Source organism: Acipenser ruthenus, chromosome 1, assembly GCF_902713425.1.
Source record: "Acipenser ruthenus chromosome 1, fAciRut3.2 maternal haplotype, whole genome shotgun sequence".
NCBI lineage: Eukaryota > Metazoa > Chordata > Actinopteri > Acipenseriformes > Acipenseridae > Acipenser > Acipenser ruthenus.
In genome coordinates this window covers 89,286,303-89,569,572 of record NC_081189.1, presented here as the reverse complement: position 1 = coordinate 89,569,572, position 283,270 = coordinate 89,286,303, and the positions used below count along the sequence as shown (strand labels likewise).

Below are 283,270 nucleotides of genomic sequence, written 5' to 3'. Positions count from 1 at the left end.
GGAGACATTCACATGATTGAATGCAGTCAAAAATATTCTCTACAAAGGATGCCCGTAGGCTGATTGCCAAACGGTTTATCTTCTGAAACCCAAAGCATATGGCTAAAACGAAGATAACAATTCTGGAATGGCCTATGTTCGCAATCACCAGACCTCAATCCAATGGAACTGCTTTGGACTGATCTGAAAAAAGCTGTAGCCAAGCATCGTGTATCCAATCTGTCTGTTTAAGGAAATATGCAAGACAGAATGGGCCCAGATTTCACCATCAATATGTAACATACTGGTTAAGAATTATCATAAACGTTTGAAAGCTGTAATAAAAGCAAAAGGAGGACACACGAAATACTAAAGCAGGGGTGCCAATAATTTTGTCACAAACTAAAACTTTAAATGTTTTTTTTTATAAAGAGTATATATATGTTATATTACTAGAGGTTGTGTATTTTACTTTTTGTTTTACACAAAAAAGATACAATGTCAAAAATACATAGCTGAAAGGCCTGTGTTTTAAAATAAGTAGGCTTCCATTTAGATGTACTGTAGTTGGTTATGTTTGTACAGTACTATATTTTCAACATTAAAGTATTTTAATTCACAACGATATGATTCTGAAAATATCACTTGCCAAAAGAGACGACTGTGGACATGTGCTGTAATACAGTGTAAAAGGCAATGCAATTTAGAAAAAAAAAACACCAGTTTCCAGAATTAAAACAGTATCCAAACTCTGTATTCAAAATTGCAGAATATAGTGCTTGATAAGTCCCAATGTCACAGTTCACTTGCGAGATTTTCACATACGAGAAAATAATTTAGTTATAACATTGAAGATTTGTAACATTGTATCAGAAAACTGGTGACGGAGTCGGAAATAGTGTGTGACGGGTAAGTGCATTAATTTGTTGCATATATATATATATATATATATATATATATATAATGGTGATTGATTTGTTTCTTAATAAAAGGACGGTAAAATGCGACTGACGTGTATCTGAGTGTGGTATATCCGAGTGCTGACTGTTCTATACAATACAATAGACAAATAGTTAAATAACTAGTGGTGACAGCCATATATTCCCTTCCTGCCCTGGGTGGACTGCAGGGATATGATTTGTTTAGGAATGTTCTTTAGAAGAGTGTTTATAAACATTTTTAGTTTAAACTTGTTTTGAACATTTTGAATAAACATATAATCCTCTCTTCAACTTCAAAATATTTCATGAACTGCAAACCTAATTATTCAAAACTAGGTTGAAAAACCCCCCAGCATAAACAAAATGTCCCTTGTAACTGACCTTTGGTCAAAAGAAACACTGTGACTGTGTCACTTCAGGAATTTTACCCAAACAAATAGATTTGGACACATATAAAAGGCCCTCATTCCAATATAAAACAATAAATGAGAATTTTTATAGCACAAAAATAAATAGAGAGCTATGTGAAGAAAAACATAATGTATCAAGGTGAACTCTGCACTGTATATCAAACATTCCATGCAAGTGTTTTCTTGATTGTGTGAAAACAGCACCTGTATCACAGGCTCACCTGTGCGGTTCCCACCAGTGACAATGGAAAGAAAAAAATAAAATAAATAAACTTGCTAAATTTATTGTCATTTCTTATCACCCAGACAAGTATAAAAGAAGGGACCAATAAGCTGTAGTACCACATTCCAAGTTGAGGATCTGGAACTTTTACACCTTCAACAATGCTGAGGATCCTGGTGTTGACTACCCTGGTCCTTCTTGGTAAGAACACCACACTGAGTGGTACTTTTTGAGTGTCAATTATATAGTAAATTCATGTCTGGCAGGTTATTTGTTTTAATGAATTTAATTAAATGCTGTTTAATAAATAAGATCATAGATGGCAAGGAGTGTATTATTATTACACTATATTATATTTTCATCATGGGGATCTGATGAAGAAAAAAAACTATAAAAAAACAGGTCTGGTATGTGAATCCTCTTCATATCCAGATGGAACTATGTGGCATTCCACCACATAGTTATAACAGCTCGTTCTGTTATAAAATGTAATGTACTTTACTTGTAAATGAACCATTATGTAGTAATTATTTTCTGGTTATTTAAATTAACATTTACAGTGCTGTTATTTCTTTCTGTTTCCATTCCAAAGGACATACAGCCGAGTCTGATCACAAGCCTGAATTTCTGGAGCGCTTGGAAGGACAAGAGGGACGAGTTGTTGGTGGGGACGAGGCAACACCCAACTCCTGGCCGTGGCAGGTAAGCTTTCCAGTTAACTGGCAGTGTTGTGTGATATACTGCCATGGCAGATTATGTCCCCTGTCAGTGAGATGAGTTTAAAAGATCTATAATCATCAATGCATACGAGCCAGGTTATTTTGCACAGTGGTTAAGACACTCACTTGTGGTGAGCGGGGTCGCAGGTTCATGTCCAGCCTCTGTTCAGTTACACCAACACGTCATCACACCACCTAAACACAGGAGAATTGCATTCATTCATTCATTCATTTAGAAAAACAAAAACTGGGAAAAAATAGTTCATTCTGAAAAACAGGCTTATTTCAAATTCAAGACAGTGATGAAATTCAATATCTTTACAGGTATTATTTTGCACAATAATTTATATATATATATATATATATATATATTTTAAAACCTTAAGTAGAACCCATTGCTCTCTTTTTAAAAACATTCGTCCCTATTCACAAACCGATTTGGTTTTTAAAAAACAATTTTGCTTTGCAGTTTGTGAAACCCTTTTCAGCTGTTCCAGAAAGGGTTTATTCTTATATTAACCTAAGGGAATGCTTATAAACACATTTCAGAAAAACATTCATTAAAACAACCATGAACCTTTTATGAACAGGGCCCAGTGTACGCACAGTACATTTCCCAAGTACTGGCAAACGTCCAATGTCGAAAGTTTTATAATTGTTCTGGGCGAGGGGCTTCCAAGATGTAGCTTCATGATTAGCTCAGCCAGTCAGAGGCCCAGGACTCACTGAAGGGTGTTTCCTCTCAGATCTCGCTGCAGTATAACTCTGGAGGAAACTATTACCACACCTGCGGAGGCACCCTGATTAAGAGGCGCTGGGTGATGACGGCCGCTCACTGCGTCGACAGGTAACACTGCAATTCTTTTTATTCAAATCTCCCCCTAAAATGCTCATTTAATGCACAAATGTAGAGTAGCAGACTATGATTAAGCACGGAGACCAATTAGTATTCAATTTAAAAGGGAAAAAGTTGAGTTAGATATCACAGCAATTGTTCATGCATATATATGTCAAACCATATAGCCTCAATGACATATTGATATATACAATTGCGAATGCGTCAAAATATACAGGCCTATATACAGGCCTATACTTGAAGTTGTTTCTTAATGTCTTCAAGCACCAGGGCAGCAATATTTAAATATATTGAGTACTACTTATATGTAATAATCACATTGAAAGGGAATATATTTGATCTCAGACAGGAAAAATCTGAAAATCTGAATAATGTCATTGATTTATAATCCTGGAAAGATTAAACAATTTAATATTGGCATAGGGCTAGATCCTCAGATCATCATGGGAGTAAATAGCTTTGAGAATCTTGCACTTAAGCTTTTTTTCTTTTTAATAATCAAAAGCAAACCCCTCCAGACAATTTATTTTATTGTTTTATACAACAATCTTACTCAGCCTTCTTACCCCTGCTCAATCCATACCCCTTGACGTTTCCATGGCACCCCCGCCTCCCTCTCCCCATTGTCTATTTCCAGTCCCCTTACCTTTCTCCTTCTCTCTCCCTCTGTTTTCAGGGGGATGACCCTGCGTGTGGTGGTGGGAGATCACAAGTTGTCTGTGCATGAAGGGACCGAGCAGTACATTGCTGTGCAGCAGGTTGTCATCCACCCATACTGGAACAACAACAACATTGCTGCTGGGTCAGTCTCACTACAGCACAACGCATTTTACATATTTATTTAAAAATCCTCTAGCTAGGATAAAGTCTCATTTCCAAGAGGGTCCCAGATACAACAAAAGACAAACACCCAGTTGTAATAATAATCGTCCTTACATACGGTAGACATACAGTACATACAGTAGGACTATCATACAAAACAAAGAGAAATAATAAAAAAAAAAGTCACGACAGCTGCAGCAATAACCAGTAAAGGTGGCAACTAACAGAATATCTTTAAAATGCAAAAATCTTCATCTTAAAGATCCAGTATCAAAGTTTAACCTTCATAGTGTTGTACATGCATTATTGTTCAGTTATAAATTATTTTACCTTACCTGAAAAAGCTTTCGCGCTGTGCCTTGCTGTTCTCTCGTTTTCGCATTTCGGAGAGACTTGCCTCCTGCTGGGATACCTTTGTGCGTTTTCAGTTTAGTTCCCTGAACTTAAAAAAATACCAACAAAGACTTCAGGAATCAAGATTTACGTGCTCATCACACTAGATGTATTCTGTCATTCAAATACTGTCAGTGGAGGCGAATGACACTTGAGTTCGATTTTTTTTCTAAAATTACAGGTAATGAGATGTTCTTAGAATCAAGTTTGTTATAAACATTTGCAAATATTTAATAAGAGATGTGTTTTCAATTCCTGTGGTCCTGGCCATATTCGAGAATAAAAAGATAAATATAGGCAAAATGAAATATAAACAAGAATGTCTAGTCTACACGAGCACTAGTCAAAGCGACAGTTATTATAATGTTATAGTCCTAATAATAATAACAATACACATTTATAAAAAAAATAAATAAAAAAAAAAGAAAAGTGAAATGCTGTTCTGTTTATTTCCTGCTGCCACAACATACAAAAATATACTTTTAGGTTGATATTTTAATAATTCAAATAGATGTTTCTAAGTCTTTTTATTATTATTATTATTATTATTATTATTATTATTATTATTATTATTATTATTATTATTATTATTACAGTAGCTTACCATAACATAAAAAATGAACGAATGAATGAATTGAATGAATGAATAAAATGCCAACCAAAATGCCATTATTCAGACTACTCGGGCCTCTGGTTAGAAACTAACCTTAGCTCACAACCAGAGTGGGTCTTGGTATTTCATTTACTATATAAAATTACTGCGCAGTAGGTATTTTACAGAAATGTTAACATCACGTTTCAATGATGTCTGAAAATGATAATTTAGTTAATTCATCCCAGATAAAACTGTTGCACGTGATGTCAGGCAGACTGTATCCTAGCAACCTGAGCAGCTACTGTCCGTAAAAGTTAGCTATGGGGAAATTTCCAGTGAGAATAATGGGTGCATCGATTTACTTTTATCTTGGTACACCTTCTACTACTTGACTGAAAAGAATGAAGATGCTGATTTTGGGACTGCAGCCAAAATTGTAAACATACCACCAAGCTTTAGGAAAGATCGAAGTTACCTGAAGCAGTTCATAATGCCAAAAAAGTACTGAAAGTTATTTCAAGCGGTCCAGGAAGATAGGAAACAGTAAGGTCAAATTAATCTTGCAGGTATTGGTATAATTTATATAGACGTGATACTATAAATCAAATAAATATAAATTCATTCTTTTAGCCAATGTAAATATATCTCTTAGCTGAACTATGCCCCTTTTGTTTAACTACATAGCATCTGAGTCATTTAAACATACTGTATTCGTCGTACTACTGAAATCACTTTTGCTTGGGGGTCATACCGATTGATGACGAAGACCAAGTTTTAAAGCGTGACAACAGTACCCTCTAGTGGCTGTTGCTGGCTATCCAGTGTTTCCTATGGCCTACATTGGCATGTCCCGTGTTGTCTGTATCGCAGCATTGTATTTGTAAACACATTTTCCACTATTTTGACATTGTTAATCACACATCATGGGTCATAAAACATAAATCGAGTAAAACCTGAAAAAAGTAATACCCAAGTTGATTTACCTACTACGATGTGTGAATAAAAATATCAAAACAATCTGGATTATGTGGAAAAATATCCAAACTATCAGGATTATGTTGAAAAATATAATGTTGCGATATGGACAACACAGGATACAGCAGGGTAAAGTCATGTGTTTCTTGTGAACACTGCAGGGGGTTCTGTAACACTTTAATGCTGTAGGTCCATCTATCTGTAAGTCTTCCTCATGTACTCTTTTCTGCATGCAGCTATGACATTGCATTGCTGAAGCTGTCTCAAGATGCTGTACTGAACTTTTACGTCCAGCTGGGGGATCTAGCTAGCGAGGGCCAGATTCTTCCCCACAACAACAACTGCTATGTCTCCGGCTGGGGCTACACACAATGTAAGTGCTTTTGCTGCCTTGAGCTGAACATTATTTCATTCATTTATATTAACACAGCGTTCTCATAACAAGTCCCTTATACCTTTTCTGTACACGCATGGGCATAAGACTTATTCCATTGCAGAAGAGTTTTGAGCTTAATTAAGTTTTTTCCTTTCTATGGTTTACGTAAACCCAGAACATAAATCTTTATTTTATATAGCTCCTTTCATAGTGGACCACCATCACAAAGCGCTTTACAAGATGCAGTAACAACAAGAAAATACATAATACTTTAAATACAGACAAATGCATAATACATGATATACAGTAAAAAAAAAACAATGCATAATACATTAAATACAGTGGAAAGTGCATAATACATGAAATAGTAGCAGCAACACAGCAGCTAATAGCAGATATCAAGCTTAAAGAGCACGGAGAGCAAGAGAAAACAGGTGGGTCTTGAGAGTTGATTTAAAGCAAGCAACGGTGGGAGCATCACGCACCAATGCTGGGAGAGAGTTCCAAAGAGTCTGAGCCATGAAGCTAAATGAGCTTTCTCCAAGTGTGGTGCATTTTTGCTTGGGGATAACAAGCAGGCCAGAGTCGGAGGACCTCAGCTTGCAGGCAGGGACATAGCGGGTCAGCAGGTTGAGGAGGTACTTGGGACCTGTGTGAACTTTACAGGTAGCCAGTGCAGCTGGGCAAGACGGGGGGTGATGTGATCACGTTTTTTACATCTGGTAAGGATCCTGGCAGCAGCATTCTGGACTAGCTGCAGTCAGTTTATGGTGCGTACTGGGAGACCACCATATAGAGAGTTTCAGTAGTCGAGAGGAGACAAATGCATGACAAAGTATCTCCGCATCCGGGAGGGAAAGGTAGGGACGGGCTTTGGAGATGTTTCGAAGCTGGTAGAAGGAAGATTTGACCACGGAAGAGATGTGGACATCAAAGGAGAGGTTGCTGTCAAGAAGTACACCAAGGCTTCATACTGTGGGGCAAGGCAGCAGCAGACAGTTTCCGAGGTTCAGGGCAGCTATATTTAGATTTTTAAGTTGAGTTTTAGATCCTACTAAAAGGAGTTCAGGTTTGCTAGTGTTCAGCTGAAGAAAACTGGCAGACATCCAGGCCTCGATGTCTAGAATGCAAGTCAAGAGCCGAACCAGGGGCTTCCAGGGTCGAGTTTTAAGTAGAGCTGGGTGTCATCAGCATAGGAGTGAAACATGAGGCTGTGTTGGCGGATGAGGTAACCCAAGGGAAGCATGTAGATAGTGAAGAGAAGGGTCCCAAGAACAGATCCTTGGGGGACACCACAAGTGACTGGGTTTGCAACACCACTGCGTCCAGCATAGAAAACAGACTGCGTGCGTCCGGATAAGTAAGAGGAAATCCAGGAGAGACAGGTTCCAGAGATTCCATACTTCTGAAGGCACAGTCAAGAAGAATGCCATGGTGTCAAAAGCGGCCGTTAGGTCAAGGAGGACAAGCACAGAGGGAGCACCAGCATCAGCATTGAGCAGGAGATCATTCACAATCTGGAGCAGAGCAGTTTCAGTACTGTTTTATCAGCTAACTGGCTACAGCCCATTCAAGAGTTTTTGAGAGAAAAGTGAGATTGGAGATGGGCCAGAAATTAGCTAAGTCAGCCGGGTCAAGGGAGGGTTTTTTGAGTATCGGCGTAACTCGCACTCAAGCTTGCGGCAGGCAGACTTAAGCACTCGAAGTTCGAGGGTGTACCATGGGCAGTTTCAATCTTTCTTAACGGTTCTGGTTGTAAGCGGGGCAACAGTGTCAATGATATGAGTAAGGGTGGTGTTGTAGAGGGTCACTGCATCATCAACTTAGGACAGGAGAGTACCAGTTAGAGGGGATGCAGAGACACATTCTGAGAGTTTCAGAGGATTCAGCAGATTCTTGGGACAACAGTATCAGTAGCGGAGGAAGGAGCAGGGAGATTAATATTAGCAGTGATTAAGACAACAGTATCAGTAACGGAGGAAGGAGCAGGGAGATTAATATTGGCAGTGATTAAGAAATGGTCGGAGAGAGAGCTATCTATATATAATATACTATGGTGCTTCCAGTGGAATTCATTATGAATCTACAATGTTCCAAAATAATTAATTATAATTTGTTAGTTAGTATCTGTATAACAAGAAAATCAGTATTCAAATATCACACCAGTGAAAGTTCATGTGAATTTATTTATTGCCCTTATTTTAAGTTGTTTCAGATCCATCTAAAAAGGCATTTTTTCCCTCCTTCCAGCGAACGGGCAGGTTTCTCCTGTGCTGCGGCAGGCCTACCTCCCAGTGGTAGACTATAATACCTGCTCCAGTGCTTACTGGTGGGGCTCCACTGTAAAATCCAGCATGGTGTGCGCCGGGGGAGACGGAGTGCGCTCGGGCTGCCAGGTGAGAATCCTGCATTCTAACAGCTGCTTCCAGTACCCAGGACTTTAACTGCATTCTGTCTGGTACACAATCACTTAAGAGTTTTGTCAGAACAAAATCACTAGTTGCACATTTTTTCTGAATAGAAAAAAGACAATTAACAATTATAAAGCGATTCTCAAACTTTCTTCCATACCCTGAATGTAATGTCTGAGTTGTTTATTTTTGTTATGATGATTACATTTAGTGACCTCTTAGCTAAAGGCAACCTCCAAATTGGTTTCTGTAAGTGTTGTGTGTCTTGTTTTGTCTGCAATGTGCTGTGCCTGTACTGTATCTGCTCCAGGCCAAACCATCTGCTCTCTCCTGCAGGGGGATTCCGGTGGCCCCTTGAACTGCATAGTAAATGGAAGGTACTATGTCCATGGTGTGACCAGCTTTGTCTCATCCAGAGGCTGCAATGAGAAAATGAAGCCAACAGTCTTCACACGAGTCTCGGCTTACATCAGCTGGATGAACGAGGTGAGAAACAATGGAGTGGAGGGAGGTGGCTTGGTATCTTTTATTTTTATTTATACTCCAGTAATTGGAGAAAAGTTGCAGCCTTATTATCACTCTAACTAGCACTAGAACAAACACCATTGGTTGCCTACAGCATAAAATGTAAGAAACCAAATAGAGTAGACTAGTGTTCCTGGCTATTGTCTCCCTCAGTGTAATGAGTTTGACTGTTTTCTGGAGAAGGTTTAGCTGAAGAGTTTGTCTACTTGATTAGGGGGTAGATTTGGTCTATTTGCAGTAATGAATAAATACTGTTCGATCCAGTGAGCGTTTTGTCTGACCACCTCTTTTTTTATATTCTCCAGATCATGGCCAGGAACTAAACTACAGTGCTGCAGCCCACGGTCCCTGTGAGAGATACTAGAACAAATTGTGCATGCATGTCTGTGTGGGGTGGGGGAGGGGGGTCCATGGGTCTCAATGTGTGTTTAATCAAAATAAAATAAAAAATCATTTATTTAGCACTAAGCCTTTGCTATTCTGCCTTCATGGACAATGACCCAGATATTCGAAGCAATGTACAGTCCCCTCGCAAAATTAGTGCCTCACCAAAAATTAGTGGTTTTGCACAAAAATGTATATTTTCCAACACGACACAAAACAGTTGCGTGAAGTTGGAAAATGGCAGTATTTTGCTAAATTCGCAAATGTGTTTGTGCCTCGCAAAACCACCTGCGCATTCAATACCAATATAGCAGAAATGCACAAGAGCTACACGTGAATGCGCAGAATTGGAATACTACACGACAATGGATTGTTAAAAATACATAGGTGTACAGTACATACCAATATTCCTCAGACGAGTCTACACTGAAGTGTAACCTCCACATGGAATGCAGAATCAAAGCTCAACACACATCGGTAACACTGGCACCACCAAAGTTGCATGCCCACCCCCACAAATATATAAATAAGCTACTAAATGGAGAAATGAAACAATGGAACACAGGGTAGTGTAGGCTATTCAACATATAACAAATAAAAATATATTGTAGTGACTTGCTAACTGGATAAGTGTCAACATGAAGGACGGACAAAATATCTCTGTAGCATCAAACTCCACTCTTTATTTTACAGAAACGCACCTGTCAGCCTGTGTTCTGAGTAGCTCCGACCCGTGCTCCTTATATTATACATACACATATTTACAGAAGTGTGGACTGTAAAACAAACCCACAATGCTGAAAGCACTACTCTATTTGGAAGCCCTGAAAACGGAAATCTCAGCATGGAGCCGGCCAAGAACGCTGCCTGTGGATGCAGCACATGTGTATCCCTTATACTCCTGCTGAAAGCCCCTTCCAACTTGCTTGACAAACCTGGGGGGCAATTAATTCAACTTAAATAAAATGGGCTGAACAGGCAGTGGAATAAGAAAGGAGCACCTTTTGTACATTAACTTTACATTCAAAACGCAGACAAAATGTACCAATACAGTAATCAGTAGCCTAGCCTACTACTGTATAAGCAGTGTCTTTGATATTGAAATCTATGTGAATGCAGGGTAAGGGGTGCAAACATTTGCTTGATCAACCTAGGGTTGATATACTGCTGTATGTGTCTATTAAAGTAAAGCGTTCCTGCATTATACATGCAGTTGTTTAGTATCTGCTGGCTCGGTCTGTTACATACAGTTATTCTTTCAGCACCAAGAAAGCGTGCTCGGGAAAGTGATTAGTTTTCTTTTGGTCCGAAAGAACAATCACGATTGCAGCTTCCCTGTTTATTTTTTAAACATGTATTAACACTAGTGATGCTGCTATCACAATCATTCTTTTGAATATAAATTATATAGATGTGGACGGAACCTTGTATGATCGCTCAGTGTTTTCCATTGTTGTAGTACCTCGGAAAGCGCCTGCATTTCACTTCAGTGATTGGGTGAGAGTGCTGGCGTGATGTGCGTGGAGTTAAGGCTTGCTTTTTAAAAATTGTGCTTTGAGCATAATTTCGAACATGGCAGGATCTCGCAAAATTGTCATCCACTCCTGCCAAATTGTGCTATGCATACATTATATTTGTGCACAGTACAAAACGGATTGTGGCACGCAAAAAATAAGTTTTGATTATGGCACATTTTGCGCATTCACGCATAACGGCCATTTGCGATGTGCATAACCCTCTGCGCGGTGCCGAAACCTTTCAAATATCTGGGCCCATATCATAACTTCTTGAAACACATGCACATGGAAAATGCAATGAGATTCTGTCAAACTGTAAAGATAAATAATGTATTAACCCCACCAATCACAATCTCTAATCCATGAATAGTAATGTGACCTACATTTGGTACTCTCAAGGACATGTGTGGGGTTGCTTTCTACTTTTAGATTCGGTTGTTGTTACTGCTGTCTTCAGCTATGATGTCTTAACATATATTAAAAAAAAAAAAAAAAATCTTCAGTACAAATGCTTATTTATTAATTGACGTATTTAACAACATTCACATACAAATATATATTTATTTTTTTAGCATCAATCTTTGTTACATATTTACATTTTTTCATAAGTTAATTCATGACCGCATGTGAAGCAAATCTTTTTATATGTATCTTCTTCAATCTCTTCCTCAGGCCCATAGTCATGCTTGTGTGAACTGGAGTCCTTTTTCCACAAGCTACTTCTCACAGCTCTGCGAAGTTCTGTTTAGGGAAGAAAGGTTCAGTTCCCCTTGTACTTTTTTGACAAACACAATGTTTCGCTTTCACTACATGTTTGAAATGCGACAGTGAAACCCATTCACCACTTCAGACACTACATAGCTATTTTAGAAATTTGGCAAGATTTCAGTGGATGGTTCCCAAAACGGGATGACTGTGGCTAATTGCATTTTGCGTGAAGTGCATTATAAATAAATGCTAGCGTTGATGTATTCTGACACAATTGAGGAAAAAATAAGTTTCATATCAGAACCAGAGAAACTAAAATGTCATTTTGTATGAAACTTGCATAACTGTGCACCCTAAAGAAAATATCACTTTCCTTTTATTAAACCCAGAAGATAGATAAATGTGCCAAAAGAGCTCTGAAAACTTGCATAAGGATATTCTTTAGCAAGTTTTACAGATTATCAGACTGGATATACGGAGGCGTCTGTCTGTATGGCTGTATACTGCACTTAAATAATAGATCATATACTTTTGCAAGACATGGATTGTTCTAACAGTATTTACATCTGTGGAAGATGATTTATATGTCACTCCCATACCATACTTTAAGTGTATCCCATCTCATGTTTCCATAATCATACCTTTCACTTTCTTGTCGAACTGCTTCTGCTTCCGCTTGTCTCGGGTCTCCTGACGGGATTCTTTAGCTTCCTCCAGGGCGTCCTCACTGCCCCATACTTCCAGAGAGCGTTTTACAACCTACAGGTGGAAACAAAATGGGTCTGTGCACTTACCCAGGTACTGTATCTTACGGGTGGCACTGCAAAATGCAGCTTTCTGTAAAATGGTACTGTTTTATTTTATTTTGAAAAAGATGAGTAGGGTCATTCCTGTTGGTTTAATTTCTATAACTCTCTGTTGCATGTTTCTAAGTGTTCGGTGGCTACCTCTAATCAAATTGACAGTGTATTTCTTACTTGCTCTTTGCTTTGTCATACAAAAGAGTGCAAGAGAAAATACATTCTCAAAACAAGTCATTAAATCTAAATAAAAAAAATAAAATGGAAACCTTTTATTAACGCACTTAATCTGTTTATATAGAACCTGTTGTGGTTTAAAAGTTTGGAATGCTTTGTCATTGACATTCCGAGTGCAAGATCTACACGCTTCTCAGTCAAATTAAAAGTGTAGTTGGTGCTAATAGGTTCCAATTAGGAAGTGACTTATAATGTACTTCAGATACAAGAAAATCAGATACAAGACTCCAGCTCACCTGAAGCTTCAAGTAGAGTTTCATGTCACCCCAGTGGGAGTTGTGAGGGTTCTTTCTCAAGATGAATTTCAGTATGGGTTCCCTCTTGTCAAGATCACAGTCATTCAGGAGGTACTCCTGCTTGGCTTCTGTTCGGGTTATAAGCTTGTGCTTGTTCTCATTGTCCCTGAAAGGTCACAAATGCAATTGGTTGTAGCACCTTACTTCTAATGATCCTCTAGAAAATGTTTTTTTCAGTTTTATGAAAATGCTTGGGTTTATTGGATCACTTAGGGCTTAGTGCCAGGAGTCCTGCCATTAAATCCAAGTTAATCATTCATTTTAGAGCTTGAAATTCCTCATTAGCCTATAGTTTTGCTCTAGATCTTTCGGTTTTCAAACTTTATTTTTACCTAGTGAGGCACGCTTTTTCTGTCATAACTCTATACTTTTTATATAGTTTACTACTCAATACTGACACCCATGTTGAAGCCTTGAAGTGTTACTGAAATGTGTAGGATTTAAAACACAACCAATTACTTCCCATAGCTTTCTGCTTTGTCGTGTGTATTCCTGCAATGTCTTTTTCCACAGAATTGTGATTGTTTTTATATTTTTATTAATATATCCCTGGTGATAAATCAGTTATTTTAGTTTCACATCTGTTATGCACCGGGTCTTCCTCTCAAAATGTCTTCTGAATCCACACATGAACTGCTAAAATCCAACCTGTCCAATCAGAAACATTTAATTGGTTCCCGACTCCTGTCACAAAGTTCAGCATTTAAAAAAAAATATATATATATTTTGTTGGTCCCCCGATTTACTGCCAATTTGGAATGCCCAGTCGCTTTTCCCCTCACCACAGCAATTCCCCACATGGCTCAGGAGATCTGAATATTCAGTAGGCACCCTCCGATCCCATGGCTAAGCCAGCTTCCTTTTTCACCAAGGAACTCGAGAGTGGAAGTCATTGAACTACCAACCTCTGAAGGACAAAGGCCAGCTCTGCAGGTGTCCGCCTTTAAGCTCACTGGATGCCTGGCCAGCAGGGTTTACTGTAGCACGATGAGGAGAAAGTCCCTGCCGGTTTTGCCTCCCTAACCCACAGGAGCATCAGCGCCAATGCGACGCTCCCTTTGGAGTCCCCAGCGAAGACCAGCTACTTCACACAGCCAGGATGTGAACCTGCGCTGTACGACTCACCCTGTGCACACGCGGCTGTGCTTCTACTAGATGAGCCACTTGGGGACCTGTCAAAGTTCAGCATTTTAATTGGTTCATCTGCCCATCATCTTGGCCAGGATCCTACCTGATCGCTCGGGCACAGGTTCAGTGGGGCAGGAACAGGTTTATAAACCTTGACCAAGCAGTATTGGACTTGATGCAAATGTGTAGCCTTGAGACAACAGCTGGCAGACTTCTCTGTAACAAACGGATAGTACTAGTACTGTACCTGCAGTTGTCACACACAGCTAAATTGAAGCTGTTGCTGAGGTAGGAGTCCATAAATGCTTTGTTGCAGTCCTCACACAGCAAGTAGTCAAACTCCAGCACTGGTCCTGCAGTAACAGAAAGGATTACACAGAACTGTGATAATAGTCAAGAGCCCCTGCGTTGTTTTATTTTTTTTCTGAACAGACTGTCCCTTCCCAAAACTCCACTTGACACAAACAAGCATACGCACACGGTAACGTTCTCCTACTGTCATTTGAGATATTGTACCTGGCTTGTGCACCACTTTCTCCACTTTATGTTGCTCTTCTTCTTCCTCTTCTATGAAAAACCCAGCTCCAGTGTCAATCGTCTTTTGAATTTTTGCAGAGGTGCCTCCTGGAGTATAATGCAAACAAGAAACAATTGCTGGACAGTACTAAAAAAAGCCATCACAGGACTGCATGTTTGACATTCATGATGCTCACTTATACACACACAATAACAAAATCCACATTTAAGCTGGATCAAATAACAAATGTGGCTCTTGGACCAATTACAGTATTGCAGAAGTAATAAAGATGCAAGTTTAAAATATATCAGAGATATTATTATTATGGAAAATGTATATTAACTAAAATATCAGTGCTTTTGTTATAGTACTAAAAAACAAACATTAGATGGGGGCACTCCAATGTGGATAACTCAATTTTAGTGCCTTATAAATGAATCCCTAAGTGATAAACACATACTGGTTTACAGTGCCAATAGGTTGAAGGGCCATTAGGATGACGCTGCTTTTTCATGACATAACAAGTATGGCTACAGTAGATGGCCATTCCTCAATAACAATTGCTGCCTCTAATTCCTTTATGGAATGCAGGTCTGTTTTCCACAATGGCCCACAGAATAATCTCTTTGCATCTGCATACCAGTATCCTCGGTATAATTTAAGATTCCCGTTCCAACGCAGTTATAGCCATTCCAGTTTTTAAGGCATGCTTAATTACACACACATTCTGTACTGCTAACTTACTATTAGGATTCACATGACAACCTAGAATGGCTTGTTTTTGCTACACAGCAGGTCATTCTTAATGTTGGTACAAATCCAGAAGACATGCAGTACCTTCGGCTACAGAATAGGGTCTGCTGGCGAGCCTTGCTTGCCGTAACATCAGTGCACGCTGCCTGTTACGTTCAATCTTGGCTCTCATGGTTGCTGAAAGAGGCGTGTTGTTGTTTTGCTCTGCGTCTTCTATTTCGGGAGAGGCGACAGCCGAATCAGGTGCCGGGTCTGATGCACTTGTGCTGGAGTCCATTCCTTCTGCCTTCCTGCTCCCTGAAAATAGAAGAACTGAAACAGCGATATGTTGTATTTGTATTTGTATTCATTAAATTAGCTATGCAAGTTAGATTCCCAAAACATAGCAACTACGTTTTTGGCGTGTAACATATAGAATGCAAGTACTAGTACCATGCAACTGCACTCTACATAATTTTACAATCAGTGCCATGGCTGAAAAAAACTAGAAAGAAGCATGTTTCTAAATACAACTTTAAAAAAATAAAAAAATAAAAATTACATGTTTCTGAAACACATCAGTAAAATAATGTGGTGAAACCTAGGCTACCCTGTATAGTCACTGTTTCTGTAACAAACAAACAAAAAAAATACAACACAAACCTCTGTTAAAAAAACCCAAAAAACTGCAGTTTAATAATGTGGAACAGCAACTGCTAGGCATAAAAAGAAAAGAAAAAGTGTACTGCTTTATTAACAAAACATGAAACCAATGTCATTGTTTACCTGGAGGTCCCTGTTTTGTTCTCAGCTGCCACGCGCGTCCTTATGACGTCTTTTCATAGGTTGTTGCGCAAGTTTCGAGTTTCGGGAACAATGGCAGTGTCTCCACCTAGTGGATAATTGTAAATTCACAGCTACATACTTACAGTACATTTTGAAAATACAGAAAGAATTCCGCAGTTGAGGCTGTAGCGCACCACAATAATGTCACATTTTACGCAAAAAAAAAAAAAATGTCCTTGTGCCTGTTAACTAACTAACCTTCATTATTTAATAGTTTTCTCAAGTCCACTGCTTAATCAGACATGTCAGTTCAGATTTCTTACATTCAGGTTGCGGTTTTAGCATCTCTCCCATTGAAACCTGTTTGCAACTGTGAGCCACGCCTTGTTCCTGCGACTATACCTACTTGCAGCAGCATGAGGTTATACTACTACACCTTAAAGCTCAATTTAGCAAAACCTACATTTAAAAAGTTTTTGTTTTATAAAACAGATTTGACAGGAAACACCTCCAAACGAGATTTTTTTCAATTGATAAACTATCAAACCACCTTAAACATGTTAAAAAAAAAAAAAAAGTTAAAACCCACCCATTAAAATTCCCCCCAAAAGACACAATAAATTGCACATTACATTTGTAGTTTTCCCGTGTTTTTCATATATCAAAAGCATAATAATTACATATACAGACGTGCTCAAATTTGTTGGTACCCTTACAGCTCATTGAAATAATGCTTCATTCCTCCTGAAAAGTGATGAAATTAAAAGCTATTTTATCATGTATACTTGCATGGCTTTGGTATGTCATAGAATAAAGCAAATAAGCTATGAAAAGAGATGAATTATTGCTGATTCTACAAAGATATTCTAAAATGGCATGGACACATTTGTTGGTACCCCTTAGAAAAGATAATAAATAATTGGATTATAGTGATATTTCAAACTAATTAGTTTCTTTAATTAGTATCACACATGTCTCCAATCTTGTAATCAGTCATTCAGCCTATTTAAATGGAGAAAAGTTGTCACTGTGCTGTTTGGTATCATTGTGTGCACCACACTGAACATGGACCAGAGAAAGCAAAGGAGAGAGTTGTCTGAGGAGATCAGAAAGAAAATAATAGACAAGCATGGTAAAGGTAAAGGCTACAAGACCATCTCCAAGCAGCTTGATGTTCCTGTGACAACAGTTGCAAATATTATTAAGAAGTTTAAGGTCCATGGAACTGTAGCCAACCTCCCTGGGTGCGGCCGCAAGAGGAAAATCGACCCCAGATTGAACAGAAGGATAGTGCGAATGGTAGAAAAAGAACCAAGGATAACTGCCAAAGAGATACAAGCTGAACTCCAAGGTGAAGGTACGTCAGTTTCTGATCGCACCATCCGTCACTTTTTGAGCGAAAGTGGGCTCCATGGAAGAAGACCCAGGAGGACTCCACTTTTGACAGAAAAACATAAAAAAGCCAGACTGGAATTTGCTAAAATGCATTTTGACAAGCCACAATCCTTCTGGGAGAATGTCCTTTGGATAGATGAGTCAAAACTGGAGCTTTTTGGCAAGTCACATCAGCTCTATGTTCACAGATGAAAAAATGAAGCTTTCAAAGAAAAGAACACCATACCTACAGTGAAACATGGAGGAGGCTCGGTTATGTTTTGGGGCTGCTTTGCTGTGCCTGGCATCTGTGCAGGGCACAATGAAATCTCAAGACTATCAAGGCATTCTGGAGCGAAACGTACTGCCCAGTGTCAGAAAGCTGTGTCTCAGTCGCAGGTCATGGGTCCTCCAACAGGATAATGACCCAAAACACCCAGCTAAAAGCACCCAAGAATGGATAAGAACAAAACATTGGACTATTCTGAAGTGGCCTTCTATGAGTCCTGATCTGAATCCTATCGAACATCTATGGAAAGAGCTGAAACTTGCAGTCTGGAGAAGGCTCACTGAGAGCTACAGAAAACGTTTGATTGCAGTGATTGCCTCTAAAGGTTGTGCAACAAAATATTAGGTTAGCGGTCCCATCATTTTTGTCCATGCCATTTTCATTTGTTTTATTATTTACAATATTATGTTGAATAAAAAATCAAAAGCAAAGTCTGATTTCTATTAAATATGGAATAAACAACGGTGGATGCCAATTACTTTTGTCAGTTTCAAGTTATTTCAGAGAAAATTGTGCATTCTTTGTTTTTTGTGGAGGGGTACCAACAAATTTGAGCACGTCTGTATATAGGTGAAGATATGTGCGGTAATTAAAAAAAAAAAAATCCTCCCCCCCCAGAATACATTCTGCCCCCTCCAGATTGAGAATCACTAGCCTAGACCACTTATTACCATGGAGGAGCATGATCATCTATTTCATTGAATTTGAAAGGCACTTATTAACTCTTCCTGCACTGAAATCCCTTTTTACTTTTGGTAATTCATTTTTATGTCTACACTTGTAAACAATGACATCTGGCAGGATATTAATGTATTCATTAAAAAAAGAAACTAATAAATTACTTGAGTTGTGATGATTCTGCTTTTTGTGACAATCACAAATTATAGAGTAGGGAGTCAAAATTCAGGACAAAAATAGTAGAATGTGTGTATTAGCTGGCACATTATTCTGTTGTCACTGTATACACCTTGTTTGTCATAATGTACTTACTTTGTAAGTGCTTTGAGATGTTTCATTACTTTTAAAGGGAATTGTTTTGTAGGCAGACTGTAACTTAGTGTGTTGTCTGTGGTGATGTGATTTTCCAGCCTACTGAACAGCTTTGGAATACAATCCATTTTTTTTGTCACCTTTCATACTGAAGTGATTTACATTTGACCATATTTAAATATTTATTTACTAACAATCTTTCTATCATTGTGAATACAAAATTGTGAGACCTGTAAATTAAATTTTAATTACTAACAGAAGGCAGCAATTTCTTGTGAATGATACTACTGTGGGTACCCTTTGCAGGGAAAACTGTTCTGGAAAACATAACATTTGTGTAAAAGTGCTACTTCATTCCATCATTAATTAATTAATTAATTAATTAATTAATTAATTAATTAATTAATTAATTAAGGTATCTTTCTTCTCCTTGTGTATTGCAGCCTTACCCCACTATGAACCAGTTATCTGCAGCCTTGGGGGGACTGAGCCTGCCTGCCCAGCAGCTGGAAGCACTAAGGCCTGTGAATCTAATGCAAGATCGGAACATTCTTCCCAGTACAGAATCCAAGCTCCTGTACCTAATCTCAGTACAGACCTGAAGAAAGCAAACTGCAGATCAGAGTATGTGTACCAAATAAAAGTTAGACGCATTTGTTAACACTAGAACAACCGTGTTTATAGGCATACCTAGAACAACCATGACCGGTCAATTTGACCGGCGTATTAAAAACAAGATAAATATTATAATGAAAGGACAAACAATTGAATATAAGTAGTTTTATTCAGGAACGTCATATAAACCATCTACACAATCGAAACATTGTAAATAAACTGATCCTGCACTTTTCAAAATATGCAGTGCACTTACCGCAGACTGTCTTTGGGCATTTGGCACAGCTATCAACAGTAACCCAGGCTTCTGGCACCAAATGCTCCACAGGCATATACAAGTACAATGAAAGCTTCTAATTCTAGCAAGGGCATTGACCAGGGATCATCTTGGTTTCACTGCTGCTGGAAGATTCATTCTTCACAGCCAGATTCGTCTTTGTCCATCTTTGTGGCATCAGAATCGTTGTTTGGTAAACTTTGCAGTAATTCCAAACACTGTTTTGCCGTCCTGCGTCTTCAGTGATCCATTTTCAATGTGTATTGGGGTAACAATGAATTTTTTTAAAAAATCAAGTGACTCATAGTAACCAGTGCAGATAGACAGCCTGGCACTGTGAGCTGTCAAGGCTGATTGATGGGCTATCAGGAGGCTCATTGAAACAATAGAAATGTCAGAAGACCACTCACTTGAGGAATGCAGACTGATGTAATCAAACTTCAATACATGACTGCAAGTCCCGACTGATAAATACAAATAATAATATGTTTTATATGTATTGGTCAATTTGACCGCTCCTAGTCGGAATGGGTATGACAATATTTTATCTGGCTAATTTTTGCAGCTACGCGAGTCTTTTTGTCAGGGTAATTAGTACATCTGGAAAGTCCATCATAGAAAAGTCAGGAAAGCACAGCTCTGTATCTTAAACATACGCACAGCAATTGAAGTTGAAATTCCAAAACGGTCAAAATGACCGCCTTGGTCGTTCTAGTATTAAACTACAGTACTTGCATGATACAGTACTTGCAGTACTTGCGGGCAGCAGTGTGGAGTAGTGGTTAGGGCTCTGGACTCTTGACCGGAGGGTTGTGGGTTCAATCCCCAGTGGGGGACACTGCTGTTGTACCCTTGAGCAAGGTACTTTACCTAGATTGCTCCAGTAAAAACCCAACTGTATAAATGGGTAATTGTATGTAAAAATAATGTGATATCTGTATAATGTGAAATCTTGTAACAATTGTAAGTCGCCCTGGATAAGGGCGTCTGCTAAGAAATAAATAATAATAATAATGATATATGTCAAATAATTTAGAGTATTATAACATTACATACTATACTACAATATATGTCAAATAATTTAGAGTATTATAACATTACATACTATACTACAATATATGTCAAATAATTTAGAGTATTATAACATTATATACTATACTACAATTTTTGTTTTACTGCCTGCGTATAGAGAAAACCTTTAATTGTTTTGTATTTCAATTTTGTCTTTTTCAGCTCTTTCCGATGCACATTGACAAATATTCCTCAGACACAAGCATTGTTAAATAAAGCCAAACTGCCCCTTGGCTTGCTTCTTCATCCTTTCAGAGATCTTACGGTAACAGATTTTGCATTTTGTTTCTCTGCAATGTACATGGGTTGGACAAAAAAATTGACATATCTGCTGTATGTTGCACACACTTTGGTAGAAGTGGGTGTATTCATTTATTTTGCAAATACCATCCATGACTTAAATTCCATATTTCATTAAAAAAAGGGAAAAATCATTGATCTGACAGACTGATAGAAGGCTGATTGTAGGCCTCTCAAATTACTGAAGATTCACTAGTAAGCACCAGTTTTCCTTGAATCATTGACTAGGAATGGTCTTGGATCCCTCCAGAACAAATTAAAAACCTTGCAGACTTGTCGCATTGAATCAGTGTCATCCTAGCAGTTTGTGGCCCTACTTACTATGTCAGTGTTGTGACAGGAGTTTTACATTTTTTGTCCACTGTATTTGTTTTATCTTTTGGTACACAAAATCAGCCCAGTCTTGTAGTTAACACCTTGCGGTCGATGACTTATGTTGTGAACATTTTATAATGCAGATAAAGTAATCTTTCATACATGGCTAAAACTGCAGGTAAATCCCAGACATATCTTCAGAAATCTCTTTCACTAACACAACTGTTTTATACTGTGAAAACACAAGTGCTTTTTATGAACTGCAGCACAATTCTGTCTTTGTTTGTTTATGTGGAAGTTGTAGGGCTTATTACATCAAATTGCCTTTGTTGGATTGATCTGAAACAGGCACAGTTATAGATTTTTCTAAAACAAACATTTTCCCCAATATACCCCAAAAACCTATCCGCTTACTATGAATAGCTCTATTAGCATAATACTTTGCACACCTTGGTTTAACTTGCTGTGTTAGGCAAACAACCGTCTAATACACTGGTGCTAATTCTAATGTGGTTTACGATCCCAGTAGTGGCTTTAGGAAGTACCAATTAGCAAACTTTGATCAAGATAACTGTAGTTATTTTATGTTAAACAAGAGTTTTATTTACCACTATTTGTAATCCCTTGTAACCAAATTCTGGCATCTTTTTATTCTAATTCAGTCCTATAATGATATGGGGACAGTTTTAGTTTATGTAATGTTTCCATAAAAAAAAAAAAATTAAAAAAATGACCTGCTAAAATGTATTTTTACTTTTTTTAGCAATTACCTGTCATAACGTCCAACACCATTGTGAGATGCCGCTCTTGCAGAACGTACATTAACCCTTTTGTATCCTTTCTTGACCAAAGGAGGTGGAAATGTAATTTGTGCTACAGAGTCAATGATGGTAAGTTGAACACAATAGACATTTCACATCTTTATTTCTATTTTTAATTGGTGTATGTTTAACCATTCCCTTGCTTGCGGTTTTGACTGGAAATCCTTGGACCAACTGTTGTGGTCATTTTTTTATAATAACAAATACCCCCAAATTGTACCTATTTCCTTTTATGGAGTTCTCTTGACATTGTAAATTTATAAATGCATTATTGTTTTATTATTATTATTATTACATAAAGGTTTTATGCTACTACAATAACATTCGCAATGTGTACTTTAATTTAGTTCCTGAAGAATTCATGTACAATCCATTGACTCGTTCTTATGGTGAACCACACAAACGTCCAGAAGTGCAGAACTCAACTGTGGAGTTCATTGCTTCTTCAGATTATATGGTAAATACTGTTCAAAATGTAATCAAAATATTTTTATTTTATCAGACTTCTTTTGGACAAACAGAAAAATAACTGCAGGATTTATTTTATTTTTTCTTCTTGATAGCTTCGCCCTCCTCAGCCTGCTGTTTACCTGTTTGTGTTAGATGTTTCTCACAATGCTGTAGAAGCTGGTTACCTGAATGTACTATGTCAGTCTCTGCTTGAAAACTTGGACAAGTAAGTGTCAGTTATAAATAAATAATTACCAAGTTACCTACTAGGTATATATATTTTAACTTCCAAGAGTTACATATTTGAAAATCAAGAAAACATTTGAGATTACTGATTGTTTTTATTTCCATATATCATTTCTGTAATGCCAAAATTGATTTTCTAGTTTATGTTTTGAAAATTGACTCTGGAGGAGGGCTGTCCCTTACACAAATTATCTTCTAACCAAACTGAAAACATTAATATGCAGGTAGCGCTCTATGGATCATGTTTTTAAACAATGCATTGTTAAAAGGTTTGTCCTCAGTACAAAGTTGTTGTGTAAATGCTATACTGAAGATTCTTGTTTTCACAGTAAATTGCTTGTCTCTCTTTTTAAGGCTACCTGGGGATACGAGGACGAGAGTAGGATTCATAACATTTGACAGCACTATTCACTTTTATAACTTGCAGGAGGGATTATCACAGCCTCAGATGCTTGTTGTCTCAGATATTGACGGTACATGGCATTCTTAACATTTACATTTTAAAAATGTGCATAGTGTTAGAGTAAACCATTTCAACCATGTTTTTGGATGCAATTGCATTTATGATTATGCATTTAATTTTACAAACCACAACAGAAACCCACCACAGTTCAGTCAAACTGCTGCAGCACCTGGCGTAACAGTATAAGAGCCTGCATGTTGTTTTGTTTGTTCCTGAACATCAGTTAATCCCTTTGACAAACTATTTTTTGTGGTTCTACATTATGTTCAGTTAACGGAAGAATCTTTGTGGTTTCTACTTGGTGGCCCCTAATGAAATCCTCTCAAGCTATGTATCAAAAACTGCCAGAAACATTATACTGATACTGTAATGTAGTTTAACATTCTTTACTGTGTTAATTTAACTAAATGTATTGAATAAAGTTGTTTCTATTAAGTTGACATGTGTTTGTTTTGCAGATGTCTTTCTACCTACGCCTGATAGTTTGCTGGTAAATCTCAAGGAAAGCAAAGAGGTATGGTTTCAACCAATACAGTTAGTATTTTTTATATTTTCTTCTTTTGTTTAAAAATATGTTTTTCTTATTAAAATATTTTGAATTATAGAAAAAGAAAAAGAAAACACTACATGTTACCTTATTCACTGTTTTAAGCCTTATAACATTTGGTTCTTGACATTTCTGAAAACTGTTACTGTGATTACTAGATATTTTAACTAAATACAACTTATGTAACTTTCTGAAAAATTGTGTGTGATTTCTAGGCATAATTGTAAACCAAGTTATGACAATAATAATGATAAAGCCCTTTTTATATTTATTCAAGAAACAAATAGCTTTTGTTTATGTGAATTGTTTTCTCCAAAGGAAATTTAAATGTACATACTAATGACGCACTAAACCTTTTATTATTCATTATTATTATTTATTTCTTAGCTGATGCCCTTATCCAGGGCGACTTACAATTGTTACAAGATATCACATTATTTTCACATACAATTACCCATTTATACAGTTGGGTTTTTCACCGGAGCAATCTAGGTAAAGTACCTTGCTCAAGGGTACAACAGCAGTGTCCCCCACCTGGGATTGAACCCACGACCCTCCGGTTAAGAGTTCAGAGCCCTAACCACTATTCCACACTGCTGCCCTTTTACAACATGTCGACCCATTGTTCATCCATTGTTATGGGCATTCCTTAGCACAAGTTATTGATGTTATCAGAATATAGGTCATAGTGACCTGTGTGGCGTTGGCCTGATTGTTTGAGCTCATGAAGGCTCTATATTCACTCACTGCTAGTTATTTATTCTTTGTGTGGAATATGAATCTTAGATGCTTAGTTTTCCTCATTCTTTGATGCAGCTGGTGAAGGATTTATTAAATGCACTTCCCAACATGTTCACCAACACAAGAGAGACGCATAGCGCACTGGGACCTGCCCTTCAGGCTGCCTTCAAACTGATGTCTTCGACAGGGGGCCGGGTTTCTGTGTTTCAGACACAGTTGCCCTCTTTAGGAGCCGGTCTTCTGCACTCCAGAGAAGATCCCAACCAAAGATCAAGCACCAAGGTAAATGGGCAGCACACTGCAGCACTGTACGTTAGAAACAAATGAGAAAAAACTGTACACTACAATAAAATAAAAAATAATAATTTAGAGATTTCACTCTATGCTTGACAACCCAAAAACCTTACATAATATGGACTCTAGAGGGCATGCTGGAAAAGTAGTGTGGAAAAGCCTAACGAGAAATCACATACTTACATACACAACCACGTCATATGCATCCATCTTATTTCATGTTTTTAATGGGGGTATTAGTGATATATATTTGACAGTTTGCTGTGTATAGTAATTCAGTTCAGAAAACCAGGTCTATAACAATGGTTCAATCTGTCAGCTAAACATTTTTTTTCATAATTACCTGTACTTCTATTTGGTGGAAAAGAGGGGAGACAGACTTTTTTACTATACAATTTGTAATATGTACTTTGTATTATAACGCATTTTATTTTCACCTTTCAAAGTGAAGTTTATTTGAATAAGTTGATTTTCTAGGCATTTTTGCGGGGCCCTTAAAAGGGGGGAGCGACTAATACACCAGTGTAACGTATGCGCCAGTGTGCGTCTAATATTAAACTACTGTACCAGCGCCACAATGGGATTACTACAGCCATGGTTTTGTCTCGCACAAACTTAACTGTCAACAACCCGATTTATTTGTTCAGGATCTACGGCATTCAGATCATGTTGCTAGGTAGAAACACAAAACCACTGTTCTAATTAAAAGTTTTAATTTCTTACTCTCAGTACACTTAATGAAAGCTTGCATTTAATAGACTCTTGACTGACCTCCTCTCGAAATTGTCACAACTGTACTGCTTCACTTAGTGCTAACACAATATCTGCCAGTCTTTATGAATTTCCTTATTCCCTCCCTCCTGAGCCATTGATTTGTCAACATTCAAATTGAACCCGCCTCTGGGATCCACACCAAACAGTTATTGGTTGAAAAGCGAAATAATACACTTTCCAAGTCTTCCGGTCATTGTAACTGCAGTGCTATAATAATGCAGGTGACTTTGAGACTGGGTAAAGTAGGACAGTAAGAAAAAAAAAAGGGAAATGCTACTCAACAGGTTTGAAATAGTGCATTGTTGAATTTGCCAAAATACATGTTAATCGCAATGCTGAAAAAGCAGTACGTGACTGGAGACGAAACACAGACAAACTTAAAATGGACAAAGAAAAACAAGCTGATAGGAGGAAAGTGTTTATGGCCTGCTGTAAAAAGCATTTTGTTTGAATGGAGTACTTTGAATGACTTTAATACATACTGTAGCTTGTTCTACATGTCAGTGAAACGCAGTGGTACACTTGTAAAGTATCTGTGTGGTTATGGTTCTGATTGACAAAACAAAATGAATACATTTGCACAGCTGGAAATTGAATGCAATTGTACTGCACTGTAAAATGTTTTGTTTACTGGTTATTAAATGGTGCACTGATTTAGTTTATTGGCTTTTTTGCTTTTTCATTGATGAAGCAGCACTGTTTAATAATGTTATTTTAATTTTGAATTAATACAATGAATTTGTAAAAGCCAATGCAGCAGGAACTGTTGTCTAAGTGTGGTTTTGGAAAGAAATGTTCAGTAAAGCAAAGAAGATATGTTCTTGATCTTGTCTGGGTGCTTGATAAGCTAAAATAAAATACTGGTAGTTTTAATACAGATGTGATGTGCGATGTATGACTTGATTTTACGCTTTGTTAATTATTACTTTTTAACTTTTGAAAAATGAATAGTTTCTAGCAGTTTAACTAAAAATGAAAAACAACACTGTAAAATCATTAGTGGAATAAAATCGTTGCAAACAAGGGTTATTTCTAAACTAAACCTGTGTATCTTTCTTTGTTTATCGGTGTTGAGCATGTAGGAAAAAATAAATTATCAAAAAAGGAGGGAACGACTTTTACACCAATGCGACCTATAAAACGATTTTTGTGGTGATTAAATTGATAGTCTTTATACTGAGAAATTAAGAAATATCGGTTGCAAGCAGTCAAATTAACTTATCAGTGTGTTTGTTTTCTTAAGGTTGTGCAACATCTGGGTCCAGCCACTGATTTTTATAAGAAGCTGGCACTAGACTGTTCTGGACAACAGATCGCAGTCGACCTTTTCCTCTTGAGTTCCCAGTACTCGGACCTGGCATCCTTAGGTGAGAAGAATTCAGGAATGTAACATATCATTTTCTCTCTTTATAGAGATGAACAAGTGTAGGAATGTGTTACCAACCTTGACTGTCATTACTAAAAAAGCATGTACAAAATAACTTAACATTGCTACATTCTTCAGTGAAAATAAATGTTAAACAAGTGCTGTCTAAATATTTTCAGTGTGGCATGTTTTTTATATTATACAATGTAAGCATTACCACTGAACCAGATAATAATAATTAAATGCATCTATTGACATATCTTTCTATTGCTAAGCTATATTAACATAAAGAACTGACCTATACATTATTTATTATACTGTAGGTCAAATGTATTAATCTCAGTTTGTTTTTTTCCCCCAGCGTGTGTGTCCAAATATTCAGCAGGAAGCATTTTTTACTACCCGTCTTTCCATCACGTTCACAATCCTGCCCAGGCAGAAACATTTCAGAAAGATCTCCGACACTATTTCACCAGAAAGATTGGTTTTGAGGCCGTCATGAGGATACGATGCACCAAAGGTACTGCAATTATTTGGATTTCATAATAATAATAATAATAATAATAATAATAATAATAATAATAATAATTATTATTATTATTATTATTATTATTATTATTATTATTATTATTATTATTATTATTATTTTTTTATTATTGTATCATTTTTAAGAAGGGCGACAGTAAATGGCCTTTGTTGTAAAGTTGCTTTTAGTAAGCCTTGTAATGGGTTTCAGAATATGACTTTATCCTTTCAATTTCTCTCAGTAAATCTTTTTGGATTATGATTTGTGGTTCTCTATTTTGTTAGGTCTTTCTATCCATACTTTCCATGGAAATTTCTTTGTACGTTCTACTGACCTGCTTTCTCTTGCAAATGTCAATCCGGACTCTAGATTTGCTGTTCAGATGTCTATTGACGAAAGTTTGACTGATACAGCCCTCGTTTGCTTTCAGGCTGCTCTTCTTTACACCTCCAGTAAAGGTAATGTATTACAGCCTGTATACTATATTATTATTATTGTTATTATTATTATTATTTATTTCTTAGCCGACACCCTTATCCAGGGCGACTTACAATTGTTACAATATATCACAGTATTTTAATATACAATTACATTATTATTTACACATTATTTTTTTTATATACAATTACCCATTTTTACAGTTGCGTTTTTACTGGAGCAATCTAGGTAAAGTACCTTGCTCAAGGGTACAGTAGCAGTGTCCCCCTCCTGGGATTGAACCCACGACCCTCCGGTCCAGAGCCCTAACCACTACTCCACATTGCTGTCCTATATATCCTGGCCTACCACAAATATGTAAAACTTGGCATAATCCCTTTTTATAGGAGATGATGATAGGGAAGACAAATTCAGTGTTACTTCAGATGTATCCACTTACTACCAATGCAGAATGACTGGAATTAAGGATGCAACGGTTATGGTTTGAGACCTTCACCATGCAATACTCAACCTATGGTTGAAATGGAAACCCCAGTCCCACTTGCAGCCAATTCACTTTTAATATCTTTGGCAGTCAATCTCGGATTGTTATTAACCTTCATCACAATTCCTCTACTTGTTCTTGGTGAAAGAACCTTCTTTCTTCTAGACCGAGGGAGCGTTGTGACAGCACCATGAGTCTTGTACTTCCTAGATAATAGAAACAATAGTTGAAATTGGGATACTCAAATGCTTGGAAATCTTCTTGTATCCTTCTCCAGCTTTATGACAATAAATAATTTTTTGCCTTCAGATTGCTCTTTACTTTTTCCCATATTGACTTATTGGTAATGACAGCAATCATCTTATGCCTAACCTTTTTATACTCTCTAAGAATGTTCACCTACAATCCAGCATTTTCTCGACTTTTCTAGAATTAGGTTCTGCATCATCATATTGACTCTGGCTCACCGCGACCCTCTATAGGATTAAGCGGTTACAGATAATGGATGGATGGATGGTTGGATGGATCATATTGAAATTTCTAGCACCATGTAGCCAATACTATCACAGCATCAAAGGGTATTAATACTTTTGAATTAGCATTTTTTCTTCATCCTCAAAAGCAAAATCTTTTGTAGCAAAAGTTTTTCCTAAAATTCTTTCTTTGAGACATTTCTAGAAATTATAAATTTCCATTGGGGTATGTATTATTATTATTATTATTATTATTTGTTTATTTAGCAGACGCCTTTATCCAAGGCGACTTACAGAGACTAGGGTGTGTGAACTATGCATCAGCTGCAGAGTCACTTACAATTACATCTCACCCGAAAGACGGAGCACAAGGAGGTTAAATGACTTGCTCAGGGTCACACAATGAGTTAGTGGCTAAGGTGGGATTTGAACCGGGGACCTCTTGGTTACAAGCCCTTTTCTTTAACCACTGGCTACAACTGTATATGTTGGAGTAAAGGTGTAGACTAACCTATTGGTTTACATTACTATAACTGATTTTAAATTTCAATTGTAATATGTTTTGTTTGTTTTCAGGCAAGCGAAGGATTCGGGTGCACACTCTGTTTGCCAGTGGTGAGCCAGTTGAATGATGTGTTTGCAGGAGCTGATGTTCAGGCAATTACATGCCTATTGGCAAATATGGGTGAGTGTTTCACAAGCTTAAGGGTCAATCATTTTTACATATTGTGATATATTCAAAAACATTTAACTCATGAGTTATTTACAGAATATAAATTATTAATATAATAAAGTTTGATAGTATTGACACTACCTCAACTTCCATTCTTTAGCTACATTTCTTAAACAGTTTTACTGCATGAAGAACTAAAACAACCCTTCTGGTAGAATTTGTTGTTAACTGTAAGTGAATGGTTTTAAAGAATCAGATCTAATACATATCGCTGCAATGATGTATAATTTGAATTGTGGAATTTTTTTATATTCATTGTCCTAGATTCTCAGTAGGTGTCACTACTGCATATTGTAAACCTCCAATGACTGCACATACTGTAATCCATTAATAACAGCCCTGGTAGGATTATTTGTTCTGCCAGCAGTTTTACATGTATGAACTTAGATGAGAAGTGCATGATCATCTGAATGCAGTGCTTGGTGATTAAATATGAATGTAAGCTTGTAGTGACCTGTTATATGTTTTAATTGGTTTAAAAAATATATACTAATAGCTGGACATCAAGAATATAACTGATCATTTTATTTTTTTGACACTGATGATCAGAATTTCTTGTATTATTTTATGTAACCTCCATTTAACCCGGTTGTTGGAACATGGTGGGAAATGTAAGAACATAAGAAAGTTTACAAACGAGAGGAGGCCATTCGGCCCATCTTGCTCATTTGGTTGTTAGTAGCTTATTGATCCCAGAATCTCACCAAGCAGCTTCTTGAAGGATCCTAGGGTGTCAGCTTCAACAGCATTACTGGGGAGTTGGTTCCAGGCTCTCACAATTCTCTGTGTAAAAAAGTGCCTCCTATTTTCTGTTCTGAATGCCCCTTTCTCTAATCTCCATTTGTGACCCCTGGTTTCTTTTTTCAGGTCAAAAAAGTCCCCTGGGTCGACATTGTCTATACCTTTTAGAATTTTGAATGCTTGAATCAGATCACTGCGTAGTCTTCTTTGTTCAAGACTGAATAGATTCAGTTATTTTAGCCTGTCTGCATACGACATGCCTTTTAAACCCGGGATAATTCTGGTTGCTCTTTTTTTGCACTCTTTCTAGAGCAGCAATATCCTTTTTGTAGCAAGGTGACCAGAACTGAACACAATATTCTAGATGAGGTCTTACTAATGCATTGTAAAGTTTTAACATTACTTCCCTTGATTTAAATTCAACACTTTTCACAATATACCCAAGCATCTTGTTGGGCTTTTTTTTATAGCTTCCCCACATTGTTTAGATGGAGACATTTCAGAGTCAACATAAACTCCTAGGTCTTTTTCATAAATTCCTTCTTCAATTTCAGTATCTCCCATATGATATTTATAATGCACATTTTTATTGCCTGCGTGGAGTACCTTACAGTTTTCTCTATTAAATGTCATTTGCCATGTGTCTGCCCAGTTCTGAATGCTGTCTAGATCATTTTGAATGACCTTTGCTGCTGCAACAGTGTTTGCCACTCCTCCTATTTTTGTGTCGTCTGCAAATTTAACAAGTTTGCTTTAATCAGTCTCCTCTATTCAGTACTTTCTGTTTTCTACTTGTTAACCACTCCCTAATCCATGTGCATGCATTTCCTTGAATCCCTACTGCGTTCAGTTTGAGAATTAATGTTTTATGCAGGACTGTCAAAAGCTTTCTGGAAATCTAAATAAACTCTGTCATATGCTTTGCAATTATCCATATCCAAAAAATCAAGCAAAAAACCAGGATACTGTTACCGTATAAGTAATTTTCCATTTTGGATCTTATTATAGTTTCCATAAGTGTACATATAATAGAAGTCAGGCTTATTGGTCTGTAGTTACCTGGTTCGGTTTTGTCTCCCTTTTTGTGGATCGGTATTACGTTTGCAATTCTCCAGTCTGTCGGTACAACCCCTGTGTCAAGAGACTGTTGCATGATATTGATTAGCGGTTTGTAAATAACTTCTTTCATTTCTTTGAGTACTATTGGGAGGATCTCATCCGGCTCAGGGGATTAAGAGCTCCTAGTCCCTTTAACACTTCTGCCTCTGTTATGCTAAAGTTATTTTAAAACTGGACAGGAACAGGTCGACATGTGGGAGCATGTTGTCTGTATCCTCCTTTGTAAAAACTTGTGAAAAGTAATTATTCTATATATTTGCTATTTTTTTTTCTTCGTCTATGATTTTGCCATTTGTATCTCTTAGACATTTAACCTCCTCTTTGAATGGTGTATAAACCAATGCTTTAAAAAGCATGTTCTTATTTGCACAACAGTATTCTCATAAGTCCCTCTTTTCCAGACTTGACTTTGACAGGTTTAGACCAGTTTTAATGCCACAGTGCAACTTCCAGTACAGGCATTAGTAGCCAACCTAATCCTTGTACTCAATTTTTATGCTGGAAAACAACTGCAAAACCAAACCAAGAAGCATGAGAAAAAGTTGTTTGCTAAAGAGGTAATAAAAAAAGAAAGAACATTTTGAAAGCGTTGGTTAATCCGCCCCTGTTAAATTATAGCTTTTCCTTTATTTTTCCAAATTTACAGCTGTTGATCGAGCGATTTCCTCCAATCTGACGGACTCCCGAGATGCCGTGGTAAACGCTGTGGTGGATTCACTCTCTGCTTACCGCTCAACCACTTCCAGTTTCCAACAGTCTGGTGTGATAGCTCCGTATTCCCTCAGGCTCTTTCCCCTTTATGTCCTGGCTCTGCTCAAACAAGTAAGACTGGTTTTTCTTGGAAGAAGAAAAGATTACGAACAAAACTCCATTGTGTTTGTCAAATGTATGCGGCATATTCACAGAAAACAAGGAACTCAAATATTGAAGCAGCTTGCTATTACAGTGTGGCAAAGTGCCCCCCCCCTGTGTATGTTATATGTTACGTGTTGTGTGTAAATGTTGGTGTATAGGCATTGGTACACGGGATATAAGCGGTCTGTGTTTCACGTGTGTGTAAATTGTATATTTGTATTTAGGCACGGGGATGGCACATCACATCACGTGCAAGTAAAAAGTAATATGTGAGCACGGGGAATTGCACTTTAATTAATTCACGTGCAGTTGTACCGAGATTCCAATTGAATGATTGACTAGCAATCGAATCTCGGTACAACTGCATAAAAGCTGCATGTTTTCACTCACTGGTGGTTGGTGTTCGGTGAGTGGAGAACGGGTTAGGAGACGGAGGGTATTGTAAAAGGAATAATAGTAAAAGAAGCTCACCGTGTTTGTCTGTGTAGTCCGTGTTGTTTGTCTCTTTATTTTGGCTCAAGTGCCGTGTCCTGTTTTGTGTTCTGTTTTGTGTTCTGTTTGTTAAACCTTTTTATTTTGTTAATAAACGCTGAGTGCAGCCATTGCACTCAGCTCATCATCACCACCGTCTCTGTCTGTGTGTTTCTCTCTCTGGTCTGAGTTCCTCCCTGCAGCCATCTTTGTCACACGTGGTGTCAGAACCGGGACAACAGCGCCTCCAGGGCTCAGGCCAGAGCGGGAACCGCAGTTTTTTTTGGGGGGGAAAAAAAAAAAAAAAACCCAAAGGAGAAGAAATGGGGAGAAGAGGCTGGACAAGAGCACAGGAGGGCAAAGGGAGAAAGGTGGAAGCAGGGCTGTGGTGTTTCGACTGTGGCCAAACTAGCCACACCACCATACCCTGCTCCGTCCATAGGACCCTACAGGCAATGGCCCAAAGACTGGGATGGGGGGAGTGGTGCCCTGGCTGTGGGGCATATGGGCACACGTTGGCCCTATGCCCCATGGAGGATGAAGAAGAGGAGCCCTTGCTGCCACGTCCTATGCCTGAGCGGGAGGAGCCCGAACGTCCACAGCCCGAGTGGGAGGAGCCCGAACGTCCTATGCCCGAGTGGGAGGAGCCCGAACGTCCACAGCCCGAGTGGGAGGAGCCCGAACGTCCACAGCCCGAGTGGGAGGAGCCCGAACGTCCACAGCCCGAGTGGGAGGAGCCCGAACGTCCACAGCCCGAGTGGGAGGAGCCCGAACGTCCACGGCCCGAGAGGGAGGAGTCGGTGCGTCCACGGCCCGAGAGGGAGGAGTCGGTGCGTCCACGGCCCGAGAGGGAGGAGTCGGTGCGTCCACGGCCCGAGAGGGAGGAGTCGGTGCGTCCACGGCCCGAGAGGGAGGAGTCGGTGCGTCCACGGCCCGGAGGGGAGGATCCAGTGTGTCCTGTGTCCGGAGGGGAGGAGCTGAAGGCCCAAACCCCTATTTTTTTTTGGGAGGGACGAGGGTGTGAAGCTCAGGCTCCACAGCAGCCGCTGTTTTTGCTGCTGAAGGGAGCCCAGCGGAGACGCCCGCCACCAGCTCTACCCCCGCTGTCGGAGGAGCCGGCAGCGCCACCAGCCCTACCCCCGCTGTCGGAGGAGCCGGCAGCGCCACCACCACCACCCGAGGGAGAGGAGCAGGAGCTGCCTCTGCCTCCACCACCTGAGGGAGAGGAGAAGGAGCTGCCTCTGCCTCCACCACCACCCGAGGGAGAGGAGCAGGAGCTGCCTCTGCCTCCACCACCACCCGAGGGAGAGGAGCAGGAGCTGCCTCTGCCTCCACCACCCGAGGGAGAGGAGCAGGAGCTGCCTCTGCCTCCACCACCCGAGGGAGAGGAGCAGGAGCTGCCTCTGCCTCCACCACCACCCGAGGGAGAGGAGCAGGAGCTGCCTCTGCCTCCACCACCACCCGAGGGAGAGGAGCAGGAGCTGCCTCTGCCTCCACCACCACCCGAGGGAGAGGAGCAGGAGCTGCCTCTGCCTCCACCACCCGAGGGAGAGGAGCAGGAGCTGCCTCTGCCTCCACCACCCGAGGGAGAGGAGCAGGAGCTGCCTCTGCCTCCACCACCCGAGGGAGAGGAGCAGCAGCTGCCTCTGCCTCCACCACCACCACCCGAGGGAGAGGAGCAGGAGCTGCCTCTGCCTCCACCACCACCCGAGGGAGAGGAGCAGGAGCTGCCTCTGCCTCCACCACCCAAGGGAGAGGAGCAGGAGCTGGCTCTGCCTCCACCACCCGAGGGAGAGGAGCAGGAGCTGCCTCTGCCTCCACCACCACCCGAGGGAGAGGAGCAGGAGCTGCCTCTGCCTCCACCACCACCCGAGGGAGAGGAGCAGGAGCTGCCTCTGCCTCCACCACCACCCGAGGGAGAGGAGCAGGAGCTGCCTCTGCCTCCACCACCCGAGGGAGAGGAGCAGGAGCTGCCTCTGCCTCCACCTCCCGAGGGTCCGCTGCTGCTGCCGTCGCCTGAGGTCATCGAGGGTCCTGCTTCGCCTGGGGTCGCCGGGGCCTCTGCTTTGCCTCGGGTCGCTACACTGTGGCCGGAGCTCCATGAAGGGGAGCTGCCGGCCATAAAGAAAGAGGGGGAGGTCAGGAGACCAGCTCCCCCAGCTGCACTTTCGCGGCAGCAGATAGTGTGGCTGAAGCCCCGGAAGAGGGAGCTGCCAGCCACGAAGAATTGGGGGGTGCCAGACATTCCACCATGGCCACCCCCAGAAACAACTTGCTTCCCCCTCTTCCGGGACTTTGGGACTGAGGGGGGAGGTGGCCATTGAGGCCATGTGTGCGTTGCACAAGGGGGGGTATATGTGGCAAAGTGCCCCCCCCTGTGTATGTTATATGTTACGTGTTGTGTGTAAATGTTGGTGTATAGGCATTGGTACACGGGATATAAGCGGTCTGTGTTTCACGTGTGTGTAAATTGTATATTTGTATTTAGGCACGGGGATGGCACATCACATCACGTGCAAGTAAAAAGTAATATGTGAGCACGGGGAATTGCACTTTAATTAATTCACGTGCAGTTGTACCGAGATTCCAATTGAATGATTGACTAGCAATCGAATCTCGGTACAACTGCATAAAAGCTGCATGTTTTCACTCACTGGTGGTTGGTGTTCGGTGAGTGGAGAACGGGTTAGGAGACGGAGGGTATTGTAAAAGGAATAATAGTAAAAGAAGCTCACCGTGTTTGTCTGTGTAGTCCGTGTTGTTTGTCTCTTTATTTTGGCTCAAGTGCCGTGTCCTGTTTTGTGTTCTGTTTGTTAAACCTTTTTATTTTGTTAATAAACGCTGAGTGCAGCCATTGCACTCAGCTCATCATCACCACCGTCTCTGTCTGTGTGTTTCTCTCTCTGGTCTGAGTTCCTCCCTGCAGCCATCTTTGTCACATACAGTCACACAAATTCTGTGTTTGAGATGAAGAAACGCCCAAACTGTGCTTTTGTTTTTTTTGACTGGCAAAAAAAATCTATACAATTTAAATCTTAAGATTTTATACCTGCAAACAAAATTGTGTAGAGAATTTAATAGACTTATTTTATTAACATGGTCTTATAACTGAGGGTGCAGCACCCCAACACACACAAGGGAGGGTTAAATAGTACAGCATATACTGTATCATCCAAGACATTGCTGTAAAAGGTCAAGTGTAATGCCTAATGAGCTACAGGTATTTGACAATTTATGATTCACAAATCAGCACAATTCAGGGACCAACTCACACAATTAAATTTGGCGCAAAAAGTTGTTATACCAATTTCTTTTGTTTTACTTTTTTTTTTTGAAAACCTGGATTAATTATTAAAATGTGTAATACTAAACATTTTGCAGAAAACTGTCAAATGCGTAAAAAATACATCATATATATATATATATATATATTTTTTTTTTTTACAGTCCATTAAAAACAGAGCTTTCTGCCAACATTGCCAACTCATTAACATTATAGCAAAATGTCATAGTTGCTTAAATACTGCCATACATTAAATAATGATCATGTATTGAATGTGTTCCCAGTTTTCTACTAGCTAATATAAATTTAACAAGTACGCTTGTAAGCAAAGCCAAGCATTGCACAATGAACCTTGTATGTAGTATATAGATTAGAATGACACAGGTCTGGTTATTAATCTGCAGTTTTTTAAAAAGTATCACTAATGTGATAATGTAAATAAGGTTCAAGGAGTGCATACGTTTTATTACACTTACTAAAGTGGGTATGGTGCTAAATCAGCACCTAATTTATCAAAGCAATCTTTGACATGAATGCTTTCATTAGCACGTTTTCCACTTCTGGTCATTTTTCTTTATGTTTTTAACTGCAGGTGGCCATTGTTAATTTTAAATGTGCCCAACTGGGGAACTGTATGACTTTCTGACTCAAACTAGAACTGTTCACAGTTGCTGACTTCACATTCGAGTAACACATACTGCTTTGTACCCTAAATATAGAATGTAGTTGTCTTTAGTTTAATTATTTTAATTGCATTTTGAAGAATATATATTATGCAAGATATACTGTACTACAAAATAATGTATTGTATTGACCAATTCAGTATTTAAAAGCGTTTTTAATTGACTGTACTACTGCCTGCTGTATTGCCATGTTGAATGTCTATTTAACTTTCATTTTTACAGAAAGCACTGAGAACAGGTACTAGCACTAGACTGGATGACCGAGTGTTCGCAATGTGCGAATTCAAGTGTCAGCCTCTGCAACAAATCATGCGCATGATTCATCCCAATTTGTACAGAATAGACAATCTCACTGACGAGGTAAGGGCACAACAGAATGGGTTTCAAGTCTTTGTACTGTCCCAAACAAAACTGCTTCAAAAATATTGCTGATGCCGTTGATGTGAGAAAAGTATTATAGCGAAATGTATTTGAGCATATTGTGTTTATCCTTATAACGGTTCAGTCAGTAAAAAATACAGAATTTTGTTGGGTGGTAAATACCCATTCAGTAATGGTTACATTTATTTCAGGGAACCATGATAATAACCTAATCATTTTTGTTATTGTACATTTAAATACACTCTTAAGCTTTATTTTTACAGTTGGTTATTAGTTATCAACATTGAAAATTGTCAAACTCCTTAAATTAGATCTTTGAAGAATGTCAAAATGGTCCATGAAAAGTACTTGAAATTTTTACCAGAAAAACTGTATGAACCCTGTATTTATGACATCTGATTGCGTTAAGCAGAATTTGTATATTATATTTGCAGCTGAGGTTTTATAAAATTAATGTTATGTGAAATGGGCATACATGTAAAAGGTTTGAGTAACATTTCAATTTGGGCTCCCGGCCAAAATATTAGTTTTGCCCCAGGAGTTTGTCAAAGATCATTGGCCACTTTCACCCATGTGCTTATCCTCTGTTTCTCTGCATTCTACTTCATGAGGTCACGTGATAGAACACTGAGAGTTTAAAACATGTTAGTTATTGGGAAGCAATGATTGGTTCCTGAGAAAGAGAGCCAGGACGTTGGGTTCTTGTAAAACGCCCAGAAGCAGCCCCTCAGTAACAAATCACTGCTTTTCCAAAGACTCATGTTTGCAATCTCTCAGGTAATGTGTGCGTCTTTTATATAGGAAAATGTGATACGTACAATGTTATGATAATACACCCAAGTAGTTTTTTGCTAGTTTAAAACATTGCCATTTTGTTTTCCTTTTACAAATGTTTTCCTTTTACAAAAGCCCAATGTTTTTTTAAGCAATGGTAAATAATGTGTGTGTGTAATTTTGTATATATATATATATATATATATATATATATATATATATATATTAGCTCAAAGAGCCAGCTGCATATATATATATGTGTGTGTATTTGTCCTGAAGCTTTACCACTCTTGTATTGGTGTTTTATATAAATACGTTTTAAACTGTCAAAACTATTTGGATATTTATTTGCATTTCATGGATAGAAAAAATGTACCTCTTTGTTCCACCAAAGTGTGTTTACATTAATACATTTTCTCTGTAGTATTTGTCTTTGAAGGTGGCTGTCAAAACAGTATTTAAAGCCAGGCTTTATGAAGCTTTTAAACTTTGTTTTAACAATTTTTTATTTTATTTATTTTTTTGAAAACAGGGAGCCCTCCATGTTAATGATTCCATAGTACCCCAGCCACCTATTCTCCAGCTTTCTGCTGAGAGACTTACCAGAGAGGGTGCATTCCTCATGGATTGTGGATCTGTAAGTATCGGGTTACCAGCATCCATACAGTGTCAGTATTGTTAAGTAGTTTGTAATTCACATCCCATGGCAATTGTACACATATTATTTTTTTGTAATGTTATTACTGTATGGTTTTCTGAAAAGTTTCCATAGTGCCTCATACCTCATAAATGGATCAGCAAGAGTGATGTACATTCTCAGACAGATCAAACCTTGACATCACATGTTTTCTCCCAACAAAATCAACTGTTTTGTCTGACTGATACATAATGTGAAATCTGGATTGCAATGCATACAGTATGCCAGGCTTGAAAAGATGAAGAACAATGAGGGAAATGCCTTGACAAGGGTAACTTAAATAGTTGTGTGATATTATGAAAGCACCGGGCTCTTACTTTAACACTGTTAGTTAATACTAGGTTTACAAATGTTAAAGTCTTGGGAATAGTGTGTTAATGGATACACCAGTGTTCTCAGTATGTGTTTAATGTGTTTATAGCTAACAACATAATCCCACAACTCTTACATATTGTATACTTCCATTCATTACATAACCCTCATATGTCCAGTTTTGAAAGAAACACATGCTATACTAAACTTTCTAATCTGTTTTGAAATGCAGCTACATTATTAAATGTGCTTTTCACATTGTAGTATTGTAGCTGAAAAGAGCTTTGTATTCTGTACCGTTCATTGTAATTTTACATGCAGCCAAGGAGATTATATTAAGCATTGTGAACAGATTTAACACGTGCTGAAGTAATAAAAAAATAAAATAATGCAATCTTTCTCTTCAGGTTCTTTATCTTTGGGTTGGCAAAAGCTGTGATGTGACTTTCATAAGTGATGTGCTTGGCTATCCAAACCATGCTTCAATACAACAGAATATTGTAAGTGTAATGAGGTTTACCATATGATTCATTGATCTCTTTTGGTTTAGCCTGTGAACATCATACATTATATCTCATTGGAAATACAAGATACATTGCCCTGTGTTGAGTTAGTTATGTCTAAATCTGTATGGGATCGATCTCTATGAATGAGAAGTCAAGTACCTAAAGTGTATTAATAGAGTTTCAGTGCTCAATCTCAACCCAGTTTGTTTTCAAACACACCTGTCTTTTATATATCAGCAGTTTTGACCTATAGCTGGGCTGCAATGCACCACATTAATTACTAACATTGCTAGCTACCAAAATCACTTGTTGTAAACTATTTTAAATACTTGTTGAGCTAATTTTCATATTATGTATTACAGGTTTCCATTATTGTCATCTCTGTATTTGCATGGTTGATGGTTAATTATAACTCATTCTTGGTAGTGAAATAAACTTAGCACTGTAACACATTTTTTTAAAATGTAATGACTCCTTTGATTTTGTTAGACATAACATTCAGCAATACATAATGTACATGTATTAAGTTACTGTTGCTTCTCATTTTTATACACAGACACAGATTCCAGAACTTGAAACCCCGTCTTCTGAAAGAACACAATCTTTTATTACCTGGCTCCAAGAGAACAGATCATTTAATCCAGTTCTTTATATTGTGAAGTAAGTGTTTTCGAAATACAGCGGAACTGCAATTAAAGTGGTTCTATTTTTGAAAAGCATATTTTTTCAAGGTTAATGTAATTTGAATTGGTGAGGAAGGTACATTTTTATTTGCTTATAACTTGCTGAGGTGTATAAAGGCCATTTCCCAGGCCAAGCAGGGAGAATGGATGAGATGGGAGAGTGTGGAACAACGCAAGATTGGCTGGCAAGACCTATAGTCAATGGAACAGAGCAGGATCAGTTTCCTCATCAGGTCAACATATGATGTTCTCCCATCACCACAGAACCTAAACCTCTGGGTAGGAGAGGATCCCTCATGTCCTTTGTGTTCATCATCTGCAACATTAAGGCACATTTTGACAGGATGTAAGGTGGCTCTTAGCCAAGGACGGTTTACTTGGCGCCATGACCAGGTGCTGCAATGTTTGGCCTTAGCATTGGAAGACAAGCGTAACATGACAAATAAGTTGCCACCTGTTCCATCAAAACATTACAAACAAAAGACAACATTCCTCCGCCCAGGAGAGCAACCACCAAAAAAAGGTGTTAAAACCAATCCTCGCCCAGGACAACTGGAAGCTGCTAGAGACTGGAAAATGCTGGCAGATGTTGGTCAACGGCTTATTTTTCCACCTGAGATTGCCACCACTAACCTTCGACCAGATATTGTCTTGTGGTCTGGATCAGCACGCCTTGTTCACCTGGCAGAGTTAACAGTGCCATGGGAGGATGCTGTAGATGAGGCATATGAGAGGAAGAAACTGCAGTATGCTCAACTAGCCACTGAAGCGGAACAGCGAGGATGGAGAGTCCGGGTTTACCCAGTGGAGGTGGGTTGTCGAGGATTTGTGGCACACTCTACAACCCGGTTTCTCAGAGACGTCAGATTCAGTGGCCAAGAGTTGCGTCACACAGTGAAGAACTTATCTGAAGCAGCAGAGAGGAGCAGCAACTGGCTGTGGTTGAGACGGAAAGATTCTGGCTGGGGATCTCAAACACAATAGAAAGGAAAGCTGATGTACTGGTAAGTAAGCTGGGCTGAGTTGAGTGGGGGACGGAGGGGAGTGATGCTGGGATGCCAGAATCTCCGTCGAGCCCTCTTGAGGTGCCGTGGGCTAGTCGACGAAACACCGAGGATGGAAGGTGCCCACTTGAAGACCCCAGAGATGTACCCTACTTAGCTCAATCCAGACGGTTGTCATGCTGATGTGCTGGGGAGACTGCACTGGTTGATCCCCGGAGCCAGCATAGCAGCCGTTGTGTGTGCTGATGCACTAGGGAGGCAATAAGCTGATCCCTGGAGCCAGCATTACACTTCAGCCATCAACACCAGACAGAAGGATATCTACATCATCATATGGAAGGAAGTGCAAATGGATGGAGAAACATATGGATCATATTAGTTTACTGTAAAGCTACGTCTTAGTTGGTGCTTATCTTGGCGAGAGCCGAGTTCAAATCAGCATGAAGTTTTAACATCTACTCTCGTAATGGAAATCTGAAAAAAACGTAATTTATTTTTACAATGGCCAATATAAATGCACAGATTAGTTAACACTTTTCATTGGATTTATGAATAAAATGGTGTACAGTACATTTCATCAAACAAATTAATTTCTACTAGTTTCTTACAGTACAATATCTGCATTTACATTGCAAAACAAAAATTATGCTTTATCATTTTGTTTGGTTTAAAGCAGAAATGGTTGTGTAATATTGAATTTCTGGCAATTTTTTTCCAATCTTTTGCAGGGACGATACCTCTGCCAAGACTAACTTCTTCCAGCTTTTAATTGAAGACCGAACAGAAGCAGCTTTGTCTTATTATGAGTTTCTCCTCCACATTCAGCAACAGATCTCCAAATAGATGGTAGATTAACACTGAACCATGAAGGCAGAAGAGTCCTAAAATGGCAAAAATATGGAAAACCTTTAGAGGAAGGAAGCCTCTGAAGATAACGGTAATCCTACTGAACCAATAAAGCTGTAAGAAGGAAGTGGATGATTTATGAACTAATGCCATAGTATTTTATGAGAAAAATGCTAAGAACAATTGTAAAACGAAAGTCGTCTGTAGACAGAATTACAGCATATTTAATTAATGGTCTTCTTACCTGCTTCCTGTAGTGCAAAGAAGAATGTACTGTTTCATAGTTGCTTTCAGCTGTCAGAATTATGTAGCTGTTCACGGAGAGAACCTTTCTTAGTGAAATGTAACCGGCTCTGAAGTTTTCCTACATTTAATACAAAGAACTCTATTTGAGCTGGCAAAAAACTTGTTTTGATGCACCTAGCTAACTAAACATTGTAAAGCCGTGTATAACATGTAACTGCTAATAGGAAAATATTCAGAATGTGTGCAGCAGTACTGAATTACATTTGAGGGAGGCATCTCCTGCCCCATGAAGGGCTGTGGAGGTCTGTATATTTAAGACTTTAGTGCTTGTGCCATCCTCCAGTTTTACCGGGCCATATCTAAGTCCTTCATAAACACAAATTGTTTATCTTTGTAATTCTCTTTCTTTTATGTGAAATGTATTTATGATCTGCTTATTAATTAAAACAAAATAATATTTTGCTTGATGTTGTCTTTTAATTGTTGTCTTTAGAATTTATAACCTTTTCAGATATTTTGTAATAAAATTATATTTCTAGGCCTAAGGCTTGTATATTTTTTGTTTTAATATGTACACACATGGTTTCACCACCTAAGTAATGTGTCCCCAAGCCAAGGGTTGTGTCATTGGACACCTCCACTGCTGCATTTAGTCAGCTTTGTGCTGTGTTTCCAATGCTCTGCTTTCTGCTGTTTTTTTATGAAAGACTGCTGCATTTAGCAATCTTGTTGAAAACTCTGCTGGCTCTTCATCGACCTTGGCATTGCAGCTGTATAAGCTGTGAGCCAGTCCACTTTGCACAGTCCTCCCAGAATGTTTCTTTTACAGCTGATCCCCATCGTTTTTGTTATTTTCCACTGAATTGAACAGTAGTTGGCTAGTTGATAACTTTAAACACTCAAAAATGAAAGTAAAACCAAAACGAAACTTAGTAATACGTTTTGACAAACGTTTGAATGAGAAGTCTGTTATCACATTGACAGACTTCTCACAAACATTTGTGTTGCTAAATTTGTATTTGGTACAACCGTTTACTTTTGTTGATGCATATAGACCTTCCATATTTCACCTCGGATGTGAAGACAAAATGTCATGAAACTATATTCAGCATGTACTGTATCACAAGAATAAATCACTGGCAGTCTAGAAAAGTAGTATAAAGCTGAAACATAACTACTCCAAAAATTGTAATACAATATGCTAATGTTACCTTTAAAAGTAGTTTAATTTGCTGTATCCATGAGTGAAACCCCAAGAGTGATATGATGACCATGTTTAATCTAACCTACTACCACAAGTTACTTTATGTTGTACTGATTTTACTGCTAAAAGAAAATGGTATGTCATCAGGGTAATGCCTGCTTCTTTTGTACTATAAGCGGATTTAAAAACCTATAGTTGAAAAATATTAATTCTGTACATAGGTATGTCACACTTTGATTTGTATATACTGAATATATTGAGAGCCACTTAATAAATTGAAACCTGGTTAGGACATTATTTTCTGGGGATATATGGAGATGACGGTCATTCAGTACATACATATGTCACTCTTACATTTGTTATGTGTACATACTGTTGATATACATAACCGATCCACTGTTTTTAATAGTTGATGTTAAATAATTATTTATAAAACAACCAGAAGTACATCGATAGGAATAGTTTTCTATGAGGGTTTTTTTTGTGTTTAAATATTTATAGGATTTTAGTATTACATGGTATCATTTTATAAATTCATGAAATGCACCACCTGGAAATCCTTTCTACAAGTTAATGTATTGAGAGTGATACACGAGTGGTAATTTTGCTGAACATTCTGATATTTTTCATCAGTCCGCTATTAGTCCTCATATTGTGTTGATTGGAGATGAGGTTAATTAAAAAGGTGATATACTTTTTAGACTTTGATTATTTTACAGGCAGGATAATATAAATGTAAAATCTCATGTTATTTTAGGATTTGTTGATTTGTAGAAGTATAAACATATTCAAGACACCCTGCAAATAAAAATATTTTTTTCATATAGATACACATTCTTCCATGACCTATTACCAAGAACAGACTCCTAATAAGCCTGTCTGAAAATGTTACATGGTAATGTAAAATTCATGTACACCACTGTACACACAAAAAGTTTGTGTGTCACTATATATTTAGTAATGTATGGTGAGGGGCTCCCGAGTGGCGCATCCAGTAAAGGCGCTCCACGCAGAGTAATGTATGGTGATTACACTAAAAGTATTTCAATTGACAACATGGCTCCTATCTTCATGTAACAGTGGATGAGAAGAAACTCCCAGCAGCTACTGTCAAAATGAGTTTGATTATGACTTGCATCAAGTTTAAACTGTTACTACATTTTGTACAGATTATAGTACAATTAACTGGTACAGATCAGTTTTTCCTATGGTTTTGGATAGCAAGTCCTAAACCAATATAAGGTAATCATGGTTTATATGATATCACACACTTGTATTCATTATAAATAAAAGGTCAAGGAGCAGGCCATCAAGGTTAAACAGGAGAATGTGTTCTCAATTAGTTTGATTAAACTTGGTTTAATTGGGGGAAAAAGGGATTCAGGCATGTTTCAATGCACTTAATATTGATCAGTATTAATTAAAGCTTGGCAAATTGTTTTTAGTTCTTGTACATGGTGGCTTGGTTCATATACTTTGATCTGAAGTTTCTTCTTGATCTTTATTATTTTAGTATCCTGGAAAGGTATTTGACATTCTGGAAAAAAAAACTTCCGGATGATTTATATACATTTGTTAGCAAGAGAATTGTATCATGCATTACAGAATGAATAAAAGAAAATCTACCTAAAAAACTGAAGTTGATCAATTTGAATTATCTGCGATGTGTTTAATATTGTTGAAATATTTACGTATGTAGTATATATACGTATACGTATTGGAACTTTTAACATGTTGTTCTTCAGTACTCAGAATTTCATTTTTTTTCACTGCATGTAAATAGATTTTAACAAAAAACGATAAAAAGTAGGACAAATTAATGAAATGCTATACAACAAAACATGCTAACAGATCTGATCTAAATTTTAATACCGTGTACATATATTTAGTTGAGTATATTTGACTGTTTTAGTATTAGATATGGTAAAGAAATTAATTGCCTGTCAAAAGATGTTCTGTATAAAATTGCCTTTTTGGATTTTGCTCTCAGGTTGCTTACAATTAATCTTATATAGAATATTTCCTGAAGCGTATCAGGTCCGGTGATCATAATTTCATAATGTATTTAACAGTGGTCCTAACCGTTTTAACCATCCAGCTTTGGTAGAAGGCAGCTAGACAGAGAACTGTCTTTTGAGCTCCAAACCATTAACATCTTGGCATGTCTGTCTGAACTTGAGCACAGAATGTTGATACTATTCAATATTTAAATGTTCCTGGATTCAGTTGTAAAATATTATAATATTATATATAAATATTATAATATTATAGTACTGGCAGTTAACAAAAATAGTAATTTGATCCAATCTTTATTTTCCCTAGAGAAATTAAAGCTGTGGTTTACCATGCTGTCTCTTTACAGCATTTGTCCGTAGTTCAGCCTACGGTGTACTCTCCTCAAGGCATGTTTTGTTGATAATCCAGTTTACATTCTCCAAAGGCAGATGTCGGGGCACAAGCTTCCTACCCAATAGGAAACCTATTTTGTATTATGTTCCTGATACTACTCTGACATCCTCTCATTGGTTGAACTTAAGTGAGATTTGGGCAGACCCACCGAGAGGGCGGGGAGGTTCCTCAGGGCCCAAGGCCCTGAAGCGGGTCCCTGATGAAGGGGGAACTTTTTTAATTTTTTAATTTTTAATATTACAATATTTTAAAACAATAGTCCTGCACAAGACCCTTTGCGTTCCCACCACCACATTAAAAAGAAAAACTCCTGTCCTGCACACCGAGCCGATGTGCTTGTTGTGTAATGATTGTGTATCCAGGCGCTGTCAAACACTTCCTTTCACACAATGATTTGAACTTTCCAATTTCATATTTTACTACACCAAAAAGCTGAGAAAAAGGCATAGCAATTTTATTTATTTTTTTAAAAAAACTTTTAAAAACTTTAAAATAACCCTAAAGTTGCACAATATATATGAATTACTCTATTATTAAGATATATAATTTGCTCAAAACAACGTGGTGCAACAATTTGTTAGAAAAATGGTATCGTGTAAAATAAATAAAGTACTTTCTTCAGCAGGTGGTAAACACAATTAGAGAATGATCGGTATTGCTTAAAATAACAAACATATTGACCAATACAGGCTATTAGTTAAGAGCAGAGATGAGTGGTTTATTTTTGGCACGTGATAAATAAAATAGTGTATAGCAACACCATTAAATGTAGTTTATGCTAAAAACGTATGTTATTTGATGTTAAGTAAGCTTCCGATGAATGACTATTACACGTGGAGTTTGTACAAAAAAACATATTTATTCACTTACCTAAAAAAAAAAAAAAAAAGGTTGAATACTGTAAATAACTTAAACATAACTACTTTGAGAAAAAGTAAACTATCCTGGGGGGGGGGGGGGGGGGGGCAGCGGGACATACCAATCCTTCCCCGGGGCCCATACAGCTCTCGGCGGCCCTGGATTTGGGGCCACTATTCAAATGCACAACCCTTTTCTAAATTACCTTAATGAGCGAGTTTCACTAAAATATGTGATAAATCCAGTTTCTCCAGCTTTTATGTCTGAACCAGGAGCGATCCTCACATCTTCCCATTGTACTAGCCTCTGTGAAGCTACACCACGAACAAATTCAGGAAATACTAGTATCGTATCGGTTCAACTTTAAAACTGCAAACTGTCCTATCCTGCATAACTGAGTACCGCTAGATTAAACGCATATACGTGACATTGTGTTTTATAAGATAAATGTTTACCAAACTCCTTCGAAATTGCCATGTTAATAATAATAATGTCCCTACCAACGACACTATAACAGCATTTTCCAATGCTGGGGTTGCACCCGTTAGGCAAAGGCATCAAAACTTTGTTTTAATGATTTTATGTCGGTAGAATTCTATTAGCTAATTGAGAGAACGATCTTCCCCTTTAAATGGCAACCAATGGGTTTATACTAAAGCTGAGATGAAGGCTGAGCTTGACAGACAGTGAAGCTGAATTTTATTTTGCATTTCTGGGAGCTACTGTAGTTATTGTTGTTGTATTAATACTAGTGAGCGGTTGTCACGACCAACACCGCAGAACCGGACGGACGTGGCTGGCTTTTTTTTTTGAGCAAATCATTCTACAGTTATCACATTATGACAACATTCTCAAGGAAAGCGCAGTAATTCAAAGAAATGGTTTTGTTTGGAAGCATTGTGAAGCTGCACGTTGCAGCTCTTCGGGGGGCTGTTGGCTGCGCTGCTGTCAAAACAAGCAGGAACCAGGTTAAGATACTTTCTCGGGTAAGTTTAAATCTAAATATCTATGAAAAAAAGTATCTTACACGTAAGGGAAAAAAGGCAAACGACTCACTGTTTCGTTTCGCAAGGAGCAACGTGTTCTGTCATTTTCACACAACGTACAATCAATTGTTTTACAAACGTGTCTGCTCGGGTACTTCTGAGCTCGTGTTGTAATTAATTTCTTCTAAATTTATTTTGGCATGACATTTGTTTTGGAGAGGGGAGTTTTCTGGTGCTGTACAAATCGTACGGACAACTTTGTTATGTAGTCGTATAAGGTTTTTTTCTCAAATGTTTCTTTTTCATCTAAGTTAGATTTGACCAGACAGTAAACAGTATATTAAATTAACGTTATATCAATGTAACCTAGTGAAACCAAAGTACTGATACGGATGTTGCTTGGACCCGTGATGAAACGCATGCCATGATTAATGGAGTTTGTGCACACCAGAATATAAAGTACTGTGCTCAATGCAACTTAGCTGAATGCCAAAGTTTTTTGTCATTATTTATTCTAATTTATATCTGAAGATGTGACATTAGGGAGCATCCCTCATCTCACTGTTGGTCTGCTGAATTTAATTTTGCATTTCTGGGCTCTGCTGTACTATGTAGCGTCTTTCCTAAATATTTTGGTAAATCGCCTCTCCCAGATAATGGATCAGCTGGAGAAAGTGTCTCTTTCCAGAGAGATCTCAGCAGGTGTGGGTCCACTTGAAGAAGACGGGGGAAACAGGTTAAAACCTAGGCCAGCACCTTTTTTATTTAATATAAAAGAAGTTTGCCAGCCTGTGCCGGACGTCTTCATAGGAATATGATTCATTATGTGATTCATCTGCTGTGCACTGTAATAAGAGGGCAGACTTCTTATTCCTGTTGTGATTTTCCACATTTGTTGGTGCAGAGTGTTGGTAGTTAAGTGAGGCACGGACCAGTATCACCAACTGATTGCTGTTTAGATTTGTGCTGGCTGACATCCTGTTTTCTTGCCCTGTTGCTGAGATTCTTGTATGCCTTATCTGCCTGGCCAGGTTAACTGAATGCTTGCAGACTTCATGATGGTGCTCTGTAAACAGCATCCAAGTTTTACTGCTAGTTCAAACAGAATTGAATTGCAGTGCATTCAAAAAAGCAAAAGCAAATTCCAAGAGCTGAAACTTTGCTGTGTAATGAATGAATTTAAGCCACAGTTTTAAGCAGCAGTGTCTCACAGTCATGTGTTCAGCTTTACACTAAGATCTAATTCCTTCCTTGTCTGTTTACTGCTGGGCAGTTCCACAAATTAGGCAACTTCACTGTCAATTTGAAAAGCAACCTAATAACACACTTGGTGACGGTAATTCTCAATGGTTTTAGAAAATATGGCTTATTTCTGGAATAAGTCAGTGGTTTGACATGTATACGAAACTGAATGCAACCAGATAATTGACATATATCCAGGGATATATTGTAATTACTTTCTTATTGTGATTTTGAACTGCATTGGGATTTACTGAAAGGTTTCTCCTGTTTAAGAAGCACTTGTAAGAAATTATGTAAGCAAGTCTCTTCATTCTGTTAAGTTATATTTTAACATTTGTACATCACAGATATTTTTTATATCATCCCAGTGCGGATAAAAAGTCAGTTGTTCTGAGTACGACTGATACCATGGCATTTTATAAGCATTTCTCCCTTTATGAAGAAACGTGGACACATTATTTCTCTGTCCTAATTGGTTTGACCTACTATGCCCAAGTAAAAATCCACTTCATGATTATACTAATGATTACCACATCTTTTAAAGTGTCTGCCTTGCTGCACATTCTGTAGTTTCGTTGCTTGATGTGCTGCCTGTACAGACGTTGTTGAGTAGCTTTACAGTTTAACCTTCCTAAAGGTAGTTTTAGCTATAGGCACACACTTCCTCACCCCTGTGAAACTCGCTTGATCCTGTGTTACTGAGATCCAAACAGATGCTCATTCCAGCAGTAAGAGGTTACAGGTATGTAACAAGCTAGCTTCCTATTCAGCAGCAACAGCTCCAGCAGGTTGTCATAGAGCTTGTAGGGGGACGTGACCTGCCGTTCATTGCTGAGGTGGAACGGTGATTGTCTATTTAACATACTGTAGCTGTCATAAAGGAGTGAGTTGGGTAACAAGAGGGATGGCAGACAGCAGAGGGAAGGTTCCAATTTCAGTTTCAAAATAGTCTTTTAAACAGAGAGAAGTGTCCGCTTAGGTTTGTGGCTGAGATGCAATATTGCAATATTGTGAATTGATAAAGATAAAGGTCTTAAAAATAGTTAACAATGTTTAAACCCATATGGGACACTGCATCTTTATAATTCATATCAAAAGCAGGGGTTATATAAAAAAAAAAAAAAAATAATAATCTTATTCATTAGTCAAATAATACCTCCTAAGACTAGCATTGCACATAATATCGGCTCTTGCACTGAGAAGTGTGAGTTCAGAAATACTACACGTTCTCACGCAGCTAACAAAGTGAGGCCTAATTTATGCCACCTTTTGAAGCTTATATATTGAAATGTTTAAAGCACCTTGCTTTATTTGCCTGGATCTTAAATCTAAACTAAAGCCAACAAAAAAGCAAGGTAGCACATTCCTGCCTGGTGAGCTTCAATTTAATCTTACTTTTAAAAGACTGTCCCCAAAACACTTTAATTGAAACTCAAAATTCACAATAGTGGAGCCAGGTTAGCACTAAATACTGAAGGTCACCCTCACGGCCAATAAAAGAGTAACAGGGACATTGCATTTCATTAAAATGGCTGCTCTATTTCAACAGCACCATAAATTGTGGAATGTGAACATATTGTGAACGCTAAAGACTATTTAATGACATATTTAATTTAAAAATGTTAAAAAACAAACAAAAAAAAAACAAGAACCTGTATTAATTACTCTCAATACTGTTCAGGGTGTGGTCACACAAACTAATTTGGTACCTTTTTAAATTCACATCTTAAAAACAATACTTAAGAATCCCTGTGAGAAGAGCTTGCAGTATGTATTTGTAAATTTCCTGCCGTCGTCTCATTTTTTCAAATCTTATAAACCATTTCTGATGCCAATTTCATATTTCCAGTGCCACATTGTTCTAACCTCAGGCCAAAACAAGCTCTAAATGGTTTCCTTCATCTCAACTGCAAAGAATACTGTCATGTTCTATGATGCTGTCACAATTTATATATATATATATATATATATATATATATATATATATAAAAATTGAATATTGTAGGTTATATTCAAAATAAAAATATGTATTGTAAAAGGTGGTTCTAGTGTTAATGAAATGTAACTTTTAGATGTTCCACAAACACACACACACACACACACAAATATAAATTCTAAATAGTAAAACTTGTATTTAGTAGAAATTATATTTTTATATAATTGTGCATGCATGCGTGGAAAGGTAACCAGACATTACGCGTGGCGTAATTTAGAATGTACGAGACAACACGTGATTTAATTTCTCTTGTTAAATGTTTTTATCTTCATGGCAACGTATGAAGCTCTCCTCACGATATTCAGAGTTGTTCTTTTCCTACTTAGTAAGCAGACACGGACATTTAAATATCTCCTCCCCTAAATGACTATGAATTGAGTAATCTGCATTGGTTTGGACGATTTTTTATTCCTAAATCAGAACTACATAGCAATGCATTTCCTGAAAAGTACGGCAAACACGTTGTGAGGAAAACGCTGCCCATCTTACTGAATCGTCTTGAAAACGCAGTGGGACTGTCTGGCCTAACCTGGCTCAAATCTTATCTTTCTGATAGACTTCAGTTTGTCTCTGTTGGGGAGGCAAAATCTGAAAGGTCTGAAATTGTCTGCGGTGTTCCACAAGCTCTATTCTAGGTCCTTTTGTTATTTTCATTATATATGTAGGGCTTCTGTTTTTCGGGTTTTATTATTATTATTATTATTTATTTCTTAGCAGACGCCCTTATCCAGGGCGACTTACAATCGTAAGCAAAAACATTTCAAGCGTTACAATACAAGTAATACAATAAGAGCAAGCAATACAATAACTTTTGTTCAAGTAAAGTACAAGTTTGACAAACCACAATTCAAGAATACAGCAGGTAATAGTGATAGTTACATCAGGATGTGAGTAAATACAAAGTACTACAGGTTAAAAACTTGGCAGATTACAGTATTCTGAAGTACAGGATTAAATGCAGTAAAATAGGGGCTGATAAGAGCAAAATAAAGCACATTTACATGAAGGGTGATAGTGTCCCAGGATACAAACAGAGGAGTTCTACAGGTGCTCTTTGAAGAGGTGAGTCTTAGGCGCCGGAATGTGGTCAGGGACTGGGCAGTCCTGACATCTGTAGGAAAATTATTAATTGTATTTTTCAGTGCTTATTTTTTATGTAAATCGTTTTTTTGGGGGGGCTTTCGTTTTTGATATACTGTATGAAATTAGTGTTTTCAGTTACTTTCCAAAATGCTTGAGCGTTTTTTTTTTTTTCCTGTCAAAATTTGTATAGTAGTAACTCGACAGTAGTTGCACACTTAAGTTGTACCTTCTTTCCTGTGCTGTCTTCCACAACGAAATCCCTATGGTCACGGGCACATTCTTCTGGGGTTTATGTGTGTAGGCATTTTTGTACATTTCGCCACAATTCTGTTTTAAATCCTCTGTATCTTAACTGTAATACAGCTTGAAATCACTCTAACAAACCTCCATCCTGATTGTAATCTCGTTATAAATCTCGCAAGCAGAGTCTCCAATAGAAATGTAGGAATGTGTTGTCATTCAGTAGTTGGGGCGGGTTTAAAGTATTGAGAAAGAATCAATGATAGATGCAGGTCAGGAAGGTGGGACATTGCCCAGCAGCACTGGGAAACATTATTATTATTATTATTTTTGTAGTAGGTTTTATTTTTTAATGGAAATAGGGTAAAGTCAACATGAATTGATTAACCATTTTCACAGTTTTTGTTTATTGGCTATTGTTGGAAAACATGGATCGAGAATTGATTAGCAGTTTGCTACGCATGTGGACTGGCAGAGCTATACTGGTGTTCTTTTCTGAAAAGAAACTAATATTGCAGATAGCAGACTGTTTGGTTCAAATTGCATGTACTGCTAACAATTGATAAGAGACCTTGTGTCTACAAGCTTCTTGTCCAACATTGACTGCAAGCTAACAAGATATTGGTGCTGTGGACCAGGAGGGGCTAGGCTCTAAGACTTTTAGGAATACAAAGCATAAAGGGGCTAGAAGGCTCCCAGGGACTGCTGTTGGACCAAGAGGTTCACAAGGAGAGTAAGAGATAATACCACTAGGACTTGAAGGGTCTAAGGCAAAACGGAGAGAAGATGACAAAAACCAGATGTATGGACCTTTTTGGGGCACCAGGGGTTTGAGGAATGCACTGAGTTCAGAGGTCGTCACACTAGACTCACACACACACACACACACACTCACACTCACACAAAATTAAATGTATGGTAACAGGATAATGAGTTGTACCTTTTCTATTGGTTAAGTGTCAGAGAAAGAGGAGGAGAAAGACACCTATGCAGAAGGGTATTTAATGTCATGCAACAATTGTAAGAACGAGTATTCTGTGTCCTGTACCTGGGACCAGACTCCCTGCATATTTCAATAAACATAACAACTGACTGAAGAAAAGGACTCTGTGCAGTTTCTTGAATCTACTTACTCACCATCCTCTTTTTAAAGTTACATCATTTGGCGAGCCACCTGTGGACTGTTTCCTGAAACTTTTTTTTTTTTCCAAAAAACCGGGGAGGGTTTGATACCTGACTGCAGAGAAACCCATTTGCCCAGCCTGAATCCTGTGCACAGGACCAGGACAAAGCGAATGGACAGAGACTGCTTCTAACTTCTGACCAGACGGTGTGGAGAATCTTTGAATCAGGACTTCAGCTCGAACATATAACCACGTACATTGGTGAGTAGTTACTGGTTTATTGTTTTATATGCAGTGTTTAGAATGTAGTGAGAATCAAGGGTAGAATATGAAAGAGGACTTTTTGATAATTCACGTACATTGAGGACACAATTAGTTAAGTCAAGAGAGATTGACCGCTGAACTAAAAGTGTATTGACTATTAGGACTTTAGGTATGAAAGAGGACCTCTGGATTCTTAAAAAAGTCGGAGTAAATCGTGTAGTGTTATGACGTGCCAGTAGAGTCTATTGGACTAGTTACACGGACTTGTATAGCTCAACAGGTACGGGCATACTCGGATTTATGTTTTATGTTTGTTTTTGAGAGGGTTTGGTACACCTGTTTTGTCTTTGTTTTTACTGTTTGGTTTATAAGTCACGATAAGGAGGCAATAGGATAAGCCTCTTATTTAACTGTCCACATTAGGTGGTACAGATAAGGAACAATCAGACAATAAGTTCCAGTTAAGCCCAGATAGCACATACAAAAGTGTAAATTAAATGTGCAATAAACCAAAATAAAAGTTTATGCTTCGTTAAGCATAGCTTTAAACACAGAATATTGGTAAAAACAAGACAAAACTAAAAACAAGTTGTTTTGTTAGTGTTGTGTTTTGTTGGGAGTCTGATCAACTCCAAATATGTTAGAAGCTGACCCTCAATGTCATCAAATGGATGGCTGGAGAATATGGAACATAGACTATGTGTTAAAACATGGCAAAAAGGGAAGCTATGTACAGAACAGTGAAAGGTCAGGAGTGTGTGTCTCGTAAGAAGAAAAAGACAAAGGAAATTCAAAACTGGTAGCCCACAAAAAACCAAAACAAAACAAAACAAAAAAACCTGTAAAATTAAAAGGTCACATTAAAATGTAATTAAGAAGTTGTTTATTAATGATTGTTTGAGTAATTCTGATTTTGCTTAAGCGTGGAGATAAAGTAACATCTTAGAAAAACTATGTACTAAGAACCAGCATGAATACTTATTGTCTTGCCTCTATCATAAGAGGGTTTGATAAGGGAAAGAGACCCATGTTAACTGATGAGTTATTTGTATTGTGTTAGTGTTTGAATGCAAAGGAATGGCCAACCTTTGAACTAAAACAATAACACAAATATACAAAGCAACAATTAAGAGTTTGTTCAGGATTATATTGGTAAACAAGAGGAACATTTTGTCTTTCTGATAGAAGATTTACTTGAAAAGAAAGTGGTGGTATTGTTTTGGTATGCAGGGTCTGTGTCTCCCTGGTCACAGATTCAGGGAGGAATAGGGAAAAAAACTTGCGTGACCATATTTGGGCAGAGAGAGAAAAGACTGAGAATAGATCACTGTTAGACAGACTAAAAAATAAAAAGACTTTTAGGAAGAGAACAAATGTTTTTGGAGATCAATAAATCTGAAACAAATTAAATTATCGACCTGGAAATATTTAAAAAATATTTTCATGAATGAATGTTAAGTGTTTGTTTGAGAGTGAATTCTATGTTTAAGACACGGGTGAATTTTATGAATCACCTATGAATACATATTTGAAACCAAGATCACATGAGTGGTAGAGTTTGTATTATTGGTGTAGCTAAAAAAAAGTGCAGAGTTAAAACGATGTTTTATTTTTAAGGGGTCTGTTTATTAATGATTGTTTAGTTCATGTTGAATTAAACAGGGAGATTGCATTCTCTTTGAATGGAAAACACGTAGTTTAATAAAGCACTGATGTTATCAGTATTAACTGGGTTTATTCTGATGTTGCTAAAGCACACTACGAGTAGAAGGAAAAAAAAAGTTGAATTGTTAGAAAGCATAAAATACAATTCAAATGGGGAAAAAGAGGTCACAATCGATATCAGAGTGATCTACAGGGATTTCAACTTCTGCTGAGGCATCAGAATGCAGTGATGCAGGAGACAAAAGCAGTGTCACTCAGAGCTACGTGAGTGATGTGAAATGGGATGTTTGCACACATGTGTACGATGTGTTTTGTTTATGTTGGTTACAATTAGTATTTTACGGAGCTTCTTGCAGGAGAGGTGATGATAATTAGATTAATGTGATAACTGAAACATGAATAAATCGCGAGTGACATGAGATTATTGATGGTGCAGTATAGGACTGCAGGATTGATGGATTGTGATACTGGTATGATAGACAGTCTGTTGGTTAATGTTTGTGTGTTTGTCTGTGAATATAGGGTATGAATACTCTTTTGTGGAAGTTCAGCACAGGACGCTGAACTAATGGAAATATTGTGATGCAAAATAAAGTCAACTTCTCACTGTCTAATACAGAACAGACAGTCGCAGTAGCAAAAGTAATTATGCACTCACAGTAATACAAATGCACTTGGTACGATTGACCATGGGGAAACGCCTGTGTAAATTAATCAAATAAAGAATATATTCGCTGGCTTAAGCATGAAGCAACCTGCGCCCTGGTTGGCGAAGTACAGTGATTCCATGTCCTCTGCCACCCAAAGAGCTCTGGGTTGGTAGAGCTTGTGGATCACATTCTAAAAAGGAAGCATCATAAACAGGTGCTCATGAAGGTCAGGTTTATGTGCACACACATTTTCTTTCTCACTGGACTATTTCTATAATAGATCCTGATTTATTTTGATCTGCTAAAAAGGATGCTGTTATTAATTGCAGCAAGAATAGGCAGTACTTTTATTTCTGTATGCGTTATTGAGAAACATTAACGTTTGAATACATTTCTTTGTAAACTTTCTGTTCAACTGTTATTGTGATATGTGCTCTGGACGTCTTGCCAAGAAGGGAGAGATCAATGTATGACTAACATCTTACAGGACTGTTCTCAACTAGGTAATATCATACAGTATGTGGACGACATACTGTTGCAATGGGAACTGCGGAGAAGAACTATCTGTTGCTGGAGGAGCACGCTGCTCTCAAATTAAATCTAAAGAAAGCTGCATTAATGAAATCATCTGTTTGTTTCTTAGGAGTACAGGTGGAAACTGGAGGACACACACCTGACCCAGGAAATAAAAAGCTGATTAAAAATCTGCCCCTTAGATCTTTTTGGGCATATTTGGATTCTGTCAGGACTTCATGGAAGGATACAGCGAACTAGCTGTCACCCTCTATGAACACCTGAATTGAGGCATTAAAACAGGCACTGATTCCAACCCCACTCAGGGTCTCCATTCAAATTAAAAAAAAAAAGCGGGGGGTTGGAAGGCTGATTGGGGAGGTTCGTATGAGATAATGGACAAACTGGGAGAAACCAATTTGAAATTGGCAATACAAAAATGAGGGAGTGAAAACTGGCTTGAAAACTAGTTTCACTGATAAGCAAGCCTGCTGGAGAATGGAAATTCCTAAGGGCACTGATGCAGTTAGTTTAGAGTAGTAATTGTGAGCAATGAAGCAGATAGAGATTTGTAGTTACTTTCAGAGTACAGACACAGGTCTAAGGCTTTTCTCTTCTCCTACAGGTTCATGCTGGAACTGATATTTTATATTATGTTCACGATATGGGGTGGACATAGGCTTTGAGAAAAATACAAGATAGAATTAACAGACATTGGCGATTCTTAGAATTGCAATAACATTATCAATGCAGATGAAAAAGAGACTATTCAAGAATTAGCCTTTTTGAAATTAAATCAGATATTAATCAAAAGAATAAATACTGCACTTGTTCTCCACAGGTTCCGAGATAATACTGTTGGCGTTTATGTGGAATGGAAGCACAATGCTGTTCATCGGAACTGAGAGGACCATTTCAGAAGAGTTTGTGCAGAAAGTTCCAATACACTTGTGGGACAATTTGGATATGCAAACAGGAACTGTACATATTAACCTGCAGAACTTTACAATGCTTGTCCATGATATGTAGTAATTAAGCTCTACCATATATCTGGAACAAGAGTGTAAGTTGCTGAGAGACGGTCATGAGGAAGTATCTGAAACCACAGAGACATTCTTACATATGGGGAACCATTCCAGTCTGCATATCAAAAGAAGAAATTATGATGACGTTAAAGTGACATTTTTGGGGATGTAATGGGGACTGTTAATTTCAGTTAACATACCTGATAATGAAACTACGTATTATAAACTTGGGGTATACATGTATGATTGGTGAAAAGATTTGTCTTAGTTTAAAGATACTAAAGGTAATATGTCAGCGATCCTGGAGTGCAGAGATGGGAAGGTCTCATGTAATTTATTACTAATCACATTCAGTAAAATAACAAAAACTGCAAAGGTTGTACCATTGACCTCTAGAGGCACTGGGAGTATGGAGTTTGTGTTGTTCATGACACTTAAGAGTGGTATTGTTAAGACATTGTATCTGCCATCCATGATAGGGAGGTAAAATGGTTGGTGTCTTGCAATGGATTATTTGGAGTGTTGTTAGGAACATAAGACTATATTAATATGTACTTGTAAGGTAATGGGACATCCTATGTTGAATGGAAATACCAATTGAAAACAGCTGTTCTACTGAAAAATATGGTTACCTATATTAGACATTAATTGTGGAGATCATGTGAACTTTGAATGATATGCTGTAGTGTTGAATATGTCTAAAATGAGGCACTATTTTAGTACTTGTTCAATGCATAGTGATCATTTTTGAAGTTATAGTTTTAGGTTTTAATCAGTTTTAAGTGTTTTAAGATTGAGATGGTCTAGAATATTGGATTCTAGAAAGATGTAATTTAACATACGGGTTAAAAATAATGATACACCTAAATGTGTTAGAGCAACATGAGTGTGGTTCTGATCAAGAGGATGGGGATCCACAGCTGGAACATAGAGTTTATTCTGAGAGTACTGTAGTTTCGGATAGAAGATGTGATTATGAGCTTACAGAGTTAAACCAACACTGCACCGCGTAGCTAAAGAGCAGGACGGGTGGGTGAAATTGGGAGGCATAGATTGCTGTAAGGAATTGAGTACGTCAGTAATTTACACTTGTTCCATGCGGGGTGATCCAATTTCTTGAAACAGGGCAGTAAACCGTACTATCGAGGTAAAATCACTACGAAAGTATGTCCCCTTTGCACCTCCTACCTCGGGAAGGTATCATTCTCGGACCAGAAAGAAAAACTGTTTTGGATAATGTGAATATAGTATTATCGTGTGTAATGTATAATTTCACAAATCTAACTGTTATATTTGAGCAGCATTGCAAGCAATACACCAATATCCAGAATTGGCTTCAAAGGGAAATAGGTAGTACAATAAGAGATTACAAAGAGCGAATAGCCGAACGAATGTATGAAGGTAATGAGAAACGTAGGAAGAGGGGACTTTTTGATGAAATAGTAGGATGGTTTGGTGCAGGAAATTCTGTTGCAAACAGCTGGGATATTTATCAAATGTCAAGTGCTGTGGGAAAAGAAATAGAAAGATTGGGGAATGGACAGATGTATGTAAATCAAGGGATTAGGCTCCAGGGTACAGCTATATATGAGCTAATGGATGGAACAGAGGGAGCCCTGCGCAATTTGACCAAAGCAATAGATTGTAGAATATTTGCGGGTGACCTTTTAAAAACAATGAAGGAAGAAATAATGGACATTAGGCTAAGAGTGGTACCTAGACATGCACAGGAGGAACTCAGGTTGAGGTTGGCAATGATCCACCCTGATCAGACTGACCTCCTGGGAGATAGTTTAGTGTGGCCAAAGGAGAATGGCAAGGAACCACCTGGTCACATAGAGTTCTATCTCTCAATACCATACCTGGATCCTAATAACCAGTATAAAGACAGTTTGAAGATTAGACCGATAGGAGTACTACACAATGAGACAGTGATAGTTTGGGAAAAGGCTACATGGAAAGTTCAGCGAGGCAACTGGAGTGGTGTGGTGCATGAAGCATGTTGTTATGAAACAAATAGTCATGTAGTTTGCCGGTGTCCTGCAATCACCGGAATTAATAGACATATAAGCACTGAATTAGAGGTACATCCACTAGAGGGGTGGAAAAAAGCAGTGCAGGTTGGGAAATATCAATGGTGTGTGTTGAGTAACCATACCAATTTTAAATATGGAGATTTAACTTGTCAGACTTCTCCAGGATTTTGTTTTTCTCCAACACATGCAGTTCAGATTGGAGATATATATATACCTGAACCTGAAGCAGAGGAGTTCCAAATTACTGCTTGGTGGGATGACACATATCTAGATTCATATTTGGTCATTTTTTCTCAAGTGCACAAATTGGTTAAAATAGCCCTACAAAGAGCGGAACAGAAGCTGCTCAAAGCTAAGGTCGAAGTTGATTTGGCACAATTAAAAGCCACCGTATTGAAACGATATAGATGGTCAGGACAGGCCTTAGGGCACACTTTTGGGGATTATGTTGTTTTAATAATACTGTTAATAATAATAGTATTGATTTTATGGAATAGCATTCAGTGTTTTTGGTGGAAAAAACAACATCGACAGTTAGAAAGGACCATTGGCAGATGGGAAACTGTAAACTTACTGGGAGCCACCATGAATAAGAAATAATACCTGTGTACAGTGATAAACTGTATTTACTGTATTTTTCTGTATGTTTACTGTATGTTTATTTTTCATTTTTTGTATTATTTGTATGTATGTTTGTTTGTTTTTTTTTGTTTGTTTTTTACTCATGACATACTTACATGGAGAAACAGCAAAGGCAAGGTAGATACCTACACATAATGGAGAGACTTAGAATGAGAGGAACATACTTCACTATAATATATTATACAAACATGGTACTTGATGTGACTACTCAGAACCAGCGAAGAGGACATCTGAGGGCTCGGGATCACGTCAGCAACTTGGTTGTAGCGGGTCACCCCCCTCCATCTTATATTTTAAAAGTAGGGTATGTTGGAAAACATGGATCGAGAATTGATTAGCAGTTTGCTACGCATGTGGACTGGCAGAGCTATACTGGTGTTCTTTTCTGAAAAGAAACTAATATTGCAGATAGCAGACTGTTTGGTTCAAATTGCATGTACTGCTAACAATTGATAAGAGACCTTGTGTCTACAAGCTTCTTGTCCAACATTGACTGCAAGCTAACAAGATATTGGTGCTGTGGACCAGGAGGGGCTAGGCTCTAAGACTTTTAGGAATACAAAGCATAAAGGGGCTAGAAGGCTCCCAGGGACTGCTGTTGGACCAAGAGGTTCACAAGGAGAGTAAGAGATAATACCACTAGGACTTGAAGGGTCTAAGGCAAAACGGAGAGAAGATGACAAAAACCAGATGTATGGACCTTTTTGGGGCACCAGGGGTTTGAGGAATGCACTGAGTTCAGAGGTCGTCACACTAGACTCACACACACACACACACACACTCACACTCACACAAAATTAAATGTATGGTAACAGGATAATGAGTTGTACCTTTTCTATTGGTTAAGTGTCAGAGAAAGAGGAGGAGAAAGACACCTATGCAGAAGGGTATTTAATGTCATGCAACAATTGTAAGAACGAGTATTCTGTGTCCTGTACCTGGGACCAGACTCCCTGCATATTTCAATAAACATAACAACTGACTGAAGAAAAGGACTCTGTGCAGTTTCTTGAATCTACTTACTCACCATCCTCTTTTTAAAGTTACATCAGCTATCCACCAATTTCTTTTTTATTTGTATCGTGGGTGTTTTATCGGTTAAAACCGAATATCAGAAGCCTTATATATATATATATATATATATATATATATATAATATATATATATATATACTACCGTTCTGTGATATTATCCACACACACAGAGTGAACTTCCATTGCTATGTGGATGATACCCAGCTATTAGGGATAGGAATTTTAAATGTTTAAACGTATAAACTCAAGCGGAGGTTAAACGTTGAATAATATGGCAGACGTATATATATGGTCATGTGACAAATGTCACCAAACGCATATTTTTTAATGTATTAATTTTAGTAATTGGTGCTCTCTGTGTTCATGCTGTATGGTATCCAGTCCATGAGGTAAGATTGTTAATGCCAAGCGTTTTTTTTTCTGGCGTTTGTTTATATGTTTAATAAAATGGCATCTCTAAACAAAGGAACGAGGCAAAGCCATGTTTGGAAGTATTTTGAGGAACTTGACTAGAAAACCGTGGTATGTAAATAATTATGCCAAACTAAATTGCCATACACAAAAACACAAGTTCAATGCTTTACCATTTAAAATGAAAACATTCAGAAATTACTGAGGATGGAGTTACTTTTGGCAGTAGAAAGCAAACATCCCTAATTAACAGAGTGCTCTAGATGGCATACATCCTTGTGAATACATATAACATGTTTTTTTTTTTTTTCAATATTAATTCAAAGAACGCATAAGTGTAAATAAATTATGTATAGGCTTTCATTTCCCCGTACACTTTCTTATACAAATTTTAAAAAAGTCCTTTATCTATGTAATTTGTCAACAGAAGGGGATATTAAAACAAACAAACAAAAAAAAAAAACGTTTGTGCCACTGATCCCTGTATTTGATAGATTCTGTAACATAAGCTGTGTTATTTATTTATTTATTTTTAATTATGTTGTTTTTGTTTTGTTCACTAATATCAGATAAACTGTATTACTGTACGAATGGTCTGAGTGATAGTAAATATGTATTGAGCTAGTTGTATCACATGTATCTCGATGTATATTTGTTTGTAACTGTTACACAGCACAGAAACTGTCTATCTTGTAAAGTTACCTCAATTAAGCCCGGTACACACTGCCCGATGTTTAAACTTTGCGAGTCAACTGAAATCAATCGGCCGATCCTGTAAAATCACATGGCGAAGTGTAACGCACTGCCCGATGCGACTGAAAAATCGCGTCGCAATTAACAAAAATAAATAGCTTTACAAGACACCTTAACTTGACTAAAATAAATTGGATTTCTTATCTACTGTTCTATGCTGCATATGAATATAATTGGTCTGTGATAATCTACGTGGTGAGTTTTGCTCTGAATGTTGCATTGATTACTGTGCTCTTTCATTATTATAAATACTACATATTATTGCAGTGGAATGTGATATCCTAGTGGCATGGCTTTGTGCCACACAGTAGCTTACATTTTTAATGTACTTTTAAATGTTGTTTATTCAGGCAAACTGAGGCAGCTTGTTGGGGGTGGGAGGGAGGGAGGCTTTTATTTACTTTTAGGCAGTAGAGTCATCTGGAGTAAATCTGGCAACATACTGTATGCAGTAATTATTGTAATTATTCTTACAGGATACAACTTCGCCCTGTTTTCAGATGTTTTCTCTCAGCTCTAAATTTCAGTTTTCAGGTGCTTTTTAAAAGTTACTTTTTACACAGGATCAAACACTATTTTATCTCAGCAGTGACCCTTGGATGGAATTAGAATTTTGGTGCCACCATCCTATTAAAGTAATAAATAACAAACAAACAAATGCAAAATATATATATATTTTTTAATGCAGTTTTATCATTAAATAATTGCACACAGTTATCAGCCTTAAGCCTGTTTTTGACTTTTCAAATTAGAGAGCTGCTGATTTACGTGGCTGTAGATGTGTGAAAATAATTGGCTTGGAAAACAGTGTTTATTGCAGACCGAGAGAGGAAAGTTGTTGATAATGTCAGTTAATTGCACATTTAAAGTGTGTGAAATTAGCATTTGTGAGTAGAGTGGTTACTGATGTCAGTGAAGAGCTTTCTGTAGCTGCACAAGGCTTTTTGCGACATGTACTGGAGGTGTTATAAGCAAAACAAGAACATATAGGCCTATATCATTTTTTTAAGGTGCCGTATTTTTTTGCATATGAAATGGAGTCTGCAGTGATGCAGTAACTGCCCCCACTTGTGTCCCTCTGAATGTTCTGTCCCCTGCAAAGTTTAAAAATGTCCGAATGAAGCACACAGTTACAAATCTTAAAAATGCAAATCCTGTCTTTATTCTGAATATCTTTGCCTGGAAATTACATTCTATTCTCTTAAACCTGTCGGTAGTTTCTTTGCATAATATTGTCTCATCATGAGATACCATCTAGGGCTATTTCTTTGTAGAATATTTCCAAATATAAAGTTGCCACACAACCTGTACAGTAGTAATAATGTTTTAGCTGGTCATTTCACTAGTTTGATCTCTTACAAATCCTCATGTCATGTTTTACAGTATCCCAATGTGTTGCCAGTTGAAAAATTAGTCAGTTTATTATAGTACCTGTTCTCCAGTGGTTCTAGCTTAAAAAAGGGAACTGACTGCTGTCTGCTTTCAATTGTATTATTTTTTTGTTTTTTGTTGATACAGCTATGGAATTAAGGATGCATTAGTTGGCTGGCAAGTGCCAAACAGCAACATGTATTGGAACACATTTCTTACAATTTTCATCTAAAAGAGTATAAATGTGTGTGTCATGTATACAGATTGTGACAGAGCTGAGGCCTGCCTGCAAATAAAGTATTGGGTTTATGTGTTGGTGGTGGTTGGCAGGGATGGGGTCAGTTGCTACCCCTGCCAAAAACATGTGAATGTGGGTTTTGTGGCTGTTTTCTACAACCACGGTATAATTGGTTAATTGTTTTATTAATTTAATTAACAACACCTGCTAGTAATTAAGGTTTAAAGCACGGCAAAATGTTTGGTCTGTATCTGCATTAAGGCTAAGGCCTGAAGGAAGCCTGTGGGGGACAGACCTGAAAAATAACGAACCCTTCTTATAACGAACACCTGTTTTTAATTATCCCAACAGCAAGAACCGATTTTTTTTTTTTTTCTTCTTCAATGCAAATTAGCCCTATTAGAACTCAGCAGTGCAATGGACTGTGGGACTTAATGTGACATTATCCCACCATGCACTGTATTTTATGTTTACAACCCGGCGAATATGGAGCCTGTGCCCACGGAATATAGTGCTTCTTCACATGAACGTTACGGCTTTTTCTTACAAACACAAGGTACATTTTATCATAATGTGTGCGTTTTGTTTTGAACTCTGAAGTTCTCCTTGACTGATTTTCATCGCTCCAGATATCAATGAGAGTGGATTTCAGCACCTGATCATGTCGCTCCATCATCCACGATTTTACAACAAGCCTCAGAATTTGTATACGGACATTGGAGGATGCACAACGAATATGGTTCGGTATTACAGCATCCACGCTTCTGACAAACCGCACTACCTGATGCAATCTAATTTAGAACCGGACTCGAGACTACCCCCAGGGCTTTAATTATGTATGTAATACTTAGACCATGTGTTATGTTTATATCCATTTTAAAAGAATATATCAGATAAATATTTTTTGATTTGTTCCAAAAATAGAATTTCATAATTGATTAATCCCCATATACATTTATTTGGTTATTGGGGTAAGTAATGTCTGCCTGGCTTATATTGTACGAAGTTCAAACCATCAAACTTTTTTGTGAAAGGTGAAACTAATATAGTTGTACTTATCAGCAAATTACTCTTTGATGCAGAGCAGGAATAGAGACATAATTCTCTTTCCGGGAAGCTTTGGAGAGGCTTAAGTGGTCTGAGGACAACGTAAAATGAAACACTCTCTGCCCATGGAAGTAGCTATCAGTTTCACACACTCTAAAGGTACCACACAGACTCTGTTCATACTGGTTATGCTGATCTACAATTTGATTCCCCAAGTACAGTAAACACACACACACACACACTTTCGTAAGGGTTACAGCCAGTAAACTAAATAGGATTCTACATTACTGTGCGGTATTAACTGAGAAATAATTATTTTAAGTTTGGTGGATAGCTCATAAACTCAATCCCATCCAAATGGAGCTACAGTAGATATAAAACAGTGCATCACTGTTAAGAAAATAAGTCTACCCTTAATGCCCATTTGAAAACCAAATTTTGGTATAAAATGTTCCTTAGCATAACAAAATAATGAGCTTAAGCCATGCGACTTCATAAAAATGCCAGGTGCTAAGCGGTCGGTATTTGAGTTGTTAAAATTGCCGAAATGAGTTGATTAAGAATCTGTATAAATAGCCATTTGAAAAGACATGAGTTTAATTAACGCAAGAACAGTGAAAGATACGACCATGCTCCGCTTGAGTAATGAAGATTGCCTGGTTGCTATCGGTATAGTTGAAGATCTGTCTGTGAGAGAAGTTGCTCTGAGAATGAGATGTCCTGCTTCAACAATCGGCAGACGAGTCCAGAGAAACCAGGAAACCGGCTCTGTGAGGGACAGGCCACGTCCTGGAAGGCAGAGGGTCACCACACTGGCCCAGGACCGTCCCATCCGATTGATCCATCTACGTAATTGTTTTTAGACAAATGGCAGTGGCTACAGCATGAGAATTTCCAGGATGAAATAACCCCTGGGTAACATGTTGACAGCTGAGACACAACAATCACTGCCTTCTGTGGGCCAGAGAACATCTGAAGTAGCGGCAGAGAGAGTGGTGGAGTGTTTTATTCACCGATGAATGCCGTTTTGTACTTGACAGACCTGACGGAAGACGTGTGTGGAGACGTCATGGTGAGCGTTATGCTGACACTTGCGTTGTTCAAGCCAGCCGGTGGGGGGGGAGTGGAAGTGTGATGATGTGGGGAGGAATCTCCTTTAACACAAGAACACCTTTGGGGCAGATTGAGGGCAACCTTACTGCTCAGCGATACACTGACGAAGTCCTTGAGGCAACAGTTTTTCCATTCCTGCAAGCCAATCCAGAAGTGTCGATTTTCCAGCAGGACAATGCAAGACCACACAGTGCTGGGATTATAATTGCACAACTTCAAGAAAACAATGTCGAGGTCTTGGCGTGGCCAGCTTTTTTCTCCTGACCTGAGTCCAATAGAACATCTGTGGGACCAAATCGCCAGTGTCATCCACCGGAGACGACCGCGACCAGCCAACCTTCGCCAGCTGGCTGCAGCTGCACAGGAAGAATGGCAGAACATCCCACAGCAGTCTATCCAGAGGCTGACCAGGTCTATGCACCAGCGCTGCTGATTGTGTTAATGCTCAGGGAGGTCATACCCAATACTAACTTTGTAATGTTATCATTTTGACAGTGTGTCATGTTTCATACTGAAAACTTATGATTCTTCGCTCTGTATTTTTGTTCACATTTTCTGTGGTTTTGTTTGATAACTATGTTTGTTTAAAATATTTGAATAAATCCATTAGACCTGAGTATTGCGTTTCTTTTGTGCATCTGTGTGTGTGTGTATATATATAATCTATATATATATATATATATATATATATATATATATATATATACACACACTACCGGTCAAAAGTTTTAGAACACCCCCATTTTTCCAGTTTTTTATTGAAATTTAAGCAGTTCAAGTCCAGTGAATAACCTGAAATGGTACGAAGGTAAACGGTAAACTGCCAGAGGTTAAAAAAAAAGTTTAGGTTACAAAAACTGAAAAATAATGTACATTTCAGAGTTATTCAAAAAGGCCTTTTTCAGGGAACAAGTAATGGGTTAACAACCTACAGATGTTCTGCAGCAATGGAAGTAAATTAAACCTTGAAAGTTGATGCTAACAATTCCTATAGGTGTCCCAACTTTTGTTAATTACTTACAAACCCTCTGTCTGTATAAAAGCAGTGCTGGAACAGACTGTGTTACTACACCCTCTTAAGCATTATTTGGACAGTATTGTACTGCAGGAAGTAGTATATTGCTCTCATAATGACGAGAAAAAGGCAATTAACAAAGGAAGACAGACAGACCATTATAACCCTTAAAAGTGTAGGTCTTTCCTTTAGAGAAATTGCAAAGAAAGCCAAGGTGTCAGTGAGTACAGTTTCCTACACCATCAAAAGGCACTTGGAAACTGGAGGAAACTCTGACAGGAAGAGGTCTGGCAGACCCAAAGCCACAACAGAATCAGAAGACAAGTTTCTGAGAGTCAACAGCTTGCGTGATAGGCGGCTCACAGGACAACAGCTTCAAGCACAGCTTAACACTGGTCGAAGTAAGCAAGTCTCAGTTTCAACTGTGAAGAGAAGACTTCGAGCTGCAGGTTTGACAGGTCGAGTGGCAGTAAGAAAGCCATTGCTAAGATGGCAAAATAAGAAAAAGAGGCTTGCCTGGGCCATGAAGCACCGCCAGTGGACTACTGAAGACTGGAAGAAGGTCTTATGGACCGATGAATCAAAATTTGAAATCTTCGGTTCATCACGCAGGGTTTTTGTACACCGTCGAGTAGGCGAAAGGATGGTTCCTCGGTGTGTGACACCAACTGTCAAACATGGAGGAGGAAGCGTGATGGTCTGGGGCTCTTTTGCTGGATCCAGAGTCGGCGACTTGCACAGAGTGAGTGGCACCCTGAACCAAAACTGCTGCCACAGCATTTTGCAGCGCCATGCAATACCCTCTGGTATACGCCTAGTTGGTCAGGGGTTCATCCTACAGCAAGATAATGACCCAAAACATACCTCCAGGCTATGTCAGAACTACGTTAGAAGAAAAGAACAAGACGGTAGGCTTCAAATCATGGAATGGCCAGCACAGTCTCCAGACTTAAACCCCATCGAGCTGGTTTGGGATGAACTGGACAGAAGGGTGAAAGCAAAGCAACCTACAAGTGCAACACATTTGTGGGAACTTCTGCAACAGTGTTGGGAAGAACTTTCCGAACAATATTTGATTTCCATTGTAGAAAGAATGCCACGAGTGTGTTCGGCTGTTATATCTGCAAAAGGTGGCTACTTTGACGAGTCAAAAATTTAGATTAAATTTTGTTAAACAAAACGATTCCATGATTTCTTTTTTATCTCCAATTGTTTATTTGTTCTATGCTTTAATTTCAGAGTACATTGAGACATTAAACTGCGTAAATTTCAATAAAAACTGGAAAAATTGAGGTGTTCTAAAACTTTTGACCGGTAGTGTGTGTGTATATATATATATATATATATATATATATACACACACACACACACACACACACATATAATATATATTGTAACCCGGCCGGCACTCACGGTCGTTCGTTTGCCCCTTTAAAGCAGGAAATTGAGTTTTTAAAGCGAGATTGCGCTATTTTTAATAAACAGAACACAAACGAAAATAAACAGCTATCTCCGTTTGGAGCGCTAATTACACAGTTGAATCCCTGACTCACTCGCAGGATGGCTAAGCCGTTTACCTGTTACACAAAACACACCGGTTTCACACAGCACTTAATTATGTACGACTGCTCGGAGACAGAGCACACTATCTGCCTCCTTCTACTCAGCAGCCTCGTACAGACAAGCTGCACGTCTTAAATACCCTGCACCTGACATTAATTTACAATATAATCAGGTGTGGGTGATAATTAAACAATAAACAATTAGCAAAACTAATAAAACAATTAACCAAAATGTGCATACGCACATGTTTTCTGCAGGGAGGATATTAACCCCCTCCCTGCTGTGTTACAATATATATATATATATATAATATTGTGTATATATATTAGGGCTGTCAAGCGATTAAAAAAATTAATCTCAGTTAATCTTGGTTTTAATCGCATATTAAATTGTTACAATTACTACATCCATCTAATTTTAAATTTGTTTTATTTATTACTGATGCTATTGTTTTTATTATCCTTAAGTGTAAATAAAATTGTTTAAAATGTATTTATTTTACCAGGAAATTTACCCATTGAAACCACCACCAAAATTTACTTGGGGCAATAATTTTGAAATTACAAATACAACCAACACAATAAAATGTGCGGTTCAATCTTGACCAGCAGCATACAGAGATCAGAAAACATAATATTGTAGCGATCTCGGTTCTCGCAGGCAGGCACATCACACAGGGCGAGGCAGTCCATACACAGGTGGAGGGCGGGCGCGAACCCGGGACCTCTCGCACTAAAGCATAGCGCCGATACCGCTGTACAAAGGAGGCGGGTTCTTTGCAAGGAGCGTATATTGGGCTCATGTCAGTTTGTGTGTGATTACGTCACCTACCAGCCCTACTGCTGCCTTCCCCCCCGTGCACGCTACAATAGATGGGATATCTGTTTTTTAAATGTGATTTGTGAACTGAAATAAATTCGTTTTTTTAAATAAAATTATAAATATGCAGCTATAGTACGCACTTCTAGGAAATGAACTGTTAATTCTGAAGAGAACGTAAAAAAAAAACTGTCATCATATCCAAAAACTGCAAACTAACAATTGTTAGGCTTTACATACTACGAGCAAAAAAAAAAAAGGAGCAACGCAGCCTAACAACTTAAAAAAAAAAAAAGTTATCATACTTAGCTTGATATGGGCTTGCAGCGATCCTGCAATTCTGTCGAAACTGGTGGGTTATAATAAATAAACAAATTCCATTCATTTTTAGGGCTTTGCTCCATTAAGCGGTTTAGTGACTTTCTATTTAAACAATAACTGCAATCAGACACTCAATACAATGTTGCTGCGGCCGGGATTGAAGTACGGTGTGCTGAAAGGCTCAAGCGATTAACGCGCGTTAAAATAATTAATCTCTTAAAACATTTACTCATTAATCGCAATAGTTAACTGCGATTTAATTGACAGCCCTAATATATAAATATTTTAGAGGTCAGCACGGGTAGAAAATCTGGAACCGGGTACCCGCCGTGAAATACCTGGATCGTTTTCGGGTAATGATTTAAAAAAATAATAATAATAAAAAAATATATATATATTAATGTTTAAAGTGCATGATACATATTTAAATACCAGGGCTTGATTTTTTTTTTAAGGTTGCATTTAACAGAGTTTTTTTTTTGTTTTTAAATGGACAACTGTCACTCAACCATGTCAGAGTCATGTGATGCATTAAATAAAAAGGTGGAGGTTTGATCTTGACAACAGTGGAACAGTGTTCTTGATCTTTTTAATGTCTAATTACAGCAGCCTATTTTGAGGTTTAATTTATTTGCAGTCTGTAGTTTGGACAGATTGCACTGATACCTGTTCAAATCCCTATCTACAGTAAGCAGCTGTTTAAATATTCTCTGCCCAGGATTGATGCATTTTATTTTTGGAAATAATGGCTGTTTGCAGCATAACAGTTGTTTCTTCTTGAGGATATTTTTAATTCAGCATCTGATATGAGCCACTTACATTGACCTTCTTTCTCAACGCTATGCCTCATTGGTCCACGCAGAGTCATACTTTACTGGTTCCATGAAATCAGGATAGATAGAGTCAAGTGTGATTCACGGTTTATTTTAAAAAAGAAACTGTCTGGGCTCCAGTAACCAAAACAGTTACAGAATCCCACTATCCTGTTCAGATTTATACTAAAATATACAGGGTCGGACAAGTGAGATCCTGCAAAAAGCAAATGGCTTCAAATGCTACAGTATTTAAATGTTTTATTTTGATAATGTGCACCACATTTGTGGCCGGTAGGGCGCCTGTGGTTCTGCAGTGGAGCCGCCAGATCTGTGTTGTCCTCCGGCACTATAGGTCTGGTGGCATTGCTGTGGATCTGTAGTGCGAAAAATGACGGCTTGGCAGGAGCACGTTTCGGAGGACGCGTGTTCCAGCCGCCGTTTCCCGAGTCGGCGGGGGGGTTGCGAGCGGTGAGCCGAGGATACAGATAATAATTGGGCATGCTAAATTGGGGAGAAAACTGGGGTAAAAAATTGGCGACGACTAAATTTATAAAAAAAAAGTGTGTTGCAATGCAATAAGGTCATGTTAAGAACATCTCCTGATACCACAATACACATTACAATACACATAATAGTCCTGACAGGCTACATTGTATGATGCCCTATTACAATACTGTATGTCATGTAACATACAGTACTGCTATATGAGAAATGGTTTCAACCCTACTGTTGTGGTACTGCATGCTGGCAGATACAGAGTGGTTTCAATAGCTGTGACTGTCTACTCCTGTGACAAATAGAGGGGGTGAGATTTAAATTTTTTATATTTCATTATTTATTTTTATTACCTATGTTTTCAGACTTTCTCTCTCTCTCTCTCTCTCTCTCTCTCTCTCCCCCCCCAGTATATTCCAGTCATCAGTTCTTGCCACTGCCTTATGCATCCTGAAACAGTGAATGTGCAGAGGCAGGATTCAACCATTTTGAATTCATCTTAGTGTACCTGCTGTGAACTCTGAGATAGTTTGTAAATACAATTCGTGGTGTTGGATACAATTTGTTTTGACCATGAAAACACATCTTAACAGTGTCTCAGCATCACAATTATGCTTTTATATTCCTTTCACTTTCCCTGAAATGATCAGAGGCAAGCTGGGGTAAAAGCAGAAGTTAGACTTGACAACAACCAGATGTGACGTGTTGATAAAGACTAACCAACAAGAGTTGCAAATTATCCAACCAGGAAGATTAAATATAGCATAGTGTTTCAGAGTTTGATGTTTAGATAGAGCAGACGTCTGTCTTCAAAACTTGGTCCCCTGGGTTACCAGGCAGCACATTCCAATTACAGAGATGGCTCCATTCTCCCAGCAAGCACTTTACACTCCTAGTAAAATAATGTAATAAATAAAGCTGTAAGAAAATCGCAGGTCGTGAATTTGTTGCGGAAACCACAACTTTTAACACAGACCACAACTTTTTATAGTTGCCTCAACTTTTAGTGTGACTACAATGTTTCTATTATTTTATATGTGATTTAGTTGCAAAGTAATGCTGAAAAATAAACTGAAACAAGAAAGGAAATGTCACTCACATTGGGGGGGAGGGGGTGATCATAAGATGCAGACAGGTGAGATTTATATTGTGGTGGTTTTATGATTTAAGATTTGTTCATTTTCATTCTCACTACTGGCATTAATAAATGTTTGCCCAGGGATGCTTTTTCCCCATCCCAGCTGAATGAATATGATGAGTGATGCCTGTTTATGTGCAGTTAGAGCGAATACTTGACATTTATGCTGGCTAATATTTCTCTCTCTCTCTCTCTCTCTCTCTCTCTCTCTCTCTCTCTCTCTCTCTCTCTCTCTCTCTCTCTCTCTCTCTCTCTCTCCTTCTGCAAAACTCTTAGTGTTGAAAAAGATATTCAGCTCAAACCAAATGTCAGGGGGGGTGGGGGTAGGTGTGGGAGTAGGGGTGGGGTGGGGGTAGGGTAGGGTAGGGTGGGGTGGTGGGGGTGGGATTGGGTGATGGGGGTTATTGACATGCTGGACTCTCAAGATCACCACTCCTTGTGTTAGAAATTTAACTATTGTTTTAAAGCTTATTTTTCCCTAAATGAATGTTAAGAACAGAAATAGTGATTTACTTGCTTCTCTATCTTTTCTTTCCCTTGAAAATGTCCTCTTACAGTATCTTTATTCCATATTTGAAAATGGGTTTTACAAGTGCGGATCCATCTTCACTGCTGTTCAGTGACTTCTGGTTAACACTTGAACTACCGGAGATGCAAACATACCTAGAACTACCATGAGTGGTGAATTTAACCGTTGTATTAAAAACATTATAAATATTATAATGAAAGGACAAACAAATCGGATACAAGTTGTAGTTCTGCACAACCGAAACATTGTAAATTAAATGAACATTTGAACAGAAATGGGTTTATATACAGACATTTATTATATAAAGCTAAACTACAAAAAACGATACATTTAATACATGTCATTCTTTTGTAAAGAGTATTCATATGTTGTAAAGAGTGCTTGAATTGTACATTTTTAACAAGGGGAACCCTTGTTAAAAACCCTGCATTGACATTTTTGTCAGGACATTCCCACTTCTGTCATTACTCAAAATTGCACGAGGCATACTCAGAGATGTCCCTTTTCTTTGTGGAACCCCTCCCTTCCAGATTCCCTTCACATCAAGGTCACCCCGGGAGCTGCAACAGAAAGCAGTCAGTGGCGACTTTCACCCCAGTTGAGTATGGGGCTGCGACTATCTCCAAATATCCCCCTACACTTCATCTTCACACAGACCACTCCCTAATAGGGTAGGGAGCACACTTGTCAGAGGCTCAGGTTCAGGGCATCTGGACACCAATAAAAAAAGACACCTTCACATAAGTCATCGCCTGGCAATCTTTAGCACCAAGACACTTCAGCCCAGTTTTAAGAGGAAGGGAGATACAGTACGTTTTTACCGACAACACCACCGCGGTAAAATACATCAATAACCAGGGGGTCTTGGGAGCTTTGCCTCCTATCCATGAAGATCTGGAATTGGTGCAGAGCACTCCATTACACTCCAGATAACCTATTTACCCAGATCCGAAAACAATATCACAGATTCACTCAGCAGTGAGGCCACATGTGAACAGAAGTTGTTTACATGGGAAAACAACATTTTAGTCACTAACGTCAACAAGAAGAGTAAGCGAACTTCAAGCCCTGGTCATCGATGCACCGTATTTCCAGGTCAAGGATAGGCTCGTTTGCAGACCTAACCCTCAGTTTTTACCAAGGTGGTAACTGAGTTTCATTTAGAACAGGTGATAACGTTTCCGGATTTTCACCCAAAACCTCACAAATCCTAAAGAGGCCAGACTTCATCTGATTGATGTCTGGATAACTTTACATTTTTACATTCACAGGAGCCGTGATATGAGACCATCAGGGCAACTATATATCTCCTTTTAACTCACAAACCCAGGGCAAACCAGTCTCTAAACAAACAATTTCGAATTGGATTAGAAATCCTGGCAATTTCTCCCACAATGTATGCTTTGGATTTTAAATTTCATACCTTTTTATATTAAAGTTTAAAAAAAAAAAGTTTAAAGAGGGAAAACATGTCTTTACCTATCTACAAAACCAACTATTTAAGGCTTACCTGTGTTTATTTCCCTTGCCTTCCAAACAAATATTAGAGCCTATGTGATTTGATCTACACCACTGAAATCATTCACATATATTTTATTTATTTATTTTTAAATGTAGTCGTTGCCAATGGTTTTTTACCCAGGTTTTCTCCCTAATTTGGAAAACACAATTATTATTTGTGTCCAGGTTCACTGCTACAACCCCCTGGAAACGGAGGCTGGAACACCTGTCCTCCGAAACGTGTTCCTGCCAATCCGTCATTTTTTGCACTGTGGATGCACAGCGAGGCCACCGGACCTATAGTGCCGGAGGACAACACAGATCTGATGGCTCAACTGTAGGCGCCCTATTAGCCACAGGGGTCGCTGGTGCGTGGTGAACCATGGATTCCCCTGCTGACATAAGCCCTCCCTACGTGGGTATGCTTGGCCAATAGTGCAACGCCGCCTAGGAACCCCTGGTCACGGTCGGCAGTGACATAGCCTGGATTCGAACCTGCGATCTCCAGGCTATAGGGCGCATCCTGCACTCCACACAGTGCACCTTTACTGGATGTGCCACTCAGGAGCCCCCCATTCACATTTTTATACCAGCAACGTTGGTCCAAAGTTCTGTAAATTAAACATCCAACATCTCTTTTAGTGTTTATTTTTTCTGTAATAAATATGTAAAATGCAGGTCATCACAAATCCTTGAGGTGCAGAGGTTTATTGTAGGTGTCATAAGAATGATTGATCTGTACCTGGAGGGAGGTAAGCGAGTTCAATTAAGTAATTTAGCGTACAAGTGGGACAAAGACAAGGAGGGCTCAGGGTTGTGCACCCCTGCCATTTGGTGATTTTTAAAGTAGAGTGGTATTGTACTTGGATCAGTTGGGTGGTCCTCATTGAGTTGAGTAGTTTTACACATCTCCAGGGATTTTGTTTTCAGTATACTCAATATTCAAGATGATTATGCAGTCTAGGTTGGTGCCTTCATAAAATATGGTATTTTATATGGAAAATGTTGTAAAGCAAATAAATAGTTCCTGACATACAGCAATACAATTACAGTAGATATCAAGAGTCTTTTTTTAAAGGCTGTATTTTGCCCTTTTTATATGTAAATATTGTGTGTAAAAACTAGTTATGTGGACTGAAGGTTTTTTTTTTTGCCTGTCAACCAAATGTTTCAACAATCCAGTAAGATGGTATTCAACATATTGCATGTTTTCTAAAACCGTATTGTTTAAAAAAATAAAACAAAATATAGCTGTGAGAGTCAAGCAAATGCTCATGTAACATCTGTTTTGGTTTTCAAATGGGCATTAAGGGTAGACTTATTTTCTTAACAGTGATGCATAACTTTATATCTACTGTAGCTCCATTTGGATGGGGTTGAGTTCATGAGATATCCACTAAACTTAAAATAATGATTTATCCGTTAATACAGCACAGTAATGTAGAATCCTATTTAATTTACTGTCTGTAACCCTTACAAAAGTGTGTGTGTGTTTACTGTACTTGGGGAATCAAATTGTAGATCAGCATAACCAGTATGAACGGAGTCTCTGTGGTACCTTTAGAGTGTGTGAAACTGATACCTTTTCCATGGGCAGCGAGTGTTTCATTTTACGTTGTCCTCAGACCACTTAAGCCTCTCCAAAGCTTCCCGGAAAGAGAATTATGTCTCTATTCCTGCTCTGCATCAAAGAGTAATTTGATGATAAGTACAACTATATTAGTTTCACCTTTCACAAAAAAGTTTGATGGTTTGAACTTCATACAATAGAAGCCTGGCAGACATTTACTTACCCCAGTAACCAAAGAAATGTATATAGGGATTAATCAATTATGAAATTCTATTTTTGGAACAAATAAAAAAAAAAATGTGATATATTCTTTTAAAATGGATATAAACATAACCCATTGTCTAAGTATTACATACATAATTAAAGCCCTGTCCACACTATGCTTTTAAACTGTATTAGTTGCTTTTAAACCAGCTTAAAAGTGCTAAATATGGTCGGCATCTACACTAGGTAGCGTTTTAATACCGGACTTGAGAACCAGACTCGAGACCACCTCAGTCTGGTTCTAAATTAGATCGCATCAGGTAGTGTGGTTTGTCAGAAGTGTGGACGCTGTAATACCAAACTACATTTTTTGTGCATCCTCCAATATCCCAAAATGCTTTGTGATATGTTATGGCATGTGGACATTACAAATACAGTACTCGAAATAGGCGCTTGAAGGAGTTGAGTATGACTGTCAATACTGCTGTACCGTATACAAATTCTGAGGTTTGTTGTAAAATCGTGGATGATGGAGCGACATGATCAGGTGTTGAAATCAGATCTCATTGATATCTGGAGCGATGAAAATCGGTCAAGGAGAACTTCACACATTATGATAAAATGCACCTTGTGTTTGTAAGAAAAAGCCTTAACGTTCATGCTAAGAAGCACTATATCTTCCGTGGGCACAGGCTCCATATTTGCCTGGTTGTTAACATAAAATACAGTGCATGGTGGGATAATGTCATATTAAGTCCCACAGTCCATTGCACTGCTAAGAATTGTAACCAAACTATTTTAATAGTTTGTTCGCATTAAGCCCGACCTAAACATGAAACAGAACTTTAGTGTGGACTCTTTGAGCCGGATTAATTAAAACGTTTTTGAGTACGGTTATGTAGCATGGACATGGCCTATAGCTTGAATGTATTCGGGCCAAAGGAAAGCATTCTAAGAATTGTAATCCGCTATTTGTATTACATACAGTGCCTTGCAAAAGTATTCAGACCCCTGACCAATTCTCTCATATTACTGAATTACAAATGGTACATTGAAATTTCGTTCTGTTTGATATTTTATTTTAAAACACTGAAACTCAAAATCAATTATTGTAAGGTGACATTGGTTTTATGTTTGGAAATATTTAAGAAAAATAAAAAACTGAAATATATACTACTGAATACTATGTGTATAATGTCCATGTCTGTCATTTTCAGTGTACTGATGTGCTTTTAAATATAGTTGATAGAGTTTTAGAGCAGCACTGTGCTGTTTGTCATTCTGCCAAAGGGTATTTAAATTAAATGTAATTGCAGTTATCAATTCACTGTTACTGCTTCATTTGCTACTGCTACTATTACAAGCTATTCTATTCCATCAGATATATAATTTCCTCTGTATTATGTCCTCTGGAATGCTGTGTTTTTGTTCTCACACACACACACAAAAGAAAAATCTATTTGTCATAAATAATGTGTGTGTTTGTGTTATATATATATATATATACAGTACCAGTCAAAACTTTTGAGTACACCTGCTTGAAACCAGGTTTTTCATGATTATCTATGCTTTTAACGTTATAAACTGGTCTATAAACACTTAATATTTCATTTATATGATACGTGTACTTATATAAGCTGATAATCATAAGTGAATTGCATTCAAAAATTTTATTTTTAAATGAAAAAGCAAATCTTGTCAATTTCAATGAAATGGTCACCCAAAGCAAGGGGATTTCAGTCTGAAGCCCAAGTCAGTTAAGAGTCTGAAATGTGTATAACACAGTGTTAGAACACTGACCTAAGTATAAAAGTGTCTTTGTTAGATGTTCTCCGAGTTAACTAGCATGTTACCTAATTAACCTTTTGTCACCAATTATTGTTAACAGGTGAGGGTCCATGATTACTATAAATATAGGTAGCATAGGCACAAGTTTGTCATTCCTGAATGTAAGGAAGCAGAAAATGGCAAAATACGCTCAGTTAAGCAAAGAAAAAAGACTGTAATTACTTTAAGAAATGAAGGTCAATCTTTAAAGACAAATCACAAGAACTTTTCAAGTGTCTGTAACTGCTGTGGCCAAGACCATCAAACGATTTGAAGAAACTGGCACTCATGAGGACCAAACAAGGTCAGGCAGGCCAAGGGTGACCTCAGAATCAGAGAACAAGTTCATTCGAGTCACAAGTCTGCGAAACTGGCAATTAACTGCCCCTGAAATACAAGCTCAGCTAAATGCTACTAGAAGTACAGATGTTTCAACATCAACTGTTCAGAGGAGATTGCGTGAAGCTGGCCTAACTGGAAGAACTGCTGCATAGAAACCATTGTTAAGAGTGCAGAATAAGAGGAAGAGACTTGCCTGGGCCAAAAAACACAGAAACTGGACGTTTGAGGAGTGGAAGTTGGTCTTATGGACCGATGAGTTAAAATTTGAAATATTTGGGTCCAACTGCCGAGTATTTGTAAGACGGAGAGAGGGTGAGCGCATGAGTTGTGCATGTGTGGTTCCCACTGTCAAGCATGGAGGAGGCAGTGGTCTGGGGTTGCTTTGCTGGTGACAGAGTTGTTGATCTTTACCAAGTCCATGGCAAGCTCAACCAGCATGGCTATCATAGCATACTTCAGAGGCAATGCATTCCATCAGGATTACGGCTAGTTGGGCAGTCTTTCATTCTTCAGCAAGATAATGACCCGAAACACACCTCAAAGTTGTGCAAGAACTATCTGGCGAAGAAGGAAAGTGAAGGACAACTCAATCTAATGACCTGGCCTGCCCAGTCTCCAGACCTCAGTCCCATAGAACTTGTATGGGACGAACTGGACAGAAGAGTCAAAGCAAAGCTACCCACATGTGCACTACATCTCTGGGAATTGCTGCAGAAGAGCTGGGAAGACATGTCGGGTGATTTCCTGCTGAAACTTGTTAACCGAATGCCTCGTGTTTGTGAGGCTGTTATTAAGGCAAAGGGTGGTAATTTTGAGGAATCCAAGATTTAGAGACAATTTTCAATTTTCTTGAACATTGCTTTGATGCTCCTTATGTTTTGTTTTGTATATTGTAACATGTGTTTTCATTTTCAAGTATTTACAGAAACATATACGACGTGTGACATTGTCAATTATGAAAAAAACCTAGTTTCCAGCAAGTGTACTCAAACTTTTGACTGGTACTATATATATATATATATATATATATATATATATATATATATATATATATATATATATAATTTTAGCTCAAAGAGCCAGCTGCCCATATATATATATATATATATATATATATATATATATATATATATATATATATATATATATATATATATATATATATATATATATATATAAGAAATGTGTTTTATCCCTGTTGCAAGTGGGTACAAAGAACTAGTATCTCAGCCATTAGCTTCCACTGCTCAGTAGTGAGATCTAAAGTAGCTGCGTCAGACTTTTTGGTCAAATCTGGGTTTGACAAAACAGCAATAGCTGGCAATTTTTTAATTCCAGAAGGCGTTCAAACATATTATAAACTGTGTTCCACCTTGTTTGTATTAACCTGTATTAACTTGAGTGGTGCCTTTTCTGTGTTCGGCATTTGTGTTTGCTTCCTATTTGAAGCACTTGTTGCCATCTGTGGCAGAGTAGTTGCAGTGCGCAGGTGTGGTGACGTCACAGACCAGGAACACAGAGACAAAACAAGAAATGGCGGGGCAAAACTGAAGCGCAATGGCACTCAGCATGTTTATTAAATAATAAAACAAAAGATTTTCATATAAACTTTCTTTCCAAAATAAGCTGTCACTGAAGGGGTTGCTTCCTTTTGTTTTTTCTTGTATTCCCGCTGTCGTACAGTGCCTTGCGAAAGTATTCGGCCCCCTTGAACTTTGCGACCTTTTGCCACATTTCAGGCTTCAAACATAAAGATATGAAACTGTAATTTTTTGTGAAGAATCAACAACAAGTGGGACACAATCATGAAGTGGAACGAAATTTATTGGATATTTCAAACTTTTTTAACAAATAAAAACTGAAAAATCTCGGACCTGCCTGGTGTGTTCCTTGTTCTTCATGATGCTCTCTGCGCTTTAAACGGACCTCTGAGACTATCACAGTGCAGGTGCATTTATACGGAGACTTGATTACACACAGGTGGATTCTATTTATCATCATTAGTCATTTAGGTCAACATTGGATCATTCAGAGATCCTCACTGAACTTCTGGAGAGAGTTTGCTGCACTGAAAGTAAAGGGGCTGAATAATTTTGCATGCCCAATTTTTCAGTTTTTTATTTGTTAAAAAAGTTTGAAATATCCAATAAATTTCGTTCCACTTCATGATTGTGTCCCACTTGTTGTTGATTCTTCACAAAAAATTACAGTTTCATATCTTTATGTTTGAAGCCTGAAATGTGGCAAAAGGTCGCAAAGTTCAAGGGGGCCGAATACTTTCGCAAGGCACTGTATTTTGTCAGGTGCTGTCTTCCTAAATGATCCTGCAAGTTGGTGGTATTGCCATAGAAGCTCATTAACTCCACAAACAGTGCATTTTACCTTTACATTTCTTTGTTTTGTAAAAAAACAAAATTCCAAACATCTGACGGAATTGTTTAAAATTAAATTGACAATTTAATTAGGAAAATCTGATCCTGAAATGCAGCCTACCTGTAGTCTCTTCTCTACGTTTTCTTTTTGTCACGCTTATTACTCTGAAAACGTACAAGGTTTTTTTTTATTATTATTAGTTAAAGGAAAGGCAAGGAATAAGAGTGTAGATTTAAATTTTGCCGGTCCTAATAAAAAACAGTCCTATTAATGAAGTGATAGATGCGTTATTTATTTATTTATTTATTTATTTATTTATTTATTTTTTCAACCATTGATGGTTATTCCAACGATTTCGATGCTTTGATGCATTGTCCCAGCCCTAGTACAATGCTGAACACCTTTTACTTAGGAATGATGTTACAAGCATACATTAACTAAGTATGTGTAGCACCTTCTTATGCTGTGTGTGTGTGTGTGTGTGTGTGTGTGTTGTGTTGTGTTGTGTTGTGTTGTGTTGTGTTGTGTTGTGTTGTGTTTTATTTTTCTGTTTGTAGTCCAGTTGCTTTGCTGTGTGGAGGATAGACCTGAAGCAGTCGGCACCCCTGTTGAGCTAAGAGAACTGTCCCTAGGTTATTATGGGATGTATATTGTTCAGGAAGAGATTTAAATACGCTGATCTTCCCCATTCAATGGCTGCCACTAACTTTATAGGTCCTGAAGATACAGTTGTACATGACTGGCTCTTCATACTTTACTGTCAGTCTGGTTCCACAGGTCATAGACAGTTATCTTATTTCAGTATCCAGCCATTGTCTTTATAGAAACCAGTGTTTACTAAAGGGATTTCCAACTGAGAAAACGGGTGAATTTGTGTCTTTTCGTTCACATAAAGTCAGAAAAAAACAACATATGAATCCAAATTAACATGTATTTATACTAAAGTAATACAAAAATGACTACAAAAGATTTAGAAGTGAGTAGTTTTTCGAGATTTACGACTATACTGTAAATCACTTTCACGAATCAGCCCCCAAATGTAGTCTCCCATCATGTTCTCGTTATACTGTCCTTGGTAGCGGCGTTCAAAGTCCAGTATATCCTGCTGGAAGCGCTCGCCTTGCTCCTCCGAGTACGCTCCCATGTTCTCCTTGAATTTATCAAGATGAGCATCAAGGATATGGACTTTGAGGGACATCCTACAGCCCATTGTGTCGTAGTTCTTCACCAGAGTCTAAACCAGCTCCACATAGTTTTCGGCCTTGTGATTGCCCAGGAAGCCCCGAACCACTGCGACAAAGCTGTTCCCAGCCTCTTTCTCCTTACTAGTGAGCTTCTTGGGGAATTCATTGCACTCCAGGATCTTCTTTATCTGTGGTCCGACGAATACACCGGCTTTGACCTTTGCCTCAGACAGCTTAGGGAAGAAGTCTTGAAGGTACTTGAAGGCTGCCAACTCCTTATCTACAGCTCTGACAAATTGTTTCATAAGGCCCAATTTGATGTGCAGTGGTGGCATCAGCACCTTCCGGGGGTCCACCAGTGGCTCCCACTTGACGTTGTTCCTCCCCACAGAGAACTCGGTCCGCTGTGGCCAGTCCCGCCTGTGGTAGTGCGCCCTGGTGTCCCTGCTGTCCCAAAGGCAAAGATAGCAGGGAAACTTGGTAAAACCGCCTTGGAGATCCATCAGGAATGCCACCATTTTGAAGTCTCCTATGACCTTGATGCCATCTCAGAAAAATGCAGATATGTATCCACTTAGGCAGCTCAAACTAAACTGAACTGGTGGGCTTAAGACCCCTTTATTTATACTACTATTTATATTACTGGAAAGTTCTAGAAAGTTCTAAAAGTTACTCCAAGTTTACTCAGCACTGAATCTATCTGGAATGTTCTGGAAAATAGGTAAATTTCAAAATATCACTGTCCTGGTCACAAAAGCAAAGTCTGTGGGGAATAATAGCCATTTTCTATACTTTTGAGGCATAAGCAATTAGGAAATAACACTTACTACCCAGGAACCAAAAAATAATTTGTTACACAGTGTAATAAGTAAGAAAGTGGATTTTAAATTCTCTCTCCTTGACTATATGTCTGTTTTAGAAAGCTGCCCCTGTAACTCTGCCAGTTAGTCTCCTATCTCAGAGACCATTTGAGGCTGTGATTTTAATGTTTCTAAAGTAATTAAAGTGTAAGCTAAATGTGTTGGTGATTTATTACTGTACATTGACTGACTGACCTAATCTGATTTACCATATTTTTTACATATGCATTTTACTTCATGTTTACAAACTGTTCGTATGCCCATCCAAATCTGTATATTTAATTAAAATTAAAAGTGCAAGCTTTTGATTAAAATACAGAAATAATTAGAGGCGTAATGAACAACAGAACTGAAATTAATTAAAAGGAGAGCCGTTAAAACTGCAGGGGGATTGATACGGTAGGACTGAGGCTGCAGAGCATCATGCGTAATAACCCAGTTACTGCATGCAGGTAGTGTGCAAGCTGTCTGGACCAGAACTGTCTGTCCTGAGGGTGTGGCCAGGTCCTGATAAAATTCTGTATAATGCAGCTATTTTCGCTAGAGATTGCATTTGAGTGGTCCTGATAACCTAAAACAGACTGAGCATATGATGTTCCCCAATACCTTCCTGTGTTTGGATCACATCAAGCAGCTGTGCGTTCAGAAATTAATACACCTAATGTGGAGCAACCCAGGTCTCAACATACTCCAATGTTAATATGAAAATATATAAATGGCTATGAAGATAGATCTAGATCTACCCTCTTGCAATAAGTAATATAGATGCTTCTTAATTAAAAATAATTGATTAGAAATGCAATACATGAATGAAACAAGCTAGGGCAGAAATGTATTGCAAAAGATAGGAAACATGAGTTGCACACAAAGAGAGGGAGGGTGTGGTGTATGAACACAGATCAATAGCTCCACAGAAGCTACTAGACTATTTGTAACATGAAATACACTTCCTCTTTTTGAATGAGGTGGTGATACTGTACAGTACTTGTGATAAGCCATATTTTCCAAATACTTTGCTGCTCTTTGAGGAATAAGCAGCATTGGAAACTAAAGTCTTATCTTTGTATCCACTGAGCAGGGAAGGCAGAAACCATGAAAATGTGAGCCACACCCAGTCAGAAAGGGAGCGGTTCTGTCTCCATGCCCACCCAATGTTTGGCCTTTCTTTTTTAGACTGCCTGCAAAGGTGCCCTGTGTTAATTGTACTGAATTGTGGAGTGGGTTTGTAACCTGTCATGAAATCACTAAACTCTCATGTGATCAACAGGATTATAACCCAGTCTTAGGCTAGCGTATTTACCCACTGCACCAAGTTGCTACCTCTTTCCCTCTCCCTGACAAAACTAATCACACCTCCAGCAGCATATATTATCTTGCTATGAAATGTATTTTATGTATTGCCTGATGGTGGTAAATATATGACACTTTACAGTAGTTTTTATTGTCATGTTTTGACAGTTCCTAATGCTAATAGTACATTTATTACAGAACAGAAATATTTATTATGATTTGTTTCAATGTTCAGTCCCACTCCTCCAGATGCCCATCTTCTCAAAAATAGTTCTCCAATTGAATTTCCTCAGCTATGTGTTTTTAATGTAGCTCAATGCCATGGTAGCTGTCTGAATACATTAGTACTGTGGACATAGTGTGGTTGATATTGGCTTCTCTGTGTGTGTTCCTCACTGTGTCGGATTCTAGAATTCAAAATTACTGTCTTGGGTAATAAAATTCTGGGGTGGAGTAAGGAAATTCAGTCTGTTTTCTATGAGGGACACTTGAATTATAGTTTTGTAACTTTCGGAACTATCTTTCAATCATTGTGTCCAGGAATACTAGGAAATGACAAAGCATGGGGAATACAAGATAAAATAAAAAGTACCTCCCTTTCTTTTTAACTCCCTGTTACTAAAATGTTTAAAAATATTTTCAGACCAGCACAGCAAATAAGCACTGCAATTTATGGCTGACTCCAAAACAGAAGCTCATTTGAAGCAACCAGTCTGCCTCCAGGCCAAAATCTGTACTGTGTTTTATTTTTATTCAACACTGCTGCAACTTCCAGTACCTGTGGCCTGATCTTCATCAGGATGCTACCGGAGCACTGACAAAAATTGATACCAATGGCATCAATTAAAATGCGTTGTTCTTGGATAACAAGCTGTGTGCTCCCCCAGCATCAGCTATGCAGAACTCTGCAAGCTTTACATTATGTAGTAATATTTATTTATTTATTTATTTATTTATTTATTTATTCTCATAGTACATTAACTGATCAAATATATACTCCAGTTTAGCAAGGTGTTAGATTTTGTTTTTTAAGTCATATTTAAATTTACAAAATTGGTCAAGGTAGGGAATTTAAATGATGTATTGTTATTAATTCCATTACATTTTTTTCAGACCAGTTATTTAGTTAGTTATTTATCTGACAGGGTCACCTTCCTCTTCAAGGAAAAAAAGGTCTAAATATGAGAACTGTTGAAAATGACTTGGGTAAACTACAGCAGTAGATGTTATTGCCAGCAGTAACTCAACAAGCTGTACTGGGCTTTACCAAAATGTATTCCAGTATTCCACTGCACCATAAGCATAAATAATATGCACCAGTGACCTGCTTTAAACAGCTTGAAGCAATACAATGAGTGGTTTAAAAATACCTGAGATGCAGGGAGCACTGCAGTTTCATGAAAAAATAATAATAAAAAGAAGTCCTTGTAAAAGTCACTTTTTTTTTTTTTGTAATAGTTCACAGTTTTTAAAAAATATGAAAAACCTTTTGTCATTTATACATTTTTCAGAAAAATCTCTTTATAGTAGAATCCTATCACTGTAGCTGCATGCAGTAGCATTTCCTTTTGGCAGAATATTTTCTTCAGAAGATAAATGCAGTATTCATCTAAGTCAAGAGAAGTGCTCGTCAAATGGACAAATCCAATATCAATACAACATTTTATTATTTAACATGTACCCATCCATTTTAATGCTTGTACATATACATGCACTTTCTCTGTATAAACCGACAGCCGAACAGCTTTGTCCTTTGTCAGAACTTGCAAGTGGTGCATTGTCTGCAAAAATAGGTCAACTGATGTGTACTGTATGATGGCCTTCAAATTCAGTGCGAGTAGAAATATCTCTATCGATGCTATTCCTTCTGCTGTAATCCTCATAAATAGTGTGTAGACTGTAGATGAGCAGGTCATATTACAATACATGTGTTGTATAAGTAAGCTAATAGCATTTAAAGGTACATTGACAACTTTTTAGGGCAGGCATAAGTAAGCTTTTGTATGCAAAACGGAATATGAAAAGTTGAAATATAAATAATAAACACTTGTATTATATAAAAATATATTTGAGAATTAAATCACTTGAGAAAAATATCATTCTAGCTTTAAGTTGGAAGATAAATTGTGTGGTTCACTTTAATGATATCATATGTGAGACATGATGAAAGACACTAATGGTAAAATGGGTAATGTGATATGAAGTATGCTTATACACTTCGGAAGGAAATTTGACATTTAGCTGCTGATTTTAATATGGATTCAAACCACCACGCTTCTTTTATCATTTTAGTCCTGCTGATCATGCTGTAAAATATTGAGTTTATTTGGATAATTTTGTTAAGCCTGCTATTTCTATCCACAGCCGGTTCAGGCAGGAAGCCAGTGCCACAGTGTTGCATTTGCGTCTGCACAGTAAGATCTTCAATTATCACAGCATGATTCCGGATCAGTAGCTGTTGGTGAGTTTGCACCCCAGAGCAGATATGGAAATCACCCCTTTTGGAGAACAATGCACATGCTGTCACTTTTAGATGCTGGGCCAGTAGATGTATCTAAAGCTGTAGTAGGAAAAACATTTTGTAAACCATTCAGTTGCCTTGTGGTTTCAAAACACTGATGATGGTGAAATGATCGTCTAGTGTGAAGCCCAAATGTTTGCATAGTTTATTAGTGCATACTTTTACTCATGGTGATTCACACTAACCTTGTACTTCCGAATACTCAGTACGTAATACAGTAGGTTAGATTGGCCAAAATGAGTCATTTTAAACTAGCTGTATCTTATAGTATCTTATTCAGAACAAAGCAATGATAGATACAAGTCTGGAAGGCGGGACATTGCCCAGCAGCACTGGGCAAATGTATTTATTATTATTTTTGTAGTAGGTTTTTATTTTTTAATGGGAAAACGGTAAAGTCAACATGAATTGATTAACCATTTCCACAGTTTTTCCGTTGTTTTATGGAGTTTATTGGCTATCCACCAATTTGACTTTTTTTTTTTGTATTGAGGGTGTTTTTTGGGTTTTATCGAAAATCAGAAGCCCTACTTCTAATTTTCCTGAGACATACTGGGAGAATATTGTGTTACTGTGCTTAAGCCACATTGGCAACAAAAAAAAAAGTATGCATTTAATTAATCACATTTGAAATCCGTACCAAATTCTTGGTGCTCATGGACCAATGCTACAGTAGCCTCTCTCATCTCTTCTGTCCTGGTCAAATGGATTAGTGTTCTGTGGAAATAATACAATATTGTATTTACTCGTTTCTCTGCTATCCAATGATCAGGTACAATTCAGTGGGGCTAAACTGACTTGATCGGGGCCTAGCTGGGAGCCCGCAAATGATTACAGTAGCTCATGGATCTATTGAGAGAATGCTTTGTTATAACAATCTGCAGTTTTGTTCCCCCCCCCAACATTATGTTTACACATTTTAAAATAATGTTGTTAAGTTAAAAGGGTGGCGCATCCAAACAAATCCCATTCAGACAAGGAAACATATACAGTATACCGTGAAATTAATTACATATTATACCATAATCCTTGGCATTACAAATGCACCCATTTCAATGTAAAAAAAAAAAAAAAATCTATTACTGTAGATGTCCTGAATTTCTTTCCTACAGTATATCCGCATGGTTGATTTATTCTTCACTTGGCTGGCAGAGGCTAGTGTGCATTGCCAAAGAAATTGCCCCGGAGCTGAAGGTTTTGACACACACAGCAGCCATGCAGTGGCAGAACAGAATCATAAAAAACCTTGGATTTATCTGAGAGCCCATGCTGTATGCTGTGTAATCCAGTTACCAAACTAGCTATTTGTCCAGACTGTTTTTTATCTAATTAATTCAGTATGCTTATCCATTTATATGTAGTCTGTCAACCATGTGCTTGGTAATATCCATAAATAGCATATAATGACTCACAGATACAAGCTTGAGGGTAAGACTTGCCTTGATCCAGTGAGAGCAGATCCTGCAAATCAATTTTGTAAAAATAAGTTTATTGACAGAAAAAAAATGACACAGATGTATGCCTCAGGCAGTAAATACTGCTTCAGAAATATAAATGTGCCTGAAAAAACTGTTGGAATTAAACCTATCCCTTATACATCTGCAACTGGTACCTTTCAGTTCCTATGACAACAGCTGTTGAGGGCAATTCACTGTCGCCTTGTGGCACTAACCTTTGTTCATTTGCTGGTGATCGATGTTTGGGGTACTAAAGATGTATTGCATTGTCTGTGATTGGGGGCTGGGACTTAAGGATGCAGTGTGTAAAGGTACCGGCTACAGTTTTAATTATGTTAATTAATTCTGTAGAGGTGGAGCAAACAGAGTTGAACGGTCACGGCTAATATATGAACAGCTTGCTGAAAGGCAGGAGTGAGACAGTTGGCTGTTAATTGGCAATCCTTTAGCAGCAGTGAATTTATCCAACATCCAGGTGTTTTGAGGTAAAACAAAATTAAACTCCAACATCTCAGAAATAGAACCCAAAAGAACTATGAACCAATGTTGCAAAAGAATAATGAAAAAACAGTTGAATCTATTTATATTGTAGATTGTAGGTAGTGGAAAATGGAAAATGGAAACACCAATGCAAAGTCACTTAATAGGGCGTTGGGCCACTATGGTATCCCGCTCTGTGGAGTTCTCGGTGGACCGTTTTTGATGAAACTGGCAGCTCGCGCCCCAAGTTTATAATGAAAACAAATATTGTAGCCTACATCACTAAAGTGAAAACTGGCTTCTGTTAATTTTAAATACCACTGCTTCCAATTTATACTACTGCTTAATAACAGGAACAACATTTTATTTAGGGTTGGTGTTGAAATGCGTTCATGCCTGCCTGTACCACTACCCCCACACAGGAACATTACCCTGCTAACTTCCCCTATTAAAAAAATTAATAAATAAATAAAAACAGTAACAACGGTCTTTTTCCTTTTTTCAATGAATAGAATTTAATTAACAGAGAATAAAAACAAACCAAGCTAACAACTATCTAGCCTAAATAGAATATATATATATATATATATATATATATATATATATATATATATATAATATATATTTTTTTTTTTTATTGCAATCTCCACAAATTGCAGGTTCTGCTGCATTCATAGCGCTGATAGTGTTAGATGTAGCTAGATATTACTACAGCGTGGACCATGGGTCAAACCAATGTTTGTGTAGGGGGTGTGTGGGTTTTTATTTTTTTTAATCAATGTCGTCCTTCTGAAGTCATCTGAATGCCTTTTCACTTTTTATTTCATTTTAAATCGTTTAAATGCCAAACCATAACAAAACATAGAATAATAGTGCATATAGACAGAGCAAAAAAAGTGGACAAAAAAGACTGTACAACTCCGCTTGCAACACACGCAAGGCGTTTGAATATTTGGCCCTTAGTTATTAAAATATTTTTATATTTTATCCTGTCATCTTCCATCTCTCCTAGGAGTCCCAAAGCCCGCTATATCTCTTTGGCTAGGTATGTTATTCATATATATGGAACACTATCTTCTGTCAGTGGTCCACCATTATGCATTCATTTTATAAAGGACCGAAAAAATAATCAGTCTCGTAGCACTTCAGGTCGTCGTACATTTCAAGCTAACCTTTGATCTATTCAAATTGAGACTAAAATGGGGTGTAACAGCCATTAAAGGGTATATAAGGACCTTTTTATTTTATTGTGTTACATGTTTCCATGTGTTGCTACAACCGTTTACGTAAGGTGTGTATTGTTTTAATTTTTTTTACATTTTGACCACTTTTTTAAACTTTTGCATTGTATTCCCTGCCTCCAAGATGGCTTCACATGTACCCGCATGGACCTCTCAGAACTACATTTCCCATCATCCTCCTGCTCACATATGTAACTGAGATGGTGTGGCAGGGCAGAAGCCCTACACATGGGAAATATGTCGTTTTATTGTATATTTTTTGTGTTATTTGTTGTAAATTGATTTAATTAGTTGTTTAAATGCTGTGGCGCTCCGCCGGGGACGATTACCTGTCTGTGTGGAGCAGCAGCTGAAAGCAATGAGCTGTTCCAGCAGGCAGGTGGGTGTGTCTCAGCGGAGCGTCAGTATAAAAACATAGAGATCGCTGTGATCGGGGCTGCTGCAAGGCCTGCCGTTTTCACGGCACCTTTGATTTATAGTTTGTTGTATTGTGTTTTATTTTGAGTGTGTGTACAGTCATGTATCGTCCTCTGTGCACTACCATCGCTGGTAGCGTCATATGACATTATTGTTTACTTTTTGTTTGTTTATTGATTAAATCCTGTGCGCCTGTGTCAGCGTATCAACTTCAGTCTCTCTACCTCAGACTCTTCTGTGTTCTCCTCGGCCACCTGAGGCAAGTATACCAAGACTCTATCACAGATGGATTTACCAGTGATCGATCATTTGAAGACAAGTTCTAAATGAAAAGCACCTTTCATGTTGACAGTTTTGTACTTTTGTATAAACACCTCGTCTTCCCAATGATAAACAGAAAGACAAACAAGCATCCATGGGTGAGGTGCAAGGCAACACTGTTCAGATTTAAATTTATTACCAGACCCGTCCTCCCTGCAAGGAAGCATTTCTCCCTGGTGGCTGTTCTAACATGAATTATCGGTGAGATTCCTGTAGCTGATAATGTGTCCTCAAGCAACTGATGCCTTGAAGTGGAAACTGTTGGCTTGATTTTGACACATTTTTACAGAATATGGGCAGAAAACAAATCATTCAGACAGACACCACCTCACTGCTTGTGTCTGATGTATTGTGTTTTATTAACACTTCACTCCCCAAGGCCCCTGCATATAATACCGATTTTTCCTCAAGCCTTCCATCAAATTTAACTAGTCCTGTGTTTCGTTGTAGATTTTCATTGTATTTTGTTGGTTCACATGGCAGCTGTTGAGAAGCAGGTTGGTGTGAAGTCAGCCAGTGGTGAATTTGTTTTAATGAGGCGACAATTGCAATTACTTTTTAAATTAAAGCAATACTCTTTTAGCAATCCATGTCTTAACACTTCTGTTACAGTAATTTACATCTCTGGTAGTTTTCCATTAGGAAAGCTTGATTTGTTTATACTGTGAAATGGAAAGATTATTTATGGTTGCTTTTTCGGGTTGCCTCTTTCATTTGTGTTGGGGAAGAAAAAAAAATGTTTCAGGGGTTCCATGATTGGAAAAAGCAGTCTGGAATACATTTGATTTCCAGTGTGCCAATGACAGTTATACAACAAAAAAGCTTTTGTTTAACATGCTTGCTGCTCAGTGGTGCAGGATTGGCACAAATCTGGAGATCGTTAGAACCTTTTCCCAAGTACACTTAAGATGCACTCATTTAGGTGATGGGGTACTAGGGGGATTTTCCTTCAGCTACTACGGTACATTGTCATTTATTTCTGGGACCAGCAAAAACATTTGAGTGTGTGTAGGCGATTTGTCCTGTCTTTGATTCTTTTGTGATTTTATGGAGTTAGATTGGGACTTGTGTTATATTAGCTTGGTCTGCCTCCTTGATGCCTTTTCAAAGCATAGATCAACATCATGCGTTCAACATGATCTGTTGCTTCTTATCAAACCCTCTTACTGTTGCCCTTGCAATCGGTCACTTCTGGATTGTTCTGCCTTTAATAACCGAGTTTGGGTATCCGTGTGGTTCTGTAGCTCAAACAGAATCACTTGCCAGGTTTGCTGTTTTGTACTGGAATGTTCATTGGTCTGTGATTCTGTTCTGTGCAGGGCTCTCCAAAACGTTTTCTCATTTGAGGGGCCAGGACTCAACGAAAAAACTGAAGGTCCCAGAGGACATTTTGGGGGTCACAATAAAGTACAGTCTTAGTGTTATGGTACACTTTTTTTTTTTTTTTCTTCATTTATTAAAGTTTTGGCAAATTTAACAATAAGAAACAAACACTAAAAGCCACAAACAAAGTTTTCTGTCTAAAAGAATAAAGAACAAAAAGGGGCAGCGCAATTGCAAACTTGAGAGTCCCAGTAAACAATGCGTGTGTAAAGGACGCAGGTATCCGCATCCCCAAGAGCCTTCTGTTTATCAGTTTAGAATCTACTCTGTCCTGTACTTCCCCTACAAAAATACACCTAAAAAATCCCTGAAAACAACTGCTTTTTATTTACCTCGGCTGCTCCCACATCATCTCCTATTCACTGGAGCCAATGGGTATAAATAAGAGCCCCATGTTTTTCGCAAATACGAAATAAAACGAAATGCAACATACATAAAATGAAAAGTGTGGATGTAGTGCTGTGGGGGTCCCAACCTTGGGCCCGTCGTTCTGTGTTTGTTGGAGGGAGGAGCGGATGTGGTGGCCAGCGGAGGAGCCAACGAAAGTGTGGGCAGCGAGTCTTCATACCCTCAGGCCAATTGGACTGGTGCCTCTAGCATGGTGGGACGGTGTCGGCTGACCCAGGCTTGCAAACCCAAACAAAAACAACGACAGACACAATAATCCAACCCCACGTCCGTGCATGAAACAGTGCTCTTCAAAAATCCAGGGGATCGTAGTGCGTGTTGGTGATGTGCCGTGAAGGAAGTGCTCCGGGATTCATGCTGGCTTAGTGGCGACCGCTCCTGGGGTTCTCACTCCTCCTCTTTAAAACAACAACAGCCCTCAAGATGAAATTGTTAGCTAAGTGGCTGCATCTTATTTTTTATTTTTTTTTTAATTAGCAGTGGGAGAAAAACGCTTCATCAAGTACAGTAGAATCTGCCAGAGACGGATGCTGAATTTACTAGATTGTATACTAAATGAGAGCATAAATACAAAAGAAAAAAGAGGGAAATGCAGCTCTTTTCAAGAAAGCTGGGGAACTTTGTATAAATGGATTTGAATATGTGAAGGATCCCTTCCGTTTTGTCAGAGCTGCCAATGAATGTTTTACTTTTTAAACTCTGCAGTAATATACTGATGCAAAAAGAAATGCAACACTCTGGTCTAATGGATTTAATCAAATATTTTAAACATGAATATCAAACAAAAATGTGAACAAAAATACAGATAAAAATCATGAGGAGTTTTCAGTATGAAACGTGACACACTGTCAAAATGAAAACATTACAAAGTTAGTATCAGGTATGACCTTCCTGAGCATTAACACAATCCTGGCAGCATTGACGCATAGACCTGATCAGCCTATGGATAGACTGCTGCCACCTTCCTGTGCAGCTGCAGCCAGCTGGCGAAGGTTGGCTGCTCGCAGTTGTCTCCTGTGGATGGCACTGGCAATTTGATCCCACAGATGTTCTATTGGTCAGGAGAAAAAGCTGGCCACGGCAAGACCTCGACATTGTTTTCTTGAAGTCGTGCAATTGTAATCCTAGCACAGTGTGGTCTTGCATTGTCCTGCTGGAAAATCGACACTTCCGGATTGTCTTGCAGGAACGGAAAAACTGTTGCCTCAAGGACTTTGTCAATGTTTCCCTGAGCAGTAAGGTTGCCCTCAATCTGCACCAAAGGCATTCTTATGTTAAAGGACACAACAGTCAGTATAATGGTCTTGGGTCGGTGTGGTGACCCTCTGCCTTCCAGGACGTGGCCTGTCCCTCGCAGAGCTGGTTTCTCTGGACTAGTCTGCTGATTGTTGAACATCTCATTCTCCGGGCAACTTCTCTCACAGACAGGCCGCCTTCAATCATGCCAATATCAACCAGGCAATCTTAATTACTCAAGTGGGGCATGGTTGTATCTTTCGCTGTTCTTGCGTTTAATTAAAATCCTATCTTTTCCAATGGCTATTTTATACATATTCTTAATCAACTAATTTTGGCAATTAACTCAACTCAAATACCAAACAATGAGTGCCTGGCGTTTTTTATGAAATCACATGACTTTTTTTATCCCAAGGAATACTACTCAAATATCAACAAACCTATTTGCTCACTACAGTGCACTCCATTTATAAGAATCACCGATATAAGAATCAACCGCATATAGTGATCAAAACCACTAGAACAAAATAATTCCTATATATCCAATGTAAAATAATCCGCTTGTAAGATCCGCTCAATTCGGGTGGAAACTGACTACAAGTAATATGGTACTTGATCAAGTGCAATGACTTAAAGCTGTTAAAGTCAATAAAGTGTTTTTGAATTTGATCACATCTTGCGTGATTAGGTACGTACGCAACGTGGATTATGCACTGATGCAGGAAACACTTCATTGTTTGTAATCAAACGGTGACTGCGTCACTGCATTGTGCAGGTATGTTTTTTGTGTTCTCTTGTTCGTGAAAATTTGTTTTAAAAAAGTGAATACAAATTCACTGAAAACATACTGAGAACAGCAGTGTTACTGTGTGATATGCATGTAGAGGGAGTGGGATTGCGGTGCGGCGCAGTGAGGAGGAGGAAAGGGGGGGGGGGATAGCGGAGCTTTTCCTCTCCGCTTAGTGAAAAACTATTATTTGCATCGCAACTATAAATGAGTAAGCCACAGGTGTTTAAATGAAGTGGTAGTCCTGACAGTAAAATACAGTGTAGCGTCATTTTAATTCCAAGGCCATTACACGTAACACTGCAGGGCAGTTAAACTAGGCACTATGATCGCTTCTTAAGTATATTGTAGTAAAATAGGATTCTGCAGCCGTGAGTAAATATAATCGTGATCATATAACAAGTTGGTTGCCCACGAGGACTTGTTTTGATGTATTGTCCTCAGTGACTGAGCACCCTTGACATTTGTATACTGAATTTAACCCTTTTGCGGTCCATTTATTCAGCGCGTCTCAGGCTATCTTGTTTGTTTATGTCTGTGTTATCTCTGTGGTGCCGGGGCTATGTGTATTGCTCAGATCCGCGCCTTTTTTTTTTTTCTCTCGGCTCCTATCGGTCTCACTCGGCCAATGAATGGGTTTTTCGGCTTTGACGGATGTGATTCTTATAAACTGAGTGCACTGTATTTAAAATGTAAATAACATGTATGCACCCAATGAGCTATTGATGTAAAACTTACTGTTGCGTTTTCATTGTGCATCAGTTCTAATTGTTTGCCCTTTCGTAAATGAGGTCCTTTATCTCTGAACACTAGAGTGAGTGTGGCATAATGCAGATTTAATGGGACTAGGTACGAGAATAAAAGATATTTCTGGAAACGCTGAGGTTTCCCCACAATTTAAATACTGGTATTTAAATAGTTTTGTTATTAAAATGGTACTATAGTACTGTATTCGTATAAGAAAAGGGTGTTTTTAAAAAAACATAATTTCAGGTTCCAATCACTTAAAATATGCTGACGATAATGTAAACAATGCCAAGCTACAGACAGCAACGTGTTACTGTTGTTTATCGGCAAGAACTCAACTTTAATATGAATATATTTGTAAGATAGTGAGGTCAAGTGGCTGATGTTATGCAGGAAACAGACAGGAAAAGTAATACAATGCAAATATTTATTGTTGAACTTCAATCAGAAAGTATAAAAAAAAAAACTTAAGCAAGAAATGAACAATGCAAACAAAACAATATATTAAACTCACCCCCAACAATTTATAAATATTCTTTTTGGTATTGAATCAATTTTTCAGAGCACACAGCTACTCTCGAGACTTCCAAAAACTAGAGCCTGCCACCTCTCTCTCCTCCTCAATCATTTCAGCTATCTCTATTTATTTACCTCCACCTAGCCACTCCCCCTGGACTAGCCCAAGACTCAAATATATTAAAAATAACACTAGAATGGAAGTTTCTGGAGAAACTTCGTCTGCGTTGTAAAACACAACAGGTCATGGTCATTTTTGGATATGGCATAGTTGGTTTTCTATACAGGTTCTAAGGTAAACATGACTATCTGCAGTGTTTAAGGAGCACTATACTGTCAAATCTGCAGTTACAAGATTTGGCCACCAGAGGGCAGACAGAGAGTTGGAATGTGCCATTTTTCTGGGCACTGCGCCCACATTTCAAATCCGATCAGCACAAAAATTAACAGCAACTAAATACAAACATATTGGAGGAGCTGAGCGAAGAAATCGAGTTGATCGGATGAAAACTGTAGGAGTAGGAGCTGTCCAGTTTTTAGCTGTCATGCTTGAAACAGATAAGTGTCCATATCTAGCTCTGGGAAGGTCAAAGGTCAACGAATCCCACGTTGACTTTTAGGGAACCAATGGGTTTCTATACATGTTCAATTGTAACTATGACCCTATCTTGCTCCTAAAAGGAGTTATAAGCCGATTAATTTTAGGGGGTCATGACCTGTTACCCCCAAATCCACCAGTCTGATCACCACCAAAAGTAATAGCAACTCAAGTGAGATAGAGTGCAGTAGTTGTGCAAAGTTTTGAGTTGATCAGTTCAAAGCTCTAGGAGGAGATGCGTGCGGAATTTTGTTGGAAACTGGAATAATAAGAATAATAATAAAGAAACAGAGAGAAAACAAGGTCTGCGTTTTACAAATATACTTTGGTCCCCTTCTTTCAGGTATTACATTGCGCAATATTGAATTCATACATGCAATCGTATAAAAAATCAGAGCGCTAACATCGATACATAATGCAGAACAATACAAAACCTAATCTAACACTCCCCCAAATACTTGTATTGAGCCCGCTCCCGACTATATATTAGCGTCCCTGTGAACGCACGCATGCTCCCCAAGATGGCGGCACCCTGCAACCCATACACCAGCAAAAAGCCAATCCAAACGAAAACCCATACAGCGTTTCTAAAGCCTTATTATAGGGAAACAGTATCAAGAGTTTGAAATAATAAAAAAAAAACATTTCTTTCTTTCTCCACCCTGTGTTGAAAACACCCCCGTTTCAAGTAACCCATAATGGTTACACTTATGTATTCATGCAAGATTGTTTTAATAATTAGTTATTTGCGATACACAATATATCTTCAACAATAAACAATGATCAGAGATAAAGTCATGTCCTTTAGCAAGGGTTAAGGTATACGTGATGGAGCACAAGTTATGCTCAGCATTCTCTCCATCACATTTCCCTCACCCTATGCTTTTACGTCCTAGAAAATGCGTGATAGAAAGTCTGCAGTCTTATTCTGAATCCCAGCCCTATATTTGATATTAAAATGGTATGACTGCATGGCAAGGTACCAGCGAGTAATGCGGACATTGGAGTCTCTCATCCTGCTCAACCATTGAAGTGCCCGGTGGTCAGTCTCTAGGGTGAAATCTTTACCCACCAGATAATAAAGTAGGGTATCAAGTGCCCACTTGATAGACAGGCACTCCTTCTCCACGGTTGAGTATCTAGTTTCCCGTGGAAACAGTTTACGACTGATGTAAATGATGGGGTGCTGATTCCCAGGTTCCCCCTGCAAAAGAACAGTCCCCAAACCCACCACTAAGGCATCAGTCTGTACTGTGAAAGTCTGGACTTTGCAAAACTGATTCCCGGCACAAACACTCTTTAACACTAGAACCGACGGATTTTCGAACTACCTTGAACTGCCATGCGGGTCACTTTGACCCATACATTTTTAAACTGCTTCCTTATGAAAATGAAAGACATACTATCGGATGCAACTGAAAAGTTTTATTCATGAACATCATATCTAACATTTGCATCGCAGAAACACTGTATTTAAATGGAAAATGAAACATACAGGGCTTTATTTTTAAAATGCTTCCTCCTTCCCAAGTGAACATTTGCTGGAGTTAAGAGTTCGTCCAGCTCGCTGTATTCGTTGAAACACATCGGTTAGGTGAGTGAGATGCTCTGCCCAACTCTTGCTGTAGATAGCGACGTCATCTATATATGCTGCAGCATACTCCTGTGCTCCCCGCAGCACTTGATCCGTCAGACGCTGGAAGGTAGCAGCTGCGCCATGAACACCAAACGGCATTACCGTAAACTGAAAGAATCCGAATGGTGTTCTAAAATCTGCAAGGTCTCTTGCTGCCGGGTCGAGTGGTACTTGCCAATAACCCTTACACATATCCAGTGTATTAATGTACTGAGCTTGGCCCAAACGTTCGATCATATCGTCTATCTGCGGCATAGGGTACGGATCAAACTTAGAAATAGCATTTAGCTTGTGGAAGTCTATGCAGAATTGTAAAGTTCCGTCTTTTTTTTTTTTGGAACGAATGCCACATGACTACACCACTCACTGGATGAGGGCTCAGTTACTCCCATGTCTTTCATCACTGCCACTTCCTGCTTAAGTGCTGATAGTAATTGTGCTGGTCCCTTAGTGATGACTAAATTACATGCTCTGGTATTTTGTAGCAAATCTGTTAAGACTGGAATGTCTTGACCCAACAACACTGGGTATGGCAACTTATCCACCAACCCTACAGTGACCAGATAAGATTGATCCTCTATGTCTAGATATATGTATGCAGTAGGGTATAATTTCTCATCCCCATGCACACACCTTATCTTAATCTTTTCCTCTGGGTTCCATAACCCCCTGGACACAAACCCTTCCTGCACCAAAGTCTGACCACTACCTGTATCAATTAAGGTTTCCTAGTTTTCCCCATTAATCCCTACTGTAGTCACGGAGTTGATCTGACCGCTAACCAAGATCATGCAACAGTCTCTTGACACAGGGGTTGTACCGACAGACTGGAAAATAGCAAACGTAATACCGATCCACAAAAAGGGAGACAAAACCGAACCAGGTAACTACAGACCAATAAGCCTGACTTCTATTATATGTAAACTGATGGAAACTATAATAAGATCCAAAATGGAAAATTACCTATATGGTAACAATATCCTGGGAGACAGTCAGCATGGTTTTAGGAAAGGGAGATCGTGTCTAACTAACCTACTTGACTTTTTTGAGGATGCAACATTGAAAATGGATAATTGCAAAGCATACGACATGGTGTATTTAGATTTCCAGAAAGCTTTTGACAAAGTCCCGCATAAAAGATTAATTCTCAAACTGAACGCAGTAGGGATTCAAGGAAATGCATGCACATGGATTATGGAGTGGTTAACATGTAGAAAACAGAAAGTACTGATTAGAGGAGAAACCTCAAAATGGAGCGAGGTAACCAGTGGTGTACCACAGGGATCAGTATTAGGTATAGACAATGTCGACCCAGGGGACTTCTTTGACCTGAAAAAAGAAACAAGGACCAGGTGTCACAAATGGAGATTAGAAAAAGGGGCATTCAGAACAGAAAATAGGAGGCACTTTTTACACAGAGAATTGTGAGGGTCTGGAACCAACTCCCCAGTAATGTTGTTGAAGCCGACACCCTGGGATCCTTCAAGAAGCTGCTTGATGAGATTCTGGGATCAATAAGCTACTAACAACCAAACGAGCAAGATGGGCTGAATGGCCTCCTCTCGTTTGTAAACTTTCTTATTTTCTTATGTTCTTATGACCTCCACGAACACACTGACGATTGGGCCTCGGAACATAGCATAAGTTAGTCAAAGAACAATAAAAACTCTGGCACAGTGCTCTGCTTATTCTTGTCTTTTTTCTTTACGTGACATTTATTCAGCTTTACCAACACCCTTCATTCTGTTACTTTTGCTTAACACTTTCAACACTGCAGACCTGTATAGCGGTCTATGAAAGTAAGACATTATCTTACAGTTTTGAGTCCTATGCTCCTTCCGTAACTAAACACATAAAGCAGCACCGAAACAAACTAGGTTACGCACTTCTCTCAGAAACCTGATGATTGCACATCATGATTCCCTGCCTCCTAAATCATTTTCAATCTGCTTGGTTGACCTTTTGAGGTGAAATGTAAAAGGAATTTGAATTCCAATTGTAATACATAGGAGTAATCACCCATCCTATTACTGCCCATGTGATGTTATTTTGTACAGCCTTTCTTTCAGTATCCTGGTCTAAAAGTAATTTTTCAGCTGTAGTGGATTGTCAGTTATTTATACTGCCCCAGCCCCACAGCGTCAGAGATCAGCAATAGAGAACTCATCCAATAAAAAGGAGCAAACCCTAAACAGGCACACCCCATTACCTGTACCTACAGTGCACCCCAAATGTAACTGTCCTGTCTGAAACACTTTAGATTTCATCAATTACCTCTTGTAATTACTATTATGCTATTATGTATCTCCAGCTTACAGAAGTAAATTTGCTAAAGTTGTATTACTTACTTAAGTGTGCTTTTCGTTCATTTATCTTTTAGTTTTGTTTTACAGCCCATCCTTCTTCCAAAAGCACTAAACTTTGGAAAGACTGCAATGTTTCGCCCTCTTTTTTTACATTGCTTGCTAAATTCCAGATGACTTGCACATTCACCACATCTCCTTGATCGATGGTATTGACCCAAGAAGCAAAGTAATTGAGTTTTGGAAAGTGAGGGAGTGTATGTTTTGCTGCCAAGGATTTTTACTATATTTGTTAAAAAATAAACAAACAAGATAGACCCTTCATTTTCAGAGGGATTCTGTGTTTCTGGTTGTTTCTACACAGTGAATGTCATCGGGAACCTTGTATAGAATAGAATACAACTCATCACACTTGCATCTTGAGAACCGCTCATGCACATGGCCTCCTGATTTGGTTAATTAATTAATTTAAACTGTACTTGTACTGTACTATACGAGGTATACTGGTAATGTTGCTCATGTGCCCAGCTCCTTTTATCATACTGATACTTGACTGCCTGAGTTGTGGAAGGCTACATCTCAACATAGTTTGATTGAAAATCTGAATGTGTTACCAGAAGTTTTCACAGATTACATCTTCATCATATTTGCAATAGGGTTAATGATGCAATTATTTTATTTATTTATTTATTTATTGTGTGATGAAGTGCCCACTCCTTGTGTGTATTTTATTTATGTGTTGGTGTTGTTGTTGTTGTTGTTGTTGTTGTTGTTGTGATTGTTATGATATAAATTGTATTTTTGTGCGGACGGACGAAAGCCGTCCGAACATTATTGTTTATTATTTGAAAAAAAAGTAAAAAGTGTAGCTGGCATGGGTGGGGTTAAATCCCCATCCCGATAAAACCTGTGGGAATGTGGCTGGAGCCTTAATAAGGTAATTGTTTAATAGGTAAATAAGGCTCCAGGCACAGTATAAAAGACTCACTCCAGTCTCAGTGTTGGAGGAGAAAAAGAGAGTTAAGAGCGACAGTGAGAGTGAATGCTACCCGGAAGCGAACCGTTTTCATAAAATAAATATAGTTAGGGTTTGTGTTAGTGTTTGTTAGTGTTAGTGTTAGTGTTTGTTTTGTTTGGCCAATGTGCCCTTTCTTTTGTGTTATGTTAAACTGTTTTTTGTTTTTCTGATTTAATAAATATTCTGCTTCTGCAGTTTCACCCCGTAGTACATGTGTTATCGTTTCATTTTCCTGGTCTGACGTCTCCCCTGTAGCCCGCACTGCCACAGTATACTATCTGTGCATAATGTACAGCATGGTTCAAAAGATGAGAGTAGTTAATGGACCAACCATAGTCTTTTTTGTTGTTACTTGGCGAGCCTTATTGCTCTATGGTGCATAATTTCGCCCAGGCTGGTGAAGTGATTTTTTTATGATAGCAAGGTTGTGCTGGTCACCTATGTTTGTAGGGAGCAGTTGCCTTTCTTTGCTAGGATCGATCCAATACATCCTCACAACATTTCTCAAAAAACAAACTAAAAATATAAATTAGTGCCAGATTGGAATACTACAGAAAAAAAACTGATATGCCAAATGTTCTAGTTATAGGAACCCCTGGCATAATACAATAAATGTACACTTCAGATATGTAGAATGCAATATGACTCCTTTGCAAGCAATGAATCCGGATTCCCTCCCCGTTCACGTCCCTGCCTTCAAGAACAGAACTGGATCTTACTGTATGTACTATTGATTCCAGTTCTTTAACTATCTTAGTAGTGACTTTATGGTTTGTTTTTATTGATATTCCTGTATTGAAAAGTGCTATGTGAAAACAACTATGCGCTCCACTTCAGTGCCCTTTTGGATACTGTCTGGATCTTCTGCTAATAACTTCGGTCAGGACAGGCTAATGTTAATGAGCATATAATGGCTCTAATTGTAGATGCTTCCACCAGAGGATTTGCATTGTGATCAAGTAGATGCTGAAAGTGGCTGATTTTTATTTAAAAAAAAAAAAATGTTGAAATTGGTTTTCTAGAAATGTCTTTTCCTTCTTTATTTATTAATGCCCTGCCAATAGAATATTGATGCCCTTGCTGTGCCTGGGAGGGGAAATGGCCATTTTACATTGTTATTTTACAATCATTTTCCTTAGCTCTGTTTGCTGTTATCCATATCGCAGTAATTTTATTTTTAGGGAACTGCTGTTTTAACTTTTAGAAATTTCACCACAAGAGATTTTTTCTTTTCTTCTAAACGCCCCAGTGTATCCAGTTTGTGATTAGAGTATGGTGGGAACAGAAAACCAGCATTGTTGCAGGAGGGAGTGGGATCATAAAAGAATTGCCCAGTTAATTTATGACCCATGATCTGTTATTTTATTTTAATTTTTTTTTAAGATTTCTAAAGAGATTATGTTGTTGCCATAATCTAAGAGGAAACATTCTTTTGGACAGTATTAGTTTTGTCAGTGTTTGTATCTTCTATTTTCATAACTGAAACAGTCAAATCAAAACTGCATTACAAAAATGTAATAACCACAAATGATTTGTACACAGGCAGCATTAGTAAACAGGAGCCAGAGGCTCGTTTATTCAAGACTTTGAATATTCAAGTTTATGGCTCCTTCGACAGTACAGGATCTGTGAGGATTTCTAATAACAGAATGTACTCTGGTTGAAGGAGGCAGCGTCACTGCTGTTATGGAGCGTCAGTAATAAAACCAAGATGTGCATAAAAATGACATCTAATTCAGCTGTGATTGCAGGTTTCATCCTGGGCTGTGTGGTTATAATTTTGTGTTAAGCAGTGGAAATGCATGGTAGAGCTTGTGTTGGATTTGTGCTGTTGCTGAGTAACACATTAATTGCTATCTGTGCTTCTTCGGTTAATTGACTGAAACAACCTTGAGCACTGTATAAAACAAACTGTATTGTAAGAAAGGATTATTTGTAAAATGTGTTTTCATACATTTTATAAGGGTCATCATAATTACATACAGTACTGTCATCAAATATTTTCTTTGTTTGGCGTTCCTCGTCTATTTTTATTTTTAAACCCACCTTCTTGTTTAATTTGATTTGCCATGACTGTAGCTATATTAAAATATGTGGCATTTGCAAAATGAAACGCCTCAAATATAAACATTTTCACTCTATTTTAACTGTTTTGCTTTTAGGCTGTCGTTTTAATTGAAAATGGATTTAATGACTGTACATTTCCAGCTGCAAACTTGATTCCAGATTGCTACAATTGGTGTGTGCAGACAAGATTATTTCTTGTGTATCTGGAGCAACTTCGGGCCACCCAGTGCAGTTATCTTCCAGCTTCAATAGTGACTAATGTGATAGAATGAAATATCAGCATACATATTTTCCATTCTTCTTAGTAAAAGTTGTTTCCACTAACTACCCATTCTCAGGTTTTGTTACACTGGGGAGGTATAGACAAAGATGGTTTCTCTGTTTTGTTAAGTTCCTCACAGATGTGAGTCTTTTTGATGAATAAACACAGGATGATTCATTAAATACCACAATTAGTTTGTTTAACACTAATGCTTTATTACACTTCAAAGACCTCGTGCAATGTGAAATAAGATAACACTGTGTAACAATTTTTTATTTTTTTTTGGTTCCTGGGTAGTAAGTGTTATTTCCGAATTGCTTATGCCTCAAAAGTATAGAAAATGGCAATTATTCCCCACAAACTTTGCTTTTGTGACCAGGACAGTGATATTTTGAAATTTACCTATTTTCCAGAACATTCCAGATAGATTCAGTGCTGAGTAAACTTGGAGTAACTTCTAGAACTTTCTAGAACTTTCCAGTAATATAAATAGCTGCTCCATAATGGTAACAAGTACCCGTCTCTTCCCCTGGCTCACTCGGTGCACCTCAAAGAGGATTACAACAGCATCAAGACCTTGCTGGACGCCTTGAAGTATGATGAGTACGGCTGGGAGGTCATAGGAGACTTCAAAATGGTGGCATTCCTGATGGGCCTCCAAGGCGGTTTTACCATGTTTCCCTGCTATCTTTGCCTTTGGGACAGCAGGGACACCAAGGCGCACTACCACAGGCGGGACTGGCCACAGCGGACCGAGTTCTCTGTGGGGAGGAACAACGTCAAGTGGGAGCCACTGGTGGACCCCCGGAAGGTGCTGATGCCACCACTGCACATCGAATTGGGCCTTATGAAACAATTTGTCAGAGCTCTAGATAAGGAGTTGGCAGCCTTCGAGTACCTTCAAGACTTCTTCCCTAAGCTGTCTGAGGCAAAGGTCAAAGCCATTGTCTTCGTCGGACCACAGATAAAGAAGATCCTGGAGTGCAGTGAATTCCCCAAGAAGCTCACTAGTAAGGGAAAGCGGCTTGGAACAGCTTTGTCGCAGTGGTTCGGGGCTTCCTGGGCAATCACAAGGCCGAAAACTATGTGGAGCTGGTTGAGACTCTGGTGAAGAACTACGGCACAATGGGCTGTAGGATGTCCCTCAAAGTCCATATCCTTGATGCTCATCTTGATAAATTCAAGGAGAACATGGGAGCGTACTCGGAGGAGCAAGGCGAGCGCTTCCACCAGGATATACTGGACTTTGAACGCCGCTACCAAGGACAGTATAACGAGAACATGATGGGAGACTACATTTGGGGGCTGATTCGTGAAAGTGATTTACAGTATAATCGTAAATCTCGAAAAACTACTCACTTCTAAATCTTTTGTAGTCATTTTTGTATTACTTTATTATAAATACATGTTAATTTGGATTCATATGTTTTTTTTTTTATTATTATTATTATTATTATTATTTATTTCTTAACAGACGCCCTTATCCAGGGCGACTTACAATCGTAAGCAAATACATTTCAAGTGTTACAATACAAGTAATACAATAAGAGCAAGAACTACAATAACTTTTGTTCAAGCAAAGTACAAGTGTGACAAACCACAATTCAATAATACAGCAGATAATAGTGATAGTTACATCAGGATATGATTAAATACAAAATACTTCAGGTTAAACACTTGGCAGATTACATTTTTCTGAAGTACAGGATTAAATGCAGTAAAATAGGGAGCAGATAAGAGCAAAATAAAGCACATTTAAATGAAGGGTGATAGTGTCCCAGGATACAAACAGAGGAGTTCTACAGGTGCTGTTTGAAGAGGTGAGTCTTAAGGAGGCACCGGAATGTGGTCAGGGACTGGGCAGTCCTGACATCTGTAGGAAGGTCATTCCACCACTGCGGAGCAAGGGTGGAGAAGGTGCAGGCTCGGGAGGCAGGGGAGAGTAGGCGGGATGTAAAGCGAGTCCTTGGCTCACTGCGCACCAGCGACCCCTGTAGTCTGGCTGGGTGCCTGCGGGCTTGCCTGTAAGTTGCCTGAGAGCTGCGTTGTCCTCCGACACTGTAGGTCTTGGGTGGCTGCATGGTGAGTCCGCAGTGTGAAAAAAAAGCGGTCGGAGGACAGTGTGTGTTCATCTTCGCCCTCCCGAGTCAGCGCAGGGGTGGTAGAAAATAATAAAAATAATTGGCAATGACTAAATTTATAAAAAATAAATAAAAAAAATTACAAGTGTTTCAATTTTTTTTATTTTCACTCAGTGCATATTCTATGTGATTTCCATTTTTCACAATATTTATTCAAATGAATAAATGACAGTTTAGATTAGGTTTATTTATAATGTTACAGGTTTAAACATATAAAATGTTTTTAATTTTACATTTTCCCAAGGAGTGCTAATAGTGGGCCGCAGTGCCCAATGCAGCTGAACAGGTGGGCCTCGGGTAAAAAGGTTTAGGAAGCCCTGTCCTAGATTATAAAATGTGTACTACTCCATTCAAAATTTTAAAGAGCTCCTTCACAGACATATGCAAAAAAAGCAAACAAACAAACAAACAACCCCCCCTCCCCCCCCCCCCCCGCAGTCCTTTATAATCCAAAATTGTTTTTTCATAACCAATTAAGAAAACCTAGATAAAACACTGTAAATAAAGCAAGCACAGTAATAAAAATGTGATTACTATACAACATTGTATTTTCTTTTATTTATTTATTTATTTTTACCACTCAGATTAATCTTGCATTTGTAAATGGCACTTACTATTTGCACTGTCTTTATATGAACATCTTGAACAACAATAACAAACTTAGACTTTAAAGCACTTTTTGTGTGACACACACCTCAGAGCACTGTACATACAGAGCACAAAAGCACACCAATAAAATTAGGAGATACAGGCCTAGGCAGTTGCAAAGGCCAGACTATATAAATAAGTCTTCAAGTTAGTTTTGAAGGATTGAACAGAATCAGAGTCCCTAATACCTTGTGGAATTGAGCCCACTGGGTAGAAAGTCAAACTAATTAAAGACGTTGTGACCACAGGGCATGAATGGGGACATGCAGTATGGAATGAGCCACTCTGCAATATAAGCAGGAGCAAGACCATGTAGGCCCTTGTAGGTAGGTCAGTGATAAACGCTTAAAATCAACCCTGTATCAAGGCCAATGAAGTGATTTTAAGATGGGGTAATGTGCTGTCCAGCCCTAGTTTTTGTTAAAATACAATCTGCAGAGTTGTGAACAAGCTGCAGCCTACTCGTACTCCATTAGATAGACCAATAGAAAAATGCATTGCAATTATCAATCTAGGTCCTAACAAAAATATGAACCAATCTCTCAAAATCCGCCAAGGTCAAGCATGATCTAAATGTGGCTACATTTCTGAGATGAAAGAATTACGGTCTAATAATTCTACAAATATGACCAACAAAAGTAAGATCTGGGTCCAAACTGACTCCCAAACTATGGACTCCTGAGCTGTTGATATGGATGCATTACATAATTAATCTCGGGACCCCAGGACCATGACGTCTGGTTTATCATTAAGTTGTGAAAAATGTTGCTTCATTCAAAGTTTAACATCAGCAATACAGGCTGACATCCTGACCAAATAAGTAAGTACGTTTATTTATATCGCGCCTTTCATACAACAGTATCTCAAAGTGCTTTACAAGTCAATAAAAATAAAAATAAAAAAAATATATATATATATATAATAAAATGAAATAAAACAATAAAAAAAACATGAACATGAAAAAGTTATAGCAAAATAAATCACAACACCAAAAAAACTCAATATTAGTAGAGAAATTATTTATTTCTTAGCAGACGCCCTTATCCAGGGCGACTTACAATCGTAAGCAAAAACATTTCAAGCGTTACAATACAAGTAATACAATAAGAGCAAGAAATACAATAAAACAAGTAAAGTACAAGTTTGACAAACCACAATTCAATAATACAGCAGGTAATAGTGATAGTTACATCAGGATATGATTAAATAGTGATAGTTACATCAGGATGTGATTAAATACAAAGTACTACAGGTTAAAAACTTGGCAGATTACAGTATTCTGAAGTACAGAGGAGTTCTACAGGTGCTCTTTGAAGAGGTGAGTCTTAAGGAGGCGCCGGAATGTGGTCAGGGACTGGGCAGTCCTGACATCTGTAGGAAGGTCATTCCACCACTGCGGAGCAAGGGTGGAGAAGGAGCGGGCTTTGGAGGCAGGGGAGCGTAGCGGTGGTAGAGCTAGTCTTCTAGTGCAGGCGGAGCGGAGAGGTCGAGTGGGGGTGTAGGGAGAGATGAGGGTCTGGAGGTAGCTGGGTGCAGTCTGGTCAAGGCATCTGTAGGCTAGTACAAGAGTCTTGAACTGGATGCGAGCGGTGATCGGGAGCCAGTGGAGTGAGCAGAGTAGTGGAGTAGCGTTGGCGAAGCGAGGCAGAGAGAACACCAGAGCGGTGATCGGGAGCCAGTGGAGTGAGCGGAGTAGTGGAGTAGCGTTGGCGAAGCGAGGCAGAGAGAACACCAGGCAGGCAGCAGAGTTCTGGATGAGCTGGAGCGGACGGGTGGCGGACGCAGGGAGGCCAGCCAGGAGGGAGTTGCAGTAGTCTAGGCAGGAGAGTACCAGGGCCTGGACCAGGAGCTGGGTAGCGTAGTTGGTGAGGAAGGGTCGGATTCTTCGGATATTGCTCAGGGAGAATCTGCAAGTGCGTGCCAGAGTGGAGATGTGCAGGGGTCCAGGGTGACTCCGAGGTTCTTAGCGGAGGAAGAGGAAGAGAGTGTGGTAGATTCCAGAGGAACAGAGATAGAGAGATCAGAGGAGGGGGAAGAGGAGGGAAAGAAAAGGAGGTCCGATTTAGAGAGGTTGAGTTTGAGGTGATGCGAGTGCATCCAGGAGGAAATAGCAGACAGACAGGTAGAGATATACGGGAGGAGATGGTGGAGTCAGAGGTGGGGAAGGAGAGGAAAATCTGAGCATCATCAGCATAGAAATGGTATGAGAAACCATAGGATGCGATGAGGGGGCCCAGGGAGCAGGTGTAGAGAGAGAATAGGAGAGGACCCAAGACTGACCCTTGGGGGACTCCAGTTAAGAGTGGGTGAGGTGTGCAGGTTGCTCCACGCCAGGTTACCTGGTATGTGCGGTTGGAGAGGTAGGAGGAGAACCAGGCCAGAGCAGTGCCAGAGATCCCCAGGTCAGCGAGAGATGATAGTAGAATAGAGTGATCAACAGTGTCAAAGGCAGCAGAGAGGTCGAGGAGAATTAGGACAGAGGAGAGAGAGGCAGACTTTATGTGAATGAAAAGACACAAATTCGCTCGTTTTCTCATAGGAAATAGGTATGTTTCAAAATATCACTGTCCTGGTCACAAAAGCAAAGTTTGTGGGGAATTTGCCATTTTCTATACTTTGAGGCATAAGCAATTAGGAAATAACACTTACTACCCAGGAACAAAAATTGTGTTACATAGTGTAATAAATGCACATATTTACCAATTTCAGAGATACAGAGTCACAGTCTTCTTTTATACTTTGTCCTCTGATCTAACAAAGCTTGGAATAAGCCTTTTTATACCTAACATGTGGTTACATCATTCTTCAGCAATTCTTTCTTTTTTATAACTGTTCTCCAGTATAGCTTGGCATCTTCCTGTGTCTTCTCACTCTTGGTCAGGATTCATGTATTTGACACACACCCTGCTAATAGGATGCAGCAGTGTGGAGTAGTGGTTAGGGCTCTGGTCTCTTGACCGGAGGGTCGTGGGTTCAATCCCAGGTGGGGGACACTGCTGCTGTACCCTTGAGCAAGGTACTTTACCTAGATTGCTCCAGTAAAAACCCAACTGTATAAATGGGTAATTGTGTAAAAAAAAATAATGTAATGTATGTAAAAATAATGTGATATCTTGTAACAATTGTAAGTCGCCCTGGATAAGGGTGTCTGCTAAGAAATAATAATAATAATAATAATAATAATAATACAGTATATTGCAACAAAAGATTACAAGACACAGACAACATCCATAAGACACACCCAAATAAGTAATGTGTTTCCTTCTCAGTAACTTTCTACAAGCTTGCATTTCCATAGAGTTAAAGAAAATGGAAAAGGCATAGCAACATATAAAATCAAAGCACATTATACTGTACCAGTTTCTTTAATCTTCATGTGAGCTTGAACTTGGAGCTGATGATACAGTGCTGTAAAATGTTTGTGTACTGTACCTGCATAACATTAAAACATTTCAAACCCACAAATCTAGATAGAACCATTCAAGGAGAAAACATTTTAGCAAATTAAAATAGACCAAATGGGATTGGTATTGTACAGGCATAGGTATTAATTAGACAAGGTATCAAGGGTGGAGTCTTGCTTTAGAGAAAATATGATTCAACTATTCTATAATTACACTATGTAACACAATTTTTGTTCCTGGGTAGTAAGTGTTATTTCCTAATTGCTTATGCCTCAAAAGTATAGAAAATGGCTATTCCCCACAAACTTTGCTTTTGTGACCAGGACAGTGATATTTTGAGGGTAGACAACATGTGCTCGAAATCCTGGAGCATCCAAAACGTACTGTCTTGATGGCAGCATAGGTTGGTACATTAAGTCTGTTTCTGTGCTTTGTTTGGACAACATTTACCTGTGAGAATGCCTGTTCAACAACTGCATTCGAAAAAGGAAGGCTCAGTAATGAGAGGGCCAGCCGAGACACATTCCCATACCTTGGCTCCCCTAAAGCATCTGCTTGCTTTTAAAGCTCTTACCCAGAATTCAACAGGCTCCAGATCAGGTGTCAAAGTGCAACATGCACTGTTTGATAAGGCTTGCCATTCCCTTTCAACAGCATCAACAGATCCTGGAAGAGAGTTATTTCCCACTGCAAGGGCACTTCCTGGTGCTAGGATTGCATTTATAACAAAACGTTTTTTTTTTATTTTAATGAATTAATTCTGTATTCCCACGTGATTCCTTGCCTTTGCAGATTCAGTTTTTCAAAGATCGCTGGACTCGCGATATTTCTGAGTCTCGCTGTGTTCTCAAGCACTAGCATTTAGGTCTGCTGCAGATTGCAACAAATATTGTAAACAAGACAAAACGAATTATGTGGCAAAATAAAACGGCACATAACGCCACTGATTGTCTCGATACTCTTGATTTAAAGTAAGCTTATAAAACATTTATTCTTTTAAAACACATTTTCATTTTTTTACATGTAAATACTCTTCAGAAACAACAAGCATTCACGTCCAGCGATCTTTGACAAAATGCAGCTGTGTCGGCGTGGAATCAAGGGTACAGAATTCTATAATTTACAGAAATCTACCACATGTAACACCTGAACTTGTATGCCAAAACACTGGTGATTTTCTCTGCTCTTCTGGGGAAAAAAGGGCATTTCATTTAATGAAGCGAGTCAAAACCCACCAGAGCAACAACAAAAAAAAAACGAGGAAACATTATTGACAATTTTGTATGCAGTAAACTGTAATGTATTTGACTACACAACAATGTACAGGTATGTTTGTTTTTTACTATTTATTTTCGTAGACTATTATGGAGCTACCGTTAGTGAACAAGTTCTTCTAGGGTTCTAGGGTTCTTTGTGACTTCCTGGATGATTTTACACCTTGCTCTTGGAGAGATTTTAGCAGGACAGCCACTCCTGGGAAGATGCACTCCTGTCCCAAACTTTCTCCATTTGGACAATATGGCTCTGACTGTGGTTCGGTGGAGCACCAGAGCCTTAGAAATGGCTTTGTAACCCTTTCCAGACTGATAGGCATCAACTACTTTTTTCCGGAGGTCTTCAGGAATTTCTTTTGTTCGTGGCATGATGTGCCTCTAGAACCTGTGTGCTGACAACTTCACTCTAATGGTAAGGGCCAAAGTTAGTCAGATTTATATTGGGCAGGGCTGGCCCAAATCAGGCCTGGTTGTTAACCAAAGTACTCAAACAGCTGACCCTAATTTATCCCTTTAATTGGGTTAACTAGGGGGGCAATAACTTTTTCACACCTGAAGATTGCATGTTTGATTTACCTTGCACACCAAATAAATGAAAGCAGCACCAAACTTTGGTGTCATTTTTTCTCTCCGACTCCCTCTATATACTACTGCAACCCACAAAAAAATCTGACCAAATACAATGTGAACTAGAGTTGCGAGCAACTTTACGGCTTCTAAGTAGTTGTCGTGAAATTTAAGCGCATTGGTTATTATAGATGAAACATTATCATCATAACTGTAACGTATACCCAAGATTCACATCAATCGGCCAAAGGGTTCATGAAGAGTTGTCGTTTAAGCGTTTTACGCAAAATCCAACATAGCTGCCACACCATGTGACCGATCCATTTTTCCTGAGGTAGAATCAATCATGGACATGAGCGCACAATGTAAAAAAAGTTTTCACAGCTGTACTATTTACCGTTCATGAGAAGAAGACTTTTGAATATTGTCCAAAATTTTCATTAAATTCAAGATGGCTGCCACACCATGTAACCAAAGGTCGCCATATTGACCTCGACACAACATCCCATAGTCCTCTACATCCGTGTCAAATTTCGTGCGTTTTGGTGCAGCCGATCAGAAGTTATACGCAGTTTTATAGCCAGTTGCGTATGTTGATGATGTCATGCAGCATGGATGCCATGATTTTCACAGTAGCAACTTCCCTTGAACAAGCGTAACAGATGACCACACTGAGATGTTTTATTCCAATTTTTGTTTCAATCGGATAAGCGGTTTCAGAGAAGAAGATGTTTGAATTTTGATGATTTTATATTTTTATGGTAATTTTATGTCATTCATCAATGTGGTTGCCAAACCACAGAACCAATTAGCTTCATATTAACAACAGTTAATCATGGACTATCCCTCAACATGTATAGCAATTTTCAGAACTCTGCAGTAGGCGTTTTAACAAATTCCGCAAAATCCAATATGGCTGCCGAACCAAGTGGCTTGCGCAAATTTGCTGAATATCACCGACTATCATCCATAGGCATCTACCAGTGTACCGAATTTCGTGAATTTTTGAGCATGTTTTGGCAGAAAAAAAAATAATAATAATAATCCTAACAAAAACAATAGGCTTCCTTAGCCTACGGCTTGGAAGCCTAAAAATGTGCAAAAATGCAGAAAATCAGACGGGGCAAATACTTTTTCACGGCACTGTATATATTTCCTTTTTCAACTTCATGTGGTGTTCCTGGTTTGTTTGAATGGTTGCCTTTTTAATTCAGTAAATCAGGAAACGTCATTATCGAGCTGTGATATATGATTTAACGCAGACTTCAGTTTTTTCTGGTTTTATTCTAAAATGTATTTAGCACATCCCCTACAGTTTAATTTTCTGTCAGATTCATTCATTCGTTCATAATAACACTGAGAATTATACCTGTTGTAAAAGGGTGGAGCTAGGCTTGCCATCTGTCCAGGTCCAGGGTTGACCCAGACAGTCTGGGAATTGGCATCTGTGTGTCCGGGTGGCAGGAATTAACAAGCCTGGACGCCCTAGTGCCCAGTTTTTCAGTGAACGCATTAAGAAACACCAACCTTCCTATCATATTTCCATTGACATGCATTAGTTGCTTAAACGATTTCCCCTATTTAATTAAGAAATTTTCTGTTTAGTACTGACCTGTACATTCTACTTTGTCCCCAGCATTTTAATAATGTTGAGGACAATGAACATTTCTGTTTGTTTCCTATTTAAAGCGCTTGTTGCCATCTCACTCTTTTTAAAATGTGCAACCAGTCTCCTTGCTGCTGCCACTAACGTATGGACTTGTCGTACATCCTCCAAGCTTTTCTGAATGCAGAGATTTACAGTGCCTTGCATAAGTATTCACCCCCTTGGACTTTTCCACATTTTGTAGTGTTACAACCTGGAATTAAAATGGATTTAATTGGGATTTTTACCATTTGATTTACACAACATACTTAACACTTTGAAGGTGCAAAATATTTTTTATTGTGACACAAAAGTTAATTAAACAAAAAAAAAGACATTTGTTGGTTGCATAAGTAATCACCCCCCTGAGTCAATACTTGGTAGAAGCACCTTTGGCAGCAATTACAGCTGTGAGTCTTTTTGGGTAAGTCTCTACTAGCTTTGCACATCTGGATCCTGCAATTTTTGCCCATTCTTCTTGGCAAAATTGCTCAAGCTCTGTCAAGTTGGATGGGGACCGTTGGTGAACAGCAATTTTCAAGTCTTGCCACAGATTCTCAATCTGATTGAGGTCTGGGCTTTGACTGGGCCATTCTAAGACATTCAGGTTCTTGTTTTTAAACCACTCCAGTGTAGCTTTGGCTGTGTGTTTAGGATCATTGTCCTGCTGGAAGGTGAACCTCCGTCCCAGTCCCAGGTCTCTTGCAGACTGAAACAGGTGTTCCTCTAGAATTTCCCTGTATTTGGCTCCATCCATCTTGCTCTCAATCCTGACAAGTTTCCCAGTCCTTGCCGATGAAAAGCATCCCCATAACATGATGCTGCCACCACCATGCTTCACCGTGGGGATGGTGTTCTCAGGGTGATGAGCAGTGTTGGCTTTGTGCCACACGTAGCGTTTTGCGCTAAGGCCAAAAAGTTCAATTTTGGTCTCATCAGTCCAGAGAACCTTTTTCCACATGTTTGCTGTGTCTCCCACATGCCTTTTGGCAAAATCCAAACGGGATTTGATATGGGTTTTTTTCAGCAATGGCTTTCTTCTCGCCACTCTTCCATAAAGTCCAGTTTTGTGGAGCGTCCGGGTTATAGTTGTCCCATGGACGGTTTCTCCCATCTCAGCTGTGGATCTCTCCAGCTCCTTCAGAGTTACCATTGGCCTCTTGGTTGCTTCTCTGACTAATGCCCTCCTTACCTGGTCATTGAGTTTTGGTGGACGGCCTTCTCTAGGCAGAGTCGCGGTTGTGCCATATTCTTTCCATTTTTTAATAATGGATTCAACGGTGCTCCGGGGGATGTTCAAAGTTTGGGATATTTTTTTATAACCCAACCCTGCTTGGTGCTTCTCCAGAACTTTATCTCTGACTTGTTTTGATAGCTCCTTGGTCTTCATGATGCTGTTTGTTTAGATATGCTCTCTAACAAACTCTGGGGCCTTCCAGAAACAGGTGTATTTAATCTGAGACACTTTAATCGAACACAGGTGGACTCCATTCAATTAATTATGTGCCTTCTGAAAGAAATTTGGTTGCACCAGAGCTTATTTAGGGGTGTCACAACAAAGGGGGTGAATACTTATGCAATCGAGACTTTTCAGTTTTTTATTTGTAAATAGTTTTGAAAAATATGTAGATTTCTTTCCCCACTTCGACATTATGGACTATTTTGTGTAGATCAGTGACAAAAAATCCTAATTAAATCCATTTTAATTCCAGGTTGTAACACTACAAAATGTGGAAAAGTCCAAGGCGGGTGAATACTTATGCAAGGCACTGTATATTGTGCCCTGCACAGCTCACACTTGCCACGCTACCAAAAAGTAACACAGCACACTTGCTTGCAGAAAGCAAAGACATTGCTCTGCACACATTAGCCCACGTTGTCATGAACACAAGCTATTACTTTTGTAGCCCCTTCAAACTCTGTGTTTATCTGATTGATCGCTTCTGCTAAATTCACAGCTGTGCGTCTCTTGTGTAATTTTCGTGTCGCTAATACTTTTGACTCGAGTTCCCAGTTTTGCTTAATGTAATGGCAGGTGACTGTTAAAAATGCTTCCTGTGCCATGCTTGTCCATACATCGGTAGTGATGGACATTGAATTACACTCCTGACTTAAATCCTGTCTAAGCTTTTCCTTTGTACATCCGTGATCCAGAGTAATGAATTTGGAGATTTGTCTTTCGACAGGGCATTTCATAGCCTGGATAAAGATTCGCAATGATTTTTAAACGCAGCTCCCTCTACTATACTAACAGGTCTGATATCTTGTGTGACAACATCCACTGTCAGGTTATTTCTTTTGCTGACGCTTTTTGGATCAACTTTCTTTCCATAATAAGCTGTCACTGAAGGGGTTGCTTCCTTTTGTTTTTTACTTGTGTTCCCGCTGTCGTATTTTGTCGAGTGCTTACTTTGAAAACGTATGTGCTGCATTGTGGGTGGGGAGGTTTTTTTTTTATTATTATTATTTAAAGGAACCAAAGGAAAGGCAAGGAATAAGAGTGTAGATTTAAATTTTGCCGGTCCTAATAAAAAACAGTCCTATTAATGAACTGATAGATGTGATGTGTGTGTGGTGGTGTTGTTGTTTTGTTTTTTTTTTAACCATCAGTGGTTATTTTATCCATCGATTTGGTTATTCCAAAGATTTTATGCGACAATACATTGTCCCAGCCCTAAAGATGAAACATATCAGTAGTCCCCCCCCACCGCCCCCCCACCCCACAGACCAAAACTTTCCAGAGTTGTAGTTACTTTTTGAATGCGTCCAATTCTTTCTTGCTGGGCAATAAAATAAGTGCTCCCACCTTGCATAGTTTTATTCAGCTTATTCATTAACTGAATATGTCTGTGAGGTAACCCGGTTTTGCCAGCCACACATCATCTTTCAGCACTTCGGCAAGTTCGGGTTTCTTATCAGCTAAGAAAGTATGTAACTCTTGAGATTAAATATACGGGTAAGCATTCTGCCTTGTGATAGCCATCTCACCTCTGTATGCATGAGCAAGGAATGGTGCTCTGCGTGCACTTCCTCACAAAGTGCAGCAAAACACCTGGCGTTTGTTGCTCTGAATTTAATACAATTAACGAGTGTTAAGCCCCGGTCACACGCCCACTTTTATTTCCAGCAAGATGAGGGACAGTAATGAGGAACATTAAGAAATATTCCTGTTGTATTAGATCAACGGAAGGCATAGGAGACAAAGAAGACGAGTGTGGGTACTCAGAATACTACAGAGTAGGGAGTTAGGGGAATTCCACACGCTCACTGGTATAGTCAAGTGCTGAAAATTACACCGTGGGTATTGCCTCAAGGAAGTATGCACGGTCGCCTTGGGTACAACCACTTCCCATTAAAGTAAAACATAAAATAAGAACATGTTATGTATCGTTGATTATACCTTACTTTATATGACGATAGACGATACTCCATAAATCATGTATATATTTATACTTATTATTATTATTATTATTATTAAAAGCAAAAAAAAGCAATTACAATATGCAGACTGACATGTCTTTATGGAGCATATAGGATCATACATCATGCTTGTGCTATAATTATACATTAATGGCTGTCAAACATTTCCTTTACAATTTCAGTGGCACACGGCATTATCAACTCTCCTCAGCAATCGTATGCGACTTTTTTGTTTTAGCAATTTTCTGTGCCACTATGTACGATGACACTACAAGCTTTTTATCCGCGGTAGCTGTGGATTTTATTACGGCTTTAAGATCAAGCAGTTACTTAGCCTTTTGCTCAAAAAATAAATGTTGCTTGTTTTCATATATTTCATGCTTGGTAATTAAATGTCTCTGTAATTTGGAGGGTTTCAAACATTCATTGGACAGTACTTGTGCACAAATTCCACACTGCGGTTGAGGTATATCAACACTTCCAGTACAAATAAAACCGAAATTCAATTAGCTGTCTCTTGTACTTCCTAAATAACGGCTTTATGTTTTTTCCTCACAACACCACCTCATTGCTGTTCTCCAGCCCTTACTGTTGAACTTGCTGAAGGAAGTTCTGCATCATCATTCTGTGTGTTTTGTTGTTTTGATGCTGATGGACGGATTAAAAATGTATCCATATCTGGGATTTATTGTGTGTGTTTCCAACAATTTTTCTTCTGCTTTGTAGTCTGTCATGTTCCTGCTGAAATAGCTGTATTTTACCATATGTAACTAGAATGTGTTAAGTAACCTGAGAACTGAGGGTTAATTTCTGTGCATGCTTATGACATGCTGAAGCTAATAGGTTTCAGCGTGTCAAGCATGCAGGGAAAATAACACATTCTGGTTTATTTTTGGAGGACCCCTTGAAACCTCCTCAAGGCCCCTTAGGGGGCCGCGGACCCCCAGTTGAGAACCCCTGACTTAGCGTACGCTTTTAAGTAAAGCGACTTACAGACTAGGGGGTGAACTATATTCACGAATACCTTTTATCTGCATTAATTCCCTTTTCAAGAATTTAAATGTTATACCTCATGCCAAACCATTGTTTTTACAGTATTGTAAACTGCACACACGTGTAACTATAATTCGAACTGTAGCTGTACGTATGTTTGTACGATGTGAAATAAAATATTCACCAACTTTTTATTTGCTTCTAGAAAAATGTATGGACTAACCATCAAAGATGACAACATACATTTCTTTGTGTAAAATTTATAAATTACATTGCTTGGTCTTTCTTGGCTCCCCGTATTTGAAGGTTGGACACATGGTCTAGGCCTACATGTCAGGATTTTTAAATCATTTAATGTCAATTATTATATACAGTAAATTTCTTGAAAAATAAGTTCAGTGCACTGTATTTACTTTTCTTTCTACACCGCTGAAGGGCTTTTGTCCGAAATGTCCTGAAATAAATTATTTAAAAAAAAATTAGTTAAACCTTGTGTACATTCAAAGCAACTGTGCTCTCTATCTATCTATCTATCTATCTATCTATCTATCTATCTATCTATCTATCTAAAAAAATAGGTTTCCAATAAATGATGTACACGTTAACAGAAAAAAACATGTCTCGAGTACAAGGGTCAGCACCTTATCGAGTGGTGTCAGACATTTAAAAAAAAAGATTATCCACGGACAAACAAAACGTAAGTTATATACAATTACATACGTGTGTGTGTGTTAGACATATTCAATGCCACGGACACTGATAACTCTTGCCACAGACATGCGTGTCCATGTATGGACAAGTTGCTGACCCCTGCTCGAGTAGATGGTTTCATATAGCTTGCCTTTTAAACTGGTATTCACATTCCCACGCTGTTGAATATTTTTGTTTTGTATTGGGTTGATGCAGACATTTTAATGCTACAAAATATGGTAGCCTTCAGCTAACACAGGTTTTGTCTGCTCTTGCATGCTAAAAATGTGGTTTCTGCTCACTGCCAATTTATCTTGGGAGAGTAATAATAATAATAATAATAATAATAATAATAATAATAATAATAATAATAATTATAGTTAGAGTTACTAAGCAACTGTCCAGGGATTGAGTGGGAAAGATTAATATGGGGCTGGAGCAGTCCTTTGACTTTACCTTGCAGTGTGCATGCTTCTGGCTGTAAGTTTAGCTACATCATATGTGGTTTGCAACGTTGTTTGTGCTGTTGGCGCATAAGTTAATTCATGTGCCATTCATCATCTGCCATCTTTAATCAAGAATGTTTGCAAACGTAAAAACTCCTTTGAAATGAGTATTTATTTATTTATTTATTTATTATTATTATTATTATTATTATTATTATTATTATTATTATTATTATTATTATTATTATTATTATTATTTATTTCTTAACAGACGCCCTTATCCAGGGCGTATACATTTCAAGAATCACAGTACAAGTATTAATACAATTAAGAGCAAGATAAAATACAGTGACTTTGGTTCTAGCAAGTACAAGTATATGACAAAATACGATTCAATAACGGAGCAGATAACAGTGTCAGTGATAGTTACATCAGGATATAATTAAATACAAAATACTACAGATTAAATAACACGTGTGACAGATTACAGTACTCTAAAATACAGGATTAAATGCAGTAAAATCGGGAGCAGATAAGTAAAGCACCTTAAGGAAGAGTGATAGAGGGAAGAGGAGTTCTACAGGTGCTGTCTGAAGAGGTGAGTCTTGAGGAGGCGCCGGAAGTTGGTCAGAGACTGGGCAGTCCTGACATATGTAGGAATGTCATTCCACCACTGCGGGGTGAGGGTGGAGAAGGAGCGGGCTCTGGAGGCAGGGGAGCGTAGAGGAGGTACAGCCAGTCTTCTAGTGCAGGAGGAGCAGAGAGGTCAAGTGGGGGTGTAGGGAGAGATGAGGGTCTGGAGGTGGCTGGGTGCAGTCTGGTCAAGGCATCTGTAGGCGAGTACAAGAGTCTTGAACTGGATGCGAGCGGTGATCGGGAGCCAGTGGAGTGAGCGGAGCAGTGGAGTTGCGTGGGAGAATCGAGGCAGAGAGAACACCAGGCGGGCAGCAGAGTTCTGGATGAGCTGGAGCGGACGGGTGGCGGACACAGGGAGGCCAGCCAGGAGGGAGTTGCAGTGGTCAAGGCGGGAGAGTACCAGGGCCTGGACCAGGAGCAGGGTGGCATAGTTGGTGAGGAAGGGTCGGATTCTTCGTATGTTGCTCAGGGAGAATCGGCAAGTGCGTGCGTGTTTTAAAAGGTACTCTGCTCATTCCTTCCCTCTAGATTTCCCTCTAGATCAGAGGTTTTTCCTCCAGATCTGGCAACGTGGCTTTGCCAAATCAGATTGTCCAGTTTTGTTCGGTCTCATGAAATGATGCCTTTTTTAATGTCACATCTCCCCGCAGAGCAATCACATGACCTTAACACTGACCTATTACCAGAGCGCTCACTCTGAGTCCCGCCTCCAGATAGACAATCTGTCAGCTGTGATTTGCAAATTTGTGTTTTGATTGACAGTCCGCCAATACTACCTTGCTACGGTTTATGTTTCTAATCCCAGTAGAGTAGTCGGCACCAAATATATTTTTTACATCTAGTCATTACAGTGGGCTTAGAAAAAAAAGACTTAATAATAATAAACAACTTTATTTTGTATAGCGCCCTTAAAAGCAATCATCTCGGAGCGCTTCACAATTAATAGTACAGAAATAAAATAAAAAGATTATACATAAAAAAGCACAAGGAAATAAAACAATCATAAAAATCATAAAAACTCTTTAAATTAGCTTTAAAAACACTCAAAGAAGCTGAGTCCCTGATCTCTAGTGGAATTGAGTTCCATAATTTGGGGGCATAACAACAGAAGGCCCCGTCGCCCATAAAGCGCAGGCGAACAGGCGGGACACACAGAAGTCTGAGATCAGCAGAGCAGAGGTTGCGAGTGGGAGTGGGACTTGGGGCTGGGTCCCCCCACCCCCAAAGGCTGGACTCTGGGCTTATGCACATACTCTGCTGTAAATCCATTGGTCTAACGCCACATCCATGCATAACAAGATGCCTGAAAGGATGTGCAAGGCTGCCTGACCCTGCTTGTCTGGCAGGCTTCCTCCCAGATGTAAAGAGTCAGCTTTGGCCTGTATTGTGCTCTTCTCTTTTTAAGCCTGATTTGGTACCAAACCGTGATGGTCATGGGGATTTTGTTTCTCAAGCAAATTGGGAGAATGTTTTTGCTTACATGACAAGCTGTGTTTTTGGGTATTGGAATACAAAATGGTGCCAATCATAAAGAAGAAAAAACTGTGTGAATCTACACATGGACATTTGTTGTTGTACATGTTTTGGTGTAAATCAGGGCACCTTCAAATCAGCACTTCCCTATAGCAGCACACATTTCTCTCTCTACCCAGAATGCACAATTTAAACTGTAAAAAAATAATAATAATAATCTGCGATCAACTCTTTTATTTGATTAATTAAATATGATATTTATTTTAAAGAGCATTAGCAGGCCATATAAACCTACATATTTAGTATTTTATTATTTTCTAAGCATGACAGGGCTGGAAATAAGACTCCCATTACATAGCAGTTTTATCCATTCCTGGTTTTAATATGATTTTAAGAACACACCTTAGCTTGTTACCTAGACACTGTGGCATATCAAGCTTGTATTAACACCTGGAATCTCCTGAAACTGCTATGCAATAGGAGACTAATTTCCACCCCTACATTAAAATACTGGTACTGACCTCTAGCGTGGCTGACCATTGTAATGAGTTTGTTGGTTCCAGCTTTGCTGTACAGGGCCTGGTTGACTTTAATCGGGTTGTTTTATGGAAAACCCTCTTGCTGTTGCTCGATTTACAGTCTGACTCGAATCATCAACAAAATATATTCAGACATTCATATACTGTATAAATCCAGTATGATTTCATTAAAAGGCTCCTGTATTTTTATAGTTGTATCCTTAATTGTAATCTCCACACAGGTATTCGAAAGTATTTAAAGTATTTTAAAGGATTTTTATTTTTCGGGTGTATGTATCTAGCTCCACTGCCATACAACAGTACTGTTCTGTATTATAAATGCAACAACATATATACTGCAAACCAATATTTGATTAAGGTGTTTTTCTGATAACAATAATGGTGTAATACATATTGACTGATGTGAAATGAAATTACAAAAATGTGTTTCACATGAAGTAGCACTTAAACACGCAAACACTATTAACTTCTAGAAACAATACAATGCTGTAAAATATACTTAATTGGACTTGTGTAACTATGTGTACCTGCCAGACAGCAACAGCTCTGTGAAAATTGTAAGTGTAGCTTTTGTGCTGTGAAGTAAAGAGAGTTCCTCCAGAAGGTGCCCTGTTACTGTTGCCCTGTTACTGTTGCCCTGAGCCACTGTGAAAATAATTACTCGAAATGTATTGAAAAACAGGTCTAGCTCCTTTGCAATTTTAATCAGCATATGTAATTGCCCTGCACTGTTTCTAGGTAAAATGATTGGCGTATTTTGAAGGGTTTACAGTTTGTGCAGACAATTTGAAAGGCCAGGTAAAATGTTACCGGGAAACGTCATAAACAGTGGAAGAGAAATGCATGTGTGTAAGTTACTGGCATGCGGAGAAATTGATCTATATCTGAATTTAAAGAAGCTCCCATTAGCTGATCCTGTTGTAAAAAAATGTTTCTATAATGCACAAGGTGGAATGACCAACGTTTGGTGTTTTGTTGTCTTCTAGGTAAAATGTTCGAGACAGCTCGTTCACTGGGGACCCTACAAAGCAGTCTTGTACAGTACACAGGCGCTCTCTAATGGTAAGAGCTTCTCATGCAGCTTCAGTGGGAACTCCTTAGCTGCCATTTGTTACATATGATGGAATTAAAGGACTATCAAATACATTATCTAGGTAAACATGACCTCTAATGTTGTCATTGGGATGGCATTCTGAATATGAATGACCCACTTGCTCAAGATGCCTGTTTTTTTATTATTATTATTATTTATTTATTTATTTCTTAGCAGACGCCCTTATCCAGGGCGACTTACAGTTGTTACAAGATATCACATTATTTTTACATACAATTACATTATTTTTTATATACAATTACCCATTTTTACAGTTGGGTTTTTACTGGAGCAATCTAGGTAAAGTACCTTGCTCAAGGGTACAACAGCAGTGTCCCCCACTGGGGATTAAACCCACAACCCTCCGGTCAAGAGTCCAGAGCCCTAACCACTACTCCACACTGTTGCATTGAATACAAGTCTGGTAAAAGCAGGTGGGCACTAGCAGTCCAAGTGACAGTAAAGACAGACTTTACTGTTTTATTATTTAAAGCTTTCATAGGAGTTCAAATTGACCTATTTTATCAATTAATGATTTCCTATTTGCTGGAATGATGGGAGAGTCAAGTGGTTCATAGGAGACAGTGATTGGAGATTCATGAAGTGTGGTTATAAACAAAAGTATTGAGAATAGTGTAGCACAGCGTATCACTTGTATCACATGTAGATAATGGTATAATGTAGGCCATCTTTATTGTTGTATAGTATGTCACTTTTTTTAAATTAAATCTGTTCTGTTTTCTTTTTCAGATATCATGGTGGAATACAGACATGGCCTCCCAATCATTTCTCTGCCGCTCCCCTCATGGAGAGAAAGGTGTCAGTTCTCGATCAAGCCAATGCTCATGACTGTGGGAGACTTTCTTCACTACATCAGGGACGAGGACAAAGGGATTGACCGTGCAACCATATTGAACACAGGTGACGTCCTTACATACACTTCCCAGTGGCACTGTACGTTTTCATAATTGATGCCACCAGCAGTTTCAGTACATTTTAACACCACCCTTGACTCATAAAATCGGTAACACTGAAATTAAGTTTAGGTAATGTTCCCCACAGGGCAGGCATTTGTCCTTTAGGGGCCACTAGCTTGCCGATATCCCATGTCCGACCCCCAGTAAATCATTGCTTATGGGGCAATGTAGTGAACTCATACAGAGAGACGTATATCTCCTGTAACACCAGATAGAAGACTTGGTCCCAGGCTTTCTATACAGTAAGTGACTTGGTTCTGTCTGTATGCAGTACATTGTATTTCTTGAGTAAAGCCTCTCTACTTGTCTTGGCATATAAAGCACTGTATAAGTTGTAGTACCTCTTTGAAATATTTCCGCAGGACCTAAGATGACAGAGAAGTTCTCTAGAAGTGACATGCAGACACTTACTTTTATTAAAATATTTTCCCACAGACGGTGTACAAGTATCAGTCACTACAACCATGGACACTTTGCTGATGAACAACTTTCAGCTGCTTATCAATGACATCACCTATAACGTGCATCCTCCAGTTAGAGGTAATCTCTTCATTTTCCTTCACACATTTTTGTACATTTAATTCAATATGTCTACCTAACTATGTTGGGACATTTTTTTTCTTTTTTTTCTTAAGGTTATTGTGTGCATTCCAACATTTAGAACTGGTTGGTGTGCAAAGCCCAGGCTTTATTGTGCAGTGGGTTAATGCACTAGCAATTTTACCTCTGGACTGCTTTGGATCAATATTATAAACATTAATGAGGCATATTTAGGATAGGATAGGAGACTGAATTAGTGGCCCTCAAGGGCAGACATGAGATGCATTGCCTCCACATGAGTTATCCCTGCATCGTGGATAAAGTCTTCAGTGCTTAGACTTCAACATTTTCCATAAATGCCAAAATCAATCACTGTGCACAAAAAAAAAAAGAAAAATGTAATTTTAAAGAAACTGCAAACTGCATCCTTCCACTAACCTGAGGGGAATGTCCTTATTAGAGGATCATAAGAACCTAAATAATCAATTCTGCACATTCCCTTATGAAGAATTAAGGATGAATCAGTTTTTTGTTAAACAAACCAGTGTTCTAAACTTTCAAAGGTAAGCTCTTCCTGTATGTTATTGTAACTGGTTCACATGCTTTTCTAAAACAGATTGATCACAAAAAAAAAACATTGCATTAACATGTGATGGCTAATCTAAACCCCCAAAGTACTGTAACCTACAATAAAATGTTGTAAAACATCCTCTGCGCCGAGGTTATATTGTGAATGTGTGAGAAAAGGCTAATGAGTCTCCACTGCATTCATGATTTAAAGGAGGTCTATGCAACTGACCCGTCACACCATTCTGGGCCCCAATCAGACGACTCAATGATACACTGAACAATGCTGTGAGCAATGTAATGCACAGATTGACTTGAAGCCGCATGCAGACAAACACCCAAATGAAATGTCTGTATTTGTGTATGTCCCGTTGAACAGAGGTGGTAAGCAGGGAGCATGTCACACAAATGGAAGATGTGAAGACCATTGTCCACAGGCTGCATGTGGCTCTGCACCTGCCCACTCATCAACTGTTCAAGGAGAGGGAGCTCCTGGATAAGCTGGCTGATATAAAACAGCAGCTGCACCCTTTAGAAGAGGTAAATGTTCCTGATTTGTTATGGGAACTGAACTGTCCTGGTATACTCTGAATTGAACACCGTAATATCTGGTTCAACAAACTAGTAATATTTTCACACAGATGCTAGTAACATTGTTTTGAGGAAATGATAAACTAACCTGAGCTTGTGTTTACTGATGGACTCAGAAAATACCATACTTTTTTTTCCCCCCAGTTCCCTTATAGGATCACTTTGTATTTCATTTTCTTTACTTACAGTTTTTGTTTAGTTGAAGTATGTTAGTTTGCCCAAATTTTATGTAAAACTTGTAAGAAAACATGTTGGTACAAAAGCATGAGGGGTTGAATAGCACTGTTGAATCACTTGTTTTACACAGAGCTGTTCCTTTACTATCAATGTAATTTGTGCTGTGGTGGTGTTCTGACAGATGAAAAGTCGTTTAATTCGTAAAGCTGAGGCAAGGACGACGAGACTGCTGTGGGCTGGATTGGCTATTCTGTCTGTTCAGGGAGGAGCCCTTTCCTGGCTCACCTGGTGGGTTTACTCCTGGGATATCATGGAACCTGTCACCTACTTCATCACATACGGGAGTGCCATTGGCTTTTACTCCTACTTCATCCTCACAAAACAGGTAATAAAACTATTTCCAACCCACATCTACTATTGGTATCAAAAAAACAACCTTGCATGTAATCATTTTCAACTTTAAAGTGGCAGTGTTGCCATTTTGCTCATTCCATTTTTTTCCATGATTGACGCACGCGTCCTCCGAAACGTGTCCCTGCCAAGCCGTATTTTTTTCACACTGCGGATCCACAGCAAAGCCATCTGACCTGTAGTGCCGGACCCGCAGGCGCCCTATCAGCCACAGGGGTCACTGGTGCGCAGTGAACCATAGATTGCCCTGCCGACCTAAGCCCTCCCTACCCAGGCGGCGCTCGGCCAATTGTGTACTGCCCCCTGGGAACTCCCAGTGATGTGAAATGTTACACGTGGATTTGATAAGTAAATGTTACACGTGGTTACACGTGGATTTGATAAGTAGAGCGGTCAAACATTATTTTAGATTTATGCTAAGAAATAATAATAATAATAATAATAATAATAATAATAATAATATAAAAAGGATAACGTTTGCAAACAGTTTTTATTTCACTTAAATGACAGCACCCATGCAGTATGGCTTGCCTACTTGATTACTGAAGATGAGCAGTAGCCTACCGTTTTATTGATATAATGTCACTGTCTAGGGCCCCACACAGACCAACGCCGGCCCTGCAGCCACTTGTTGATTTAACATCAATGCATTTGTGGTTTAGTGGCGAGGTACTTTACCTAGATTGCTCCAGTAAAAATCCAACTGTATAATGGGTGATTGTATGTAAAAATAATGTGTAAAAAATAATGTAATTGTATGTAAAAAAATAATGTGATATCTTGTAACAATTGTAAGTCGCCCTGGATAAGGGCGTCTGCTAAGAAATAAATAATAAATGGTCGTCAATGACCATAGCCTGGATTCGAACCTGCGATCTCCAGGCTATAGGGCGCATCCTGCATTCCACGCGGAGCGCCTTTACTGGATGCGCCACTTGGGAGCTCCCAAAGGTAGCTTATCTGTTGGGACAAAAGCTTCCTGACCCCCTTGGAACCTGCTTTTCAAAGTCTCTCCGATCCAAATAGGCATGCATCTGCTATTGCATGCAGGAATAGGAGGTTCTCTTTTCAAGTACGAAATGTAACCATTACCGAATAGGTATATACCTCCTGAAGACCCGAATCCTCAATAATAAGTCTTAAGATTAAAAAAATGCCATTTTCAATTGACACAATTTTATTCCATGACCACCCTACTATTCACCATCTTTATTCACCATCTTTATTCACCATCTTTATTCTCTTTTTGTGAACTGGATGTTTCAAATCTACCAACATATCAATGTTGGAAACCAATGTGAAAAATGCTCAGGTAAAACAGATTCCCGCTTTGAGAAGACTGAAGATGCACGACTGGCTCAAAAAGCAGCTGTGGTATACAATATTTAGGATTCAGGTCTTTTAGAAGGTAAATACGCACTTGGTAATGGTTACAGTTCTGTTATGATAATACTTTGATTTTATGGAACTTAAGTAGTTTATCCAACATATAAAATGTTGGTCTACACTGGGCTTTAAATGAACCATATCTATCTGTTCTTAAATTAACAAGACAATTATCAGCAAAGTGCCTAGGTAATGAAATATTTCTGCTTCCTATCTCTCCTCTCGTTTTGTTCAATAGGACTATGTTTACCCAGACTTTAAAGACCGACAGTTCTTGCATTACTTCTACCGAGGAGCCAAGAGACAGCGTTTTGATGTTGAGAAGTACAACAAACTGAGGGAGGAGTTGGCTATGGTACAGCATTTGCATTTATTCATTTTCTTAACTTTGCTGGTCCATTTTAAAAACAAAGTGTCTCCGACAAAATCCTCAAGGCATAAAATACAGTACTGTAAATTAAAATGCTGCAATGGTTAAATATTGTTATATGTAAGTTTTAGTTTTATGCAGACACAAATTGAGATAGCAACCATTTTGAAACGACATTTCTTGGGTGTACTAGCCAAGTAATTGTGTGAGGGATGTCCTGTTATGCAAAAAAAACCCCAAAAAAACCACAATATGCAGAGATTTGTCTTAATTGAATGACTGGTGTGATGAGACTTTTTTTATTTCTAAGTTTGCTTAAGAGAACAGATTAATAATGGAATTGAATCAAACACAATTTAAAAGATAAATGTGTTGCTCACAATATAATGTTTTATACATGTAGTAAAACTCGTAATTAAATGGTCAGCTGTTTTCACAAGCCAGTAAATCCTAGAATAGATTTTTATTAATACAATTAATAAGCAGGGGATAATAAGTAAACACAAATATTTGGTCCCTTTTTGACCAGTTAGTTCAAGTGTCACTGTGCAAATAAACTGCTCATGATTTCCCTCATTACCACTAATTACCATTGACACTATTTTTGATTTTTATTATTTTCATATACATTGTGTAGGTAACTATGGAATGTTCGTTTTGTAGAAGTCTGTAGAAGTCTTTTATTTTTGCTTCTATTATGAACAAGTTGTCATCCTTTCTTTTTCAGGTTGAACAAGATCTAAAACGCCTTCGGGAACCACTCGAGTTACAACTTCCAATTAAGCAAATTGAAGGGAAAGAGTGACATGGCTCTGTGGTTTTGTGACAGCCCCCCCCCACCCACCCACCCCCCCCCCCCCCGTTCTATGAATAAAAGCAATTCTTTTGAAAATTAAAAACCCTGGTCAGTTTTTGGCAAATACATTATTATTAGGTTTTAGGGCTGTGTTCAAAGGTTTGTTCGCTAGCCAGGAATTCGAAGGTAGTTCTAAACCTTCGAAGGTTCATCAGGTGGCATTCACGCACAGTGTATATTATATTTATTTATTTATTTATTTATTTATTTATTTATTTATTGTGTCAACAGAAACCGTTTGAATACTATAAATCACACATTTATATGTCACTCACATGCAAAATTCAATCTTTTCATTTGAATAATGCATATTACTAAAACAAAACTTGTAATAAAATCCACTACCAAATCATTATATGTAGGAACTATACAGTGCCTATAGAAAGTCTACACCCCCTTTCAAAATGTTCACCTTTTTTTGCCTTATACCCTGGAATTAAAATGCATTAAAATAGTTTTGTTTTTTTCATTTCTCTACACATCCTACCCCACAACTTCCAAGTGAAAAAAATATTCTAGAAATATGTAGAAAATTAGAGGTACAACTGCCAAGTTAAGTGGCAGTTGTACCTGTAGCAGTTGTATTGCTTCAGTAAAATATGTACTGAATACCTAGGGTACAAGACATTGTAAGAGAAGTGCTATGGTAGTATAAGTATGAAACACTAGTAATTTTAACTTTGAAAACTGAGCAACAGTTAATTAAGCATTTATACATGTCTTCGGCACTCATAAGCTCAATTCAATAAAGATTTTAATTTATTGTAAGGTAGGAAAATATATATTTAAAACCTTAGGGACTACACCTGTAACTCAAATAACATACAATTGTAACAAAGTAATGAAATTAATTCATTTGCACACCTGATGGATTCTTACCTGAATTATGAAGATCTTTGGCTTTCCTACCAAGCTTTGGCATTTGTGAAATTATATCATTGTTGTAATCAATGTACTATAGTACATAGTGTAAAATGTAAAATATGACTATTTGTTTAGCAGTTATAACCAGTTCTGGATGTTAAATAGGTACTTTTACACAGATTTGAATGAGGGAATCAAAGAACAAAAAGAATAAGTAATAAGAATAAGTAATGTTAGTAAATTCATTTGGAATTGGAAGTGTCGGGGTAACGCACAGAAACACACACACACCATTTGGTTAAACCCTCTACCACCTGATTTATAAAATATTCTCCCTATTTGGCTTAACTGTTATTACAGCTGTGGATGTGATTCTAATGGCTTGAAGTACAAGGTAAGTTATTTGGAAGCAATTCCAATGTATTACAGAATAGTTTTTCTACAATTGAGCCAAAGTTCTGCCCTGTTTACCCGAGAGCTGCAATTATGGAGAATTAATGAGCAGTTTTGCATATTGAGTCCTATCTAAATTAGGTCATAAGTTGTTCTCTTAGCATTTGATTACTAAAAGAAAAGAACAAAAAAGATGCTTTTACCTCTTATAGAAGGAGTTGTTTTCTGTAACGTTTTCTTCAAGTTGTAATGAAAGAAAAGAAAGACTGATGACCCATTTTACATGCAAAAGTGTTTTTTTTTTTCGGTCACAATTTAAAAGAAGGCCTGTAGTGCCCCATGTTATGTTATATTATTTATATAGGTTATACATTATTACTGTAGTCTTTTGAAGCTTCTTGTTAAATTTTATCTCAATACAAACACTCTCAAAACCTAAACAAATGTGGAAAAACATGGACTTTGTAAATAAAGTAAACTATAAAACAGAGAGCACAATACCCACCTTTTATTACTCTTGAATGTAGGTTGACTATCTTATTTAATTGTCCCTAAAAATTGAAATACACATTTTTTAATGTTTTTATCCATATTTAGTTTTCTGTTACATTTTCAATTGGCTTGAACATGTAAGGGTGAAGATGAAAGTGGGATTGACTTTATGGCAGCAAGACTTAGGCAACTCAGTTGTTTTCTTCAATGGAATAACCATTATTTTTAAACTGAGATTATTATTATTATTATTATTATTATTATTATTATTATTATTTATTACATTATGTTCAAAGCATTTATTACTTTCAAAACACTCTTACACGTACATTTTTACAGTTCCCTTTGTGTGTGTGTATGTGTTTTTTGTTTTACTGCCTTGCAGTTTAAAAAAAAAAAAATAGAAGCATGATTCTTCCACCGGGACCCAGCTCTGCTGTGTCCCGCTGTTGAGTTGAATCAGCCAGCTTGTTTCAGCCCGCCTACTCGGCGCACTTGGCCACCCGCCTGGCGTGGTGAATGTGTTTCTCTCATAGCTGAATTGCTGTGTGTGTAACTGTCTATATTTTCCTATTACTGCCTTTGCAGTACACTTTTCTTCCTGCCTAACACGCCACAGCTCCTTGAGCCTGTGCTCCACTCCGGCATACGCTACATGCTGCCCTGTTGTGTGACTGCACGCGGTCCAGAACCAGGTTATCACCGTGCTGCACCGTGCACTCCCCTGTACTTCTCTCCTGATAGCCTACCGCAGCCACTCGAGTCTGCGTATCCACCCCGGTGTATGCTATGCGCTACCCCGGGTTGTGTTGACTACACACGTTTAAGGCTAGGCGCCTCTCGATGCTTCAGCGCCCTCGGTGCTTAGACGCTCCATGCCTCGGTGCTGCAGCACTCACCGAGAATGCAAGGTGTCTCGGCAGGTAGCCTCAATGCTCCCCTCCTGTACTCTAGTACAGGAGAGAACGAGACACTGGAGTCCACCATACTTGCCAGGCTGTCCCGCCGGGCGAATAGTTTATCACACAGGAAATATCTCCGCTTCGCCTTTCAGGGGCGCGTCTTTGTTTTCCGTGCTGCCATTCGGCCTCTCCTTTGCCCCCTGCACATTTTCAAAGTGCATGGATGCCACCTTAGCTCCCTTGTGGCTGCAAGGGATCAGGGTGATGAATTACCTGGGCGACTGGTTGATTTGTTCCCAGTCCCAGGAAGGAGCAGTGGCTCACATAGCGATTCCATCGGCTGACAGTGTCTCGCCTATGCTGGAAAGCACTACACTGGTGGAGGCAAGCCCCTCACCTGAGCAAAGGCGTAAGGATGGAAGTGATTTACAACCATCAAGTGGAGACGACAGACACATCCAACTCCGGTTGGGGGATGGTCTGGGCAGGCAGAAAAGCAGTTCATCTTGCTCTGCAACATTCTTCCCTGTGCTCTGCAAAAAACATGTCCTTGTCCGCATGGACAACATGTCAGTAGTTGTGTACATGAACCACCAGGGAGGGCTACAGTCCCCGGGGTTACACCGCATAGCCTTTTGGTTGCTGATCTGTCCCGCCTATACCGCTGCTTCCTGCCTTCCTGTAGAAGGTCAGGAGAGACAAGGTGACAGTTCTCCTGGTGACCCCCAGATGGCCTAGGAGAATCTGTTTTTCGAAACTCTGCCAGCTGCTGCGAGGCCAGGCCTGGGAGATCCCACTGCACATGGATCTCCTCAGTCAGGCAAAAGGCAACCTCTGGCACCCAGAACTGGGCAGATTACAACTGTGGGTCTGGCCCCTGAACGGGACCATCTGTCCTCCTTTGGGCTGTCAGACGCAGTAGTCCGTACACTGCAGAACGCTAGGGCTTCTTCCACAAGAGCGTTGTACGCCTACAAGTGGAAATATTTCCAAAATTGGTGCATGGCCAGAGGCCATGATCCCATTTATTAGCAATTATTTACAGTTTCTGCAAGCTCTGCTAGAGGCAGGTAAATCCCCCCCTCTACATTGAAAGTGTACCTAGAAGCCATATCTGCATGCCATTTTCCCATTGATTCAGTATCCCCGGGCGCTTATATACTGGTGACTCGCTTTCTAACAGGTGTTCGGCGGTTACGTCCTCCTATAAAGGAAGTCCTCCCCGAATGGAGTCTAGATGTCGTACTGGAGGCTTTCACTAAGACCCTGTTTGAGCCCATACATTCCATAGAGCTGAAGTATCTCTCCATGAAGACAGCCTTTCTATTAGCTATCACCTCCGCTAAACGGGTCAGTGAACTACAGGCACTGTCTGTGCACAGTTCCTGTGTGCGTATTTGGGACAGTGGAAACGGTGTCGTTGCGCACGAACCCTACTTTCCTACCTAAGGTGATTACAGCTTTTCAGTTGAATCAATCAGTGGAACTAGAGGTTTTGCATCCCCCTCCCTTTGCGAAGGAGACGGATAGGAAGTTGAATTCCCTCTGCCCGGTTCAAGCATTGAGAGGTTATGTGGATAGAACAAGTGTGCTGCTTCAGTCTGACCAGCTCTTCATCCGTCATGGTGAAAGGACCCGAGGTCAAGCCCTCTCTAAGCAGTGACTGTCCCATTGGATTGTGGACATAGTTTCGACTGTGTATACTAATGCCCGCCTGCCCCCACCTGAGAGGGTGGCCATGCACTCTACCAGAGGTGTGGCTACGTCATGGGCCCCCTTCAGAGGTGCCTCATTGATCGATATTTTTGCTGCGGCTAGCTGGGCTACTCCACATACTCCACATACATTTACCAGGTTCTACCAACTTAATGTCATAGATTCGTGCAGTGACTATTTATTACCTCGGGGGGCGGGACTGAGGACGTCACTCCACGGAGGGGCCTATCGGCAGCTTTGATATAAAATGCTCCACCTTCTCTCGACTCTCAGACTCTGACCTCTCCTCCCTGCTCCAGGGTCACAAACCCACCACGTGTGCCCAGGACCCCCTCCCCACTCACCTCTTCCAAGCTGTTGCTCCTGCTCTACTTCCCTTCATCTCCTCCCTTCTCCACACCTCTCTCCTTTCTGGTCTCTTTCCCTCTGCCTTCAAACAAGCCTCTATCACTCCACTCCTCAAAAAACCTACCCTCGACCCCACTTCCCTCCAGAGCTACCGTCCTGTCTCCCTCCTAACCTTCCTCTCCAAAACCATCGAGCGGGCTGTACACTGCCAGCTCTCTGCTTTTCTGTCCAACCACTCTCTGCTTGACCCTCTCCAATCTGGCTTCCGCTCTGCTCACTCCACTGAAACTGCCCTCCTGTCTGTCACCAACTCACTAAACTCTGCCTGAGCTGCGCCTCTCTCCTCTGTCCTAATTCTCCTCGACCTCTCTGCTGCCTTTGACACTGTCGATCACTCTATTCTACTATCCTCTCTCGCTGACCTGGGAATCTCTGGCACTGCTCTGGCCTGGTTCTAGAATCTCCAAAGTAGGCTTTCACTAAATTTGTTATTGTCATCAGTACACTGAAAAAATCAAATGCTGCCCAAAGAAGTTTATGTGGCACTGAACCATATGCATTTGCCAAGTCCACTAATGTCACATGGAGCTCCTTCATCTCCTTTTTAGCTGATTGAATTTGTTGCCAGATCACATTGATGTGTTCTAAGCATCCTGGGAAGCTTTTTGTACTGAAGTGTCAATGAAGCAGTTCTTTAATAGGTAAGTTGACAATCTTAATAGGGCAAAACTGACTGATGCTTGTAGAATCTAATTCTTTAGGTATAAAGACTCCACCTGCTCGGCGCCATGCTCTTGGTACAACCTGTTTTTCCCATGCCACTTTCATCAGTTTCCACAGGATTCGTAGAACTCCTGAAGTACTCTTGTACACTGTACGGAACTCCATTAGGCCCTGGAGATGATGAAGCCCTTGCTTTTTTCACAGCTTGCTCTACTTCTTTCCACTTAGATGCACAGTCCTCCATTTGGTATTCTGGTGGATTGACAGGTGGGATGTCTGAAGGAATTGACATAGGCACCTGCCTTTTTGAATCTGTATGTGTTTCCTCCAAATATGCTTTTAGTGTGTCATTCTTCTCATTGGTGAATAACTTCTATACAAATTTGAATGGGTCTTTATAAAAGTTAGATCTTGCACGCGCCTTCTTTTTGTAGCATTTCCGTAGGCGCTTGGCTCTGCGCAATGTTGCAAGCTTGTCTTTTATGACCCTTTGTAACAGATTGAGTCCCTCCTTCTGACTTTGTTCTGCTCTTATCCATTGCTTCCTCAGCTGTCTACTTTCTCTAAGCATTCAATCTCCTGCTGCCGTCTAGACTTTCCAGGAATAGTTTGTAATTTTTCCTTCCTTTTTTCAACTCCAAACCTCTCGCTTCCATATGCGTAGATGATGTCCCCAAATTTATCCAGCTTCTTTTCAACTTTTCCACTTAACCTTTCCAACGCAAAGCAGAGATCTGTGTTTACTGTGTCCCATGCAGTTTTTTCACAAGCTCTTGGACATTTAACTCCAGGCTTTTGCCTGTTGAGGTTCTTTTCTCTCTTATGCTGGTTTGTGTGACCGGGTTCACAAGGATCATTAGGTTCATCACTAACTGTATCCATGCAAGTCCTCCTCACATCTATGACTCGGGTACTGATATCCTGCGAACAGTGGTTTGCTTCCTGTCGCTGGATTTCATTCGACTGACTTGATTGACTTTGTAAGAAGTACAGATCAATGCAAGGCCCTTGTCCCTTCTCCCTCAAGCATTTCATTCTCCCTTGATGAAACCCCTGACCATTGTCCATTTCCGTTCCTAAGTGGTTAACTGTGTTGTCCAAAGTTGAGTCATCTTCCGCCCCTGCTCTCGCAGACTCTAGGGGTATTTTTCTCTTTAATTTCTTAGAAGCCTTGGGCGGGTGTCTCCAACATCCTGTAAACACAGAGCTGGTAACTAACCCTTGCCAGCCCCAATGGTATCTCTTTCCTCCTGTCAGCTGTCTCTCCAGGCTATCACAAGGTCTTTCCCTTGTTGCCAGCTGCACTATTCAAAGCAGTCACTAGACGTAAAATAAAGACAATTTTAAATTGCTGGTGTACTGTGTGAAAATCAGTGTGTGATTTTCCTGTGCTGAGTAGCACTCTAAATCTTAAATAGAATGTATACAATATACAATATATTGCCATTTTTATGTAGCAATTTTGCCTATACATGGAAGAACATTATTATTGGGCAGGTTAACCCTTTGCAGTCCATTTATTAAGTGCGCGTCAGGCGTGTCAGGTCCAATTTATATTCACACACGCAGTTAATTTTAGATGCGCTGTTTAAAAGTATTTTTTTCCACAGTCAAACGGGTTTAAAAGGCCCTGCATATCAACAAAGCACTCACTAGGCATCTCCAGCCCCGCCCCACCCTTTCGTTCGCTATCGCTTTCACATATGCTAAGAAATAAATAATAATAATAATAATAATAGTCGTACATACCGATCAATCATCTCCTGATCACTCGTTTTATCACCAAACTCCTCAATAATGCAATCCAAGTCATTATTTTATTACTATAACATCTCAAAAAAGCTCTGCAAATGTCTGTGATAGTCTCTGTGCGCTGATTCAGTAACAGCCAGCTTGTTTCCTTATGACCGCCCCTATGTAATGCCAGGGGCATGTATGACTAATCATGAGATATGCCTTCTTTTTATTTATCGGCTTGTCTCGGCTCCTGTCGCTCCCACTCGGCCATTGAATGGTTTTCTCGGCTTTTTCCAGAGAAAAAACTACTAGAAACCCGTTTTTTGAGTTTTTTTGATGATGTCGGACAGGGTCCGACAATGGATCGGATAGGAATAATTGCAATGTCGGACCAGGTCCGACAATGGACTGCAAAGGGTTAATTAATCCTACCCTCAGAGGTAATTTTGATACCAAAATTGTTAATTAGTGAGTGTGAATGCAAGCTAATCAGTATCTTCTTTTTTTTCTTTTTTTTATAAATGTAGTCATCGTCAATTCTTTTATCCCGGTTTTCTCCCCAATTTAGTATGCCCAATTATTATCTGTATCCTCGGCTCACCGCTCGCAACCCCACCGCCGACTCGGGAAACAGAGGCTGGAACACGCGTCCTCCGAAACGTGCTCCTGCCAAGCCGTCATTTTTCGCACTGCAGATCCACAGCAATGCCACCAGACCTATAGTGCCGGAGGACAACACAGATCTGGCGGCTCCACTGCAGAACCACAGGCGCCCTATCAGCCACAGGGGTCGCTGATGCGTGGTGAGCCGTGGATTCCCCTGCCGACCTAAGCCCTCCCTACCCGGGCAGCACTCGGCCAATTGTGCGCCACCCCCTAGGAACTCCCGGTCATGGTCGGCTGTGACATAGCCTGGATTCGAACCTGCGATCTCCAGGCTATAGGGCACATCCTGCACTCCGCGCGGAGCATCTTTACTGGATGCGCTACTTGGGAGTCCCTGCTAATCAGTATCTTCATTGCACACGTCTTCCTTATTTTATACATAAAATCCCTGGTGTCTGGAATATAGTGGAGGCAGTCGTATGACAGTGTACATGTCACATTTCAGCATTGGGCATGCAGGTTCCCGGGTTGGCCACAGTTCCAGCAGATGTGGGGCAGAGGGCTGTCTTGCTGCGGGTTGTTCATCGCCATAACCTTGCACAGCATCGTTATCTCCTGTAGTTGTGGTAACCCCGGGATGATGCTCTCTGATTCCCCCTCATGCAGATGTGCCTGGTGGACTACCACTCAGATTCGCGGTGGCATCTCCTCCCTGGTCACCTCCTTCCATTCCTGGGCTGACCACAAGGCAGTCTGCAGAGTCTGAGGTCAATGTAGTCGCAGATACAGTGGCTCTCAAAAGTATTCACCCCCCTTGGACTTTTCCATTTTATTGTGTTACAACATGGAATCAAAATGGATTTAATTAGGAGTTTTTGCCACTGATCAACACAAAAAAGTCCACAATGTCCAAGTGAAAAATAAAATCTACAAATTGTTCTAAATTAATTACAAATACAAAACAGAAAATAATTGATTGCATAAGTATTCACCCCCTTGAGTCAATATTTGGTAGAGGCACCTTTGGCAGCAATTACAGCCATGAGTCTATTTGGATAAGTCTCTGCCAGCTTTGCACATCTGGACACTGCAGTTTTTGCCCATTCTTCTTTGCGCCACTCCAGTGTGACTTTGGCTGTATGTTTGGGGTCATTGTCCTGCTGGAAGATGAATCTTCTCCCAAGTCCCAGGTCCCTTGCAGACTTCAGCAGGTTTTCCTCCAGGATTTCTCTGTACTTTGCTGCATCCATTTTGCCCTCTATCTTCACGAGCTTTCCAGGCCCTGACTCAGAGAAGTATCCCCATAGCATGATGCTGCCACCACCATGTTTCAAGGTAGGGATGGTGTTCTTAGGATGATGTGCGCCAAACATAGTGCTTAGCGTTGAGGCCAAAAAGCACTATTTTGGTCTCATCAGACCATAGAATCTTTTTCCACTTGGTCTCAGAGTCTCCCACATGCCTTCTGGCAAACTCTAGCCGAGATTTGATTTTTTGTGAAGCACCTGGGCTATTGTTGCCATATGCACAGTGTCTCCCAGCTCAGCTGTGGAAGACTGTAACTCCTTTAGAGTTGCCATAGGCCTCTTGGTGGCCTCCCTGACTAGTGTCCTTCTCGTCCGGATACTCAGTTTTTCAGGACGGCCTGTTCTAGACAGATTCACAGTTGTGCCATATTCTCTCCATTGCTTAATAAAGGACTTTACTGTGCTCCGGGGAATATTCAATGCCTTGGAAATGTTCTTATATCCTACCCCTGATTGGTGCTTTTGAAGAACCTTATTCCGGATTTGCTTTGAATGTTCCTTCGTCTTCATGATGTCGTTTTTGTTAGGAAAATGTACTAACCAACTGTGGGACCTCCCAGAGACAGGTGTATTTAACCTGAAATCATGTGAAACACCTTAATTGCACACAGGTGGACTCCATTCAACTAATTATGTGACTTCTAAAGACAATTGGTTGCACCAGAGCTTATTTAGGTATGTCATAGCAAAAGGGGTGAATACTTATACAATCAGTTATTTTCTGTTTTTTTTTTATTTGTAATTTGTAGATTTTATTTTTCACTTTGACATTCTGGACTTTTTTGTGTTGATCAGTGGCAAAAACTCCTAATTAAATCCATTTTGATTCCATGTTGTAACACAATAAAATGTGGAAAAGTCCAAGGGGGGTGAACACTTTTGAGAGCCACTGTACTTGCGCAGCTCCCCAGCTCCCAGCACCTCCACAAATTGGAGCCTTGGCTGTTCTTCTTGCTTCTGGTGGGAGGATCCCCCTCTAACTGAGGTGAGGCTAGCCTTCTGGGTCATCCAGACTGCCAAAGCGGCAGGCGAGCACCTCAGCTAGTGCTGCATAGTCTCCCAAGTTTGCAGGCGACAGGTTCAGCAGCTCTAGCTGAGCATCACCCCGCAGCACCACTGTCAGTTAGCCTGCCTTCTCAGCTGCATCCAAGCCACTCAGCTTTCCATCATTTCCACCTGTACTTGAAAGGCTTCCTAACTGCTGGAGCCGTCGAAGCTGGGGAGCTTCACTGCTGATGCGGCTTGCTCCTGGCTCTCCACGGCATCCTTGTTCACCACAGGGGCTGCCCCCTTGCTGCTTTCTCCCTCGAGTTGTTTATGCAGCTACCTGCTGGCGTTGGGCCCTGGAGAGTGGCTATGGATTGTTTCACAAAGTGGCCTGAGGCGTACGCTCTCCAGGACCAGGAGGTGGAGACTGTTGCAGACTGTTGCAGTTGGGGTCCAGCAGAAGCTGCATTCCTACCAGGGCTGCAATTTATGTCCTGTCATGGCAGAGCTGTGCGGCCAGTTGAGGATCAGGAAGACTTGCACCACCCCATTGCATCCCCAGAGTGATGGGCTGGTGGAGAGATTTAACCAGACCCTCTCCACCCAACTTGCCATTGCCACTGCTGCGCACCAGCGGGACTGGGACGTCCAGCTGCCTTTAATCCTAATGACCCGTTGGCCAGCCCCACATGCACATTGTGACTGCCTAGCTCCCCTTCCAGCAATGTTCAGTCAAACCCTGGCATGTCTGGACGGACAGCTCCATCGCTGGGGGACCTGGGGCACGTGACCCAAGACGAGCTCAGCCACAACAGCTCTCATCTAGAGGGAGCCAGCATAACCTTCTCACTGGTTCAGGACCGTGCTCAGGGCTAGATGTGCCGACGGGACATTCAATTCTTAGGTGGGGGCAAAGTAGAGTCGGACAGTGCAGTCGCTGCAGCGCTGTTGGAATTTCTAGGGAGATGGTGCTGCCAGATATTCCTGTACATTGCCGTGAAAAAGTATTTGCCCCCTGTCTGATTTTCTGCATTTTTGCATATTTTTGACACTGAATGTTATCAGATCTTCAACCAAAACCTAATATTAGATAAAAGGGACCCTGAGTGAACAAATAACACAAAATTTGATACATATTTCATTTATTTATTAAAGAAAGTTATGCAACACCCAATGCCCCCGTGTGAAAAAGTAATCACCCCCCTTAGACTCAATAACTGGTTACGCCACCTTTAGCAGCAATAACTGCAACCAAATGCTTCCTGTAGTTATTGATTAGTCTCTCACAGTGCCGTGGAGGAATTTTTGCCCACTCCTCCATGCAGAACTGCTTCAACTTAGTGACATTTGTGGGCTTTCAAGCATGAACTGTGGGGAGTTTAGGTGGGGTTTCAATGGGCTTTAGGTCTAGACATTGACTAGGCCATTCCAAACCTTTAAATTTCTTGTTCTTCAACCATTCTGATGTAGACTTGCTTGTGTGTTTCGGATCATTGTCTTGCTGCATAACCCAGCTGCGCTTCAGCTTCAGCTCACGGACGGATGGCCTGACATTCTCCTGTAGAATTCTCTGATACAGAGCAGAATTCATGGTTCCTTCAATGATGGCAAGGCGTCCAGGTCCTGATGCAGCAAAGCATCCCCAAACCATGACACTACCACCATCATGCTTGACCGTTGGTATGAGGTTCTTACTGTGGAACGCAGTGTTTGGTTTTCGCCAGACATAACGGGGCCCATGCCAGCCAAAAAGTTCCTCTTTTAACTCTAGGGGTATTTTTCTCTTTAATTTCTTAGAAGCCTCAAGAGTTCTGGAACATTGTTCCAGAACTCTTGAGGATCATCGTGCTTTTTGGCAAACTTGAGACGAGCATTCATGTTCTTAGTGAGCAATGGTTTCCGCCTTGCTACTGGTTGTTAACCAAATACAATGTGAAAAATTTGCAAAAATGCAGAAAATCAGACAGGGGGCAAATACTTTTTCACGGCACTGTACATCGTTGCCACAAGAGACTGGGATTCTTGTTGTATTGGTTTTATTGTAAATAGTTGGATTATGTTCCCTCTTGGTCACCCTTTGTGTGTTCCCCAGTGTTTGTCTGCATGCCATGTGAGAGTCTGGTGGTTGTTTGTGTGTGTATGTGTGTTTTCACCATGACCGAGTCTGAAAGTCTGTATAGTGAGCTGAGCTCCCTTAGCCCACTGTTATTGAAGTCTTCCTTCTCTTTTTTTTGTGTTGCTGTCTTCAGTTAGCAACATTGCTCTAGAGAGGCAGGGCTTTCCCCAGATTCTCTGATTGTAAGGCTGGGGATTGCTGCTAATTAAGAGCAAACTTCCTTGAGGTACGTGCCTGGCTTAATTTATTGACCTGGTAGATGGGGTCTTTGTCAAGATTGCTACAGTACAGGGGCTCCCGAGTGGCGCATCCAGTAAAGGCGCTCCACGCGGAGTGCAGGATGTGCCCTATAGCCTGGAGATCGCAGGTTCGAATCCAGGCTATGTCACAGCCGACCGTGAACGTGAGTTTCTAGGGGGCGGCATACAATTGGCTGAGCGCTGCCAGGGTAGGGAGGGCTTAGGTCGGCAGGGGAATCCACGGCTCATCACGCATCAGCGACCCCTGTGGCTGATAGGACACCTGTGGTTCTGCAGTGGAGCCACCAGATCTGTGTTCTCCTCCAGCGCTATAGGTCTGATGGCATTGCTGTGGATCTGCAGTGCGAAAAATGACGGCTTGGCAGGAGCACGTTTCGGAGGACGCGTGTTCCAGCCGCCGTTTCCCCGAGGTCGGCGGGGGGGTTGCGAGCAGTGAGCCGAGGATACAGATAATAATTGGGCATACTAAATTGGGGAGAAAATTGGGGTAAAAAATTGGCGACGACTAAATAAAAATAAATAAATAAATAAATAAATAAGATTGCTACAGTATTATTCTCATGCCTGTTACAAGGTTAATAGCATGAGCAATACCCAGACTTGTGGTTTGCCTTTCAGTTCATTCACTGTATAGCCAGCTATCAGGTTTTTTATAATGAAGGACTAGCTTCACCTTTGGGGCAACTGCATTTGATTCAGTACTATCAGAAGACATAGAAGGCTTCTTAGAAACTCATACCACAGCATTATGAGCCATACAACACACTCACTCACAGCTGTACACTTTAGGAAGCAGAAGCAATAGTGAAGTCTGTTACTGAGTTTTCTTAAGGAAATGTTCATGCATGTGAAATTAATGTTCAGAATCGCTCTAAAATCCACCAGTGCAAACATAGCTTCATTCCAAAATAGTTAGTATTTGTTTTTAGTAACAGCCTTATAAAAGTCTTTTTGCTTGCCAATTTAAACATTCTGGGGTTTAGTCAATTTATCTGAACCATGGAGGATCTAAATACTTCCATCCTCTCTGACATTTTACATATTGTTATAGACAGAAATGCGCTAAACAGACTTACACTTTTAGATGTTTGATTTCCATAATCTCGGTACACTAATTCAAATTAGTTCAGTGGGAATATGTACTTTTTATATCAAGTGAATCGTCCCCCATAACTGCAAACTAGGAGAAAAATAATGGCATGTAAATTGGAATAAAAGCTGAGGAGAAATCTCAAGTTGTTGAACATTCATATTATAGTTATTCCACAAATAAGGATTGACAACTAGCCCACAACAGCATTTTGAAGTAGTCTGTTTATATAACAAGGTTAATTATGGCAACTAACTTTTAAACCTAAATTGAACAATTTAATTCAGAGAAGGACTTTCTTCAGCTCAAGCTCAGCATCTGCTTGGAACAGTGCAGTCATTCTGTCAATGGATCTGAATGAATGCAAAATAGATTCTAAGATCTGGTCAAATAAAATACTAAATCACTGAGGCCCACTAAACATAAAAAAGCAATTTGATGCTAGATCTCTCAACACTTATTGTATATACGTTCTTCATAGGTCAGGTGAAAATAATACTGCTAATGATGTATACTCAAACCGGTATTAAACACCATCAGTACAAAGTATATAGAGATCATCCCCATATATATTTATTATGCAGTACATCATAAAAGCCACCTTTTAAATGGCCTTTTTGAAAGGTTACTATAAGCAGGCTTGAGAGTAAGTAAATGCAACAGAACACAATCAACTGTTTAATTGGCAATTGCAAACATATTTGTTTACAGTGACTGTAGAGTGTACTATTACACGTTATATTTGCTAATGCTGGCCCTGCCCACATGGTGGCTTATCCACTCATAGTAGTGGGCCACCTTCGTGTAAACTCCTGGGTAATGGGCGACTCCACATTTCTCTCCCCAGCTGACAATCCCCCACACATAGGCCACTTCATTATGAGTGCACACCAGTGGTCCACCGGAATCCCCTTGGCAAGTGTCTACTGACCCATCATAGGTACCTTGTTAAAAAGAGAGGGGAGGAATGGGTATATATAACATTTTATTAAACAGCGATACTGTGCAAGACATTCTCAAAACAATGTCATTTATTCCTTAATTATTTCCACTTCAATATGAAGATAATGTCTTAAAAAAAAAACGCACAAAGGGCTAAATTCTCAGGGCTGTTTATCCCAAAATGTCAGTAGCATGATATTTTCCACACAGTAATAAGCAGGGATCCTAGGAATCCGTCTGCTGCGGAATAACGCAGAAAAACACTGATTTTCTATGCTGTCGGGAGAATTTTTTTATTTACATTTGCAAGAAACATGGAAGGCTTTTTTTGGTTGTTTGACAACCAAATCAATACACTTACGGTATCATATATAATCATCAACACAGAAAATTTTGCTTTACATTTAGTAAACATACTTATTCAATAAAACTACTTCTGGTGAGCGAGAAACACTCGTGTCACGTTCATGCTGAAATGTAGCTGCAGTTTACTTTAGTGCGTTTTTACTACTCAACAAGCTGTTTAAAGATGCCGAAAAACGATAAAAATCACCCCTAAAGATTGGGCCAATGAGTTTGGTAATAGCCATCCAGGTGACAAAGACTAACTTGAGATAAACTAATATAAATACTATTTTTTGTTTTTTATTATTAGTACACAGACGTATTTGTAATGTTTAAAGTAAAATGGTATGTTTATTGATTGATGGCACCCTGGTGAGCTTGTAAATTCCTTTGAATTTGAAAGTGTACCAATGAATACTTCCTGTAATTCAATAGTATTTTTTGTGTATCTTATAATCTGGCCCAGAGAGAGGAGTGGTCACTCAGTTTTAGCCTTTTATTTTAATTGCAGAATATTTATTGCGGAAAACTAGGATCCGTGGTAATAACACAACCAATTAAGTTATCAAACCAGAAATAAACACTCCGACATTTGATGCTGGGGCTTGTAGTCTTGAGTTGCTCCTTATTCGTTCTAGAATTGTAAATGGGGGGGGAGGGTGAGGTTTCCCCATCAGACAAACATAATGGAGTAAATAGCTTTGAGAATCCAGCCCTGTGTGTTTAACAAATAATATATGGCAAGTGGAATCTCTTGGGATTCCAAATCCTGTTATCCACAATAACACAACATTGAACAGTTTTGCTAAACAAATGTCTTCAAGGGTTATTATGTATACAGCAATATGGAATTCTGGCCATACAAGTACAGTACCCTGCTACAACTATGGTCTAAATCTAAAGGAGTACTAACCATGGATTTCAAATCCATTTTCTTCTTCTTAGTGCCACCAACTTTTTCTCTGGCCCTCTTTTATTGTGATGAAAATATTTTGGTTTGTTGCAATAGCTGAAACATTTACATCACTCCTATAATCAGAGATAAACATAATTTCTTCTTACCTGCACATTCCATTCCCTCGTAGTATCTATGGCCATAAATTGTCGAACAGTTTTTTATTATTTGGATGTGAGCCCAATTAAGAACATAAACTCTTTCATATCCTGAAAAAAAACACACAAGTATGACTTCTTGAAAAGGGTATTTAACATTTATTTCAAATGGGCCATATCTGAATGAATCTTTGCGGTGTCACTATCTATTTGAAACTAAATATAAAAGCATGGTTAAGCATATATATATATATATAATATGGTGATCCTGAATTCATCTGAGAATAATATCAACTGATTACCTTTTGCTCGGCCCCAGCCAGAAATAATGCATTTGTCTCCAGGTTTGAACAGATACTCAGACCAAGGAACACATGCTGTGGCAATGTATTTGTTGGGATTAATGCATTCTTTGGTGTGATAAATATTCTTCATCTCAATCAAAGCAATGTCATTCTGGTATGTTGTAGGGTTGTAATCTGGGTGGATTATTACTTTCTCTACAGCTATCGAATCTGTATCCTTGTCAACTTTCAATGCGTTCCACACCCCGATTTTGATTCGGTACAGTTGTGGTTTAGGTCTGAAAAGAAAGAAAAGGAAAAACAACTGAATAATGCATATAGAATATATATATATATATATATATATATATATATATAACAGTATCATTCATGAAGTACTATAGTTGTTTTACAAATGAGGAAAGCCGATTAGCTGAAGAGCTAACAGACGTTGATTGTCCCGCTTGCAGATATTTTCTTGTTTTAGATTCCAAACAATCAGGAACACGTCACTGCAACGCCCACTGAAACTCAGACCAGCTGATTAAAACTCAGCGCCATTCCGAGACAAGGGGACGGGGCGGAGCTAACAAAGCACAAACAGACTCACACAAAAGCCAGGCAGTTCATACAGCGACAGCGCTGAGAGCAACAACGTGGAGAAGTGCTTTGTGAAAAGTGCAGAGCAGTTTAGAAGCAGTCTGAAAGCAAGTTGACAGCTGCAGAAACTAAATTTAAATTAAAAAATAAATAAATAAATAAATAAATAAATAAATAAAATTACCATGACCTTCAAGCCAGTAATCTGTGACACCTGATGTGGGAAATCTGAGAAAACCCAGGAGAGCTAAACCAAGTGTGTGTAAAGTGCTGCAAGATCCATGACTTGCTTCAACGAGTAAGTGTGCTAGAAAAGGCGCTGCACGAAATAACAGAGCAACAGGAGTTTGAGGAGCTGGCACACCCGAAATTCTTGGAAGTTTGCACCCCTAACAGACAGAAAACCACCAGGGATGTAGGGTTCAGATAGGCAGAGACAGGGAAAGAAAGAAACATAGTAAGCACAACCACCAGAAATCAAAATGTCAAACAAATTTAACCCACTTCAAAATTGAGATGGTCAAAACCAGTACCAAGAGAACGAAAGGAACAACATCCAGGACCCCATAAACGGTGCTGGCCAGGCAGCAAAAAAAAAGGTTATGATTGTCGGGGACTCCATATTGAGAAACACAGCAAGTTCAGTGCGCAGTCTGGACCCCCTTAAAACAACAGTGTGCTGCCTTCCAGGAGCCTTTGTCACGCACATCACTGAGAGCATGGACAGGCTTCTAGAATGAACAGGAGACGACCCGGTACTAGTCATCCACATCGGTACAAACAACATTGGAAGAGACAGACCAAGATCCCTGCAAAACAAATGCAGAGAGCTAGAAGGAAATTTAAAAGACAAGACCAAAACTGTGGTATTTTCTGGGATACTTCCGGCACGTTTTCAGCATGGCTGAAATCGTGGTGCACATAGGAAAGCTTCACCTTCCTTGAACATTGGACCACATTCTACAAAAAGGACTATCTATATAGGCAGGATGGACTTAAATAAAATAAAAAGGGAACAAATCTACTCGAAAAAAGGATACTCGAGGAGGTTCAGAAGCATTTAAACTAGAAAGGAAGGGGGGAGAAATCAACAAAAAACAGAAAGGAGTACATCAAAACAAGGGCAACAACTCAGGTAAGACAGCCATTAAATGTATTTATCTAAGTGCTAGAAGTCTCAAAAACAAAATGTTAGAACTTGAAGCTACTGTACTAACAAGTAACTACGATGTGATAGGTGTTACAGAAACTTGGTTATCCGAGCGTGATGGAGACGAATATAATATTAGTGGGTACACACTGTATAGGAAAGACAGGCAGGACAGAAGAGGCTGAGGGATAGCGCTATATATAAAAAGTCTTGAAGCCCAGGTGTTAAATCTGGAAGAAAAAAAACACAGAATCAATATGGGTCACAACAATGGACAAAAATTCAAATGGCATAATAATAGGGGCATGCTATAGACTGCCAAATTCAGACACCGAGCAAAATAATCTGTTCTACAATGACATTAGAAATGTGTGTAGCAAAGGAGAAGCCATACTAATGGGGGATTTCAACTTCCCCTGTATAAAATGGGAAAACCCAGTGGGGGGCACCACAGACGAAATTGAAATGGTAGAAATGACAAATGACTGCTTCCTAACGCAATTTGTCAATGCACCGACTAGAGGGGAGGCATGCCTTGATTTAGTCTTTTCAAATAACGAAGACATAATAACTAAAACACAGATTAGAGAACCATTGGCAAACTCAGATCACAACCTGGTCTCATTTGAAGTGCTAGATAAACCCCCCAAAAGTAACAACTAAAGCTAAAGTTTACAATTTTAAAAAGGCAAACTATGAAGTTATGAAACAGAGACTAACAGAAGTAGATTGGAGTAAAATAGAGAAAACATCCACAGAAAAAGGATGGCTGTTTTTCAGAAATGTAGTACTAGAGGTGCAAAACAATTACATCACAAAAGTAGACAAATCAAAATCTAAAACAAAATGGCCAAAATGGTTTAATAGATCAATTAAAAAAAAAATATTCAGAGAAAAAAGGCACTTTACAAAGCGTTTAAAAGGGACCAAGAACAAAGTAAACAGAAAGAGTACTTGGAACTGCAAACACAAGTCAAAAAGGAAGTTAGAAAGGCCAAGAGAGAGATAGAAATAAGCATTGTCAAGGGAGCTAAAATCAATTCCAAAGTTTTTTCCAATATTATAACAGCAAAAGAACATTCAAGGAGGAAGTAAAATGTCTAAGATATAGAAATGGCAAAATCATAGATGAAGAGAAAAAAATAGCAAATATATTAAATAATTATTATTTTTCACAAGTTTTTACAAAGTAGGATAAGGACAACATGCCCCACATGTCGACCTGTTCCTATCCAGTTTTTTTTATTTTTATAAATTTAGTTGTTGCCAATTAGTTTTTATTATTTTCTCCCCAATTTGAAATGCCCAATTATTTTTAGGCTCAGCTCACCGCTGCCACCCCTGCGCTGACTCGGGAGGGGCGAAGATGAACACACGCTGTCCTCTGAAGCGTGTGCCGTCAGCCGCCCGCTTCTTTACACACCACGAACTCACCATGCAGCCGTCTCAGAGCTACAGCGTCGGAGGACAACGCAGCTCTGGGCAGCTTACAGGCAAGCCTGCAGGCGCCCGGCCAGACTACAGGCGTCACTGGTACGCGGTGAGCCGAGGACACCCTGGCCGACCTAACCCTCCCTTCCCCCGGACGACGCTCGGCCAATTGAGCGCCGCCCCCTGGGAGCTCCCGTCCATGGTCGGCTGTGGAATAGCCTGGACTCGAACTGGCGACGTCCAGGCTATACAGCGCATCCTGCACTCTAGCGAGTGCTTTTACTGGATGCGCCACTCGGGAGCCCCCTGAGTGGCGCATCCATAACAGAGGCAGAAGTGTTAAAGGGACTAGGAGCTCTTAAAATAAACAAATCCCCTGGGCCAGATGAGATCCTCCCAGTAGTACTCAAGGAAATGAAAGAAGTTATCTAACCAAGATCATGATCAAACTGAACGCAGTAGGGATTCAAGGAAATGCATGCACATGGATTAGGGAGTGGTTAACATGTAGAAAACAGAAAGTACTGATTAGAGGAGAAACCTCAAAATGGAGCGAGGTAACCAGTGGTGTACCACAGGGATCAGTATTAGGTCCTTTGCTATTCCTAATCTGTGGCTGTGTGGTCCAGTGGTTAAAGAAAAGGGCTTGTAACCAGGAGGTCCCCGGTTCAAATCCCACCTCAGCCACTGACTCATTGTGTGACCCTGAGCAAGTCACTTAACCTTCTTGTGCTCCGTCTTTCGGGTGAGACGTAATTGTAAGTGACTCTGCAGCTGATGCATAGTTCGCACACCGTAGTCTCTGTAAGTCACCTTGAATAAAGGCGTCTGCTAAATAAACAAAATATTAATAATAAATAATCTACATTAATGACTTAGATTCTGGTATAGTAAGCAAACTTGTTAAATTTGCAGACGACACAAAAATAGGAGGAGTGGCAAACACTGTTGCAGCAGCAAAGGTCATTCAGAATGATCAAGACAGCATTCAGAACAGGGCAGACACATGGCAAATTATATTTAATAGAGAAAAGTGTAAGGTACTGCACTCAGGCAATAAAAATGTGCATTATAAATATCATATGGGAGATACTGAAATTGAAAAAGGAATCTATGAAAAAGACCTAGGAGTTTATGTTGACTTAGAAATGTCTTCATCAAGGCAATGTGGGGAAGCTATAAAAAAGACCAACAAAATGCTCAGATATATAGTAAAAAGTGTTGCATTTAAATCAAGGAAAGTAATGGGAAGTAAAACTTTACAATGCATTAGTAAGACCTCATCTAGAATATTGTGTTCAGTTCTGGTCATCTCACTACAAATAGGATATTGCTGCTCTAGAAAGAGTGCAAAGAAGAGCGACCAGAATTATCCCGGGTTTAAAAGACATGCAGACAGGTTAAAATAATTGAATCTATTCAGTATTGAACAAAGAAGACTACGCGGTGATCTGATTCAACCATTCAAAATTCTAAAAGGTATTGACAAAGTCGACCCAGGGGATTTTTTCAACCTGAAAGAAGAAACAAGGACCAAGGGTCACAAATGGAGATTAAATAAAGGGGCATTCAGAACAGAAAATAAGAGGCACTTTTTTACACAGAGAAGTGTGGGAGTCTGGAATTAACTCCCTAGTAATGTTGTTGAAGCTGACACCCTGAGATCCTTCAAGAAGCTGCTTGATGAGATTCTGGGATCAATAAGCTACTAACAACTAAATGAGCAAGATGGGCCAAATAGCCTCCTCTTGTGTGTAAACTTTCTTATGTTCTTATCCCATTATGCATAAGGAACACTAATGGGTCTGAATGTATCAAAGGTTGATACAATATAAACATTCTTCGAAGGATCATTAAAGGTTTTGATGAATTAAATAAAGTGTCATATTCTCTTCCAACCAGCCTGTTCACAAGGCCAGATTACCTCACACAGTGGGCTGCAGTCAGTACCCAGCACCCTCCGATATAAATCCCTCCACAGTTTATTTCTCCTTCATCGTCGATTGCTATCTGCCAAGGAATCTGACCCTGCAAATAAAAAGGAAAATCAATTACACTCTGTTGTAGGAAACCATCTCTCTGAAAATGATATTCTGAAAAGGCATTATTTATATCTGCTATAGAAGTTCGCCTGGTATAGGAAATCACAACCAAGGGTAGTCATCTATAATGACAATTCTTGCCAGTTTTCACTGTAAGCAGTACCACAGAAGGTGTGTGTTTGTACTGCGACAACCCACTCCTTAGGTGCACTGTGAGGCATAGGCGCAACTAAGTGCCTGCAGCCTCCTAAGACACTGGACGAACAGGTGCAACCATCAAATGTGTATTGTCATGACAGGATAAATAGGCTTCATCTGAGTCAAAATGACATTGAAATATATCCTTCAAGGTTATTTAATAACCTCATCTTACTCACCCTTTGCGCAACCTTTCCTCCCAGAAGCCGTTTCTTTCTTGCCCCTTGACTGTCGCTCTCTCTGAAGGTGTTGATTCCACAGGTTAGGTCAGAAATGTTTTTCCTTGTTAATTTTGTTTCTGAAAAATGAAAAACCTTTTATTTACACTTTTCAATGTCTTCCATCCAAGCACAGCTGCAACACCACAGTGTAACCATTAAGCTGTTCCTCTGCTACACTCTGCCCCCCATGAGTATGAAATACTGCATACAACAAATGTGGTATTTCTTAAATTCACTGGCGGTTTTGAAGGGAGATAGTTAATGGTTACATTGTTATCCACTAGACTTGTATTAGTTGTCTGAGAGTTATGTTCAACTATTTAGCAAAATATAAAAATACAGACAAATCTCAGTGACCTCAAAAGGGGAATGATAGTGGATGGCTTGATCTACAAGAAGACTGAGACATCTGAATGAGAAAAACATGTAAAATATACATGTCATAAGATTTATTAAAAAGTAATAAGATAAGGTACAGTACCCTCACAAAGTATACATAAATGTTAAATTAATTTAATAATACTGTAATGTTGAATGACCTCTGGAATTCAGTTTAAATATCTAGTTGCAATAATGTCTGCATGACAATAAAAAAACATACCTTCTACTATGCTTGAAAGAACATTTTCTGTAAGAAAAAAAATATCGAAATGTAAAAAACTGATAATAAAAAAACAGAGCATTGAAATTAATTTACAAATAAAATAAAATGCTGATATGATGTATTGGGATTGGCTTGTGAGGTTTCTTTGGGGATGTACTTCAGGCTAGTTTGCTGTCAGATCTTTGTACAATTTAGGTTTGTTGTTATCCCCATAACTTAAGACTGTTACAATGGTAAAAGATGATACACATGTGTAGGTGTACACGATTAAAAGGACTCCATCTGAACCTACATGTAGGGCCATAAACATTCTTTTAAACTGTGCTTTGTGCTAAATTTAAACAATGGTACATTTTGAAAAATTAAGGTCACAATATTGCTGAATAATGTTAAATAAACTAATAAAAATACTACAAGATTGTAGTGAACTGCAAACTGGATTTAGAGAATCAAAATTGTCCTGAATAAACATTCCTTAAAGCAGTCCTTAACGCTTTTTTAATTGGGCCCATAGTCCCACGTGCAACAAAGTGAATGGGAAAATGTATTTATTGTGTGGAAGTAGAATACATGCAAACATGCGCCTCCCACAAAGGGGAAAATACAAATATCAAATGCAAAACAATAAGTGACTTGTGCTGTTTTTCCAATGGGAGGTAAGAAAATGCTATGGGTTTTTAAACCAAGGTGTAAGACACAAGTCAAGTATAAATAAAATGAAGAAGAAAAAAAATGTCAGAGTGCTGTCAGAAATTATTCACATTCACATTGGTTTTAATGCTTGTCATAAAAATTATTCATGAAAAATAAATTAATCGTAAATGTAGTGATGGTGTCTCAAGAAAAAAGGGCTAACAACTTCACTGTTGTGCCTACATTAATAAAGTATGTAAGTGCAACATGTAAGTAAGCTGTTTGAACATCTGCAAACATCAACTAAAAATGAATTCAGCAAGTGCTCCCAGCTTCCTTACAGTCTCTAAAGCCAAATGAACCAGGCTAATAGAAATGAATACAGTACATTTAAAAGTCATAGGGGTAGATGTACTGAAGTTTTGCGTCCGTCGCAATCGTTGCAAATCACATGCAAACCAGTCGGAAGTGTAGTGTGAAATGTACTAAACAAACGCAACACTGTTAGCATCATTTTAACAAATGCTTTGCAGTCGCAGTTCTTATTTGCACTTTCGCCTTAAATTAATATGTAATTCTGGGCCTTTCTGCGGAAATTCACAAAAATAGGGTGGAGATTATGCAAATAAGGGATCAAAAATATTGCAATGAGATGTGCTAAAGTTGTGGGCAATTGCGACACTTACAATTGCATCAATTTGTTAAGAACTTTTGAATGCATGTTTAAACAGTCGCAATTGTTGCTGGCATTTCCCAGTCCGCTTTTTCTTGTGCGTTGCTAGTTGTGCTCAATGTATTTTTGAGACGAACACCCAAGTACTGTACTTAATTTTCATTAAAGTCAGGGTGTATTTACAAGACTTGAAAACAAATTTCTATGACACTTCTGGTTTTTCCAGCATGTTGGGAGCAATAGACTGCACACATGTGTCACTAACCTCTCCAGCTCATTCTCAGCATCTGTATAGGACCATGATCTATTGTGTGTTAATTGTCTAGACTAGTAAGCAGACCAAGTTAAAAATAATAATAATTAAAATAAAATAAACCCTAAAATAATTTAGTTTCAATTTAAAATAACCAATGTGTACAATGCAGCAGCATGATTTATTTTGTGTTACCAATAGGCTAAAGTACAAAAAGTGTGCCAGGTATTCATTTGATTGTACTACTGTATACTGTATAGGCCTACTGTACAGATTGATATTTTTACATAATGTAATGTGTAGCCTATCCAAAACACATTAGTGTTATTTCAACGCAATGATTTATATTTAAAATACATCGAGAAATGTAAATGTATGTGTGTGCGATTTCATTGTAATGTTTTTAAACCCGACACCTCTTATGTCGGACAAACATGTCCAGTTTAGCGAGGGTCTACTGTATGATTATGAAAAGCTTTTTGGGGGTGAAGGTTGGGGCCCCACTGTAGAATCTGATGGGATTAAACTGCCTTTCTTTTTTTATATAACAGGATTAAAATCGGTCAAATGAAGACGGAACATAATGCTTATTGAATGTAAACGTAATTTACATTTAACAAAACAATGCTATTTTGATTCTTGTACCCTTGCATGTATAGACGTTATCCTTCAGGCACTCTCTGCTGCAGCAAACCACAACTCAGCTGCAGCTATTTTATTTGAAAAAATGTCACACAACTCTCGCTAGAGATGTTGCTAAGATGATGCAAATAATATTTTAATTAGTATATTGCGGCTCTCTTCATGAACATATGTTTTCTTAGTACATACGACAAAATGTGCACTTTGTGAATTGTCGTAACCAAAATGCAAATTGTGGTATGTTTGCGCTGCGACTGGCCCATCTTAGTACATCTACCCCATAGTGTTTTATTTTTTCTTTTAAAAACAACATGTGTTCGAGGTATACATTATTTGACCACAGTGCACTTCTGTCTTCGCTTATTGCTTATTAAGGTATTTGTAAAAGTTTTTCTATAATTTCTGACACTGCTGAAAACCATTTTGTAATATGGCAATACAGCTTTCAAAAAAATCCCAATATGTATTTCTGGTTGTTGCAAGTACAGTTATAACTACTGAAGATCCTGAGAACCATAAGCTTAGATTACAAGATGGGTTTAAAAAAATAAAAAATACCTTTAACTGGAAGTTTCTTTTCACCTGTGTAACAAAACAAAAAAAAAAGAAGAGTGACTCCATTATGGTGGTAAAACGTGATGGTATTTTACAGAGCTTATTTTTTAGACTAAACAAAATGTCCTTATCAGAGTGCTCAATAGAACATTCTGTCCTAAAACAGTTATTGTCAATAACTTAATATGCTGTGTGTAAATGATTACATGCTTCTGGAAATATGTAAAACATACACATGAATTATTTTTAATACAATAAGGTCTTTTTTATTGTTATGCTAACATCTATTAAACATTCATCTATATATTCCCATGGTGCCCTACACCCATTTATATTATTATTACTAGCACATGCACATTTGTAGTTATATTTTCGTTAATATTTTTTGCTTTTTAATAATAAACATATCTTACAACAGCGGTTCTCAACTGGGGTGGGTGGAGGGGGGGCGGGTCAAACTTTCCATTCTAAATGTGAATTTTACAAACTTGCAAATGTGTTTTTTTTTTTTTTTTTTTTTTTTTTTTACCTAGTAACAAATGTGGTATTTCTTAAATTCACTAGGGGTTTTGAAGGGGGATAGTTAATGGTTACATTGTTATCCACCAGACTTGTATTAGTTGTCTGAGAGTTATGTTCAACTATTTAGCAAAATATAAAAATACAGACAAATCTCAGTGACCTCAAAAGGGGAATGATAGTGGATGGCTTGATCTACAAGAAGACTGAGACATCTGAATGAGAAAAACATGTAAAAGATACATGTCATAAGATTAAAAAAGTAATAAGATAAGGTACAGTACCCTCACAAAGTATACATAAATGTTAAATTAATTTAATAATACTGTAATGTTGAATGACTTCTGGAATTCAGTTTAAATATCTAGTTGCAATAATGTCTGCATGACAATAAAAAAACATACCTTCTACTATGCTTGAAAGAATATTATCTGTAAGAGAAAAAATATCGAAATGTAAAAAACTGATAATAAAAAAACAGAACATTAATTAATTTACAAATAAAATAAAATGCTGATATGATGTATTGGGATTGGCTTGCTTGTGAGGTTTCTTTGGGGATGTACTTCAGGCTAGTTTGCTGTCAGATCTTTGTACAATTTAGGTTTGTTGTTATCCCCATAACTTAAGACTGTTACAATGGTAAAAGATGATACACATGTGTAGGTGTACACGATTAAAAGGACTCCATCTGAACCTACATGTAGGGCCATAAACATTCTTTTAAACTGTGCTTTGTGCTAAATTTAAACAATGGTACATTTTGAAAAATTAAGGACACAATATTGCTGAATAATGTTAAATAAACTAATAAAAATACTACAAGATTCTAGTGAACTGCAAACTGGATTTAGAGAATCAAAATTGTCCTTAATAAACATTCCTTAAAGCAGTCCTTAACGCTTTTTTAATTGGGCCCATAGTCCCACGTGCAACAAAGTGAATGGGAAAATGTATTTATTGTGTGGAAGTAGAATACATGCAAACATGCGCCTCCCACAAAGGGGAAAATACAAATATCAAATGCAAAACAATAAGTGACTTGTGCTGTTTTTCCAATGGGAGGTAAGAAAATGCTATGGGTTTTTAAACCAAGGTGTAAGACACAAGTCAAGTATAAATAAAATGAAGAAGAAAAAAAATGTCAGAGTGCTGTCAGAAATTATTCAGTGACCTCAAAAGGGGAATGATAGTGGATGGCTTGATCTACAAGAAGACTGAGACATCTGAATGAGAAAAACATGTAAAAGATACATGTCATAAGATTTATTAAAAAGTAATAAGATAAGGTACAGTACCCTCACAAAGTATACATTTTAAATTAATTTAATAATACTGTAATGTTGAATGACCTCTGGAATTCAGTTTAAATATCTAGTTGCAAAAATGTCTGCACCAACCCCTACACCCACTACATCCCCTACTAACCAACCCCTACACTCACTACATCCCCTACTAACTCGCCCTCCTTCTCCACCTTCTTGCCCCTCTTGCTCCAGGGTCACAAACCCACCACGTGTGCCTTGGACCCCCTCCCCACTCACCTCTTTCAAGCTGCTGCTCCTGCTCTACTCCCCTTCATCTCCTCCCTCCTCAACACCTCTCTACTTTCTGGTATCTTTCCCTCTGCCTTCAAAAAGCCTCTATCACTCCCCTCAAAAAACCTACCCTCGACCCCACCTCCCTCCAGAGCTACCGTCCTATCTCCCTCCTACCCTTCCTCTCCAAAACCCTCGAGCGGACTGTACACCGCCAGCTCTCTGCTTTCCTGTCCAACCACTCTCTGCTTGACCCTCTCCAATCTGGCTTCCGCTCTGCTCAGTCCACTGAAACCGCCCTCCTGTCTGTCACCAACTCACTAAAGTGTGCCCGAGCTGCCTCTCTCTCCTCTGTCCTAATTCTCCTCGACCTCTCTGCTGCTTTTGACACTGTTGATCACTCTATTCTACTATCATCTCTTGCTGACCTGGGGATCTCTGGCACTGCTCTGGCCTGGTTCTCCTCCTACCTCTCCAACCGCACTTTCCAGGTAACCTGGCGTGGAGCAACCTCCACACCTCACCCACTCTTAACTGGAGTCCCCCAAGGGTCAGTCTTGGGTCCTCTCCTGTTCTCTCTCTATACCCGCTCCCTGGGCCCCCTCATACCATTTCTATGCTGATGATGCTCAGATTTTCCTCTCCTTCCCCACCTCTGACTCCACCATCTCCTCCCGTATCTCTACCTGTCTGCCTGCTATTTCCTCCTGGATGCACTCGCATCACCTCAAACTCAACCTCTCTAAATCTGACCTCCTTTTCTTTCCCTCCTCCTCCCCCTCCTCTGATCTCTCTATCTCCGTTCCTCTGGAATCTACCACACTCTCTCCATCTTCCTCTGCTAAGAACCTTGGAGTCACCCTGGACCCCTGCCTCTCTTATTCCCAGCACATCTCCACTCTGGCACGCACTTGCCGATTCTTTCTGAGCAACATCCGAAGAATCCGACCCTTCCTCACCAACTATGCTACCCAGCTCCTGGTCCAGGCCCTGGTACTCTCCCGCCTAGACTACTGCAACTCCCTCCTGGCTGGCCTCCCTGCGTCCGCCACCCGTCCGCTCCAGCTCATCCAGAACTCTGCTGCCCGCCTGGTGTTCTCTCTGCCTCGCTTCGCCCACGCTACTCCACTACTCCGCTCACTCCACTGGCTCCCGATCACCGCTCGCATCCAGTTCAAGACTCTTGTACTAGCCTACAGATGCCTTGACCAGACTGCACCCAGCTACCTCCAGACCCTCATCTCTCCCTACACCCCCACTCGACCTCTCCGCTCCGCCTGCACTAGAAGACTGGCTCTACCTCCGCTACGTTCCCCTGCCTCCAGAGCCCGCTCCTTCTCCACCCTTGCTCCGCAGTGGTGGAATGACCTTCCTACAGATGTCAGGACTGCCCAGTCCCTGACCACATTCCGGCGCCTCCTTAAGACTCACCTCTTCAAACAGCACCTGTAGAACTCCTCTGTTTGTATCCTGGGACACTATCACCCTTCATTTAAATGTGCTTTATTTTGCTCTTATCTGCCCCCTATTTTACTGCATATAACCCTGTACTTCAGAATACTGAAATCTGCCAAGTGTTTAACCTGTAGTATTTTGTACTTAATCATATCCTGATGTAACTATCACTATTTAATCATATCCTGATGTAACTATCACTATTATCTGCTGTATTATTGAATTGTGGTTTGTCACACTTGAACAAAAATTATTGTATTTCATGCTCTTATTGTATTACTTGTATTGTAACACTTGAAATGTATTTGCTTGCGATTGTAAGTCGCCCTGGATAAGGGCGTCTGCTAAGAAATAAATAATAATAATAAAAAAAAAACATACCTTCTACTGTGCTTGAATGAATATTATCTGTAAGAAAAAAAAATATCGAAATGTAAAAAACTGATAATAAAAAAACAGAACATTAAAATTAATTTACAAATAAAATAAAATGCTGATATGATGTATTGGGATTGGCTTGTGAGGTTTCTTTGGGGATGTACTTCAGGCTAGTTTGCTGTCAGATCTTTGTACAATTTAGTTTGGTTTTTATCCCCATAACTTAAGACTGTTACAATGGTAAAAGATGATACACATGTGTAGGTGTACACGATTAAAAGGACTCCATCTGAACCTACATGTAGGGCCATAAACATTCTTTTAAACTGTGCTTTGTGCTAAATTTAAACAATGGTACATTTTGAAAAATTAAGGTCACAATATTGCTGAATAATGTTAAATAAACTAATAAAAATACTACAAGATTGTAGTGAACTGCAAACTGGATTTAGAGAATCAAAATTGTCCTTAATAAACATTCCTTAAAGCAGTCCTTAACGCTTTTTTAATTGGGCCCATAGTCCCACGTGCAACAAAGTGAATGGGAAAATGTATTTATTGTGTGGAAGTAGAATACATGCAAACATGCGCCAGGATTAAAATCGGTCAAATGAAGACGGAACAGAATGCTTGTTAAATGTAAACGTACAGATGACATTTACATTTAACAAAAACAATGTTATTTAGATTCTTTCACCCTTACATGTATAGATGTTATCCTTCAGGCACTCTCTGCTGCAGCAAACCACAACTCAGCTGCAGCTATTTTATTTGAAAAAATGTCACACAACTCTCGCTAGAGATGTTGCTAAGATGATGCAAATAATAGTATATTAGTATATTGCGGCTCTCTTCATGAACATATGTTTTCTTAGTACATACGACAAAATGTGCACTTTGTGAATTGTCGTAACCAAAATGCAAATTGCGGTATGTTTGCGCTGCGACTGGCCCATCTTAGTACATCTACCCCATAGTGTTTTATTTTTTCTTTTAAAAACAACATGTGTTCGAGGTATACATTATTTGACCACAGTGCACTTCTGTCTTCGCTTATTGCTTATTAAGGTATTTGTAAAAGTTTTTCTATAATTTCTGACACTGCTGTAAACCACTTTGTAATATGGCAATACAGCTTTCAAAAAAATCCCAATATGTATTTCTGGTTGTTGCAAGTACAGTTATAACTACTGAAGATCCTGAGAACCATAAGCTTAGATTACAAGATGGGTTTAAAAAAATAAAAAATACCTTTAACTGGAAGTTTCTTTTCACCTGTGTAACAAAACAAAAAAAAAAGAAGAGTGACTCCATTATGGTGGTAAAACGTGATGGTATTTTACAGAGCTTATTTTTTAGACTAAACAAAATGTCCTTATCAGAGTGCTCAATAGAACATTCTGTCCTAAAACAGTTATTGTCAATAACTTATTATGCTGTGTATAAATGATTACATGCTTCTGGAAATATGTAAAACATACACATGAATTATTTTTAATACAATAAGGTATTTTTTATTGTTATGCTAACATCTATTAAACATTCATCTATGTATTCCCATGGTGCCCTACACCCATTTATATTATTATTACTAGCACATGCACATTTGTAGTTATATTTTCCTTAAGATTTTTTGCTTTTTAATAATAAACATATCTTACAACAGCGGTTCTCAACTGGGGTGGGTCAAACTTTCCATTCTAAATCTGAATTTTACAAATTTGCAATTTTTTTTTTTTTTTATCTAGTGACAAATGTGGTATTTTTTAAAATAACCAATGTGTACGATGCAGTAGCATGATTTATTTTTTGTTACCAATAGGCTAAAGTACAAAAAGTGTGCTAGGTATTCATTTGATTGTACTACTGTATACTGTATAGGCCTACTGTACAGATTTATATTTTTACATAATGTAACATTAGTGTTATTTCAGCGCAATGATTTATATTTAAAATACATCGAGAACTGTAAATGTATGTGTGTGCGATTTTATTGTAATGTTTTTACACCCGACTCCTTTTTTTACCTATATATTGGTACTTACTTAGTCTGGAAAGCCACCCTTAATAAAGCAGAGACTCAGTAATTCTATGCTTAAAAATCAGTGACAGTTATGTTTCCGCCACAAGTAAAAAGAAAAAAATGCTGAGGTGAGGTACGATTCAAAAAAGGTTAAGAACCCCTGTCTTACAATAATGTGTACGTTTACCAGAATTGTCTTGCTCATCCTCCCCAGTTAAACAGTCTTCTATCCCATCTCGCACTGCTTCAGATGGGATACACACATCCGACCTGCAGTGAAAGCCTCCCCTGCAGGCTATTAAAAACAAAGAATAAAGCATTACTAAAACATTGACATAAATATAAGGCATTCAATTCGAATCATGTTCATGGTGATGTTTTTCTTTAAGTGACTACTGCTGATAAATAATTACATACAGATCATCCCTGATGTGCTCTTCCATTCATTACATGTCCAGTTTTGAAAACATGTATTTTCATGTATTTTCTTTCACTTCCTAGGTCATTTCACCTGGAAGATGAAATTGTCCCCATTGCTTCACTGGCTTCTTTCCTGTCAATAACCAATCAGCTGCTTCAGCTACTGACTGATACTGATACCCTGTCAGCCAGGAACATGTATTGACCCAGAGTTCCTGGAAGGCAAAACAAGCAAACTGAATTTTCTTTAACCAAGTGTAGTACCAGATATCTGTTTTGCACATTTGAGACCTATGTAGCTAATGAAAGTGCAACATTGGTAAGATTTAAGAAATGATTTTGTTAAGATTTAAGGAATTATTCTGTTAAGATTTAAGGAATGATTTTGTTAAAATTTAAGGAATTATTTTGTTAAGAATTAAGGAATGATTTTGTTAAAATTTAAGGAATGATGTTGTTGGCTACAATTACTTTAAGCAGTAATCAAGATCCAAGGCATCCATGATCGCTTGGTTAGTTCCCGTGTAAATGTCCTTGACTGAGGTTATTAAACTCCTTTCCTGTTCCATGAATTGAATGACAAAACTCTATGTAACCATATATTGTGGGATGTGACTTTGCACCCTCTCCTGCAAAGTGTTGAACGTGATATATGCCGAACAATGTGTAGCAAAATGACTTGTTTTTTTTAAACGCCAAACAGCGAATTGACAAATAACTAGCCCTATTAATAACTACAGTATCGTCCCTCCTGTTCATCAGATTAGTCAGTCCGCCACTGGTATTGTTCAAACCTGAAAACAGGTGTAGTCTGTTCTACAGTAGTTGCCAGCCATAGATATCTGTAATGTAAGCAAGATCAGTCAAAGTCTCTTTAGATTAGTTAGCTCCAGCACCATCTAGTGCACATAAGTACAATGCCAGCAAAACAAAAGGAAACTTTTTTTTTAATTTAGAGTGACCAATTATTATTTGTATGTCCAATTATGTTTTTTCTCCTCACTGGAGCTGGTCCCCATACAGCACAGACGTTCTGAGGACGTGAGTTCCCTCCGATATCACAAGCCTAAAGCCAGAACAGATCCTGGAGAACAGAGGTCAGTCCTGCTTTTTATCCACTCTGAATGTGCTCGGTGTCTGGCCAGTAGGGTTCGCTGTTGCATGATGAGGAGAAGCCCCTGCCGGTTTCCCATCCCCTGGGAGTGTCAGAGCCAATGCGATGCCCCCTTCGTCCCCAGCAAAGTTCGGCCTCTTTGCACAGCCTGGATGCGAACTGGCACCGTCCAAGCTGTGTGGCTCATCCTGGGCTACCAGAGGCAGTGTTTTTACATGGATGAGCTACTCGGGCACAACAAAATGAAACTAGATCTAACGTTGCAAATCACTAGAGGGCTTTGGCTCTTACTTCTATTAAGACATATATCAATGGCAGACAACTAAAAGTAAAGAACAGCTGCTGAACTGTAAGGTGAAAAACCCTTAACACAGGAATCACTCCGAATTATTGCAAGCACCATAACAATTAAAGATGGCAATAAAAGACTTGAAGCTACTTACTCTTAAAGGAAGCATTACACTGTTGTTACATTATCAGTGTTTATGGGCATCAAGCATTTATGTGAATAATAGTCTTATATTATGTAACGTGTGTATGTGCTTGAAAACACATTGATACACTTTCTAATTAATTTGGGTGTGGTTCTGTGTGTCTAAATATGTGTTTACATTTGGGGGAAGGGAATTGAGCCTGTTTAAACAAGCAGTCGATTCTGTGGAGAAGTTGCATGCAGATAATATAAAAAGCACTGTGAATAGTTCACAGGAGTTTTCACCACAGAGACCAGCAGATCACCTCCAGACCGCCTGACTCTCCCATATAGGAAAGGGTAATATGTTTTCTTTATGCATGCTTATGGCTTAATATAATACATTGTTATATTAGACGTAAATAATAAAGACTGTTAACTTTGCATCTTTGTGTGACATGTTGTCCTTGAAATCTTACACTGTTTTACTCGTGTTACCCATTTCATAACGGCAAACACAGTTGGAATGCTGTGCTGTGTCTGTGTCAGGTTACAAGACTGTTTCAAAGGCACACCTGAGCTCCAGGGTTGCATGAGCAAAAGCTTGCAATCAGTCTGCAAAACACACATGGTCCCCCCCTCTGACTGATTCACGTGTACAGCACAGGACCCTGGAGCTGACAGCCGCTGCAGAAACTGCTCCCCATAAAAATACATTATTGCAACTTTGCACCAGCGAGACCCCTCACCAGCCCAGCAAGGGGATTCAAGGGATTCGAGGGATTCAGGGACAGAGGGGTGCACCTGGACAGAGACAAGGGATGGGGGGCTGTGTTTGGCTGAGGTTATTACAATATTGTAATAATGTTAGCTATTTAAAAAGAGTTTGCATGCTCCTCTGGGTGGGTGTTAGAAAGGAGTGCTGAGGATCCTGTTTAACAGCTGTCTGAGCTATGATTATTATGCTGAATAAAATAATTGGCGTTTGGACCTGAATCTTGTCTCATCTCTTCTCGTCTCCGTCTTCCTTCTTCTCTCCAAACATCTGGTACTCTACAATAGTATAGTCTTAAATATCAGACTTAAACCAAATGCTAACAGTTGAGTACTGTTACTCAGTGGGTTAGGCTGAGTAACACTAATCATTTAAAATGATATACCTGCTTGATATCAAGCTGTTTGACAACCTCAAATAATAAATGCAGTAATACTTGGTACTACCAGATCTTGCATTGTAACTCTTAGTAATTAGTCACTGATATAAAATATTAGTCACTGATAACAGACTACTGACTTCTTTATGATGATCAATCTTCTGTGTACAGTATTAGGATAGATACAGCACCTTAAAAATCTTGAAATATCATTAATCTGATATTTATAACTTATTCAAATGTACCATTTTCATGGAATGGCCAGGCTCTAACTCCCCACATACCTGCACTTTCAAATGTAGAGTACAGCATTACCTTTACAGCACAGCTCATCACTGAGGTCTCCACAGTCATTGACTCCATCACAGGTTCTGTTGTGAGCAATGCATTTCCCATTGACACATTGGAACTCGTCATCAGAACATTCTATCAAACAGCAGGAGAGGAGAATGTTTTTTAGTGTATGAAACTATGGGCCCTGTTAAAAAAAAAAAAAAAAAAAAACCAACAACTTTGGGGTTGCATAAATCATGTTTACATAATTAATCAAGATATTCATGCAGCTGCTCTAGACTGATTATAAAAATAATAGGAAAGTTAAATGAATGTTACTTGTCAAAAATTGTTCTGAAGGCACAATTCCTCAATTCCTCAATGATCACAGACACCTTTTCCTTCAGGGAATAATATTCTTCCGAATGGCCCATACAGCCATTACTTTTGAAAGTGCTCCAAGTGAAACCAAAGTCTTGGATACAGAAGCACGTGCCAAGCTCCTGTTATCAACCCTCAATTAAAGCCTTGTCTGATTTTATATATATATATATATATATATATATATATATGACAAATGGAATCTCTGTCATTCACATTTATTGGGATTCCAAAACCTATTATCCCATGATAATCAGGCAAGGTACAATTTCAATAAAGAAATGTCATAAAGGTTGCCAAGCTCTTAATCAAAGACATTTCTGATAGTGGAATATTATTAATATTGCCAATATAGATTTCATGTATAAATATATATGGTGTCCTACATAAAAGAAACAACAAAATAAAAACCTTTATTCTCTGTATAGCATGTAACTTTTGCAATCTTGGTGTCATTGTTCATCTCCTTTTTATTGTAGAGGGTGCACTCTGCGAGGGTCGTCTCCAGTCCAGTGCAGCGCACGTTTATACACTCCTTAGAATATTGATTGGAGATGTCTGAATAACTCACAGACGTAACTTCTTTAGCACCTCTAGAAAAAAGGAAAACAACTTATTTATTTTAAGCAAAATTGACTAAATATCTTGGTATATTGCCAAACATTGCTTTCGGTAACATTCTATTTTGTTTTTTATTTTCATTTTATTTTACTGTGACAAGTTGGTTGTTTTTTGAAGATGTAGCCAGTGCTCCAGATAAGGTTTTAGGTTATTGAGTAATTTACTCACCAATTTATACACTATGTGAGTAAAATGTATTTTGGATGATTAAATGGAACATTACATTGAAGTCATGAGTACTTTTAATAAAATACTGTACATACTGTAATGCTAATTTATGGGGTATGTATTAACTACAGCCTTATATTTTAACTGTAATGTTACTTTAAACAACAACTTAATTTATAATCGTTCAACATGTAGACATAGCTGGGTTTAGCTATTGCATGCCCAGGGTTGGTGGACACTGGCAGGGGGCGGGGGTATAAAAAGGGGGGTAGGGGAGGGGGGCGCACGTAGGGCGTGGGAGACTAGTCGGAGCAGAGACGAGAGCTGAGCCAAAAAAAGATTAGAAAGAGTGAATATAGAGTAATAGGCTAACGGTAGATTTACATAATTAGTTTATTTTATAATTTCGGCGCGGACCACGGCTGACAGTGGTTCTCAATTTTGGTTTGTGTTAATAAACCATGAATTCAAGGCCAGAAAACTGCCTGTGTGAGCCTGCTTCTATTTTCATGCAATGCCACAATATTATAGTCCGGGAAGTTGCTACTCTTGGTGTATTGTATTTCTTATTGATTGCCTTGCTATAACAATATAATGAAGGATTAATCTCTCCAAACACAGAATATTGTATTTATTATATAGATTTATGTATCAGAAATTCAGTTGACAAATAGGTAAATTGGCAGGTTAGGTTCTGGGGAACTAAAGGCCTTCACACACCAGACGCGACACGATTTTTACTGGAGAGACCCGACAAATTCGCTGTGAGATTACTGTGCACACCAGAAGCGATCACAGACACGACGCGACAGCTGGAAATTGTGGTGCGTGTGGGTGGTGCCGTCAGACCAGGAAATGAAACAATAACAATGGTTGTACGAGCAAAACGGCGCTGCTGCACTTGTATTTAATAATTAACAAAATAAACAGTTTAAACAAAACAACACACAAAACAAAGCAAGGGGCACTCTGGCCAAAGTTAAAAAAAAAAAAAACACAAAAAATTCTAAACAAGTATATTTTAGATATAGCAATTAATGATGAGTACAAAGCCTCACCCGCTTCGACCCGTCTAAAACCATTAGAAGCAAACAGTGTTTTGAACCGAAGGTTCAATTGGTTCGCATGAAGCAATGCGGTTCTACGGATCCTCTGAAGCTGCAGACGCTCGGGGTGTTCAGTCACGCACGCTCACGGAGTAAAATCTTGCTGACGGTGTTGTAGGTGCACTATGAAGGTATATTTACAAAAGAAGACACAAACCACCAATATAACGGTTTACTTAGAATCAATAATGTTTCGACTATTTAGGCTAGAACTGGAAGGAATAATTGTAAAATTACATTTTAAATGAATTTCATCTTTCATTGTTAATATATATATATATATATATATATATATATATATATATATATATATATATATATATATACACATACATATATATACATATGCTGGCTACTACTATGTGAAATTGGGGGAGTTTAATTATTGTTCATTATTATAAAAATAAATATAATGATTATTTGAGATGTTTTCCAGAAATAATTGTTAATAAAATGTGTTTTCAAACCTTTGTCAAATAAGTCTTGAATTCAATATTATTTCATTGTGATACATCAACGAAATAAATACAATTTATTTATTGAAAAAACAATAGCATTACCATTACAATAGCAATACCATTACACCTTAAAGCACTATATGTTGTTGATGTGTGTATCATGACTGTGGGATCCGTGGCGGCTCTATGAGTTTAGTGCAAGGAAGTAATCAACCTCAATCCAGAGGTCCGGGTTCGCGTTCGCCAAGTCATATATGGAATATGCATGTTTTAAATAAAAATATATATGGATGTATATGTAGAAATCTTTGCATTCAAGTATGTTTTACTGAAATGTAATAAAATAAACATTATTATGATGTTATGTTTCTATATATTATGCGCTTTAAAAACACTTTTTTTACAAATCTCCAATAGGCTTTAATTGATTTGGGGTTACGCTTCAAGTATGTTGTATGCTTAAAAATAATCTGTAATAATCTAGCCATCCGAGAGACACCGATGAGGCACTGAACTAGGCGGCTGTGTGGTCCAGTGGTTAAAGAAAATGGGCTGGTAACCAGCAGGTAAGCAGCAGGTCCCCGGTTCAAATCCCGGCTCAGCCGCTGACTTATTCTAAGACCCTGAGCAAGTCACTTAACCTCCTTGTGCTCTGTCTTTCGGGTGAGACGTAATTGTAAGTGACTGCAGCCGATGCATAGTTCACACATCCTAGTCTCTGTAAATCGCCTTGGATAAAGGCGTCTGCTAAATAAACAAATAATAATAATAACTAATGACCCATTAATGCTATGCCTAATACTAGAATGCCTATGCGTTTTGGAGAGGGGCTTCATGTGATTCAACTACATTAGTTCGGAGCTTCAAATCATTCACAAGGTTCATTGCTTCAGTGAGGCTTCAAATCATACACGGGATTCATTGCTTCAGTGAGGCTTCAAATCATACAAGGGGTTCACTGAGGATTCGGATCAGTCACATGATTCAGTGACTCACTACTTCAGGTGATTCAAATGACCACTGCTTCATGTGAAGCAAACAAATAACGTAACCCGCCTCGAACCATATGAAGCAAACAGTGTTCTGCATGAAGCAACACATCACGTGATCTGACTGAACCAGAATCAATACAACGCTTTGTTGAAATATAGCCTAGATTACTCCTGGAAGGAAGCATTTATTATTTCTTTCTCTTTTTTTTTTCAACTAGTTTATTTAAAAAAATATCAGCAAATATGATTCTTTTAGTTTTGCATTTTGGAAAATGTAATTATTATTTTTTAAAATCTAAAACAAGTTCTCTACACGCACACTTCCTCTCAGAAGCAGGGATTCGTCATGCGCTTCACAAGCATTTCTAATTACACGACTTACTAACTTGTTGCGCCACCGGGAAACTGTCTAACAAAAGAAATATCAAATATCTTACTTGTTTCAACACTAATTTCCCAGCCGAGTACATCAGGTCAGATATGCCTCCCTTTCTAAAGCACCATTATCGTGTTTTCGATTGTACAACCATTTTAAATTTCAAGTATGATAATGCGTATGCGTGACTGGCTTTTTTGTTGGGTAATCACATGTGTGGTTGACATATAAACAGATAGCAGAGAAATTATAAAATGTAACTTCATTTTGTAAGTCACAAATGACCCTGACAGAGCCTTTAAAAAGCGTGCTTTACGGATTATTTCGTGTACATTAGGCTACAGATCAGAATTTCTAAATGCCAAGTTCCAGGCAATAGCAGCCTGTGTGTAACTCGTATGTTCAAATTCAAGTATGTTCAATGACGCGGCTCTACCAATAGATGTCACTATGGAGCACGAAGCGCTTCAAGTGATTCGGCTCAGTGAATCTTTTATGAAGCAAATGGTTCAGAGGGTTCAGTGGTTCAAGAGGCTTCATGTTTCCCACCACTAATAGCAATTGTTTCTCTATTAATTTAGACTCACGTCTCGCCTCTGACACTCTCCCTGGAGCGCAGGAAGCTGCAGGTTTTTATACAGGTGACCATCTCCCGATTAGCAACAAGTAATCAATGAATTAACTTGGGTGAGGGTCACCTTCTACACTGGGTTTTTAAATAAATAAATAAAACACAAACGCACGGCTTTTCACAGTCATCTTAAATAATAAACAATCATGTCGGACGGCTTTCGTCCGTCCGCACATAAGCACAATATATTTATATAATAATAATAATAATAATAATAATAATAATAATAATAATAATAATAATAATAACACTATGTAACACAATTTTTGTTCCTGGGTAGTATGTGTTATTTCCTAATTGCTTATGCCTCATAAGTATAGAAAATAGCTATTATTCCCCACAAACTTTGCTTTTGTGACCAGGACAGTGATATTTTGAAATTTACCTATTTCCAATGAGAAAACGGGCGAATTTGTGTCTTTTCGTTCACATAAAGTCAGAAAAAAGCAACATATGAATCCAAATTAACATGTATTTATACTAAAGTAATACAAACATGACTACAAAAGATTTAGAAGTGAGTAGTTTTTCGGGATTTACGATTATACTGTAAATCACTTTCACGAATCAGCCCCCAAATGTAGTCTCCCATCATGTTCTCGTTATACTGTCCTTGGTAGCGGCGTTCAAAGTCCAGTATATCCTGGTGGAAGCACTCGCCTTGCTCCTCCGAGTACGCTCCCATGTTCTCCTTGAATTTATCAAGATGAGCATCAAGGATATGGACTTTGAGGGACATCCTACAGCCCATTGTGCCGTAGTTCTTCACCAGAGTCTCAACCAGCTCCACATAGTTTTCGGCCTTGTGATTGCCCAGGAAGCCCCAAACCACTGCGACAAAGCTGTTCCAAGCCGCTTTTTCCTTACTAGTGAGCTTCTTGGGGAATTCATTGCACTCCAGGATCTTCTTTATCTGTGGTCCGACGAAGACACCGGCTTTGACCTTTGCCTCAGACAGCTTAGGGAAGAAGTCTTGAAGGTACTCGAAGGCTGCCAACTCCTTATCTAGAGCTCTGACAAATTGTTTCATAAGGCCCAATTTGATGTGAAGTGGTGGCATCAGCACCTTCCGGGGGTCCACCAGTGGCTCCCACTTGACGTTGTTCCTCCCCACAGAGAACTCGGTCCGCTGTGGCCAGTCCCGCCTGTGGTAGTGCGGCTTGGTGTCCCTGCTGTCCCAAAGGCAAAGATAGCAGGGAAACTTGGTAAAACCGCCTTGGAGACCCATCAGGAATGCCACCATTTTGAAGTCTCCTATGACCTTGATGCCATCTCAGAAAAATGCAGATATGTATCCACTTAGGCAGCTGGAACTAAACTGAACTGTTGGGCTTAAGGCCCCTGTATTTATACTACTATTTATATTACTGGAAAGTTCTAGAAAGTTACTCCAAGTTTACTCAGCACTGAATCTATCTGGAATGTTCTGGAAAATAGGTAAATTTCAAAATATCGCTGTCCTGGTCACAAAAGCAAAGTCTGTGGGGAATGATAGCCATTTTCTATACTTTTGAGGCATAAGCAATTAGGAAATAACACTTACTACCCAGGAACCAACAAAAAAAATTGTTACACGGTGTAATAATAATAATAATAATAATAACATAAATAATAAAATACACGCAAGTGGTGGGCACACGTCACAAAGTGAAACACTGCTTGATTTCAAACCACATGACATGAACCTGTTCTCTGATTGCTCAGTTATGTAGTTATCGCACGACAAATTCGCAAAAATAGGACCAGGTTCTTTTTTTTTTTTTTTCATTGCTCGCGTTGGAATTTGTGTCGCGGCGACGTCGCTTGTCGTGTCGTCTTTGGTGTGAAGGGTGCTATTGAAAAGCATAGGTTTTATTGATTTTCTCGCGTCGCTTTGTCGTGTCGCGTCTGGTGTGTAAAGACGGCGGAATCCAGTCGTTTATTCACCAGTCGCAGACAAGCATTGCAAGTGAGTGAATTCAGCCGTACGTTTTTTTTTAAATTAATTAATTTATTTATTACTTTTTCAAAAAACGTATTGAAACCTAGACTTATTGGTCACGTATTTCTGGCAATTCCCGGCAGGGGACAATTAGCTGTGCCAGCATGTTTACATCTATTCTCTAGCAAACGCTTGCAGTATATTCACACACCTTTGAGATGCCGTGAAGCAACGAAGTACAAAAAGCTTGATAACATGCCAACTCAAGCTGTGCAGCAACATTGCTATGCAGATTATTTTTGCATTTTTTCAGTGCTGGGTATATGTGACTGTGTGAACAAGTCAGAAACCAGAGTTTTTGAAATATTACTGTAAAGAAACTTATATCTATAACTTCTCTCTCTCTCTCTCTCTCTCTCTCTCTCTCTCTCTCTCTCTCTCTCTCTCTCTCTCTATATATATATATATATATTAAAAGATGTAAAAGATGTAAGAATATCAACACATAAATAAATATGTTCTATGCAGATTGTATTGGGCTTAAAAAAAGCCCATAATTCTACCTGACCATCTATAAATGTTTGTAATGAAAACTATTGTATTCTTGGTAAATATTTTAACTATAACAATATGGCTTACATTTCTAGCCCAGCACATCTGCGAATAAATTGATGAAAATGTGATCCGTTATAATCAACACAGTCAGTTTCAGACAGTTCTGGATATCGAGATACTGCTGGTTAACTATGGAATAATGACTGAAGATATTGAATGGGACACTCACTTTTCATATTTTTTCTCTCTGCAGATTGTATTTCCGGCAGGAATCTTCCAGGTGTCTCCACAAATAAGGTGTTTCTCCGTTCTCTTGGCCAGCTTCACCCATACAGTTTGAAAATCCAAATCAGCGTAAAATGCATCTAGGGTATATAATTAAGAGTCTATATTACAGGATCAACCTGAAGCAAATAGCATGTATTTTTACTTTACTTTTGAAGGAAATTATTTTTTTAAAGGTAATAGGACCCCACCACACAAATCCACATAATCACCTATGTGCAGAGGTTGGGAGAGGTCTGTTTGCCTGTAACACAGGACGTTCACGTATATTTTTGTGTTTATTGCATCATAAATAATATAGATGATACTCCACAGCTAGTTGTGGAAAGGACAGATGTGGCTGCTGTTTACAATGTACATTTTATATACTGTAACCGCATGTTATATTGTAATAGAAAACAAACCTATACTGTAATGTTTTCTTTGAATAGACAGTAGACAGCATTTATAAAGGCTACATAACTGTGTGCATACAACTTCATAACCACCTTGAAAACTGATATAACCTGCCTCTACATATTCACACAACTTGTTACAAACCAAATGTATTAGAATTGAAAATTCAGTATTTTAAGTGCATGTCTGTGACTTGTTGTCATTATCAAATTTACTGCAATTATTGAACTTTATCAAATAATACAATTTTGTATAGTTTAAAATGTCATGACAACACATTTGGCAACATGTTGTGCATACCTATACGTTATGTTAATTTTTAAAGTGAATATAGAGGATTTATCTTGCAGTTGTGCATTGTTATGTAGCCTTTACAAAGGTATTCAAAGCATTATCCAACACTATCCTAACCTCCGTTCAGTATAACTACTAACAAGTTCTTTCAGTTTTGCTGGGATCTAATACATACAACAGAGGAACACGCTTTTTAATTGAGTAATAAAAAGTGATTAGGTTGGGAAAATGTAGAAAGACCGGAGTTGTGAGTTACAGTGAATCACAATCATATGCGGTAAAAACACAGTGTCCTGATTCTCGAACTTATTATACTTCACATGCAACCATAAATCTTTATACTTACTTGAACAGTCTGCTGCACTGTGTGTAAACTTGACTGTTCCACGACTGCACTCAAAACTCTTCACCTGGCAGTAGGACCTGTAGGACCTCGCATCAGTCGCACAAGCTGGAGAGCCAGTGCCTTTTGGACACTGGTAGGGCAGTTTGCAGACGCAGTCCCCTTTGATGCATCTCATCCAGGGAGGGCAGAAGACCTTCTGGCACGATTTGTAAGTGAACTTCTTACCTAGACACTCGTCATTTTGAAGATACGTATCTTCCAGCTGTGGTTTAGCAGTGGTTTGAGTTGCATTGGTGGTTGGTGGTATAGTGCTAGTTAAACCCCTCTCAGGACACGTCTCCTGCTGGGGTTTTTCCAGTATGTAAGAAGAAGAAAAACAAATAACATAGACATTTTAGCCATGGAAATGGGACTATTTAAAAAAAAAATATATATATATATTGTTAAGCCATTTGTTAAGTATAGCTAACAAAATAGTAAGCATGTCTCTGCCATGCACATCCATTTATTATATCGGTCTCAAATGTGCAGTTTATAGTAAACATGTATTTTCATTTTAAAACATGATGGATGTTATGCATAAAACGTACCGTCTGTTTTTCCGTAGTGGTAGGGCTATTACTGTATCATTGTGCTCCCCCCCCCCGATTCATAAATAGGGTTTGTTGTCATGGTATTTACACTATCGTGAAGGCAGTACTGTCACAACAGCCCCTTTCCTCATTTCCATACACTTCAACTGACATAAAACTGACATAAAAAATACTACATACACAACTGCTGCCAGTAATAACATAGGATTCCCAATGGGAAACTTTTAAAGTTGTTTTATTCTATTTTAATTTGCTTGATTTCTGCCATACTCAGTTTTTGTTTATCAATTTTAATTTAATGTATATAATATGTGGTCAACGATGTATTGTAGTGAAAACAGAAGGTCATTGATTTCTTAATGTAACATGGATATATAAAGCACCTCTTCAACTAGTTTTTCATTTTCAAGAATTTTGCTGCTCTGGCTTGGGCAGTGCACCAGGAGAAGGGGGATTTATTATTAGAAGAAGATGTTCTTGAAAGGAGAGTTTGTTGGCCCGTACCTTTGAATTTAGAGATTAGTGTTTCTGATGATGAGACAATTGTACTACAATAGATGCTGGTTATTAGCAACCCTGATAAACGGCAACTTTCGGTTATTAACAACATTTTCCCAGGAACCAATCCCGTCCCATAGACTTTACTGTTACTGGAATTCTGATATCAGCAACTGCACGCCGCTTACTCACAACTTTAGTACTAGTTGCCAGTGCTACCTGCGCACTTCATGCAGCTTTTATAACACACTGACTTCGCAACTGCGTATTTCTGGGGCAGAATCATGGCTTTGAAACTGGCTACGAAGCTGCACGCAAAATTGAGATGGATATAAAGCAGGAGGTGGTACATTGTAAAAAGCAGACAATGTTGGACAATTTCTTATTTTAAAACTGTGTTCTTTAGAATTGATTGTAAGTACAACACATATTTTTTATGTTTGCTTTACTCATTGCAAGGACAATTGTAGTACATTGTTGTGTAGTACTATTTAAGCCTATTCCCTTTTTTTGTTTTACACACATGTGAAGTAAACAGTTCTATGTTTAGGTATTTTGTGTTTTTCATGTTAATTTTTTAACACAGTAATGTTTAAAACACATGTATTTCAGTGCCATATTTGTACAACTACTGTAGGCCTATATATCGTTGTTCCATACAAATACACTTGAAAACAGGGGATTTTTGGTTAATAACAACTTTTTGCTGGGAACCGAGAGGTTGTTAATAAGCGGCATCTACTGTATATACAGCCTCCTCTGTTGTTATTAAACCACCAAAGGAATAGCCACTGTGAGTGCCAACACATTTTCTAAGAAGATGTGCTGCTTTTTGTATTTCTTTTGTCCTACCATCTTTTTTTACAAAAGAGTCAGCTTTGAGTCAGTGTTCTGTTACCTCATGACCAGGTGCTGCGATATTTGGCCTTAGCATTGGAAGACAAGCGCAGCATGACCGACAGGCAGCCACCAATGCCAGCAATATATGACACACGAAGAACAACATTCCTTCATCCAGGGGAGCAACCTCCAAGAAAAGGTATTAAAACCAAAACTCGTCTAGGACAACTTGAAGCTGCTAGAGACTGGAAAATGCTTATTTTTCCACCTGAGATTGCCACCACTAATCTTCGACCTGACATTGTCTTGTGGTCTGGATCAGCACGCCTTGTTCTCCTGGTAGAGTTAACAGTGCCATGGGAGGATGCTGTGGATGAGGCATATGAAAGGAAGAAACTTCGGTATGCTCAAGTAACTGCTGAAGCGGAACAGCGAGGATGGAGAGTCCAGGTTTACCCAGTGGAGGTGGGTTGTCGAGGATTTGTGACATACTCCACAACCCGATTTCTCAGCGACATCGGATTCAGTGGTCAAGAGTTGCGACACATAGTGAAGAACTTATCTGAAGCAGCAGAGAGGAGCAGCAACTGGCTGTGGTTGAGACGAAAAGATTCTGAGTGGGGTCCTCAAGCATAGTAGAAAGAAATCAACATGTAAAGGAAGGTAAGTAACCTGTGCTTAGCTCAGTTGGGGTCGGAGGGGGATGATACTGAGACACCACAATCACTGTTGGGCCCTCTTAAGGTGTTGTGGGCTAGTCGACGAAAAAAGGATGGAAGGTGCCTACTTGAAGACCCCAGAGAAGTACCCTACTCAGCTCAGTCCAGACGGTTGTCATGCTGATGCGCTAGGGAGGCCACACTGTGGTTGATCTCTGGAGCCAGCATTGGAGCCGTTGTATGTGCTGATGCGCCAGGGAGGCAAAATAGGCTGATCCCTGGAGCCAGCTTTACACTTCAGCCATCAACACCAGGCAGATGTATATCTACATCATCTAGGGCTGGGACGATGGATCGATGCATCGAATCGGTCCAATAACCATCAATGGATAAAATACCCATCGATGGATCAAAACAAAATGATATGGTGAAACCACATGTTGTTTCATTGATCCATTTTATTAGGACGAAATTAAATTATAAAACTGTACTCTAGTTCCCCGCCTTTGCTTTCTATTTCTTTCAAAACCCCACCCCCCACACACATCTACGCGCAAACATTTTCTTGAATCAACCTGGGAACTCAGTCAAAAACATGAACAGAACAAACCCAGTGAAATACCAGTATAGCTGCTACAGGATTAAAGCTTTCTTGGTTAAATTACTAACAATGCCGTCTGACGTTTGGAAGTTTTTTTTTTCTAAAGAACAAAATGAAAAGGTAAAATGCGTGAAACTTTGCTGAGGCAATACCACAAACCTGCGGGACCATTTAGTGAGGCTCCATCCAACAAAATATGACAATATGAATACTAAAAAAAAAAGGAACTACCTACAGTGGCATCATATTTTGGAAAGAAAATCGAGCCAAAAAGTGCCAGAGCAAAAGAAATAACAGACCTGATAGTGGATGTTGATAGATCATGGAGGGAGCTGCATTTAAAAATCTCATAGCAAATCTTGCTCTGGGCTACGCAATGCCCTGTCAAAACATTTGCAGAGCAATGCCTTTACTTACACATGTAAATGATCATACTGGGGCACATTTTAATGGCGTGGCAAGTGTGCACTGTGCAGAGCACTATATAAACCTATGCATTCAGAACAGTTTGGAGGATGTTCGAGCTGTACACACATTAGTGGCAACAGCAAGAACACTGGATGCACATTTTAAAAAAGTGAGCTGTCAATGAGTGCTTTAAATAGAAAACAAACAGAAAAGGCGCCACTAAAGTTAATACAGGATGTGCAAACAAGATGGAACACAGTATATTATATGTTTTGAACATCTGCTTGAGTTGAAGTGGCCAGTAATTGTAGTTTTGTCAAACCTTGATTTGACAAAAAAGTCTGATGCCGCTACTTTAGATGTAACTACTGAGCAGTGGAAGCTAATGGCCGAGACACCCCCTCTACTTCAGCCATTCGAATTAGCTACAGTACTGTTAAACACAGAGAAAAACACTACAGCTAGTTCCATGTACCCAGTTGCAACAGGGATAAAATACAGACTGAGCGGTTCCCGTTGAAGCTTGTAAAGGGGACACAACACCTGCTTTGCTAAGTCCAAATGCACGAAGTTTGCGAGAAAAACTACAGTGTAATTTATCACAGCGATTTCGTTTACATTAACTGAATGACCCAGGCGACGAGGTTATGCCGCTGCTTTTTGCATCATTCCTTGATCCCTGATTCTGCAATTTGGATTTCCTATCAGAACAAGCCAAGGCCACTGTAGTTGAAGCAGTGCTTTCCAGACTAGTCAGACTGACAGACAGCAGTCCTGCTAACGACACAAACTGTGCCACTACAACTACAAGTGACTAGCCAGTTAAAAAGAAAACAAAGACAGAACAAGCATTTGCACTGTTATTTCGTGGACGGCAGCAACCAGAGATGACCACGAAGGAAAGCTTAATCAGACAAGAAGTGATGGCATATACCTCTGAAACGAAGATCCACTGCTGTGGTGGAAAAATATAACCAGACACGCTTTCCAAAACTAGTAACCTTGGCAATGAACATGTTAAGTATCCCCGCAACATCTGTCCCAAGTGAGCGGGTGTTCAGCAAGGTCAGGATGATAGTTAACAAACTCTGTTCTTCTTTGAAACCAGAGAATGTGGATGTCGTCATTTTTCTCAACAAAACCAAAAAGCAAATCGTTCTGGACCGTGGACTTTATAAAATAAGTTGGACTTGTGAAGAGTTAAATTAGTTAAAGTTGAATTGGTTGGTGTTCCCACTTCAATGGATTTTGATGCAAAGGATTTTTTTCTAACCGGTTGCTGTCAGTCAAGACATTTTAGGTGAGAAACATTTTAATAATTTTAACCATTTGTGAGTGAGAAACTCGCTGGGTATCGTTTGATTTATATTAGAACATAGGATATGTCTAAGGTTTATTTTACTATAAAATTAGAAAGAGATAAACTGCAGAAATGTTTCGTTTTTTGTTTTGTGCTTACATCAGATATCTGAAAACGTGTGATTTGTTTATTCTAAATTATAATTGTTTATTTGTAACCTGTTGGTATTTGTCTTTGTCAGACGACTAAGCATGGACCGCACTTGTAGATATACCACCACTGCTGAGAGCACCACACCTGCACAAAGAACACACACCGTCTGGAGACGGGTTTTGTATCTGTTTGTCTTATTATTTCGGGACTGCAAACCCTTTTGTTATATGCTAGCAATACCCATTGCTGGGTAGAGCCAGCCTTATTATTTAACGGTCTCAAAATGGAGGAGACTGAATTAAAGAACTGTTTGAACTGTAACTTTGTGTTTGTCGTTGTTGGAGCACCTACATCACCTGTACCCCTGAGCACTGCAAACCACACGTTCACACACCTACTCTCATGTAATGGAAATCATGAAGGGAAAGACCTTGTGACAGCCTGGAGAGACAGCTGACAGGAGGAAATAGACCCCATTGTGGCTGGTAGGAGTTAGCCACCCTAGCTTCCAGTATCCAGCTCTGTGTTTTCCAATGGAACAGGATGCTGGAGACACCCGCCCAAGGCTTCTAAGAAATTAAAGAGAAAAATACCCCTACAGCCTGCGAGACTGTAAGATGACTCAAGGTTTGACAACACCTTTAACAACTTAGGAAAGGAAACAGATATGAGAACGGAGTGTACTTTGCAAAGGACTAGCTCAAGATCTGCAATTAGCAAAGACATGGAGCTCCAGGTTTGTGTCTGTGGCTGGAGCAAAGTGACAACGGGTAGGGGTTTGAAGATTCATCAAGGGAGAATGAAATGCTTGAGGGAGAAGAGACAAGGGCCTCGCATTGATCAGTACTTCTTACGAAGTCAGTCAAGTCAGTCGAATGAAGTCCAGCGACAGGAAGCAAACCACAGTTTGCAAGATATCAGCACCCCTGTCATAGATGAGAGGAGGACTTGCATAAACACAACTAGTGATGAACCTAATGATCCTTCTGAACCCATCAGATGAACCATCATAAGAGAGAAAAGAACCTCAACGGGCACAAGCCTGGAGTTAAGTGGCCAAGAGCTTCTGAGAAAACAGCGTGGGACACAGTAAACACAGATCTCTGTTTTGCGTTGGAAAGGTTAGGTGGAACAGTTGAAAAGAATGGGGATACCATCTACGCATATGGAAGCGAGAGGTTTGGAGTTGAAAAAAGAATGGAGAAAGTACAAACTATTCTTGTAAAGTCTAGATGGCAGCAGGGATTGAGCGTTTAGAGAAAGGAGACAGCTGAGGAAGCAATGGAGGAGAGCAGAACAAAGTCAGAAGGAGCCACTCAATCTATTACAAAGGGTCATAAATGATAAGCTTGCAACATTGCGCAGAGCTGAGTGCCTACGGAAATCCTGCGAAAAGAAGAAGCGTGTGAGAACTAACTTTTATAAAGACAAATTTTGCAAAGAAGTTATTCACCAGGAAGAAAAATGGCACACTAAAAGCAACTAAGTCTGAGCTGGAGCGATATCTCGAGGAAACGTATAAAGATTAAAAAAGTCAGGATTCTATGTCGATTCCTTCAGATATCCCACCTATCAATCCACCAGAATACTAAATGGAAGACTGCACACCTAAGTGGAAAGGAGTAGAGCAAGCTGTGAAAAAGGCAAGGGCGTCAACATCTCCTGGGCCTAATGGAGTTCCATACTCTACATCTACTAGGGGTGAGACGATTCATCGTGTATCAATGCATCGTGATACTTTACAACACGATACGATACACCGTCATGTATCGTGATACAAGCTTGAAATGAGTAGCTTATAAAGGACAAAAACTCAAAGGACAAAGGAAATAAATTACTTAGCAATAATAAAAAGTTAAACGAAATTTAGAGAAAAAAACGAAACTTAGACAAAAACTTTAATAATAATAATAATAATAATAATAATAATAATAATAATAATAATAATAATAATAATAATAGGCCCAAATAACAAGAATGTTTTTTTTTCTGTATTCCATTGCTAGCAAACAGGGAATTACTGACGCTGTTTCAGAACATACTGCAGAAAACGCTGCCTAGCCAGTGGTAGTTGAAACATTGGTGATTCTGGCCAATGGGAGTGTAGAGGAGGCGGAGACAGTCTGCCCTTGTTTTGAACAGAGAGGAAGCAGGAAGCGAGTAGTGTCTGTTGAAACTCGCTGCTATGACTGTAATTTTACTAAAGTTACTATTTCTTGTATTCAAATGCTATATATTTCTTTGACTCCTTTTGCGAGAGAGCATTTTTTCATATAAATAGATAGCTATATGTTTTTCTTTTTCGTTTTACCAGTTTTAATGTATTGCTCTCCTTTTAATGCGTCCTAATCAATCATTTCAGTGCACCCTAATAATGTTTTTATTTGGTTGATAACCCTTAAACTTTGATTTGGTTGAATATGTTACTTTCTTTAAAGAAATCTGTTAATCCTGATGAAAATGACTTATTTAATACTAATGTTATCATTAATTTGAATCTAATAATTCTAACCACATTTAAACAGCACAGTGTAGAATAATATACAAAATAAAACAATATACTCAACCTTAACTTCAAAAATACAAATACTTAGTGAGGAAATGTATAATAATAATAATAATAATAATAATAATAATAATAATAATAATAATCTATTGAGTTAAAGTTAAGTATAATGCAAGCAAAAACACTGACGTACTTTTTAAAAATATTGAACTTTTTATTAATTAGATATCACAACTTAATTCTGAAAAACTTCATATTTAGATTTTTCTAAAGAAACACAAGAACAAAGTTTGTACTTTAATAGTTATCAAACACATTGCTTAGTATTTTTTTCCTCTCAGAAATTTGGTAAGGTGATTTGGTTAATTCAGATATCCCAAGAACTCCACGGATGTCGTCTCAAGGTTTACCTGTGAAACTCAGTTTTTCACAATTTTGAGTCTCATGGCCGTGCAATGGATTCTGACGTTTCTGATTAAGTTTGTTATTGTTTGCGAGGCTGCGATACAGCAGTAAATCCAATACAACTGTCGAAGTGTATTATTTCTTTTTTTTTTGTTTGTTTTAATAATGTTGACCAATAATAATAATCACATAAACACACTTTTTATTAAAACTGAAAATCAATAAAAGTATATTATATTAAACTAATTCTCAGTATTTACAAAGAAATATGTGTAGATGTATTCTTTTTGAATAATTTACATGTTAAACCAGATCACATTCATTGTTAAATGTGATTTTTTTAGTGTGTGGTGACTATTTCTTTAGCTACAGTTGTATCTTTTTATGTACTCGTGCTGTATTTGTGTCGTTTGCTTTGGTCCCGGTGCGCATAGCACTTAAGTCTAGGTCAGTGGAGTAGCTGCTAGTCATTTACAATCATCCTCCACCAAGGGGAGCACCAAACAATCGCGTGAGATAAATAATCTTCGACTGACAGTGACTAAGAAAAAAAAAAAAAGCATACCCCATTGAACACCTTTTCCTTAATTACGTTATTATCTACTAAGTTTAATTCACCGTTCCTGAATTAACAAAAATAAAATTATATTTAAAACTTTATTATTGTCTTAATTTACGTTATTATTATTCATTAAATTCAGTTGCAATTTGAACCTTAACACCCGTGTATTGCCTTTTTTATTACAGATACTCATATCCATGTATTATGAAAAATGAAATTAGATGAAATTATTTTCCTGTAACTCACTGAAGCCCATCTGTTATTAGTAGTACTTTGTCTTGAGAACCTGTTGTCACCCTCCTGCCCTGCCACTTTGAGGCAGTGGAAGTTGTACTTTAGGAGGGATAGATAGATAGATAGATATATATATATATATATATATATATATATATATATATATATATATATATATATATATATATATATATATATATATATATATATATATACAGTGCCTTGCGAAAGTATTCGGCCCCCTTAAACTTTGCGACCTTTTGCCACATTTCAGGCTTCAAACATAAAGATATGAAACTGTAATTTTTTGTGAAGAATCAACAACAAGTGGGACACAATCATGAAGTGGAACGAAATTTATTGGATATTTCAAACTTTTTTAACAAATAAAAAACTGAAAAATTGGGCGTGCAAAATTATTCAGCCCCCTTAAGTTAATACTTTGTAGCGCCACCTTTTGCTGCGATTACAGCTGTAAGTCGCTTGGGGTATGTCTCTATCAGTTTTGCACATCGAGAGACTGACATTTTTGCCCATTCCTCCTTGCAAAACAGCTCGAGCTCAGTGAGGTTGGATGGAGAGCATTTGTGAGCAGCAGTTTTCAGTTCTTTCCACAGATTCTCGATTGGATTCAGGTCTGGACTTTGACTTGGCCATTCTAACACCTGGATATGTTTATTTGTGAACCATTCCATTGTAGATTTTGCTTTATGTTTTGGATCATTGTCTTGTTGGAAGACAAATCTCCGTCCCAGTCTCAGGTCTTTTGCAGACTCCATCAGGTTTTCTTCCAGAATGGTCCTGTATTTGGCTCCATCCATCTTCCCATCAATTTTAACCATCTTCCCTGTCCCTGCTGAAGAAAAGCAGGCCCAAACCATGATGCTGCCACCACTATGTTTGACAGTGGGGATGGTGTGTTTAGGGTGATGAGCTGTGTTGCTTTTACGCCAAACATAACGTTTTGCATTGTTGCCAAAAAGTTCGATTTTGGTTTCATCTGACCAGAGCACCTTCTTCCACATGTTTGGTGTGTCTCCCAGGTGGCTTGTGGCAAACTGTAAACAACACTTTTTATGGATATCTTTAAGAAATGGCTTTCTTCTTGCCACTCTTCCATAAAGGCCAGATTTGTGCAGTATACGACTGATTGTTGTCCTATGGACAGAGTCTCCCACCTCAGCTGTAGATCTCTGCAGTTCATCGGGGTGATCATGGGCCTCTTGGCTGCATCTCTGATCAGTCTTCTCCTTGTATGAGCTGAAAGTTTAGAGGGACGGCCAGGTCTTGGTAGATTTGCAGTGGTCTGATACTCCTTCCATTTCAATATTATCGCTTGCACAGTGCTCCTTGGGATGTTTAAAGCTTGGGAAATCTTTTTGTATCCAAATCCGGCTTTAAACTTCTCCACAACAGTATCTCGGACTTGCCTGGTGTGTTCCTTGTTCTTCATGATGCTCTCTGCGCTTTAAACGGACCTCTGAGACTATCACAGTGCAGGTGCATTTATACGGAGACTTGATTACACACAGGTGGATTCTATTTATCATCATTAGTCATTTAGGTCAACATTGGATCATTCAGAGATCCTCACTGAACTTCTGGAGAGAGTTTGCTGCACTGAAAGTAAAGGGGCTGAATAATTTTGCATGCCCAATTTTTCAGTTTTTTATTTGTTAAAAAAGTTTGAAATATCCAATAAATTTCGTTCCACTTCATGATTGTGTCCCACTTGTTGTTGAGTCTTCACAAAAAATTACAGTTTCATATCTTTATGTTTGAAGCCTGAAATGTGGCAAAAGGTCGCAAAGTTCAAGGGGGCCGAATACTTTCGCAAGGCACTGTATATATATATATCCCTCCAAAAATCCTAGATTGCTCCAGTAAAAACCCAACTGATAAATGGGTAATTGTCTGTAAAAATAATGTGTAATCTTGTAACAATTGTAAGTTGCCCTGGATAAGGGCATCTGCTGAGAAATTAATATATATATATATATATATATATATATATATATATATATATAGATAGATAGATAGATAGATAGATAGATAGATAGATAGATAGATAGATAGATAGATAGATAGATAGATAGATAGTTTTTGCTATGTTTGGAGTTTCGGTATGTTTAACATACCTTTGTCAAGGGAAAGTGTGTTTGAAAACAAACATTGGAGGTATTTATAGGCTTTGATGCCATGCCACACATTTATTTTTTTCTTTGTGTTTTTAATATCTTTGTGATGTCATTTACTTTATAGCTAATGATGTAACTATCTACTGTTTCTTTATATTTAAACTTTTAGTCATCATGGTATCTAGTCTATCCATTTATTTTCTTTTATTCTTCTATATTGTACATCATCTAATTTTATTTTTTCTAAAACCACAAACTTCCAAGGTGTGTCTGTTCCTTATAAAGTGCTGAACTATTGGTTTATTTATTTTTGTGTTTCTTATATTTGTATTATTTTATATAACGATGTACCTGTCTCGCCTACATATTTTATTTTATTACATTTTATGCAAAATATACCTTATACAAGGTTGCTATCCTTGCATGACGGATTTTTTAAGACTGGATATTTATTTTCTTTATTTGCTTAACTAAAATGTTTGTCTCCTTTACTTAAGTTTTACTTTTTTTTTAAAGCGTATTGAAGTTATGGATGAACTGTAATATGTATATGTAGACTATACACTGTATGGATCTAGTAAAAACTTCATTTAATTACCAAGTTTCCTAAGTTTGATTAATTTCCTTTTTTTGTGTTTGTTTTTTTTACTTTATACAAAACACAAACCCTGCAGTCTTTACAATTTTCATACTAGAAATAATACCTGCCCTAATACACAAGAACGCAAAACCACAAATGTGCAAGCTTACCGTTATCCCATAGCCGAGAAGGAAAATATACAGAATGTGAAACACCACCAGCTGCATTGTAGCCTTTTTGTAAGTCTGCACTGCCACTGTCCATATATAACCATGACATGGATTAATAATTAACAGGTGTTAATGAAGATCAGAAGCAGTTTGCTAACACAAGGTGCAAGGACCTCTGACTTTACTTTGGGTCAGCTGAATGCCAGTAAATGCTCACTTATCTACAGTAGTTGACACTTGAGCCAAATATGGCTAACTGTTTATCCCATAGCCACGAGATGGCTCTCTTGAATTTTAGTTTGTCATTTACAAAAATTCAATAATTGAATGGCTCTTTAGAATTCCCTGATCATCGGTATGGCTTTCCAATGCAAATACCCAATGTATGGAGGCTTCACCCCGTATAAAAGTAAAAGCATAGCAAAGTGTATTAAAGTATTGTGAAAGCATGGTAAAGTCCAGATAGGTATGTTAAAGTATATTAATAATCATGGTAAATGCATAGTATAAACATGGAAAAAGCATGGGGAAACCATGCAAAAATACCGTGGTAAACCTTTATAAGGGACAGTAGTGCACATCGAAAAACTGGCACACAATTTGGCACACTTGTCACTGAAACTAAAGATGGCCAAGGAGAATGAACTGCTACCTCACCACTCTGCAAAGCATTCACACTGGACACTGTGCCATGGCTTGTGTTGTCCCTGCTCTGTGGCTAAAAAATAATTCACTCTTCAGGGAGAGATAAAACGTATCACACTCATTTTTAAAAAGATGACAAATTGTTTGTAAAATTTGAATTTGTACTAGTACCGGTCTTGATTGTATAGTATAATATCTTACAGGAAAAAAAGTGTGCTGAAGGTTTCCCATAGTAAAAACAAGGCAAAGTGTAATAAAGCATAGTGAATGTATAGTAAAGTCCAGAGAGATGTGGTAAAGCATATTAGAATACAAGGCAAACCATGGTAAGCAATGGTAACAGTATAGTATTACCATAGAGAATGCATGAGAAAAAAACATGGTAAGCTTTCTTTCGGGGAAGCAAGCACTGAAAGTGTCAGAGTGGATGTTCTTTGTATGACATATCCTGCTAACAAACTAAAAACTTGTGATACAGAGTGAAATAAATTCTGTTTAAACAGTGTAAAGTCCTGATATTGTTTTAGGACCTGGTAAGTCTGTGGGATTCAGGAGGTTGTAGTGGTAGAGAATGGGCATGTCAAGTGAAATGGTTCAGTTCTGCCAACAAGAGCATGCTGTAAACAGCCTGTTATATTCAAATACGTTTTGTGTTTCAAGGGTGGAGCAATACAAGAAAGCCCTGTTTTCAGTCCTAAATAAACATGTATGCTGAGTTTGCTTTTATTTGAATAATGTAGTGCATAATATAGTATATTAATATATTTACTGTCTACTATTTACTTTATTCAGAAAGCAGTGGAGAGCCCCTATGTTGCTGCTGAGCTGCTGGACGAGAATCTAAGAGAAGAAAATTTACTTTATCAAACTTTACAATCTTATTGTCAAGTTTGTCACCAAAAGCATGCCAGTAAAACAGAACCGTTGCTATGTTTATGCAGAAGGTGGGTTTATGAATATGACAAAAAAGCTGCCATGGTGTAAATTTGGGACAATCTCTAATACTGTTTCTGTTGTGATTTATTTCCTCTCAGAAACGGATTTTGTATTGAGATTTTAATTTACTTCTAGGACCACCTCATTCAGAAATTTAGCTTTTAGGAGTCTGTTCGGAATGGGACCCTGGTCTGGTGTAAAAAAGACATCAGTTAAGAGCATAGTAAATAATGATAAAACCAGAAAGAGGAATAGATAATAATACAAAACATGCAAATGTTAAAAATCTCCATTTTATAATTTAAAAAATTACAAAAGGACTTCCAGAAACAAATTGGAAAATGTCAACCATACAGTACCATCTTCTTCTCCATGTTCTGTCTTTGCTAACAGTTCAGTTTTAATACATAACTGTATATAAACCTGTAGATTCTTGCCAGTCTAGACACATTTTATTTACCATAAGCTCTGATAAGTGAACAGTGGCAATAGAGATGATTTGGTCAAACATTAACCTGTGTAAATACTACTCTGTCTTAGCCAGTTCAGAGTTCAGTACACACAATACAACAATGCCCACTACATGGTAACTGCATTTAATTAATAGATTAGAAAGCAATATATACTGAATCAAGTATTGCAAAAATAATTATATACACAGTGCAGTCTGAGGTATGTTAATGAACCCTTGTGAATGAAATGATGTTATATTCACTAAAGAAATCAGTCTGATGGTGGTCAGTGAGTCAGTGGCTGAGGTGGGATTTAAAACTTCCTTTCCTCGAATTCATAATATGAAGAGTATTTTTTTTATATATATAAAAAGACCACTCACTATTTTTGGCTTTGGCCTTTTTCAGACAGCACAGATAGACTGAAGCTTACAGTAGATATACAAACAGATATAAATAGTATAGTATAGGGGTTAGAATAATACATTACTACACAATAATATCTCAAGTAGGTTTTGAGCTAATGCTCAAAACCAGGAGAGATATCTTTGTGTGGTAATATATGCTGACCCATATTATTTTGTATATTCTATGTTTCGTAAACCTGGTTGCCTTCATCTTCTTTCTTAATCTGTTTTTGTTTGGCTGATATAGTTTTGTTTGTTTTAAACTGTGACGGGCTGCTCTGGAAAATGCTGTGTTCACACAGTAGTTATGTCTGCGCTGCTATCGGTCAACGCTGCTACGAATGCTCCGGAGAGAACTTGGTTCAAAGTCGTAGCTTTTTTTTTTGTATTATTGACAAGATTAAATTCGAACGTTGTTTGTCCAGGTCTTTTTCAGGTATCTGGTGAAATTCTCTCGTTTCTCCCACAGAACGCAAATGCGACTTTGTGATGTTTATTATGTCAGTAAGTGTTTTTATTCTTAGTGTTTCTATTCTCGTATTTTCAGTTTCTTGCTCTTTAAAAAACGTTTGTTTCAATTCTTCTGTTATTAGTGTGAACTTTGTTTTTTTCGAATTGTCCATATCTTTGTTTTGAACGTAGCATATTATTCTCCACTTTACAGTGCTTAATCAGTGATACATATGGTGGCTGTTGACATTGTGGCACATGCACTGCACACTGTAGAAAAATATAATAATAATATAATAATATATTTATTTTTATATAGCACCTTTCATAGTGGACCACCATCACAAAGCGCTTATAGGTAGGCTGTGAACTGTGCATTATATGCAGAGTCACTTACAATAGGACATTGTGATGACATAGGAAGGAGTCTAATACAAAAAAAACCCCAAAAATATTAGGCACGTCTCTTGCCATGGTAACACAGAATATATATATATATATATATTGTAAAAGGTTTGACCCACTTGAGTTCGTTGCCCCTTTAAGAATCGACCCGGCACACAGAAATGGATTTTTTTAAGCGCGTTTGCGCAATTTTTTAATCAACAGGAACCAAACAAAATACACAAAATCAAAATAACACCTAGCTCTTCTGGAGCACTACCTCGACTTTCAGGAAACACCCTGACTAACGCGGGACAGCTAAGCTGTTTACCCGTCTTCACAAACACACTGGTTTAAACAGCACTTACTTTCTTCTCTTCCTTTGGCTACTCGGAGACAGCGCACCTACTGCCTCCTTCCACTCAGCAGCCCCGAGCAGACTGCTTGCACTCCTTTTAAACTCCCGCACCTGGGCTTAATTTCTAATAACGCCCAGGTGCGGAAGACAATTAACAATAAAACAATTAAACAATTAACAAAACAATAAAGCAACACAAAACGGTGCATTCTCACAAGTTTTTTCTTTGCAGGGAGGTTTTAACCCCCTCCCTGCCGTCTCTCACAACCCGCTATATTACATATCCCCCCCCTTGTCTTTCCAAGACACCGGCCATGAGACGGCCACCTCCTCCCCTAAAACACAACCACCCACCATCGAGTCCATAAATGTCAATTTTCGCCCTCCTCCCCGGGCGAACTCGAGGGTGGATCGGTCCACGTCCTGGGTCAGCCAGGTAGGGACCGCGCACCGGCGACGAGGGACCCCACCGGTTTGTCAGGGGCAACCGGCACGACGACCGGGGCACTGGAGGCTGCAGTAGCGGGCAGAGGTCTGCAGCTGGGACCCAGTGCAGCGACGTCCGGTCAGCAAGGGGGAGCGACGCAGCGACCAGGGGGAGCGTACGCGACGTCTGGGAGCAGCACAGCGACGTCTTAATGTCCGGGAGGAGCGGAGCAGGGGACCAGGTGGAGAACTGTGCCCGATCCTGCCGACTCCTGGGCTCCAGGTCAAGTGAAGGGAGGTCCAGGCTAACCGACAGGGTGTCCAGGAGCAAGGGGTGAGGGACTGGACGCAGCGACACCGGACTGGACCGTAGGGGTGGTGGTCGGGGCTGTGGTGGAGGTACGCTCGTCACCTCCTCCCTAGGCTCCGGAAGCGGCAGCTCCTCCCCTCTGGGCTCTGGCAGCGGCAGCTCCTCCCCTCTGGGCTCTGGCAGCGGCAGCTCCTCCCCTCTGGGCTCTGGCAGCGGCAGCTCCTCCCCTCTGGGCTCTGGCAGCGGCAGCTCCTCCCCTCTGGGCTCTGGCAGCGGCAGCTCCTCCCCTCTGGGCTCTGGCAGCGGCAGCTCCTCCCCTCTGGGCTCTGGCAGCGGCAGCTCCTCCCCTCTGGGCTCTGGCAGCGGCAGCTCCTCCCCCTCTGGCTCTCGGGACGGTAGCTCCACCCCCTCTGGCTCTCGGGACGGCAGCTCCCACTTTTGTAGCAGCCGCTCCAGTTCCATTGGCTCCCGCTCTTGTATTATCAACGGGGCCCCGCCCAGCTCCTGTCTCTGCCTCTCCATCTTCTTAATCTGCTCCACCTGAGCAGCGGTGTTTTTATTGAACATCTCAATTAATTCTCTAAAATCCATTTGGGTCTCCAGGGGCGCCCACAATCGCTGCCACCAAATGTAAAACTATCACACTCACTTGAGTTCGTTGCCCCTTTAAGAATCGACCCGGCACACAGAAATGGATTTTTTTAAGCGCGTTTGCGCAATTTTTTAATCAACAGGAACCAAACAAAATACACAAAATCAAAATAACACCTAGCTCTTCTGGAGCACTACCTCGACTTTCAGGAAACACCCTGACTAACGCGGGACAGCTAAGCTGTTTACCCGTCTTCACAAACACACTGGTTTAAACAGCACTTACTTTCTTCTCTTCCTTTGGCTACTCGGAGACAGCGCACCTACTGCCTCCTTCCACTCAGCAGCCCCGAGCAGACTGCTTGCACTCCTTTTAAACTCCCGCACCTGAGCTTAATTTCTAATAACGCCCAGGTGCGGAAGACAATTAACAATAAAACAATTAAACAATAAACAAAACAATAAAGCAACACAAAACGGTGCATTCTCACAAGTTTTTTCTTTGCAGGGAGGTTTTAACCCCCTCCCTGCCGTCTCTCACAACCCGCTATATTACAATATATATATATATATATATATATATATATATATACAGTGCCTTGCAAAAGTATTCAGACAGACCCCTGACCAATTCTCTCATATTACTGAATTACAAATAGTACATTGAAATTTCGTTCTGTTTGATATTTTATTTTAAAACACTGAAACTCAAAATCAATTATTGTAAGCTGACATTGGTTTTATATATATGGCCAGGCAGGTTGGTGAGTGCCCCTTCCACTTTGGCCAAGTATGTTACTCAAGCTTTCACAGCATGGTTGAACCTTCTGGAGTCAGGGGAACCCGTTGTCACCCTCCTGACACTTTGAGGCAGTGGAAGTTGGACTTTAGGAGGGATATATAGTTTTTGCTCAAAGAGCCAACTTCCCAATGTTTCGGTATGTTTATGCCACGGTAACCACACATTTATTTTTCTTTAAATCTAATGTCTTTGTGATGTAATTCACTATATAGCTAAGTAACAATCTACTGTTCCTTTATGTTTAAACTTTCAGGCATCATGGAATCTAGTCTATTTATCCATTTATTTTCTTTTATTCTTCTATGCTGTACATTATCTAATTTTATTTTTTCTAAAACCACAAACTTCCGAGGTGTGTCTGTTCCTTGTAAAGTGCTGAACTATTGGTGAATTTATTTTTGTATTTCTTATATTTGATAGGTGGTTCTGTATTCTTTTATATAATGATGTACTTGTCTCTCCTTGTGACAGGATGTGCACAAGGGTGTAATAATTCAAGGTCCAGACAAAAGGTTTCACTCCCAAAAACTGTCAGTGTTTGTTAAATTTACAACAAAAATAATACTTTTCAAAAATAAAGCAGGTCGCCCCTATAAGCAATGGTATAGGGTAAGCAAAAACACGGAGGGTTTCAGTCCCAAACAAAAACATATTAAACAAACAAGACACTCCGTTAGCCACAATTCCTCCATGCACGAAACTGTTCTCTTGGTGCGAGTGTCTGTGAATTGGCAGATGGTTTGCTGTGTTGTGCGGTACTGTGTAGTGGAATGGTGATGCAGGTGTTTGCTGGCTCAGTGGCTGCAGCTCTGATCTCCGACATACTCCTCTGCTACCGCAACATACAAAAAACAAAACAAATGCAGACTCTGGCTGCTTAGTGAAACACTAAGCGTAAGGGGCCGTGCTCACATAGCTGCATCCCCTTTCACTACCTAACTCCTCCCTGCAATCAGCCCGGCGCCCCAGTGTAACAAATTGCTGCCTGGGAATCATTTCAAGTACGCGCAACTACCCGCTTCCTCCAAGATGTCCGACTTCCTGTTTCCGCCCACCGTCGAGTCAACCTGTTTATGGGGGAGTGTACTACCAAACTTACACAGCACCCTTTCTGGTCTGGAGGGAGATTTACAGCATCAGTTCTTTCTCTCTTTATCACACACCTACATAATTTATTTTATTACATTTTACGATAAACCATATACTAGTTGCTATCCTTGCATGACTGAATATTTATTTTCTTTATTTTCTGAACTAGTCAAATGTTTGTCTCCTTGATTTACAAGTTTTACTTTTTATTTAAAGCGTATTGAAGTTATGGATGTACTGTAATATGTAGACTATACACTGTATGGATCTAGTAAAAACTTAATTTAATTACCAAGTTTCCTAAGTTTGATTAATTTCCTTTGTTTTTTTTTATTGTTTTACTTTATACAAAACACAAACCCTGCAGTCTTTATAATTTTCATACTAGAAATAATATCTGCCCTAATACACAAGAACGCAAAACCACAAATGTGCAAGCTTACCGTTATCCCATAGCCGAGAAGGAAAATATACAGAATGTGAAACACCACCAGCTGCATTGTAGCCTTTTTGTAAATCTGCACTGCCACTGTCCATATATAACCATGACATGGATTAATAATTAACAGGTGTTAATGAAGATCAGAAGCAGTTTGCTAACACAAGGTGCAAGGACCTCTGACTTTACTTTGGGTCAGCTGAATGCCAGTAAATGCTCACTTATCTACAGTAGTTGTACCGGATGACACTTGAGCCAAATATGGCTAACTGTTTATCCCATAGCCACGAGATGGCTCTCTTGAATTTGAGGTAATGGAAGGACAATCAGTATGTTTTTAAGAGAAGCAATACTGTGCATCATTGTGTAAGTGTTAAAACATGGAATCTGTTTTATGTGTCTAGTAAGAGATTTTTTTTTAGTTTGTCATTTACAAAAATTCAGTAATTGAATGGCTCTTTAGAATTCCCTGATCATCGGTATGGCTTTCCAATGCAAATATCCAATGTATGGAGGCTTCACCCCGTATAAAAGTAAAAGCATAGCAAAGTGTATTAAAGTATTGTGAAAGCATGGTAAAGTCCAGATAGGTATGTTAAAGTATATTAATAAACATGGTAAACGATGGTAAATGCATAGTATAAGCATGGGGAAACTGTAAAAATGCCATGCAAAAATAATGTGGTAAGTAGTGCACATCGAAAAACTGGCACACAATTTGACACACTTGTCACTGAAAGTAAAGATGGCCAAGGAGAATGAACTGCTACCTCACCACTCTGCAAAGCATTCACACTGGACACTGTGCCATGGCTTGTGTTGTCCCTGCTCTGTGGCTAAAAAATAATTCACTCTTCAGGGAGAGATAAAATGTATCACACTCATTTTTAAAAAGATGACAAATTGTTTGTAAAATTTCAGCAGACTCATTTAATTTGAAGTTTTAACGAATCAGAGTAGCATCAGTACTCCGGTTTATTAAATGCTTAAAAATGGATTGAGTAGTTACAGACTACTTCGAATCCCAGCTGGCAGGCAGTCTGTGTATTTAAAGGTTTAACAGCATTAATACTTCAATACAGTAATACAAATATGGTTATCATATATTTAGCCTTCAGGCTATGCATGCATAAAGCTAAAAAAACGCCCACCACTAAATTCTAGACCATTATCTATACAGTATATATATATATATATATATATATATATATATATATATATATATATATATATCACTCTCTTAAGACTAAAACATAATTTCTATATGCGTTGCTATAAGGTATAGAAATTAAATTAAATTCAAATATTGTCTTCCAGTATATGTATATATTGAAAAATTAGAACTGTCTTCAAAAGGCAGAGACTAATTTCGAACAAACAGCAATCAGTTTTTCAGAGACCCTCAGGATCACATCAGCTTGTAGTTAGCAAGTTGAGCGATACTTGACTGGGGTTTTATCTTGGTTTTTATAGGATATTCCCTCCATTGAATACATCAGGAGCCCCAATTAAATCTAATCATCACTTGGCTTTGACATTTCTTATCTTTAAGTTAATGATACAATCTAGAAGGATCTGGTCAACTCCTTTTTCAAAACTGATTGGATATAACTTCTTGCCAAAACATATTGGAACATGATTTCATCGCTCTCTTTTTCCAACGCCTCCTTTTTCTAAAAAGTCAGGTGGATCAAAGTTCACAGAATCTTTGCTATAATATAATACAAGTATATGTGTATATATGAGAGATGTTTTCAATATGTAACACCAGCTCTATTTGATTATATTAAGCTGGGTCAAAAATATACAGTATGCCCCTCTTAGCCTCATATTCTGTTACCTTTGCAGTGTGTTGTCAATGGTCCTGTTTAACTTCATATAAAAATGTGTGTTAACAAAGTATAGGACAAAGACTGCCTTTGAATAAGCATACAGTGGTCAGTTTAATTTCAATTTAAGCTAAAATAAACATGTTAAGTATAACAGCCTTATTTAACTGTGCCATTCTCGGACTATGCCTGACCGCTCTCTGTTTCTAAAAGTTGCCTGCTCAAGCAGGATTCAGACACCCTGTTTTCTTGCCAAGACTATTGTTTTGATTAATATGAAACACCATTGTAAGCACTTCTCCAAATTCACTGCATGAAGTCATTTTTCGCCCAAAGAAAGTCGCTACTTATTTGATAAGAACTGATACTGGACTGCCAGGTTTTCTTATCATAAAAAGACCTTGGATTCAAAACTGCGGATTACAAGTAAATCTCACTTTGACTGCCTAAAAGAACCTTCCATATCTAGCACCACTCTGCTTGCAAGCAGATAAGGGCAAGGCTATTTTTTTGTAGATTTATTGTGTACTAAAATGATTTAATACAGTTTACACTTTATTTGTCTTATATTCCAACCTAACAGTTCCTGTTTTTTTATTGCAGTAAAACCTTTATATAAACTCAACATTTATATTCTTTAATTTAATGGATATGTCATGTCTAAAAGATTTTTTGTTTAGTTGGAGAAAGAAAACAAACTAATTCTTAAATTGATTAAATTAAATCCTCGCTCCTGCTTTTACAGCCTATTTGTATTACAGTAGAGCCTTAATCAAGCAAAAACACTTGTTTGTTTAAATATTATGTTTCTGATTAGATCAAAATACTTAAAACATATTATTTCTCCTCAGAGAGTTTTGTCACTATTATTAGATCTGAATACTTTATTTTATTTAAAACCTCTATGTTTAGTAACAACACCATCACATAAAATCAAATAGGTCTTTTTAGTTTCAAATATCATTCTGTCTAAAAAGGGTTACCCTTTTGTTTTTGCTAATTTGCAATACCTAGCCTCTGTGTTTAGTTCCCCAGAGGCCTGCTTCTTTCAAGGTTACAGGCTTCCACTCGCAATAGTCTGACCGGCTTCCAAGAGTGTATGTGCACTAAACAAAGGCACATAGACAAGCTTTTTTTCTAACATTAACACTTGTTCATTCTTAGTTCAAGTCATTGTAACCGGCTCATAATTTGCTGCAATATTATTTATGCTGGTTTTATATTCTTTAAAACACAGTACAATTATTACAATATTCTGACAGTGTCAGTTAGTACTGAACTGCTTTAGTTTTTAACTGTAATATATTCTTTCAACAATAAGTTATTTGTATAACTGTTTAACTTTAAATGATTTTATAACATGTATTTCTAATTCAGTTACTTCAGTATAACAGTTGCTCCTACAAATGGTAATATTATTTTACTTAATTAAGTCTGACCCCTTTCTCTGTTCATACAAAATCCAGCTGAAGCAGGTTTTAAGACATCCTAGCCTTTTGCCAATTTTTTGGTATTGATTAATATGAGACACGAAGGAATGACAGTAAAGTAACGAAAGAAGCTACTTTTTCTCATAAAACTGGACTATGTTAACAAGGCCTTATGATAAGAGCCTGCAAAGTTTGACTCCTTCCAGCAGGTGCTTTCATAGACTGCACACAACATCTACCCATTGTTTTCTACTGAGCATACAGATCTTTTTGAAAGGAACATATACAGTATTACTATAATTATTGACAAAGAGTATATCATATTATTTCAGTCAATACAGGTTAGTTTAAATCATCCAATCCATGTCTAATAACTCTGCAAGTTCCCAACAGGATTTGAACTCTGTACCATGCTCAGCTCGGACTGGTTCTGCGAACACCACGACAGGCCTGTGCAGCGTTTTACATCAGAGGTGTGGGCAACCAGGGCCTTTACTTGATACCTGCAAAAACTGAAATCTTGTTAGCTGGGCTCCCATCTCTACATTCCCATTCCCATCATTAGTGGAAAGACTTCAAATAAATTAAACTGTTTCTATCAAAGAGTCAGACATCTCGGCCGCATACACCTTTCGCTCAAAAAAGGTACAAGCATCACTCCCGTTGTTCTATCTGTTAAGATTAACACCCCTTTTTAGGAATATTTAGGACATAACATGAGATTTTGTTTACAGAATCACAGTGCAGCGTCTTTAGTACTTTTCCAGCTGGACCTGTTCTTTGTTTATATACCCAGAGTTGCGTGACTCAATAAATATTGTTTCTCTTGTGGTTTCCTGTTTAAGAAGAAATGTCCCAGATTAATTTGCATGAGATTACATAAAGGAAATAATGCTCAATAAAATTTTTAAAGAGTCAAGCAGCAGATCACCGAAGAGAGCCCTATTGTTTAAAATGACAGAATGGCATATAAGCACACTATGTTTCAAGGCAACAGATCGCCAAAAAGAGACCTATTGCGACAGAAAGACACGGACACATTAGACTCATAGACGCTGGAGATGGGTAAACCAGCCAGTGCCCACGCTTTTAACATATACAACAGGTGTTCTTAAAATGTATTTCTTCCTGCAAAGCTGTAATTTAATTTCAATTTTTGATGAACAAGAGGTCATAGACTTAAAAGAATACAGGTTGTCCTTTTTTAATGCTTATTCCTAACCTGGTACACCAAGTTAAATAAATGTCTGTTTACAAGCTATGCTTTTTGACTGCCTTGCAAATCCTGGGTCATTCCACCTGGGGAGTAAAATTGTCTCACCCCTTGACTGCCTTCTTACCAATTGGCCGTTTCCACTATTGACTGACAAGCTTTGACCCAGAAGACACTGCTGGGGTGAAATGACCCAGGAAATGCAGGTAACCAGAGAATAAGGCACAGAAATTAAGAACTTCCCTGAACCTGAAGTATTATCCCCTACATATGTACATATAGCCCAGTTTTTCCTTCATTTACAGGTGTTCCTCTGTATCAAATTAAGCCTACTCAAGATTAAGACTCTTTGCTGAAACGTGTTAAGATTTTGTTTGTGCTTTTTTGTTTTCTAAAAAAATATGTGAAAAGATCAAATAAACAATAAGACCGCAATAAGGGATTGAGGTATCCATCATGCACTTACAAACTATTCATCACGGATGAATAACTTAACTATGTCACAGGTAAATGCTGTCATCAGGACCTGTTTTTTTTGTGTGAAGAAAACTCTTACTCAAGGGTATGTTTTCACACTCAAAATATCTTTATTTTCATATCTGTTCAAGAGATTTCGTACATTAAATACATTTTACAAATGATAAATTATACTGGGAAGTGGCCAGTTATTATTGCAATTTCAACAGGACTACAGAGACAAAACAATGAAAATGTTACAGCTGGTATTGTGCTGTGTATAGAGGAATAAGGTTAAAACAGTCACAGATCTGTTTACAGTATTCACACAATTTTTAATGTCAGACTGATAAACATGCCAAAAATCTACATCCTGAATCCTTAATGTAAGGAATATGCAAGTTTACCCTACTTGTGAGAGATATATATATATATATATATATATATATATTAGATAGATATATATATATATATATGACACACACTGATATAGTTCTATCAACATGCTCTTATGTGAACAAAATATGTTTCAAGCTATTCTTTTAATCTTTAACATCTTGCTTAGGTTAAACAGAAAGTAAATCAGTAAATCCATATAGCTTTCACAGGTTACAGGTTTGCCCTCTGTTGGGAAGAAAAGGAAGTTTTTGTGAATTATCCAGAAAACATATTGAGGGTTTTTACCAGCCTAATGGGAGCATGTGTTATTGCAAATGTGTAGTTTTCGTAGATAGATTGATATATCCATCTATCTATATATCTATCTATATGACAAAAATAGAAATATAGCTTTTTATTAGACAAGAGTGTAATTCTTCAATAATTAAGTTAATGGACTACATACAGAACATCAAAAATGCATCGTATATTGAAATATATTAACCACATTTAGTTAGTGAGAGGGAATGTAGAATGCAGCAAATATGGTGTTAGTAATCAAGACAGACAGTCTCAGTTATCTTGCCTTCCTTTCAGGCATGCAAGATAACTGAGGTGCTAATAGTAGCTACTGTACTATGGCTCCAAATATACAACACAAACAAATTTGCCATTACTTCAAGTGTACATTTTTAGAGTGCTTCCACCCAGATGTTGCTTTAAATTGTGGCCCTCCAAATCTACTAATCAGATTTATTTTATTCTAAAATCCTCCTCACATACCGTATAAGGCTTTCCAATGGTGAGAATTTGACTCCCTATGTTCCAGTTTGTGTTTTGTAACCAGCCAATGACCGACACCTGGAAATTCAAAAAGCTGCTCTCATGCTTCCTTACTCGAATTTAATATCATTTTTTATCTGGAGCTCCAAGACACTACATATTATAAAATCCAGACTTAAAAGCAGCAAGCAGATCAAGGGGCTTTCTTATATAGCCTTGCACTGCACCTTATACTTACACTGCAGGTTAAAGGTAAGATTTATGGAATTATTTCATGGACTATAAACGCTTAAACAAGAATGTATGTGCCATGATTTACCAGGTTAGCTGCAGAATGCGTTTGCAGCAAGATCTTGGAATGTGGGTAACGGGATTCCTTTCCATTTTATTCAGATATTGGAAGGCTGGATCTGACTAGACAACAAATCTCAACCTTTATTTGGATTGCCCTTTCTAAAAAGCTTGTAATATACTGAATAGATTAAACACAGAAAACTGCTTCCAAATATACAATGAGGGTGTTACATTGCTCACCAGTTGTACCAGGTTTCTTATGAACAAAGCAAGAAATACTCACTTAACACTTATCTATATTTCCTAATATTTCCATTTACTATCATATTATGTGTGTTCTGTAGGAATGTCCGTTGTTGCTTCTACTTGGGTCATTATAATTCTTACTAACTATTGTTGCAAACAGTGCTATGGAAGCGAGGTGGGGAAACATATTTGCGCGATGTACTGAAGCCCATGCTGTAGGTGAAGCATTGTGCACTGAAGTTTATGTTACACAGATATGCTTCCCCATCTCATTCCCACACAAATCAACCTTGGGAGAGTCTTTCCAGGAGGAATTTATTCTTGGATAGTTAGTAAGGCAACTAACGATGGAAAACCTGGCTGTGGCAGCATCACGGCAGCAAAAAACCCAAGTGTGTGGAGCAAGCACCACTGAACAAAAGACACCTGCACACATTATCCGTAATCTGAGCACAGTAAACAACGTACATATTTATTTCTTAGTTAAATTCTTCATTATTAAAATTCTGAAAGCAAACAATAACTTTACAGTACTGTAGGTAAGCAGGACACTAAGAGATCTTATATACAGAAATGTCAGACTATATATATATATATATATATATATAGATTAATATTATAACTGTTGTCCAGTTCTCCTTCAGCTATATTAAAAGTATTTTCTTCTGAACTGATGGAAAACAAGAGTGGAAGTACTAAAAAAATAAATAAAATAAAATACACAGATAAAAATGTTGTTCAAATCATGAAACAAAAAAGTAATATTATAATGGGTTAATTTAAAAAGACCAGATTTAATCAGTTAAATAAAATGAAGTATCAATGTGTCTTAAAAGGACAAAATAAAAAATATGCTTACCGAAATGATAAAGAATGCACAAAGCTGATGACTACAGGCAGATTGTGCCATACAAAGTCAAGCCTAGTACAGTCTCATTATCTCCTATAATGCTCCCCTTTCCGTTTGAAGGCTTCTTAGAGGAAAAAGCATTGGTGCACATTAACCTCTCTCTTTTTTGGTCGCTAAAGATGCAACAAGGCATTTTTAGGAGTGGCTTCAATTACTTCCACAATAAGGCTATTTTATAATAAAAAAAAATAAAAAAAAAAACAAAGTTATAAAACATGAATACATTAAATGGGGGAAGGAGAGACAGATCACCCGCCCCGAAACAGATCGTTGAGCCGGTCTAACTCTTTGCAGTTGTCCATGGTCATTATTTCAGCCTTTCTTCGCAGCCGCTCATCTCGGTACACCTTGGCTGCATACAGCAAGTCTGTTTCTGAAAAGGTGCAGAAAAGAGGGTTACAATGGGAGATGAATAAATGCAGAAGCTTACACACAAATCTTATGCTTGTATACACAATGTATAAAAGCAAAGGGAAGAGTGGTTGTTGTTGGACAGCAGGGCACAAACTCAGGGTTTTTAGCCACAGTGTTCTCACTGTGTACAATACTTTCTTCATTGCACTACAATGAAGTGGAGCCCAGTGCAGCAATTGAGTGAAATGCAAACCCATGTTTTGTCTGGTTTTGAAACTTACAACCTACTCTTTATAATGGGGAAAGAAAAAAAGGTATGCAGACATATACTAGGCAGTAGCTACCTACACTATCTATGTATCACGAAAAAGTAGAGAAGTTCTATACACACATGCGAGTATCACATGAAAAAATGGCCTCTCTCAAACTGTCTGATTTTAATGTAGACTGAACAGTTTTTTGTTTTTTTTGGTTAAATTTAGTAGTCAACAATTATTTTTTTTATCATTTTCTCCCAATTTAGAATATCCAATTATTTTTAGGCTCAGCCCACCGCTACCACCCCCGCGCTGACTCAGGAGGGCAAAGACGAACACACGCTGTCCTCCGAAGCGTGTGCCGTCAGCCAACCGCTTCTTTTCACACTGCAGACTCACCATGCAGCCATCTCAGAGGACAACGCAGCTCTGGGCAGCTTACAGGCAAGCCCGCAGGCACCAGGCCAGACTACAGGGGTCACTGGTGCGCGGTGAGCCAAGGACACCCTGGCCGACCTAAGCCCCCCCCCCCTCCCTCCCCGGGGCGGCGCTCGGCCAATTGGAACCGACGACGTCCAGGCTATAGGGCGCATCCTGCACTCCACGCGGAGTGACTTTACAGGATGCGCCACTTGGGAGCCCCATAGACTGAAAAGTTTTTTGTTCCTGGCTTGCTGTGCAGCATTAGGAAATCAGGGTGAAACTTAAGAGGGAAACAAGCCTAACAGCTTAGAGGAGTTAATCCACTGTTTCAACCAGTACATTCAGTGAACAAATACACAAAAAGTGTGAACCACTGAGAAAATTAGAACACAAAGTAAACTAAAAAATATATATAAATACAAATTCAGACTGAACAAATTAATTACAAATATTAACACATAGTATTTTCTACTTTTATCATTGGTAACAACAATCAGTTGATTAATGTAACGTTCTTGATGCACTGGATAAATGTATCAGACATCATGGCTCCTTACAGGGTTCTCTTGCCCTTATTAACGGTCAAATGTCAGTAACAAGCACAGTCTGTTTTCAAACAAGTTACGTCTTCATAAAACTATATCCTACTCCCCCTAGTTTTCAAATACAATCTTGTTAGCTGGCTGCTAACAAAGCATTAAAGGGTCAAAGTTACTTACTTGTTTGCCGTTCTTTCCAGCAGTTATTTCTGATATTGGAAACATAATCGTCTTCCACACCCTTTTCAATTTTTTGTAGTGCTATCCCCTTATACTCCGATCTGAAGTCTTTTGAGACGTAATAATCTATGACCAGGTTTTCTGTCTGCCGTTTAATGGTCTGTCCGGTCGCCCTGCAAAAGAAACAAGTTGGTGGGAACTTTTAATGCATTTTAAAACAAGTCTTTCTAAATTTAGTGTACTAAATATGCCAAAATGTACTTCTCTCCCAATGGTTATGTTGGTGAATTATGTGTTTGTACTTAAGTTTACAGAAATTTGTAAAAACAAAACCAAAAAAAACAGAAGCCTAAATAATAGCACTCAGACTGTCTTTATCCCATCCATTAAGCCATTGCTTTCTAGGAGTGCCACCTAGCTGCTGATCGGACTCTAGAATATTACATTCTCATTATCTAGAAGTCAGTGTCATCTAGTACTTTAAAGTGTCCATCAAATATACACACACAGGGTAGATGCCAATATGTTGAGTTTTTTTATCTCCGATTCTATCACTTTTCTCCTAAGATGAAGTAAGTGTAGAGAAGCAGAGGCTGTTAAAGACCTTCTTACGCGCACTTTGAGTAATATACAACAGCAGCCTTTTTGTGTGTGTAATCACTGGTCTACTCAACATAAGGAGTATTGCAAACAAGTTTTTGGAGTGCAAAATTATTGATCTAAACTGTTCGAAGTGCTTTTACTTGTAATATACATTATATAATATATGTAGGGCTTACGATTTTTGGTTTTAACCAATAAAACACCCCCGATACAAAAAAAAATTAAATCGGTGGATAGCCAATAAACACCAGAAAACACCAGAAAAACTGTGGAAATGGTTAATCTATTCACATTGACTTTACCCATTTAAAAAAATAAAACCTACTACAAAAATAATAATAAATATGTTTCCCTGTGCTGCTGGGCAATGTCCCGCCTTCCTGACTTGTATCTATCGTTAATTAGTTCTGAATACTTTAAACCCGCCCCAGCTACTGAGTGACAGCACATTCCTACATTTCTATTGGAGACTCCGCTTGCGAGATTTAAAACGAGATTACAAATCAGGATGGAGGCTTGTTAGCGGGATTTAAAGCTGTATTACAGTTAAGACACTGAGGATTTAAAACAGAATTGTGGTGAAATGTACAAAAAAGCTTACACACAAAAACCCCAGAAGAATGTGCCCGTGACCATAGGGATTTCGTTGTGGAAGACAGCAAAGGAAAGAAGGTACAACTTAAAATGTGCAAGTACTGTGGAGTTACTATACATATTTTGACACACACACACACACACAAAAAAAAACAAAAAAACGTGCAAGCATTTTGGAAAGTAACCGAAAACACTAAATTTCATACAGTATATCAAACGAAAGCCCCGAAAAAAACGATTTACATAAAACTTGAAAATAGCTAAAAATAAGCACCGAAAAACACAATTAATAAAACCCGAAAAACAGAAGCCCTAAATATATGTGATTTGACAGGGAACAAAGCGTCTCAGTGGTCAGTTCTGGATAAACAAACAGATACATGTAATCATAAATATAATGGGTACTCACGGTCTGGGATACAGGCTGTAAGGTGGGGTCGTGATCATCAACTGGCTTAAAACAGACACTAGAATCAGGACTACAATGGGCATAAGTTGAATAAACATTGAAAACCCACCCTGTAAAGAGGAGAAAAAAAGGAATACTTTCATTAAAACAAATATCTAGTAGGTCAGTCGCTTATATCCCACACCATTGCCTACAGAAAGGTGTGCTTGTATGAATAAACACAGAAAGTGCTTCCATACACAGCACTAGCAGATTCTTTCAATAACATATTAATTTCTTAGCAAACACCATTATCCAGGGCGACTTACAATTGTTACAAGATATCACATTATACAGATATTTTTTTACATACAATTACCCATTTATACAGTTGGGTTTTTACTGGAGCAATCTAAGTAAAGTACTCTGCTCAAGGGTACAGCAGCAGTGTCCCCCACCTGGGACTGAACCCACGACCCTCCAGTCAAGAGTCCAGAGCCCTAACCATTACTCCACACTGCTGCCCTTAACATATTTATACCAAGTTTCATCACAATTCAGCAATTCATTCTCCAGATATATACAAGTATGACATAAGAATCTCGCAGTGTGTCTTCTCACTCTTGGTCAGAATTCATGTATTTGACACACACCCTGCTAATAGGATGCAGCAGTGTGGAGTAGTGGTTAGGGCTCTGGACTCTTGACTGGAGGGTTGTGGGTTCAATCCCAGGTGGGGGACACTGCTGCTGCACCCTTGAGCAAGGTACTTTACCTAGATTGCTCCAGTAAAAACCCAACTGTATAAATGGGTAATTGTATGTAAAAAATAATGTGCAAAAAAATAATGTAATTGTATGTAAAAATAATGTGATAAGGGCATCTGCTAAGAAATAAATAATCATAAAAATAATAATTTAATATAAACAAGATACACCCCAGTATAGTACGACTTTTACTGTGCGTCCGATGTTAACTTTTTAAATCTACCACAGTACTATAAGGCAAGCTGCCACATGCATTTATTTGCCCCAAGGGAACGTGAAATACTGTATTTGCTAAGGTGGTGGTGGCAATACATACATCAGCCCTGTCCTCCTGCCTCTCTCGTCTGGTTTGATTCTGATATTGAGGGCTGTATCTGGCTCTGCCATTTGTAAATGTACTTGCGCTATCTGTGGAAAGGAAAAGCAAACAATTAAAAGTCTTCACTGTATTATACATATTCTGGAAATTATTGCTGCACTTTTCTTTCCAGTGGCAATGTACGTATTTCTACTGTTAACATGCCCTAGTCTGTCCAGAAGAGAGCACTTTTGTAGTGTGCTATCAGTTCAGTCTCCGATATGGAATTCTGTGTACGGAGGGGTATGTTAGGATTACCAAAATTAACTTAACCTTGCATTAAAATAAAGTTGCATTAGAACCTAGGACTCCAAATGGTGAGGTTTGTTAATTTAACTAAGCATGACTTTGACACCCCTTTTTTTTTATTTCACATTGATATATATCAAGGCTTTTTGTTTTTGCTTAAAAAAAAAAAAAGAAAAAAAAAAAAGGTCCTCATTGGGATAAAAATGTATATACATTTTGCTAAATACATCTTATTCTACAGTATAAATGTTTATAAAATGAACATCAACTGTAGTAAAATCTACTACATGCATGGGTTTTGGCCACTAGGGTTCAGTGTTTCCTGAAGGATGTACAAAACATTTAAACAGATATTTTCACCAGTCCAAACTCCATTAATGTATTTCAACATAATCCAGTAAGCAATTTCTAATCAGTCAGCAGATGTGTAGAAAATATGAATGACACTTTATTTAATTCATCAAAACCTTTAATGATCCTTTGAAGAATGTTATATTGTATCAACCTTTGATACATACAGACCCATTAGTATTCCTTATGCATAATGGGATAAGAACATAAGAAAGTTTACATACAAGAGGAGGCCATTCGGCCCATCTTGCTCGTTTGGTCGTTAGTAGCTTATTGATCCCAGAATCTCATCAAGCAGCTTCTTGAAGGATCCCAGGGCGTCAGCTTCAACAACATTACTGGGGAGTCGGTTCCAGACCCTCACAATTCCCTGTGTAAAAAAGTGCCTCCTATTTTCTGTTCTGAATGCCCCTTTATCTTATCTCCATTTGTGACTTATTTCTTTTTTCAGGTTGAAAAAGTCCCTTGGGTCGACACTGTCAATACCTTTTAGAATTCTGAATGCTTGAATCAGATCGTCGCGTAATCTCCTTTGTTCAAGACTGAATAAATTACATTTTTTTAGCCTGTCTGCATATGACATGCCTTTTAAACCCAGGATAATTCTAGTCGCTCTTTGCACTCTTTCTAGAGCAGTAATATATTTTTAGTAGTGAGGTGACCAGAACTGAAAACAATATTCTAGATGAGGTCTTACTAATGTATTGTAGTTTTAACATTACTTAATTTGATTTAAATTCAACACTTTTCACAATATATCCGATCATTTTGTTGGCCTTTTTAATAGCTTCCCCACATTGTCTAGAATGAAGACATTGGAGTCTATAAACTCCTAGATCTTTTTCATAGGTTCCTTCTTCAATTTCAGTATCTCCCATATGGTATTTATAACGTACATTTTTATTGCATGCGTGCAGTACCTTACACTTTTCTATATTAAATGTCACTTGCCATGCGTCTGCTCAGTTCTGAATGCTGTCTAGAACATTTTGAATGACCTTTGCTGCTGCAACGGTGTTTGCCACTCCTCCTATTTTTGTGGCATAGTGTACATAGCGGATTTGGCAGCAGCCAATACTTTGTAAACAGGTCCACTGTAGTTGATTTTGCACGACAGTAAAGTACTATACACAGTCGTTGTTACTTTCATCACACAACAAACATAAAGGCCGAGTTTGGAAGTGCACATTGACCTAGTCATCAAAGGAAGAGCTACAGCACCTACTTTATAACAAGAAAAAACTCTAAATTCAATAAGTCCATCATAAAAAAATGTATTAAAAAAAGAGAATACACAACGTGGTATTGCAACATTACTCATTAAAATGTACATATGTGGCGGATTAATAATAGCACTGACCGTAACATTTCATTGTCAACTACCTTCCATTTTATATGAATACACTATTGCTGTATATAAAACACATGTTATCAATCAATCTGAATTTCTAAAGCAATGTTGATACTGAAATTGTAATAGAAACCCCTTTCATGATGTGTGACTTGACTTTCCTGCAGAACACCTGCAAATTATTATTATTTTTAATAAATACCTAAAATTGCTACTGTGTTGTATTAACAAAATATATATACATCTGCTACAAATCAAGGAAATACTGTATATCCCGGTAGCTCTTCCATTCTGAGTGCAGGCTGTTGTTCCATAAAAGTATAAACATATATTTTATAGTTGTTACATTATTTCCATATTGCCTTCTATCTGACAAATAGTAATAAATAATAATCATAATAATTTGTCATTTAGCAAGCCAAATCGGAGTAGTAACAAGCATTCCACCATCTTTGGCTTTTATGTTTGGGGTATTATTTAATTATATATATCCTTCCCAACAAACAAATCGCCACATTTAGGCCTGCTTTTCAGTCACATACGTGAATGCACAAAGGCGCCTTAAACCGCAAATTTGAATGGGGTTACAGACCTGTGGCCTTGGGCCAGCCTGGTGGTGTGAACAGGGTCCATGTCTAAGCAGATGGGCTAAACTAATCAGTCATGTAAAGGTCTCTGCATATGTAACTTTCTTGATCTCTGTTTTTCCTTTGGTAACAAAAGATGTTATTAATTGAAGAGCTGGTTTTCTGAGCATCACTGGTTTCTCGTGTTTACCACAAACATCATTCTTACTCCCATTTCCCATCGTTAATCAGTCCTGCATAGTTTTTTAACCGGGAAGGCTTATTGCACGCGAAGCCATCGAAAATGGTCAAGTATGTGAGAGCTTGCCCTGTGCACTGAATGCATGCCTGCTACAGGGCTCCCCTGCGTCCTAAACCCTACTAGGTACAGACGGAGACTGCAGTAAACACAGACCGTACATGACGGTTGCAGAAATTAAAGGTTTGCTGACAAAGGGGTTTAACCCTTTGCGGTCTATTTATTAATCGCGCGTCAGGCACGCCAGGTCTAATTAATTTTCACACGCGCAGTTAATTTTATACGCGCTGTTTAAAAGTATTTTTTTTCACAGTCAAACGGGTTTAAATGGCCCTGCATATCAACAAAGCACACACTAGGCATCTCCAGCCCCGCCCCAGCCTTTTGTTTGCTATAGCTTTCAGCTATGTAAGAAATAAATAATAATAATAATAATAGTCGTACATACCGATCGATCATCTCCAGATCACTCGTTTTATCACCAAACTCCTCAATAATGCGATCCAAGTCATTATTTTATTACTATAACATCTGAAAAAAGCACTGCAAATGTCCATGATAGTCTCAGTGCGCTGACGCACTTAGCCAGCTTGTTTACTATGGACGCCCATTATCTGATACCTGATACCATGTATGACTATTCATGAAATACGCCTTTTTTTTTTTTTCCCCCCCGACTTGTCTCGGCTCCTGTCGCTACCACTCGGCAATTGAATGGTTTTCTCGGCTTTTTCAGGAGAAAAAACGACTAAACACCCGTTTATTGCGTTGCTATAATGATGTCGGACCCAGTCCGACAAAGGACCTGTGAGGAATAATTGCAATGTCGGACCCAGTCCGACAATGGACCGCAAAGGGTTAACAGTAGTTTTTTTTTTTGCAAAAATCTGTCCCCGGAGTGTCCGGGAGAAGTGTCCAAAAAACAGGAGGAGTCCCGACAAAGAAAACGTGAAGAAAATAAAAAAACATCACAACTGCACAGGCAGTTGCTTAGATATATGCAAAAACCCTTAAGTGTGGCATACGTACAAGTCAAACAAAGGGTGTTCTGCTGCAGTATATCTATTTAAAACATAAAACACCTACTTGAAGGGAAGCCCCCTCCGAAGAACATGTTAAACAGGTCCTCTGGCGTGATGTCTGCTTCAAAGCCCCTATGGAAGTCGAATCCTCCCTGGCCCTGGGGACTGCACGTGGTATCTTCTCCCCCCGTCAGGTCATACTGCTTTCGCTTTTCTGAGTTACTGAGCACTGCGTATGCATTCCCAATCTCTGAAACACACAGTCGACGACTGTTAGCCAACTCAATTTAAATACTTTATTTAAAAACACCAGTATTGTATACAGAATGTGCAATACAGAATGTGATCAGGTAACAGAAGGGGAGAATGCCAGTCAATCCTCTGCTGCATTATGACTAAGGCTGTAAATCGAATATACATTTTCTGTGCAACTTTAATATATGCAATTTTACTTTTAACCTTTCGTGTAAATAAAAGTTTAGACTTGGTTTAGTATTATTAGCCATCTTTTTATTTTACCTTTAAATTTAATTTGAACTTGTACATTGACTATCACATACAGTAATCAATTGCAGTGGTTTACGATGTATCTGGATATCATCAATGACACTGTTTAGAAAGAAAAAAAAGATTTATGATCCTTATAAGACAATTGTTTTGGGTTTTTATTTATGTTTACTGTTTAAAACGTTTGCAGCCTTACAATTGACACAGTGGGTCATATTCACAAATGTTTTACATCAGTGCTTTGAAAAATCCAAACAAACTGCTAAATTAGTCATATTGGACATGTACTGATGCAGTCCTGATAGCAATTATCAAACGCCTGTACTGATTTAACCATGTGACCAATGCCAAGTATCAGTTACAGCTTTCATCTGAGCCACCACCCTCAAAAGGAAAGGCGTTGTTACTTACTTTTGAATGCATCCGTTGCTCCTGGTGCATGGTTTTTATCAGGGTGGAATTTCAGTGCAAGCTTTCTGTAAGCTTTCTTCAGCTCCTCCTCATTGGCCTCTTTAGTGACACTCAGCACTTCATAATAGTCTTTGCATTTCTTTATCCTGGATGAAAAAAAAAAAAAAAAAAGAATGTTTGCAACGGGCACCTTCTTTCCACTCAGCGGCACATAATGCTTCCTATAAAAGTGTTTGCACACTGTGCAGTGAATATGTGTATCAACACTCAAACATCCAGACGTTGTGGTGTCTATGGTACCAATTCTTAACACCCAGAAGAAGTTGAAAAAGGGTTTTAAAATGAACAGCAAAAACATGATCCTCTTTGTTGCCTTTCAAAAAATAAATAGAAATACAACAAGAAACTTCACTGATAAAACGTCTTTGTTGAAATGTTTGCAAAGTGTATTTTAGTATTTCTAAATGTACCACTATTGAGTGTTTCATAGTTATGGATGGAAAATAAAACGACCCAATAGGTACACAGGTATAATTGATACCAAAGTAAAATCACCAAGACCCACTGTAAAAAAAACTAAGTTTGCATAATAAAGTTATAAAAACACAAATATTTTCACCCACAAATCGTTTAGTACTGATTTTTTGGATGAAATGTAAGTTAGGGAATGCATCAAAAACAAACACTAGACAGTAGAGATTGCAAATCAGTACTACAATCACTGATCCGAACAGTCTGTTCCCAGCTGGTTTGTGTTAGTGACAGTCTGTTGTTACCACACCTCAATCTACAGTTATGGCCAAAAGTGCATCACCTAGAATTAAGATTGAGACCAAAAAAAAAAAAAAAAAAAAAAAATCACACTACTTAATTTTGATATTTTAATTAACATAATGTAATCAAATAAACTACAAATTGATATCACAAAAGCCTACCGGAAGCCATAATAGTAGTGATGGACACCAATATCGATATTTTGATATGATATCGATAATTTCCAATCAATTATATTTATTTAACCAGTTTATTCCATTAATTGGCGTTTTGGTACCAAATGCGATTTGCATGCTGCATTAAGTTTGGCACTATTGGCTATCCATAAAGTGTTGCCGGCGTCATGCCGAATTTTACATTATTTTATGACATGTGTGTGCGTCAGCATTTCATTTAATTTTGTCTGTGTGATTACTCACACTTATTAATTTATTCATCACCGTAGTTATAAACTGTAAACTTTCTATATTATAAACAAGTTGTGCTTTTTAGACATCAAAACAGTACAAAAACACATCTCAAAATAATACTCTGAGTCAGCATTTACACGCAGAGCAGCTTAAAATTGAATTTTCAGAATGGCTAGAAAATTATGAACCTCGAAGTCTGCACAGTGAAGTATGGTAATATTTTGGTTTTGATGTGGGAAAATATTGCAAAGGCTTGTTTTTCTCCATGGATATTTACAAAGCAAAGCAAAGCAAAGCACCACTAAGTAGTCCCCACGGAACTCTGCAGTAAAATTTCCTAAAATGTGCAGAGATAAACATGTACCGGATTCTGCCGAGTCAACGGCCATGTTTGAACCAACGCCCCATCCCCACTTTTAGCTGAATGTCAATTTTTCACAGTTTCTAATAACCATGCACAAATAAATTAATAAATAAATAAAATATAACCATGCGCAAATAATGCAGAGATTTCAAATCTTGCGCTTCAAGTGAGTAGAACAAGCTATGTAGTACAGCAGTTGCTCTGTGCATCGACTGAATAAATTGTAATAAATTGCCACCAAAAAGAATAAATTGCCACCACAAAGAAGAAGCTATACAGTTGAAACTAAACTTCAAGTCATTGACTGGGTGACACAAGTCTTGGTGCTTGACGAGGATATTATACGCAGGTCATTTAAAGTTTTATGGTATCAATCTGGCCGTAGACGGCTCTTAAGATGGGCTTCTGCATAGCCAGCTTGCCAAAGCACTCGGACACGACCAGGACTGCTGTTGGAGGACAGGCAATTGGTTGCATCATCGATGATGATGGTTCAAGATGACGAAGTCGTGGAATTCTCCGGTTTTGGAGACAATACAGACTGAGTCTGATTAATTATGCTTTCCTGATCAGCTACAATCCTTTTTTTTTTTTTTTTTTTTTTTTTTTTTTTACAATAGACTTCAGCTTTAAAAGGTTAACGTGTGTTTTATGAAGATTTAAAAATTACATTGCTGTACCCTTTTTCCAGGCAAACCATTTACTTTGTATTTCACCATTTAATAAATGTTAACTGCATTTCTTGATTCTTTAACATAACTGTGTGTTGTGCCTTTTGAATTTTAAACATGCCTAATTCTAACTGTAATCTATCTAGCTAATGTTAAAAATATTACAGTAATATTACTTGTTATTTCACCAGTCTTGCGTCAACGCCCCTCCCCCACTTTTGTCTTAACATCAACTCTACACCCCCGGGGCGCTGACTCGGCAGAATCCGGTATTTTCTGCAAACAATTTGCCCAATTTTACGGCAATGACTTCTCAATGAAAACTAGTGTTAATGGACACACACACACAAAGTTGCAGTCAAAAGTTTACATACCCCAATGGAAATTTATAATTTCTAGACATTTCTCGAAAAAGTTTTGCTTTTGTGGATGAGGAAAAAAAAAAGTTACAAGGAAATCGATGATTTATTTCAGCATTTTTTTCGCAAAACTCAAAAAATGCTAATTCAAAAGTATTCATACCCTGACAAGGAAAATTAAATTAATAGCTAGTTAAGGCACCTTTAGCAATAATAACTTCTTTTAAACGATTAGGATATTTGTCAATGATCTTTTGGCACGATTCTTTAGTGATTTTTGACCATTCAATGCAAAATTGTTCCAGTTCATTCAAATTCCGAGGACTTCTCTTGTGCACAGCCTTCATCAACTCATACCAAAGATTATCAATTGGATTTAGATCGGGACATTGACTAGGCCATTCCAGAACCTTGATTTTATTCTTCTTTAACCATTCATTCTGAAGTAGATTTTGATGTGTGCTTTGGAACGTTGTCGTGTTGGAACATCCAGTTGCACTTTAAACCAAGTTTAGTAGTAGAAGGTTTCAGGTGATTGGCCAATATCTTTTGGTATGCCATAGAATCCATTTTACCATGTGTTGGAACTAAATTTCCTGTGCCATTATAGGAAAAACAGCCTCACAAAAGGATGTTACCACCTCCAGGCTTGACAGTAGGTATGGTGTTCTTTTCTTTGTACGCCTCACCAGACTTTCTCCAAACATAACGACTATCAGCGTGACCAAATAGCTTGATTTGTTTCATCACTCCACAAAACCTTTTACCAGAACTCTTATCCATCATTCAAATGCCGTTTTGCAAACTCTAAGCAACTTACGTTTTCCTAAGAGTGCTCTGCGACCATTGAAAGCTTCACCATGCAATACTTGACCTATGGTTGAAATGGAAACCCCAGTCCCACTTGCAGCCAATTCACTTTGTATATCTTTGGCAGTCAATCTTGGACTTGGTGAATCGATTCAAAAGATGTGTTCATTTGATTCACTGAAGCAAAATAATTGTGGTCAGCTGAATCACTGGGTTATTAAACTGAATGTCCAGAAAGGATAATTGATTGTCTGTGTATTTGCAGTTTGAAGTGATCTCACTCAGTGTTTGTGATAGGTTTTAGAGCGTCTTATATACACAGATCCTGTATTAAATGTACAATGGTAAAATTACAAATTATTTCAAACAAATCAAAATCAGTAGAGTGCTGGGACAAATATCCAAATATTTGAACGAATATTTTTTGACATGTATTCGGATACAAAAATCACTTGTTCGTATTCGCAACAAATGACAAAAATACCTTGCACTTACCGTCTCACCAGAATTTGTGTGACAGTTTAAAAAAAAATGGCAAATGAAAAAGAGCTCCGTGTGATGTGAGATTAACCTTTTGCGGTCCATTGTCGGACTGGGTCCGACATTGCAATTATTCCTCACAGGTCCTTTGTCGGACTGGGTCCGACATCATTATAGCAACGCAATAAACGGGTGTCTAGTCGTTTTTTCTCCGGAAAAAGCCGAGAAAGACATTCAATTGCCGAGTGGGAGCGACAGGAGCCGAGACAAGTCGGGGGGAAAAAAAAAAAAGGCGTATCTCATTAATAGTCATACATGGTATCAGGTATCAGGTATCAGATAACGGGGGCGGTCTGAAGTAAACAAGTTGGCTGACTGAATCAGCGCACAGAAAACACGGACATTTGCAGAGCTTTTTTGAGATGTTATAGTAATAAAATAATGACTTGGATCGCATTATTGAGGAGTTTGGTGATAAAACAAGTGATCCGGCGATGATCGATCGGTATGTACGACTATTATTATTATTATTATTTATTTCTTACATAGGTGAACGCTATAGCAAACGAAAAGGTGGGGCGGGGCTGGAGATGCCTAGCGAGTGCTTTATTGATATGCAGGGCCATTTAAACCTGTTTGACTGTGAAAAAAAATACTTTTAAACAGCGTGTCTAAAATTACAGCGTGTGAAAATTAATTAGACCTGGCGTGCCTGACGCGCAATTAATAAATGTACCGCAAAGGGTTAATATAGTGCATGGCTAAGTATGTGAACTTGCCTTGCACGCTGATTGCATACCTGCATCGGTGCTCCCCTGGGTCCTAAACCCTGCCAAGTACAGACGGGGATTACAGTAAACACACATCGGCCATGAATTTGCAGACATTAAAGGATTGATCAAAATACAGTACTGTGCAAAAGTTTTAGGCAGGTGTGAAAAAATGCTGTAAAGTAAGTATGCTTTCAAAAATAGACATGTTAATAGTTTATATTTATCAATTAACAAAATGCAGTGAGTGAACAGAAGAAAAATCTACATCAAATCAATATTTGGTGTGACCACCCTTTGCCTTCAAAACAGCATCAATTTTTCTAGGTACACTTGCACACAGTTTTTGAAGGAACACGGCAGGTAAGTTGGCCCAAACATCTTGGAGAACTAACCACAGTTCTTCTGTGGATTTAGGCAGCCTCAGTTGCTTCTCTCTCTTCATGTAATCCCAGACAGACTCGATGATGTTGAGATCAGGGCTCTGTGGGGGCCATACCATCACTTTCAGGACTCCTTGTTCTTCTTTACGCTGAAGATAGTTCTTAATGACTTTCGCTGTATGTTTGGGGTCGTTGTCATGCTGCAGAATAAATTTGGGGCCAATCAGATGCCTCCCTGATGGTATTGCATGATGGATAAGTATCTGCCTGTACTTCTCAGCATTGAGGAGACCATTAATTCTGACCAAATCCCCAACTCCATTTGCAGAAATGCAGCCCCAAACTTGCAAGGAACCTCCACCATGCTTCACTGTTGCCTGCAGACACTCATTCGTGTACCGCTCTCCAGCCCTTCGGTGAACAAGCTGCCTTCTGCTACAGCCAAATATTTCAAATTTTGACTCATCAGTCCAGAGCACCTGCTGCCATTTTTCTGCACCCCAGTTCCTGTGTTTTCGTGCATAGTTGAGTCGCTTGGCCTTGTTTCCACGTCGGAGGTATAGCTTTTTGGCCGTAAGTCTTCCATGAAGGCCACTTCTGACCAGACTTCTCCGGACAGTAGATGGGTGTACCAGGGTCCCACTGTTTTCTGCCAATTCTGATGGCACTGCTGGACATCTTCCGATTGCGAAGGGAAGTAAGCATGATGTGTCTTTCATCTGCTGCAGTAAGTTTCCTTGGCCGACCACTGCGTCTACGGTCCTCAACATTGCCCGTTTCTTTGTGCTTCTTCAAAAGAGCTTGGACAGCACATCTGGAAACCCCTGTCTGCCTTGAAATTTCTGCCTGGGAGAGACCTTGCTGATGCAGTATAATTACCTTGTGTCTTGTTGCTGTGCTCAGTCTTGCCATGGTGTATGACTTGTGACAGTAAACTGTCTTCAGCAACCTCACCTTGTTAGCGGAGTTTGGCTGTTCCTCACCCAGTTTTATTCCTCCTACACAGCTGTTTCTGTTTCAGTTAATGATTGTGTTTCAACCTACATATTGAATTGATGATTAGCACCTGTTTGGTATAATTGTTTAATCATACACCTGACTATATGCCTACAAAATCCCTGACTTTGTGCAAGTGTACCTAGAAGAATTGATGCTGTTTTGAAGGCAAAGGGTGGTCACACCAAATATGGATTTGATGTAGATTTTTCTTCTGTTCACTCACTTTGCATTTAGTTAATTGATAAATATAATCCATTAACATGTCTATTTTTGAAAGCATTTTTTCACACCTGCCTAAAACTTTTGCACAGTACTGTACGGGAGAAAAACTGGGTCGAGAGATGCCCGGGAGAAGGGTCCAAAATACGGGAGACTCCCGGTGAATACGGGAGAGTTGACAGGTCTGCAATACCCAACTTCCTGAAAATCTTGTGTAGTGATTTTTACATAGACTGCATATCAAGGCTCGAAGTTAATGTATATTTGGTAGCATGTTGCTAGCCAAAACAAAAATTTGCTACTAGTTTTTTTTATGCAGTAGCATTTTTCTGATACCTCATGCTGCAGTATATGACCGACCCCGAGTGAACATGTACATAATTACCAGGGCTTGAATTTCATTTTTGTGTGCTGGGGAGATTCCCCCCCCTATGCTGCAGCCAATGGGGAGGGGGGGGGGGGTTCCAAATTTTTGGGGGGAATGGCAAAAGAAAAGGCACTTTTGCATATAAAAAAACTATATATAAAACTAACAGCTGTTCATCACAGAGCACTCTCCACTGCTTTTGCCATTGCTTGACGTAAAGTTTTTGCTTTCAGCAGAAGAAAAAGGTGCTTCCCCACAGGGTAAACAAAAATCCACAAGTTTTACAAACAAATGTCTGCGATTAATTGTTAGTCATATTATAAAATGAGTCTCAAAGATCACGAAAACATAAATGACAGTGCAGCAAAGAGGACACTACTGAATCCGAATATTTGAAGAATAAATTTCACCGTCCGTGTCACGTTTTTCACGGCCGTGAAATAGGTAGGGCCTTAGTAATGTATTGTATAAGTGTAAGTGAATCCATGTGGGCGAAACGCTTCTCTGAGCACTCCAGTATGTGACGCATTTTTGGTTGCAACATGGTATGTAGACTGATTAGGCCTATACATGTATGAAACAGATATTCTACATATCTTGGTTGCGATGTGGGCAATAAGTCAATTAATAATTCCACATACATGTATGAAAGAGATATTATACATATTCAAGTATGGAGACGCAAAATAAAATTATCAACAGGAGTTGTCGCTGTCAAAAGTTCCATTTTGTTTAATTAGATCCCTCAAGTTTGACATGAACAGTGACTTCTATTTGAAAATAAGTAAATTACAGATGAAACTAAGACTCCCATTGAATAACAGTTTGATCCATTCCTGGTTTTACCATGAGTAAGGATACGATCTTGGCACAGTGATTTTTCCAGGGTTTCATATACTTTTTCAACATCAAAATTCCATAATTTTCCAGACTTCCATTTGTTTTAGTTAGTTTCTATTAGTTTTTCAATAGTTATCCACAGGCGGGCAGCCGCAGAGTATTATAGCGTTTTGATCCACAGCAGAAGTTGCTCCTGGTTTTCTAAAAGTATTTGCCAGAATCTGGAGGTGCATATCTAGCAATAGACAATGCAGGTATGACAAAAAGAAGTAAGATACAATCTAAGAAATGTCCAATATTTGAGAACTACGTTGCATTATTTACAAAAATAATAGAACATTATATAGTATACTGCAAGTATACTTGTGCCAAAATAGGATACTATAATGGTACCAATAGTATACTAAAACCAGAACATTTTGGCACAAGCATACTTGCAGTATATTACTTTTTTGTAAGGGATGATATTGGATTCTGATCCAAACTTCTTTATACCCTCTGTCAAATGTTGAACACTATGGGAGGGGAAAAATAACAAAAATGAAATAACAAATGTGCACCCATTACATATTAAAATGTGCAAGTGTTGTATATTAAACATACAAGTTAAATACTAAATACAATACACCCTCGCTATAAACAACCCTGTTTGGGTCCAGAGCCTTTTGTTCGCTATAGTAAAAAGGACAATCCAAAACTAACAATGTAAGATGCTGGAGTAAGTTAAGGAAGTCACCTTGGATATTATTTTATTATTTATTTCTTAGCAGACGCCCTTATCCAGGGCGACTTACAGTTGTAAACAAAAATACATTTCAAGAATCACAGTAAAGGCATATTAGTACTGTTTTTATTCTTTGATTTTCTTTATTATTACAGTATTTGTCACTACTACCACTAATAATAATAATAGTGATGAGATTGTGAATAAAAGTAGAATTACAAGTACAGTACCTATTTGTGGCGTGCTGCACCCAGTATTCTGGCTATATCCTATTAGTTGAAGAGCACATATATATATATATATATATATATATATATATATATATATATATATATATATATATATATATAGTTTCAGTTTTGTTTCAATTGCAAATGTTAATTTAATCTTTGGTTCTCTTGGTTCCTTATTTAAAAAAAAAACACATCAAGCTGTACGAGCCAACATCAGCAGCAGTTTGATTTTTATTTTATTTTTTTTAAATCAGTATTAATTCGTATAATGAAGGCCATATAGCGAGGATGTAAATAGTATATCTACACTCGGCTGACAGTTTGGACCCGAGTCTGTAACTGCACTCGGTACTGTAAGTTACAAGCAAGCACCATACAGTTAAATAAAATGACAGGTACATTTTATTAATCACATTAAATAAATGAAAAAAGCGATGTTAACATGCCAAGTTTATACACACCATAGGGGCTACTACACTACTTTTTTTTTCCCTGGGTTGAGAAATAACGTTAACTATTTATAAATAACAACAAGATAACAAAATGTGAATCTTGGTGAGCAGAGTACAGTAGCTTGTAACATAAATGTATATATTTTGGCTGTCGTAGTGTTCATTTTACCCTTCGTTTCACTGGAGCAGACAGAGTCATGTGACATATACCCGTGCGCTGACTGGATAGGATTGCTTGAGTTGTCAGGACGTTGTCAGGGGTGTTACACGGGGCAATCCTCGCAGGATATGGTCGCAAGCAATATAGTTGCGAATAGTAAATTGCCTAGACAGTTGCCGCTAGAGCTGCTGACCCGATTTCGAGATCATTTATTATTAATAATAAAAAGTAATCGCAGAATTATTTTCATTCTCCCGTGACACTAGTAAAATTCCAGACATTTTCAAGACTTTCATAATTGAGACATGGGTTTTCAAGCATTTTCAAGCCCTGGAAATCATTTTGGCATTTTTCCATACTTTTTCCAGACTTTGAGACTAGCGTACAAACCCTGTTTTTTGTACATTTTACGGTCGTTGCGGGAAAAAAAACAAGAAATCATGGAAAGGCCACCAAATTATGTAGGTTTAGCTACATCAACATACACAAGAGCTTTTAAATAGTATACCAAAACCAATAATATAAAGACTATTGCTTTTGACTGCTGGCAAGTTTAAATGTTAGTTTAGAGTACAAAACGTAGTTAAATGTCCTTTCACACCAACATAACTCTTTTTTTTTTTTTTTTTTTTTTTTTTTTAAACACTGTACAATGCAGGCTTTCACACCGGACACGTAGCAAAATACAGGGTCTGAAATAAATGGTGTTCCTATTTCTCTATGTGTGTCCGGCGTAAATGTACATATACAGTTGTAATCAAAAGTTTACATACCCCAATGGAAATGTATCATTTCTAGAAATTTCTCAAAAACAAAGAATTTTAGGAAAAATCTTTTGTAGCAAAAGTTTTGCTTTTGTGGATGAGGAAAAAAAAGTTACAAGAAACAGATGTCTACAATTATTTATTTCAGTAATTTTATTTGCAAAACTCCAAAAATGCTAATTCAAAAGTATTCATACCCTTTGATGCTATGATTGTCTAAAAGGTGCTACAAATTTCAGTATGATAGTGCAGAACCTAATACTAGAAAAGTCTAGAAAATGCTGGATTGTAGGTGAACATTCTTAGAGAGTATAAAAGGGTTAGGCATAGGATGATTGCTGTCATTACCAATAAGTCAATATGGGAAAAAGTAAAGAGCTACCTGAAGACCTTAGGCAGAAAATAACTTAGTCATAAAGCTGGAGAAGGTTAAAAAAGATTTCCAAGCGTTTGAGTATCCCAATTTCAACTATTGTTTCTATTATCAAGAAGTACAAGATTCATGGTACTGTCACAACGCTCCCTCGGTCTGGAAGAAAGAAGGTTCTTTCACCAAGAACAAGTGAAAGAATTGTAAGGAAGAATTGTAACAATCCAAGATTGACTGCCAAAGATATTTAAAGTGAATTGGCTGCATGTGGGTCTGGGGTTTCCATTTCAACCATAGGTTAAGTATTGCATGGTGAAGGTCTAAATGGTCACAGGCAAGGAAAAAGCCACTCTTAGGAAAATGCCACATGGACAACTGCTTAAAGTTTGCAAAACGGCATTTGAGTGATGGATATGAGTTCTGGTCAAAGGTTTTGTGGAGTGATGAAACAAATCAAGCTATTTGGTCACGCTGATAGTTGTTACGTTTGGAGAAAGTCTATTGAGGCGTACAAAGAAAAGAACACCATACCTACTGTCAAGCATGGAGGTGGTAACATCATTCTATGGGGCTGTTTTTCCTCTAATAACACAGGACATTTAGTTCCAATACATGGTAAAATGGATTTCATAACATACCAAAAGATATTGGTCAATCATCTGAAACCTGCCGCCACTAAACTTGGTTTGAAGCGCAACTGGATGTTCCAACACAACAATGATCCAAAGCACACATCAAAATCTACTTCAGAATGGTTAAAGAAGAATAAACTCAAAGTTATGGAATGGTCTAGTCAAAGTCCTGATTTAAATCCGATTGAGAATCTTTGGTATGAGTTGAAGAAGGCTGTGCACAAGAGAAGTCCTCGGAATTTGAATGAACTGGAACAATTTTGCACTGAAGAATGGTCAAAAAATCACTAAAGAATCATGCCAAAAGCTCATTGACAAATATCGAAATCATTCAAAAGAGGTTATTATTGCTAAAGGTGCCTCAACTAGCTATTAATTTAAATTTTCCTTGTCAGGGTATGAATACTAAAAATAAAAATAAAATAACATCTATTTCTTGTAACTTTTTCCTCACCCACAAAAGCAAAACTTTTGCTACAAAAGATTTCCTATAATTTGTTTGAGTAATTTCTAGAAATGATTTCCATTGGGGCATGTAAACTTTTGACTACAACTATATATACAAAATCATTATGTCAAATAATTGTTTTTATTCCTGTGTTCAAAATGAAACGGTATATAAATATTCTTCACTAATAAGAACGATACATTTAAATTGGTTATTTCCGAATAGCCTACAGAGCACTGTCCCTTTAAAAATAAAAACTGTTGAAAAGTCAAATTACAGGTAGGCACCATGTCCAAGAAGCAGGGCAACACAAAGATAAGAAGAAAAAAAAACTACAAAGATAAACCTCTCGTTTTAGCTACAGTTTGCAGGAAATACAAAAAGATGTTCAACGGCAGTCTGAAGTATTTTGTTTAGCAAGGTTTAATTTGAGAAAGTGAGTATTTATTTTCAACAGACTACTTGGGTACACAACATTGTTTGAAAAACAGTTTCCAGAAATAAAATGTAAGTATTAATTAATATTGTGTTTAAAAAAATTAATTAACAAGCATTGTATGCATGTGAAGATCACAACCGAGTTTACAGTAACATACGATAAGTGTTCATTTACATGCTCGCTCAGCTACAAAATACAAATCCCATTCACTGACCCACAAAGCTACACGTAAATGCTCTTAGATTTATAAAAGGAAATAAAGAAAGTGCCTAACTAAATGTGTTTTTACATTAAATTTTCAAGATTTCACAGACTTGTTCAAATTCACAATTTCCATGACCTCTGTGACAAAATCGTATCCTTAACCATGAGTTTAATAAGACACACCTGAGCTTGTATTACCTCACTGTGGCTAATCACGCTTGTAATAATACCTGGGATGGATGAAAGTGCCATGGAGAACACAAGAAGGGACTCTGAGTCCCTAATGTACCTGGGACGCATATTCCATAACTTAGGCATATACTGAGCTAGAAATAGGAGAGACTAGTTAGCCTTAGCTGGAGGACCACTGTAAATGCTGCAACCTGGCACACCAGAATATATGAAACACCAGAATAGAGGGCAGTGTAAATCTTTGTAATTCTGTAAAGGTAGTAAGATTACCTGAAATAAATCACCACTCTTTTTATGTTTTCCCTGAGAAGCCCTTCTGAAATGCCTACTTTTACGCACTACTCAATCTAAAAAAATTGCCGTTATATACCTAGACATTCATTAAGTAGTCTGCAAAGCCAATGCAAGAATAACAGATTCTACACTGCACTCACACATGCTTGTTATCTCATAGCCCTAGGTGGCTAGGATTAAAGGGATAGCTTGCAGCTGATGAAACAGTTCGATAAGTCTCACCTATTGTTCACGTCTAGTTGTTAGATAGGTCTAAAATGTCCAATTTTGAAATAAACATTTTAGAGAAAACATGTATTGTTACTTTAAAACATGATACATGGTACTACACCAACAAAGAAACAAAAAATGCAATGTTTCAGCAAAAGACATAGCTAAAACATTTTCTGATTATCTGTATGAGGGTGGTGGGATACTATTCTGCAAGATACTATTCATTCAATTGATCATGAGTCAATACCATTGAAGATTATAATGCCAATCGGAAAAACGTAGAGATCAAGAAACCAAAAAAGGCGGCAACAATGGCAAAGCACTGTATTCTTCTATGCTGAAAAACTTAGGAAGGCTCTGCACTCAAGACGGGGCTGAATTAATTGCGTATTTAATTATTGTTTCATCCACTCTACCTGCCTTTAATAAAGGTATAATTAGCAATGTTAAACCATGACCGTTTCTTCATTAAATTATATTGTCTAACGATGAAGAAACAAGCTCAAAGCTATTTTTCTAGCTATACGTTCCTTAAAGGAAATTGACTGCTTTACTGTGTAAAGGATGTAGTCACTACACTACACACTGTTTGTTTCATTCTGTCTTGAGACACACCTCTTGCTAAGGCAGAATTAGTATAGAAACAACTGGGAGGATTAATTAGGCGTTTACATTAAAAAGGGGCGCTATTTAAACTGCAATCGGGTGACATACAGCACTGAGTCAGTCAACAACTTTTTTCTTTTTTTCTCCCCCCAGTGTATAATATTTTATCCTTGTTATTTTAATGCCAGTAAAACGATAAACCTAATTCGTGGAGTCCTGTACACAGGATTACTCTCACATGACATCGCTAGACTTTTACTAAGCTGTTTCATATTTTTTTATTGTTACTGTAATGCCAGCAATAAGATAATAAGACTGAACTACAGTGTTAGTGGAAGACTGTAAATATGATTCTCACAACAGTGCTGGACGTTTGTTTTCTGAACTGTTGTAATATAATTCTTAAGTTTTCCTGCTTATTTTAATGCCAGCATGAATTCGCTTTATTGTTTTTTATGATTATGATGTTATAATAATAAATATATAAACTTAACAGCAGATACTTGGCGAGTGCTTGACTTTGCACGACATTCTATATATTTACTTGAGTCTATAGCACACCGTCAATACAAGAACATTGCTCTTTTAGCGTGCTCTTATTTTTCCAATGCTAGCAATGAACCAAGTGATGTTTATAAACATTATGACAGGTCTGAAGTGTCTTCAGGTGCTTTACTTACTAATACAGCAACAAGTGTCCCATTGAAAATCTTGGCTTTAATACAACAACAAAAAGGGAATTGGTCATTTCTGAAAAACAGAATTTGCTATTCCCGAGAAAATCAGTAGCCCTAGATATGCTTTCAGTCAGTAACTCTGGTGTGAAATGACCAAGTGCAGTTCTAACAGATATCCTTTTTTTAACTTGTCTAGCTTTGTTTAACTTATTTTCATTGCACTATTTGTAGCGTCGGACCACCCCTGTTTAAAAACATCTTCCCCTTCTTTTGTCTGTTTGGGAAGATTCAAGTCAGGTTTACGGGCAATAAATAAAAGCACCCCCAATGGGGTAAATGGGAATCAAATGTTTGACTCCAAAGCACCACTAACCAGAAGGGTTTGTTGAATACTTCGAGTCACTGTATAACCAGTTTTAGACAGATGGCCCCTTGAACTGTCGTAGGTTTGATGCAACCGAACATGCAGAAGTATAAAAATAGAATCCTACCTTTGTACTCCCTCCACCTGGTCCTTGGTGAAGCTCTTTGCAGTCTCTCCGGCGCCTGAGGAGTTGCTCTCTTTCTCTGACTTGCCTCCATCAGTGCTGTCTGTGGGCTTCCTGCAAGAAGCACCACTTCCAGCCGAGTTTCCATTCCTTGTCAGTGCATCCAGCAGGACTGCAAGGAGGAAATGCAAAGGCTTGAGTAATAATGATCAGAAGGGTGGACAAAAGCTAGACTTACTTGACTGAGTGACTTTGGACAGGTCACTTAACTTCAATGTCTTTCAGTGTCCAGCACTAAAACTATACAGAAGCAGGTCTTCAGTTGAGGCGACAGTTAATTTAATCCTGCAACACAAACTTGCAAAGTGTCTGTCTGTCTATCTGCCACACTATACCGGGGAAACACGATAACCGCCTTCACTTTGCACCAATCTTGACCAAACCTTTGTCATACACTCCTAGCCTCCTATAGAAGTTTTGGATTGCATTTGGCTATAATCTGATAAACCTATAATATGATTATTTGTAATCTGTACATGCACTCATTCACCTTATTACCTTAAGCAATCCAAAAGCGTTATCACTTTACATGGTATCCTAGAGAGGGACTAGAGAGGTCAGATGTTATTCAAGTTATGTTGGGGTGTACAGCAAAATGTATTGTTTATTATACAGGTAATACACATAGCAGATTACTTCCCAAAGTAAAAAGACAGGGCAAGCTAGTTAGGCGCCATTTGATTTTCGTTTCCAACACGTAAAAGCGAAACAACATGCATTCATTATCGTATTTATCACTGTTGGAAGTGTTAGCCTTTCGTTCTTGAACATGCCAAACAAGATTGTTTCAAATCTTATTTTATTCTTCATATTAGGGATGCAAGTCGGTTATGATCAGTTCAATTTTTTACCAACTCTTTCAGCGGTTTTTGACATCCAATTGATTTTCGGTAAAAACTGAAATTTAAAGTTTAAAACCGAAAAAATATATATATATATATATTTTCTTAACTGTGATAAATAATCTAAATACAGTGTTATTGCATCACTCATAACATATTATATAATTAGACACAATATAGAAAGAATAAGATAATGTATTAAGAGGCATTACATTTTTTTTATTTATTATTATTTTCGTGGTCAGTTGAAAGTGGCAAATCACGTGCAAATCAAGTGTGTAGAACTACAGTTCATGGTTTTCGAAATTTCAATTATTTAATGAACATGTTGGCTTCAAAGTGTGCGGCAGCATTTTGAAGTAATTTCTGATGAGGAAACACTTCTAATTTAAAAAAGTTCTCGTTTAGTATGCTGGTTTATTATACCCCGTTGCTATAATACATGCGACTCTACGGACAGGGCCCTTACACTTGAATTCAATCAATATGCAGATGGAATACAACAATAACGTAATCAGACAAACTAAACTAACTTCAATACAGCCACAGTAAATTAAGACAGCTTAATGAAAATAAACTAAGCAGCTTCCAGATATTTGTCCACAGTATCCCTTTCACTTGTTTTCCAGCTTCACAATGGTTCAGGACCTCAACTAACATTATTTATTTTAATGTATTTGCCTGTTGTAGTCAGTTTAGCATCAAAAAAATAAATAAAATAAAATAATAATAATAATAATAATAATTTGGTTTGGTTTCGAATTTTGTGCAAATATCGGTTTTGGTCAGGGAAAATCATAACCGCAGCATCTATTACTTTTTTTGCTTGATTAACTTGTGATTTAACACAATATGGGATTGTGAAGACCTGCTGTTTGTGCCTCAAAACCAATGATTTGGACCAGACAATGTTTACGGTACTATTATTTGTTTATTCAGCAGATGCCTTTATCCAAGGCAACTTACAGAGACTAGGGTGTATGAACTATGCATCACATGCAGATTCACTTTCAACAATGTCTCACCCGAAAGATGGAGCTCAAGGAGGTTAAGTGACTTGCTCTGGGTCACACAACGAGTCAGTGAGTGAGCCGGAATTTGAACCGGGGACCTCCTAGTTACAAGCCCTTTTCTTTAACCACTGGACCACACCACCCCCTCACTATGTTCTTCTAAAACTGTCTTTGCAGCAAAAACAGCATCAGTCTACATGTGGCATTACAGTAAACAAAAAAACAAAACATTTTATTAAATAACTTGCAGAAGTGGAGGACAGTTATATTATACTGTATTATAGTGTACCCTCTTGAAGGGCACACAAGCAGCTTAGTCTCCATGTTGAGCCAATCCTTGACCTCTTATTTGAGCCTGCTAGTGACAACATCGTTTGTGTGATGGTTTTGTTATGTGGAGTACTGTCCACCAAAGGCTAACTAATTTCACTTGTGACTTAAACTCAGCCCCAGGAATCCAGAGGGGAAAGGCTAGTGCATTGACATACTTTGCCACCTACCCCCATAACTTTTGAATTTCCCTGTGCGAACAGCTTTTGTCTGCAAGAACAAGGAGTTCTTAAAAGAATGACTCAAGACTACAATCTGGAAAAATCAAAACATTAGCTGCATTGTTAAATATAGGGATTGTAAGACATTAGTCATTTAGTTGAATGATTGCTACATAATTAGTTAGAATTTAAGTCTTTTTTGAGGCTTCCTCTTAAATATTATGAAATCAAGTCGAATCTTACTCCATTTTTAATCTCCTCAAGAACAAAGTATGTTAGCAAGGTTCATCACTAAAAAGAAAGCAATATGAAACGGGCTCACAATCAAGAACTTCACCACTCAACAAGTTCACAGCTGAATGCGCTACAGAACTACACCATGGGATACCAGTGCTGGCACAAACATGTGTTTTTCAGATTTGTCTTTTCTATTATTGAAACAAATGTTTGTGCATTTGTTTATATTTTATTAACCGGAAAGGTGCTGTACTACAGCAAAATAACAGAAAAATATCTTGGACCAGGAGGGGTTGTAAAATAAACCTGGTACTGCATTAAATAATCTCCTGAAGTAGGAGAGAGACACTACTATAAAAGTAGAATTTGTGTACTTCTGACCTCATTCATGTATTGGTTTCCTTTGCACTATATCTTTTTGGTGCAATCAATTATTCATTCAGTTATATGAAAAAATACGAACGTGGTCACTTTTGCCACCCAAATTCAAACTGTGTTTGGTTGAATAATTGTCCTAGCAACAGTATGTACTGCCTAGTAATGCTTTTTGTGTAATAAGAGTGCTCACCACAATGAAAAGGGACCAAACAAACCATTAGGGTTCTCAAAAGAGATGCAGACAGTAAAAGCCTTATTTCCTGGAATACACTGCAGTGTTCTGCATTGAGACTACAGACTAGGACAATGGGAAACCCTTAAAGTTCCAGGGACAGGATTGCTTAAACTCACGGTTACTATAAAAACCCTGCTGTGTGAAAAAATAAAAAGCAACAGGAGAAAAGTAGTAGACAGACAACAACCAAAAAAGTTATACAGCAGAACTTATCTTGTTTTGCTTCAGGGTTAGAAGCAGACAGTTACGGTGTTGAGTAACATGGTGTTGATGAATATGTGGACTTCATGCAAGTCACGGGCTATCTAAAGTATCTAGACAAGTCAAAGCTAAAATCACACAACAACGTCCCAAGTAGTTGCACATATTTGGCTTTTTTAGTCTGCGTCGCCTTATTGGGATACTGATAATCAGGATTTCTACTTAAATGGGATACAACTAGGAGACGGTTCTTCCCAATGCTATTTATGTCGTTTAATTGGGATACAGTATTTTCAAGATCGCTTTTCAAAGCAAGACAGTTTCGCGTAGCACAGTGCAGTGATTACGCTGTGACTTGTGTAAATTGCGTAAACCAGGAGTCTCCTGTGGTTTCCCAGGCTGCTGTTGCAAAGAAAGTTGGCACATCAACATCGCAGGTGCTTCGACTTGTGATATGATGGGATTTAATTACACCGTGTAACAATTTTTTTTTTTTTTTTTGTTCCTGAGTAGTAAGTGTTATTTCCTAATTGTTTATGCCTCAAAAGTATAGAAAATGGCAATTATTCCCCACAAAAACTTTGCTTTTGTGACCAGGACAGTGATATTTTGAAATTTACCTATTTCCAATGAGAAAACGGGTGAATGTGTGTCTTTTCGTTCACATAAAGTCAGAAAAAAACAACATATGAATCCAAATTAACATGTATTTATACTAAAGTAATACAAAAATGACTACAAAAGATTTAGAAGTGAGTAGTTTTTCGAGATTTACGATTATACTGTAAATCACTTTCACGAATCAGCCCCCAAATGTAGTCTCCCATCATGTTCTCGTTATACTGTCCTTGGTAGCGGCGTTCAAAGTCCAGTATATCCTGGTGGAAGCGCTCGCCTTGCTCCTCCAAGTACACTCCCATGTTCTCCTTGAATTTATCAAGATGAGCATCAAGGAAATTGCCTTTGGGACAGCAGGGACACCAAGGCGCACTACCACAGGCGGGACTGGCCACAGCAGACCGAGTTCTCTGTGGGGAGGAACAACGTCAAGTGGGAGCCACTGGTGGACCCCCGGAAGGTGCTGATGCCACCACTGCACATCAAATTGGGCCTTATGAAACAATTTGTCAGAGCTCTAGATAAGGAGTCGGCAGCCTTCAAGTACCTTCAAGACTTCTTCCCTAAGCTGTCTGAGGCAAAGGTCAAAGCCGGTTTCTTCGTTGGACCACAGATAAAGAAGATCCTGGAGTGCAATGAATTCCCCAAGAAGCTCACTTGTAAGGAGAAAGCAGCTTGGAACAGCTTTGTCGCAGTGGTTCGGGGCTTCCTGGGCAATCACAAGGCCGAAAACTATGTGGAGCTGGTTGAGACTCTGGTGAAGAACTACGGCACAACAGAACATGGGAGCGTACTCGGAGGAGCAAGGCGAGCGCTTCCACCAGGATATACTGGCTCCCGATCACCGCTCGCATCCAGTTCAAGACTCTTGTACTAGCCTACAGATGCCTTGATCAGACTGCACCCAGCTACCTCCAGACCCTCATCTCTCCCTACACCCCCACTCGACCTCTCCGCTCCGCCTGCACTAGAAGACTGGCTCTACCTCCGCTACGCTCCCCTGCCTCCCGAGCCCGCTCCTTCTCCACCCTTGCTCCGCAGTGGTGGAACGACCTTCCTACAGATGTCAGGACTGCCCAGTCCCTGACCACATTCCGGCGCCTCCTTAAGACTCACCTCTTCAAACAGCACCTGTAGAACTCCTCTGTTGTATCCTGGGACACTATCACCCTTCATTTAAATATGCTTTATTTTGCTCTTATCTGCCCCCTATTTTACTGCATTTAATCCTGTACCTCAGAATATTGTAATCTCCCAAGTGTTTAATCTGTAGTATTTTGTACTTAATCATATCCTGATGTAACTATCACTACTTAATCATATCCTGATGTAACTTTCACTATTATCTGCTGTATTATTGAATTGTGGTTTGTCACACTTGAGAATTATTGTATTTCTTGTTCTTATTGTATGACTTATATTGTAACACTTGAATGTATTTGTATTTGCTTGCGATTGTAAGTCGCCCTGGATAAGGGCGTCTGCTAAGAAATAAATAATAATAATAATAATAATAATAATACTGGACTTTGAACGCCGCTACCAAGGACAGTATAACGAGAACATGATGGGAGACTACATTTGGGGGCTGATTCGTGAAAGTGATTTACAGTATAATCGTAAATCTCGAAAAACTACTCACTTCTAAATCTTTTGTAGTCATTTTTGTATTGTGGTAGTGCGCCTTGGTGTCCCTGCTGTCCCAAAGGCAATTTCCTTGATGCTCATCTTGATAAATTCAAGGAGAACATGGGAGTGTACTTGGAGGAGCAAGGCGAGCGCTTCCACCAGGATATACTGGACTTTGAACGCCGCTACCAAGGACAGTATAACGAGAACATGATGGGAGACTACATTTGGGGGCTGATTCGTGAAAGTGATTTACAGTATAATCGTAAATCTCGAAAAACTACTCACTTCTAAATCTTTTGTAGTCATTTTTGTATTACTTTAGTATAAATACATGTTAATTTGGATTCATATGTTGTTTTTTTCTGACTTTATGTGAACGAAAAGACACACATTCGCCCGTTTTCTCATTGGAAATAGGTAAATTTCAAAATATCACTGTCCTGGTCACAAAAGCAAAGTTTGTGGGGAATAATAGCCATTTTCTATACTTTTGAGGCATAAGCAATTAGGAAATAACACTTACTTCTCACTTAATTGGGACAGATGCTTATTCCTGATATTTTTTACTTGCGCCGACTGTATTTGTGAAAGAGTGGCAGCTCCATAGTTTTCGAACAGAAAGTTTCAGTGATAGGTTGAAACAGCTGAATAAGGGAACCCCCAGGCTCAGTACAGTACATGCAATGTGAAAGTAATGCGATTCATGATAGCGCACGTGACCACCATGTTGCTTTCCTGCAGCTTTCACTCTCCTGCACATTTCCCCCCCACTCTAAAGCATGATTCACACTGGACTAAAAATCAGGTGTCCTCAGAGTTGGTCAAAAACATCCAGTAACTTCCCATATGTGGACTACTTTTCATCAAGGAAAGTCAGTAGTTGGCGGCTAAAGTTATGCAGTATAGGTTTTAATATAAGCTTGTATAGCTAACAAGCTCAGGCAAGTCTTATTACGCTTAGAGTAAAACCAGGAATAGATCACACTGCTATGCAATGGGAGTCTTATTTCCATCCCTGTATTCCATCCCCCAACCAACAGCAAATAGCTCCCAACACCAGTCTGCGGCACAGGGATCTGGGCCTGAGAGAGGAGTGTCCCCTACAGATGCACCAACATCAATAGTGTTATGGCACACAGTACCAGCAGCTCTGTGAATGAACCAAAGATAGGGATCCATTTTTAAATATATTAAATCTTCACAAAGTGACAAAGTGGACAAACCAGCTTAGTACCTAACTTGCTGTCTTCCCCAGAGATTAGAAAGTAGAACACAATATAATGTGGAATAATAACCATTTTATACAGTAAGAACATATAGGCCTACTGTACAGTTAGCAAAACACTGCTTATAAGCCTGTAGTATTTTTAAGCAACGAGTTCAAGGTACTGTATACTTTACATAATCATCAGGAAATTTACTAAGCAACACAATGTAAAGACATCACCATTAAAACATGACGACTTACTGGTCTTTGACAGACTTCAGCTTCGTTAAAACGTGTATTAAAAATACAAAGACGAACCCATTTCACAGGTACTCCAGTTAATAAGATTAAGAATCATTATCCCCCAACACAGTCTTCCATTTCGTAAGTTTTCAAAAGAATGGCAGGCCTTGCACCACTGCTGGCATCAAATGTGACTCTTTTTTTAAATGTAAATACCAGTAGACATAGACTACAATTATGTATTTACGATATCAATAGATGCAACGCATAAAAAAAAAAAATATATATATATATATATATATATATATATATACACACACACACACACACACAGTACATTTAAAAAAGCATCATGGACGTGTCAGCCGAATATAATAAAATTAAATCCAGTGATGTAATGCACAGTTATGTATATTTGAAATTGTACACTGTACCGAAGAAAATGTCAGTAACAGGACAACATTCGTTTCACGACAGACATCGGTTCATTATCGACCTCAGATTCAGAATAACATTAACACAGAAGCAAAGGGCATGTACACAACACACACAGGAAGGAAGATAACACAATACTTATTATCATATATATATATATATATATATATATATATATATATATATATATATATATATATATGAATGAGTATGGTACAAATAGTATAGACCACGTACGTAGCCTACCGTCTTCGTAATTACAAGGTACAGACAGGAACACCTTTTTTTTTTTTTTAAATACATTACCTTTAGCTTTATCAGTAGGATAAAGCTTCTCGGCTTTATTTAAAAATTTCAATGCCTTTTCCTTGTCGCCAGCTTCGAGAGCTTTCCTTGCTATTACAATACATTTCTCCGCTTCGTCCCTATTCCCTTCCATCTTCTTCCTCTTCCTCCCCCTGCCTAGTTCAGCTGATTACACGACGCGCAGAGCAGAACACACAGGCTGTCTGGAAGGGCCACGAACAAGCGCAGCACTTTCGTTAAAAAAAAAAAAGCGTTGTTAGTGGGAATATATGTAACTTGATGATTTTAAATCGTGCAGTGGATACCATTTATTTGCTGTCGACATTGTTAGGTCATTCGTCTGTTTTATCGTTTATTCTTTTTTTAATGGAAACGTAAAGAGTGAATCGAAAGCTAGTGTTTTGCCGAGTCAGCCAATCAAGTGGATCCATGGGAAATTAGTGAATGCTAAAGTTTAGTCTGATGGCGTATTTTAGTTTTTTGTAGATTGGAGGTAATGCAGTTCATTGATTGCAGGAAACTCGGTTTTATCAGACTTTAACAGTATACCTAAATGAACCACCTGCCAGCTTTTAGGTGTTACCCATTGTGACGGAAACTGACTTGCAACATGGAGGTGTCAAGGGATGCTATTATTTGCATACCAAAGTTATCAGTCATGTGATGAACAGAGCATTTACTCAGAAGTGTGTGCCACAGATTGCAGACCTTTCTAATAATTTTTGTTTTGTGTATAAACCCTTTTTATCTGCATTCTCTCACCATTAGTTATTGAGGGCCCTCAAGTTGTGTGATTTAAAATATTGACTACCAATGGTTACTTGTCAAAAAAAATTACCAACCAGCTAGTGCCTATTTAAAGCCAGTGCAATAAGATATTTACAGAAATAAACCACACAAAAGAAACACGTTTTACATGTGAAGGGTTTTCATGCTGGGACACCATTTTTTTGTTTGTTTGTTTTTTTAAATGATTGGTGGTTTTAAAAGGATGGTCCCTATTTACAAAACACAGTTTGACAGGTTTTTTACCTAGAAAAATAGGTTTTGACATTCACGATTCGGCTCATTATTTGCTACACTACAACGGAACTCTGGCTGAATTAAAATGTGTTACATGTTAATTTGAGTTTATACTGGTCTCCAGTGATTATGGCTGTTCTGCTGTGGTTATAATACAGAGTACATGACTGATAGCTATTTTCAATATCTGAGTTCACAATGAAAATTAAATTAGCTGATGTTTGAAAAAAAAAAAAACATCACTTAGACCTGGTGTTTTGAGTAACTATAGGCCAATATCTTGTGTAGTAGTCATCCAGCTGCAGAATTGTTTTACAAAGGGTACACCCCGCCCCTGTGCGAATTTTGTTTGTTGTGTATTTGTGTCATGTTATATGATTTAAAATGTATGTATTTGTGCACTGGTGTTTTAGGTCGGCAGGGAAGGATTGATTGTCTTCCCTGCCAAAGCAGTTCACATGCAGACTGTGGCAGGGCCCGATTGAACAATTACAAGCAATCGAGTCTAGGCACAGCTGCATAAAAGAGGTGAAAATCTGTCACTCGGGGTTTGGTGTTCAGAGATTGAACGAGAAAGCGAGTGAGTTTATAGAGAAATATAACAATTGCTACTTGTTTTGTTTAGTGTCTGTTTTGGTCACCGTGCTGTTTACTTTGGAAAAGTGTTTTGTTTTATGTTCAAACTGTTTATTTTATAATAAATACGTGCACCAGTGCTTCACTGTGTCTGTCTATTTCCTGGTCTGATGTCACCACAAAGCCATCCTGGTCACAGTGACTTATAGGAAAAAATCCACTCTGGTTTTTGTGTTGACCATAGCAGAGAGACAGTTCTGGGGCAGATGGCGAATGACTTGTTTATCTTATTCAGGCTTACTTTCTATCTCAGTTTGATTGGATTTGAGTGCAGCCTTTGACAGAGTTGATCATAACATTTTGCTTCACCTCCTATAGCACTACAGTTCTGTGAAAGGTGCCGCCACTTATCTTACAAATAGACACCAGGGAAATAGCGTCTGGGGTTCCTCAGGGCTCCATACTTAGTCGTTTGCTCTTCTGCATATATGTGTTACTTCTGGGTATAATCTTCAGAGATCATGAAATCATTTTTCACTTTTATGCCGATGTTACACAGATTTATTGTTTAAGGATCATTTTATTTATGAGATGTGTATTACTGTTCAGACATTAACAGAAAAAATGATCTTCCTTGAAAACAAATTGATACACTCAGAACAATCAGTTTAAATGAGCAATTTGTTGACAATAGTTTTAATCAGTGGACTGTTTTTGGACTCAGTAGGAGAGATCACAATAGACTGTGAATTGAATTCTCTGAATGGGTCCACTCATTTGGCTATTCTTTTTGAGATTAAGTTGCCTTTACAGACTTAAGAGTGTAGTGCATTACATTAAAACTTGCAAAATAAATTCATCAACTGCATCCAGGCTCTCTGATACACTGAGGCTATCACTGCTCACTGCTGCTCCGTCTCTTTCATTTGATAGGTTACTTGATATTTGTAATTGTCTTTACTCAGATACTTTTGATACAGTGACCCCGGTTAGAACTCCTAAAGTTTCTTCTAAACGAACCTCACCTTGGGTAACCGCTGATATACGCTGCAAGAAAAGGGAAGGTCGTAAACTAGAACGCAGATGGAGGATTACAACATTGTATATTCATTCTGATATCTGGAAACAGCATAGGCTGGAGTTTAATAACGCTCTGAGAGAAGCCCGATGCTCTAATTTTCCAAAATGTATTCATGCAAACAGATAATCCCAGGGTCCTCTTTTCCACTAGTGATAAATGAATTACCTCAAGCTACAACAGCTAACTGTGAGACCCCTCCTCGACTGCACCCCCTCATATCTGTATAAATGGGTAATTGTATGTAAAAATAATGTGTAAAAATAATGTAATTGTATGTAAAAATAATGTGATATCTTGTAATAATTGTAAGTTGCCCTGGATAAGGGCGTCTGCTAAGAAATAAATAATAATAATAATAATATCAAAGCTGCAACAGCTAACTGTGAGACCCGTCCTCGACTGCACCCCCTCATATCAAAGCTACACCAGCTGACTGTGAGACCCCTCCTCGATTGCACCCCCTCATATCGAAGCTACACCAGCTGTGAGACCCCTCCTCAACTGCACCCCCTCTATCGAAGCTACACCTGCTGTGAGACCCCTCCTCGATTGCACCCCCTCATATCGAAGCTAACTGAGGCATTTCTGAATTATTTTGAAAGTAAAAGTACTAATATTAGGGATCATATTTTTCAGGGTGGTTCTGATCTTAATGGCCGATTAGACTTCTTTCATGGAATCCTTTTCCCTTATTACACTAGAAGATCTGAATAAGTCAGTGATGCAAATGAACTCTTCCACTTGTTTTTTAGATCAAATTCCAACAAAAATCCTCAAAGGCATTTTATATGACACTGTTTTAGAAATTATTAACAGATCTTTGTAAACTGGAACAGTACAAACTGCTTTTAAAACTGACGTGGTTAGCCATTAATCAAAACAATCGAATTTAGATCCTACAATTTTGAGTAATTTTAGACCTATCTCCTATTTACCTGGGGATATCTCTGTGGTCTCTGATTTAATTGAGTGTCTGAATGATGTAAAAATCTGGATGACTCAAAATGTGTTGCAGTTAAACTCAGATAAGACAGAAGTTTTGATTTTAGGTTCTCAGCAATAACTGGAATCTGCCAGTTCTCTAAAAACAGAGTTGAGTATTTTAAATTCAAACCTCAAATCAGAGGCCTGAAATTTGGGATGAATATTTGATTCTGATTTATTTTTTGAGGCTCATATCCATAATGTCACCAAAATGTCTTTTTATCATCTACACAATATTGTTAAGATTAGGTCTTGTCTTTCATTCCCTGATTCCGAGAAGCTAATTCATGCCTTTGTCTCATCTAGACTTGATTATTGCAAAGCTCTGTTTGCTGGGTTACCAGACCATGCCTTTTCACAGTTACAGCTTGTTCAAAATGGAGCGGCACGGGTTCTTAGTAAAAAAAAAAAAAAGTGACCACATAACTCCCACAAAACACTACATGGCCTGGCATCTGATTATCTAAAACAGCTTTGACCCTGTATGTATCTAGACATGCTTTAATGTTGGCTGATTCTGGTCTTCTGGCCCTCCCAAAGATTAAGACAAAAAGGAAAGGAAAAAGATCTTTCAGTTGCAATGCTCCCACATTGCATCCCACAAACTACCATCTGATATTAGAGATGCAGAGTCACTTAATATTTTTCAATCAAGAACTAATTTTCATTAAAAACTCACTTTTTTAGACTAGCATTTTATACAAAATGTTAAGTGTTTTTTATTTCTCTACTAATGTTGAGTTTTTTTGGTGTTGTGATTTATTTTGCTATAACTTTTTCATGTTCATGTTTTTTTTTATTGTTTTATTTCATTTTATTATATATATATTTATTTTTATTTTTATTGACTTGTAAAGCACTTTGAGATACTGTTGTATGAAAGGCGCGATATAAATAAACGTACTTACTTATTTGGTCAGGATGTCAGCCTGTATTGCTGATGTTAAACTTTGAATGAAGCAACATTTTTCACAACTTAACAATGATAAACCAGAGGTCATGGTCCTGGGGTCCCGAGATGAATTATGTAATGCATCCATATCAACAGCTCAGGAGTCCATAGTTTGGGAGTCAGTTTGGACCCAGATCTTACTTTTGTTGGTCATATTTGTAGAATTATTAGACCGTAATTCTTTCATCTCAGAAATGTAGCCACATTTAGATCATGCTTGACCTTGGTGGATTTTGAGAGATTGGTTCATACTTTTGTTAGGACCTAGATTGATAATTGCAATGCATTTTTCTATTGGTCTATCTAATGGGGTACGAGTAGGCTGCAGCTTGTTCACAACTCTGCAGATTGTATTTTAACAAAAACTAGGGCTGGACAGCACATTACCCCATCTTAAAATCACTTCATTGGCCTTGATACAGGGTTGATTTTAAGCGTTTATCACTGACCTACCTGGTCTTGCTCCTGCTTATATTGCAGAGTGGCTCATTCCATACTGCATGTCCCCAGTCATGCCCTGTGGTCACAACGTCTTTAATTAGTTTGACTTTCTACCCAGTGGGCTCAATTCCACAAGGTATTAGGGACTCTGATTCTGTTCAATCCTTCAAAACTAACTTGAAGACTTATTTATATAGTCTGGCCTTTGCAACTGCCTAGGCCTGTATCTCCTAATTTTATTGGTGTGCTTTTGTGCTCTGTATGTACAGTGCTCTGAGGTGTGTGTCACACAAAAAGTGCTTTATAAGTCTAAGTTTGTTATTGTTGTTCAAGATGTTCATATAAAGACAGTGCAAATAGTAAGTGCCATTTACAAATGCAAGATTAATCTGAGTGGTAAAAATAAATAAATAAATAAAAGAAAATACAATGTTGTATAGTAATCACATTTTTATTACTGTGCTTGCTTTATTTACAGTGTTTTATCTAGGTTTTCTTAATTGGTTATGAAAAAACAATTTTGGATTATAAAGGACTGCGGGGGGGGAGGGGGGGGGTTGTTTATTTGTTTGCTTTTTTTGCATATGTTTGTGAAGGAGCGCTTTAAAATTTTGAATGGAGTAGTACACATTTTATAATCTAGGACAGGGCTTCCTAAACCTTTTTACCCGAGGCCCACCTGTTCAGCTGCATTGGGCACTGCGGCCCACTATTAGCACTCCTTGGGAAAATGTAAAATTAAAAACATTTTATATGTTTAAACCTGTAACATTATAAATAAACCATTTATTCATTTGAATAAATATTGTGAAAAATGGAAATCACATAGAATATGCACTGAGTGAAAATAAAAAAAATTGAAACACTTGTAATTTTTTTTATTTATTTTTTATAAATTTAGTCATTGCCAATTATTTTTATTATTTTCTACCACCCCTGCGCTGACTCGGGAGGGCGAAGATGAACACACACTGTCCTCCGACCGCTTTTTTTTCACACTGCGGACTCACCATGCAGCCACCCAAGACCTACAGTGTCGGAGGACAACGCAGCTCTCAGGCAGCTTACAGGCAAGCCCGCAGGCACCCGGCCAGACTACAGGGGTCGCTGGTGCGCAGTGAGCCAAGGACTCGCTTTACATCCCGCCTACAGGTAGGCAATCTGTTAGCTCTGATTTGTGAATTCCTGCTTTGATTGACAGTCCGCCAATACTCCCTTGTTACACTTTTCTTTCTAGTTACAGCTGCCGCTGTGCCTGCTTTTCGCTATTAATAGAAAAAAATGCATACCCCTGATCTAGGAGAATCCCCAGTACTGTAAAATGCTATATGAAAATCCAGCTACAGTTCATCCTTGTCAGGGTATGGATTGATAAAATCAGTAAATTTATTAGATGGAGATGGTTATCTCCAAGTACGTTATAGCTATTATATAACAAGTGCTTTTGTCTTTCCTGGATTTCATTAAAAAAAAGTCTGTTAGTTGCTGCTTCCAATCTGAGTCTTCAACTTAATCAGTCATCTGGCTCGACGACAGGCTGCTGTGAATAGACCCTATTTGTGAGGTTTGTTTATCCAAACTGTATCATTTTGTGTTATCGAGGGTATCCCAATGGAAGTGACAAGGAGAGATTTCACTTGTCATACAATGATTATGATTTTAAGGCACAAAGGATTGGCATTGCTGACAACCCCACAGAGCTGTGCCTCCAAGGCAGGGTTAGGTCTCCTGTTGGGACAGTTTGAATAAAAGTACATTGTTGTTCTTGTTGCCAAGGCCTTCAGTCACAAACTGTTTAACTCCAGCTCATTATTTATAAAATATCCATTATCCCCTGCTGGAGATGAAATCCCTGTTAATGGGATTAAAGTTGAAGCATTTGATACTTCACATTTTCATAAATCTGGAGAATAATATGCTACTTTAACATATTGAATTACATACTGCTTTATAGTTTTCCATATACTTCACGGAGAATTTGACATTTTGAAATCAAACATGAAATACTGTACTACAATTCTGGCTTCTGGTAAACTTTTGCAATATAATTTTGTAGTTTCTTTGATTACGTGGTGAAACGCAATGCATTTACTCCAGTCACTAATTAACTGTTTATTATTTATTTAAAAGGAGACAATTCCATGATTTTTGATTGAGAATGTGTACTCATTTCAAACATAACACACAAGACGTTGGTTCTGAAGTGCATGGCTTTTTATTTAGAATTCTGTTACATTTACACCACGGCAGATCTGTGGAACATACATAAGGTTCTTGTTTAGAACATATGAAGTATGAACATATGAAGTATAGCAAACACACAAAAGCGAGACAGGGAAGAGAGGTTGGGGTGAAATACACTTCATATAAAACAATTGTATTGTATGGAAATCACACAGCCCACAAATTGCAATGAATTTAAAGAAACGAGAAAAACAACCCAAAAATATATTTTGGTAAAAATCAGAAGGAAACAAATAATAAAATTACATTGACCATTGACAATATATATTCAGAAAAAAGCACATGTATATAAATCAATTTGCTGATTAAATGTAATATTTGAAACACATTCATTTGCTGATTAAATAATTTGCTTATTGCTGCTTAAATTTAAGGGTCGTCTGGTTTCACAGCCCCCTTACCGAGTTCAAGATTAGTGCTAGCGAAGGCCTGTGAAATCAGCCGCATGTATAACTAAATACAATGTTAATGTTCTCTGGTGTCCAGTGACACCTGCTGGGAGCCAAGGCAGCAGCAGGTGTCCCAGGACCTGAAGACGCTAAAGCATGCTTGTGGTCAGCAGCTCTCTGCTCCTTAACATATAGCCAAACACTGGCTGAGTCTCCACTCAACCTGTTATTTAGGAAAGCATCACAGACCCATTCACCCAGCCTTTCCCTGCTACTTCTACATGCAGTGGAGATGTGGAAGCCAGCCACACTTCCAGGCAGGGCTTAGGGTTCAGACTAGGTAAATTGAGACACATGCTGATCCAGTCAGTTCAGCTCCAGGGCCACAGAGCACAGCAATGACTTTGGTGTGTTTGAAAGTGATGGCAAGTTGGCTTTTCTTGGGTAGCTATTGCTTATCATTCATCGAAACACCAAAATGCCCCTCTGCCTGTAATGCAATAGTGTGTAAACAGCATCATTTTATCATTTAAGTACATTTTTTCTGTTCCTTTTTATAAATCCAAGGCATTGCCAAAATGTTTTTCTACTTGACTTTGTTAACTATACTTTACTTCAGAATCCATGTGTGTACCTTTGGCAGTATTACAGTATAGTGTTTTATGTGCATTAGTTATGGGGATGTACCACTTGTAACAGAAGTCCTCAAGACTTGAGTACCAATAAAATAGAAGAATAGGCCTATTAGATTATTTTTCACAATAGAAAAAACCACATGAACACTTCAAAAAATGTACAACAAAGTACAATTATACAGGATATAAAATAAATAAGAATATATATATGTAATTTTCATGTATATTATCTCAACTGTTTTTCAGAATAACTTTTCAAAATAAATTTGCCTCAATGCCCTCATCAAATAAGGTTTTTGGAAAAAGAAACAAAAAGCAACCTCTAGAAACACTTTAGTAAAATGATTTGAATGAATCTACAATCCCATTACATTTTTTTTTTACAAGTGGAATGTTACAGCATTTGCTTTTCACAAACAAGTTCAGCAGAAAAAAAAACACACAGCAAGTTGCTTGAAAGACTGAACTGGTGCACCCATTCAGTTGCCCCACTGTGCCTTTCTTAAATCACAGCAGACCCACCTGGCATTTGTTTAATTCAGCTTTAATACACTAAAGATTTCAGGAACTAAGAATTTCAAGCCATAAACAGTGAATTTAAAACATCAAGAAAACAGAACACAGGGATTCATTCATAAAACATTACTGAAAGCCTACAGGAAAATCCCACCACATGCACACTGGTAGGAGCATGTCACCTCATAGTAACAGTAAATTATCCAGATTGTTTCCCTGTTTGTGGTGAATTACTGTCTCCCCTACTTTTTTTGTAATTATTATTCATGATTTATCAATTTAACATCCATTTTTAAATGCCCAATTTGAAAGCCACCTCACCACTACAACAGATCACTGAATATACAGTAGATGGGTGACCTCTATTCCCATTGTCAATTGCCTCTTTTCACCTGCTGAACCTAAAACAATGGGTTCTCTTAAACTGCTGAACCCAGACTATGCAATCTCCAATGCTCTGATGACCAGTAGAGGCTACTGAAGTGAGGGGGGGGGGGGGGGATGTGTTAACTGTGCCCAAACTATTTTCCTCCCCAACCCAAGGGAAGGCAAAAGTTAATTCAATGGTTTCTGTGGGCTCCCGGTCAAGAACAGCAACTCAGCACAGGAGGATTCAAACCAGCCAGCTCCTAATCATATGGCTCACCCTGCACTCCAGTCCGGTAGGGCCTTTACAGGATGAGGAGCCAAGCTTTCCCCAGTACTTTCTGCCACAGACTTTCCTTTTTTTGTCATGTTCTACAGCTACTCTGGTAAAGATTCTTGTTACTTAAATTGAAGCAGCGTAGTTCCTCAGATTAAAAAAATAAATAAATATAACACTAATAAAATGGTATTTTATTTATGTATTTAAGCCAATAAACACTGGCCTTTGGAAAGGGTCTTGTCATGTTTGAAATGTGAGGGTGAGACATTTTAATACAGGAACTACTGTATACTTACTATTTGTATGTATTTAAGCCAGTTGTGTGTGTCTGCTACTTCATGCAGCAAGTAGTAGACACACAGAAGTGCACAACCCAGTTCTCCTCATCTAAAACTAAATATGTAGAGCAGAATCAATAATGTATTAGTAGTTGACAAATAAATGACAATGCCAGAAAATGCAATAGAATATGCTGAACAAACATAAAGAGTTATTATTAAAAGGTCAGAAACTAATCGTGAAAATAATATGCACAATGTTATACAGTATAGCCAAACCACCTTCAGTTATTTTTTGTAGTGTGGGAAACCAGGTCAGACAATGTTGCTCCAACAGAGCATATAAAAGTATATTCATCAGTAAGAGAAAGGGGTTGTTGATGATAGGAATGCCTTGTCTAACACAAAGACACATTTTCCATAAAACAAGATATTAACACTCACCACAGTGCACACACACACAAACCTGATTGTAATAATGTAAAGCTTAAAAAAGGGAAAATACATTAAAGAGATTTAGAACATGTAGCACAAAACCAGTAACCAGGACTCAGGGTCAGTAACATTTCAAAATTCAGTGCCCCAAGTAAGCATTAAATATCATCCTTTACATTGGTATTTCAAGCATAGGTCTGTGAGGTATTCATGAACAAATATTTAGATCTTGATTAAACAGAAATTATTGTCAGAGGACTGTCCCAAAACCAATTAAAAACAACCGAGTTGCCGCAATTGATTATTAAAAGTACAGACAGATTTTAAAAATGCCAATGTATAGATCTAGATTTAATAGCAACTACACACCATGTTATATCTGCTTGCTAAACACCAAGTGCTGTTTATTGATTGAAATACTTTTTAAATTTACTATCAGCAACTCTGTTTTAAGTGAATGAAATGCTTGTGGAGGACACTTCCATTGTATCTTTTAGCTTAATTCAGATCCCTGAAAGAACAACCTGCCACTACAGACACAGTTTAAAAACAGACCGAACAATCTTGTCAAGGTGTGGTGGCTGGGGATCCTCGGAGGCTGTTGAGAGCAGCGTGGATACGGAAGTGCAGTCTGGATTCCATTGAATAGCCTTTGTAGTTTTGTCTAAAATAAGAATAAAAAAAGAAAAGAAAAACAGTAAATTAGTTAAGCCTTAGGAGGTGGTAACAGGAGTAAAATATCTGCTAATAAAATCACAAGAACTAATCATTATTATTATTATTATTATTATTATTATTATTATTATTATTATTCATAATGATAATAATAATAATAATAATAATAATAATAATAATAATAATAATAATAAATCAAAAAATGTTTAAATCACATTTTTTTATATAGTTACTTAAACCACCATTACAGAGCAATACAAAAAGGTAAATTTAACTAAATACATGTATACAAAAAGACTGATACTAAAATGATGAGTGAATTTGCTCAAAATCCTGTTACTAAGTTTTAATAATATCCCCCTCAGTATATGAGAAACTTGACCTAAACCTGAAACAATACAGTAGAAAAGTGATACAAGACAGAACTTAAAGCTGGTTTGGGGAATTCAAAGAGCAGCCAGACAGAACGGTGCACCAAACAGCGGTCCAGATAAGCTGCAGCTTTTATGCACTCAATTTAAATTTAATGTGCAATTTTGCTGCACAGCTTGTATGCCTCCCCTAAAACTTCCACTAACAACTACATCTCTCAGAATACAATGTCTTCAGTTACTAGGAAAATATACACAACAAAAACTAACCCAACAACATTATCCAATCTCTGGCCAGCCCTGCTGTCTTTGCAGCCAATCACAGTAAGAATAACAAAAATTCTAAGCTATACAGGTTGAAGCATAAACACCCCAGTCCAGCTACAAATCCAACTGGAATAATCGCCACAGGCAACCACTAAAAAAAGGTGCCTATAATATTAAACAAACTGTTTTATAACTTATTAATGCGTGTCCTTATTTTAATTATTTGTATGGCTTAATATTGACATTTTAACATGTTTACTGAGTTTAAGAATTTAAATGTTCAAATATAAGTAATGTAATTAAATTTGCAGAGTCAGTGCGATACCTCGAAAAAAATGCGCTGAGCCGATAAAGAACCTTGTAGAACACACGCGTGGTTGTACAGTAGTTCACAGGGTCTTTTTTAATGCCTACCCCATCACCATTAAAGATGATACAGTTCTGTATTTATCGAGATTACTCATGACTTCAAATACTACATTTTACTCTCTGTGTTAAAATTAGAGGGTCAGTTACTCCCAGACCCAAAAACATCTGGAGCGCTAGCACCATATGTGCATCAGGTTTTATGATCACGCTTTATATGTTAACAAACAGCTAATAAACATGTTAATGTACATTATTTATTTTCTGTTAACTGTTAGTTAATAATATATAATAGGCCAGCTAAAACTGCAAACACCAGAGCCCTATGAATGATCAAACAAACACCAGAGCCCTATGGATGATCCAGTTGATCATATGCTTGAAATCGGTTCAAATTGTTACTGTAGTAATGTTTAGCAAATTAAATCAGGTTTTCATTAACCCTAACCTTAAACCTAAGCTAAAAATTAACAATGTTTGTTAACAGTTGACCGGTCTTAAAATGTACTATTGAAGGGTAGCTGAAAATATACTTACTTTGCATTTTCTATAAATCTGCTGGCTTTTTGAAAGTCTCCTTGCTGCTTGTATAAGAGCCCCAGCTCATATAAACTAAATGGCACCAAATAATGATCATATTTTATCCTCTTCTCACTACAAAGGAGACAAAAAACAAACAAAAAAAGGATTCACAATATGACCACAAAATGGCAGCAAAACCTTAACATCTGTGTTGCAAACTCTAGCTCTTTGGGCTTTTAAATGGATCATTCATAGTCATCCTAGGTGGGACCAGTGTGTGGGGCCAGTGCTGGTTCATGTATCCTGGGATATCCTCTTGATACCGCCATTTATAGAAACAAATATGAACATGGTTATGTTTTGCTCCTGAAGACTTTTAAAAGAGTTCTGGAATGTGAATGTTTGGCTCAGCACAAGTTATAAAAAGTGACAAAACATTCATATTAAAATGTAAAATAAATAAATAAATAAAATAGCAAACTGAAAATGTATATGGTAGAAAATACAAAATATTCTTAAAAAGACATACTGTAACATTGTAGGTCTGCTAAATGTAATAATGAGTTGCTGGAAGAGGTCTTGACTTGGGTCATAAAGAAGTACTAAGCAAGTGTGAGGAAGGTGGATTTCTGTAATGAGGTCAGAACAAAAATGACCACTAAAGGGGCTATAAATGGCAGTGCTTATAAAGGTACCATGAAATGTTCCTGTCAGGACAACTGAGGAAGTCAGCACGTCCGGTCACTTTTTTTAAAGTAACAAAAACGTTTATTCACTGCCAAACATGAACTAGTTTAGATGTGTAATGACTGCATTATAGGATACTGACCTTAAGGTTAGGGTTTCGGTGTAGGGAGAGGATTATTCATTGTTTTATTAACAATAATATGATAGCCAATCAGAGTGCAGTGTCCTGACAGGAGAATTTCGTGTTACCTTTGTAAGGACAGCGCTATAATGATGTGCCCCCCACCCCCCCTAAGTAACTATTAAACACTGTATAGTGCTGAATTAAGAAATTGGAAGAAACTAAACTCTCAACTTTGAAACAACTTGCAGAAATACACATTCCTCAGGCTTGCTTCGAGGGCTCTTCTTTAGTACGTCTTTCTGGCCCAAGTCAAAATCTTAACGTAGGTACTGATTTTGACATTAAGTAGCCATATCAAATACACATAGCTTTTATTACTTTGATCACAAAAGCCTTTTTAACATGAACAACGTAAAAATGTCTCAGTAAACATTACCTCGTGGTGACTTGAGTGAAGCAGAGTTCAGCTTGCAAAAGACGACCCAAATGTTTCAGACAAAGTCCCTTCAACATCTGGATAAGGCACTGGTCATCAGGATGGTATTCTGAGGGATCTTTAACCAGATATAAAAAGTTATTCTAAATGCTTACACACACGCACGCACACATAAATACGGACCCAGCACCTCTGGCTTTCTTACTGTAGGAAAGGTTTAAAACTATGAAAGATTTCTATTTCTAAAATGTAATTTGCAAATGAATTTACATAAAAAACTTAACATAATGGGGCTTATTTTAAATAAACTAAAACATCAGTGGATCAGTCTATATATTATATCCTGCTGGTGTTTATCCCCAGGAGTGATTTGTTGACACCCCCCCCCACTTTTTATGAACGATCAAATAAGAAATACTAAAGAAAAGACAATTCAATTACAAAATGTTTCGACAAAGTTTTTTTCAAGGTCTTCAACTTTTTGTTTTACTTTTTAAAATCTGCCAGTACCAGAGGAAATCATTTAATTTATGCCCTGTACTGGAATTTTGCCAGGGCATACGTTATTACATCCCTGCTCTTCACTGAAAGATTGCTTCTAGATCGGGTAGAATGTAAAATGTTGGCTTCTCAAAACATACAGAAGAAACACGTTGCAGTGACTGAGCCAAGTGGTGTGAAACAACACAAGGTCTGTGTGCAAGCCCTCATTTGCCATACTTACTGGTTTCTTGGTTCAATGCCACTTCTGCTTGTTCAATTGTAATGAGCAGACTCTCTGTGTGGTCAGCCCTCTTGCCAACAATTGTAAAGCCATTCCAAACGTACATCATTTCCTGGGAAGATAGATAGATAGATAGATAGATAGATAGATAGATAAATAAATAAATAAATAGAGAGTAAATCACAAAAAAGCTTACTTTTAAAAATCGCAACACGTATTGTTTTCTAATTCAATAATAAAACAAATCTATTTGTAGAAGAAATGGGACACAAGGTGCCTGACCAGAGCTAGTAATTGTCATTCTCCTTTCCTTCCACTCATTTTATCTCACTATCACCTCAACCATTTAGTCCTGGGTCTTCTCAAGCGGAGACTGATACTGTGTCTAGGACTGAAGTATGTAGTGGCTTTGTGATTTGGACTAGGTCGAGACATCCAGACTTATTTCACTTCAGTATTTAAGGCATTAGCTTCACAATGTGTCTACTGTAATTGGCTTTCTTGTCATCTAGTTTCACAGGTCCCAATTAGCTTTAATCTTTACTGGGCTACCTTACTGTAAGAAAGCCAACATCGTCCAAGATGATCGCTATCCAGGGTCTGTGAAACTAGCGTTTTTATTTCTTAAAGTATTGAAAGTTAATGTTAAACAAAGTTAAGGTGCACTTGTCATTTTTAAATCAAAAAGGTAAATCAAAATAATAAATTCCTTTTCTATCGAAATGAAATGACATCTGTTCATACCAGAGCAGGTACCACCAGTTTCACAGGTTTTGGAGCAGAATAACGTCGGGACTTTCGCACAGCAAACTTTTCTGTAGGAATGGATTTACCAGCAATTTTCTGCTTTAACCCTTCAACTTGTCTAGTGAGAAACACAAAAAATCCAGAGAATGCAAAATTAGAAGAGAAGTACAGTAGTGTAAAATGTACAGCATCAGAAATGTACATCATCACCTTTAGAAAAAAAAACTGTTTGTTTCATTATCATTACTTCAGACCATAAAACACCATGAAGTACCACAAGGAATGATTACAAAAGATAAAAAAAAGAAATACAATGCTCATCCGGTTCCTAGTAGCCAATTGATCTCAAAACCTTATCAATTTGGATGTTAAAGGATCCAATTGATATAGCCTCAACAACATGATTAGGTAACCTATTCCATACCCTCAACATTCTCTGTGTAAAAAGTGTCTCCTTCCCTCTGTCCTGTGTCTATATCTACTTAATTTCCAGCAATTACATATTATTTAATATTTTTCTATGTAGATATAACCAGTGTCATTACAGCTTTACATGGATCAATTGCTAATTTTGACTGTGACCACAAACACTAATACCGTACAGTATTGTTGCCTTGATCAGTTACTTACTTAAACAGCTCAGTTACATTCTCCCCAGTCTGTGTGACAACTTCACCTGGAAGCATGCTTAGAATGGCAGCTTTCTGAAAGACATATATTGCCTGCAAAGACAAAAGACAGGCATGCTTAATTCTGTTGTTCTGACAAACTAAAGCAATACCTATATTAGTCCAGCAGAGGGCTCAGTTATTTATGATCATTTATTTATAATATTAAAGTTAGTTTGTACATGCTGGGTTGTGTTTATTTACCTTTGACCACTTGCTTTCCTTACAGAGCAGGTCTGCGTAGCGGTAAGCCTCTAGCCAATTCTGCTGGAAGGTGTGGCACCACATCAGCTCCCAGTAACAGAGGTGATGGATCTGTTTCCACTCCTGCTGGGATGCAATGCAGTCCTGAAACTTCACTTCAGCCTGTGTGTGGGGGAGAGCAGAGCAGCAAAGCAAAGCATTTCATTTATACAGAGAATCTTTCACATTATAAGATGACCCCATATTCACTGGTCTGTCTTTGTCACTATCTTAAACTTGACCTAAACACATGCACAGTACAAACTACATATTATTATAGCAGGTGCCCAACTCAGTGATCTGGCCAAGGCAATTAGCCATAACAAGCATTTCCTCAGCTTTTACAACCCTGTTATTGACATTTATGGTCCTTTTGGTGTCCGTAAGAATCCCACTAATTAACTTGTACATACCAGTTTCTATTAAATACTGAATGTAGAGAAATCCTGAACTCAATTAGGATGAGAAATATGTTTTGTATGTTAGTAACTATCGCAAAAGCCATCATAAAATCCTACCATTACTATTTTTTTTTCTTTTTTAATTATTGCAACATGTATTCTGTATGTGTATAGCATTTAATTGTATATGAAAAAAGACTGAAACTATATTGACTATAAAATAAAAAAAGTGGCCTAAACTGTACACATACTACTGTCAATACTAAGGATGACATCTATATTTGGCATGCAATATTTTTGATCATGATTAATTTGAATATATCTTGTACCAGGATGCCTCTGGTGATTGACAAAATAATCTAGGCAACCTCTACTTAAAAAGCAGTGTCTGAATGACAGTTTATTACATCTGTAGTGTACGGTGTAGCTGTGGGAATTTAATTTGTTGTTCATTTATAAAAGCATCCACAAGGGTGCACAGAAAAAAATAACCTACCTTCTCAAAGTTTCCTTTAAGTACCGCTATCCTGGCTGTATAAAATAAAATAATAGACCCCTTTAAAAAGAAAAAATGGATAAGTTATACATTTGAAATGCAAATCAAGTACAGAAGCTCAAGATTAAACGATGAAGTCCGGCATTACGTACGTTGGGGAATTTCTTGAGGTAGGGTTCCAACAGGGCTTCGGCTTCTACAAGGTTTCCTTCACCACAACCTACGGAGATTTCATTGAGAAAGGGGGGTTGTGGAAAGCAAATGACTGTTTAATACACTGTTGTCATGCAGTTCTAAAAAAGGGTCAAGGTGACTTAGTTCCAACTTCAAGGTCAGTTTTTAAAGTTTTCACAAGAAGCACATTGCACACTACCTTCTATACACGGACTAGAAAATTCAAGTCAAATGAGTACATCCTCTCTCCTGCAATGTATTCAAATGTGACATGTCATAAGCTGTGCACCTATTCAACAATGTGGCAAAAGCAGAAGGATCTCAAAAAGCAGTTTCAAAAATCACAACTGAGAGTGCCCACAGGCATGTGTAACACAAGTACACAACACACTCAAAATGTTGAGACTTGGGTTTTTAACACCCTGGAAACACATTACACAGCTTTAGTTTATCTAAATGGCCGGGGTATGGCCAGCCACTGCTGCTTAGATCATGTTGTTCCATGCTGTTCCTTAAAGTAGTTGCAGATAACAAAATACTTTGTATAGTAGCAAAAGAAACGTACGATATTGGAAACATCTATTTTTATTTTAAAATATCACAGCTGGTACTACTGCTACTAGTTTGTTTGCCTTGCTGGACCAATCTTGACCACTGGCTAATTTCACAATTCCATACATTTCCATGATAGTGGCACACATGCTGCTTCTGCCCTTACAGCAATCTTTGGGAGATGTAAACTACTGTAAAGGAGTGGTCTGCTTTTCATCAGATGCTCAAGTATGCATTATTACTGTGTCACAAGAAACACATTCAATAAGTGTATTTTTCACCACTAGAATCAATGAATCAAAACCACTGCTTCTGATGCACCAGTTTTGTTTGGTTTTGGTGCTTCAGTCATTGCTTAGACAAACTGTTTTGCAATGAGTTCCAAACAAACCCCCTTGATTCAAAGCACTTTGTAAAAAGCAACTAACTGTAGCAACAATGTGATACATTAGGGAAAAAAAGACAATATATATTAAAGCAAAAACAATATAAACCACAGCTTTCAGCTTGTATTGGGAGTCAGCATTTTTAAATTCTGTGGAGTCTGCTGTATTATTTTTTGTGTGTTTACCGCCCAGTTTGTTTACGGCTGTTGTAGCAGTAGAGATGCAAGCTTTACTCCCGCTAGACACAAAGTCATACAACCGAATGAAAAACAGGGGTTTCTTACCAAGGATTAAAGCAACGTAAGTGTGGTAAAGCAGCAGGGTCAGAACAGACAGTATAGCTCTCAGGCTGTGGCTAGAAGCCCCTTCTCGTAACTGGGAGAGCCCAAACTCCTGGGAGGCACAAAAACAAATGGCAGAATACTTTAAGGCGGTACAACAAACATTTTCACACATGCTTTAATTTGGAGGCTGTGTGGTCCAGTGGTTAAAGAAACGGGCTTGTAACCAGAAGGTCCCCGGTTCAAATCCCACCTCAGCCACTGACTCATTGTGTGACCCTGAGCAAGTCACTTAACCTCCTTGTGCTCCGTCTTTCGGGTGAGATGTAATTGTAAGTGACTCTGCATCTGATGCATAGTTCACACACCCTAGTCTCTGTAAGTCGCCTTGGATAAAGGCGTCTGCTAAATAAACAAATAATAATGCTATAGGGCAGGAGTGCCCTTGATTCCCGATGGCTTTTCCATATCAGGTTTTAAATATTCTCAATTAACACCGGTAAATAATTAAAAGATAACTACTTGAATGGAGGTGTAATTGGTTTAATTGAGTAATTAAGGGGTATGGTTGTACCAAGCATCTCGGATCAAATGACCCTCACTGTGCACCGTTGCTATAGGGTCATTTCATGCTCACTGTGACCAAATTCAGAGGATGCTGATTATACATATACAACACTAACTATTGCTGCCCTATCCACTCTCTATGTTCTGTCCCATACTCCACATCTCACTGGACGGGGAGGTGGGACTGGTCTTCTCCTCTCTCCCTCCTTACTTTTTTCTGTCCCCTCTGACCTCTCCTCACTCTGTTAACACCTTTGAATTTCACACTGTCCAACTAACTCTCCCTGTCAACTCCTGCTAATTGTACTGTACCGTCCCCCTGGACTTCTCAGTGACTTTCTCGATGAACTTGACTATCTCCTCTCCTCCATCCCCTCTCTGTCCACCCCAACTGTTCTGTTAGGTGATTTCAAAATCCATCTCTCTAATAGAGAGTGACACGGGAATGTCCCTGTCCCATCCCATCCCATCCCATCCCATCCCATGAATGTGTCATCATTTCCAATCCTGTCCCACCCTGTCATGTCCCGTCCCGTAATTTTATTAATTTCTGTCCCATCCTGTCCTGTCAAAAAAAAATCAACTTATTTGGAGCAACAGATATTTTTGTATTCATGGATAAAATTAGGGTTTATAGGGTTTTGCATTAAACACTACCGGTGTACTACTAGTAATTTGTTTTTAGTTTTTGTTTTTTCAGAAAATACAGTGCAAGCACAGGGTCTTTATGAACACAATATGCAATATAATGATGTAATATATAAATTCGGTAATATAAAAACAACTGTTTAGAGTTTTGAGCGGCAGTTTCAGTTTCTAAACCGGTTACTAAGCAACCTGGCTCAGAGATTTTAGTATGTCAATGAAATACAGTATTACGAACTATTAATTCATTGAAAAAATAAACAACAACAAAAAAAACAAAACATGGTATTGAAATAATATTTCATAAAAACGTTCAGGGAGTATCCATCATGTATTTATTTATTAAAAATCGTAGTATTATTCATACCCCTTCAAGGTAGCGCCGTAGCAGAACCTCCAAAATAGTAGCTGCTACGGCCAAATCGTAGCCATTGGCATCTCTGCATTATGATTAGGGGTAATATTCATAAAAACAGAAAATGTTCACATCCTTAATATACTATGTATATACAGTATGTATATAGAGAGATATGTTAAATACATGCCAGTAGCAATCCACAGCGTTCGGTTATTCTGTTAGTATCATTCATGTATCAATATTGTTAACAAAAGGACTGAGGGGCTCCCGAGTGGCACATCCAATAAAGGTGCTCCGCGCGGAGTGCAGGATGTGCCCTATAGCCTGGAGATCGCAGGTTCCAATCCAGGCTATGTCACAGCCGACCGTGACCGGGAGTTCCTAGGGGGCGGCGCACAATTGGCTGAGCGCTGCCCGGGTAGGGAGGGCTTAGGTCGGCAGGGGAATCCACGGCTCACCGCGCATCAGCGACCCCTGTGGCCGATAGGGCGCCTGTGGTTCTGCAGTGGAGCCGCCAGATCTGTGTTGTCCTCCGGCACTATAGGTCTGGTGGCATTGCTGTGGATCTGCAGTGCGAAAAATGACGGCTTGGCAGGAGCACGTTTCGGAGGACGCGTGTTCCAGCCGCCGTTTCCCGAGTCGGCGGGGGGATTGCGAGCGGTGAGCCGAGGATACAGATAATAATTGGGAATACTAAATTGGGTAAAAAACCGGGGTAAAAAAATTGGCAACGACTAAATATAAAAAAACAAAAAAACAAAAAAAAAGGACTGACATAACAAACAATTATGGGTAATATGAAATATTTTAAGTATCAATCTATGTTATACGCAAGGGTTTTTATTGACCATTCCGTGTTGCCAAGACGCTGCTTCTCCGCGGACATCTGCTGTCCCTCTGGTCCGTCCGTGTTGGTCTCTCTCTGAGTTTGAACCTTCTGAATCGGAGGCATACAGCTCGAATTGATACAGGAGACAATCCCTGTTCTCTCCCTAAATCAGATCCATCACTACATAATTCACATTCATAAGAGGTGCCTGAACCTGATAAAATTAGGCTACTCTCACTTTCACTGTCACTGTCAGCCACACTGGCAGATGCAAGGAGCCAAGAGGTCACAGTCTTCTGGCTCCACACCAGGACATGGAGATCGCCCTCTGTGTATTTCTGGGTATTATTTGATTAATTATAGCGTGATTAAACATAATTTGGTAAAATTAATGTGATTATATGTTCAAGTGAGACCTGTTAATATTATGTTTTATGTTTATGGTAACAGTCAAGTTCCATGTCATAAGCTCTTTAATGACTTTAAAAGAGCAAAAGAACACTCTTCCTGTCTGCTGGTGGCAGAGTAGTCCCGTTCCTTCCCATTCCCTGAAGTTTAAATCCCGTTCTTGCCCGTCCTGAGAACTTTATTTTTTTTTTTATTTCCCGGTCCAGCCCATTCCTGTGAGCTTCACTCCTATACCATCTCATCCCGCAAAATTTAACACCATGGGATTCCCATCTTCATGTCACTCTCTACTCTCCAACCGGATTCTGCTGGATTCATTCCTCTCCTTCAACTTCTCTCTCTCTCCATTCCCTCCTATAAAGCCGTCCGTCAACTGGACCTCACCTTCCACAGGGCCTACCGCCCCTCCACCCTCAGTCACCCCTCTGGACCTCTCTAATCACTATTTCATCTCTTTTTCTCTATCTCTCCCCTCTCTCCCTACTCCACCTACCCTCACTGTCCCCTTCCGCAGTAACCTCCGCTCTCTCTCCCCTTCTGTCCTTGCCTCAACCGCTCTCTCTCTCTCTCACCTCCCTCCTATCGACTCCTTCTCCCAACTCTTTGTAGACTCTGCTACCTCCACCCTCTTCTCCCTCACCTCCTCTCTCGACTCCCTCTGTCCCCTCACCTCCCGACCTGCCCGCTCCTCCTGGATGCACTCGCATCACCTCAAACTCAACCTCTCTAAATTTGACCTCCTTTTCTTCCCCTCCTCATCTTCCCCCTCCTCTGATCTCTCTATCTCCACTCCTCTGGAATCTACCACGCTCTCTCCCTCCTCCTCAACCAAGAACCTCAGAGTAACCCTGGACCCCTGCCTCTCCTACTCCCAGCACATCTCTGATGTAACTATCAACACTTATCTGCTCTTGAACTGCCCAGATATCAAATCGTACTGTGTTTTGTATTTGCTCTTATTAGGACTGAAGTCATTGTATTTTGTATCTTGCTCTTAATTGTACTGTAATTTTTGATGTATAATGTATTTTTTGTATACAACTTTAAGTCGTCCTGGGTAAGGGCATCTGCTAAGAAATAAATAATAATAATAAACCACTTTGAGAACCACATTGACTGCATGGTGTCGTGTGCATCCATAAGAGGAGCTGTGTAACTACACTTCGTAACAAAGTATCTGAGGTGGTAACAGTTTCCATTTAGCCTGGGAACATGCTTTTAACTGTTTTGAAAAGCCCAATTGCTGGTAGCCATGGAGATTCACTAACCAGAATGGAGAACAGAATTGAAAAGATACATTTCAAAAGCAGAGAGATGTTTGTGATTTAGTCTTACCCTATTGCCTGAAAACCCAATAAATTCCAGAAGCCTTAGAACTCTTGCAGGTAGGAGGGACAGCATCTGAAAATGAGAGGGAAAAAAAAACTAAAAATCTTAATAAAATTGCTTTGTAGACTTGGATATACACAATGCTGTGAAAAAATGTAAATCTTATTTCTTTTCCCCTATTTATTTCACTCATGAAGTTGTCATTATAAATGATTACTGATAAATATAAACTGATTAAACACCATGCACTACATGATGTTTATACTTTTAAAAAGGCACTGCACACCAGATGTGTTTATCCCATTTTTTAAAAATACATTAAATATCCATGGAAACCAACTTCTCTTATGGTCCTTTGCCTACCAAGTATGAAACTGTTGTATGAGAGTAATTAATTACTTTTGGAATCTAAATAATTTTGTTTCAATCTGACTTTACATGTGTTAAAAATGACAACCAAGAAGAACATAATAAATTGAAGAACGAGAAAAGGCTATTCTACGCTCGCTCGCTTTGGTGCCAGCGTGGTCAATTAACACTCAGGAGAGGAAAAACAAAAAACCCTAACCAGGTTAGTAGGGTAAAAATGAAACCTCTGGGAATCCCTGGCTAGACAGACCATCCTTCCTCCAGGCGGCTAGCTAAAGGTCTTATTGTGATGCATTAAACTGGCCTTCATGCAGTTGTACAGTGGTTTAAAATCAGCCATCTTTGTGCTGAATGTACGAGTGACAACACATCTTTTTACAATGAATCCAGTGTGCACCGGCCTTATTAATATTAATGACAGCATATCATAAAAGGCCACGCACAGATTATTAGGTGTCACTACAATGGAATCATGGGTCACAGTGACCTGAAAGTATTTCATGAGAATCACACTCATTTCAGATTACTGATATTATAGCAGTGAAAAAGGCACTATAGAGCATATGCAGTTTTCAATGTAACTTTAAAGCAATGCCAAACATACCAGATTGAATGCTCCAATTCCTAAATTCACGCCCCCTTCAAACTGGCAGTAGGTTTCATTCTTGCCAGAAAGATCCTGAGTCATGTTTAAAAGCTGCTGACATTCCCTGGCAGCCATTAGAAAAGTGTTAGACATAACTCCAAACATTTATTAGATGACATTAAACTAAAGCCACAATTTACAAATACAACCATTGAAATAAAACAGTTGTTTACGCATTGGAGTGTAAACCTTTGAAACTATTATTCAACTGTATGAAAACACTGTCTCTGCTGTTTGTTGCTAGTGTTATCACTAGAGCTCAGCGAGTATAGAAGTGATTGCTATTCTCCAAGCATGTAGTACCTCTGTAGAAATGTATTCATTTATTTAGAACCAGCAATTTCCACATTGATAAAATTGCAAAAGGCAATATTGCTTACTTGTATATTTGGTAACTTGTTCTGATTTTGAGCCCACCTTTGATAAAGTTGATCATGTTTTCATCCTAGTAGGAGATAAAGGGACACACACACACCACAGTTTTAAACTAAAAAAAAAAATTATAAAAAGAAGTTTCTGGGAAAACCCGATGTCCTAAATGTCACCACCTTTCATGAACATCTTAACAAGAACTTGTTCACATCAGTGGTTTGTTTAGTACTGGTCCCAATCTGTACCATAATACAAATTCCTTGAATAGACTTTTTTCTAATGTTTGAGATACTTATGTATTTAATACTGCATTAGTTATATCCCTACGAATAAATACAGAAACATCTGTAAACATTTTGATAAATCAAAGTTTCAAGGTTTCTAAAGCTATTATCAGCATTTCTTTAGGATTGCACTGTCTGCATTACAGGTCAGTCCAGACTACCATGTTTCAGATTAGCATACACTTTATTCAAAATGCCACCTTCTTAGCAGTATAGGTTTAGCTCAGTAGTTCAATCTCACGAGTGAGTCTATTTAATAAACACTGTTTTGTTTATTTCCAGGTAAAGTCCCTCTCTACAATGCCATAGACTCGGGCTGTATTTGAATGTATACCTTCACTGATCACCACTTCTCAATTCACTCTCATTTTAAATGGTGGGATAGATGTGGTCATGGAAGCATTTTTAAAAGACGGAATCACTACACTGTTGTATTATTGATCTCAACCTAGACTTGAATCCAGGTGCACTTCTTAAGTATAGAAGAAAAGAAGAAAAAAAAAAAAAGCTGTTCCTGAATACAATCCTATTTGTTGTGATTTACTAAAAAGGTAACAGACTGCAGACTGGGCCTTCTGCTTCGCGACAACCATAGTTAACTAAAACCAACCGATACAGTGCCTTGCATAAGTATTCACCCCCCTTGGACTTTTCCACATTTTGTAGTGTTACAACCTGGAATTAAAATGGATTGAATTAGGATTTTTTGTCACTGATCTACACAATATAGTCCATAATGTTGACATGGGGAAAAAAATCTACATATTTTTCAAAATTATTTACAAATAAGTATTCACCCCCTTTGCTGTGACAGCCCTAAATAAGCTCTGGTGCAACCAATTACCTTCAGACGTCACATAATTAGTTGAATGGAGTCCACCTGTGTGCAATTAAAGTGTCACATGATCTCAGATTAAATACACCTGTTTCTGGAAGGCTCCAGAGTTTGTCAGAGAGCATATCTAAACAAACAGCATCATGAAGACCAAGGAGCTATCAAAACAATTCTGGGATAAAGTTCTGGAGAAGCACCAATCAGGGTTGGGTTATAAAAAAATATCCCCCGGAGCACCGTTAAATCCATTATTAAAAAATGAAAAGAATATGGCACAACCACGACTCTGCCCAGAGAAGGCCGTCCACCAAAACTCAGTGACCAAGGAAGGAGGACATTAGTCAAAGAAGCAACCAAGAGGCCAGTGGTAACACTGAAGGAGCTGGAGAGATCCACAGCTGAGATGGGAGAAACCGTCCATGGGACAACTATAACCCGGACGCTCCACAAAGCTGGAGCTTTATGGAAGAGTGGCGAGAAGAAAGCCATTGCTGAAAAAAACCCATATCAAATCCCGTTTGGATTTTGCCAAAAGGCATGTGGGAGACACAGCAAACATGTGGAAAAAGGTTCTCGGTCTGATGAGACCAAAATTGAACTTTATGGCCTTAGCGCAAAACGCTATGTGTGGCTCAAAGCCAACACTGCTCATCACCCTGAGAACACCATCCCCACGGTGAAGCATGGTGGTGGCAGCATCATGTTATGGGGATGCTTTTCATCGGCAGGGACTGGGAAACTGGTCAGGATTGAGGGCAAGATGGATGGAGCCAAATACAGGGAAATTCTAGAGGAACACCTGTTTCAGTCTGCAAGAGACCTGGGACTGGGACGGAGGTTCACCTTCCAGCAGGACAATGATCCTAAACACACAGCCAAAGCTACACTGGAGTGGTTTAAAAACAAGAACCTGAATGTCTTAGAATGGCCCAGTCAAAGCCCAGACCTCAATCCGATTGAGAATCTGTGGCAAGACTTGAAAATTGCTGTTCACCAATGGTCCCCATCCAACTTGACAGAGCTTGAGCAATTTTGCCAAGAAGAATGGGCAAAAATTGCAGGATCCAGATGTGCAAAGCTGGTAGAGACTTACCCAAAAAGACTCACAGCTGTAATTGCTGCCAAAGGTGCTTCTACCAAATATTGACTCAGGGGGGTGAATACTTATGCAACCAACAAATGTCTTTTTTTGTTTAATTAACTTTTGTGTCACAATAAAAAATATTTTGCACCTTCAAAGTGTTAAGTATGTTGTGTAAATCAAATGGTAAAAATCTCAATTAAATCCATTTTAATTCCAGGTTGTAACACTACAAAATGTGGAAAAGTCCAAGGGGGGTGAATACTTATGCAAGGCACTGTATGTACATCGAACAGTAAAATTATTTCTGTACCTTCTGAGTCTATACAATTAAATATTGTTTTGGCCTTGAAAAAAAGAATGCTTAGGTGAGCCGTTTACCTGCAGAAATGTTAGGGCCGCTTTCTGTAGCAAGCACTCTGCATAGCAGAGATCTGCATGCATTTCCTCTAAAGAAAAAAAAAAAAGAAAAAATGATTATTTGTATTTATTATGCCAGCAAACTCTTCAAAGTTGTACTTTATTTAGCAGAAAAATAAAACCTGAATTAAACACAGTACCCAACTGGATTTATTTTATTTATTTTTTTTAAAAGGGGTTTACAGTATACATTAAATATTCACAATTTTAAAAGTACAGACAGTACTAAAAGGGTAGATTCAATAAAAAGAAAAACATGATAGCACCTGCATTATTTCCATTTTGCACAGCAACATTCAATCAAACTTTCTAGAGGCCCAGTATGCAATATGTGTTTTAAAGTACCAGTAAGGGTTTACTGAATGTTAACACAATTTTGGGCTATTTGTTTGTGGTGTTTCCAGGTTGTGTCAGACTGTCTTGAAGTTTGATTTATTAGTGTCATTTCCAATTCCTTTTTAAAATCAATTCCCAGTTCCAATTGCAACTCCCATTCCTTTTTTAATCAATTCCAATTCCAATGCAATGTCCTTCAAAGCAATGGGAACTGGAATTAGAAACAAAATTTGAAAAGTATCTGGAATTGAAAAAGGAATTGACCCCAACCCTGAACAAGACCAGTATCAGTCTGTCAAAACTGCATCAGTCCTACAAGTACTGTACAGTGTCTTTTTTACTCATTCATGTTTTTTATATTGTATCACTGGTGGGCCATTTCAATGATTATATCAATGAAATATTATATTACAGAACCTAGGCAGTATATTATGACCATCACATCCAATCAGATCACTTAGTTGCCGTAGGATATGTCATTTTTTTGATTTCTGTAGTGTATGAAATAGAACACATTTAAAAGCTGAAAAAAACCCCAAAACATTCCATCACTACAGCAACTGTAGAGGCTACCGCAGAAGAGTGCAAAGTAAAAAGCTAAAATGTCTAGATCTATTTGGGCACCCGAGAAAAGAAAACAACATAAAGGTAAAACAGAACACGTTTTAAAAGTATTTTTCTATAAAGTAATGGTGTATAATAGTGGTGATATGTTTTTAAGTGCAGTGAACTTGGAGGTAAATCCCAAAAGGTAGTGATGTTTATTAAAATTCTGATTGTTTGCCTCTTACATTACACCTTACCGCTTAATAAAGACACACACACACACACACAGTAGTATAGGTGTATTAGCTCATCTTTTACCTTCTTTGAATTGGTCAGCTGCTTGTTTGGAAACTAAATTGGATATAGATTCCACAACTGTGTTCTTTTTTCTAAACCTAAGAAAGTAAAGAAGAGAATACAAATTAAAAGGATATGAGGGAGGCAGTCACATCCCTCACATTTTCTTTGGGTAAACTGAAATAAAAAAAATATCTTTGCACATATCTAAAAGAACCACTTGTCCTCTTGTGATGAAAGGAGGTCAGTGTGCTAAAAAGAAAGGTCTATTGGGTACAGGCTGTCTCTCCATCCATCTTACAGATTGTGTGTCATATCAAATGTATTTATTCCATTCTTTTCTGTTTCAAAACTACACAGTCATCTTCATACTGTGTTTAAAAAGTGTTTTTGATCACTTGTGGATCTAGAGCTGCCAATAGGATGTTTTTCTGCAGTAACAAACAGTACAGTTGCTCAGGGGAGAACGTCCAATTTTAGAAATGAGAAAGCAAGGAACATGATTATTGACAATGACCTACTTTATTATACTATCCTCAGTGTTGAGGATGTCACCAAAAAGCTGAGTCAACACCCCTGATCATTACACAATAAAACCAGCATCCATGCTGTACAGAGGGCCCTCATAATCTCAAGCTATGTAATGTCACGTTCTATTGATTCTGTGGGGGTTAGAGAAGTACAGACTATATGATTGTGACAGGATGGTCGTGTGAGGTGACGTCAGGACAGATGCAGGAACCAAAACACTGACACCAGTACTGCAGTTAAAGGCGCTTGCGTCGTTTTATTTTAATACAAAAATAAAATAAAAGGTTTAAACAAAAACAATGTACTCGCAGAGCAAAATAAAAGGTTTAAACAAAACAAAATCACGAACACAAAAACAATACTGAGGTCCGACTGGGCAGCAGCTCTCGTTCCTCTCAAACACCCACCACGAGCTGGGAATACTGCAGGCTTATATACAGGTAACCATCCCCCGATTAGCAACACATTAATCACTTAATTCGGGAGATGGCCACCTTCTGCACAAGGTTTTTTTAATTCCTGTGGATGGAGCTACCCATCCACGCTACCAAACAAAATAACAAAACACATGCCTACGCCGTCAAAACATAATAAATAAATCATAATACAAAACAATAAATTATACTGCACAGGGAGACCATGTTCTAAAAAAAAACAAAAAAAAAAACACAATGTACAGGGCAACTTGCCCTGTTACAATGATATTACATACTTAGATTTTGTTTTGAATACTTGAAATGCCAGCTTTCAACTATAGCGAATATATCCATTTTTATTTATTGTTAACAGGTTTTTATTTTGAAAGGGCTTTAACTTGCACAAACAAAATAAGGGTATTTTTTCCCCTAAGATGAAAGAAAATTTTTTATTTTCCTGTCATGCTAGAGAAAAGAACATGCATAACTGTCTTATCTAAACACATACAGACTATATTGTGGCGAACCTCGGTTCCTGCAAGCGGCGATACCGCTGTACAAAAGAGCCAGGCTCCCTTGCAGGAGCAGATATCGGGCTTATGTCTTCATGTTAAGATTGTGTCACCTACCAGCCCTGACCCCTACCCCCGTGCATGCTACATTATATTGCCAGTTCTGTACAAATAATGTTTTTAAACTTTAAGGTATTTCTTAAGCACGGGTCCTAATCTTGCACTAAAGACATTTTAAGGTAATTAAGCCTTAACATTTGTACTAAAATGTGACAAAATGTGGAATGCGTTCTCATGACAAAACACAGTCGTTGAACAACACTGCTGTAACTGACTCTGTTGGAAAACATGGATCGAGAATTGATTAGCAGTTTGCTACGCATGTGGACTGGCAGAGCTATACTGGTGTTCTTTTCTGAAAAGAAACTAATATTGCAGATAGCAGACTGTTTGGTTCAAATTGCATGTACTGCTAACAATTGATAAGAGACCTTGTGTCTACAAGCTTCTTGTCTAACATTGACCTCAAGCTAACAAGATATTGGTGCTGTGGACCAGGAGGGGCTAGGCTCTAAGACTTTTAGGAATACAAAGCATAAAGGGGCTAGAAGGCTCCCAGGGGCTGCCGTTGGACCAAGAGGTTCACAAGGAAAGTAAGAGATAATACTACTGGACTTGAAGGGTCTAAGGCAAAACGGAGAGAAGATGACAAAAACCAGATGTATCGACCTTTTTGGGGCACCAGGGGTTTGAGGAATGCACTGAGTTCAGAGGTCGTCACACTAGACACACACACACACACACACACACACACACACATACACTCACACTCACACTAAATGAAATATATGTTAACAGGATAATGAGTTGTACCTTTTCTATTGGTTAAGTGTCAGAGAAAGAGGAGGAGAGAGACACCTATGCAGAAGGGTATTTAATGTCATGCAACAATTGTAAGAACGAGTATTCTGTGTCCTGTACCTGGGACCAGACTCCCTGCATATTTCAATAAACCTAACAACTGACTGAAGAAAAGGACTCTGTGCAGTTTCTTGAATCTACCTACTCACCATCCTCTTTTTAAAGTTACATCAGACTCCCCATGCAGCTTCCTTTAAATACAGTCTAAAGTTTTGAATTTGAAATAAAACTTTAGATTTAGTGAGAGATAATAAAAGAGCAAGTCTATAAAACACATTCACATCACTGTCACGAATTAATATGTGATTAAAGAATATATTTCTCCTAAATCAATGAAAAACATATATTCGTAACCAAGATAAATGAGCACCTGTAATTCGTCTTTTACTGAATATTGCTGTTCTTATTTGGTTACCAATGCTGCTTTAATCCCTTACCTTTGGCAGGTCTGTAGTGCATCTTTCATTACGCTGATGCCCATCTGGATGTCTTGGTGTTCGAAGGTCATGGCCGCCTGCATCACCAAGATTGTGCTGTATCCCAGGGCATGGTACATGCTAGCCTTCGCCCTGCCATTAAGAAGTAGTTTACACTTTAATAATGCAGAGTGATTCAGAGTTGTGTTGCTCAAATACTGACGTTTACCCACTTTCCCCCCCATACAGAGGTCATTAACTATCTTTCTGCTAAATACACTGAACGAAATGCTACCCACAGAGTCCAATATCCTCATTCTAGAAAGGCATGCAAGGCTGTGATGTTTCAGTTCTGTTGGTTCCATCTGATGGAACAGCTTGGGCCATTGCTTGAAACACTCAATTAAAGTATACTCTGTAAAACTCAAAAAGAAACAACAACATGTATACAATTTAATGAGAAAGGTTTGCCTATGATGGATCACAGCTCAATAAAATCTGAAAGCGATTTATTAAATCTGTACTGAAGCATTGTGAAAAAATACAAAGATGTTTTCTAGACAACCATATTGGATAGGCGGTCAAAGCGAAAATCACTCCGCGAAATCCTCAATGGTGGTTGTTATACCTTCCGTTTCAACAAACAGTGTCACCAGACAACAACGAACACATTGAAGATCAAACCAAACAGGCTGCTCTTTGCACTGCTCCCCAGGTAACCTCTCCAAACTGTTTTTGTACTGTTGCCTGTGTTCCTATCCCAGCTTCAGCTACTTGTGATCCTGTGCTACAGTGTCCTTCTAGCAAATACCTTCTTATTTGACACCAGTAACTTACTGTGTATATTAAACAATTTCTCTTATTTACATACTAGAAACAGTCATTTGGGGAAATCGGCTAACCCCAACACACAGTTACTATATTAAAATGCAGAAGATATTGGAAAGACTAATTTTTATTTAAAAAAAAAATGTTTAGAGTGGACAACATCAAATGCAATGTCTGGGCACTAATTAAACCTAATAGGTGAATTTAGCCAAACTAAAGACAGCTGGAGAGGAGTATGTGGTGGGGATTAAAACATATCAAATTGAAGTGACAGTAGTCAGTATGATGGCAAATATCATATGGGAGATACTGAAATTGAAGAAAGGAACTATGAAAAAGACCTAGGAGTTTATGTTGACTCAGAAATGTCTTCATCTAGACAATGTGGGGAAGCTATAAAAAAGGCCAACAAGATGCTCGGATATATTGTGAGAAGCGTTGAATTTAAATCAAGGAAAGTCATGTTAAAACTTTACAATGCATTAGTAAGACTTCACCTAGAATATTGTGTTCAGTTCTGGTCACCTCGTTACAAAAAGGATATTGCTGCTCTAGAAAGAGTGCAAAGAAGAGCAACCAGAATTATCCCGGGTTTAAAAGGCATGTCGTATGCAGACAGGCTAAAAGAATTGAATCTATTCAGTCTTGAACAAAGAAGACTACGCAGTGATCTGATTCAAACATTCAAAATCCTAAAAGGTATAGACAATGTCGACCCAGGGGACTTTTTTGACCTGAAAAAAGAAACAAGGACCAGGGGTCACAAATGGAGATTAGATAAAGGGGCATTCAGAACAGAAATAGGAAGCACTTTTTTACACAGAGAATTATGAGGGTCTGAAACTAACTCCCCAGTAATGTTGTTGAAGCTGACACCCTGGGATCCTTCAAGAAGCTGCTTGAGGAGATTCTGGGATTAATAAGCTACTAACAACCAAACGAGTAAGATGGGCTGAATGGCCTCCTCTCGTTTGTAAACTTTCTTATGTTCTTAAAAGGTATGTTTAAATAAACAATCATTACATAATATGACCAGTTGTGTTTTCTTTAACACAACATTCTTTAAAATCACATCTCTTGTCGCCCATATAAGTATTTATGCTGACATTTGTTTTGTCTATATACTGTATAACATTTAATTATTATGGTTGAACTGCCATTTATAAAACGTCTGAATGGATACTATACGATGCATTTTTACATAGTTTACTGCAATTTATATTAAAGTAAATGGGTGTTTTGTACTGTTTTGATTGGATAGTGTTTTGTTTAACCGTTTGATTTGAGAGAGAGAGAGAGAGAGAGAGAGAGAGAGAGAGAGAGAGAGAGAGAGAGAGAGAGAGAGAGAGAGAGAGAGAGAGAGAGATTTTTGTAAAAATGTAACCTCTCTTAAGCCTTTTGGAAGTTGCCAATAACAAACATCATTCTCCACTAGTAACTTCTCAAACACCAACATACCAAGGTCTCAGCATATCCAGAGCTTCAGAAAACTTGTTGTTCAAAAAGAGGTTAAGTGCCATTGTGCATTCTTCTAAGGCAGTTTTCAAATCCATTTTGGACGCCCTGAAAAAAGAAAACAAAACAAAACAAAACAGTCAGGCAGGACTTTACAGCATAAAACACCATCAACACCACCCACCACTCAGACTGGTGTGGAGTATAAAAAATATACCAGACCCATTTAGAGGGATGGAAATAAGACTCCCATTGCTTAGCAGTTTCATCCATTCCTGGTTTCACTATCAGTTTAATAAGACACACCTGAACTGGTTACCTATACACTGTGGCTAATGAAGCTTGTATTTACATCCCTGCTTTTGTTAATTTTATGACTCTTCAGAACAGCATGAGGTAACTAATTCTTCTTAATTGGGTTTTTTTAATTGATCTAAACTTGCGGACCTAAAAACAACTACCCTTTATATCATTAAATAGGCCCCTCTTTAGCATGTAAATCTTTTTACAGACAGGAATGGGCTACTGGTACAGATAAAGGTTTGCTTTTCAGAATTTTTTTTCTCAAATTTCATCTCGGAGGCAGTATTTCGATCCATCACTGTTTAGATCAATTAAATAGTCAGATATGAAACACACGGTCAGAGACTCCCCAATAGCTACTCAGATCAGTTAAATCAGAATACCGTTTCCCTTATGCATTTTTAGTGCCTTTAGTCAAGTCAAAAAATGGTGTCAATAAAATCACTCCTGGGGAAATCTGCAGCAGAATAAATATACATAGCTTTAAAGGGTCTATGTAGATTCTGCGCTGCTTGGATCATTAACATGAACTCAATTGCTTTGTTTTAACACATCACCTTCACAACCATTTCACATAGAAACTTGACTGTTTTTACTCAGTTTGAATCATTGGTGCATCGATTCCTTTCTGCAGGGGTCACAACATGCCATCGTCACAAAGACACACAAGAATTAAATATAACAGGTCTCAAAACAACTGAATTTGTTATATACAGGCAAGCAAGGGAGCTTTCCTTAAAGCAAATATACTGTTACAATCGCCTGACTGTTTACTTTCCTGTGGTAAAGAGGCGGCACATTTAAAATATGTCAACTATTTTAAAAGATGTCAACTCTATGCTCCATGTTTCTGACGACGCCTCAGCCAAGGTCTTGTCCAGCATTTATGTGGCTTCGCTTCTGCTTTTAATATCGCATTTAAAATAACTACAGATGAGACGGCCATGACAGCCAGTTCTTCATCTGTAATTAGTTAAGCCATTTTTTTTGTTTTACTAAAAGACAATGACAGACTGAAGGAAAGAAATGACAGCACCAGCACACACTTCTAAACGCAGGAAACTTGTTGCGCAACTAATTGCTCAGGTGTGGTCAAATCAGTTACAGGCGATTAAGTTGCGCAATTTCGAGAGCGATTTGGTTGCGCAACTGATCGCTCAGCAGGCTTTAGAGACTCACTATTACTGCCCTTAAGAAACTAAGAGGAAGTAAATGGGAAGAGAATACCAAGTAGTCCCATTGAACTAACTGTGCTGTGGCAGGACTATGCTGATAAGGGACTAAGTGAATGTTATTGTAATTAGAGGACATCTTTACACAGTCAGGTGTTCAGGCTTTAGCAATTTCTTTATGTAAAATATTCCAAATACACCCTTTGAGGTTCACATGATTTGCAGTAAGTGCACTGGTTAGAAACTTGGTCTCATTTTTCAAACAAGCTCATTAATATTGAAAAATTTAACGTCAGAAATGTCAACCTGGAGAGATTAATACAGAACAAAGCAAGATAACAAACAGGTTAGAACTACTTTTAAAATACAATCTTAAAAGGTTTATTATATACTAGCCCTGTAAACTGCATTGGTTATTGATGTAATTAATTGTGCTCAGATTCAGGAGGCAGGAGGGTTGAATTAGATTATGTTAGAGAACATTGCATGCCTTTCAAGGAAGGGCAAGGATCAGCTTTACACATTAATATCATTAACATCCTGTTCTCTTTTAATCCTGCAATATGTTATTTAAAGAAAGGGAAACTTTCACACAGTTTTCAGTTTGTTACAACCGACTATGTGTACTAAGATTTATTGTATTTTGACTGGAGTTTTTTTTATTTTATTTTTTTTATTGAAAAATCAATAAAAACTTAATTGTGCAACAGGCTTTCTTCTTACTGCAATGAATGTCAGTTGATTGCATATTATTTCGTGAGAATGGTGTATTTGTGTGGCCGGGATGAAGGTAAGCAAAGTAAAGCTATCCAACACCTGTCTGGTTTGACTCTTTCAAAGTGAATCAGACAGTGAATCTCTATATTCCTCGTTTTCTAGTTGTGCTGTCATCAAAGTGAAGCAGGAAGCCCCCTGGGTCCTTATTGGTAAATGGACGATACCATTTGTTCAAATTTGAAAATGGGCCATAAGCAAAGGGCGTTAGAAACGATTTCCATCCAAACTCATTTGCTTTCCTACTGTTGTATGTCACTGTCAGGATGTGAGTGGGGCAGGTAAGGATACAATGTCCACAACACAGGGTGTATTTACAAGCTGTCCGGTTTATTTAAAATAAACTATCCCCTCTACCATCAATGTATCCTGTTGTGGTGCGGTGGTAGTGCAGATGATCTGGGTGGTAGTGCTGGCTCCATAGCTTCAGTTCTCGTGGTATTCTTCGGCCAAAGCACAAATCAAAACAACAACGCTCTGGCTTTGTTTCATGTTAACATAAGGGGCTGTACTCGCATAGCTGCGTCCCCTTTGTACTGCCAAACTGTGATCATCCCAGCACCACGCTCTCTCCAATCACAGTGCACAACATAGCTGTTCACAATAGAGCTGTTCAGCAGTCTTACAACTACACAATTCCATCAAGATGGCCGACTTCCGGTTCCATCATATCATCGAGTCGGGCCCATCCCTGTGAAGGTGTACCACCAACCTTACTTAGCGCCCTTCCTGGTCAGGAGGTAGATTTGCAGCTCAGATTAATTCTCTCCCATTCACAGTCACATTAAGTGGTGAAACCTTTAGTGCAATTAACAGGTTTCATGATGTTTCAATAAAGAAACCTTCAAAACAAACTGTGTGAATATTTACAGTATTTTGTGCACTTCTCAGAAAAGCTCTACTCATCTTATTTAAGACCTAAAAATAAATAAATACTTTATGTAACAATTTCAGCGGGTGATTTTAAGACTTTGACCTCTACTGGAGGTTGTTGGTTAATACTAGAAAAAGGTCAGAAGTCATTTTTTGTGAGGCCTGTTCAAATCCAAATCCAGTAGTAAAATGTTTTGTGTAGATCGAATTGGAACGTTAACAATCTGTATTATATTCCAATTTAAGGATATTGTTACAACACTCTCATCTTTCTGAGTCTCTCAACACAAACACATTACCATACTGTATCTACCATACACAGAGAACAAAAAACACCCCACTGTACTAACACTGTATACAGATACAAAAAACCAAAAAGTCCAGCAAACACATTATTTCAAGCTATTTCTAAGCGAGATTCTGAATGTCATTGACATCACCAGATTCATTTTAGACAGTATCAGTGCAGCTGAAGGATTTAGGCAGCCTTCCACTTCCCAAAAGCTACACCTCCAAAGCACTCTGCAATGAAGAAGCCCCTCATATGAGCGCAGCAGAACAATTCACTTTACATTATTAATCTACTCCACACTCTGCCAGCTCTAAAAATAGCTTCAAAAAATAAATAAAATACACATCTTGCAGTACTTCACGTCATACCAGCTACCTCTGCAATGCCTATAGCTCTGAGGAAATGTATTCTACAGTGCCGGATTATAGCTTGGAGCTCTTCAATTTCTTAAAACGAGTAAATTAGGTCAGTAACTTACTGTCAAAGCTTCTTATCACAAGTACAGACAAAACTATGGGCATTTTTACTCTTCTTCCCTTCTCCATCGGTACAAAACCTTGATTTGTTACGGGATGCCAAATTACTAAAAATGTATAAGGTAATTTAAACATCGAGCCTTTAAAAACTCCTCTTCTTATAAACGTATAGGGAAGATCCCTGGCCACCCAGGTCAATCCCATTTAAAAATAAAACCCACTCTGTCCCTCAAAACCCAATCTTGCCAAAATTCTACTTTGAACACAAGTAACCAGGCATGTATATCTCTTTACCACTTAAAAAGACTGGGTGATCTACTTACAGCTTAACAGATTCTTAAAGGACCAGTGGTCCAATGCTTGTCCTGTTCCAAAGCTGGCGAAAGAGTCCAATGTAAAAATCACAGAGGATACTCTGCTTTCCTTAAACAAGATTTCTTTTCCCCTTGCCCCATGGGAGGGAGCCGTTGGTAGAGCTTGGTTGCAAGAGGAGGAAAAGGAGGAGGGGAGAGGCAGCGAGCACAAGGTGAGAGAGAGAGAGAGAGAGAGAGAGAGAGAGAGAGAGAGAGAGGAGAGAGAGGAGAGAGAGAGAGAGGAGAGAGAGAGAGAGAGAGGAGAGAGAGAGAGAGAGGAGAGAGAGAGAGAGAGAGAGAGAGAGGAGAGAGAGAGAGAGAGGAGAGAGGGGGGGGGAGAGAGAGAGAGAGAGAGAGGAGAGAGAGAGAGAGAGAGAGGGGGAGAGAGAAAGAAATTGTTCTAGCTCTCATTAATTATTTATAAAGCAAAAACAAGCTAGCTCAAAAGTTCACATGGCAGCAGCAAGCTGCACTTCATAGCTAATTTAAAAATAAATGCCAGATAAGAAACAGCAGGTATCATTAGCGGCATTTGCTTTCCACAGCAGGGATGGAGAGACTCCTCAGCCAGCAATGCTGCAGCTTCTAGCGCGCCCACCCTCACTCTCTTCCACTCCCCTTGCTCTACTTTATCACTGCCTTCAAGAAAATGAGCTAGATACAGTGCTGAAATTTCTTTGGGATTATAAAACGGCAAAACGTGTAGTGTGGTTTCCAGATAGCTTGGATTACACAGTAAGCCACTTCATTAGAGTACTGCAGCTCAAATGAAGACTCTTATCAGAATTTAGCAGTGATGCTAGGTGTCAGTTCACCTGTAATGTCATGCTGTTCAGTCAGTGGCATAGCTAAGGGGTTGGTTTTAGGAGTTTGAACCCCACCCAAAATGATTCAACGATGTGGGAGAGAGAAAAAAAAAATACAACAGTCAGCCACCTTGAAGCTATAACCCCCCGTCCCAACCAATGTAACTAACTCGTGAGCAGTTTGCTTCGCTGCCCCCGCCTAAGCACACTTAAAAAAAAATCAGTCAAAACACATATCTAGCTGTTATTGGGCAGAGTCCTGTCATTTTTACACCGGATTCAGCCTTCGACTCCTTGATTTGACAACGCATGTGCACATACTATTCAAATCGATACTAGCACTTCTGGAAAATAAAAAAAATGTTATGTTACACGTTAAAAAAAGCAACACTTTGGAATCCCTTAAATTCACCCTGTTGCAATAAATATTTTATTATACTTTCACAAAAAACTGGGCTAATTTTATTTTATTGTAAAGTCCTTAATAAATCCGGCCCAATATCTCTATTAGATGGTGGCAGTGTTGAATGAACAATCCAGTGCTGGTAGACCACAGCATTTAAGCAAAGATTAGGTTATAATCCTGTATATCTGCAGTGTTAAACTAGAGTAACCAGGCCAGGCTTGATATCATTTTGAGAACCTTTTGACATAGGACCCAGAAGCCTTTTCTGCTTCTGGAAGTGTACAAAAAGGAGCTTGGGTTTTTAAATAAATAAACAAATACTCTAAATTCTCCAATTGCCTTGGTCAGCAATGGTAACTGGGCAACAGTTCCCAGACTTTATAAAATCCAATCAGGTTCCCAGATTTTATAAAACCCAATCAGGTTCCCAAACTTTATAAAACCCAATCAAGCTCAACAACCTAGAAAGCAGCTGATTGTTTACTCAAAAATATACAGTGCCTATAGAAAGTCTACACCTCCTTTCAAAATGTTCACCTTTTGTTGCCTTATAGCCTGGAATTAAAATGCATTAAAATAGTTTTTTTTTCATTTATCTACACATCCTACCCCACAACTTCCAAGTGAAAAAAAATACTCTAGAAATGTGTGGAAAATTAATTAAAAATAAAAACAGAAATAGCTTGGTTGGAGAAGTGTCCACCCCCCTTGTAATAGCAATCCTAAATTAGCTGAGATGTAACCAATTGCCTTCAAAATCACACACCAAGTTAAGTGGCCTCCACCTGTGTTAAATTGTAGTGATTCACATGATTTCAGGATAAATTCAGCAGTTCCTGTAGGTTCCCTCTGCTGGGTAGTGCATTTGACAGCAAAGACTCAACCATGAGCCCCAAGGCGCTTTCAAAAGAACTTCGGGACAAAGTTGGTGAAAAAAATATCAAAGGCCTTGCAGGGCAGCAGTGTGGAGTAGTGGTTAGGGCTCTGGACTCTTGACTCTTGACTCTTGACCGGAGAGTCGTGGATTCAATCCCAGATGGGGGACACTGCTGCTGTACCGTTGAGCAAGGTACTTTACCTAGATTGATCCAGTAAAAAAAACCCAACTGTATAAATGGGTAATTGTATGTAAAAATTAATGCTGGATAAGGGTGTCTGTTAAGAAATAAATAACAATCATAATAATAATATCCCTTGGAGCACGGTCAAGATGATTATTAAGAAGTGGAAGGTGTATGGCACCACCAAGACCCTGCCTAGATCAGACCGTCCCTCCAAACTGGATGACCGAGCAAGGAGGAGACTGATCAGAGAGGCTACCAAGAGGCCAAGAGGCTACCATACAACCTAGTTTATGGCCAAGACTGGTCAAAGTGTGCATGTGACAACAATATCCCAAGCACTCCACAAATCTGGCCTGTATGGTAGGGTGGCAAGAACGCCCACCTTGAATCCCATTTGAAGTATGCAAAGAAACACTTTTGTGGTCTGACGAAACTAAAATGGAACTTTTTGGCCTAAATGCAAAGCGTTGTGTTTGGCGCAAACCCAACACAGTGCATCACCCAAAGAACACCATCCCTACTGTGAAGCATGGTGGTGGAAACATCATGTTATGGGAATGTTTCTCATCGGCAGGGACTGGGGCACTTGGTCAGGATAGAAGGGGAAATGAATGGAGCAATGTACAGAAAAGTCCTTGAGGAAAACCTGCTGCCCTCTGCAAGAAAGCTGAAACTGGGATGGAAGTTTACCTTTCAGCTTGACAACGACCCAAAGCACACAGCCAAAGCTACACTGTAGTGGCTAAGGAACAAAAAGGTAAATGTCCTTGAGTGGCCCAGTCAGAGCCCAAACCAAAATCCAATTGGAAATTTGTGGCATGACTTGAAGATTGCTGTCCATCGACGCTCCCCAAAGAACTTAAAGCTTGAACAGTTTTCTAAAGAAGAATGGTCAAATATTGCCAAATCTAGGTGTGCAAAGTTGGTAGAGACCTATCCCAACAGACTCACAGCTGTAATTGCTGCCAAAGGTGCTTCCACCAAGTATTAACTCAGGGGGATTGAGACTTATCCAATTATGATCTTTCATTTTTGTATTTTTAATATATACTTTCTCAATAAAAACTTTTTTTCCCCCTTAATAGTGTGGAGTATGGTGTGTAGATAAGTGGAAAAAAAAATCTTATTTAAATGCATGAAACTCTGAAGCACTGACACAACAAAATGTCAAAAAAGTTCAAGGGGGTGTAGACTTTCTATAGGCACTGTATATTGGGTTTAAAATCTGCTGTTTTCAAGCAAGCACACACACACACAGCAGCCTTCGTGACTTGCTCTTTGAAGAACTATGAATGAATATGGTGCTACTTTGTAGAGCTTGCATTATACATGCAAGTGCACCATTTATGTCTTGCTCTAGGGCAGACTTAATACCTTTAATGTACTGCTGTTTAAATATACCCCTAAGTCAGTATAAATTGCGCATGAAACCAAATTGCAATGAGTATTCTTGGGAACTGTGTCCGGCTCCCTGCCAGATGAAAGGTTAATTCCACTTTATTAGAAGTCACCATGGGAACGGAAGCCTGATGCTCAGCTCCACAGCCACTGCTGGAGAGCCCATGGGCAGCACCCCTGCAGTACAAGTCCCTTGATGCTCAGCATGCTTCTTTGATGCTGCACTTCTATCTCCTCCTAGCAGCTGTAAAAAATTGACCCTCGCTCGGGTTCGTTGCCCCTTTAAGAACTTGACCCAGCACACAGAAGTGGATTTTTTCAAGCGCGTTTGCGCTATTTTTTTAATAAACAGGAAACAAAACAAAACACACAAAATCAAAATAAACACCTAGCTCCTCTTGGAGCACTAACTCAACTTTCAGGAATCCCCTTCCTAACACGGGACAGCTAAGCTGTTTTCCCGTCTTCACAAAACACGCCGGTTTCACACAGCACTTACTTTTTTTCCTCTCTTCCTTTGGCTACTCGGAGACAACGCACCTCTCTGCCTCCTTCCACTCAGCAGCCTCGAGCAGACTGCTTGCTCTCCTTTTAAACTCCCGCACCCGAGTCTAATTCCCAAATAGCCCAGGTGCGGATGATAATTAATAATCAAAGCAAATCAATTGAAACAATAAAGCAATACAAATCAAACAAAAAGGTGCATTCCCACATGTTTTTTTTCTTGCAGGGAGGTTTTAACCCCCTCCCTGCCGTCTCTCACAACCCGCTATATTACACAGCACAGGAACTGACAGAAAACAGCATAACATGCATGGCCTGAAAATAAACGCACCAGCCCTTATCGAACACTTTTTAATAAATACATTTATTCTTTCTTGAAAAAACCTGAAAGAGGATCCAAACAATCAAAATCACATAAATGTACTTACGTAGGGATACTTTCATAGGCATCTTCAAAGTGTTCCTGAAAAACAGCAAAAATGATGCAGATTAGATATCTTGTTTGTGCGGTGACCCATCCCCAGCTGGTTTTCCGCTCTAGCCTGCAGGAGCCCAAAGGCCAATGCTGGGTGGGATCCCCAAGCAAAGGAAAATTAGCTCTAGAAAGATCTGAGCCAGCAATCACTGTGTACAAAATGTATTGCACACCAGGCATCCCAATGTAAATGGAAAGTTGTCCACTAGAACATGATCCATAGCACTGCAGTCCAAACACAGGGGTGTAACCATAATAGATAATGGAGGTGCAGCAAACAATACTTCAGCCTAATTAAAATAAATAAATAAATAAATAAATAAATAAATAAATAAATTATACACATACCCCAAAGCTTACATTTCAGACAAAATTCACAGTACTTCCGTTTTACACCCAGACTGCTGTAGCAGTCAGCATGTGAACAGTTTGCTTCAGAGCTGTCAGTTGCAACACCCACTGAATAAAAGAAGGACATTTGCACAGCAGGGCTTGAAATAACCTTTAAGAAAAAACAGGCCCTGTCTGCACAGTCAGAATAAAACAAATGCATTAAATATTTGGCTGTCCTAGATCCCAAACCAGAAAATCTTGTGCAGCTGCATTTTCCACACAGGCACACACACCACTGCACTTTAAAATGCAGCTGCAAGTCTTCTAAACCAGAACATGGTGAAGTGGGTGAAATTTATTATATTATATTATATATATAATTAAATAAAAATAACAATTTGCTATAATTGTATATATTATTTTGTTTATTTGCCAATAAAGGGTAACTGACTTTCCACAATAAAGCCCGCCGCACACAGCCCGACTCAAGCCATCCCGACTCATCTCATCTGAGTTTGCACAGATTCTACGATCAGTTGTGCTCAGTTTTGGTTTGACGTCACAATTGAGTTTTTCCCGACTGGGTGTCACACACTGCTAAGACTGAATTAGATGGACCAAAACTAAATCCTGGTGATTACTATGTATGCAAATGTAATTAACACTGCCCTGTACACATTTTTGTATTAACTTAACCCAACATAGCGACCCTCATATTATGCATGGCATTGTATGCTGATTAGACGGTGGAGACAGCGCCGCGAGGCAACCAAAAGAAGCGCTTAGCCTATTAATTAATTGACCATTTACACCGTGCAAACGTTTCAGGCAGTGTTTGACTTTTTGTATTGCTTGTCTACTACACTTTAGTCTGTGGTAAATAAAATCCAACCTGTTGATTTTTTATTTGACTTTGGCGTTTTTTTCTCAGCGTGTGGATCTAGGGGGCTTGTGATTTGTGACCTATTGGAAATCGACGCACCGGTTACTTCTGTTTAGCGCAGTAAGAAAATATAGGCTGCCAGTAGATTGATATTAAAAAGGTAAATTGATAACTTACCTTTGATTAGTAAACGCCTAAAAAAACACAATTCAAATGTGCAAATATCTGGTATTTTTGAATTCGGGACACTCTGAGCAATTCAAGACTAATGTATTTTTTACCTGTTGAACTAAAGCTGTCAACATTCTGCCATCTTGTATGACAAGATACATGACAAGCTACGTCACTTAAACCTGCTTCACCATTGGTTGACTAATCGGTCTCAGTCAGTCTTGGTCGGCAACCACCGCACACAGACAGACTGATCACATCTGAACGAAACTGCGTCTGAAAAAGATTCAACATGTTCAATCTTCAAATCTGAAGATATCCCAACTGAAATCTGCATAATCTTGGTTTTAAGTGCACGCACACTAATACGATTCATCCAGACTCTGTACGGCCAGTTGAGATGAGATGAGATGAGTCGGGACGGCTTGAGTCGGGCTGTGTGCAGAGGGCTTTATAGACATTAGGAAAGTACCTCTTATCGCAATCTAGTGGGGACTGGGGAATATTTTGATTGTAAAAGATGGTAAGACAACACAATCTTCTTTGTAAAATACAAGGTGCATTGAAGGACTAAGCCTAATGCTAGAATATTTCCCTGATATTAAGACAACCTATAGAAAACGGTAGTTCTTCATTACTCATTTGCTGTGGGGGTCCTATTACTTGTTTATGATCTCCACCTACACCCAGTTTACAGTAATACTGTTAGAAAACATGGAACAAGAATTGCATAGCAGTTTGCTATTCATGTGGACTGGCAGAGCTATACTCATGTTAAAATGCACGTACTGCTGACAATTGATGAGGGCCAGAGTCACAGACTCGGGGTTTACAGTTTACTTGCCCAGCATTGAATGCAAGCAGGCAATAAATAACAGTACTATGGGCTGGAAGGTGCCCAGGCTCGAAGGAGATTTTTAGAATGCAAGGCTTAAGCAGACAATGAATAGCAGTGCTACTGGACTGCCAGGACCCCAAGTAGGGAAGAGAGACAAAGAATTCACTCTAAGAGATCTAAACAGAGCGTTGGACCAGAAGGGGTCCCAGCACTTTATAGACAGAACACATCTGGCCTATATTAGCAAAAAGCCAGAAAGGTCAAATGTGAGTTCAGAGTTAGTCACACTACAAGCTACACACTACATACACATACTTACACTTTTATGCACTCGACACTCCTCACATGGCACACAGACCCTGAAACAGCCATAAATCAGCCAGGTGTAGTTTCGGGTGACTGGTCCACAGCCAGGACTGGGGAGAGGAAACCCAAACAGGCTTTTGCTATAAAAATGTAAGATGCCTTTTCTTCATTGAATCTTTCTTTGAATCCTTTCTTGGGCCTGAGAATTAATCTTTCTTTGGATCCGAGAATGATTCCCTGCATATATTAAAATAAACCTAACATTTATTAAAGAAATGGAGTCTGTGCAGTTTAAGAAACACTGATACTCACTTTTTAAATTACATCAAATACAATGTTCAGTGTCTCTCCCGTCTTGTTACTTAATCCATAAATACAAAGTTACTTTCTTTTTTTATATTATACAGCACTATTTTAAAATAGCATTTTGGATTACCTAGTGTTATCTTCAGTAAATTAGTCCAGGACTAGTGCTAAACAGGTTCTGTGAAACCAGCCACGAGTGTTCAAGGCAGTGGCTATAATGCAAATGCTGCATTACATGCTGCAAAAATGGTGTCAGTAGGGGAACACAGGTTCACATTCTGACTGTGCCAAGTTATTTGCAGAATATTTATGTGACTAATTAAGTGCATAGCAAAACCTGGAATTACCCAAACTGCAATGCAACAGGTGTCTTATTTTCATCTTAAAATTAGCAAATAGCCTTGAATACAGTAACAAAAATGCTGCTTCAACAGTTTTTTTGGTTGATTTTTAAAATGTTAACAGGTTATAACCTGTTTAGCACACAACTAAAAGGGTATAGCAAGCAGGTTGTCAATTTGAGGAAAAGGGTCCATTGCAAAGAATACAGAAGCATTCAGTGACTGTGTACTGTTGCAGACATCCCATTCTGACAGTATGCCCATGGCTCCAAATATTAACTTTCAGCAGAACAAGGATAAAAAATAGTTACACTCGAATTGTACTGTGCTTATCAGTAGGGAGTTATTCAAAGTCACTTTGGTCCCCTTTACTACACGAGCCACTGGGGACCCTCACACATTTTATTCTAATATTTAGAAAGTCAACCATAAAAAAAAAGAAGTGATAGAAGGCGGCCCATGTCCTGTGGTGACTCACAGAATTTTTTTTTTTCTACTGATTCATTCCTACTCCTTGGTTAAAAAGTGAGCTGGATTACCTCAAAACAAACCAAATGTGATATAAACTGTTCTTTGACCAGGGTATTCAGTAAAATTACATTTGAATATGGTATTGGCCTAGTTTCCAAACAACTAATATATATGGCTAATTTGTTAGGATAAGAAATGTAAAACTTAAACTAATATACATAATTTTTAAAAGTAGAAGTCAGTACACAGAACTCTGGTTGAGTCTCTCTTCTGCTTTATCTGGTGGATGATTCCTATGTATTATTATTATTATTATTATTATTATTATTATTATTATTTAATCCAGGGCGATTTACAATTGTTACAAGATATCACATTATACATTATTTCACATTATACAGATATCACATTATTTATTTATATTTTTTACACAATTTCCCATTTATACAGTTGGGTTTCTACTGGAGCAATCTAGGTAAAGTACCTTGCTCAAGGGTACAGCAGCAGTGTCCCCCATCCTGGGATTGAACCCCCGACCCTCCGGTCAAGAGTCCAGAGCCCTAACCACTACTCCACACTGCTGCCCTATGTAACCTTAATCTGTCCCCTTGCTTGATGTGATGCTGCCGACAGCTGCCACGTCAAGTCCTTTCGCTACAGGAATTATCCGAGGCACAGCCAAACCAAGGTATCCAGAGCTTTTGCAAACACGCCAAGGCTGCCAAAGGCCTCTCCTCTTGTAGCCAGGGAATTACTTGTAACTTAACTGTGCTCTTTAATAAGTGTCTGTGGAAACCTGTCTTAAAGTCACTGAAGCGCTAAACACTATCAAGTGTAACAGTGCTTTGTTAATGGGTCAATATCTTCCAAAATGACTCAATGCTCAGAATTGGGTGCACCTCTCCTGACCCAGAACAACACTGTCTAGTTAAATTAGTGTACACAGCGAGCTCCAGGTATTAGAATAACACCACTTTCTGAGAATAATAGGAGCATCTACAACATGTCCTTAAACTAAAGGTTATTGTACTTTGTTCCAGTTTTTTTTTTCTTCTTTTTAAATCAGTAAATAATTGACAGCAAGAGAAAACAGTTTTTATAAATTGGGATTCAATTCACTACTCCTACTTCAAAATGAGTAGTTTATTAAATATAGTAAATATGGACTGGAGAGGAAGGCTATAGCGGAAAATTATTGACACGAGGGAAGACTATTGTTACCGACAGAGGGCTATAATGTCCACAGGCCGCAGGGCATTTAATTTTCCACTATGGCTGAGTCTGCAGTACACTAATATTGAATCAGTCAAGAAAATAAGTGAGGCAAGGTTGGACAGTAAATACGACCATATATTTTGTTTAAAATATAGCTGATACAGCATATGTAAATAAACAAACACAAATAACACAAAATGTTTTGAAGTTCATACCGCATAGTTATCAAAGTTTATTTTGGCGTACAGCTCTCCGTCTGGTTTGCTGACTGCTGCATAATACAGTTTACATCCCGCCCATCATATTTGTTTTCATCGAGTTGAAGTTGTTTGAATTTCAGAAAGTCAAAAAATAGTGACAGTGACGTTTTATCACCATTTTAGTGTTTGGAGCATCTTTCTTTTTTAATTCATTTTCTGTTAAGTCATAGAACCAGTGTTCAGACATTTTCAATAGTTTAATATATTTTTGCTCCTATTATGAGGTTTTAACCAATCACAGGCCAGAATTTCCAACCAGTGATTCTCATATATTATAAATAATTAACTGTAAAAACAAAGTATAGTTAAATGTAAAATGTAAATATTTAATGAATACTGCAGTGCTCTAGCTTCAAGACATACAGCTGTTCCTTGTCTATATCCATTCCCAAATAGCGATACGTTTGTCATCTGGAAATAACAAACTGAGACTGACAAAACGAAACACAAGAACGCTGTGGGAAAGCAGACCAGAGCTTTGCTGCATATTCATTAAAATACAAAAGCAATGAAGAGTGCCTTGATGGAACAGTAATAGTTCTGAAGTATATATATATATATATATATATATATATATATATATATATATATATATATATATATATATATATATATATACACACACACACACACACACACACACACATACACATACAGTATATGGTGTATGGTGGTTTCATGTCAGGTTCATTTTCCTGCCGTGTTTCTTTGTGGACCAAGTTATGAAAGAAGGAGCTACTATACAATTAAGTGTGTTTTCTCATTAAGGGTTGTTTTTTTGTATCTGCTTCGAACAGTAACATTTGCTCTTATTAGGACTGAAGTCATTGTATTTTGTATCTTGCTCTTAATTGTACTATAATTCCAGATATGTATTATTTTGTATACAACTGTAAGTCGCCCTGGGTAAAGGTGTCTGCTAAGAAATAAATAATAATAACATCTATAATTGAAACTCAAGCACTCTTGGCATCAGATAAGAAACTTTTTTTTTTACTTGGAAAGTGTTTTCTTTGTTTTTATGACAAGGACTTAGTGCAGCAGTTTTACACAGCTGCTCATCTGCATCAGGGAAGCAGGTTATGAATTAACTCATCATTGTCCCTTGCAGCACACATCAAGGTATTGTTCATGTAAAATGTTGATTTCTGTGGAACTTTAGATGCAAGATAAGTTCTTTGCCAACGTGTGGGATTTATGATGTGTCATCTACATACAGTAACCTAGATGCCTTGGAGCAAAGTTCATCTAGAACAATATTGTATGACTAATACTTTTAAAAAGAAAAATATCTGAGATCAGGATTTGCTCGTTATACCTCAAAGACTGGAGGTCAATTACCTATCCACTGGGCTACTGACGTTGATCAGGAATCGGAACATAGTATCGCTGCACAGCACATCAGCACAGGGCACTTATTCGTTTGTATGTGTTATTTGTATGTCCTGATAAACATAAATCAATGTAGGATTTACTTACAACAGGGATCAAGAGGATATTTTTTTGCAAAATGAACATCTTGCTATTTTAGTTTTTCAGAAACTTGTTTAAAAATTGGATTGATTGCACACCAGTCTTAGGTTAATCAGTAGGATTGGGGGGGGGGGGGTTAGAAAAACGTGCACAAAGATTGGCTGTTATTCTCTCATATCACACCCAATTTTGTACTTTGCTGAACTTCACCGCAACTCCCTGCTATTCTTAAGGCTGATCGACTTCGGGGAAGTTAGCACTGGCAAGTTATGAGTGGAACGTTTCAGTACTACGCTGTTAACCAATTAGCTTTTACACAAAATAAGTGACACTCAAAGACAAATGTACACCATCATGCTTTATTCAAATATGAGCAGAAGGCTTAGCTAAAGCAGTGTATGGTGGTTTCATGTCAGGTTCATTTTCCTGCCGTGTTTCTTTGTGGACCAAGTTATGAAAGAAGAAGCTACTATACAATTAAGTGTGTTTTCTCATTAAGGGTTGTTTTTTGTATCTGCTTCGAACATAATGTTATCATATTGGCTAATCGGTAACTGAAAATATTTGATTTGTGAAGTCTTGAGACCCTTGGCAATATAAAATGGCATATTTTATGGTTACAATTAAAACTGCTCACAATTGGTGGTTATAGCAGTACGTTGTTGCATCACTTGAATACAGGTAACAAATCAAGCAATAATATTTTGAGGTCACAAATTAAAAAAAGGTTCTGTTATTTAATGCCCTGTTATTCTACACAACCACAGTATATTTAATGGATGCACAGCAAATATTGTTGAACAGTCACAGCTAATGTATGCCTCAGTGTTCTCATGCATGAATAAGTCAATAAATTCTGTGGTGACTGTCTCAATAACTTATGCCAAACACTAATACGGCTCTGTGTATGTTGTAAATACAGGCTGACATTTATGTCTATGTCAGCATATTATTTTCTATTGAAATAGTACTACAGCTGTATTGCAAAAAATGTATTACAGCTTTAAGATATCTAAAATCACAGAAGTCAGATCCTAGAAAGAAAGAGGTTAACAAACTGGTAATGTGGCAATGATCAGTTTCCTCCAACAGTTTCACAATAATAGGGTATACTAAACAGTATCACGTCTCAGAGCCTTCTGTATTCTGTGCAGATTCAGATCTACTGTAGATATATTTAGATCACAGCTATTGCGCATGTAAACAATAAAACACAAACACACCGACACCAGTGCAAGTTGTGCTATGTTTATGTAGTATAATATATAATATTTATTGCAACAGCGATCAATAGGACATTCTTTAATGTGCGATGATGTTTTAATGATAAATGCCTACATGGATTAAAGTTTAGTGCAGAATGAATTGGGAAACTATGGCTGAACAACTGTATTAAAACAGCCGACTTGCCAAATAAACACCTTGTTATTAACATGTGAAAATGTTTTAAATGGTAATATTTTTACTGTTGCAAACTGAATGAACACCAGTCTCAGTTTGTCGATCCCACCATTTATCATTACATTTACAAAATGTATAACATCATTCCTTTCAAAGTTCTGAGCCAATGTACAGTCTCCTGCAAGGCAGATTCTACCATTAAAACAAATACAAAATAAAAACATATTTAAAACACAAGTTACTGCCATGACACCATTTAATTAAAACCCTGACTTTTACCTCATGTGACATAAACTATGTGGAAGACAATTATAAAACTTCTGTGTTTTTAGTAATCTGATTAGAAAGTGCTGAATCACGTGTTCATATCTTCTCTGTGCTGGTTAGATTTGACCTTGTTTCACAATATACTGTACACGGCCAGTTCTATAGATCCTAGCACTAATCATTCTGGATCAAGTGGACCAAATTCTTGGGAGCCGTCTCACCGATTTGTGGGTGACGATACATAAACCACATTTGAATGAGAAACTGGTGCCATGGTACTGCACCATGTTCAACATGCAAAAGTGCCATTTTAAAGCATGTTTCAAGGGATTGGTCACAGAAGAAAAAAGTGAGCCTGCAGCAGGGAACAGGGCAGGGCAGTGGAACCCTTTACTGCAGTGGAACCCTTTACTGCAGCAGAGAAGGCAGTGGAATTAACTAATGAGAAGCCTGTAGTCATGTTCTTAGGATTGTAGTAAATAGGAAACCTTTTGTGTGCAAGGGTTTCATATATTCCATTTAAAGCCTTTGTTTTCTACAATAACTTTTTCACCAAAATAAAACATAATACCTAAAAGTTTTGCATGAAAAAAAAACTATTAAAACACAAACTATTGAAAATAAAAAGAAATAGCTTTTCAAAAATCACTAGGTTACTAAAGAGCAGTAAACCTTGAACGAGTTCATAAGGGGGGAAAAAACATCCCTGATAGCAACATACAATAAATAGTTCTGACTGAAATACAGTATTACACATACAGTAGCTCACATAAATACAGTACTGTGAATTTTAAGTTTTTTCAAAGGTGTGGTTAGTATGACATCCACACGATGTATTGTTTTGGGTAACATCACTAGCACAAAGTATATCCAGCCTTCACTTGTACAACAATATCAACCATCTTTGCACTGTGAATTTAAATTCTCATCAGTACACTGTACAATGTGCAGCAGACTGTTCCAAGTAATCAGCCATGATTACTGTTTACTGATAAGTCTTAAGAAAACTGCAGAGTGCTCAGTGAACCACAGTCAATGTATATTGCACACCTGTACTTCATTTCTAAATGCTACGGTAGAACTAGGATTTCAGTAACAGAAAACACATCTCTTTTGACTGGTTTAAAGTTCTAGGCATTTTTCTAGGCACAGTAATGAAACACATGGACACTAATGTCATTAATGTACTTGAGCTCTTAAAAAAAAAAAAAGGAGCGCTCTTAAATCTTTCATAGTTATACATATTGGAAAGAAGTATCTGGTTTGCTCAAATTAATTGAACGGATACACACATTAATGTCAAATAACATACCAATTTGAAAATTGAAGTTTTACCCAAAGACACTTATTTTGCGATTAGTATTCCTACTGCTGAATCAGACAACCAGTGTTTTTTGCTTTGCCTCTGGAATTCGAAACCTTCTGATGTGCTACTAGCTAGAGTAAATGTACTGTAATACTATTAATTCAAGCTTCGCGGTCGCTAGTTATACTATATTGTACAGTACTGTTTAAAGATGTTAACATAATTTATATTCATTGCAACGCAAAATGAGAACCTGTAAAAGTAATTGGTAAGACCTGAAAAATAATTAAATGTCTTGAGTAATACAAGTCTCCGTAGTAAACGTTCAAATGAATTTACCTCATCAACATCATGTCCAGCTCCGTTTCCTACGTAAGCCATCGTAGTCCCTGAGAGTAGAACGTGGAAAAGCAAAACAAAAAGTATTTATTATTTAAAATAATAATAATAATAATAACATGTAGAAATCTCAGCCTCAACGGCAAAATGAAAGTAGTGTAGTTCTTTAGTTTCAGCGTTCCTGGAATGACTGCTTTCCGCCGGATTCAGTCACTAAAGCTTGTACTGGTGGTAGCTCTTTTATAAAACACACCTCCTCATAAAATATTACTTTTAAAACACACCTTCTCGGTGTATCGGCTATAGACACACCTACCAAACTCACACTGTCACACCGTGGCACTGTTTGCGATGTGGTGTCTTGTATGTTTATTTATTTTTGTAATTTGTGTGTGTATATATATATATATATATATATATATATATATATATATATATATATATATATATATATATATATATATCCAGACCAGGCACACTATATTCAAACTAGTGACGTCAAAATGCCATATTTAGAATCTGGGTGCGTTCGCGGAGATCACTCTGCACAGATTCTGAACAGAATCTGACCAATTTTAACAGTCTCTCCCCCCTCCCTCCCCCCCCCGATTTCGTGTAAATTGCGTAATTTTTCTTTAACCATAAAAAAGTCCAGATTTATCTAAATACACACGCGTATCACAAACTCAACATTTAAAATCAGTCTAGAAATCTTTTCTTTTCACTTCAAATAAATCAGTGAATTTAAATATTTTGTTTACACTTGGCAAGTCAACATTTAGCTAACATTTCTAATAAATAAATCCGTGAAAAAATACATGTAACTTAACTCTTTTTTTGTTTGTTTTGTTTAAACTTGGCGATTCAACAGCAGCTGACAGACACATCTGAAAAACATTATCGTTCAGCAATTAAATCTTCGGTTTTCACAAAATACAGTAAGCACATCGGGAGCGAAGCGAACTACACGAATACAGCACGAGTACAAAAAAATGTAGCTAGTCATGAAAAGAAAAGACTGTCTCCTTTTGCTCCTTTTGTGGAGACGAAATAAAATAAATAAAACACAGAAGAGCATGGGAACATCACTGATAGTCCCCATCACTGGCTAAAATTAAGTTGAAATAAAGAGAGATAGACATACCATTAGGTTGGCCCAAAGATGCACCTGGCGATCTTTTCTCAAAAGTGGAAGTCTATATATTAACATATTTTAAATAAAAAAAAAAAAATAGTTTTTTCTGTGGGTTGTGTTGCATTAACATTTGTTGGTACCCAACCACAGACATATGTTAATGCAACACAACCCAGGCCCTGTCATGTTATCCCTTACATATAAACACCCCCTCCCCCCTGTCTAATTTAACAATAAACAGTTTACTTCTATTGAGTGTCTACACTGTCTCTCAGGCTGCAACAGGCAGGCAGGTACTGGGCTGCTAGCTCTGTTGTTAGAGCCTCCTCTCCCAGCAGGATCCGCAGTTTCTCAGGGTCAGGCAGGTGTGAAAACTGTGTCAACTGACTTGAGAATTTAGGGAGGTATGTCCCTTATTTGGCAGTATTTGCAGCAGGACATCAGGAAGTGCACCATCTTTTTCGACTTCTCCCAGCTTACAGTGACTGCACAGCCTGTTCTGTCTGGCCAGCCAGCTGTTTTTATGGTGACCTGTTTCGATGGCCAGGCTGTGGTCATGGTCTCTCTCTCTCTCTCTCTCTCTCTCTCTCTCTCTCTCTCTCTCTCTCTCTCTCTCTCTCTCTCTCTCTCTCTCTCGCTGGATGGATGGATGTAAAATCCCTGTACCCCAGTGTTCCTTGGAATGAAACTTTAGAAGCATATAAAGAAGCACTGGATACAGAAAGAATAAGGACATTATACAGAAGAAGTATTAAATATGATCAAGATAGTTTTAGAAAACTGTTGGGTAATAAAAGTTACAAGCAGAACGATGGCACAGCGATAGGCTCACAATTAGGCAAGCACATATATGGGTAAATGGGAAGAAATGTTATTTAGTAAACTAGCCAAGAAACCTTTAGAATACACATATGGATGACTGGCAAAGTGGCTGATTGTGAACAGGTGCAGAGGTGATGCAGTGCAGGAATAACACAGACAGAGATTGTAATCCGGCATGGAAAAGGGGTATTTTATTTTTATACTCCAGGTCTGGTGACCAAAACAATGATCCCCGGCAATACACAGCAATCTGTAATGCACAGGGTAAAATAATAACGGGTTGCAGTCCCAAACAATAAACACAGGTATCCCTCCCACAATATACATACACGGTCACCAGTCTGTTGACTGCTGTAGTGCTCGTGGTGGGTGATACAGTTTAATGAGTGACAATAGTGCA

The 283,270-nt window shown here is 38.5% G+C and overlaps 7 protein-coding genes across 13 annotated transcripts; 3 read left to right on the top strand and 4 right to left on the bottom strand.

Moving 5' to 3' along the window:
- Positions 1-1,620: 1,620 nt before the first annotated feature.
- LOC117421297 (chymotrypsin-like elastase family member 1) lies at positions 1,621-9,618 on the top strand. Its single transcript, XM_034035505.3, has 8 exons — positions 1,621-1,754; positions 2,146-2,255; positions 3,019-3,119; positions 3,805-3,930; positions 6,150-6,286; positions 8,540-8,685; positions 9,037-9,186; positions 9,531-9,618. Exons 1-8 carry the CDS (start codon positions 1,715-1,717, stop codon positions 9,546-9,548), a joined length of 828 nt encoding a protein of 275 aa, XP_033891396.3. The 5' UTR covers positions 1,621-1,714; the 3' UTR covers positions 9,549-9,618.
- Positions 9,619-11,624: 2,006 nt separating this feature from the next.
- On the bottom strand, positions 11,625-16,401 carry xpa (xeroderma pigmentosum, complementation group A). Of its 3 annotated transcripts, none has more exons than XM_059031823.1 (7): positions 16,331-16,401; positions 15,650-15,877; positions 14,812-14,919; positions 14,543-14,648; positions 13,108-13,273; positions 12,476-12,593; positions 11,625-11,867 (listed from the first exon to the last, which is right to left on the bottom strand). In XM_059031823.1, the coding sequence occupies exons 2-7, from the start codon at positions 15,840-15,842 to the stop codon at positions 11,719-11,721; spliced, it is 840 nt and encodes a 279-aa protein (XP_058887806.1). In that variant the 5' UTR covers positions 15,843-15,877; positions 16,331-16,401; the 3' UTR covers positions 11,625-11,718. The 3 variants fall into 3 exon arrangements, with proteins under 3 accessions (XP_058887806.1, XP_058887811.1, XP_058887802.1); XM_059031828.1 differs by having other exon boundaries at positions 15,650-15,862; positions 16,331-16,376; XM_059031819.1 differs by having other exon boundaries at positions 16,208-16,332.
- A 2,444-nt stretch (positions 16,402-18,845) lies between these two features.
- LOC117972411 (protein transport protein Sec24B) lies at positions 18,846-42,313 on the top strand. Its single transcript, XM_059022598.1, is given in 21 exon segments — positions 18,846-18,881; positions 19,427-19,553; positions 19,556-19,607; positions 21,109-21,211; positions 22,325-22,451; positions 22,730-22,839; positions 22,946-23,058; positions 23,433-23,551; positions 24,000-24,055; positions 24,905-25,111; positions 27,141-27,264; positions 27,625-27,783; positions 28,074-28,247; positions 29,761-29,785; positions 29,787-29,869; positions 32,424-32,599; positions 37,292-37,429; positions 38,757-38,861; positions 39,641-39,733; positions 40,296-40,399; positions 42,155-42,313. Coding segments are annotated over 21 exon segments (2,346 nt in total). The 3' UTR covers positions 42,270-42,313.
- A 5,318-nt stretch (positions 42,314-47,631) lies between these two features.
- LOC117421059 (calcium uniporter protein, mitochondrial-like) lies at positions 47,632-128,520 on the top strand. The gene is made up of 8 exons (XM_059031816.1): positions 47,632-47,975; positions 122,528-122,603; positions 123,385-123,555; positions 124,047-124,151; positions 125,098-125,258; positions 125,668-125,871; positions 127,522-127,638; positions 128,381-128,520. The coding sequence occupies exons 1-8, from the start codon at positions 47,868-47,870 to the stop codon at positions 128,456-128,458; spliced, it is 1,020 nt and encodes a 339-aa protein (XP_058887799.1). The 5' UTR covers positions 47,632-47,867; the 3' UTR covers positions 128,459-128,520.
- A 14,056-nt stretch (positions 128,521-142,576) lies between these two features.
- cfi (complement factor I) lies at positions 142,577-183,214 on the bottom strand. 3 transcript variants are annotated; one of them, XM_059031791.1, is made up of 16 exons: positions 183,140-183,214; positions 171,493-171,835; positions 170,401-170,536; positions 163,755-163,936; positions 163,005-163,115; positions 159,777-159,884; positions 158,818-158,841; positions 157,570-157,596; positions 154,600-154,626; positions 153,680-153,703; positions 150,918-150,944; positions 150,275-150,393; positions 149,780-149,883; positions 144,693-144,973; positions 144,400-144,501; positions 142,577-142,994 (listed from the first exon to the last, which is right to left on the bottom strand). In XM_059031791.1, the coding sequence occupies exons 1-16, from the start codon at positions 183,194-183,196 to the stop codon at positions 142,780-142,782; spliced, it is 1,887 nt and encodes a 628-aa protein (XP_058887774.1). In that variant the 5' UTR covers positions 183,197-183,214; the 3' UTR covers positions 142,577-142,779. The 3 variants fall into 3 exon arrangements, with proteins under 3 accessions (XP_058887774.1, XP_058887781.1, XP_033890459.3); XM_059031798.1 differs by lacking the exon at positions 157,570-157,596; XM_034034568.3 differs by lacking the exons at positions 154,600-154,626; positions 157,570-157,596; positions 158,818-158,841.
- Positions 183,215-195,463: 12,249 nt separating this feature from the next.
- On the bottom strand, positions 195,464-229,588 carry LOC117420526 (dnaJ homolog subfamily B member 14-like). Its single transcript, XM_059031783.1, has 8 exons — positions 229,387-229,588; positions 221,492-221,660; positions 207,147-207,292; positions 206,293-206,478; positions 202,389-202,480; positions 201,327-201,436; positions 199,721-199,893; positions 195,464-198,340 (listed from the first exon to the last, which is right to left on the bottom strand). Exons 1-8 carry the CDS (start codon positions 229,517-229,519, stop codon positions 198,216-198,218), a joined length of 1,134 nt encoding a protein of 377 aa, XP_058887766.1. The 5' UTR covers positions 229,520-229,588; the 3' UTR covers positions 195,464-198,215.
- A 7,051-nt stretch (positions 229,589-236,639) lies between these two features.
- LOC117421114 (tetratricopeptide repeat protein 39B-like) lies at positions 236,640-281,152 on the bottom strand. 3 transcript variants are annotated; one of them, XM_059031764.1, is made up of 19 exons: positions 280,914-281,152; positions 270,957-270,991; positions 262,111-262,215; positions 259,846-259,977; positions 257,050-257,126; positions 255,811-255,878; positions 253,238-253,302; positions 252,816-252,921; positions 251,849-251,914; positions 247,710-247,818; positions 246,466-246,533; positions 246,314-246,373; positions 245,378-245,539; positions 245,136-245,227; positions 244,503-244,623; positions 243,759-243,870; positions 243,035-243,152; positions 241,803-241,919; positions 236,640-240,250 (listed from the first exon to the last, which is right to left on the bottom strand). In XM_059031764.1, exons 1-19 carry the CDS (start codon positions 280,953-280,955, stop codon positions 240,154-240,156), a joined length of 1,752 nt encoding a protein of 583 aa, XP_058887747.1. In that variant the 5' UTR covers positions 280,956-281,152; the 3' UTR covers positions 236,640-240,153. The 3 variants fall into 3 exon arrangements, with proteins under 3 accessions (XP_058887747.1, XP_058887755.1, XP_058887748.1); XM_059031772.1 differs by lacking the exon at positions 280,914-281,152 and adding an exon at positions 273,548-273,571; XM_059031765.1 differs by lacking the exons at positions 270,957-270,991; positions 280,914-281,152 and adding an exon at positions 266,321-266,563.
- Between the last annotated feature and the right edge of the window lie 2,118 nt (positions 281,153-283,270).

Bases quoted from the DNA above. Each gene is read 5' to 3' on its own strand.
- cfi (XM_059031791.1), bottom strand. From the start codon at position 183,196: ATGCAGCTGGTGGTGTTTCACATTCTGTATATTTTCCTTCTCGGCTAT. The intron at 163,116-163,754 runs GTTTTTATTTTG...GCTGTTTGATAG, and splicing joins ATGCTATACAGAGAATAAAG to AATGTTCTGATGACGAGTTC. The intron at 149,884-150,274 runs GTGAGTAAGATG...TTTTATTTGCAG, and splicing joins GAGGAAAGGTTGCGCAAAGG to GGTCAGATTCCTTGGCAGAT.
- LOC117421059 (XM_059031816.1), top strand. From the start codon at position 47,868: ATGGTTTTGTTTGGAAGCATTGTGAAGCTGCACGTTGCAGCTCTTCGG. The intron at 125,259-125,667 runs GTAAATGTTCCT...GTGTTCTGACAG, and splicing joins AGCTGCACCCTTTAGAAGAG to ATGAAAAGTCGTTTAATTCG. The intron at 127,639-128,380 runs GTACAGCATTTG...TTTCTTTTTCAG, and splicing joins TGAGGGAGGAGTTGGCTATG to GTTGAACAAGATCTAAAACG.
- xpa (XM_059031819.1), bottom strand. From the start codon at position 16,268: ATGCCTAGCAGTTGCTGTTCCACATTATTAAACTGCAGTTTTTTGGGT. The intron at 14,649-14,811 runs GTACAATATCTC...CTGTTACTGCAG, and splicing joins GAAAGTGGTGCACAAGCCAG to GACCAGTGCTGGAGTTTGAC. The intron at 13,274-14,542 runs GTACAGTACTAG...GTGACCTTTCAG, and splicing joins GCTGTGTGTGACAACTGCAG to GGACAATGAGAACAAGCACA.
- LOC117421114 (XM_059031764.1), bottom strand. From the start codon at position 280,955: ATGGCTTACGTAGGAAACGGAGCTGGACATGATGTTGATGAG. The intron at 257,127-259,845 runs GTAAGGGATTAA...TTACTTTCTTAG, and splicing joins GCACTACAGACCTGCCAAAG to GTTTAGAAAAAAGAACACAG. The intron at 243,153-243,758 runs GTAAGTATGGCA...ATCTGGTTAAAG, and splicing joins GGCATTGAACCAAGAAACCA to ATCCCTCAGAATACCATCCT.
- LOC117420526 (XM_059031783.1), bottom strand. From the start codon at position 229,519: ATGGAAGGGAATAGGGACGAAGCGGAGAAATGTATTGTAATAGCAAGG. The intron at 221,661-229,386 runs GTAATGTATTTA...TCCTCCTTGCAG, and splicing joins TCCTACTGATAAAGCTAAAG to TCCTGCTGGATGCACTGACA. The intron at 207,293-221,491 runs GTAGGATTCTAT...TTTTTCATCCAG, and splicing joins CAGGTGGAGGGAGTACAAAG to GATAAAGAAATGCAAAGACT.
- LOC117421297 (XM_034035505.3), top strand. From the start codon at position 1,715: ATGCTGAGGATCCTGGTGTTGACTACCCTGGTCCTTCTTG. The intron at 3,120-3,804 runs GTAACACTGCAA...CTCTGTTTTCAG, and splicing joins GCCGCTCACTGCGTCGACAG to GGGGATGACCCTGCGTGTGG. The intron at 6,287-8,539 runs GTAAGTGCTTTT...CCCTCCTTCCAG, and splicing joins CGGCTGGGGCTACACACAAT to CGAACGGGCAGGTTTCTCCT.